General features: G+C 40.7%; 3 protein-coding genes and 1 long non-coding RNA gene across 10 annotated transcripts; 2 read left to right on the forward strand and 2 right to left on the reverse strand.

Annotated features, from left to right (window-relative positions):
- Window positions 1-1,042: 1,042 nt before the first annotated feature.
- Window positions 1,043-91,720, forward strand: INTS6 (integrator complex subunit 6). Its single transcript, XM_035297624.3, has 18 exons — window positions 1,043-1,662; window positions 2,031-2,108; window positions 2,904-3,053; window positions 23,724-23,813; window positions 59,303-59,486; window positions 65,118-65,243; window positions 66,650-66,804; window positions 70,615-70,767; window positions 70,894-71,026; window positions 72,293-72,387; window positions 74,827-74,937; window positions 75,936-76,151; window positions 78,445-78,571; window positions 79,804-79,946; window positions 80,163-80,394; window positions 85,074-85,445; window positions 86,472-86,565; window positions 88,524-91,720. The coding sequence occupies exons 1-18, from the start codon at window positions 1,552-1,554 to the stop codon at window positions 88,615-88,617; spliced, it is 2,664 nt and encodes an 887-aa protein (XP_035153515.2). The 5' UTR covers window positions 1,043-1,551; the 3' UTR covers window positions 88,618-91,720.
- Window positions 86,444-129,499, reverse strand: SERPINE3 (serpin family E member 3). Of its 5 annotated transcripts, none has more exons than XM_035297658.3 (10): window positions 129,336-129,499; window positions 113,626-115,246; window positions 113,206-113,476; window positions 109,537-109,770; window positions 106,603-106,812; window positions 105,431-105,629; window positions 99,601-99,701; window positions 93,014-93,100; window positions 92,462-92,545; window positions 86,444-90,155 (listed from the first exon to the last, which is right to left on the reverse strand). In XM_035297658.3, the coding sequence occupies exons 2-10, from the start codon at window positions 113,674-113,676 to the stop codon at window positions 90,112-90,114; spliced, it is 1,281 nt and encodes a 426-aa protein (XP_035153549.1). In that variant the 5' UTR covers window positions 113,677-115,246; window positions 129,336-129,499; the 3' UTR covers window positions 86,444-90,111. The 5 variants fall into 5 exon arrangements, with proteins under 5 accessions (XP_035153549.1, XP_035153545.1, XP_035153541.1 ...); XM_035297654.3 differs by lacking the exon at window positions 86,444-90,155 and having other exon boundaries at window positions 92,250-92,545; window positions 113,626-113,767; window positions 114,815-115,246; XM_035297650.3 differs by lacking the exon at window positions 86,444-90,155 and having other exon boundaries at window positions 92,250-92,545; window positions 113,626-113,767; window positions 114,811-115,246.
- LOC118153124 (uncharacterized) lies at window positions 116,582-157,409 on the forward strand. 2 transcript variants are annotated; one of them, XR_013529796.1, is made up of 3 exons: window positions 116,582-117,656; window positions 139,590-144,674; window positions 144,782-157,409. It is a non-coding gene; the product is annotated as an uncharacterized LOC118153124 (long non-coding RNA). The 2 variants fall into 2 exon arrangements; XR_013529768.1 differs by lacking the exon at window positions 116,582-117,656 and adding an exon at window positions 129,619-130,003.
- Window positions 157,410-179,445: 22,036 nt separating this feature from the next.
- Window positions 179,446-236,796, reverse strand: FAM124A (family with sequence similarity 124 member A). Of its 2 annotated transcripts, XM_035297709.3 has the most exons (5): window positions 236,591-236,796; window positions 227,941-227,972; window positions 213,637-213,732; window positions 207,713-208,446; window positions 182,218-183,225 (listed from the first exon to the last, which is right to left on the reverse strand). In XM_035297709.3, exons 1-5 carry the CDS (start codon window positions 236,656-236,658, stop codon window positions 182,422-182,424), a joined length of 1,734 nt encoding a protein of 577 aa, XP_035153600.3. In that variant the 5' UTR covers window positions 236,659-236,796; the 3' UTR covers window positions 182,218-182,421. The 2 variants fall into 2 exon arrangements, with proteins under 2 accessions (XP_035153596.3, XP_035153600.3); XM_035297705.3 differs by lacking the exon at window positions 213,637-213,732 and having other exon boundaries at window positions 179,446-183,225.
- Between the last annotated feature and the right edge of the window lie 27,950 nt (window positions 236,797-264,746).

Genomic DNA, 264,746 nt, shown 5'->3' on the forward strand with positions numbered 1-264,746 from the left:
GGTCAGTTTTTCCTCTTTCATAGGAGGTAATGGATTATGATGGGCTCAGGTCTCCTTCAGCTCTGAAACAGACATTCTATGGCTCTAAGTAAACACGGCGTGAGACAGGTATTTCTTTGGTAGGATCAGTTGTATTTCCCCAATAATAAAACTGGCAACAAACCGTTTATCTACACGTGAGTCTTCCCCTAGGCCCTTTTTGGATAAAGAAAAAGATTTGCTCCATTTTTGGCGGTTCCTCCAGCGACAGGGCTCCTGGCCCGCTGCGGATCCAGCTACCGCCTCTCCTCGCTCCCCAGAGACCAAGCGAAGCTCCGGGCGAGGACAGCCCCTTATCCGCACTCCCCAGGGGGAGCGGTGTGACTCGAGAAGGAGATTATAACCCGATCATAAACAACCTCTCACTTCCCCTCCCCCGCCCGGGCCCGCTAGCTCCCGCCTCCGCCGGGGCGGCCCTCCGAGGCCCAGGAACCACCTCCGGCGCCCGCCAGGCCCCAAGCCTTCCTCCGGAGGGCGGCAGCGGGCCTGCCCTCTTCTTGTAACCGGGTGTTTGTCCACTCTACTCTGCCCTTCTTACTCGTCCACGCTACAGCCACCTCAGAGGTGCGCTGACGCCAGCCTCCTTTTCTCTTCCCCCGACCCCTATCACCTCCAACAGCCAAGCAGAGGCCGGCGGCCCTGACGCACAGGCTCACCACCGCTGCCGCCCCGCGCGCGCGGACACGGCCCCCGCCCCACCTCGCGGTCCTTCCGCGGTCCTGCCCCGCCCCTTCCTGAAGCCCGCCTCCGGGTCGGTCCGCCCCCCCCCCGCCCTCTCGCTCGCGCGCACCCGACGCCCCGCCTCTGCGCGTGCTCAATAACTGTTCCCTGAGCCGGCTTGCAAGCTTCCCCCGCCCCTGAGCTGTTTGAATATGCTAATGAAAGGGTAGGGACTAGCCAATAGATCGTTGAGGTTGGCGTATCACGTGGCTCGGGGACGTGTCAGGGGTGGAGCCTCCGCAGCCCCTGCCCGAATTAAAACCGGAGTGTGAGAGAGAAAAGCGCTTCAGTAGCGAGAGGGGCTGAGAAAGTGGTGACACCGCCGGGGTGCGGAGGGAGTCCCTGAAACTTCTCCCAACAGCCCCAGGGCCAATCTCCCCTCAGCCCACTCCCCTCTTCGCCAGCTCCCAGGTCCCCACTCCCTGCACCGGGGGTGGGGCGGGGAGTCAGGCCCGTCTCCCGCTGGGACACACACAGGGGCCGGGAGCGGGGACGGGACCCCCGAGGAGGGGGGGACGGACCGACAGACAGACGGCCGGGCGCCCGCCCCAGCGGGCAGGCAGGCAGGAGGAGGCGGAGGCGGGGGTACGACGGGGAGGACTGGGTCTGGGGAGTTTCCTCTCAACTATCGGGGGAGAAACTCCCCGCAGCCGGAGGAAAGACCCAGACGGTGTTTTCCTCCCGGGGGCTGCGGTCCCCAGCCCCGCTTAGCGGCGGTCGCCGCCACCGGCGCCTCCACTTCTACCATCTCTTTCTCCACCACCTCGGGCCCCGCTGTCCCCGGCCAGCACTATGCCCATCTTACTGTTCCTGATAGACACGTCTGCCTCTATGAACCAGCGCAGCCATCTGGGCACCACCTACCTGGACACGGCCAAAGGCGCGGTAGAGACCTTCATGAAGGTACCGACTGACCGAGCCCGGGCGGCGACCCCGGCCCGGCTGCCCGCGGGCGGCAGGGTGGGGGGAGGGCGGCCGGGGCGGCGGGGCGGGGGTGTCGGGGACCTGACTGCGGGAGCTGCCGGGCTCGGAGACCCCCTCCCCCACCGCGCGGGCGGGCTGGCGCTGCGAGCCGGGCTCGGCCGGGGCCCGGGCTCCGGCCCCGGGCGGCGTGTGGGGAGCGATCTGTGTACGGGGGGCGGCGTGGAGGGGTGGCCGCTGCGTGTGCGGTACTGTGGGGGCGGCGGGGCCGCTGGGCGCCCCTTCTCCGACTGGTAACCTCGCCTCTGTGCTTCCCTTTCGCCCGCCCTCTTCCTCCTACCGTCCCGCAGCTCCGTGCCCGGGACCCTGCCAGCAGAGGAGACAGGTATATGCTGGTCACTTTCGAAGAGCCGCCCTATGCTATCAAGGTAACAGCCCTCGCCCTCCCCCTTTCCTCCCTTCCTTTCCCTGTTCCTTCCTCGCTCGCCCTCCCCGCCCCCCCATTCACCCTTCATTATCCTCCCCTCCCCCACCCGCAGCGCTCCCTGCCGCTGAGGTCTCTTCCCCTGCGGCCTCCCACCCCCTCCCCCGCTCGGCAGCGTCCTAGCGCGGCGCGGAGTCGCGGGGCCACCGCCGTCCCCTCCCGGCCCGGCCCGGCCCTGCGGCGGCGGCGGCGGCGCTGCGATCAACATGGCCGACATTTCCCCTCCGCGGCGTGAGCGGCAGCAATGAACTGTGGGGGATATTTATTCAAGTTAGCCGGAGTGACAGCCGGGCCCGGCCGTGCACAGCCCGGTTTGCATTAAAGGGGAATCGGCCCGGCCGACCCGGGAGCCTGATGCGGGGCTACGAGGCTTGGTCTTGTCAGATTCGTCCTAAGAGGGCTGATGTGATAGTTGCAGGTTAACTTTCTAAGTCCGGCTCCCATCTGCTTCCACTAGTACCTTCACATACCCACATTTCGGGTATTAGGTTAGGTAGTAAATTTAACAGTGAAGTTATAAAGTATTAAGGCTGTTAACTACCAAAAGCTAGAGAAGAAGCAGGTTTATTCCTGGGCCACCTTTGGAAGAGTTTCCTCAGCAGTGATACAGTATTAACATGTTAACCAAGCCAAACCAACCAAAAATGAAGCTGCTACTTGGTGAACGTCAGATTATAACGGCTGTGTGTACATGGCTTTAAAAAATAAAAAAAAAAAATTCTTACATTTTTCTTTTCAGGCTGGATGGAAAGAAAACCATGCAACGTTTATGAATGAACTGAAAAACCTTCAGGCTGAAGGACTTACGACTCTTGGCCAATCCCTAAGGACAGCTTTTGATTTATTAAATTTAAATAGATTAGTAACTGGCATAGACAACTATGGGCAGGTAGGTTGAATAATAAGGTGGCAAAATAGTTGATTTTTCATTTTGTGAAAAAACAAAGTCCAGTCCAAAAACTACATAACATGAAATGCAAGTATAAAACATTCCAAATTAAAATAGAACATGCACATTGTACAAAGCACTCTAACCCTACTATATATATTTTATTTTTTCCCCTTTAAAATGCATTTGTATTCCGGATTAGAATCTGAATCTTTCGCTATAAAATTGACATACATTCGGTTTTAATTCCTTGAAAGTTCATTAAAGACAGAAAAAAGAAAGCATCCTACCTCACCACACTCAAGTTGTGTGTGCAGCTATTGTATGGCTTACAGGAACTAGTTAGTGCTCTTCATTTCTATTTTAGTAAAGATGTTAGAGGAACTTAATCTGTTTGTTGTATCAAGGTTTAATGTGACCATGTTGTATAACTATTCTGAAAGGTAAGAAGATTTTCACTGGCGTACAGTCACTGGCTGAGAACATTAAGTTTTCTTTTGAAGCATACACAGTTAACAACTATTGCAGGAAAAATTCTGAGTTAAAATTTCAGGCCCAGAGTTTTGATTTAAACTCCAAACCCTTGGAAAAAAAGACTGCTGGAAAATATGAACGAACCCTTCGTTTCTTAACCCCCACAAGTCCTTTTATTGCACTTAACTTTCATCTGAGGATGAGAGGAGCTTTAAATCAACACTAATTCACTAGGGAATAATGCAAGGTGGTCCATTGTAACATTTTATGATATTACTGCCCTGGAAATAAAAGATACTGAACAATGTATAATGTTACATGTAACAATGGAATATTATTTCCAAGGAGCTCAATTCTCAAGTTGTAGTGGAAAGCACTATTCCCATAATTATATATTGGGTGTATGTTGTATTCTTTTCCCAAGTTCCACAGTCCCCAGTCTTTGTGAGTTTCATACATTTCAGAGAAATTCTTTCTGTGACTACAACTTCTATTTGCTTCCTATTGAAGGAAATGAACTTGTTTCTGCTTTAGGAAATTACAAGCTTCTTAGGGATAACTTCAGTGCTTAAGCATCTTTGGAAATAGCTGAATTTAGTCCTATAGCATTTAAAGTGTACATTGAAATTCAGTCAGTTTACCAAATTGAACTTCCATCATTTAATTAGGTAAATATGTGCTTTTTTACTGCATTAATACTTTTATGTTTTCCCCTTCTCTGCTGCTTTTATTTTGCAACTTTTAGTAATTTAGGTAGATTTGCAATGAACTTTTTGGTTTGTTTCTGTAAAATAGTAATGGATTTCTTTCTCTTTCATATTCCTTTGTGATATGTAGTATAACACAATCTTATTGCTTAAGGTTTTCATCATTACCTCTGAGTTCAAAGAGATTTAAAACTTGCCATTATTTGGTTATCTTTATTTGGTTGCCATGTTGCTAGCGTATGGCAGAACTATTCGTTTCCTCTTTTTCTGCATCACATTTCATAAGTGGTCAAGGCATTTGGACACATTCACCTCCTACTACCTATTACAAATACCTCTTAGATTGCTTTGTTTGAAAAACTGCTTGTCTTTGTTTGTTTGTTTGTTTGTTTGTTTTTGAGATGGAGTCTGGCTCTGTTGCCCAGGCTAGAGTACAGTGGTGTAATCTTCGGCTCACTGCAACCTCCGCCTCCCGGGTTCAAGCGATTCTCCTGCCTCAGCCGCCCAAGTAGCTGGGATTATAGGCACCTGCCACCAGGCCCAGTTTATTTTTGTATTTTTTAGTAGAGACAGGGTTTCACTGTGTTAATCAGGCTGGTCCTGAACTCCTGACCTCGTGATCCATCCACTTCGACCTCCCAAAGTGCTGGGATTACAAGCGAGAGCCACCACACCTGGCCAGAAGGACATTTGTAGTTTAAACCTGTATTTTCCTTTTCCCAGTTGATATCTGCCCCCAGAGAACACTTTAGTTCTTGTCTATAAAGCTTACAAAAAGTTTGAGGGAAAGGTGGTCCGGTGCTGTTACCACTTTGACCAAGAGAAGAACCTAGAGATTGGGATATTTTTGCATGTTAGGGTTTATAAATTCAATAACAGGGAGGGGTGATGCTTCTCACTTATTTTGATGAATAAGCAAGGATTGCAAGGCATAATATTAACGCTTATGTCTTGAATTGGCATAGTAAAAATGACACTAGCATTAAAATAAGCCACTGTTTGCAAATGAAAAGCATAATTTGAGTAAAGAGTATTGAATTGGAAGAAAACATTCTTCCAGAAGACTTTTTCCATCATAAAACTATCTGCTTTAAACATTTCACATTTTCTATTCACAAAAACGATTAGGTATTTTGAATGTCTCAAATATTTAATACTAAATATTGTTCATGTGTTTTCTTCTTTGTAAAAGTACTTTGTATCTGCCTGTTTTCTGTGGAATACTTTTATTTTGTAAGTTTAATGTCTTCACATAAGCATTTCCCCTTTCATGCTCTATATTAGGATCTGTGGGGGTCACAGTACTAAATATTTATATGTAATGTTAGGAGTTGAAGGAAATGAAAAAAGGTTAGTTAGATGGAAGATAGAATATACGTATTTTATAGAGCATCGAAAAACTTTATGTAATGTTGAATTATTTTCTTAAATGTCTATGGGTTAATATGTATATATATATTTATATGGATATCTACTACTCCCACATATATGCACATATATGATTTTCATAACTAATTATAAGAATATTAATATCTATATTGCATTTGTTAACTTAGTGAACATACCTACTAGGATGCGATCAAAATTTGCAGGGCATTAGTTAGGTTAAAGTAGCTGAGAAACAGGAATGGTTCTTAGTGAATGTTTTCCTCAAGCACATTGGATATCCCACTAAAAAATTCCAAGCCTATAGATGTTCTTATAAATAATTTTGATAATCAGTACCATTTACTGATATTTCTACAGTAATGGAACAATGTGTAGCCTTTAGTCAGTCTTTTCCTTTATAGCAGTACTTTATTAAATTGCATATCATTGCAGATAAATTTGATACATGATTTTTTCACATGTGTTCAACAGAGTTTCAAATAATGCTGATCCTTTGAGAGCTGCTGAAAGTCTGAACCAGCCTTAATATCTAAAATTAGGAAATGTATAAAATTTGAGAAGTCTGATTAAAGATTTATATGTAGATGAGTTAATTTTCATATTGTTACGTATTGTTAATTTTCCTGGATTCCATGAACATTTTCAACATTGTCTTTTTTTTTTTTTTTTTTTTAGTAAATTTAGGTTAGTTAAGATTAGCTAATAAATCTTAATCTGGCCTGCAAGTCATCATTTTTGTTACTGACCTACTCCATACCTCCCATTACCTGTTGTATACTAGTACTGATTAAATTGTTCCAGCAGTTAAAATGGCATGTTTTCTACTGTGTGCCTGTGGTGACGACAGTCCTTTACAGATACCCTAAAAGGAGATAAATAGGTGCTTAATTTTTTGAGGATTTTCCATGGTGAATGTTTACCTCACTAAAAAATGTTGGCTTTCAGACAATGTCAAATTTAATGATTCTCAGGGAAAAGAATTTTAACCCATTTTATTGTTTAGCATAAAGGTCTATTTTGTAAAGCTAGGCGGTAATACAGGTATAGTTCTAATACTACTTTTTTCCCTTTACCTAAGTATTACCCATTTAATACTCAGGTGGTGTGAAATACAGGCTTCTCTTTGAAGGCTGGCAAGTGAAGTAGTAAGAACTCCATTTCCATTTGGGTGTTTGCTTTCTCTTGACTATTAACAAATGTTTGAATAATAATTTGGTATTTATTAAGCGATAGTCTTTTCGAATGAAAGTAAATGACTATACGTGAAATACTGCTGTGTTGAATATGAAGTGGAAACACAATGATGAATGATATTTTGTAAATTTTTTAAGTCCTTTAATTAAAAACAAATTTTTTAAATTGTGGTAAGAAACACCTGACAAAATTTACCATCTTAACCATTTTTAAGTGTGCAGTTCAGTAGTGTTACATATATTCACATTGTTGGGCAACCAATATCTAGAACTTTTTTATCTTGTAAAATTGAAACTTTATATCCAGTAAATATTAACTCCCAGTCCCTGGAAACCTCCTCTTCTGCTTTCTGTTTTTATGCATTTGGCTACTTTGGATGTCACAGATAAGTGAAATCGTACAATATTTGCCTTTTTTAGACTGGCTTATTTCACTTAGCATAATAATGTTCTCAAGATTCATTCATGTTTTAGCATGTCAGGATTTTCTTCCTTTTTGAGGCTGAATAATATTCTATTGTATGTACCACATTTTTGCTTATCCACATATCTATTGATAGTCACTTGGCTTGCTTCCACCTCTTGGCTGTTGTGAAAAATGCTGCAATGAACATGGGTGTGTAAATGTCTTTGAGATCCTGCTTCCAGTTCTTTTGGATGTATACCTGAAATGAAATTGCTGGATCATATTGTAATTCCATTTCTAATTTTGTGAGGAAGTACCATACTGTTTTTCATAGCAGCTGTACCATTTTACATTCCTACCAACAGTTCACAAGGTTTACACTGTCTTTATATCCTCACTAACACAATGTTCTATTTTTCTTTGACATTAGCCATCCTAGTGGGTATGAGGTTGTATCTCATTGTGGTTTTTATTTACATTTCCCTAATAATTATTTATGTTAAGCATCAACATATGCTTGTTAGCCGCTTACACACTGTTTTTGGAGAAATGTCATTCACGTCATTTGCCCATTTTAATTTTTTTTTTTTTTTTTTTAGTTTTAGGATTTCTTTATATTTTCTGGGTATTAATCCCTTATCAGATATATGATTTGCAAATATTTTCTCCCATTATGTAGTTTGCCTTTTCACTCCATTGTTTCTTTGATGCACAAAATTTTTAATATTGGTATAGTCCAGTTTATGTATTTTTACTTCTATTGTCTGTGCTTTTGGTGTCATCCACAAAATTATTGCTAAATCCAGTGTCACTGAAGCTTTTCTCCTGTGTTTTAAGAGTTTTATAGCTTTAGATCTTCTGTTTAGGTCTTTAATCTGGTTTGAATTAATTTTTGTATATGGTATAAGGTAAGGATCCAACTTCATTCTTTTGCATGTGGATATTCAGTTTCTCCACCACCATATGTTGAAGAGGCTGCCTTTTCCCTGTTGAATGGTCTCTGCAAATCCCTGAGCTCTTCAGCCTCAATAGTTATTGTTAGTGGAGAGGGCACTCTACTGTCAAACTTGCTTAAATGTGCTTTCCCCATCTTTATTGTGTAAAAGAAGAGCAGTGGCTGGAAATGTGAGAATTGGAATCCCAATCTTGGCCTTGCCATTGAATTATTATGTAACATTGGGCATTCACAATACTATCCTGAGCCTCTGCTGCTTCTTATTCCAAGTTGGCAATAATGAAGCCATTGTACCTTTAGTATAGAATTGATGAGAAGTTTAAATGGGATGATGTATTTAAAGTGTACTTTAAAAATTAGGATGTGCTAACTAGACAAAAAGCATCATTTCTCCCCAAAAGATTAGTATGTTTACCTGTAGATTTCTATTTCTTTAATTTTCAGTTTTAAATTAAAATTATAAAAATCTAGTGGTATTTAAAGCTGATTATTACATGCTTTAAAAACTTTATTAGTATCATGAAGTATATATTTTTCCTTGGGAAAAGCAAATGTGAAAGAAAAGTGATAGAACTTGGCCGAAGTTGTCTTGGTGGCAGGGCCAAAGTTGTCTTGGTGGCAGTTAATAAGCATAGGATGATGTTTTTATTATTATTATTATTTTAGACGGAGTTTCGCTCCTGTTACCCAGGCTGGAGTGCAGTGGCGCGATGATCTCGGCTCACTGCAACCTCTGCCTCCTGGGTTCAGGCAATTCTCTTGCCTCAGCTTCCCTAGTAGCTGGGATTACAGGCGCACACCACCATGCCCAGCTAATTTTTTGTATTTTTAGTAGAGACGGGATTTCACCATGTTGACCAGGATGGTCTCAATCTGTTGACCTCGTGATCTACCCGCCTCGGCCTCCCAAAGTGCTGGGATTACAGGTGTGAGCCACCGTGCCCACCGGATGATGTTTTTAAAGAAGTGTTAAATGCAAACAATTTAAGTAATTTAGCAGAGAAGTCAAGAAAGTCATCCTTTTGCAAGAATACTTACCTGAAAAAAGCACAGGCTTTAGGATTCTTTCAAATAGTGAGCTCCCCCTAGTGCGTTTTAGGTGAGATTTACAGAAGTTTGATTTGCAAGGAACCTTTTAAGAGCACATCTGCTGGGTAAATCAAGGGATATTTTAATAAGATTTAACTAAGCTCAAAGTAGCACAAAATGGTTATGATTTATTTCCTATAGAGCATTTATTTAATTATGGAATTTAAATGAAAAGGAATGTCCCCAAACCCAGATTTAATTTTCTTTCAAAACACTAGAATATTTCTTAAGAATTTTATACTCTAAATTTGTTTTCTAAAAGAATAAAAAATTTTCCAGTCATGATCTTAAAAAAGAGAGAGAAAAAAACACTATCCTAAGGATATTAATTGCATTCTTAATGAGAGATTGTTCAAAATAGACCTTAAATACAAAAGTCAAAAATAGGCTGGATACCCTGGCTCACACCTGTAATCCCAGCACTTTGGAGGTGAAGGCTGGAGGATCGCTTGAAGTCAGGAGTTTGAGACCACCCTAGCCAACATGGTGAAGCCCCATCTCTACTGAAAATACCCCTACCACCCCAAGAAAAATTAGCTAGGCATGGTGGCACGTGCCTGTAGTCCCCTTATTCAGGACTATAGTCCTGACTCCCTGTTGGAGAGTCAGTTGAACCCAGGAGGCAGAGGTTTCAGTGAGCCGAGATGGTGCCACTGCACTCCAGCCTGGACAACAGGCCGTCTCAAAAAAAAAAAAAAAAAAACAAAACCCAAAAATACAAAAAATAAAAAGAATAGATTCTACTTCTCCTTTAAAGAGCATTTTACTTTCTTTTGATATAGGAGGAATATCCATAATTATGATTAAATTACATATAGCTAGAAATTAAAAGATCAGAAACAAATCTAATATTTGGAAGAATTGGTCTTATTTGTGTACTTTAAGGTCATTTGTGGTCAAAATTAGTTAAAAGGATTGTTTAGTCATGTTCATGTTACAGATTTCTCCAAAGAGATAATATAATATTTTATAATTTGAAATGTTTTTTAAATACGTAAAATGATTTTTGGCCTTAATAACCTTTACTCAAATTTATACTCTACAACTAAATTAGTCTTGGTGAGCTTTTCTTGTTTTTTGGGGGCTTTTTAATTAAAAAAAAATTTTAGATGCAAAGTCTTTCTATGTTATCCAGACTGGTCTTGAACTCTTTGGCTCAAGTGATCCATCATAGCCTTTGGAGTAACTGGGACTGCAGTCTCTTGCCATTGTACTCAGCTTAAAAAAGTAATTTCCTTATGTAAACTTTGTGTTTAGTCTTACTATTAGTCTATAAAAGTTTACCATGGTTGCCAGACTTTAAACAGAATACTAAAGTTTTTTTGTTTTGTTTTGGTTTGTCTGTATTTTCTGATCTAACATTTTTATTGAGATATAACTTAAATACACAAATCTGAAGTGTGAAGCTTAGTGTATTTTAAAACATATACTCTTTAAAAAAGTTGAACATTTGCGTCTACTGACAAAACTTCATTAAGCTTTCTGTGTTTTGTTACGATTATTGTTTCATAGGGCTTTAGAATGGAAGTGATTTTAGAAGTTTACTCAATTTTTCTCATTTTGTAGGTGAAGAAAAGGCCTAGAAAGTTAAAATGCTTAATTTCTTCACATTTATGAAATATTAAAAAAATTGTAATTGGTAATAGAACAGTTATGCAGATTTTTTAAAGTAATTTGTATATTATTTAATAACATTTTATTTAAACGTATAACCAGTGGATCTGAGTTGCTTTCTTAGGTTTTGTCTGTAGTTCTGTAATACACTATGATTTCTTTCAGTTCTTGTTTGAAAGGGAAACATTTCATTTTGTCACTGTTACATTTAGTCTTTCTTGTAACATTCTATACAAATACTGTTTGTTTCAAAATTAGCTTTAGTTGGATTCCTTCCTCCCTTTGTCTGGCAGAAAGTAAGGGAATTTAGGGCAGCGATCCCCAGCCTTTTTGGCACCAAGCTGGTTTTGTGGAAGACATTTTTTTCCGTGGATTGGTAGAGGTCACTGGGATGATTTCGGATCAAACTATTCTACTTCAGATCATCAGGCATTAGATTCTCATAGGAACGCATAACCTAGATCCCTCTCAGGCACAGTTTACAACCGGACTCATGCTCCTATGAGAATCTAATGCTGCTGCTGATCTGACAGGACGCAGCGACCAGACAGTAATGCTAACTTGCCCACTGCTCATGTTCTGCTGTGTTGCCCACCCCAAATAGGGACCAAGAGTTGGGGACCCCGATCTAGGGAATAAACCAGGAAAGACTTCTCAGAGGTAGTAGCATCTGAGCAAGTTTGAAGAATAAAAAGTTTACTGAGAACCCAGAACCCTTACAGGTTAGGGGGCAATGCAGAGTGAAAATCATGATCAATTGCTTAGTGTGGTGGCTCACACCTAGTAATCCCAGCACTTTGGGAGGCTGAGGTGAGTGGATTGCCTGAGGTCAGGAGTTCAAGACCAGCCTGGCCAACATGGTGAAACCTGGTCTCTACTGAAAATACAAAAATTAGCTGGGTATGGTGGCAGGCACGTGTAATCTCAGCTACTCAGTAAGCTGAGGCAGGAAAATCACTTGAACCTGGGAGGTGAAGGTTGCAGTGAGCCTCACCATTGCGACCTCCAACCCGGGCGACAAGAATGAAACTCCATCTCAAAAAAAAAAAAAAAAATCATGGTCAAAAACATACGAGGGGCTGTCCCTGTGGCTCACACCTCTATGTAATCCCAGCCCTTTAGGAGGGAGGATAACTAAAGCCTAGGAGTTCAAGACCAGCTTGGCCAACCTGGTAAAACCCCATCTCTACCAAAAACACAAAAATTACATGTTGGTGCACACCTATAATCCCAGCCACTCAGGTGGCTGAGGCAGGAGAGCCACTTGAACCCAGGAGGTGGAGGTTGCTATGACCCAAGATCATGCCACTGCACTCCAGCCTGGGTCACAGAGTGGGACTCTCTCAAAAAAATAAGGGTGGGGGGAGGCCTAGGGATGTAAGGGATAGTTAACAGGATATTATACTGTACTTTAAGACCTAGCTTGTAATATACATATATGTTTAATGGCACTTTTTGATTTCTTAAGTTTCTGATGTGTAGCTAGTTAATATAGAGCTATTAATTTTGTTCATTAGTCAATTTTTCTAATGTAGTATGCCAACCAATATTAGGGTTGCATTTATAACTTTTTACCTGGACAGCTTTTTAATGAGTTAACTACCATGTTTTCATTTAACTTAAGGCAGTTTTGAACATTTCTAAGCATTATGTCTTAAGATTCAGAAAAATATGACCAGATCCACTTACGAATTTCCATTCCACTCGTGACCTGACAAGTCATACAACCTCTCAGCCTCACTTTCCCCACTAGACAAGTAGAATGAAAAAAACCATTTGGCAGGATTGTGATAAAGATTAAGAGATGTACAGCAGAACAACCTGTTACCATTTTTATGAGTTTTCTCTTACTTAAATTTTAGAAATGAAGTGATGGGGTACTAGACGGGTTTTTTTTTTTTTTTTTTTTTTTTTCCCCTCTTGTTACCCAGGCTGGAATGCAATGGTTCGATCTCGGCTCACTGCAACCTCCGCCTGCTGGGTTCAAGCAATTCTCCTGCCTCAGCCTCCTGAGTAGCTGGGACTACAGGCGCACACCACCATGCACAGCTAATTTTTGTATTTTTAGTAGAGACGGGGTTTCACCTTGTTGACCAGGATGGTCTCGATCTGTTGACCTCGTGATCCACCCGCCTCGGCCTCCCAAAGTGCTGGGATTATAGGCATGAGCCACCGCGTCCGGCTGGACGGTTTTTTTTAAATCTTACTTTTTTCAGAACAAGCAGCACGGTAACACGGCGAGAACTGATGTGTTAGAACTGGCTGCGCCTGGTTCTGCCACTCACTAGCTTATATTGTCTTGAAAAGTCCGTTAGCCTCCCTGAGCATCAAGTTTTTCATCCACAGAATTGTGATTATACCAACCCTTAAATTTTGTGAGGATTAGAAATAATACTTGTTAATCACCTAGCAAAAGTGCCTGCCTGGCCCATGTTAGGAGTGCATTTATGACGATGATTATCATCTCCAGTATTATGGTAAACACTTAACAGGATAAAAGCTTTTTAGTCTGAAGCCTTTGACAAAAATAGAATTAAGATTGTTCCATAACCCATTATACAGTCATGTATTGCTTAACAGTGGGAATATATTCTGAGAACTGCACCATTAGACAGGTCTGTTGTGGGAACCTCATAGAGTGTACCCACAGCAACCTAGGTGAGATGGACTACTATACACCTAGGCTATATGGTATATGGCCCATTGCTCCTAGGCTATACATCTACCTGTATAGCATGTAGCTATACCAACTGCTGTAGGCAATTTTAATACGTTTAAAAGCATTCATATGTCTAAACAGATATAAACATAGACAAATACAGTAGAAATATGGTATAAAAGATAAAAAAAAGTGGTACACCTGGATAAGGCACTTACTATGAATATAGCTTGCAGGACTGGAAATTGCTTTGGATGCGTGAGTTAGTGGTGAGTGAACTGATGGCCTAGGACAGTACACTGCTGTAGACCTAAACATTGTATACTTAGGCTACCCTAAATTTATTAAAGAAAATTTTCTTTCTCCAATAATAAATTAACCTTAGCTTACTTTTTTTAATTTTATAAACTTTTAAGTCTTAAAAATGTTTTAACTCATTTTTAGTAAGATTTAAGGTACAGCTGTATAAAATGTTTTCTTTATATCCTTATTCTGTAAGCTTTTTTCTATTTTTTTATGTTTTTATTTTTCTAAAAAACGTTTTTTGTTAAAAAGTAAGACTCACATGCATTACCCTAGGCCCACACAGGGTCTTGATCATTAAGATGTCAGGAGGTGATAGGAATATTTCAGCTATGTTATAATCCTACAGGACCTCTGTCATACACATGGTCTGTCATTGATCGAAACTGGATATCCAGTGTTTCTAACTAAAGTAAAAAACAAACATTTTGAAAATTTTTGAAAACCAGAAAGGTTTTAAACTTCTTGAGGCAATTTAGAGTAGAGTTCATTTCTAGGACTTTGTAATTGTATATTTTAGAATTCACATTGGTGATGTTTGGTATGGGGGTTTAGGGGAAGATGTTATCTTCCAGAAGAAATGTCAAATATAAAATAAATAATACCTTTTGTCAAGTAGATTTATGTAGGGAAAATACATAATAGGATAAGCCTAGGAAGGATTTTTTTGGTATGAAGATTTTTTTTAAATGGCATATAAGATTGGAAATTTGACTATTGATATGTGGAGAGAGATAATTGTACATGAAAAGTACTATAACTTGAAAAAATCTTACAGTTAAGAGGACTAGTTGTAACCAAAGGACAAATTTATGTCAGTCCAGTGATTACTCCTATCAAAAATATTGTAGTCTCTACATACCTTTTTTTTTTTTGAGTTGGAGTCTCACTCTGTTGCCCAGCCTGGAGTGCAGTGGCGCGGTCTTGGCTCATTGCAACCTCCACCTCCCAGGTTCAAGTGATTCTCCTACCTCAGCCTCCCCAGTAGCTGACTACAGGTGTGCACCACCACACCCAGCTGTCTATGTACCTTATTTTGTTGCCTGTTTATCTGTGACATTTTGACATTTTCCTTCTCTTTTGCCCAAATAAGGTGTGGACTCCTAATGAAGGTCCTGGGAAGGATTATATTGTCTATAAAACTTTATTATGGACATGAAAACAGTTCTGAATACGTGAGAAAAAGTAATTGTACTACTATTAGGCGATGCAATTTGTAGCTAGGAAATGACAGGTTTGATGCTGGTGTGTTAGAGTAAAACTTTCCCTTTGTTTTAAAGTGAGTGAACCTTGTTAGGTGCTAGGAAACAGCAACAGTCTTATGGTTATTCTGGGTTTCAATACTGGAAACATCTAATAACAGCATTATTCTGAAATAATTGAAAACAATCTATTGTTTTAAATAAGGAATTGAAGATAATTGAATATGCAGTGTGAAAGGTTAGGCTGCAAATGACAGTAGGTGATGTTGCAAGATAATGACAAGCTACAGTACTTTTGGTTATCAGAAATTAGCAAAAATGATGTCTTGGTGTCCTTGGTAATTTCTGAGTTGTGAACTATCTTGATCATTTATATACTTTGACAGGTAATGTAATAATGAATATAAAATTTTGAATTTTGTGCCATCCTATTTCTTAAACCAGTAAATGAGAAAGGAAAACCAAGAGATTGCATCCACAAGATCAAACCTAAATAGGTAGTAGAAAAAATAGGTCTTTATTCTAAATTTTATTGTTAATTCAGAATGGATAGTGTCTAATCCCAAATGAGATTATGGTGACTGTAAATCTTGATTTAACAAAGGATTGTCTTGCCATGTTCTTAAAGTTACCATTTTAATGAGCTATAGTAATATTCTAAAACATGCAGCAATCTGTGTAGTCATCCATATGTGACATCTTGTTTCTTCATGAAGTGCATTTCTAAGGTAAAACTGTTGGTGGATTTGTATGTATAGTTAGGAAGGCTTATTAAACAGTTTTTTAAATGATAGGCACAAGTATTATGTAGTTAGATTTTTTTTTTTTTGTTTCCCAAAAATATTACCTACTTTGAAAATCTTAAATCTATAAACACTTGGGAAGGTATTTAGCACAAGCATGAATAAGTGTTTCAATCAGAATCAAGAAGAATGGATTATTAGAAACTGTATATATGCTTATGTAATGAATTTAGAGAAATTTGTTTCCTCCTAAAAAATCTTTGTGAAGTTGGGTCAGTACCATTTCTTTCCTTGAAAACTAAAAATACACATTTTTTATACAGTGTGACCCCTTAAAAACTAATCTCACAGTATATCTTTTTTTTTTTTTTTTTTGAAACAGAGTCTTGCTCTGTCACCCAGGCTGGAGTCCAGTGGCATGATTTTGGCTCACTGTAATCTCTGCCTCCCAGGTTCAAACAATTTTTGTGCCTCAGCCTCCTGAGTCGCTGGGATTACAGGCAAGTGCCACCACACCTGACTAATTTTTGTGATTTTAGTAGAGACAGGGTTTTGCCGTCTTGGCCAGTCTGGTCTGGAACTTCTGACCTCAAGTGAGCCTCCCGCTTCAGCCTCCCAAAGTGTTGGATTACAGGTGTGAGCCATCGTGCCTAGCCTCACATTAAACCTTACCCAATTATTTTCAGATTGGCCTTCAGCCATAGCATATGGGAAACAATATATTGTCAGAGTTTTCCAAGTGCTTATCATGCTTTTTTGTTTGTTTTTAAAATTTAATGCTTTATTGCTAACTTTCCTGATCTGAAACATTTATTAGGCACTTCTTCATTTTCAATTGTAAATTTTAAGATATTTATGTAGAAGGCTGTCATAGCATGCCATCTTTTGTAGGACAGTTGTGTGTGAGAATTTATTTATTTTTTTGAGACCATATTTGTAGTGTGATGTTTAGAAGGAAGTAACCAGAATGGTTTTCATCTGCTGCTTTGTCCTACATTCAAGGTCTGCTTATCATAGTGTTTAAAATTGAGTTCATTGTTGAGTTAAGATGGAATTTAACCAGACTTTTACAAAGGTATTATCTGTAGATTTTATGGCAGTCAGGAACTCAAGGAGGTGATCGATCTTAAGAAACTAGATAGATTTCTTTTAGGTCAAATTAAATTTTAACATTATTGCTGTAAAAGTCCATTCACCTGAAAATATGTTTACATCTTGGTTTTTATTTATACATTTATTTTTTTAATGTACTTTAACTTTTTTTTATTATATGCTTCACTAGAATAAAATTTTCCCAAGTTATTATAACCCAGTCCATCCTAAAATCTTGGCCTCAAGCAGTCCTCCTGCCTTGGCCTCCCAAAGTGCTAGGATGCCTGGCCCCAGTCCATCTAATGTATGTATTAGATTCCTAGAATATTACTGTTTATTAAGTAAAATTATTGTTATGTTTGTGATAGCTTAATTACTCCTTAGATGCCTGGCACTACTTCTTTAGGTATTCCCCAGACCAGTTTGTTAATTTTATTCAAACTTCAGTTTTCAATTCAAGTATAAAACCCAAATTCTACCAAATTATTAATATTTTAGATATATTGAATTTACATTACTTTTTTTTGCAGTTATACTTAATCCTGTCAGTTATTAGATTTCCCTAATGTTAATTTTTTTTACAAAGTCAAACTTAGGTAATTCTGCAGTTCTTATGGTGACTTACTATTTCTTACATTATTACTATTTGGTCTATTATGAAATCAAATTCCAGGATGGAGTTCCTTTGTCATAAAACACGTGTATGGAATTCCTCCCTACTTTTGCTCAAGTCCATAGTATTCATCTGTTTTAAATGCTGTTTTATTTTTAACATAAGGAATTATGTGGCTGAATAAAGGAATTGTATTGGAACACAATTGTGTAATGGAGTTACTTGAAACTAAAAATATATTTCTTATACTGTGGAATTCTGACATGTTTTCCTGTATTCTGTTACCAGATTTTTATATACTAGCAGGTTTTCTAAAAGTTTTATTTTAGAATACTAAACACATTTTAATTTTGAAGAGTATTTGTTTTGAATATATAGTAAATGCACATGGGTAAAAAAAAGTTGAAGTATTATACAAAGTTATAGTACTTCCATTCTATGGAGGCAACCATGGTTAATAGTTTCTAACGTATCCTTTAGAGATCTTTTTTATGTAGTCAAAGGTATTATTTTGCCAGCATTAAAGTCTTAAGATGAATATTTTAGAGTTTGACATCAAAAGACTCATTACTACTACACTACTTGAGATTTTAACAATAAAAGTAATAATCTTACTGAAATCTAAAACATAAAATTCGTAATTCTGGCCTGAAATATTGATTTAAATGTGGACCTGAGACCTTTATTGACTTAAGTAATTCAATTTTGTTTGTAATATGTTATTACCCAGTTGTATATTTATCCCCATAATTTAGTGAGCCTCCTCAACCTTTAAAAAAAATTAGCAGTATTTAATAATGACAATGAATTATTGACTTGACAAACATGATTAGCACATCAAAAGATTAGTTATGACCTGTTTAAGGGTACGATAACATTCCTGTGCCCCTCCTCCACTACATTTTCAGTTTCTTAGGTAATTGAAAATAATTATTTTCCTGAGATCAGGATAGCTTATATTTGAAGGAAATTACCTTTTTTAAATATTTTCAAAATTTTTTTCCAAATAGTTTGTTGTAACATTTCAAAAGCATTTTCTTTCAAAAATTACATAGGTTCTAGTAGATAATACCTGTTTACGTTAATTATATTCTTTACATTTTCTTATTACTGAGATTTTATGCTTTAACTGAGTTATTTAACACCATATCAGCTGTTGAGAATACTGTAATAGGAAATTTTAAGTGAAGTAAAAGGTTTTGCTTTACGTTATCTTGTGGCAAAATTCTTACCTGAGGTATTTGACTAAAATTAAAATGAAAAATTTTTAATGACAGAAAAGGTTGACTCCCGTTAGTAAGTAGCTCTAGAGCTAGAACATTATATTTTCTAGTGGTATGTTATGCCAGGAACCACTGCTCTGAGAGTAAAATGTGAATTTATTCTGCTAATAGCAAAAGTAAACTTTTAGTCCCTCTACTGGTTGTCTTTGTTGTAGCAGAGCTTAGTTGTTTATATAAATATATCTCTCATTATAATTATGATAAAGGCTATTTATAACTTTATGGCCAAAGTGAATATTGAGAGAAATTCTAGAGGATTGTCTCCCAACTGAGTGACTTTATAAACATACTTATTTAGGCATAATAATGTAAAATAATTGCTTTTAAATGTAAGGATTTGGGAATTATTAAATTGCATAGGCTTGAGACCAGATACTGAATAACATTATATTGCAATAATTAAGTTGTAACTCTCATTTAGACTTTGGAGGTATTAAAACTTTGTTTTTTGTAAAACATGACAAAAATCTTACAATATTGGCAGACAACTAAAACTGTTTTAATTTGCTAGTTAAAATAAGGTCGACAGAAAAAGATGACAATTATTATACGTTGAGAAACAGTGCAAAACAGTACATAAGAAAACTTTCTTGGAGCAACATGTTTACTTTCTGCTAGTGATTTAGAAATTCATGCTTAAATAACTTTGTTAATGTCAAACACTTATATGATAGAGATGGGAATACATTTTTCCTAGAAATTAAAAAAAACTCATGTGTATAAATTGCATTCACTTAAATCATTATTCTAATGTTTATAGTAACTTATTATTGCTTTTCTTAATGTGATTTTTGACTAAGCTCCTTAATCTTAGAGAGGAAAGGATCTTAGGCATGGCAAGGGATAATTGATACAATGAGGATGATAATATTTTTCTTTTTCTATGTTTGATTTTTATCTGATTTTCCCAAAACTTAAAGTCACTAAAGAACTTGTTACTTTATCTTGTGTTTATATATATACTCTCTGAAAGTTGAACTTATATAGTTTTTAAAAGTCAACATTGCTGTATATTGTGTTTTGTTTCAGTGTGTTTGTGTTGGGGGAAGATATATTGATTTTATACATAAAGAAATTGATGGGGAAGAAATTACAGAATCACAGAAATCTACCAAGCAGAGGAATAGTCTTACTATAGTTAATTTTATTGCAGAAAGAATATATTAAAAACAAAACAGTCTGATTGTAACACCATTCCTTGTTGGGTGAATATGGCACAATCCAGGGTGGTATGGAATTATGTACAAGAGAATTTAGTAGCTGTCAGATCTCCAAATGATGCAGAAAGACCATATGGATTTTAGAAGTAGTGTATCTTGATAGGTTCTGGCTTTGCCGCTTAACATCTAGGCCACCTTGAGTTATATCATTTAATCTCCCTGAATATTTTACCTCACCAAGTTTTTCAGGGTCAAATGAAATAAGTGCTTTATTGTTATTATTAAGACAGTATTATAACAGTAATGTTATTGTTCTTATAGTAATTTCAGGCCTTTTAAGGGTAGCCTCGATGGAGAGTATTTTGTATAAGACTAGTCAAGTTTCAACTAAAAGCTTTGTTTTGTTTAAGAAAAAGTAACTGGTTTTAGTGTCTGAATTTAGTTTAATTAAATTTAATAACTCAGACTTTCTGTTAAGCTTTAATTTATTTTAACTTAATTTTGTAAACCTTTAGGCTTTTAAAAAGTATTAGCTTTCAGGTGGATGTCATCATCTATATGAGTCTGCTACATGGTAGATTGTTGTTCTTTAATAGAAATATGACTAGTTCTATTGCCTCTGAAAGATAATTCTCAATGTGCTTATACAGAAATAAAAATGAATAGGCGTCAGACTTTTGGTTAGAAAATCTGATTTTTTTTTTGAGACACAGTCTCACTCTGTCTCCCAGGCTGAAGTGCAGTGGAACGATTTTGACCCACCGCAACCTCCGCCTCCTGGGTTCAAGGGATTCTCCTGCTTGAGCCTCCTGAGTAACTGGGCTCTACAGTCACATGCCACCATACCCAGCTAATTTTTGTATTTTTTGGTGGAGACAAGGTTTCACAATGTTGCCCAGACTGGTTTGGCAGTCCTGACATCAAGTGATCCACCTGCCTTGGCCTCCCAGAGTGCTGGGATTACAGGCATGAGCCACCGTGCCTGGCCTGATTTTGTTTGTTAAAATGTAGAAGTGATACAGAAGACCCTACTACAAGTATTTGATCCATGCTGTGGTAGCTTTTAGAGCTTTGCCGATTTGGTTTTGAAAAGCAGCAAGTCAACAAAAGTAGTTAAGCTTTAAGAGTGGAAGCAAAATACAGTTTAAAAGAGAATAGAACCTCTTGGTTTTCTTTATCTCCCTTAGGCAAATTTTGAGCTAAAATACTGCTGGTAGAGACCAAGAGAGAAATTTAGTGTTATATGTCGTCATACACCTAATACAATACCTGGTATATATAACCACTCAATAAATCTTTGAAGGGCTAACATGAGTGAGTAGATAGTAGATGGTTGAAAGTCCTAAGAGGGAGGCAGTGCTCCTTTTTATACCCTAGTAGCCCAGCAGATTCATGAGTTGTTATGCATTGAGTTTGGGGAGGACACATTTATACTGAGGTAAAGGTAACATACATGTATATACATTTTTTTGAATCTTGTTGAAGATTGAGTAATTCTAAATGGTTCTGTGAAGCCAGGCAGGTTTGTATTAAGCTGTAATCAGTGAGTCAGTAAATAAGTTGTGTCCAGTGCTTGCTTAGTGGTGTGGAAGAAATATGACATACTCTTTGCCTTCAGGATATTCAAACACATGAAACAATAGCAAACAATACAGGATAGTTTTTTTTTTTAATAAATTGTGATAAAAAACATTTACTGTCTTAACCATTTTTAAGTGCATAGTTCTGCAGTGTTAAATATATTCATGCTGTTGTGTAAGATGGTGTGTTTTTAATTCATATTTAAAAATTATTTGAAAAGGTTAGAGGATAAATATTGTAGGGAAGTGGTATTCAAATTGTGCTCCATGAAACCACTCAAATCCAATTTTATTTAAAGAAACATTTTATTTACCCTTCCTATTTATTTAATTTAAAGTGTGAAAACTCCCACTATTAGAATATGGAGAAGGGAGGGGGTGATTATTAAAGACTCAGAGTAATCAGGGAAGGCTTCATGGAAAATAGATTTAAACTGGGCCTTAAGGAATGAATAGGAGTTGTGTAGGCTTGAGCAGGGAAAAGGAAAGGCATTCTACTTAAGGGAAACAATCAAAGCTAAGCGTTGGGAATGAACATTGCCTGAGAAGACCCTATGTTATTAGAATTTATCATATATTTTGGGGATGAATGGTGTGAGAGATAATACAATGTAATGCTTCCGCAAAATGAGTTCTACTTAACATGAATATTATAGAGGAGGAAGGAGGGATAAATTCATGTTTTCTCCCTGCAAGACTCCTGTGACATTTTACTCCTGCTATGCATTCAGAATCTTCTAGAGGTTATGTCTAACATATTTTAAGACATCATTAAATACACTTAAAATATGTTAGACATAACCTAAGGAATCTTTCTCCCTCTGGGACCATTTTTTTCTTGGGCACCAATTAGAAAAGTGTACATGTCACTTACAAGTTGAATGATTTGATCAAGACAGTCTATTATATGTCCCCACCTCCCCCCCCCAATTTATCATGATTAGGTTAGAATCATATAATTACTATAATTGTGAATTCATTCAGTAAATATTGTGTATATATTATAATATATTAGGAATTGAGAATTATAAGGGCATAGAACCACAGAATATTATATGCTTATAACTCTTCTACATTCTTGTTGTTCTAAGTACTGTCTGTGGCTGTTAGTGTCTTCTAGCTGGCAGTCTTGTTAGAAATGAAGAATCTTAGTCTTCATCCCAGACATACTGAATCAGAAACTGCATTTTGTTTTTAAGATCACCAAGTTACTCATATGCACATAAGTGTCATACACAGTTCTACATTTTATCCAAGAAATCTTCATTCAGTTCTTGCTACCATTAGTGGCAGATAATTTGATAACTTGGATTTCAAACACAAGGTTTATTTACCCTCTCGGAATTTATATCTTTTGGTCTTAGTTTGTCAGTCCCTCGAATGAGAGCCATTTGTATGGAAAAGGCAGTTTGTCTTAGTCCCTTACCAAGTGTTTCTGCCTAGAACTGATCATTGTGCTAGTAGAGAGGGTTGGCTAGAGATTTGAATGGAAGCTATTGATGTTATCTCACCTTCTGTATAGAACATTTGAGAGCCTGTGTTTCTCTGTTCCATTGCTTTTGCTACCACTATTTTTGTACTTTCCTTTCCGAGCATTTTCTTTAGGTAACCATTTTTAATTTTTTAAACTTTTTATCTTGCACTATTGTTAAATTTTAGCTGAGCTTAGATTAGCCCTACTATTTCCATAGAAATAGGTCTTAAAATCTTTCAAACTGTTTACCTAGATATTTGCTTAGACATTTTGATTACCTGCATACCTTATGATAATGTTCACCTACTGTCTTGTCTTCCTCTTTAATAAAATTTCTCAGAAAAAAAAAATTTCTCAGGATATGCTTTTTTAAATTGTAATTTATAATATCTAAAAAAGTCAAATTATTAGAATTGAACTAATAGAGACTTTTAAGAAATTAAGTACTCTCAGTTACATAAATATTCTCATTCTAAAAATGAAAGCAATACAAAAATGTATAAAGAAGTGAAAAATCTACCTTTTTCTCTACCTAATCCCCCTTTCTCAGGGATAATCACTGTTAAGTTTATTTGTCCTTCTATGTCTTAAAATGTATAAACAGGTATATACTACATGTAAAACGAAACAAGAAAGAGGGATTGTATACATGCTGTTCTGAGAATTGACTTTTTACTTGAAAAACTTAGGCCAAAGTCTAAACCTTTATGTGATAATGTGTTTTTTGACTTTAGGGAAGAAACCCTTTTTTCTTGGAGCCAGCAATAATTATCACAATTACTGATGGGAGCAAGTTGACTACCACTAGTGGAGTCCAGGATGAGGTAAGTTGTGCTTATATTACATGGATTATGCAAATGGAGTTGAACAATCTTTATTTGTATAGGATATTGAACATCTTTAATAGGTTTTCTTGTTGATTATTTGATGCAGTTTAGAGTCATCTGTCTCTTACAGCCCATCTTTGTTTGTAGCAGGGTTCTTATTTTCTTGAATAAGAATCCCTTCTGTGAGAAGTGTTTGAGCATACCCACACCCTGTTTGTATGTGTATTTATGAGTTTATGTGAGGGTGACAGTGTCAGTCTGTAACATAAATAGTAAAATAAATTCCCTTTTTTTTTTTCAAATTTAAAAAAAGGGAAACAGCATTCTAACAATTTCTTCCCATATTTCAGTGGATTGTCGTTGGCAATCCAACAACTATGGAGACTCTTTGCCTAGAGTATATCAAAGGAAAGAAGAGGTTAAGAGTAGGAAAAGTAAGGTTTTTGCACATTTTTATTTTCTCTAAGTCAAATATAGTATAAATAATTTTTTTTTTAGACAGAGTCTCACTCTGTTGCCCAGGCTAGAGTGCGGTGGTATAATCTCGGCTTACTGCAGCCTCCACCTCCTGGGTTCAAGTGATTCTCACGCCTTAGCCCGCTGAGTAGCTGGGATTATAGGCATGAGTCACTATGTCCAGCTAATTTTTGTTATTTTTAGTAGAGATGGAGTCTTGCCATATTGGCCAGGTTGGTCTCGAACTCCTGACCTCAGGTGATCCACCTGCTTCAGCCTCTCAAAATGTTGGGATTACAGGCATGAGCTACTTCCTCCAGCTCTATAAAAAAATTTATAGCTAACCTTACCTATTCTACACCAACATTCATTATGCAGAGTTGTGTGTGGTGTGGTTTAATAAATACAACAGATTTTTTTTTAATTTTAAGGTGTTTTTACTACAGTATTTGAACTGCTCTTTAACATGGGCTGATATAGAAAGGTGATTGTTTAAATGGTGCTTTACCATTTGCATTTGCTTTAATATCTTAATTGTAATTCCATGGTATTTATAAGGGTTTAATTAAGCAGGAAAAGTATACATTTTAAATTTAGTCGCATTTAGAATTACTTTTATTTGTATGACATTACGGAATATAAATTGTACATGGAAGCAGGACATGTGGGTCCAGTCTTTGTTCAACTACTTTCTAGCAATAAGCTTTGTACCAGTGACCTAACTTTCTAAATATCCTTCTCCATGAGATAAAGAGAATAACATTTGCCTTACTTCATAGGGTTATTGGAAGTCTGAAATAATGTATATGAAAATAGTTACAAGGCTGTAAAGAAAAGTACATAGTATTGTACTTTTCATGAGGCATTGGAACCACTAAAGAAATATAATTCTCTGATCTTGGTTTGAGGGAAAAGAGCTAGAATTGTTTTATTTGAACAGTTGATATTAAAGGGAATTTAGGGTATAATTTATGGAGATAGAGCTGAAAAATTTAGGTAGATTATAATCCATGATTAAATTATTTACAGTCTATATATTATCAGTAGCTTTGGAATGCTCCACAGCTGAACTTGAGCTTTTGGGCTTTCTTAGATTAGTTAACATGTACAGCCAGTTATGACCCTGCTTTCAGAAACAGGTAGACATGGATTATATTAAAAACAAAAAAAAAAAACAAGCAATAAAAATGTCATTAGCCTGGCATAGTGGCTCATGCCTATAATCCTAGCACTTTGGGAGGCTGAGGCGGGTGGATCAAGAGGTTAGGAGTTCAGTACCAGCCTGATCAACATGATGAAACACCATCTCTACTAAAAATGCAAAAATAAAAATGCTCAGCATAGTGGTGCATGCCTGTAATCCCAGCTACTTAGGAGGCTGAGGCAGGAGAATTGCTTGAACCTGGGAGGCCGGGGTTGCAGTGAGATGAGATCACACCGCCTGCACTCTAGCCTAGGTGACAGAGCAAGACTCTGACTCAAAAAAAAAAAAAAGTTGTTTTAAATTTGAAGTTCTCAAACTAATTTTTCTTTCTTAAGAGGACCCATAATAATTAACAGCTTTGTTCAACTTTATTTTATATGTTAACAAATTAGAAGTCTTTTAAACGTGTGTTTTGTGTTCTTAATGATTTTGGTTGAGAAATCATTTCTGTTTTCTGTTGTATTCTCATGTATGAGGTGATCCATTTGAGGTGCTGTCTACTGCCTTTGTAGAAATGCCCTTTGGAGTACAATGTATTTTGTTCCCATATGTCTGGATCTGTTTTGTTTGTAAAATTTGTTTTGTGGGGACCTCTTACAACTTAAAAGTATCTTGAAATATACATGTGTATTGGAATTGCTCACCTTTCTTCCTAGGTCTTTCTTTGGGAAGGATTTTGGAAAAATAGGGCAGTGTGTTTATTATAACATTAAACTACCTTGCTAATAAGGTTAGGAAGGTTTTCTGGTGGGCAGAGATCTTACCTTTTAGTTCTCTTTTATCTTTTACAATACTAGCATAGTACTGACAACAGAGCTTATATTTTTAAAAAGTATTGATTGTAGTTATTGTTGTATTGAATCTGGTCATCGAGTTTAAAACTGATTACCATTGCAACTTTTTATCTGAGGTGGAAGGTTCATTTATTTTAAACCAAAAGTAGATTATTTTGAAGTTGGAACATAGGCTTTTGAGTTGTTTCAGTATTCAAAGTTAGGAATGTCTTTGATCCCCTGCATGTTTTCTTCTTAATGAGAAAAGATTCTTCTTGTTGGAGCAAAGAGAAAGTTATCCCAGATTAATTTTTGCTAAATGTTGTGAGATATTTTGAAGTATTCTAGCCTAAATAATTATGTTATTTGTTTTAAGGAGCTTTTCAATTCATAGAAAAGCATAAAGATGATTTTGTATAGTTCTTGTGTATGTGTTGTGCGTGTGCATCGTGCTGGATATGATCTGTATTCTGGTTCCTACTAGGGAATAATAATTTTACTTCTATATCTCTGTCTTTACACATCTCCTCACCTTTGCCTCTGGCAGAACTTGATTCTTTTTTTGGATTTATTGAATGTGTGAATGTGTCATTAATTTCCGTACATCTCTATTATTAGAGATTTGTGTACATAATTCTTGGTTGGCTTGTGGCTGCTGTAGTAATAGGACCTGTTACTTTTTATGGAGTTGTATATTCCACCTATATGATATCCTTTGCTTAAGGGTCATGTCATCTAACATTGTATATTATATCTATTCTGTTGGTGCTATTTTTCAGGAGTAAATGTTCTTGCTGTTTTAAAATCATCCTTATAGCATATGAGGAAATAATAGAACTCATTTAGTCTTATATTTTACAAATGAGGAAATTGAGTTCCAGGGAGGCAGAGTGATTTGCTTAAGTTATAATATTTGTTACTGCCAAAGTCTAGATTATAATTTATCAATTCCAAAGACATTCCAGCATCTCCAGACCAGTGCTTTCTTCCTGATACGCTTACTGCCCTTTTGCTTGATTCTAATTTTGTGTGTTCTTAAAATTTACCTTCTATTTACCTGCTTATTTGTCTACTTCAGCTTTCTATATAAGTGTCTTTTAGGTATTCATTCTTATTCAGTGTTCCATGAAAAACTATTATGACCAGACCATTTCTAGGCAATGAGGATAACAAAGACAAACAAGATTGATACCTGGTTCTTAAATTTTAAAGTTCACAGTATTATGGGGGAAATCACTTATTAAGTGGTTTTATGAGTGATAAAGTCGGGGATAAAGTAGGGATACATACTAAGTGTGTGAGAGTACCAAAGCAGGGAAAGGGTTAATATTACCTGTCATGTCAAATCTTGTATAATGTGAATTTTTATAGTATAATTTCATTTTTGAATGACTGAATTTTCAAGCATCTTATGGATGATTTCACATAGGGTATGGCTCCTAGCTTATATCTGTGAATTTTAGGAAGAATCCCAGGGTAAAACTGTTTTTAGCCTAGAAAATAGTTTTCCTAGCCATAGGAAAAATGTGGTGCCATAATGTCTTGTTGACCTGGCTAATATGTGTAGGCCCAAATGAGCCAATTTCTTTTAACTTGTTTGTCAGAAAAATGTAGGAATACTATGGTCGCTGGGATAGCTTGTTACTTAGCAATGTGTTATGAATTAGGAAAGAAAAGTAACAGCTATATTATGAGTGAAAATCTTGAGCTAATCATTTTACATTAATTTATTATTTTAATTATATCTTTGGGCCTCATTAATAAAAGTCCAGGCCATTTACTGAGGTGTCATGAATAGGTTTCTAGTGTAGTATTTTTGGATAACTGTGTCTGGGAGTTTTGATGATTGCTTGGATTTAATTTTGTGTGTATATATTTGGCCTTTTTTTTTTAAATGGAGCTATTTGATAAAACTGGTTGTTTGCAGCATTTTCACTTATGAGGAGTGCGTTAGAATAGGACTTTGAATTCTGATACATGAGGAAACTATATTGCCTACTTCCTTAGTAGTTACTTTTGAAGTTGATAAACAAACCTGTGTCCAGATCCTCAGTACTGTTTGTCATGTTATATAACTGATATAGCAAATGTTTTGGTAGAACCAATAAATTATAATTAGAGACACTGAAAAAGATTTTCTTCTGATATCTGCAGATAATCCTCTCTAGTACTGCTATGCAATGGAAAACTATTCTGTACTATGATTCCAGGAACATGTGGCTAACGAATATTGCTCAATAAAGGAGCCCAGAAGAAATCCTGCCAGTACTTTCTTAGTGATGAATGACATTCCAGGATAGTGTAGCAGTTATTTTTCTCTTCCTTGAAAGTGCTAATAGTAGTATTATCTTTCAAATATTTAGATTTCTATATGCTGGAGAGTCCTTCTGCATCTCTTTACCAATGTTATGATTGCCATGGAGGCTAACATTGAGAAAGATATTTGAAGCCAAAGTAATCTGTTGAGAAGAATTTTACTTTCTTATTAGCTATCCCAGCTTTTTGAGTCCAAGTAGGACAACTACTTATATAACTTCTTGGGATAGATATTCAGTAAGGGCATGGGTTCATAGAAAGAGAATGAATAGTTTCAGCTGTGTATTCATATGGCTGTGGGTTGGGGTCTTCTATTCCAACTTGTCGGTTCTCAAAAATTGATGCAAAAGTCCACCATTCTTTGAGATATGGATAATTCTAGGCAATGTAAATGGGTTTAATTTACTTTAACTGGCAAAGATCCATAATTATTATGTGCATTTAATTCTTAGTGATTAAAAGGCCAGAAATTTTTGAAATCTGTTTCTAACATCTGAAATGATTTAAAAACCACAGCTTCTTCCCCTAACTCCCATAAAATGTTTTTATTCACTAAAATCACTAAAAGTATGTGCCAAAGGCTGTCAAAGCTCTGATTTCATTGTGTAAAGAGTTTTAAACATATATTTAAAATAGTTGGTTTTCCTAGGATACTTAGAATTTTGGGGAACTTTCTCTTTTTAAAAAAGATCTGTAAGGAATTTCGAGGGATGCCACAGTGGTATAATAGAAAATATCAAACATTCTATCTATGTGTACATGTGTTTGAATTTTCATGTTTATCTTGTAGTAGCATCTTCATACTGATATTCCTAGGGACTCAGGAACAGTCTGAAAATTAGCTCTTGTCTTACTGATTTGCGATTCAGATGTTCTAAATATATGTATAACACTACTGTATATGTTAGTCTCTGTCAATTCATCTATCCAAGAACATTTAAAAAGAATTTGTTGAATGTAGATCACTTGTATTTCTTTTTCTACTCATATTTTTGGCTCTGTTCTCTCAACTCATGAATTTGTTACTGCTGGTATGTTATAGAAATATATGCTTCTGCAATTATTAGTAGTTTAAAAATATGTAATTATAATAATGCATAAAAAGTTGATGAAATATTTCAATTTAATATTATAGTACATTTTCGGAATTTACATTTGCAGTACTCTTATTGATATACTTTCTTTCAAGATCATGTGTTAAGAGACTCTTGAGTACTTCTAGACGAACAAAACAATGGAGAAATTTAAAAGAAATGCTGGTTGACCGTTCTAAGGAAGCTGTATGGCTACAGTAACTAAGCTGCTATCTAGAATTCTTTGTTAAGATACATGGAGGCCGGGCACGGTGGCTCAAGCCTGTAATCCCAGCACTTTGGGAGGCCGAGGCGGGTGGATCACGAGGTCAACAGATCGAGACCATCCTGGTCAACATGGTGAAACCCCGTCTCTACTAAAAATACAAAAATTAGCTGGGCATGGTGGCGCGTGTCTGTAATCCCAGCTGCTCAGGAGGCTGAGGCAGGAGAATTGCTTGAACCCAGGAGGCGGAGGTTGTGGTGAGCCGATATCCCGCCATTGCACTCCAGCCAGGGTGACTCCGTCTCAAAAAAAAAAAAGATACATGGAAATAGTTTTTATTTAGAGGGTGAAGCAATTTCACCCTGTGTTTATTAGCCTGTCAGAACCAATAAGCAATAAGAGATTCTATATATGTAAGGAAAATTTTATTTAGAGATGTTTCTGTTACTATCCAATTCTGGCTCATATATATAAATAAAGTACTATGGTATGTAGAACAGTAGCTTTGAAATGGCTGCATCGAAATCACCTAGTATGCTTTATAAAATACACATGCCTTTGTTGTTCTTCTGGAAATTTTGTTTCAGCTGATCTGGGTAAGGCCCTGGGAATCTGTATTTTTAGAGTGTCCCATGTGATTCTGATGTACAGTCAAATTTGGTAACTATCATTTTAGAACACAATATAACCACAGTTTTTTTAAGCTACACAAAAAGCATGTGAAAATGAACAACTTCAACAAAACAGGTTAGAAAGTTAGAAATGTTGGCCAGGCACAGTGACTCACGCCTGTAATCCCACTACTTTGGGAGGCTGAGGCAGGCAGATCACCTGAGGTCAGGAGTTTAAGATCAGCCTGACCAACATGAAGAAACCCCATCTCTAAAAAAAAAAGAAAGTTAGAAGTTTTTGACTTAGAAGGCCAGCAAAAAGTATTTTTTTTAAGATAAAAAATAATTCTTGATCTTTAGAATTGTTAAATTTGGGAATGGGTTTCCAAGAGATATGGAACTGGCATTCTGTGGATATTTTTAATAGGATAATTTCTAATTTGCTTGATATATTTTATAATATATATTGTAAATATATAAATATGTAAATAGAAATTAAAATATATAAATGGAAATATATATATAAATAGAAAATATATAAATATATATATCTAGAATATATATTCTAAAATATATCAAGCAAATATGTATTGAATAGCCCCAAAAAATTCTGTGCTGACTACAGTCAATCTACAGTTACTGCTTAATAGTATGCTATGTTGAGGACTATCCTTAGACCCCACATATGAAGAGAGAGGTTAAGAAGAAAGGAGCAGTTAATTTATATTTTCTGTCATGTGTTTGTCCCTGGCTTAGGAATTTTTATCCAGAGGATTGTATAGTATTCTGGTATCCTTACTAAGCCATAATTCCTGATTTGGATGTCCATGTAATTAGCATCACACACACACACATCCCCCACCTTACCAGATGAGAGCAGTTTATAAAGAATTGGTGATAGTTGCACTTAATTTTCTAGACAGTTGCTGCAAAAATACCCTTCCAGAATGAATTCTTTAGGTTTTGAATTATGAAAGTATATTTTAAATTAATTTAACAACAGTTTTCCTTGTGATACATAGTAACTTTGGCTGTGTATAAGAATAGTGGCAGCTCCATACATTTATATTTAGTTCTATATTTATGTTCTAGGTACTGGGGACACACAGATGGAATTAAGCAAGGCTAGAAAACGTATTATCTTTGAAGACAGGCAAGTAAATAAACATTTGTAATACATTAAGATAAATCTTATGGCAGAAATAAACAGACGGTTCTGAGACAGCATTAAAAAAGGAGTAAAGTATTGAGGGAAGAGTAAGAAATTGAGCCATGGCATTTCAGGAAGAGGAAACAGTATGCAAAGGCATGAAGACACGAAAACAGTGTATCAGGAAATGATAAATTTTTCACCTGGAGTATGGAAAATGTAGGTAAGAAGAGTAGATACAGGCCGGGCGCGGTGGCTCAAGCCTGTAATCCCAGCATTTTGGGAGGCCGAGGCGGGTGGATCACTAGGTCAAGAGATCGAGACCATCCTGGTCAACATGGTGAAACCCCGTTTCTACTAAAAATACAAAAAAAAATTAGCTGGGCATGGTGGCGTGTGCCTGTAATCCCAGCTACTCAGGAGGCTGAGGCAGGAGAATTGGCTGAACCCAGGAGGTGGAGGTTGCGGTGAGCCGAGATCGTGCCATTGCACTCCAGCCTGGGTAACAAGAGCAAAACCCTGTCTCAAAAAAAAAAAAAAAAAGAAGAGTAGATACTTGAAATGTAGGTAGAGAGCAGATGATAGCACCCTAAAGAGACAGGACTTCATTCTGTTAGCTTTTGCAGGGAAGATTTTAAATAGGCGAGTCACATGATCAGATTTGCATTTTAGTAAAGTTACTGTGCTAGCAAGGTGAAAGAACATGGACTGGAGAGTGGTAAGATGGGAAGAGTTAGCAAACTACATGTAACAACCCAAAAGAAGATATGGGGAATGCCAAAACTTAGCTAGTGCTGGACAGGAAGGCAGAATTCGGAGAGGTTCAGTAGGTAAGCTAGGCAGGTTTTCAAAGATGATTTGGAGAAAAAAGGCAAAGTGTTTGACAGGAGTCCTGAACCCAGGGTCCATGCTTGATCTGAAGAGAATCTGTGAATTCCCTGACATCATATCTACACATTTTCTGTCTGTGTGCATGAACATTCTTCTGGGTAGAGAGATCCATAGCTTTAATCATATTCTCAAATAAGTAAAAATACACTGGTTTAGTATTATGTTCCACTTTCCAACTTGGGCATCTATGTGGATATTTGGTAATGTTGACTGAGATGTGGGTGATGAAAGGAAGATAAAGTATTTGACAAAGTATCATTACCTTTCAGGTAATGATGTTTTAAAGAGTTATAATTTAAATTACAATTACCTGAAAGACTTTTTCTTGCCTTTTAACTTTTTGGAAAATATTTTGTATTTAAAAATTGAAATGAGCAGAATTTTATCTCTAGATAGTTAAAATTTTTTACTTTGAAGCAGATTTAAATAAGTAAGCCGTAAATCAGCTTTTAAAGTTTGTTTGAAATTTAAGGACATAATATGACCCTTTAAAATTGCTTATTTCAAGCAAGCATAGAAAATTCTACAGAATGCTAGGTTAAGAGCTGTGTGTGTGTGTGTGTGTGTGCGCGCGCGTGTGTGTGTTACACTGTGTACTAGTATCTTCAATTAGATGATACTAGTCTAATTTTTATTTAAGGCTATTCATAGATGGGCAGTCTTCTCTTAAACTTAGCCTGTTTGGATGTTCATGCTTCTTCACGTCAGATTACAGTTTTGAGAGAATAAAAATGTTGAGTATATGGTCTCTTGAACTATGGTGCACTCTTGTAAATAACCCTTAGGCTCTTAGCCATTTATAAATACCTTAATTATACTTATTGAGCTGTATTTCCATAGTTATTTTAACTTCCACTTTCAATTGTTCTTTTCAGATGTAATACAGTAGATATTAAATTTTTTAGACTTTAATGTTAGAAATAACCTTAGTGCAGTGATGAGAAAGACATTGAAACTATGTGCTTTACATCAAGGCAAGGCTGCATTTGGATCTAAACAAGGCTGTTTTGGTATATTTTTCCCCACGCTCTGTCTTTTCAGATTGAATTACTGATTTTCCCCCTTTGTTTTGTTCGTTGTGGTTTTGATGTTTTTTTTCCTTTCAGCTAAAGGAGCAGCCCAGTGGCTTTCAAGAAGTGCCAAAGTGCACTGACTGTCTCATGATGACTGGTGCCTCAGGGAGGGTCATGATTCCTGGATACAGGATCGACCTGATCCTAGATGTCACTTCAAGCAGTCAGATCGTGGGGAAAAGCCTTGTCTAATGGCTAGCCTTCCTCAAAAGTCTGATGCTAGTCATGTCGGAAGGCCTCAGAAAAAGCCTTAAAGGTGAGCAGAGTAGAGTGTAGTTCTCTCTGGGGGCTATGACTATTTGTTGGAGAATCTGATTCAACATAGAATGACAACCCTAACTGATAAATCCAAGTTCAATTGGAAATTAACTTTGAGCTCATAAATTGGTTGATGATGATTATCATACCCCAACTTTTAAGTTAGTAGAAGCACCTTGCTAAACTTAAGATCTATAAAGGGAGGGACTTAGTATTTCCTGGGGCTCTTCACAGCTTTAGGTTGGTGTCTGTTGTCTTAGACAGAACTAGCCTTGCTATCATAGCTAAGGAACGCTTCGGTTACAAAATTGCGTTTGGTTGTTAAGTATAGATAGTTTTTTTTTTTTTTTTTTTAATTTTGCTAGCAAGGTATTCTCTTGATTTGTGTATTTGTTAGATACCAATTATTTATCAGGCAATTTGAGCTTCAGGGTTTGGAAGGATAAGTTTGCATTTGCTTTGTCTGTTATAATAGACTTTTTTAAAAAACATAGCTACCTTTGAACCAAGTTAGGATTTATGTAGCTCATATTTTATTGCATTCTGTTGAAGACTGTTGGTACTACCTGCATCATTTAAATGACATTTTTAGCAACAGGAAAAGATTCTCCAGAGATATTTTGAGTATTTTGGAAAAGTTTAATTCTAGGCCTCTTTCTCTATGATTTGAAGCACTTACAGAACTCAGTTATTCATATAATAACATTGATTGCTAATAACCTTGATTACTAAATTTAAGTAAACTCTAAAGCTTGTCCTAAGACTTAACTTTGTTTTCAAATTGAACCACTTACACTAGTAAAAAAAAAATAATAATAATACTGGGCATGTACCATTCCCAATGTATGCACATCTTTAAATTTGGAAATTATATATATGACTACTGTATTAATATTATGTTGAAAACATATACAAGAATAGAACTTTAAAAAGATGATATGAAAACATTTATACAAAGGAAATTCTGATCTTTGCTTCTTGTATAACATGGATCGTGATTTATACTTGGGGTCAGCCAACAGATTCTTTGAAGGGCCAGATAGTGAACATTTTAGGTTTTTCAGCCTGTATGGTATCTGTTGAAACTACTCCACTGTTTAAGGACAAAAGCCGCCGTAGACAGTATGTTAAATGAATGAGTGTGGCTGTGTTCAATAAAATCTTATTTACAAAAAATAGGCTGTGGGCGGGATTTGGTTGGTGGACTATAGTTTGCTTTTCTCTGGTGTATACCCTGTGTTGTAGACTACTGCTTTGACCTTGGAGTTGTATTGTACTACTTCTGTTAGATCGTTTTCATATTAGTTTTATAGAGTGGACTTTATGGAATTGATTTTTTTTCCTTTATGAAGAGGGTAGAATACCACTAATAGAGTGTATTCAGTTAAAGTGAACAGATGCTTACTGAACAGTGGAATTTCAGACACAGGGTTAGATGCTGGCTCATGACTTTGATATGAGAGGTACAGTTACGGCATAGTATAAGAAGTAACATGATTAAAGCACAAGCTAATAAGATGGTACCATTGAGAAAGTAAGGCCGGAGCAGGCTCTGGGAAATGAGTTGGATTTTGAAAGGTCAATTCAAGTTTGTGAAGTAGATGGTTGCAGAGACATAAAGGTCACCGAAGAGAGTTTGGGAGAACTGTATTTACCTCAGTATGGATAGCTGGCAAAGTGTTCAAGAAAAACAACAGCAGGAAGGGAGACACTCATCCTGTATTCTCTGCCAAGGAGCTTGGACTTTGCCTTATAGATTGATGGGAACCATTGAAGAGATTTTAGTAGAGGAGAAAGTTATTATATTTGCATTTTAGAAAGATAGTGGTAGTATTGTGGACTATACAAAGAGTAGGTTTTTTGGCACCTCATCTGTTTTCACTTCCTCATAAAAGAGGACATGATTGATTGTAGGTTGATCTATACCAGGCATAAAATTAAGAATCTTGGAATGCTATTTTTAGTAGTAAAAAGGAATAAACTGGTGACATACTACAACCTGGATGAACCTCAAAAACATTCTTGATGCAAAGGACCTCATATAGCATGATTCCATTTATATGGAATGTCCATAAAGTCTATTAGTGTTTGCCTGGGGGTGTTTGGGAGACTGACTGCAAATGGGCACAAGGGATCTTTTTAGGATGTTGGAAGTGTTCTAAAACTGCATGGTGGTGATGGTTGTACAACTGTCTAAGTTTACTAAAAATCATTGAATTGAACACAAAATTGATGAATTTTATGGTAGGTACCTCAATAAAGTTGTTAAAAAATAAGAAAGACTTTACCTTTGTAGTTTGTTGGGGTAAAATTTTGTTGAATAAAGTATTTCCATATGGCAGGTTGTCAAATGATTGCTCTTTCCTCTGAACAAATATTGACCTTAAACTACTAGTAGTAAAAAAAAAGTGTTGATTTTTTTAAGACTTGAGGGGTACACATTGTAACTGTAGAGTGTAACAATAAAAATTACCAATAAATAATCAGATTGGTATTAAGTTTTATAGAATTCATTTTGACTTTAATAATTTTTTTGAGACAGGCTCTTGCTTTATTGCCTAGGATTTATTAATTTTCCTTTCCTTAATAAATATGAGGAAAACCTTCTTCATTGCTTATATTGGATACTCGTATTAAAGTTAGAAATAGCCTAAGAAAAATTTACTTTTTTTTTTTCCCAAGGATATGTACTAAAGAAAAAGCTGATATGTGATGGTTTTAAATGTATGAAGTATTTCCTCATAATCTTAGCAGTTGTAGGAAATGAATAAAAAGAATACAAGACAATTGGGAAATGGTTAATTTCATTCAACAAATATGTATTTAGGGCCTACCATGTGCCTAGGCACTGTTCTTAGAAACAGATTGTGAAGGACTCTTACTATATTACTTTCTTTTATTCCTGGCTACCAAAATAATGTATGAGGTTGAGCTTAATCGTTTTAAAAAATATATAAACTTTAATGTATAACTATTATTTACAAGGTATTTTTACATCTCATGTAATTCTCAATTCTGTGACAGTGAGGAAAATGTCTTAGTATGGCTGATTCCTACCTAAGAGACAGAGCTAGGATTTTAAATACTGTTTTTTTTTTTCTTTTTCCAAGTCCATTGCTCTTTACATTCTAGTGTGGGATTAAAAGGGGAAAAAAAAGCAACTATATTGTACCGCATAAGGACAGTCATATAGGTCAATGAGATAGAATTGAGAGCCTAGCAGTAAATCCCATACATTTTTATAGTCAGTCAATTTTTGACAAAAGTCAAGACAGTTTAATGAGAAAAGAGTAATTTTCTGGTTGGAGGTGGTAGCTCACACCTGTCATTTTAGCACTTTGGGAGCCTGAGGCAGGTGGATTGCCTGAGCTCAGAGTTTAAGACCAGCCTAGGCAACATGGTAAAACCCCATCTCTATTAAAAAATACAAAAAATTAGCCTGGTGTGGCAGCATGTGCCTGTAATCCCAGCTACTCGGGAGGCTGAGACGAGAGAATTGCTTGAACCCAGGAGGCAGAGGTTGCAGTGAGCTGAGATTGTACCATTGCACTCCAGCCTGGGTAACAGAATGAGACTGCGTCTCAAAAAAAAAAAAAAAAAAAGAATAATTTTCTTAGCACGTGGTTTTGGGCCAACTTAATATGTATTCCCATGCAAGAGAATGAAATTGAACCTCTAATTTATATACAAAAATTAGATCAAAATGGGTCAAAACCCAAATATAAGAGCTAAAACTTAGAAGAAAACGTAGGCTTAATCTTCCTGACCTAGGATTAGGCAAGTTTTATACATGACACTAGAGCACAGAATAAGAATAGACGGATTGGACTTTACAATTAAAAACTTTCGTTTCAAAGGATACTATCAAGAAAGTGAAAAGATGGTAACAGAATGAGAGAAAATATTTGCAAATAATTTATCTGCGAAGAGCATGATATCCAGAGTATTTAAAGAAATATAGCAGCACACACACACACACACACACAATTTAAAAATGGTCAAAGAATTTGATTAGACATTTCTTCAGAGAATATATACAAATAGCTAATAAGTACATGAAAAGATTCTCACCATCATTAATCATGAGGGAAATGCAGATTATAATCCTAATGAGATACCAGTTTATGTCTACTATGACATATAATAAAAAAGATGGACAATTACAAATGTTGATGAGAATGTAGAGAAACTGTAACCCTCATACATTGCTAGTGAGGATGTTAAATGATGTAGCTGCTTTGGGAAATAGTTTGGTGGTTCTTCTAAAAGTTAAACATGGAGTTACCTTATGGTAACTACAATAATTCTATTCTATATACCTAAGGAAGGAACATGTCTACACAAAAACCTATAAGTAAACATCATATTAGTGTCATTCATAATAGCCAAAAGGTGGAAACAACCCAAATGTCAATTACCTGATAAGTGGATAAACAAAATGTGGTATATCCATATACAATGGAATATTATTCAGCCTTAAAAAGGAATAAAATTCTCTCACATAGTGCAACTCAGATGAACCTTGAAAACATGCTAAGTGAAAGCCAGACACAAAGGCTACTTACTGCAAGTTTCCATTTATATGCAGTGTTTAGAATAGGCAAATCCATAGAAGCAGAAATAAGTGGTTGCCAGAGGCTTGGGGTAAGGGTAGGATGCTAATGTATATAGATGGGATTTCCTTTTCAGGTGATCAAAATGTTCTGAAATTAAACAGTGGTGATGATTGTACAACTCTCGACTTTCTGGTTCAGCCATTCTAAATAAATGAAATGAAACAAATGGAAGAACTTGTATCTGTACTCTTATACAGCCACACCATTTTCCTTTCTGGTACCTATCTTTATTTCCTTTTGCAACAAATTTAGACATCATTTCTGTTATCTCCTTCCCTACCTCCTTTTTTTTTTCTTTCTTTCTTTCTTTTTTTTTTTTAGACAGAGCCTTGCTCTGACACCAGGCTGGAGTGCAGTGGTGTAGTCCCGGCTCACCTCAATCTCCGCCTCCTGGTTCAAGTGATTCTTCTGCCTCAGCCTCCCAAGTAGCTGGGACTACAAGTGCATACCACCACATTCGTCTATTTTTTGTATTTTTTAGTAGAGACAGGGTTTCACCATGTTGGTCAAGATAGTCTTGATCCCTTGACCTCATGATCTGCCCACCTCGGCCTCCCAAAGTACTAGGATTACAGGTGTGAACCACCATGCCTGGCCCTCCCTACCTCCTTTTAAATCTATTACAGTCTGGCTTTTGATTCTATCTTTGTTAGTAAAATCACTAATAACCTCCTTCCAAATCCAAAGTTGCTTTTTCATTTTTTTTTGATGATGTTTTGCCAGCACTGTTGAACACTCTTTTTAAAAGCTTCTCTTGACTTCTGTGTTTACACTTTCCTGGCTCTCCTTTGGCTTTTTGTTTTGTTTTAATCTCCATCCTTGATCTTAGTTTATTTGCCTATCCCCAAATGTTACTGGTTTAATCTTAGATTTTCTTACATGTTTACTGACATACTCTTGGACGATTTCATTCATTCTCATGGCTTTATCCATGTTCATATGTACAGAAGTCTGTGTATTTGTCCTAAAAGGCATGGTGACTCAATTTAAACTCTCTGATAGTTTGTCAAATATTAATAATTATATGTCACTGTACTAGTAGTCCGTTTTCACACTGCTGGTAAAGATATACCCGAGACTGGGCAATTAATAAAAGAAAGAGGTTTAATGGACTTAAAGTTCTGTGTGACTGGGGACCTCAGAATCCTGGTGGAAGGCAAGGAGAGGAGCAAGCCATATCTTATATGGAGACAGCAGGCAAAGAGAGAGCTTGTGCAGGGAAACTCCTGTTTTTAAAACCATCAGATCTTGTGAGCCTTATTCTCTATCATGAGAACAGCATGGCAAAGACCCACCCCATGATTCATGATTCAGTTACCTCCCACCAGGTTCCTCCCATAAAATGTGGGAATTGTGGGAATTACAATTCAAAATGAAATTTAAGTGGGAAAACAGCCAAACCATACCAATCACCATTATTATTATTATATAAAAGAGTTAAGTAAATGTGACAAAATATAAACCTTGTGTGAATCTAGATAAATGGGACCCTGCAGCTCATAGTACAATCACTGCAACTTTTCTGTGAGATTGAAATTTTTCAAATAGAGGAATTTTTAAAGAATTTTTTTTAAGTGAACAATTCTGTGCTTTAAAAAAAAAACTCTCATACTTGTCAGGGTATTAAGTCGTTATAACAGAAAGCAGTGGATTCTTTGTGAGTTTTTTATATATTCTAGGATAGGGAGATCTGTTTTGTGTTTTTTCCACTGTATCATTTTAGTTTGGATATTCATGACTTTTGAATTGTTCTTGGAAATAATTAGAAAAAATTAGGGATTGAGATTGTTGGAGGGTGAAACCATAGGGAGAGGAAGGAAATTGAGGAATTCAATCTTGAGTGTTTGAAGTACATATACATATGTGTGTATATACATACATATATATATATATATATATATATATATATATGGAAGGAAGAAACTGTGTGTATATGTATATGGAACTTCCATGTATACATATATATACACACACCAAGAGACACACACACTTCCATATATATATATATAGAAGTTCCACATACACACACACACACACATACACACACACAGAAGGAACTGAAATGAGTCTATAAAGGCCTGATACTACTTACATATTTTCTTGTTATTATCTATTATGTTATGAATAGGACCTGCAGCCGTATTATATTTGAGAAACAGGATTTAAGAAATACCCACTCAGTTTTATCAAAAATGTTAAAATTTAATTTGCTTTTAAAAAAAGGTTTTATTAAGCTTATTTTCCATCTACATTATCCAAGTAAATCTGAATAATTGGGACTAGAGTGGGACTAGGTGTTGGAGTGACCACCTTTCCATTTATTAAATCATAGAAGGATTTAGCATAAGTTTGCTTAGAATGTATGCTTTCCTGCCCTTAACACACATACAATGCCTCTTTAAAGGCATATTTTCTGCAACAAAGAAAAACAAATTGACAAACATCTAGTTGAAACTTCAAGGATTCTGAAAAGCATCTGGCAAGGTATATTTTTTGAGATATTGGTTCAGCTTCTCTATTGGGGACAAAAATAGCTGATTTTAAAATATAGAAGGCTTTTCCTTTCACATCAAAGATAGAAGTGGTTAGTAGTTAGGGAGATGGGGTGGTTCTGCTCCAAGCTATTGTCTAAGGTTCCAGGTTTTTTCTACTTTGTTGCTCTTTGCTTTCATCTGAATGGTTGTTGCTGGTTTTACAGCATATGATACAACTGGATTTCAGCCTGTGGGAAAGAGTAGAGTGTAGAAGGCAGCAGCTTCCTAATATAAGCATGACCTAAAACATAAATGATGGTTGCAATGAGAGTCCATCAACTAGAATTTGGCCACACTTAGTTCTGAGGCACAGTGGAAACAAATCCCTGGTTTGGTGGCTGTGAGTCCAGTTAAAATTTGGGGGGTTAATTAGTAGAAGGAAGAAGGAGAGACTAGATGTGAAGGGACAGTTACCAGAAATTAAAGGGGTGGTAAAGAAAGTAAGCTTAAAAGCTTCTTTGCTTTCTAGTGTGACAGCTTGTTCTAAGCTTATCTCGTATATTTTTGCTTCAGACTTGAAATCAGGTCAGGTTCCATGTATGAGGACATGGTATATGGAGACCATAGCATGGGTTATCATTGCTATTGAGTTTCATCATTTTCAGGCTTTTTTGGTACTAGGACTAGGACTTTTTTTCTAAAAGAGAAAATAGGTCATGAGTTCATACTACTATTTCCATTTGACTTTTAAGGTAGGTATTTAAAATGTACTGATTAAAAGAATGTGTTTCTGTCATAAAGACCAAAGTTTGATCCCTGGTTCTGTAACTTATTAGAGGTATAATTTATTTTGCTCATTTTGAGTTTGAGTTTTCTCATCTTTACAATGGGGGTAATAATAACTACATCTCATGGTTGTCATATGATTAAATGAGATAAGTGCTCAGAAATTTTTACTGATTTTATTATTCTCTATCACAATACAAAAAGGAGAGACACCTAATTCTTATTAAAGGGGTTAGAGAAGACTTGCCCTTGAAGGTAACACTTGTGCCATCAGGGAAGATTGAGTTTTGGTGGGATATGGAGGGTTAGTGAGAAGAAATATCCAGATAAGGGACCCAGCAGGGGCTGTGATCTGCATTTGTCAAGGCTGGTGCATATGATTCTGTTTTGACCCTTAAAATATATATATATATATATATTTTTTTTTTCTTATACTGTTTATCATAGTGTATAATTAAGTAGTAGTTTGTGTGCTTATTTGCTTCCTGACTGCCTTTCTGCCCCACAATGACAAGGAAGGTACTAATCCTTTCTTTTTGATTACCATTATACCTCCAGTGCCTGCCACATAATAGTCACACAGTTGATGTTCAGACCCTGAATAAAATTTTGAAGCATTTATAAATACCACAGAATTTCACATTTGATTATATACATAAATAATTCTGCACTTATTTCAGTGTTACCTACTGAGGATTGCCTACTAGTTGATCTAGTTTCTTCCAAGTCAATAACTTTAATTACTCTGGAGAATTTTGCACACTTAATAGCATTACTTCTTTATAAAATTTTATTGAAAGTAAATGAATGGATTTGCTGGTGTTCCAGTCTGTTTGGATCAGGTTCTTATCCACAATATGGATATACTGGTATGTTGCGAAATGTGTGCCAAGTAATTTGTTGTTAACAAGAGTTTAAAGTACTTCAGGAATCCCTCATAATGAAACTTCTCTGATGCTTCCATTTTGTTATGTTGCCTTAAGAGGGAGAGAGCTGCGCATACAGATTATTCTCCCAAGAATTACCTCTGGTATTCCCATTGGGGAGAGAAAGTTCATGAGGGCTTGTGAACCTCAGCACCTCTAGGCATGCATCTTTTGTGTCCCGTGGAAAGATTCAGAATGAGAATTCTCACCTGGATCTTTAGGGAAGTATCTGAGGAAGGAGCAGGCAGAGTACAGTATAAGACACTAGATCCTAAGTCAAATGGTACTAAATACATTAACACTCAAATTTTGCATATTTTTATTTTTGTTGTTATTGTCTGCTTTGTTGAGGTATACTTTATATCTAATAAAACAGCAGTTTCAAGTGTAAAACTTCATGAGTTCTGACAAATGTAAGTAATGTATTTAATACTACAATAATGATGTAAAATATATGTTACTCCAAAGAAATTTTCTCATGCCCTGTTATAGTTCCTATCACCCTCCCTTGACAACAGCTGACCTGCTTTCTGTCACTATAGTTTTGTCTTCTCTAGAATTTGGAATTACACAGTGGACCACAAAAAATTATATACTGTAAAAGACTATACACTGCATAATATGTGGCTGGCTTCTTTGACTTAGCATAATGCTCTTGAGATTCATTCTTGTTGCTTATGTCAGTAGATTGTTCCCTTTTTATTGCTGAGCAGTATTTCATTGTATGTTTAGTTCAATTTGCTTATCCATTCACCAGAAGGAACATTTGAGTTTTTTGACTATTATAAATAAGTTACTGTGAACAATTGGTGTACAAGTCTTTTTATAGACCTACGTTTTATTTTTATTGGGTGTATGTATACCTAGGAGCATAATTGGTTGGTCATATGTCAAGTATATATCTAACTTTATAAGAAACTGCCAAATTGTTTACTAAAGTATACTATGTTGTATTCCCACCAGGGATGTATCAGAGTCCTAGTTGCTCTGTATCTTTCCAACACTTGAATTTTTTCAGTTTTTAAAGTTTCATTATCTCTTTTTGGTTTTAGTTTGCATTTCCCTAATAAATAAATATATTGAAAATCTTTTCATGTATTACTTTTTTTTTTTTTTTTTTTTGAGATGGAGTCTTGCTCTGTCACCCAGCTGGAGTGCAATGGTGCGATCTCCGCTCACTGCCACCTCCGCCTCCCGGATTCAAGTGATTTTCCTGCCTCAGCCTTCTGGGTACTGGGATTACAGGCGCCTGCCACCATGCCTAGCTAATTTTTGTATTTTCAGTAGAGATGAGGTTTCACTGGGTGGCCAGGCTGGTCTCCAACTCCTGACCTCAGGTGATCCACCCGCCTCAGACTCCCAAAGTGCTGGGATTACAGGCGTGAGCCACCGTGCCTGCCCCATGTGCTTGTTTTCTGTCTGTATATATTTGGTGAAGTGAGTGTCCTGACCTCTTGACTGTTTTTTATTGGGTAGTCTATCTACTTGTTAAGGAGTTATAAGAATTTTTTACATATTCTGGATAGGATACAAGTTCTTTATTACATATATGTTTTTTCAAATATTTTCTCCAAGTTTCTAGCTGCCTTTTTATATTTTATAGTGTCTTTTGAAGAGTAAAGTTTTAAATTTATTTTTTCTTTTTAGTTTGTGTTTTCTGAGTCATAGTTAAGAAATATTTTCCTAACCTGAGATTAACTAAGACTTTTCTCCTGTTTTTTCTATAAGGAGTTTTATAGTTTGTGCCCTTACTTTTGAGGGTCATGTAGAATTTCTGTGTATGATGGGAGGAAAGTGTTGAGGTTCATTTTTGATGTATGGATAATTAATTGTATCAGCATTGTTTATCGGAGAGATTATCCTTTCCTTATTGCTGAAGCATCTTTGTTGAGTCAGTTAGCCACATTTTTTGTGTGTCTGTTTCTGGACTTCCTGTTCTGTTTTGTTGATACCTATATGTCTTTGGCAATACAACATGGTCTCAACTACAGTGGTTTTATAATGAGTCTTGAAATTATTTAGTTAAGTCTCCAACTTCGCTTTTATCAAAATTGCTTTGTTTATTTTAGGGCCTTTGAGTTTACATGTAGATTTAGAATCAGGCTTGTTAATTTTTTATTAAAAAAGCCTGCTGCAATTTTGATTAAAATTACATTGAGTAATTAGTTTGAGGGAAACTTGACACTTTTTACATTATTAGTTATTCTGATTCATGAGCATGGCATATTTCTCAGATTTAAGTCTTTGATTCTCTCAGCAATATTTGTAGTTTTCAGTTGTCAGTTTATACATATGTTAGGATATATATATACTATATATTTTTTTACCCCTGGAGTCTCCCTCTGTTGCCCAGGCTGGAGTGCAGTGGTGCAGTCTTGGCCCACTGCAACCTCCACCTCCTGCGTTCAAGCCTCAGCCTCCAATAACTGGGACTACAGGTATGCACCGTCACACCTGGCTAATTTTTGTATTTTTAGTGGAGACAGGTTTTCACCATGTTGGCCAGGCTGGTCTCGAACTTCAGACCTCAAGCTATCTGTCCAACTCAGTCTCACAAAATGCTGTGATTATTGGTGTGAGCCGCTGTGCCTGGCTGAAATTATACTTTTTAAACTATAGGTGCTAGAAAGGTCAAGATTATAAGCACACATTGTAAAATATAACGTGATGCTCTGCTTAACTTCTAATGGCCAAAGGAATTTAGTAGACTTACTCTGGGGAAGGCTTAGACTCAAACTCTGTGATACTCAAATGCTATGAAGCTATGATATGGAAGAAGAAAGGGTTATGCAGCTGCCTAGATGAGTTATAAAAAAGGCATTATTATTTTTTAATACAATCTGTTTTCACAATTAGGGACATAAATAACATACTACAGAAAGTTTCTGTTGATGTTTTTGTGCTTGAGGCATTAAGTGCTCTTAGTTACTTGGGAAAATAATGGGTCTCCAAAATGATTCAAAGCTTTTCTTTTATAATTTTTAAGTTTCCTTGCCAGTGTGCTTTAAATTAACCTTCTGACTTAATGAAACTCAGTGACTGGGCGCAGTGGCTTAGGCCTATAATCCCAGCACTTTGGGACACCAAGGAGGGTGGATCACCTGAGGTCAGGAGTTTGAGAACAGCCTGGCCAACATAGTGAAACACCATCTCTGCTAAAAATAGAAAAAGTTAGCCAGGCATGGTGGGGAGTGCCTGTAATCTTAGCTACTTGGGAGGATGAGGAAGGAGAACTGCTTGAACCCAGGAGGCATAGGTTGCAGTGAGCTGAGATCGTGCCACTGCACTCCAGCCTGGGCAACAAGAACAAAACTCCATCTCAAAAAAACAAACAAACAAAAAAAATTATTCTAGTTTAAATGTTTTATGTAGATTCTGAATAATTTGGGCTATTATTTAACAATTATCTATAGTTATATTTTAGCATTGATAATGTTATTATACTTTTTTTTTTTTGAGACCAAGTCTTACTCTGTTGCCCAGGCTGGAGTGCAGAGAGGCGATCTTGGCTCACTGCAGCCTCAGCCTCCCAAGTAGCTGGGATTACAGGCATGTGACACCACGCGCAGCTAATTTTTGTATTTTTTAATACAGACAGGTTTTGCTACGTTAGCTAGGCTGGTCTCAAACTCCTGGCCTCAAGTGTTCCACCCTCCTCAGCCTCCCAAAGTGCTAGGATTTAGGTGTGAACCACTACGCCTGGCCATACGGTACAGAAACACACTCTTCTGGTGTATGTATGTGTCTATTTGGAACTTAGTTTTCTAGTCTTTTTCTAAAATCATACTTTATGTATAATTATAGTACCTTGTTATCTTTGTGAACGTGTTAAATCAGTACTATAATAGTTGAGGTAGATAGATCATTAGGGCCTTAGAACATACCATAGTCTATATTTTTTCCTCTGTATTTGTTTTTGGTATCGGTGCCTGGATTTTTGCTTTTATGAGTCTGTTTCTTTCATTTTTATTATTTTTGTTATCAATCATCCTGGTGCATTTAAATGATTGCATCAGCTATCTAGCTTGTCTTGGCTGTTCTCAGTTTGTGCTACATGTTGCAAAATTATTTTAAAGCATACCACTTGAGCGTATTACTTTACTGTTCAAAATGTTTCATTGCTTCCCATTGTCCACTAGATTGCTCAGTGCCCTTCACACTTAGCCAGTCACATTATTTATTCATCCATCCATTTATTCATTCAGCCATATTTATTAGCTTCTTCTGTGAACCAGGCAGGATGCTAGGTTCTGAGGATAAAACAGTGAGCAAAAACAAAAAGGAGCCCTGCCCCATGGGTCTGGAGAAGACAAACACTAATGAAAATACCATAAAGATGAAAGTAAAGTAAATTTTCAGTTATATATTCTATGAGAGAGAGGAATATGTGCTGTGAGAGCTTATAATGAATTAGATCTGGTCAAGTAAGTCACTAAAGGGCCAAGATCTTCGAAGAGTAGGATCTTTTACTCAAAAAAATAGAAAAGAGGATTATACCAAGCCGAGGGACTAACATGTATAAAGGCTTTTTTTCTTTTTTTCCTGAAGGGAGTATGTTTTGAGAATGAAGAACTGGAAAAAGGCTAATGTGGCTTAGACACAAGGTTGTCCAATCCTTTGGCTTCCCTGGGCCACGTTGGAAGGAAGAACAATTGTCTTGGGCTACACATAAACTACGCCAACACTAATGATAGCTGATAAGCTAAACACACACACACACACACACACACAATCTCACAATGTTTTAAGAAAGTTTACAAATTTGTGTTGGGCCACATTCAAAGCTGTCCTGGGCTATATGTGGCCTGTGGACCACGAGTTGCACAAGCTTGACTTGGAGCATAAAAGAGGAGGGATGGTAGTACAAGATGTAAAAGAAGGTTGGATTTGACCATGCAAGGGGCTTCCAGGCCATGCTGAGTAATGTTATTAATATAAAAGCAATAGGAAACCATACAAGCGTTTTATTTAGAAGTGGGGATGGAGGAGAGGGAGATAAAAGTGGTTGTTGGAGCACTGTTGGTTAGTCTTGACAGTAGCTTGGCCAAGGAGGTTAGTGATGGTAGAAGAGATAGAAGCAACAGTTTCAAGAAATATTTAGGAGGTTAAGTGAGTAAAACCTGCATGTAATGCAGTTGGGGGTGTAAGAAACAGGGAGGAGCTGGCTTCCTGCAAAATTAGATATATAATGATGCCATTTTACTGAGCTAGGGAGTATTGGAAGAGGACCATTTTGGGTAGAGGGAAATCAGAAGTTCAATTTTGAACATGTTTAGTTTGACGTAATTTTGATCCATTCAAGAGGTTGTTCACTAGGCAGAAATTTGGTGCTCAGAAGAGAGAGAGAGAGTCTCAACATAAACTATTATTATTATTATTTAATTATTGATTGAAATTGGAGCTGTGAGTAGGAGGGTTGAGGCTTGAGACGATGCATTGGCCAAGACCTAAGACTGATTCTTGAGGATCTGCAGCACTTACTAGTTAGGTATTGGAGGTTGTGTCTGGGTTAGGGGTGAGGATGGAAGGCAGGAGCCAGGGAGAAAGAAAACCATGAAGATATTTCAGCACGAGAGCCAAAGGAAGATTTCTTTCAAAAAACTGGGAAGTAGTTTTGAATGCTGCTTGGAAGCCAGATTTGAGAATCTGCAATAGATTTAATGACTCAAGGAGAGATCTGCTGTGTAACAAATCATCCCAAAAGGCAGTGACTTAAAACAATAATTTATTATTTCTTAAGAATTTGTGAGTTGATTACATAAGCCCCAGGCTTATCCAGAGCTAGAACTTGGTGCTACCTATTTTCTGGGGGACCTTGCTTCTCATCCCTGCGGATTCTGTCTCCAACATTCAGTAGCATAGTTCAAGCTTTATTATATGGTAGCCAGCTTCTGTGGAAGTGAAAATAAAGCTGCTAGGCCTAGTAAGACTTAAACTGAATACTTTTGAGTGCCTCGGAGTACTGTGCCATCTACCAGATTACAAAACAAAAACAAAACCCATTGATGATTTATTGTGAGAGTTGTTTCTGAAAAAAATTAACAGTAAGGAAATCCAATAATCGATAGGCTAAGCATAACTGCAAAAGATAAATTGAGTGAGAGGACTGAGGAATGAAGACAAATTCCTATTTATTTCTCCACATTTTCTTTAAACTTGACCTCAACTGGGCTGTTGATTTCCTGAACACTTCCTCTTTGTTTCCTTATGTACTCCTTTTCCCTGAATGAGTTTCTTAAATATCTTTAATTTCTCTCTTCCTTTGCACTTTATTCTCCACCTGTTCTGAAGTTTAGTTTGTATCCCAGTATTTATTATTATTTATTGTCTCCTATGTGTTGATCATGATCTTCACTCTGCATTGCTCCCTAACCTGCATGAGGTTCTGGATTCTCAGTAAATTTTATTATTTTTCACACTTGCTCAGATGCTACTTCCTCTGAGAAGTCTTCCGTGGTTTATCCCCTAATCATTTATTCTTCTGTACTATTTTTATTGTTGTCATGTTATAACACATCATAATTGTTTACTTACATGTTCTTAAAGGTAGAAAATTACAATGTCTAATGTGTTGCCTTTCATTAAATAACTCGAGTTATAGCTTGATTTCTGATTCCTATTCTTACTTTTTTTAAAAGGGCGTCACATGTTAACAATAAAATGTGTGTATTCATGCTAATTATTTATTTGATACTGCGCTGAGTTCATTGGTACTAGGCCAGTGCAGTAAACTATAAAGAAAAGTTACAATTTGGTATATGAGGTTAAAAATTATAAGAAATAATATATGGTCAAGTTTTTTTATATTTCTTAATAAAGAAAGAATGAATGTATGAGGTTTTGTTTCATGTGGGCTTCAGTGGAAGTACGTACATATGTAAATTCTAAGTATGCATGTTATACACTGAGCTGGATGGAGTGTATGTTATGTTGCCAGCATATGCAATATTTGTTTTTCTACCCCTTATTCAAGGTGTCAGTTGGGCTTTGGAGCTCATGTGTTTGTATGCTCTGTGTATGGGCACATACAAGGGCCAAGTGATGTACTGGTTACACACAGGGGGAAAGAATAATACTTGAAGTTCTTGGAGATAAGACTGCCTGGTTCTGTGACTCATGACTTATATTAGCGTGGAAACTTTGTATCTGTGTGGTTGTATATGTGTGTTGGGGTGGAGGGAGTTAAGTTTTTTTTTTTTTAGTTTTTGTTTGTTTTGAGATGTAGTCTTCCTCTGTCACTAAGGCAGGAGTACAGTGGTGCTATCATGACTCACTGCAACCTCAACCTCCTGGGCTCAAGCTATCCCCTTGGTGCAATCTCCCAAGTAACTGGGACTACAGGTGTACAGCACCATGCCTGGCTTGTGTGTGTGTGTGTGTGTGTGTGTGTGTGTGTGTGTGTGGTTGTAGAGATAGGATCTCATTATGTTGCCCAGGCTGGTTTGGAACTCCTGGCCTCACGCAATCCTCCCTGCCTCAGCCTCCCAAAGTGCTGGCATGATAGGTATGAATCATCACATCTGGCCAGGAGCACAATTCTTATTGGCAGGACACTGAGAGATGCTTGTGATGTGATTATAACTCTAGCTTTACATCTCTTTTACTTTGCTTAGACTGTGTGAGTGGAACCTCATTTATTATTTCGTATGACAAATACTGTGGGGAAAACAAAAGAATCAGATCTTCCTCCTTTTCCTCTTCCAAACTGTTAGGATAGGCTGCAGAGTAAATAAGTCATTAAAACTTAAGTGGAAAGCATGATTATGAGAGTACATATAATTTGATTTACTTTGGTAAAAGAACCAGTTGGTAGAACCTCCAAATTCAAGGGGAAATCTTAAGTGTTGATACAGATCAGCCCTGACTCACGGTGGGCTCTGGTTTGATGATCATCCACCCAGTTAGGTTGTATGCTAGGAGACATCTTTTTAGATTCTGGAATTGAAGATGGTTTAAAATTAAACTTCTTGGCTGTTGCGGTGGCTCACGCCTATAATCCCAGCACTTTGGGAGGCCGAGGCGGTTGGATCACGAGGTCAAGAGATCGAGACCATCCTGGCCAACATGGTGAATCCCTGTCTCTACTAAAAAAATACAAAAATTAGCTGGGTGTGTTGGTGTGCGCCTGAAGTTCCAGCTACTTGGGAAGTTGAGGCAGGAGAATTGCTTGAACCTGGGAGGCAGAGGTTGCAGTTAGCCGAGATTGCGCCACTGCACTCTAGCCTGGTGACAGAGCGAGACTCCGCCTCAAAATAAATAAATGAATGAATGAATGAACGAACTTCTTTTATCTTTTTTTTACTGTTTGTTGATTTCTGTTTTTACATTCTACAATTTAAAAAATAAGTAATAATGTATGAGAATTTTGGTTATCTGAAGCTTTACAATAGCTTTCCTTATAGTGAGCTAGCTAAAATGTAATCTCAAATCTTGTTTAATTATTTGGCATAATTTATCTACAGTAAATCCTGAAATAGTGCTATGCCTATGGTAGGCTCTCTATGAATAACTAAACAATTAAAATTTAAGTTGTGAGCTATAGTCTAAGTTTAGCAAAGTCACAAATAATTAGGGTCCATATTATAATCAAAAATGGAGGAAATTGTACTTTTATAAGTACATAAAATTTGAGCATGCCTGATAACTGTCACCTACATAATCTGCTGTTTGTTTTTCAGACCAACGGAGGTTTTATTCCTTTTCTTTTGGTAAGAAGTTGAAGGACTCAAAGGTGAAGGGGGGCAGTAAGGTCTCTAAGGGAAACAAGGAAAAATAGGACAGTCTTCCCAAATTTAAATTAAAGTTGCATTTCCTTTTCTGTTGGCTACCAAGATAATGACATAAGATATTTGGGTTGGTGATATTATTAAAATTAATCATTTAAAATAAATAACAGTATGGAAAACCTCACTTGTATTCAAGTAAAAAATAAACTGAATATAAAGAATAATTTTATTTGCTTATTAGTCCATTATGCTGAAGCTTTGCCTAGTATAATTTTATAAAGATTCTAATATCATGGTTATGGGAAAATTACTATATTATTGAAACACACATGGTTTATCCAATTCTTAAAATTTGCAGTCCTCCCTTCCTAGATGTTCTAGACTTGATTATATAGCATGGGTTACTTGAGTGTGTTCTCCAAACAGATGTCTCCTAACATACAATCTTGTATTATAGTTCATCTCTAAAAAGGGGATATTAATAGTATCTACCCCATTTACTTGTTATAAGTATTGTATGTAAAGTTCATGGAATGGTGCTTGGCACATACTAGGTGTTCAGAATATGCTAGCTATTGTTGTCTGTTGTTATTGCCTGTGTTTCAAGAAATGGAAGAGAAAAGCAAGAGGCAGAAAAATGTTGCCACTCCTTTGTATCAAGAGTAACTGGGGGAAAAGCATAGGACTATGCATTATAAAAACAATCTACAATGTTTATAAGATGTATTAGTTAGGGACTTGAAATCACTAGATTGATAAAGAAATCAATTAAAATTTTTATCTAAAAGTGGTTATTTTTATAATAAAGGTTTTCTTTTTTCATTGAATAAAATTTTTTAATAACAATTCAACATTTGACTTCTTTTAAAAAATGCAGATTATATTTTCACTCCTGATTAGGCAGTATGATACAGTGTTTAAGAGCCAACTTACCTGGGTTTGCATTCTGTCTCCTCACCACTTACTGTGTACCTTCTAAACAAGTTTTGAAGCTGTTCATCATTTGTAAGTGAGGATTATAATAGTGCCTATCTCATTTATTTTGTGAGTTAAATGAATATATATCTATATAAAGAGTTTAGAATAACTTGTGGCATCTGATAGTAACAACCATAAAAGTATTATTGTTATTAATGGCTAGGTTTTTTTTAAAGCATCATTAATTCAGACACTTCCATTTAAATACTCATAGAGTTTCTTGGGATTAAGTTTCAGAAAATAGCTCTTATAAAACACTTATCCCATCTAGTGTTCAGAAATAAAAATCCTATTAAGTATCTTGTTAGCTAGCACCGTGATTCTCAGTTTTCTTATTTCTGTGTTGGCTTATCTTTAAATACATCTCTGAGACAGATTCCTTCAGGAACATGATCCTCTCTTGAGAACTCTTAGAGCACTGGGTGTAGTATTTTATTCCTTATCTTTAAATCCTCAAAGCCTAAATATGACTGATATTTGGTAGGTATGTAAAAAAAAGATGAGTGAATCCATGTATGGTTTTCAGGAAGTAGTCTGCCTTCTGGCAGTGTATTTTAATGGCTGATCAAGAAGAACTCTTTGTTAGGGGTCCTTATGAATGTCTGAGCTTTGGAGTTAGTAATTACTGTATTTAATCTTTCTCTTGTTCAATTGAGGCATCTATGAAGTTTTCCTAGCTTTGGTTTTGTATTAAATAATGACACTATTATAAAAGAGGTATAGATAACTACTTGAATGAATAATTTACTGACTTTTGACAATTATCTTCATATTAATATGTTTCGGTACTCTGGATAATAATAAAGAATATAAAAGTTCCTGCCGGCTGGGCGCAGTAGCTCATGCCTGTAATCCCAGCACTTTGGGAGGCCGAGGCGGGTGGATCACCTGAGGTCAGGAGTTCGAGAACAGCCGGACCAACATGGTGAAACCCCATCTGTACTAAAAATGCAAAAAAAATTAGCCAGGTGTGGTGGCGGGTGCCCGTAATCTCAGCTACTTGGGAGGCTGAGGCAGGAGAATAAGTTGAACCCAGGAGTCAGAGGTTATAGTGAGCTGAGATCACGCCACTGCATTCCAGCCTGGGCGCAACAGAGCAAGACTCCATCTCAAATAAATAAATAATAAAAATTTCTGCCATATTTGCCTTGTTTTATTCTTTTGTTTTGGATTTTTAAGAATGCAATAAATGAAACAGAACATTGCAGATGGTAGTGTGTAGTCTCCCTTGTTCACCTACTCAGTGTCGCTTTCCTCCCTCTTTCCCTTCCCATAATCAACGATTATGAATTTGATTTGTAGTCATTTAGTCCACATTTTCTTATTTTTACTACATGAGCCTGGAAACATTATATTAGCATGTAATATAGTGTACATTGGCATGTAATATATAAAACTATTCTGAACATTGTTTAACAGTGTGTAGAGATGCTATTCTGCGCATCATTTTGCATCTTGCCATTTTTTTCATCCATGTAATATAGTTTTTGACACAGAAATAGACTCAGGTGTATAGTTACCCAGTATAAGAAAGAGGTGACACTCTAGTGCAGCATAGAAAGGCCTATGTCAATTGGATATCCATTTGAGAAAAAAAAAATGTGTCTTCGTCCCTATTTTGGACCATACTCCAAACTCAATTTCAGGTGTATTTCAAGTTTGATTTTAAGTGGGAAAATAATAAGCTTTTAGAAGAAAAAAATGGGAGGCCGGGCGTGGTGGCTTATGCATGTAATCCCAGCACTTTGGAAGGCCGAGGTGGGAGGATCATGATATCAGGAGTTTGAGACCATCCTGGCCAATATGGTGAAACTCCTTTTCTAATAAAATACAAAAAATTCTCCAGGCATGTTGGTGCACACTGTAGTCCCAGCTTTTCAGGAGGCTGAAGCAGGAGAATCACTTGAATCTGGGAGGCGGAGGTTGCAGTGGGCTAAGATTGTACTACTGCACTCTAGCCTTGTGACAGAGCAAGACTGTTTCAGAAGGAGGAGGAGGAAGAGGAGGAGGGGATGGAGGAGGGGAGGGAGGGGGAGGAGGAGGAGGGGAGGGAGGGGGAACAGGGGAAAGGGAGGGGGAGGGGGGAGGAGGAGGAGGAGGAAAGGAAAAAACATGGGAGAACGTCTTCATTGTCTTTTAGGAGACAAAAAGTACTAACTGTGAAAGGAAAAATATATTAAGATAAATTGTTTATCCAAAGATACTGCTAAAATAATGGAAGAGGTAACAGAGTAGGAGAAGATATTTGCAATACTATAACATATCCAATAAAGCAGTGATGCCCAACCTTTTTGGCACTAAGGACTAGTTTCCTGGAAGAGAATTTTTCTGTGGACATGGGTGGCTATGGTTTTGGAATGAAACTAACTGTGCCACCTCAGATTATCAGGCATTAGTTACGTTCTCACAAGAGGCACGCACCTGGATTGCTTGCTTGTGCAGTTCACAATAGAGTACATACTCCTATGCCACTGTTGATCTGACAGGAGGTGGAGCTCGGGCGGTAATGCTTGCTTGACCCCTGCTCACCTCCTGCTGTGTGGCCCCATTCCTAACAGGCCACGGATTTGGGAAACCCTGCAATAAAAGATTCATCTGGAATAGATTAACAGTCCTCCAACTCAATAAGAAAGCTAGGCAACCCCCAATAAAAAAAAATAATAAGCAGAAGACAGGCACTTCACAGAAGAACACATTGAAATGGCCAATAAGTGTATGAAAAGGTATTCCACTCCATAGACATCAGGGAAATTAAAACCCATCTAAGACAGCACTACACACACACACACACACACACCCAAAAGTGGCTAACATGAAAAAGACAGCCAAAACTAAGTATTGGTGAAGGAGATATAGAGCAACTGGTTCTCTCATAGACTGCTATGGGAATATAAATCGGAATAACCACTTTGGAAAACGCAGTATCTGATGAAAGTAAACATATCCAGCTTCTACAACTAGGTATATACTCAACAGAATGCATACATATATTTTCCACAAAGACATGTACATAGTTACACTATTCATAATATATCCAGACAATTCAAAAGGATAAATTATGGAGTTTGAGACCAACCTGATGAGATCCCTTTTCTACAAAATATTAAGAAGTGTGCTGAGTGTGGTGGCACGTGCCTGTAGTCCTATCTACCTGGGTGGCTGAGGCAGGAAGATCTCTTGAGTCTAGGAGTTCAAGGGTGCAGTGAACTGTGACCATGTGACCTCATTCCAGCCTCAGTGATGGAACATGACCTTGTCTCTCAGAAATAAAAATAAATTATGGTTCACAGATAAACACTTTGGCAATAGGAATGAATGATCTACCATTCTGTGTAGCAGTATAGGTGACTCTCACCTTTACAATGATGAAAGAAGCCATAAACCAAAGAGACAATACTCCATTTATATAGAGTTCAAAATCAGGAAGGCATTCAATTTGTGAAAATTTGTTAAGCTGTGCATTCTGGATATATGTTCTTATATGTGTGTATGTTACATTATGCAGAAAAACATTGTTTTGAGATCTATCCATGTTGGATGTTAGAGTTCTAGTTTATTCATTTCAAATGTGGTATGTGAACAGACTGCAGTTTATTTATTGATTCCCTTATTGAACTTCTAAATTGTTTCCAGTTTTCCTCTGTTTCAAATAATGCTGTAGTCAGTTTTTATTTTTATTTTTAGACATCTTATATAAATATATGAGAGTTCGTCTAGAAGGTGGCATTGTTGGGTTTTAAAGTATACTCATGTTTAGCTTGATACTATCAAATTGTTCTCGAAATACTAGTATAATTATAGGCTTATCAGAAGTGTTGGAGAGTTCCTATTGCTTTATATTCTTGTCATCACTTAGACTTGTCAAACTTAAAAACATTTGGCTAATTTCACTGGGTATGAAATGGTATCTCATCAATATTTTAATTCATGTTATCTGTTAACTAGAGTATTTGAACATCTTTCTACATGTCTATAGGTCATGGATTTCCTTTTAGGTATCCTCATCACCCACTTTTGCTTTTGGGAATTGTCTATGTTAATTGCACATTTTTCTAATGACTATATTTTTCTTCATTTATGTACAATTTTCCTTGATTCTCAAAAGTCCATGTATTCGGGAAGACCTCCCCACCCTCTTTGATTTTTAAGACATTACTGGAATTTCAACTGTAAACTTAAATTTGGAGTAAGTCAATTCTCCTGAGATTTTTTTCCTTCAGATTTTAATCTTTTTCCTGTTTGTATTTGCCTGCCATTGGCCCTTATTTTACTAATTCATTCCAACTATAGTGGATTTCACCCCCCCCTTCTCTTTTATTTTGAGACGTTAGTGGTGACTTGAGGAGGGAGAAATGAGAAGCAGTAGAAAAAGAAGTAAAAATTTGCCTAAAGTTTATAAAATTGATATAGCTATGTGTGAAATGCTTAGAATATGCTGTGACCCTTGCTGTTTTTTTTTTAATATATTTGAAATTCATTCTAGATTTAGCATTGTACAGCCAAAGGCCATTTATTTCATTTTATATTGTCTGTGTTGCAGGTGCTCATCATTACATGATTAGGGGTGTGTGTGTGTGTCTGTGTGTGTGTGTTCCACACAGTGCCTATTATCCCCCAGATTCTCAAGACAGTTCCATGTATCCATTATTCTGCAAATCAGCTGGATTAGCAGTTAAAACTTCAGGCAGTACCACTGATGGTTTGACATTTCTGTGATATTAGAGAGAAAATGACCAAGTACTTGGTTGCTGTGTTTCCCAAATACAAAGGTGGTTGGTCTGGGGTAAAAGGAGATGAAGTAAATAGTGTTTGCTTATCTTTTGTCAGGGTGTGGTAATAGCAGTAAGGGCCTGGAGTTCCTGAGCTGTTTACAACTGTCACAGAGCCTCTGAGGCTGGGAAACCTTCCATGAGAATATCCTGGCCCAGATTTCTTCAGCATTCCTTCTCTGTTGCTTCTGCCTTCTGCCTTCTGCCTTACGTGCCAGAGAAAGAGCTCATGACTCCTGTCCAAAGTCACAAAATCTTGGCTGATCTTGATGAAGGAGTCTTGCAGCATATTCTCATGGCATGAATCTTTTGAAGAGAGTTGCCAGTATAACATAGCTTCATTAGGAAAACTCTTCTAGAATAGAATTGGATTCTTTTTTTAATGGTTTGATGTAAGTCAATGAAGAAACTTGAGCCTATTTTAGTGTAGAATGACTTCAGCCCCCATCAAGTTTGGAAATCTTCTCTGTGTGAGATGTACAAAGGCTGTACACAATACAGTTAGGTCTTGCTTTGTGAATAAATAAGTATAAACAATGACAATTAGGCAGTGATCATTTTAAAGCATGTTCTGTATAAAAATATACTCCAGTAGTTGTAGGGAAAAAGCCCTAAAGTGATTCCGGACTTTATTTTTTAAAAATTTGTAAGTGGTAAGGATTTTTTGCTTTCTTAAGTACCATATACTTAAATACCATTATCATACTTAAAATATTATTAACAGTTACAGTGATATAATTTCAGAATTTCCTGATTGTCTCAAAAATCTTTGCTTTTTTCTCTTTTATAACAGTTGCGACTCCTCAAATTCCCCTCCCTTTGCTTTTTCATGCCACCGATTTTTTGGAGAAACCAGGTCATTTGTCCTGTACAATGTCCCACATTCTGGATTTGACTGATTGCTCCCTTGTGTTGGTATTTAACTTGATCCTATATCCCCACTATTCCCTGCTAACTGGTAGTTAGAACTAAAGGCTTGATTCAATTCAGGTTCAATCTTTTTCTTTTTCTCTTTTTTTGTGTGTAAGAATCCTTTATAGTTGATGTTGTGAACTTCTTACTGCATCATGTCATGAGAAACATAGTGTCTGGTCATCCTCATTGAGTGATACTGAGATGAATATGTGGATTCTGTTTGTACACTGTTACTCTGTTGTTATAAAAGGCCCGTTATAGTCATTTAAAGCTTCTTAAGATGCTTAAGAATCTCAGAAAAGATTCTAACTTAGCAGCTCTAGGGGAAGAAACATCTATTATTGATAAAACATGCAGCACACACAAAAACCGCCAAACTTCTCTACATTTACTTAGATGTGGTAAGAATCACTACATGTAAAATGTAATTAGAGTGACAAAATTTACTCTTCTACAAACGCTTTGAGAACTTTTCTTGTATAAAATGAACCATATTTAAAATTATAAAGTGCTGTAAAGATGTTTGAGACTGCTGTAGTATAATTTAAAAAAAAAAGCGATGACTTTGGACACAGGAGGCCAAATCATTTTTTTGAGGTCCATTTCTTTTACATTTAGAAAATAATAATAAGGCCAGGTATGGTGGCTCTTGCCTGTAATCCCAGTACTTTGGGAGGCTAAGGCGGGTAGATGACCTGAGGTCAGGAGTTTGAGACCAGCCTGGCCAACATGGCAAAACCCTATCTCTACTAAAAATACAAAAACTAGCTGGGCATGGTGGTACGTGCTCATAATTGCAGCTACTTGGGAGGCTGAGGCATGAGAAGTGTTTGAACTGGGAGGCGGAGGTTGCTATGAGCTGAGATCATGCCACTGCACTCCAGCCTGGGTGACAGACTGAGACTCCATCTCAGAAAAAGAAAAAAGAAAATAATAATAACACATCTATCACAGGGTTGTTTTAATGATTAAATGAAGTGATTTATTTGGAAGCATTTCAGCACCCAATAATTAATTGAGTCTAAATCTGAAATTCATTCCAACAATACAGATTTTTTTCAGTCTGTATTTTCAAAGTAAGTTTTAAGAAAATTAAAGTAACAGTAGCTATGTCTGAATAAACTTTCATATTTGAGCTTGCTTTTCAAGTGATAGGAGAGTTGATGCAGTTTTAACATAAGTGTAAAAACATAAGTTTAAAGTAGGCTTTTTGAAAAAAATAGTTTGTGGAATTCTTATTACTGTTTTTCTTCCCCCACTTTCAGCTCCATTTACCTCTTAATTCTCCTTTGCCTGGAAGTGAATTGACCAAGGAACCTTTTCGTTGGGATCAGAGACTCTTTGCATTAGTGTTGCGGTTGCCTGGCACCATGTCAGTAGAATCAGAACAGTTGACAGGTGTGCCTTTAGATGACTCTGCAATCACACCAATGTGTGAAGTGACAGGCGGTAAGTTTTTTGCTGGCAGTAATTCAGTAACTTTAAAGCAGATTTTATCTGAATGTTTTAAAATGTACATTTCAAAAAGTTCATGTTTGTTTTGATTTAACAAGTTAATATTAGGAGTTAATAGGCATATGTAGTTTTAAGCCATATTTATTGATAGTGGTCTATGATCTTCATTTGAATAGAATGTGGTTACTATTGGATTTGACAAGGAATGCTAATTTTTTTTTACTTGTATAGAAAATACTAGTTTTTGATGTTGTTAAACCATATTTTCTAATCTACAAAGATTGTCAATGCTTTAGGAATACCATAGCATTATTTTTTGCAAAAAATGTTTTGAGAATCATCTCTGTATATTTCATCGGATATGCTTAAGTGCAGTTTTTCCCAGCGGCAAGTAGATTGATAGGTTAAAGGAAACAGGAAGTGAGGTCTTATCCAGTTTCTCTTTCATTTATACATCAGATTAGATAGGTACTACACTAAGTGAACATCAAGGGAAATCTTAAAATAGAATATGTAGTCAACTCAGAACTTATTTAATGTAGAATTGGCTAACAGGTGGATTACTTTTATATAGGTATGTATTGCGTGCTTACTGTGTACCAAGTATTGTTCCATGCTTTTGGCTTTCAGTACTCAATAAGACAGATGTGGCATTTTTGCTTTTATGGAGCATTTCAGTTCTTACCTGAGAATTTTATTAAAATGTGCAAGTCTAGCATTCCACTATTTTGCTTATGATAAGGGCCTGTTATATAGTCTTCAGACACAGTTGGTGCTCTAATGAGATTCATCATAGCCAGCTATATAAGAGAAAATATAAGTTCTAATTCATATTTTAGGTGCATTTTCTTCTAAAATTCTATGAGTTTTGGAAATCTGCACAATTCACAGACAAAAAGGGATTAACTTTACACAGGTGTGTGAAATAGATAAGTTAGAAAACTGTTATTCACGTCATTAAATGCTTTCATTTTACAGAAATGCTTTGTGTGAACTTCTGTAATGCCTTCACAATTTAATTAAAAAAGGGTAAAAAAGGGATGTATGTAATTTTTGTAGGGACAACCTGTCATCTAAATTTGAAAATTAACTAGTAACAATTCTCTTTATATAGATAATATTTTTCAGTGACAGTTTTTTTCTGTGGGAGGTTGCACATTTATATTCATGAAATTTTAGTTTCCAGCTTTGAACTGGCCCTGTTGTTTAAAATTCTGATTTTTTTTTTTTAACTCTGGGGATTTTACTTAACAGATTCTGAAAGGCTTGCAGGCTGTAACATTTTTACATTGGAAATTCCTTGCTATGAATTACTTAGTTTGAACTTAGAATTATGATGATTTGGAACTTAGATGTTCTATAACTTTCATCTCTAGGATCAGGAGTATTCAGAGTTTGAAGTGAAGTGAGTGGTATAATCAAAGAGTCTAAAAAGAACCTTGAGACATCATGTAGCAGTTAATATCCTTGCCAATAACATACTTAAAAAGACAGGCCAGGTGCGGTGGCTCATGCCTGTAATCCCAACACTTTGGGAGGCTGAGGTGGTCAGATCACGAGGCCAGGAGTTCGAGACCAGCCTGGCCTGATCAACATGGTTAAACCCTGTCTCTACTAAAAAAAAAAAAAAAAATACAAAAATTAGCTGGGTATGGTAGTGCATGCTTGTAATCCCAGCTACTTGGGAGGCTGAGGCAGGAGAATCGATTTAACCAGAGAGTCAGAGGTTGCAGTGAACGAGATGGTGCCATTGCACTCCAGCCTGAGACAGAGCAAGACTGTCTCAAAAAAAAAAAACAAAAAAAAAACAATATACTAAAGTTACTTTGTTTATTCTTTGAAAGGAACATCTCCAGAGGTGAAGTTCCAAAGTCATCCTTGGTAATACCTTTCAATGATACAGAAATCTTAGTCAAGAAATGAGGAAGACTTCCCTAAATATACATTCTAAATCCTTACTGATGTGGTAGTTTATTTGCCCCTTTTCATGCTCTTACTAGCAGTAAGGGTAAGCTGCTCAAATGTCACTCACCTTTTCGTATTTCTGAATGTGTGTTCTTCATTTAAGAAATGTTCACGACAGAAAATTTTGGGAAACACTAGAAAAGTAGAAAGAACAAAAAAGATAATACCACTGATATTGAAAAGTAGAAAGAACAAAAAAGATAATACCTACTGTGCATTTTTAAAACTTAGTGTTAACAATAATTGTTTATGTGTGTATTTGTGAACATTTTTCCCATTATAGAATAATTCATATTCACTAAGGAAATATTGAAATAAATTCACCTATATTGCCAAAATAATAATATATTTTTTTCTATGTATTTTTTAATTGCATAATTATAGTCATTGTAAGCATCTACTGTATGCCAAATAACTGTTCTAGGTGTTGGGAGTACAGCAGGAACAACAGCAAGAACAATAGAAAGTTTGCATCTTTGTACTGAGTGATAGGTAATCATATAAAATAAATAAAAGATCTTTTATAGTAGTACTACCTACTGCTATTGTAGTAAACAGTAGAGTGCTACCTACTATGAAGACAAAACAGAGTAAGGGAATAGAGACTAACTTGAGGCAGAGAAAGAATATTGTACCTAAGTTTTCTTCTGAGGAGGTAATGTTTGAGCAGAGACCTGAATAATGGAGGTAATTAACACAAATATCTAGGCAGAGGAAATGACAAGGGAAGGGACATGCTCTTTATTTGGAAGCAACAGGAAGGCTGGCATGGCTGGAGCTTGCATAGGGAGGAATAGAGTAATAGCTAAGTTTAGAGAGGTAGACAGGGGCCAAATATTGAATGGCTCTTTAGGCTACAATAAATATTTTTTTATTTTCCAAGTACGATAGGAAGCCTTTTGAAGGCTTTTTATAGGAGGTGACCTCTGATTTCTATTTGTGAAATATCACTTCAGCTGTTAGATGAGAATTTAGAGTGGCAAGAATAAAAGCAGGAAGACTAGTAAGAGATAGTAGTAGTACTTTGTTCTAGAATGCTAGCTTTGGAGGTGGTGAGAGGTGGCCTAATACAAAAGAGAACCAGGGATGAGGACAAGAAGGGAAGAAGCAATCAAGGATGGTTCCCGATGATTCAGTTGGTCTGAACCACTAAAGATGAATGGCTGTGCCAAGGACTGAGATGGTACACTGGGGAGACGTTTGGGGGAGGTTCAAGGATGATAGCAGATTTTAAAATGTGTAATAGACATGTTGTTGAATATATCAAGAATTTAAAAAGTATTTCATAAAAATTAGATATTTCTAGATTAAATACATTTAATTTTCATAGCCTCTATAAGGACTATTGACCAACTTAGAAATGTTCATTTCCCTATTCTCTATTTGACTAAGATGCTAATACTGCCTTTAGACTCACTGTATTTTGTTTGACTTTTTTTGTGGACTCTACATAACCCAAAGTTAGACAGCTTCTTAACTTGAAGGTGTGTGCTAATAGACTTTTTTCACAAGTATAATTAGTGATCCTAGAAACTTTATGTGTTAGCACAAAGTGTTGTATATTTCAAGGGGTAAGTTTTGACATAGACAACAAATACACATAAGGAACATTACATAGGACATAGGCTCACTTTGTAAAGAAAGCAAAATTTGCCATTGCTCTTTACTTTTAAAATAATAGATTTTTATTTGCCAAATCACTCGTTTTATTCTTTTTCTCTAATTTTTGTAAAATATACTGATTAGTAATTTTATTTCATATGAAGATTGTAATTGATTTGTCTGTATTCTTCTAATTGATGACACAACTTAAGAGAGCAGAGATAATTGTCATAGTTTACGTACTATAAAATTTTTGCTTTTTAATGACCTCTAGAAATATGCTTAAATTTCATGAAATAAGATACTCAACTTTTATATAAACTTCTAATATTTTGCATGTAAAGATGGTCAGCCTTTTTATGGATTGCTTTTTGTGTATACTTAAATTGACTTAGAAAAAAATTTACATTTACCAATTCTTTCAAATAAGCATCAACTTCATATAGATGTTCTATTTTAAGTACCCATTTCAAATTAACAGAGGATTTCCAGGGGACAAATGATATCCAGAATAGTTTCTGATACCCTGTAAGAGTTTGAATTATAGCTGTACCACTATACTAACTTGAAAAAGTTAGCCTCTCTGTGCCTTAGTTTTCTCATTTGTAAAATGGGGAAAATAACCCATGCAATTGTTGCTGCAGTTAAAGAAATCAATATCATAAAATGATCGAAAGAGTACCAGGCACATAGATACTCAGTAATTGGTATATATTGTTTAGGTTATAATCATCATTATTTTATACAGTTAACATGTTTGTTATATGATACTTGTTTTTGTAAGTAAAGCTGACTTTGAAGATTTGAATCACCATTATCCATAATGTTCTCTTTTCTGAATAGCCGTTAACAAATTACTTTAGGTGGTTGTTATGAGTAATTTGATGTGTCAAATGTAATAATGTAGCTTGTATTCTGAAATAATTGGTTGAATGTGTAGAAGAGTAGGGCTTCATATTGAGCTTACTACAAATAACATTGCAAAATATTTGGCCAAAGATTGAGGTTTAGCTATCAGGGTTTTTAGTGTTGGTCTGGATCAGAACTGTATGATAGAACTCTGATTCAAGTTTCATCTATAATTAAAAATTTCATAGTAGCCCCTTTAAAAATTAAAAATTGATGAAATTCTAATAATATATTTTATTTAAATCAATATATCCAAAATACTTCAATGTGAAATTATTTTAAAATTACTGAGATGTTTTATATTTTTCATGCGAAGTCAACAAAATCCTGTGTATATTTTACACTTATTATACATTTCAATTCAGACTAGCCATATTTCAGGTTCTCAATAGCTATATATGTCTAGTATCTAAAGTGTTGTATAGCAAAGGTCTAGATATTTTTGGTGAACATTTCTTTTTAAAAGATCTTTTCGCTGGTAACTTTTTAAGAAAATCACTAGTATTTAATGCTTCTGAACCAAAAATATTATAGGTTAAAACATACAAAAGGGGAATTCACATAAGACAGGTAATTCCCAAGAATGTAAGCCAAGTGAAATTCAGAAAAGCACATGCTACCATCTATATATTAAAATGCAAATATTTAAAATACTTAAAAACTGCCAGTGAACTAGTTAAAATAGTTATTATATCTACTGTATACATAATAAATCTTAGTGAAATGCTTTTGTTAAGCGGGAATAAGATTTTGGGGAAATAGTTATTAGATGTGTGTTTGTATGTGTGTTAAAGATAAATTATATTGCATAACAGTTTGAGATAGGGTGTTTTTTATGTATATGTTCTAAAATATGTAAAATATGTGCCTCGTTTTCATTGTGTTTTATTCAGACCAAGAATTTTATGTTCCAAATATTTACAGTTAGAAGAAAAATTAAATACTCTGACAAAATGGGATTGTTAGTTGATTGGAAATAATGATTTTTGTTCATTCTTTCATAAGATAATTAAATTAGTCAACTTTTACCATTGAACTTTCGTTAATTAGTACTGTCAGAAACTCCGCAGTTGTTTTTTTCTTGCTTAAAGATAGGAATACTTGCAACTAACTAGTTTACTGTATTTTTCTTCTTCTTCAATCTCTCAGGCCGTTCATATTCTGTGTGTTCTCCAAGAATGCTTAATCAGTGTCTGGAGTCCTTGGTGCAGAAAGTACAAAGTGGGGTGGTAATAAACTTCGAAAAAGCAGGACCAGATCCTTCCCCTGTAGAAGGTATTGTTGCACTTTTCTTTTAGACATTCAAAACTTGCTTTATTGTTTATTCAACTAGAAGTGAAACTTAATGTGATTTGGCCTTAAGATTGGCAAGGCCAAATTATTAAGACAGAATGGCTATTGGTAAAGAGGGAAGATTAAATAGGAAAATCAAGGTAAACTAATTGTGGTCTAGTAGCATGACCTTTTTGTATTAATGATTGTTTATTACCTGAAATTTTAATGAGTCAAAAGCCTTTTGAAGGGTTTGTAGATAAGCAACTTTATAATTTCTTTGTAGTATTATACAATTGCCTCTCAACATATATATGCTTCTCCTATGTCCTTTAATTCCCAAAATGTTCAACCCTAGATGTTTAACTCCTTAGCTTCTTTTGTACCAGGGATCAAACTGATTGAAACTAAATGGTTTATATGAGTCAAAATGAGGAACCAGGCTTTGCCAGTAAGCTTGATTCTTCTAACTCTAGCTAAGTCCCACCTGACTTTTTCTTGGCTTCTGTAATGATAAACTATTTCCAATAGCCAGTGGATGTAAGGAATTATAGTAGAACCAATGAATGGCTTATAACTGAGACCCTCTGCATTGTATGTTAGCTATTTCAAGATTTAGAAAGTCATTTAATGATAATTGACATAGGTGGCCCACTAAGTGGGAACCAGGGAGAAGAGAAAGATCATAGAGATGAAAGAATGGGGGCACTGAGAGGTTACTATAGGGAGGGAATAGATGATAGCAATAAGTTGTGTCATGTCTGCTTTAACAAAACCAAACTTAAAAAAAATTAAATTGTTATGATGTATTTTTAAATTATTTTAATGCTTTGTTTAGAGTTAGGTACTAGTAAATGTTAACTGAATTGTTGAAGATAGTTGCTGGTTGCTAGTTATTTTAAATTAAAGGTAGATGCTTCGGTCTGATCTAGCTTTGCTTTTTTTTCGGGGGGGGGGCTTTAGTTAAAATGATTTCTAAGAAATACTCAATTTGCAATACTTATTGTAGTATTTATTGTGTGCCTGGCACTGTTCTTGACATTTGGGATATGATGATAAAGGTGGTAAATTGGGTGCTTGCTCTTATCATCTGACGAAGAAAATGTGTCATTCATCAAACAGATGTTCACCATAGAGTGTGTTTTATGAGTTCCAATTGGTCAAGCAAAGCATGCTGTGGACCTCCTTTGAACTGGAGAACTCATAGTTGGAATTTGCACTTATTGTCTAATGAATTACAATCCAGTCTAGATATTAAGCATAGTCTTCTGCCATTTAAGAAAAATAGGAAAATCTAGAAAAGAACAAATATTAAGACTTTTTAAGTTATAATGGATATAATTTAACTTTTTATGCTTTTCTCTCCTTTTATGTTACATGCTTTCTTTGTCTGAATTTCTTTGCTATAGATGGGCAGCCAGATGTATCAAGGCCTTTTGGATCTCAGCCTTGGCATAGCTGTCACAAACTCATATATGTCAGACCAAATCCTAAAACTGGGGTTCCTATAGGTCATTGGCCTGTTCCAGAGTCTTTTTGGCCGGATCAAAATTCACCAACACTAGTAAGTACCAGAGAGACTGTAACTATGTAATAGTGACCATTCAGCTGCCTTTCCTGTTAGTTTTAAGTTCTGTTGTCAAAGGTGTGATTTAATTTATGGGGATTAGACAGATGTTCAAAGTGCTATGATACTCTATTACTTGCTTTAATGTACTGTATTGCTTATTATGAAGTAATAAAAAAAAGGCATCTCTTTCCTTTAGAATCTAATACTATGCTCATGTTTTTTATTCTTGGCTTCGGGGCAGAAAATTTCCTCTTTGGACTCTAAACAAGGATTTGTTTCTGGGACACAATTTAGGATTTAAACAAAGGTTTAGAAAATAATTTTGATAGTTTGCCTGCAATCTTTTAGGACTTAGTCTTAAATTCATATTAACTTGTATGGTTTTAGTTATATAGAGTGTTACAGATTGAAGGTTTAAGCTAGAACAGATTTTCTGATTTTGTTTACCTGAATTATTTTTAGGAACAGTGAGGTTTGCTGAGAAGTTATGGTGAATTACCAGTATTCATTATGTAATTCTTAATAGGGTACATTTATACAAATACATATCCATTTAGTCTTTAGTGTACTCTTTTTTCCAGATTTTTTTCCCCAAGTATCTGTGAGGGCATTAAGGGATATTTTGTGGGAGAGCATGATAGTGGTTCTCCTTGATTTTACCCATAGAAAATAAGAATTATATTTCAGAGATCATTAAGCGGTCTTTAATAATATTTCATGCAGTGAACCCTTTTTGAAACCTTTTGTACTTCAAACCTGTATCAGCTCTTCAGGATAATTTTTATTTTGAGTCTATAAAGTGATATAGACTTTATTCATTAGGGATTTAACAAAGTAGTACATGAAATTAAGGTTTTCTAAATTTCACTGAAGTATCTTCTTTATACCTTTTCCTTTTTTCTGATAGAACTGTCGAAGTTTTTAGTCTGGCTTTATAGGGAAACTTTCCATTTATTTGGTCATTTTACTTTCTCTTCTGGAGCTCTTTCAACTCTTACAGAACAGATAGCATTATTTATGCGAAATATTGTCATGTTATTTATTTTGTCGTATTTATTTAACATATACAGGAGAACAAATAGTACCCGAGTCATGATGGAAAGACATCCAAAACCAGTATTACAACCCTTGTCTATTAATGCTGCTCTAGCAGTCTATCACAAATTCTTATAAGCCATAGAGGTTAGGTAGGACCTCAATTGGAGGAGAAAATAGTTTGAGAAAAAAATATGAAAGTAAAAAAGAACAAGGTATGTTTAGAGGAGTAACAAGTAGTCGAGTATGGGTAGATCATAACATGTACATAGGATACTGAGAGTACTGTTAATCAAATTGCTTATGACTTTAAATGCAAGGTTAAGGAATATTAGCTTTTTAACAGTGGAGTTCAAATAACAATTAAAGATGTTTTTAACAGACATCTTTAGAAAAATTGATTTGGTGATGGTTATATGCAGTAAAATTAGAAGGGGGAGATGAGTTGAAAGGCAAGTAGGTTACTTAGCAGGCCCTTGGTTCATGTAAGAGATTTTAAGTGGTTGAATTATGATGATGGAAGAGAGAATAATAAGAAACAAATAATATTGGAAAGATCTGCCAAACTTTAGTAACTGAAGGATATTAGGGAAAGTGAAATTTTTATAAATTATAATGTTAAAGAAATATTGCTACTGAAGTTAAGAGTAATTTACGAGAGACATGAATTTGAATCATTGCTCTACTAGTTATTAACAGTGCCTTTGGGTATCTTTTGTAAGCTTCGGTTTCCCGTCTGTTAAATGGAGATAATAACTCCATCTCATAGGTTTGTTCTGGGGATTAAACAAAATCATATATGCAAAATTTTCTTTGCCAAGTTTTAGAGGATCTTTCCTTCCACTTTCTCTCTTGGATCTCAGTATTTTTATTCACAGAATAAGTACGTTTCATGGACTGATTCAGTAAGCTGTGTGTCAGGTACAGCTAGGCACAGGAGCACAAGATGAGTAAAACAAAGTGTTTACCTTCTTGAACATTACCCATCTATGGGCAGGTCAGACACGTACACAAAATAGAGTACACTGTGCCAACTGTAATGGAGGAGTGGAGCAGAGCCAGAGGAGGTAGGACCTGATAGCCTGGTGTGTTTTTGGAGTACAGAGTGGGAAGGAATATGAGGGAAGAAGTCTCTTAGAGGTTGTTACGTGCCAACTCATTCTTCCAAACTTTGTTTGCAATATGCATGGGAGAAAATATGTATGTGGCATGGCTGGAACATGGAGTCTGTATGGCATGGTAGTGGGAAGGCAGTTAGGGACCAGATCATTGAGGATCTTTATATGTGATACTAAGAGTCTAGACCCTATTTTTAGGTGATTGGCTATTACTTTCATTGAACAGTTATAGACAGAGAAATTATATGATTTTATTTGTATTTCACAACCATAAGATTGCTCAGAGGAGGGCTGATTAGTTAAGAGACTAAAGAAAGCAAAAAGCAATTGTACTAGTCTAATCCGAGAACTGATAAAGGCCCAAATTAAAGTGGTGAGAAATAGAAGATATATTTCTAGAGAGATGAGAGTGTAGTATTGACAGAAGGCAGCAACTAATACTGACTACCTACCATGTTTATGTGTTCTGGTAAGTGCCTTAGAATTTGTGTTATCAGTTTATCCAGGTCTTTGTGACAGTTAAATATGGGAGATGAGGGGAAGATATCAAGAATAACGACTAGGTTTTTAACAGGTTTTGTAGCTTGGGGGAGAAAGAAGAAATTGTACATATTGTGTCTGAGGGACCTGTGGAAGATTCAGGTTATGTCCAGTAGGTAGTTAGATACAGCAGAGAAATGAGACCCTTCTGACCCCATCACAGTAGATTTGTGAACCACCAGGGTATAAACAGTAACTGAGGCCAATAGAGTCCTTTATAGCTATGAAATTTAAAATTATTTCCTCATACCTCATTTTGTTCATAATTGGTGAGATTTTTAGGAAGAGTGCTATTAAGAGGCAGATAGGGGAGTAACATGCCATTTTAAAAAAAGTATTTTTTTTTTTATACCTCTAGTACAGGGGTTTCTAAATTAAGACTATATCCTACAGAGTTTACCAAAATAATTGCTGGAATAGCGAAGGAAACATTAGAAGTTCCATTTATGGTATTTTTCCTCCTATTTTAATACTGTTTTGGTATATATTTTGTTATGCACACCTACATTTATAATTTATATAATTAGAAATAAATATATATCTAATATAGTATATTCAAGAACTGATAAAGATCTATGATTAGTTTGGAAGTCATTACACTCTATAAGTAATTACTACAAATGAAGACTTATTAGAGTTTCTGTATACATTAATGAATACTGACTTAATTACTAAATTTAGCGTAAGACCTAAAAATATTTTCATTTTCTTACAAAATTAGCCAAGCATGGTGGCATGCGCCTGTAATCCCCAGCTGCTTGGGAGTCTGAGACAGGAGAGTCCCTTGAACCTGGGTGGCAGAGGTTGTGGTGAGCCGAGATGGCACCATTGCACTTCAGCCTGGGCAACAAGAGCAAAACTCTGTCTCAAAAAAAAAAAAAAGTTTTTCCATTTTCTATAGATTTTCAAGTATTTGTCTTTATCTTGTAAATATTACCTAACTTCAGCATTACATTTTCAAATATTTTATTTCAGCTTAATGTTGCTTTTAGCAGTAAATCAAACTCTTACTAGCAAAACGGAGGAGCTGAATAAATTTTGATAACGAGCATTATTTAGTTTTGTTTCTGGAATTTCATGTAAATAGTAATTACAAGACTTTCCCCTTTAGCCACCTCGTACATCTCATCCTGTAGTGAAGTTTTCCTGTACAGACTGTGAACCAATGGTTATTGATAAACTACCTTTTGACAAGTATGAGTTGGAACCTTCACCACTGACTCAGTTTATCCTGGAAAGGAAATCTCCTCAAACATGTTGGCAGGTGAGCTGAACAACTTAGTGACCCCAAAATTTAAATGAGGTGTTTCTTAAAAAGCTGAATTGAATCAGTGGTTTATATAACATTCTTTAAAAGTTATTAAAGTTTTAACTCCTCCTTTTTTAACAGGTGTACGTGAGCAATAGTGCAAAATATAGTGAACTTGGTCATCCTTTTGGTTACTTGAAAGCCAGTACAGCACTGAACTGTGTCAACTTATTTGTGATGCCTTATAATTATCCAGTCCTTCTTCCCCTCTTAGGTAAGTCATTCTTGTCACATTCTCCATGGCTTAGCATTTAAAAGTCCTCCTATTCCCTGATTTAAAAAAATTAGGTAAAAGAAAAAAAATAAAAAATTAAAAAAAAAAGGCCTCCTAAAGAAGATTTCTTTGTTGTTTTTCTTATCTTCTGAAAATCAATGAAAATGTTTTGAATATTCTAAAATATTGAACATCTTTAAGAAAATACAGCAACATTTTTGTGTTTGTAGTAAATTAAAAGATGATATTGAAACACCTTTTAATCTGTAAATTAATAAAGGTATTACTTTTTTTTTTTTTTTTTGAGACAGAGTCTCACTCTGTAGCCCAGACTAGAGTGCAGGGGTGTATTCTTGGCTCACTGTAATCTCTGCCTCCCAGGTTTAAGCAATTCTCCTGCCTCAGCCTCCTGAGTAGCTGGGACTACAGGCATGCGCCACCACACCCAGCTAATTTTTGTATTTTTAGTAGAGATGGGGTTTCACCATGTTGACCAGGCTGAGCTTGAACTCCTGACCTTAGGTGATCTGCCCACCTTGGCCTCCCAAAGTGCTGTGATTACAGGCATGGGCCACCATGCCCAGCCAAAGGTATTACATTTTAAAATTTTTAATTAAATATTCTGACTTTTCTGCAAGTTAGATTTCTAACATAGTTAGAATTGGTAATGTAGGCTTTCTGTGAAATGAGACATTTTGTAGAAGCATACTGTAGTTAACAAGATCTGAGTGCATTTTCTAAGAATTTGTCTATACTTTAATTTTCATGTGGCAAGTATTTTTTTAAATAAAGAAATCTGTTTCAAAATAATATGATAAAATCCTAAAGTTCGTTTCTAGGTACCATCTATCTATCATGTTTGAGGAGTGCTGTTGGAGAAGACTTTTCCTCCATGAAATCACATTAGATTTAAAAGTTATAGTCAAAATATTAGTAGGTATTAAAATATAGAAAACATTGCATGCTTTGTTTCTGTTTTCAGATCTGCTTTGCGTCTAGGTCTAGGGAGGGCATATATTTTCTTGCGTATTTTTTGATTCTACATTAATTACTACATGAACTTTTAGACTGTAATTGGCATCTTTTCATTTTATAGAAGATTACAAAATCATAAATCTTACTGCCGTTAATGTTGTTAAAAACTTACATCTGAGGTTACTCTGTCAAAAACAACAAAGCAGACTTTAAAAAACAAACGTCTTTGACTTGACTTCTCTGTGTGAAAATAATGAGTCGTGATAGTTTGTTCACATTATACATTTCTAGATGACTTGTTTAAAGTGCATAAAGCAAAACCAACATTGAAGTGGAGACAGTCATTTGAAAGTTATTTGAAGACAATGCCTCCCTACTATCTCGGGGTAAGAATATTATTTAAAATAACTTGCTGGCCGGGTGCAGTGGCTCACGCCTGTAATCCCAGCACTTTGGGAGGCCGAGGTGGGTGGATCATGAGGTCAGGAGTTTGAGACAAGCCTGGCCAACATGGTGAAACCCCTTCTCTACTAAAAATAACAAAAATTAGCCGGGCGTGGTGGCGGGCGCCTGTAATCCCAGCTACTCGGGAGGCTGAGGCAGGAGAATTGCTTGAAACCAAAAGGCGGAGGTTGCAGTGAGCTGAGATCATGCCACTTTACTCCAGCCTGGGCAACAAGAGTGAAACTCTGTCTCAAAAAAAAAAAAAAAAAAAAAAAAAACTGTTAATTATATTATTGTTATGGTTTATTATGGGTATTATAAACTTTTCTTTATTGCCTTTATAGGTTAAATGACATGAAAATTGAGTATATAAATGGCCACTATAGATTAAGGGTAAAGAGAGATTTCAGTGATTTGCAGAGTAGTGATGATGATCATGATCACAAGGACATTTATATATTGCTTATGAAGGCCAGGTACTCTCCTAAGCAACGTCATTAATTTATATAGTTACCCTGTGAAGTGTAGAAATGATTATTGGTCCTGTTACACAGATGAGGAAACTAAGACATTAAAAATTAAATAATTTGCACAAGTCTACATAGCATATGTGAGGGGACGAGAGGACTGAAATTCAGTCTGCCTTTGATTTAGGCTTTTAACCTTGAGTGTTGTACTACCTTTTTAAATGACAGTTTTTTGGTTATAGTTATCTCTCAGTATCTGTGAGGGATTGGCTCCAGGATCTTCTATGGATACCAAAAGTAAGAGATGCTCAAGTCCCTCCTGTAAAATGGCATAGTATTTGCATGTAACCTACACATACTCTCTTGTATACTTTAAACCATTTCTTGATTACTTATATATATATACTTGTATATTGTAGTGTTTAAGGAATAATGTCAAAGATAAAAGAGTCTGTATATGTTCAATACAGATGCAGCAATCCTTTTTTTCCCCTAACATTTTCGGTCTGTGGTTGGTTGAATTCACATAATACAGAATCCACAGATACGGAGGACTGACTGTATTTTTTTAAGCGTGCACAATAGTTTTTGTTGTATTATTTCCCAAATCTCTAGAAACACCTTGTAAAGTGGATAAATGTATATTGTCATAGAACCATATGCTTTAGAGAAGTTGATTACTTCAGAACTAGTGTATCATAGTAGGTAAAACCAATAACATGCATTTTATTAAATACACGATTTAGTTTGTGAAAAGTAACTTTTTAACAAAAGTACCTTAATTAAAATCACTTATGTATTACTTTTTTTGATGTGGGAATATTACAGCATTTCTAAATCATCCCTAATATAATTAGGAGATTAATTTCTTCAGTTTTGAAAATCATGACATTTTATAGTTCTAAGAGATAAGTTGTGTTGAATGTCTGGCACATAGTTCCTGCCATGTACAAGGGCAAAAAAATAACAAATACTTTGAATAGGAACTGTTACATATGTTGACTCATTTATGTTTCATAGCAACCCTGAGGATTTAGCCAAGCCAGATAGGTGTTAAATATCAGGGCTGGGATTTCAGTTTGATATGAGTGCTTATATACTTTCTAATATATCAATGATTATCATCCTTTTTCTGGCTCTATCCCATCACAAATGCTAGACACTCTTGCTAGTGACATTTCTAATCACACAAAGTAGTTCTCAGTCTCTCCTTACAATTGAAAGGTTTTTGTTTTTGTTTTTACCATACCACATCTGTAATAAACATTAGATTGTTTTTTCCTCCTGCTTACGTTTCCTTCAGAGCTTGTTTTCTTCAGTTCAGCGTATGATAATAATAGTAATGATTAATATTGTGTACCCGATGGTTTTATAAAGTGCTTTATGTGTATTAACTCATTTAATCCCATGACAACCCTGTAAGGGTGAGAACTATTATTATCCCCATTTTTCAAATGAGAAACTAAGCCACAGAGAGCTTCTTACATAACCTGATCTAGAATCATATAACTAGTGAGTGGTTGAGCAGCTAATTTCCCAAAGTAAAAATCTTGAGTTTTTCTTGAGTACTTTTTGCTTACTACCCACATTTTATCAGAGCTACCTCTGTAATGTGTCTTCTCCATTTCTTCCAAACTTAGTATCTCTCAGTGGTACTCCTTATATCTCCCAGGAAGTCCAACATTTTATCATTTTTGCCTTGGGAGTTATTATGGCCTCTAATCCTTTTTAACTACTTCAAATGGCCTTTCATCCCACTGCCAAACGTTTTACTGAACACAAATATGATTGTGTTACTTCCTTACTGAGGAGAAGGGGAAAGAATTTTTTGGAAAAAATTTTAAGGCAGACTATACATGGGATCATAGTTTTTAATAAGCTTTATTTTGAGTGATGTTTTCTTTTTTTCTATAGCCCTTGAAGAAAGCTGTTAGGATGATGGGAGCACCTAACCTAATAGCAGACAGTATGGAATATGGACTTAGTTACAGTGTCATTTCATACCTCAAAAAACTGAGCCAACAGGTAATATTTTGAATGCTTTTGGCTAAGATAGTTAAACAGGTTAAAAGCTAGTTCTTGATAGTTCTAATGGAATTCTGTTATATTAATATATTACATTTTAGAGCCACATATTAACATAATTCTGTCTCATGTCCATGGTGTGCTATGTTTTGAAATGTTAATTTTAAAATTGTATAATAATTCCTAATTTATAAAAGTGGCTTCATGAGTGTGGTCCTAGACTTCTAAATGTGAACATTTTTATCTTTTGAGAAATTTAGATTAGAAAGTCATTATTCCTTAAAAAAGAAAAAACAGCTTCTCTTGCTTTATGTTTTGAAACCTGCCAATTTTTCTTTTAGCTTGGGAGTTTCTTTGAAATGTTCATAGAAAACACTGAATTTTGTCTTTCTGGCCATAAACGACATTAATAAATACTATAGTAGTCAAGCAGTATATAGTTTAACTGACTGCCAAAATACTAATGTCCTATGAAATGCATTATTTTTTCCATACTTTTGACATCTCTTCATTAACTACAAATCAAAATGCAGTTTGGGAGGAGTAAAAACATTGCTCCTTGCTTTCCAGGGAAGAACTGCATAATTACTTGCCGTATGGATGTGCTAATAAAAATGTCTTATGTAATGATATTTTTAAAAATAATAACCTGAATTGGGAATACACATTTTCATTTAGTGTGCATTTACATTTTATGGTTTAAGTATAGTGGGTGTTAATAAATAAAATAATAAATTGAAATTGTGTTTCTACGACCCCAAAAGTTTAGAGTTGTAATGATTTAAAATCATATGATGTTGTTGTTTAAACTATATTTAATTTACCCAATGCTTGACATAACTATGCTACTTGAGTTAACTCCTTATGTACTTAAAAAATATATATATATATTTACATTAAAAATATATATATATTTAATTTATAGAAGATCATAACCATTAGATCTGGTTTATTAATTTAGATTTCATCAAGATAATTCTTATTTATTTTTACTTTAGGCCAAAATAGAATCTGATCGAGTCATTGGATCTGTAGGTAAAAAAGTAGTACAGGAAACTGGAATAAAAGTCCGGAGCCGATCACATGGTTTATCAATGGCATATAGGAAAGATTTTCAGCAACTCCTCCAGGGAATTTCAGAGGATGTCCCTCACAGACTGCTAGACCTTAATATGAAGGAATACACTGGGTTCCAAGTTGCTTTGCTGAATAAGGTAATAGTCATATGAACTCAGTACTACTTTATTTATGTTCTGTTATGTTACTGGATAAATCACATTTTCTGCTAACTCTGACATTCAGTTTATCCAGAGTTTAATAAGTACTTCTGTACTCCTGCAGAATAATGATCATTATACTGTCACTGCTAGAATTAAAACACATAGTGTACATGGTGTGTGAATGAATGGATAGATTGATGAAGAGTAAACTAACTTGTTTATTTTATAAAGGAGAAAACAGAGGCTTAGAAATTGCTTAAAGTTACAATAGTGGATGGTAGAATTCACAATAGCTTTGTACTTAAACTGATGACCCTATTAGGCCCACAGCATGATCCAAAAATGCTATGTAAGTACTCATTGTTACAGATATCTTTATCCCAGCAGCCCTTTTGTAGAAATAGGCAAGCTGATTCTGAAATTTATATGGAAATTAAAGGTCCTAGAATAGCTAAAACAACTTTAGAAGAATAAAGTTGGAAGACTTACATCATCTGATTTTAAAACTTACTGTAACACTTACTACAGTGATCCATCAGTGTGGTGCTGTCATAAGGATAAACATATAGATTAGTAGAACAAAATTGAGTCTAGATGTAGGCCTTCACACATATAGTTAATGAATTCTTAACAAAGATGCTAAAACAAGTTAGTGGATGTCTTTTAAACAAATGGAGCAATTGGATATCCATATGCAAAATAATGAATTTGACCATTACCTCAAATTATTTGAAGTGGTCATGGTCTTATATGTAAGAAATGAAAACGATAAACCTCTAGAAAAAAACATAGGAAAAATCATGATATTGAGTTAGCAAAGATTTTTTTTTTTTTCTTAAATTAGAGACGGAGTCTCGCTCTGTCACCCAAGCTGGAGTGCAGCAGCGCGATCTCTGCTCACTGCAACCTCTGCCTCCTGGATTCAAGTGATTCTCCTGCCTCAGCCTCATGAGTAGCTAGGACTACAGGTGCATGCCACCACACCCAGCTAATTTTTTTTTTTTGTATTTTTAGTAGAGCTGGGGTTTCACTGTGTTAGCCAGGATGGTGTCAATCTCCTGATCTCATGATCTGCCCGCCTCGGCCTCCCAAAGTGCTGGGATTACAGGCGTGAGCCACTGTGCCCAGTGAGGTAGCAAAGATTTCTAAAAGCACATACCAAAAATGTTGATAAATTGAATTTCATTAAAATAAAACATTTTTTCTCTTCCAAAAAAACTTTAAAAATGAAGAGGGCAAGCTACAGGTTGGGAGAAAAAGCACATATCAAATAAAGGACTTGTATTAAATACATAAAGAACTCATATAACTCAATAATAAAAAGACAAACATGGGCAAAATATTTGAACAGACATTTCACCAAAGAAAATACACAAATACAAATAAGAACATGAAGAAACACTCAGCCTTATCAGCCATTAGGGAAATCCAAATTAAAACCATAATGAGATACTACTTCATAACTGTTAGAATGACTAAAATTTAGAAGACAAAAAGTACAGGTAATGATGAGAATGTGAAGCAACTCTCATAACATTACTGATAGTATATAGTTGGTATTTTCTTAAGAAGGTAAATATAAATTTGCTGTACAATTAGTCATTCTACTTGTAGGCTTAGTATGCCAATTCATAGCAGCATTACTCATAATGGCCAAAAAACTTGAAACAGTCCAAGTGTCTATCAACTGGTGAATAAAGAAGATGTGGTATGTCCATATAATGGACTACTACTCTGGAATAAAAAGGAACAGACTACTGATACAGAATAATGTCAATGAATTGCAAATAATGTCAATCATGCTAATTGATATAAGCCAAGTAGAAAAAATTAGACACTGCAAAATTATATTTATAAAATGGAGCATAGAAAGAAAGCAAATCCCGTGGTTGCCTGGGGGTAGGAATAGTGATTGACTACAAGTGGGTACAAGGAACTTTTGGAGATGGTGGAAATGTTCTTAAACTGGATTATGATGATGGTTTCACAACTATAAATTTACTAACACTCAAACTGTATACTTAAAATAGGTGGTTTTATGGTATATAAATTATACATCAAAGCTGTTTTTAAAAATTTTTTCTGTTTTTAAAATTTGGAAATTGGTTTTTACTTAAATGAATTTCTTTTGTCCAGAATATATAATAAAATCTTTAGAGTTAGATGTCTTAATTTTTTTAAGCTAACTAGTTTATATATCTTATTTCCAAACCTATGCTGCAGGGCAGAGATTTTAGTCTTTTAATTCTGTGTTTGACAATAAATTTTGTCCTCAAATGTTTAATAGGATTTGAAGCCACAGACATTCAGAAATGCTTATGACATACCAAGACGAAATCTCTTGGATCACTTAACAAGAATGAGATCTAATCTTTTGAAGAGCACCCGCAGATTTCTTAAAGGACAGGATGAAGGTTAGATCATAGTTTTAATACTGGCATTTTTAATTTTTTTTTTTTTTTTACAGTCTGAAAAAGCATAGCATGATGATATTAATTTCAAAGAATTATTACAGTAGTATAACATTCTTATTGTAAGTTCAAACAAATGAAGGAAAAGGTGAATGATCCCTGATTCTCTGCCTTTCTTCCTACTATCACTGTTGCCCCAAATTGTCTTCCTAGAGGTAACAACCTTTCTTAACAGTTTAGTTTCCTTGTATAGATTTCTCTCTCTCTCTCTCTCTCTCTCTCTCTCTCTGCCCCTTCCCCCCCCACACGCACGCACTAACACTTATCAAACTATATACTTAAAATAAGTGATTTTTTTTCTTATCTCAGTCATTTTCTTGAGATATACCAGTATCTGATGGTTTAACGCTGGATGGTCAGTTTCCTGACATGTTCTGATAATTCCTTCTCCTTTGTCCATGGCACCTACTATAAATCAAGTCAGATGAGACTTTAAACCTTTGCCATCTATGATTTAAGTATTCTAACAATTTTATATAAAAGGGGTTAGCTATGTGACTTATCTTTCCTACCATACTATACTTCTGTTTTCTACAAATATTACTAAAATTAAATTCTGTTTATTTGGAATAGTGTAGAAGAGATACATCCTTCATAGTAAGATCACACATACTTTCTTTTCTTTTCTTCTTTTTATTGAGTCAGAGCCTCGCTCTGTTGCCCAGGCTGGAGTGCAGTAGTGCGATGGCTCACTGCAACCTCCGCCTCCTGGGTTCAAGCAGTTCTCCTCCTTTGCCTCCCTAGTAGCTGCGATTACAGGCACATGCCACCATGCCCTGCAGATTTTTGTATTTTTAATAGAGATGGGGTTTTCCCATGTTGGACAGCTGGTCTCAAACTCCTGACCTCAAGTGATCCACCTGCCTCAACCTCCCAAAATGCTGGGATTACCAGCCTGGAGCCACTGCACCTGGCCACACATACTTTCTATGTACTGAAATTAAGGGCAATTTTTGTTTTGTTTAGCTGATAAAATCAATATTTTAAATTTTATTTTAAAATATTTTGTCACAGTGGTCATAACTACTCCAAATGAATTTAGAATATGTTGGTAAGGAAAGCTGTCTAGAATAACACTAGGTAACATCCATATATAAGGAAACATTATTTGAGAACTAATTGAAGTACAGTCTTAGTGAGGTTAACTTTTGCTGCTTTTGCATTCCTTTTGAAAGATCAAGTGCACAGTGTTCCTATAGCACAAATGGGGAATTACCAGGAATACCTCAAGCAAGTACCTTCTCCACTAAGAGAACTTGATCCTGATCAGCCTCGAAGGTTGCATACATTTGGCAACCCCTTTAAGCTGGATAAAAAGGTAATTTTGAAGTGTTGTATTATATAATTTGTTTGTGATAGGCACTCTCAGTTTTCTAGTTCTTAATTTAACTAAAGTAAGCTGAAGCTATTTTCCTAGTAGAGTATCTAATAAATGTGAACATAATTAGAATATAGTTTACCTTCATTAGAATTGACACTGGTTGTGCCACTTAAACACTGTAAATTCAAGAAAGTTGTATTCTTTTTGTTAAAGGGTATGATGATAGATGAAGCAGATGAATTTGTGGCTGGACCTCAAAATAAACATAAACGACCTGGAGAACCAAATATGCAAGGGATCCCTAAGAGACGTCGGTGTATGTCTCCACTACTAAGAGGCAGACAGCAGAATCCTGTTGTAAACAATCATATTGGGGGGAAAGGACCACCTGCACCTACAACTCAAGCACAGCCAGACCTTATTAAACCTCTTCCTCTTCATAAAAGTAAGAATTGGTTTTCTCTTAGACATTATTTGCTGCCTTTTGGTTCCTTTTCAAGGAAGAGATTTTTGTCATTGATAATAGAAGAAAATTGATTAGTGGTACAAGTGAATGAATGTGTAGAGAAGATACTTGTTAAGTCTAAATGAGCATATAATCATTTTTGTATGTCTTTTTAATGAACATTTGAACATTTCTTATATTTATGATGCTCTATTAGCTATCATGCTCTAACATATCATTTGCAGATCTTTCAAAATAGTACTTACGAAAGGAGTATTATTATCCACAGAAAGATGGTTTTTAATTTCAGTTGAAGTCAACTAATTATTAAATATGTATGCTATTTTGGATAATGCTGTGCTTTGAGGTTTACAACCACTGATGACAGGAGTGAGCTCTGCCTTCATTTAAAATATCAGCAAGGAAGGTCAGTCATTGAACAGATTTAGAAGTATGTTGAATGTTACAAAAAAGATGTCAAGTATATTGTGGAAAGTATTTGGCAAGAGGATTTAAGTCTATGAAGTCAAGACGCTTTACTGAGCAAAAGCTTTACATAAGCAAAAGCTATGCATTTGCTTATGCTAGAGTAGTAGTCTAAAAAGAGTATGTGTAGAGGCATAAAGAAAAGGACATTAAGGGAACTTAAAGAATTTCAGTATAGCACGGGTGTTGGGCATGAGGTAAGGCGAGAACTGAAAGATAGAACCCAGATTATGGAAGGCCTTGGAAGCTATTGTAAAGATTTTCAACTTTAAGGACAGTGAGAGTACACTGAAAGATTTTAAAATGGTGGTAACTAATCTGATTAGCATTTTACGAAGACCAGGTCGACTATAATGTGTGTGGAATATTATTAGAGAGGAACAAAAATGAATGTAGGGAAACTCTAATGCATTAATGGACTTATCAATTATAGATAATGGTCATACTTATAACCTCTTAACTGAAGAGAAACAAAATATTCTGTAACTCCTGATGGAAATAACAATACTACCTCTGAGGTTGTCTTGCCAAAAAAAAAAAAACAAAAACAAACCCAAATTGAACATCAATGTAGTCAAACCAATTTATAGGGAATACAGGGGACAGAGAAACATGTGGGATACAAATAGTAAAATACAGATTATAGGAAACTGTACAGGACAAAGAATCTGTTGTCTTTTTTTTTCCAGAAAAATACATAGTAAAAGGGGGTACAGAAAGATTGTATAGATTCAAATGTAGTTAAGAGATACATAAGCCAGCTGCAATGTATAGGCCTTAACTGTACCCAAAATCAAACAAAATCAAACTTTTCCACAAATAGAAAACGTGTAAGGTAATTGGAGAGCGTGGACACTGACTGTATATTTGATGTTATTAAATAATTACTGTGCATGCACAGGAACCAGTTAGGAAACCCAGGGAACAGATGTGGGTCACCTCACAGTAGGGTTGCAAGAAGACTATGTATTTGAGAAATACTTGGACATACCACTAAAGGACTTCGTTACTGGTTGGATGTTGGGACCAGAGCAGGGGAGGAGTCAGGTTTCTGTCTTGAAAGACACTAGTGGGTGGAAGAAGAAATGACAATTTAGTTTAGTTTAGAAGTGCATATTAGGCCATCAAGTGGAGATCCTAAGTTAGAAAATGAATGTTGAGTTTGGGACTCAGAAGGGGATTGGGCTAGAGGGGTGGGTAGCAGGTTATTGCCCATTGCACTGAATAAAATCTCACCAAGGCAAACAGAAGAAAAAAGGCTCAGAACAGAACCTTGAAAGTGCCAAAGTTAAGAGAGGAAAGAGCAGAAAAGGAGATTGAGAGGGAAGAATTTTAGAGATAGGAGAACATCGGGAAGAATTTAACATCATGGAAGCTAAAGGGTGAGATAATTGAGTGGGTAGTTGTCCCAAATACTAAGAAAAAAATAAGTTCAATCAAGAGAAATGGAAAGATTCTGTGGTCTTTGGCGATCTTCGCCAGAGAAATTTCTGTGGAGTAAAGGGGCAGAGCCTAATGAGGCGTTATGGGAGGAATGAGAGGTGAGAAAATGGAAACAATGAGTATGAATATAAACAACCATTTAAGAAGTTTAGCTGTAAAAAGAAGATGGGAAAAGAGCACGCACCTGAAAGAGTTCACAGGGTTTTGAAATGGTGATTTTTCTTTGTTTTTAAGATCAAAGACACTTGAGCATGTTTCAGTGCTGGTGATGGAACCAGTAAAGAGGGAGAGGTTGAAAATGAACAGGAGAAAAGTCATACTCAGCACAAAATTCCTGGGAAAGCAAGAGGGAGTGGTCTAGAGCACAGATGAAAGAATGCTGCCTCCATTGACTCAGAATGTCAGGGCAGAGAAACAGGGATGAGGGGGCATGCAATTTAGTTAGAGGGAGGTAAAGGAAGTCCTTTAATCATGTCTTTGCTTTTCTTTCAAGCTCTGTGAAGTAGATGGTGAGGTGTACTGCTGAGATGGAAGGGGATATCAGGAAAGTCAGATTTGAAGAGAATGGGAAAGTTTAATAATCTATGTGGGAGAAAGAGAAAAGGTTGTGATAAGATTGCTAGACAGTGCCTAGGATCCAAGTAGAATGTTGATTGTGACCACTCTGTAGAGCTAGGCCCTATTTCTCCAGCAGTGTTCATCATTCCAGATGCAAGTCTGGGGCAAGCAGATAGAGTAACTCAAGAGATGGGGTTTTGCTTGGCAGATGTTGTGGGAAGACAGTAGAAAGAGAAATTAAGACATTGGTAAAAGTGATACGTCATGGGATATAAAAGCCTGTTACAGAATTGGTTACTTAGAAGGGATATGGTTAATAGGAGGAAGAAAGTTGTTGAGAAATTGCCTGAGTCAAAGTCTGGCTGAGTTAAGGAGCAGTAACAGGAGTACTGCAAAGATGAGGATTATACCCTCCATCTCTGAACTTGTCTGGATCTGAAAAGCAAAGGTGTAAGTGTAAGTTCTTTAGAGAAAAACTGGGGAATGGGGAGGCCAGGTTCTTAATAGGTGATCTGCTTAAACATTAAAGTCACCACAGCACTTCTCAGACTTGAATATGCAAGTGAATCACCTGGAAGATCTAGTTAAACTACAGATTTCCCTTTATTCAGTCTGGGGCAGATGAACATTTCTAGCAAGCTCTCTGATGGTGCTACTGCTGCTTGTCCACACACCAGACTTCAAGTAGTAGTAAGGACCAAGAATGAAGTCAGGAGGGTTTTGGGGGTGGAATGTGCATGGTAGATGCACTTAACCGAAGCATACTCTGAGAATGACCCTGCATGGCAGACACACCCGCATGTGGTTGGGAGTTCTGAGCCCCTAGCTCATTGTCAAGTGAATGCAGGCCAGACAGGGGATTGAGGCCTATTGTTTTGGGTTAAATTAAGGTTGCCTGGTGGACATTGTTAGAGGGAAGAGTGCGAAGTGAAAATACGATATAAATTGCATGCTTTTTGCAAGCAGTTGCCATTTTTCTGCCCAGCTTGCTGCCACTGGGCTCTGCCCCCTTTATGTAAGCCCCCAACAAAACCCCTTGTCTTGTTTGCAGGCTCTGGATCTCTTCTTCGGCTTCTTGAACTGGGTGCCAGAGACACCAGTGACTTACAGGCTTGTGCCCTAGAGATTGGCATAAGATAGTGATGAGGAGAGACAGCGTGAATGGCATGGTTGAGTCTTACAAGAGTACAGAGGAGTAATTTTGCAATAGCACTAGGAAGTGAAGGAATCAGTGACACCATGTCCTTTTATGCCTATGGAGAGTGTGCAAGAGAAGGCAATTTCTACTTTTGGCCTGGAAAGGAGGGCTGTCTCCATGCAGGAGAGCTAGGTTCCAGTTAAAGCATAAGTCGTTGTAGAGAATGTTCAGTAAAGGAGAGTTTGCAAATCGTGGAATAGAATTTAGGAGAAAGCCAGGAATTTGGGGGATTTATGGAAATGAGTATAGGGGAATATGAGTAAATATCTTATAGTTTGGACAGGAAATAAGGCGTATCCTGGAGGTTGGTGAGCAATCACAGAACTTAAAATTCAGCTGCTTTCTTTGGGGCAAGTCTAATAATCTGATGTTAAGAGGCAAGCTTGCCAGCTTTCAGGTTTAGTAGTCTAATGAGCTGAAGTGGGCACCAGGTTGCTCTGTACTGCTAATTAAATGATGATTAGATTCTCTATTTATAAGAGAAGGGTATACTGTAAACCATTACCTGTTTGGTGGTATATTCTCTGCAGAATTTGGAACAGTGAGAGACCAGAAGTATAAGTGGAAAGTAAAAACTACCCAGTGTTTACTTTTGCCTCTATATGATACTAGATGTATGAGGCATAGGTAGGTTGGAATGAGTTAGGGTTCTCTAAGATAGAGATGACTGTAATAATTGTGATCATATATATTTCAATGAAGTATCAAGAACCTACGTGTTTCAATAAAATTGCCGTAGAATAAACCAGAAAACTAAAACCTACTTGAAATTGGCTGTATTTTTGCCCCTAAGAGTAAAAATTGTAAATATTTTGTAAATACTGTGTATGTGTCACATTGAAATATACCGTATCTTTGGCAATGCTTAACTTAAGTACTATATCACATTATTTGTGTCAGTTGTGACTTGCTGTAATAATGTTCTTTTGTAGCTTTATTTACTGTATGCTTTGAGACTAGATTCCGTAATGTTTCCCCATATCTTTGTTTTTAGTTTCAGAAACCACCAGTGATTCGATAATACATGATGTGGTTGAAAATCATGTTGCAGACCAACTTTCATCAGACATTACACCAAATGCTATGGATACTGAATTCTCAACATCTTCTCCAGCCAGTTTACTGGAACGGCCAACCAATCATACAGAGGCTCTTGGTCATGACCATTTAGGAGCTAATGACCTCACCGTTGGTGGATTTTTAGAAAATCATGAGGAGCCAAGAGATAAAGAACAATGTGCTGAAGAGAACATACCAGCATCTTCACTCAACAAAGGAAAGAAATTGATACATTGCAGAAGCCATGAAGAGGTCAATACTGAACTAAAAGCACAAATAATGAAAGAGATCCGAAAACCAGGAAGAAGTATGTATAATAAGAGACAAACCTCAAATATGATTTCTGGATGTGCTCAAAAAGCAAAAAAAAAAAGTAATGGTAGTAAAAGAATAGATATGATTCTAGATCTGTCTTGAACAACAGCTCAGTTAAGGTTCTTTATTCAACTACCAATACTGAATATCTTCTACTTCCAAGGTACTAGGTATGGTAGGCAGCAGGGACTGAGAGCAGAGCAACACTATACAGATAAATTACATGTAGTCCCTACTTTGACAGGAACCCATAGTCTTGAGAATTCTTCTGACCAACAATATAATCTTAATATAGCAGCTAGCTCACAAAGATATAGTGAAAATCAAATGGCTTTATGTCTGTAAAGTTTTTGTCACAGTGTCTACCACTATGTTTAACAGTTATGATAGTGATATCATAGGATATGTTTAGGCTGAAAAACTAAAGTTATGAAAGCTATCTAGTGTATGAACACAAAATAACTTTGGGGGAAAATATTCAGTATTACTGGCATTTATTTAGAGGATGTTAACAGATCACTTCCCCTGGAGTAATACAATGACCTGGGTGGTCCAGAAGTGGGTACGAATCAGTCCTTGGAGTTTAGGAGTTTATAGCCCTTGCAGAGTTTCATGTGAAAACTTTAAACTGAAATAACACTCTTGACCTGTTTGGTTTTTTCCCCCCACTTCCCACTTACCCCCCATGTTAGCTGTTAGAATTTTAAACTGTAAGATGGAGTTTTGTAAAGGCCACTTGTTCTTATTTTTTAGTGGTACTACCAAAAAAACTGTTAACTCATCCTTTTACGTTTTATGTGTAATAGGGACTTTTACTTAAAAAGCAGGATTTGATTAGTTTTATCTTTGTTGCTATATACTTTTACATATATGTTAAAATATAAAGTCTCGAATGAATGGTGAAATTTTTATGTAGAATGTTTTTGTCTCAGTATATCTTAATAAACTGCAATCAAATATTGAATAAGAATACAAATAAAAGCCACTTAATTTTTCTTTTTGCTTCTTTTGCTTTAAGAATATGAAAGAATCTTCACTTTACTGAAGCATGTGCAAGGCAGTTTACAGACAAGACTAATATTTTTACAAAATGTCATTAAAGAAGCATCAAGGTAAATAAACTATTGCATATGATGAAATGAGTCCCCAGTTTATATAAGCAGTATTTTAACAGTAACTGTTTCATACTTGTGTTGTTTATAAATGTATATTCCATACCAACATATAAGTAAATTATTCTTTTCTAGAAAACAGCCACATACACATTCTTCAGGAATTATGGACCTTTTCTCCCTGCAAATTACTAGATACTTGGAGAATTCTTGTTGATTCTTTGCTGTAGCTTTTTGATATCTTTACATTAATATTTTACAACCTTTAATTTTTCTCCTTTATACATTAATATTAATTGTAAAAATTACATAATCTAAATCTAAAAATAACATAAGCAATACTTGAATGTCATTTATTTTTACATGGGAAAATGTAATTAAGGGGACCAGAATTGGACAAATGGGCCTTGTTCTGATTGTTTCAGTAGCTCAGGATTATTAGTATATTTGTTCTCTGTATCTGTGGGTTCCACATTCGTGGATTCAGACAACCATAGATTGAAAGTATCTGGAGGTGGGAAATGGATGGTTGTGTCTGTATTGAATATGTACAGGCTTTTTTTTTTCTTATCATTCTCTAATTCAGTCTAACAACTACTCTTATAGCATTTACACTGTATTAGTATTATAAATAATCTAGAGATTATTTTGAGCATATGGGAGAATATACATAGGTTACATGCAAATATTGGGCTATTTTATACAAGGGACTTGAGCATACATGGATTTTGTTGTTCATAGGGAGGCTTGAAATCAATCCCTCGTGAATATGCGGGATCACTGTATAAAGAAAGTAGATAAAGGTTATAAATGGCAACTAAGAAGTGTAATTAACTGGAAAACAGTTGTATGAGTTTAAAAACATTTTTTATTTTTCCTTCAAGATTTTGGGAATTTTAGTATTGTAAGACAAGTTGGGGCTTATCTCATCTGACCTTCTAAATGTAAACACACTTACCCTTTGTCCCCCTCTCCCTTCTATACTACCCATAAAAATTTTAGATAAAGTTGCTTTTTTTTTTCTTGCTATCTTTTTACTTCTTTTCTTTGGAGTGGCTAGAGCACAAGTCACTTTGCAGGATCAAGATAAGTCTACAACTTTTTATATAGTTTTGAGTATTTAACCTGTTAATGCTCTTTATGGTGACATTCTGTCCACTAAAACCTCATTAGGAATTTAACTATATTCCTGGTATCTGTAATTCACTTCTGCCACCTTTTAGAGAATTGTGTAGTATTATGGTGGCTATTTAGATTAGCTTGCAAGTAGCAAGGAAATAGGAATAAAATGTCCAGTGAAATGGGATATTCTAAAAACCATCAGCAATTATGTAGATGATGCAATTTTAGTCTACCCAAATTTTTTACTGAAAATTTTTAAAAATTGTCACTTGAATTTTAATTGCTTTCTATACTCAGTATTATAGATATCTATCCTTGATTTGCTAGCTTTCAAATTGTAGTAGAATACCATGGCTTTTAAATGCTACTCCCCAGTTTTCATTTCTTCTTCCATTTTTTGGGAGATTATATTCATACTTTGTTCACATTCCTTTCAATGTTCAGCTTACAAAGAGCATGAGAAGAAGCTACTGAAGTATATGCTTTGGGAGCCCAAATTTCACTAGAGTGTTTGCAACCCTTGAATATATTTTGAATATATTAATTTTTTGTTTCTTTTTGTTTGTTTTTTCCTATTTCTTTTTGGTTGTGGAAGGAACAACCTCTTTTCCATTGTTTAAACCTAGAATGTTTTAGGGACAAATTATAATACTGTACTAGTACAATAATTTGCTAATCTTTCAACATAATTTTGTGTTATAGTATTGATTTTTCTGTTTTCATTTCACTTTGAAAAATCTTCCCAAAGCAATTTTCTCTCTTTAAAAAAAATTTTTTTACTGGTATATACTATTCATTAAAAAATAATTGAGAGTACTATTTATTTTTTCATACAGGTTTAAAAAACGAATGCTAATAGAACAACTGGAGAACTTCTTGGATGAAATTCATCGAAGAGCCAATCAGATCAACCATATTAATAGCAATTAAAAGAAAATAGAATGTGGCCACTTATTTCACTATCTTCTTCAAATACAAAGTAAATACAAGACTGTTGTGATCTTGCATTCATTTTCTGACATGCATTGTTGGCTATTTGAAATACTAAAAGCAAATCTACAGATCCTTTTTCCATCATTTTACAGTGACCTTTTCTTCATTTTGGTTTATTTTTGTAATGTGAAAAGTATCACTCTAAAAAACATTTTTATTTAACAAACTAAAAATATTCCTCCAAATCTCTTGCTTGTCATTGACTCTTGCGTGTCATTGACTCTTGCGTGTCAATTTCCCTCAGGTTCTATTTTCTTAAACCAACCTTTAAAATTGTCACCTCTGTTAAGGTTGAACTTTGCCAAAAAAAAAAAAAAAAATTGAAGTTACTTTGTAATTTTTGGGGAAAAAAGCACATACATTAAAACTAGGTAATGTTTTGTATATACAGTTATTTTGGATATATTATTGTAAGTTGTACAAATGTATTTTGAAGAATATTTAAGAAAAGCACTTTTGTTATTCCATCAATAAATACTCTATTTTACTCTTGTGTGGTTTAGGAAGTAATCACATTTAAAGTAATCATTTAAAAACATCCTAAGATAATGGAAATTTAAAGGCCTTGCTTTTTAGCATTGGAAAAATACACCACTTGAAGTTCATGTTTGTTAAGCCTAACTGTAATTACATGTTACATAATCTGCATTGCCTTTTTACTATGTTTGTAGTTTTTGTTGGCCAAGCCAACATACTCCCATTTCTGCCCAGATTATGGGAATGACTTCATCTGGTGCAGATAGATACTTTAAAAGCTATTTAAAAAGCAGACAACTTTGGATATTACTGGTTTCCTTACTTCAACACCTTTTCCTTTCTCACTAGGATTGTGGGTGGCACAAAGTTTAAGCTATTAGCTAGGGAGTGGTAGGTTTGGAGTGCACTACATACTCTGAAATACCTAGCCTTTAGCAGCTTCATGCCTGCTTCCAAAGAAGCCCACAACAAATTGGAGACCTCTTTGTTCTGCTCTACTGTTCTCATACTTAAATTCTATTTTATTTATAAGCTAAATGGAAAGGAAACACCTTTAAGATGACTTTGCTCATTTTGCATCCCCCCTGAGTTTCACAGGATAAGGAGAACCACACTATTCATTCTCCACCCTCACTTCAACATGGCCTGGCATATCCTTACTGAGGAAGCGATCTTATGGCCAGACTCACTAACCATTCATAGATCACTGCTGTGCCTTTTAGTGGTTTGGGGGGTAACCAATAGAAAAGAAGGTCAAAATAGATTTGGATTAAGAGTAGGCAAAATAAACTTATAAAATTTAAAAATTGAAGTATTTTTAGGTTTATAATATTGAAAATCACATACCCTTATCTTTTTACACTTTATCAGAACATTTTTTAAATTTCAAGGGTATAGCAAAGTGAAATTATAACTTTATGAAGAAAAGCATCGATGAAAGTGGATAACATGCATTTAGTCTAGGGGATTTGAAACTCTTCCAATACTGAAGACAAACCCTGTCAAGAAAAAGAAGAATTTAATGTAATATTATATAGTATTTTCATATGCAGTTCTTTAAACTTTGTTTACTTCTACACAAATACTTTTTAGCAAGGTAACATTTAATAGATGGAATTGTTAAGATAATTGCCTGTAGTCACATTGCTAAGTTCAATGAGAGTCACACAAAATCTGGAATATATTATTTGGATTCTGAAATTAGTAGGAGGGATTAGAAGTCATTCAGATAAAAATTTATACTTAACAAGAGTATTTAGGAGATTCAGCCTATCAAAATATTTAGCAGCTTTCCTTGTCAGAAAGTTTTACTTTCTATTTCACGGGTTGCTCATGACCTTTAATACATTTTTCTGAATGAACTCTGGAGGGAGGTGAGAAGTAGCAGTTCTGTTCATCTCCTCTTTTTGTCTTTCATCTTTCTGCCACTGTTCTCTCGCCTCATCCTAAAACCTGGTCAGGAGGGTTTGAAACCTATCAGAACTAAAGTTAATGTCCCATATCTCTCAGACATTTTTCATTTAAACAAACACAAAAACTATGGGTAAATTAGTGAAATACTTATTGTAGAATTCTTGTCGGCAAAAGGGAAGGGGACTACATCTAGGGGGAACATCATGTCTTTTAGGCCCTTTATGTCACTGAATGACTTAAGGCTGAACAAATGATATTCTTGGAAAGTTTAATCTTGAGGTTTTCAGATTTTTTTTTTTTTTTATGTCACCCATCTTTCCCATTTGCTGATTGATTCATTAGTTGTTCTTATCAGTAAGATTTGTCAATTTGGAGTAATGAAGGCTGAGACTCATTTCTAAACTCTTCCATAACCATCACCAGCAGAGCAGCCACTGCTTTGTGTGATGTGGGCTAATGCCTCCCAGATAGGGGTAAATAAAATTACAAGGACTACTAGAATTCTGGTTGATTGTGGAACTGGTTTTGGATTATCCTTACGTTTTCATTCTGACTACTGAGGCAGTTCTGAAAACTCATGCCATTGAAATAATGGTGTGTCTTTTTCTTGTTTAAGGATTTTACATCATTTTTATGCAGTTGAATTCCAAAATCAGAATCTCTTTTTTTACCTATCAACCTATATTGGCTGTTGGCTTTTGGCAGTGACCTTTCTGTTCAAATGTCCTATCTCCTTGTTTCTTTATTGAGTAGAACCTGTCCTTTTTTTTCATCTTTAGTTTTTTTCACATGTGTTTTCTAAGAGAAGGCTCTCTGCTGCCTGTTCTGGGTGATAAATTTTCATCTAATCAATATGGGGTTGGGATGATCATGGTGAAATACTAGGAAGACATATTCTGTTGAACTTTTTCTCTCCAGATAATCCCCAAATAGATTGTTTTCTAGTGGATGGTTTATATCTTTCTCATCACAAAAATGTTCCTTTGATTTCTAGCACAAGGTACAGCAGGATGCAAATGATTCTCAGATAAAATGATGTTGACAGTATTTCCTTAACAATTTATGTAAAACTATGCATAATTTTCATTCTAACTTTTGACATTTTTTTCTCCATAAATAAAAGTAATGCCTGATGTTTAGTTAAAGTAGATCCACCTTTGCTTGATTTTATTAGTCTTGTTCTATCCTATTTCTTTTTAATACACTGTTTACACTTGCCAACAACTCTTAACTGAGAATCTCTTTTCCTTCCTAGGCTAAGTAATTATGAGTAGGGGAGGAAGAAAATTAAGAGAAATAATTTAAAGACTTTGTTCAATGTTGCCGAAGCCTAAGGATATTTGTGTGTCCTTCTGATGTACCGAGTTTTGGATTACTTTAAGGTTATATAGTGGGACTTAAAACTACTGGGAAAGATTTTCGAGAAGGATCAACAAAACAGTATAGAAATCCAGGTGCGTTAGAGTACCAGAATCACAAGAGGACTACTCTGGCATACTCTAGTGACCTGAAAAAACTCTCTCCTAAAATGACAAGAAAGCTAGGGGACGATGGGGGAAAAAAAGGCAAGATTTATAATTTATTTTACTTTCACGATTTTTCCAAGTATCTTCAGAAGTAGAAACCTATAGCTTTTTTTTTAAAAGCTACATTAACTACATATGAGCTAAGAGAACGAGAAGGTGAAAAACATGGAGGATAAATTTCCTTTGTATTTATGAAATAGTCCCCTTTCTCAGGATATAAGACAGCAACTGTGAAGCTTCTGAAGCACCATAAGAACAGCTAGAAAGAATGCTTATTTTAGGGGATAGTGGACAAATGAGCCCTTGTTGCTAGAGAGACAATGATAAATAATTTATCTGAATCCTGTCAAAAAATACTATAATACCTGTGTTAGGTTCTCTCAGGAAATAGATGAATGGCCGATCTGCTTTAAAAATAGGAATCCGAGACCTTTTCAATAACAACAGAGCTACAGGAAAGAAAGAAAAGAAGAATCCCATTGAGTTTTCTGTTCATTTTTTAACAAATCAGTATTTCAATTGGCTATGAAGTAAGATACCCCATAATTTTTTAAGAAATCGAAGCATCCTAATGGCATTTCATTGTTTACTGTTGTGATGGGGGTGCAAATGGGAAAATTAAAGAGAAGAGATGCCACTTAGCCAATCTGTCTCCTGTTTTCAACACATTCCATGGAATAAATTCCTTATTGAAGGTAACTTTCAGAATGATTTTTATGAGGTAGATATCTCTTCTTCCCCATCCTTTTTCAAAAACGTTTTGCTTTCTTCAGTATTCCTTCTTTAAAACTGCTGTACCACATCTGAACCCTCAGGGGTTATGGAAAGATTCAGAAATGTGAAGATTCAACTAGGTAAATTTAAGAAAGGTAGATATGGGTGAGCAGTATGACTGGGTGTTCTCTGTATGAACATACCTGTGGCTCCAGATGCCTTGGTGCCTTCCTCCAAAACTTCAATCTTGGCCTTGTGGATCGCTTCAGAAACATAAAACCCATCTTGGCCTAACCCCAGAAAATGATAAAAATGTAAGTTGCTCATTAACATTTTTCTAACTTAGAACACATTCTTTTAAGATGTACTTGAAAATTTATAGTATCCAGTGCTGCTTACTGTGTAGCTAGGGAGAGAGTGGAAAATTCTTGTTTTTGTTTTTACTGGAGGCTCAGGTGGCCGTTTGGAAAATTCTTAAGGTTCAATATGTTACTGAACTTTCAAAACTTTAATAAATATATGTAATCACCCCCAAAATATTTAGAGCACTGCCCCAGTTTTTTCAGTAATTCATTTTCAAAAATGATTTCGAGTTAATACTGCAATCAGCCAGTATTTTCAAAACTTCAGTGATCATAAGAATCACTTGGGTATGTGTTAAAATGCCCGGGAATCATTTCCAGCAAGCTTCAGAGAGGCATTTCCCTTGAATGCCTTTTTGGACTGCATTTTAAGAGCTACTTTTAAGGGACAAAGTCACAGGTTTTTATTACAGGCTTTCTTGAGGCACAATTCAGAGTAATATGTATGTGTCTAGTGTTGCATGACTGCATTCTGTATACTTAGTATATCAGTTATGCAATTAATTGGCCTCATGGGCTAGAATCTACAAAGCAAATGAGAAGTTAGTATAAATTTTCTGTGTGCTAACAGTTTCACAGATTATAAGTTTAGCAAATAGGACGAAGTGATAATTTAGAGGAAACAACAGATTATTAACCATTTTTCAACAGCTCCAAAGATGAAAAGATACTTGATGACACAGTAAAAAATGAAAGATTTAGAATCAGAAGAAACTTAAGAAATCATTCAGTCCAATCCTTTCATTTTAGAGTGAGCTGTTAAGTCATCTGAGATCACGCACCTGAAAAGCAGAGTTGAGAATATTCTGATTGAAAGCCCACTCCCATCCCACCCCTCCACTCCACTCAAACACTCCCACCTTATAGAAAGTGTATGCTAGTCAACTTCAACATGCCACTGGGAGGTATCTGTGGCATGAATATTAAAATAATCAGTTTGATGTACACATTGTGTGAGGGAGCTTTGTTTCATCTTAGACTAATGCTTAAATTGGTTTGCGTTTGTCACAGATGTACAGGAGATGGCCCATGAATGCCATGAGAGAATAAAACCATCCCAAAATAAATATGTGGCATTCCATCCATCTTGTAAGTAAGGTGTGCACAGGATGTTGTGAATTGTCTATATTCACTGTAAGGAACAGTTATTTTCCAGCATCAGTGAAGGGGACAGGAAGGGCCAGCGGAAGTAAAAATCAATAGAAGCATTCACTAGTGTCACTTGTCCTAAAACCAGGAAAGAATTTGGTTTATTTTAGCAGTTGGTCATTTTCTGTAGGGTCTTTAAGAAAAGAAACAAATTTCTCTATTAATAATTAGCCCCGTTTACTAGCTAATTAAGCAAACAAATGCAGTGCCAAAGTTACAAAGAGAGCTTTATGGATAACAAACGCTTATTTGACAGTCATGAGAGGGTTTTACTAATCTCCGTGACTACATTACTGTATAGGATGGTGTCTGAACATTTTAAATGAATGTTGGTGAAATAAGCAGAGATGCACTACAAAACCCCTTATCAGCTAAAATAAGTAAATGTGTCTGCTTTAGTCTAGGCACCTTGGCTGTGTGAGAGTGGGACCAATTGATGTGGATGAATCTGATTAGATTTTCAGTCTATTTCAGTATTTTGAAAGTGCAACTGAAGAATTTCATTTAAATAGTTTCTCTCCATCAGACTATAGGAGTGGTCCAATAATTGACATTTATATGTTTGTACAACCATAAACCAAGGTCCATAGCCTGTCGTGCGCCAGAATCAGCATCTTTTTAAGTTTTATCTCTGGTAAGAGTTGACCTTTCAAAAGACCAACCTATGTGGTAAAAATGAGAATTTGGGAGTCATCTGTGGGTTTGCATTTTTTTCCTCCTGCTTGATCTTGTGTTACCAATTCCTATTATTTTTTATTGAATAGCTATTGAAATATTATGCAACTAATGAAATCAACCTAGAAGAAGTCAAGCACAAAGGGTTTCTCCTGGTCTTCTTCTACTCCCCTGAAGTGTTGATAGCTGTTTAGTGCCATTAAGGGGCATACACCCTATTTTTTCAAAAGTTGTTCTCAAGATTGTTTATAGGTGGCATTCTGTAAAAGGGTTCTATGATTAATTATATATGGGAGATGCTAAACAGTTTTGCACTCTTGTTTTCAATAGGGGACTTCTTAGAGCTGCTAATCTGCTAACTTTTACAATGAATCTCTACAGGATAATTATAATACGTAGCATTTAACCACAGAACCACCCACACCATTCTCTGTCCCAGATTTACAAGATTAGCATTTGGGGAACGTACTTTGGGAAACTATAGCCCACCATAAACCCACTTGCTCCTACAATATATTCTATATACAAAGCAAAGCGGTGATGCTCTTCCTACCCTCCCTTCTGGCATACTCTCCACTCTTCTTCCATAACCTCTTCCATAGGTGTTTACCTTCCTTTTTTAGACTATTAGCTCCTAGAAGGCGTAAATGATGTCTTATTCGTTTTAAATATTTCTTTGCCCAACTTAACATTAAGAATACTTGGTACGTGGCCGGGCACGGTGGCTCATGCCTGTAATCGCAGCACTTTGGGAGGCCGAGGCGGGCGGATCACAAGGTCAAGAGATCGAGACCATCCTGGTCAACATGGTGAAACCCCATCTCTACTAAAAATACGAAAATTAGCTGGGCATGGTGGCACGTGCCTGTAATCCCAGCTACTCAGGAGGCTGAGGCAGGAGAATTGCCTGAACCCAGGAGGTGGAGGTTGCGGTGAGCCGAGATCGTGCCATTGCACTCCAGCCTGGGTAGCAAGAGCGAAACTCCGTCTCAAAAAAAAAAAAAAGAATACTTGGTACGTAAATGTGTTTAGTAAATGCTGGATGAATTAATAACAGACACCCCTCACCACTATATAAATGGCCTTAATATTCTTTAACCTTGTTAAATTTGTAAGGCAATGCTGACTGGTGTTGGTAGAACCTTTTAAAGACAAGTCATAGAGTGGGTCTTCTCCAAGTCTCAGTGGAAGGATTGTTTCAGTGCTTTATTGGTGGACACCATTATTTTTTTGTGCGTGGCTAGTCATATTCAAAAGGTTTAAAAGTCTTCATACCATGATATTATATAAACATTGTGTCCCTACATTTCATCCTCAGCTTCTCATAAATTAGGATAAACCCAGCATTTGCTGTTTCTTTTGGCTTTACAATTATTATTATTTTCTGTAGGCAGAGTTAGTGGTTTTTAAAACGTTATTGCCAGAACTTGCTTCTAGTTTATCTTTTTCACCTTGTCATTTAGTTGCTAAAACTAAGTGTTGGTACAGTTTTTGGGGAGAGGGGAGAGAGAGACATAGCACCCAGCCCAGGATAGAGAGAGAGAGTGCTAAGAAGAATCCGAGATGGCCTTTGAAATTAGGCTGTGATTAGTTGCTTTCTCCATTCGTCTCTTCTAGTCCACTTTGTACCTCTTTCTACTACAATTCTGACCAGACATCTGGTGTGGCATAAGTTAACTTACATAACTTCCATACTCAACCAAAGAACTCTGGTTCATTTAAGTCATAGTAACAGAGAGCTTGTACTTCTTACTGAGCAGAGATTGGAAACTACCCACTTATAAAAGCCAAGAACAAGAAAGTTTCTTCAGAGTTTCAAGTCTGTGCACAAGGAATGTTTTGTGGACTAGGAGGCATGGGTCTATATCAAAGTCTGCTGATCCTAAAGCCAGTGGGATTGCTTAAGAAGAGTATCTGTAGCTGGCATCTTCAGTGTGAGTGAAATTTACTCTTAAAAGCTGCATAACATCTAGTATCAAGGAGACTGGGGGGAAATTACACTCTGGTTTCAGTTGGGCCTTGAAATAATATTCAATGAGTCATTCAGGAAAAAAAAAGATTTGATCCCAAGAAGGAAGAAAGGAGTGACTTGTAAATGGGGAAAGAGAACTTGAGTAAAATGATTCTTGGCTTTGGGACCAAAAGGCCAAATGTGTGCTGTGGTTGTTGGACTTCATCAATAGTACAAAACTGCTTGGTAAGCTCTTGTAAACTGGAAGAAGAGAGGAGAGGCCAGCATTTTCTGATCGCTTACTCTTTAGCAGGGTCTCTGCTGTTGCCACAATATATGTAAATGATTTTGTTTCTACAATTAAGATGTGTGGTGGGTGGTAGCTACCCCCATTGTAGGAATGAGGAAACTATTTCTTGGAGAGATTTGGTGGCCCTGTCTCTAGAATAAAGTTGAAAGCCCATTTGGGCAGAGAAGTGGTTAGTCTCTTGATTATGTTTAAAGAAGGACATTAAGAAACAATACTTTGGTTGGCAATCTTTTCCTATAAAGGGCTCAATATTAAATATTTTAGTAACTGCATGCCATATGGTGTCTGTCTCAACATTCAATTTTGCGGTTGTAGCAGGAAAGCAGCCTGCTACATAGATGATTTATGGATGAATGAGAGTGACTATGTTTTAATTAAACTTTAGAAAAGCACGTAGTAGGCCATTATTTGCTGACCCCTGCTTTAGACGAACAAAACTTCATGAGAGAAGATTATCAGGCTGGCAAGTTTTGTCAGTAGGAAACATGAATGCAAGCTTCACACTTGGCACATGATAACTGCTTGATCATTATTAAATAAGCCAGATCTGCCTGCCTATGCCTACCTGTCTGCTGGTTTGAACAAATATACGTAGATTTGAATTGCTTTTTTTTAAAAAAATAGAGGTTTGGTATATATAAAAGGTACTTTTAACACTAGGTTACTGAAAAGATCTTGCCAGAGGAGTTTATGGACCTTGGAAGTCTTTACCAATAAGGGAGCTACCTTGGAAGTCTTTATCAATAGGGAAGCTACATGATGTGTGTTAAGATCAGTCCTGTTTGAGGACACAGGGTTGATGGCACTTTAGGATGTACTTTTAGGACCCAAAAGGAGAGAGCTTTAAGAGTTATGAAGGAAGAGTCAGTAAACCCTAGTGACTAATTGAATATAGTAGTGTGGAAGAAAAGGTCAAGAATGGCATTAAAGTTTTGAACTCTAATAATCAAAAGAATAGAATCACCATCAACAACAGGGATGCCATGGCTGAGCTCTAGAGTTGCAAGAAGACACATTAGATTTTACATGTTATCAAACATAGAATGCTGTTAAGTTCTTCATCCCTTGCTCTTTCCTTGCCCTCTGATCTTTTCACTTCAGTATTCTTCCTTTCCCTGAAATGTCAGATATGCCTGTGTCCGTAAGGAAAGTTTCTGTTTGAGTCATTTGACCAAGTCAACAATATTTACTTGGTATCCAACCGTGTGCCAAGCATCGTTGTGGACACTGTGCCCAAACTTGACCACTGCTTTGCATATGTCATTGCGTGTTTAGGCAATCAGTACACAGCTATTTGATTTTAAACTCTCTAGAATAGGTTCTCATTACTGTGTTTTATTTGATAAATAACTGTCAATCTGTCTGGTCACATCTAAAGCCCAAACCAAGACTTCTCTTGTGGATCGAAATCTCAATTTTTCTGTGATTGCTTAAAAAGGAAGATTCTGAGCCAAGCTTTAGAAAAATTCACATTAGAATTCTAGAATTCATAGTTCTAGAATTCAAAATACTGATTTTCAAGCTCTTCAGGTAAGGGAAATGTCAAGGCCAATGGAAATACCAGCTACAGTATCATCTTTGCACAAATAATTTACTTTCCAGAGTAGAAACAAACCTGAGCCTTTGAGTTGACAATAGTTTAGCCAATGGCGTCTTGAGATGATCGTAGAGCATAGGTTCTGGCATTCACTCCCTGCTTATCTTTGATATACATTCCCTATCATATCACAAACAGACAGTACCTATTGATTGGTAGTAGCAATTCAACTATGTGCAAAGAAATTCGATAGGGATGCTGGAAAGGAGAACATTTTAAGGCAAGGTTATAAAAGCATGGGTAATTTGAAGAAAGAAAATTGGACAGATGAGAGAAGGTTTCAAGACTAGCTTATTAGAAGAGGACAGAGGAGGTATAGGAGGAGGGAGCAAAAGGGTGTAGAAACAAAAGGTGACTGTGAAGCTGGCGGGATAGCAGGAGGTCATAATGAAGAATCTATTGCTGCACTAATGCCTTGGGTACACACCTAGTCATGACGGGTAAAGGGAGAGTCAGTTTACTGTGTACTATGGACATTGACCCCATGGTGAAGGTGGTCTCTGAAAACCAAAACCATGATTAAGTTCTGAAGAAACATCCCTTCTTCATAAGGTCTTACCCAAATTTGACTGTTATCAAAAGCAACACATTCTTACATAAAACAGAGCACCTTCCATATTCTTTTACATAATGTTGACTCTGATTGTCTACCACTGAAGGCTCTGTGGCAATGATAATCTCTTAATCAAAGTATGATAAAACTGCCCCAAACACAAGACTAGAAAGTTTGGAATAATTGTTGTTACCTGAAATTCCTTTCAAGTTAGCTTTGAGTGGATCAAAAAGATCGGTGACTCCCCAAGAATTTAAAATGCTTTTTAAGTTGAATTGGTTTTGGATTCTAAACCTAAAAAGCAAAAACAAACCATCAACTTTCAAAATTCTCACTCGATGTACTTTCATACACACCACATGAAGTCCAAAGTTCCTAACTTGTAAGTCAGGCTCACTCCACCAGATTTATTTCCAGCTTCATCTTTCATGCACCTTGCCATAGCCCTAATCTGACCACACAGGACTCTTCCCCACCTCTGTACCCTTGTTCTTACTGTTCATTCCAAGTCTTCCCATTTCCTTTGATTTTCTTAGTTACTATCCATTTTTCAGTTGTTACCTCCTCCTCTTTTCTTCAGCTATTTTGTGACCTTTGGTTCTTAAAGCCCCATTAACACCTTGTTCTGCTCTTACGATATACAGAACATTTTGCTTCCTATTAGCATCATTTATGATATTGTAAACTACCTGAGAAGAGTGGCTATCCCAATTTATTTTTTAAACACTTTTTTTTTTGAGATGGGGTCTCCCTATGTTGCCCAGGCTGGACTCAAACTCCTGGCCTCAAGTGATCCACCCACCTCAGCTTCCCAAATAGCTGGGACTACAGATGTGCCCCACTGTGCTGGGCTCCAATTCATTTTTATTTCTTAATAAGAATTAATATTTAATGAGTGCTTACATTATGCTAGACACTAAGATAAGAACTTTATGTGCATTACCTTATTTCACCTTTATATAACTATGTTATTATCCTCATTTTGCAGATGGGAAAATCAAGACTTAAAGAGTTTAAGAAACTTGCCCAAGATGACATAATGAGTATGTGATGGACCTCGATTCAAATCAAGCCTGTGTGTGCAGAGCCCATGCTCTAATCACCTACATTTGCTGCCTCCCATCTCGTGTGGCATCTCACATATAGTAGGTGCAGAAAAGAGGCTATTGACTAATTGCATAGTTGACAATTAATAGAATATTTTATTTAAGAGTATTTATACTAGATAAAATATATTTTTGTATTTGCTGTGTGCAGTTTATGCCTTTGGAGCACAGTGGGAAAAGAATGCAACTTAAAGCCTTGGTTTTCCTAGTAAGCCTTTTGAGCACAAAGAATCAGCATACCAATTTTATATTTCCCCAGGGACAAGGCATATAAAAATTGACTGTTGAAGGATCCTTTAAAAGGGCTGCTGATATTATTTTTCTTTGAAAATAAAAAGATCAAAATGGAAGTTAGATGGTATTTTTCTAAAAATAATACAGAACTTGCAGGAGAGTAAAAATATTGAACAAGACCATTTAATATCAAAGGTCTTCATTGCTATACAAGAGGATGTGACTCATACTTTAAACAAAAGTATCATACTTTCCCATAAAGGTGTATTTTGAGTCTTCAGAATCGTTTCCAAAAAAGAAATATATTTTCTCTAAGTATGCTGACATTTCTCCAAAAAATTTTTGGAACATTCCTTATAAAATTTTCTTAAGCACTGAAAACACATCCTTTTTCAAACCTCTAAATGCTGAAACAGTCATTATAAGCAAGGACTTGGGAATCCATTGCTGTGGGTTTGAATCCTGGGAACTAGCTACTTTGCCTCAGGGGGAAGTTACTTTACTTCTCTTTGTCTCAGTGTCCTCATTTGTGAAATGAGCATAATTGTAATACGTGTTTGTAGGGTTGTAAAGATTAAATGAATAAATCCTTGTCAAGTGCTCAGAACAATCCCCAGCACAGCCTATACACTTACTGTTACCATTGTGATTTTTTGTTATTTTTCAATTATATTGAGAAACAGTTAATTAAGGGCTGTTTGAAACCAAATATGATGATTATGGTGGGTGATAAAACTGGATAGTATCGTTTTTAGTAATGAAAACAGCAATAAAAATGAGGTATGACTATAAAAGATTAGAATGAGTATGTGGCTTGTGATTAGAGTGATTAGAGTCTTGTATGGCTATGAAGGCACATCCAGGAGAAATACTACAAACATAACTTGAGTAAAAAAAATACCCTTTACTGATATCAGACAAGGATATTACAAGAAAGACAAATTACAGACCAATATACCTTATGAATATAGATGCAAAATCTTCAACAAAATACTAGCAAATTGAATCCAACACCATATAACTCTCACCATGACCAAGTGGATTTATCCCAAGAATGCAAAGTGGGTTTGATATATAAAAACCAATTAATTTAATATACCATATTAATAGAATAAAGGACAAAGCCCACATTACCATCTCAATAGATGCAGAAAAAGTATTTGACAAAATCCAACACCCTTTCATGATTAAAAACAAACAAACATCAAACATACAACAAACTTTGGCTAGAAGGTTACTTCCTTAATTTGATGAAGGACATCTACAAAAACTCCATAGCTAGTACAATACTTTACAGTAAAAGACTGAAAAATTTTCCCCTAAGTTCAGGAACAAGACAAGAATGTCCACTCTGACTCCTTCTATTTCACATGGTACAGGAGGGTGAGTAGGATAATTACATGAGAAAAAGAAATAGAAGGCATCCAGGTTAGAAAGAAAGAAGTAAATCTATCTCTGTTCACAGATGACTTGGACGTGTACGTAGAAACCCCTAAAGAACACACACACACACACACACACACACACACACACACACAGAGGCACACAGGAAAAAAGAAAAAAAACTTATTAGAGCTAATAAATGAGTTCACTAAGGTGCAGCATACAAGATCAAGACACAAAAATCAATTGTTTCTACAAACTATAGAACAATCTGAAACTGAAATTGCTAATGTAAATTTCATTTACAATAGCATTAAAAGGAATAAAATACTTTGAATAAATTTAAAAGAAGAAGTGCAAGACTTATATACTAAAAACTACAAAACATTGTTGAAAGAAAAAAAGACCTAAATAAAAGGAAAGATATTCTGAGTTCATAGCTCAGAACACTTAATACTGTTAGAAAGTAATAATTCCCAAATTGATCTACAGATTCAACACCATCCCTATCTAAATCCCTCCTGCTTTTTTGTCAAAAATTGACAAGCTAATCCTAAAATTTATATAAAAATGCAAGGGGCACAGAATAGCTAAAACAATCTTGAAAAAGAAGAATAAAATTGAAAGACACACTCCTGATTTCTAAAGTCACTACAAAGCTACAGTAATGAAGACTTTTTTAAAAAAGAAACACCCCTAGAAAAGCATAAACCACACACCACGATAATCAGCCACTCCTTGGAGGAAGGGCAAAACTCATTTTGGATACGTGGAATCTGGTGGATTTTAAGATCTATGTTATATCTAACCTCAAAAAATGCTCAGCTTTCTGAGTTGGCCTAATAATCAAATGTTTTATTCATCACATACCTATTTGACATTATTAGTCTTTCTTGTGGGACAGTACATGATTGTGATGATAAATAATCCATAACACATGCTTGGTTTTCTCGATTATTTCTTTAGTATGCTAAGCATCCCTCATGAAAATTAACAGTCCCTATGTACTTTTTAATTTATTTATAAATAAAGGGTTACTTTGGAAGCTAGAGACATAATTCATCCAGAATCTACTAGTGCACTGGTTAAGGGTGATGTTTAACCTGAAAGCACATCTCATAGTCACACAATTTTACATTGCTATCCACACGGTGCAAAATTTTTTGCTCTTGTGAAATGAAAAATGCCTGCTGACTGTAGATCAGGTCATACTAAAAGAAAAAATAAGTGATTTGAGAGAATGAGAGGTAAATTTCTGCCTAAAAGGTGACTTTGTGTATACCATGATCCAAAGTTTATGCTTAAATCTAGACCTAAGATAATTTTTACTTTTTCTGTTTTGTTCCCTAGAGGATTTAAAGCTTAAAAAAAAAAAAAAAAAAGGGCTAGGCACTTTGGGAGTCTGAGGCAAGCAGTGAGCAGATCATCTGAGGTCGGGAGTTCAAGACCAGCTTGACCAACATGGAGAAACCCCCATCTCTACTAAAAATACAAAATTAGCTGGGTGTGGTAGTGCATGCCTGTAATCCCAGCTACTCGGGAGATTGAGGCAGGAGAATTGTTTGAACCCGGGAGGCGGAGGTTACGGTGAGCTGAGATCGTGCCATCACATTCCAGCCTAGGCAACAAGAGCAAAACTCCTTCTAAAACAAAAAAACAAAAACAAAAACAAAACCTTGAAAAATAAAAAGCAAAACAACAACAACAAAAAAACTTGGTTAGGTTTACTTGTGAAATAACCTCATTTTCCCAAAAACCTCTATCCTTCTTGGATAGCAGACTTGGTAGTCTTAAGGAGATTTTTTAAAATTATCAGAATGTGGTTAAGAGCTAATAGTAGTCTTAAGGAGATTTTTAAAAATTATCAGAATGTGGTTAAGAGCTAATAGTTGTGTTACTAATATTTCTGCCTTGCCTTTCCTTCCCTGCCCTCCAGCGTTTTTCAGGATCACTGCTTAAGGGCTTGAGACTTATAAAAGCAGAATCAGGATGATGGAGAGTTCTCATTGGAGCTGGGCATTTCCCTGGGGTCTCTTCCAGGGAAGAGCTGCTCAAGGATGAGGCCCACCATCTGTCTCTTAAACCCAAAAAGACTATGGCAAATTCCCACATCAGCCTGCATTTTTCTCTCTACTTTTGACATGGAACGCTCTTCCTTCCCTTGCCGAGTTTCTCTCAAATATAATAGGAAGACTAGGGTTGCTTCTGCTCCCTCCCTGAGAGATCTGTTGAAATAACCAGTCTCTGTGCTGTGGCTTGGGGTCCAAATATTTAGTTTTGAGAGATACACTTTACCTTAGAGTTAAGTGCACCTTCTGCCCTGGGCTATGCCAGACCTGACTTTAGACCTTGGCCTGTAACTTGCTGGGTCTCTCTTTGTATGTTTTCCTTCCAGTGCATAGATTTATTTTTAACTCCTCGAGGGAGCACTGCCAAGGATTTTGTCTTTGCCTACTGGGAGCCCAGGCAGTGGAGGGAGGCCAAGGTGGTTAGTGGGCAGTAGCATGGAGAATTCACATGTGGAAGATGAGCTACTGGACAACATTCCTTGCTTAATGCTGGTCAAAAATTGATTATAAATTTACTCTATTTTCAAATATATCACAGAAGCTTGTTATGTAAAGAAGCCCTAAGAGGAATCTTTTTATAAAGTTATGAGTTTTGCTAATAGATTTTGTTTTGAAAAACCAAAACAGAATGCCACCACTTCACTTCTTGGAGACTTGTATTTGTACCTATTGGGTCTTCTTAAAGGAGAGTTCACCTCCTTTTAGAAAGAATGAGAACCTTCTGCATAGAGACTTAAAGTGTCAAATTTTTATGCCTTAATTTGGCTTCTGATCAGAATCTTATCTGTACTTGTTCAGTTACTTAAGTCATCTTACCTCTTTGGTTTTGGGAAAATGACAGTTGTATACTCTTAGGATGGGATAAGATTTGGAATATGTTCCTATAAGGGAACCACAGAGCATTTCCTCTTCAAAAACTAGTTGTGGCCTAAGACAGGATCAGGGGACCTGGGGGCCTCCAGTCCAGCTCAGTGAAGGCAGAACATCTTGTTTTGGGAAGACTCTGGGAAGTTTGTTCATTTCAGTCTGTGCTGTGAGCTGGCCAGCGGAGACTCTGAAATGGTCTCAGACTCTAGGGTCACTTCCTCTTGGCCTAACCTCTCAGGGTACACATTAAACAAGTCATCCCAGTGGCTAAGCACAGACCCTAGAGGCAGACCACCTGGATGCAAATCCAGACTCTTCTGACTGCTGGCTACACAGCACCCATAAGGGGGACGCAGCTGCTCACCTGGGCAGGAACACATCCATCCTGGCTCTCCTCAGGCTGGTGGTCCAGAGGTGGATGGTGCTGGCAGTGAGGTGTGGCTCAATGTGGCTCAGGGGGATGTCTTTGTCACGGGGCAGCACCAGGAACAGACTCATTGCACGTGCCAGGTAAGGCAGCTCCAGCAGCCCCACCTGATGGCCTGCAGTGTCCTGGAACTGACCTGAGGGTGCAGTGGATCAGAGGTCAGCTCTGTCCCACGAGCCAGGAGAATCAACCAGTGCCAGACCCTGAGAGAGGCTGGCTCAGAGGACTGGAAACAATAAAACAAAGCATCTACCTTACCCTCAGGAGGCAGTTTAGGGCCAAAGACTGTTGGGTGATATGGCCATTTTATAAAAATCCTGGACCTAGAGTCTTTAAGATACCCTTTAAGATACCCTGACAGAGTCAGAGGCTCTATAGAGCTGGGTATGAGGGCCACAACGGCACGTTCAGAACCACATAGAGTAGTGCCCCCTTGTCCTTGGCAGATATGCTCCAAGAACCCCAGTAGATACCTGAACCTGTGGATGGTAATGAGCCCTGCATAGACTATGTTTTCTTGATCCAATAACTGAGATGGCTACTAAGTGACTAACATGGGGGTACTGTAGACAACCTGGAGATGCTGGACAAAGGGATGATTTATGTCTCAGGTGGAACAGAGCAGGACGGCAGGAGATTTCATCACACTATTCAGAAGGCGTGCAATTTAAAACTTGAGAATTATTTGTGAAATTTTCCATTTAATATCTTCTGATGCAGATAACTGAAACCTCAAAAAGCAAAATCATGGATAAGGGTACAGGGTACTACTGTACCTGGTCTTAAAGGAGCAGCCAATTCAACCCAGGCCTATTGTGCCTGCCAAGGGTGGCAGTTTGGTCCAAACTCTACTAGTGAGGGAGGAAGTGTCAAGCATGAAACTGGGTTTCTCTTCCACATCTGTGTCCTCACTGTCCTGTCAGAGCACTGTCCAATGCTCCTCTCTAAAGTCTCCTGGCACCCTAGTCTTTTCTTCTGCCACATGCCCAGTCCAGCAGACGGACCCTGCAGAAACACAGCCTGATCCCTTAGGAGCAGGGACCTGGCTTCCTCTATCCTGCTCTCAGGCTTCCTCTCCCTTTAGGCAAGTCAGCAGGGGCGGGGCTCACCATAGTTGACTTCGGCCATTTGGTGCATCATGGGCACCTGAAGGACAAGGCCGTGGGTACAGGTGAAAGGCAGGATCTGCGTGTCTGTGGAAGAGAATCGCTTCCGCCAAGTGCCTTGGAAAGACATGGTGCTCACAAGCACCAGCTGAGCAAATGCTGCACCGACTTGCTCCCATGGCCAGCCACCAGGGCCCTCGCTGGGGTCTTCACCTGCAACCAGGGAAGCAAGGGGACTGTGGGTTAAATGTGCATTGAAACTGAACCAAACCCAGTGTGTGTGTGCACAAGGAGCACAGAGTTAAAATGCAAAAAATAAGGTCTGTTTTCTTTTTTTTTTTTTTTTTGAGACGGAGTTTCACTCTTGTTACCCAGGCTGGAGTGCAATGGCACGATCTCGGCTCACCGCAATCTCTGCCTCCTGGGTTGAAGCAATTCTCCTGCCTCAGCCTCCTGAGTAGCTGGGACTACAGACACACGCCACCATGCCCAGCTAATTTTTGTATTTTTAGTAGGGACGGGGTTTCACCTTGTTGACCAGGATGGTCTCGATCTGTTGACCTCGTGATCCACCCGCCTCGGCCTCCCAAAGTACTGGGATTATAGGCGTGAGCCACCTTGGCCGGCCTTAAGGGCTATTTTCATAACATGGTCTCTCTCTCCATCTTACAATATCTTTTCAATTTACTTAAGAATATTTAACTCCCTGTCTCAGCTCCTTGTGCTGCCAGGGACCCAAGGCACCAGCAGCTGCTCTCAACTCCCTGCTGGGGGGTGAGAGTTTGGAGAGGGAAATGGAAAGTGAGAACTCAGAAGTCCTGACACCTGCGTGACCACTCAGGGAGGTGGGGGCAGTGAGGCATCTCTGGAGTTGGGTTTGTAGAGGATTCATTAAAATCTATTAATTGCAAATTGACATGTGTATATCCAGCTGTTGCTGAAGACCCTGATTTTTATTCTTTCTGAACAGATTGGGATGCTGCTCCTGGCTAATCTTGGGGCCATTTCCTAGGAATTATTAGACATTCTCTCCCAGGTCAGACCCTTGGAAGGAGTGTGTGCTACATGGGAGATGCTGCCCAATGTCACCCCTGGTCCCCACCATGCCCTGCTGCTGAGCTCAATCTCTCACTGATCCTTTGCTTAGAGGACAATATTCAAGGTATCATCTTTGGAGGGTTGCAGTTAAAATTTCATGCAGTGCCAGAAAGAGGAGCAGGCAGACCACCTTGAAGGGATAGTTTTGTCCCAGCTGTTTATTTGTTTAATAAACACATACCTTGTGCTAGGCTCTGTTCTAAGTGCTTTAGCAAATCCTCACCAACTCCTACTAACAGTTCTATTGTTATTCCCCATTTCACAGATGAGGGAACTGAGGCTCAGAAAAGTTGGGCAAGGTCACATACTCAGGAGGGGTGAAGCCACCATCCATTTAGCCATCAATGCAATCCACATTGCATTGAAATAGAACCTCAGCAACTCCACAGAAAGCTTGGATTTGAACCCAAGCGGCCTGGCTCTGTGCTCTGTGCTCTGAGCAACTGCGCTAGCTGCCCCTTTTTCTTAAAGACAATCAGGTTTTATTGGGAGGTGCTTCTCTGGCCTTACGACCTGGCAGCACAAGGAGCTGAGCAGGGAATTAAACACATTTAAGTAAATTGAAAAGACATGGTAAAATATGAGAGCGGAAGAGAGAACCTTATCACGAAAGATGTTAATTTTGGCATGTAATTCTGCCATCCCTGTCCACACACTCTTGTTTTCCATTCAGTATATATCACTTCCTATTCTGCTTTTGTTTGTTTGTTTTTTGAGACGGAGTTTCGCTCTTGTTTACCTGGAGTGCAATGGTGCGATCTCGGCTCACTGCAACCTCCGCCTCCTGGGTTCAGGCAATTCTCCTGCCTCAGCCTCCTAAGTAACTGGGATTACAGGCACGTACCACCGTGCCCAGCTAATTTTTTGTAATTTTTTTAGTAGAGACGGGGTTTCACCATGTTGACCAGGATGGTCTCGATCTCTTGACCTTGTGATCCACCCGCCTTGGCCTCCCAAAGTGCTGGGATTACAGGCGTGAGCCACCGCGCCCGGCCCCCTATTCTGCTTTTTGACTGACACTGGTTCTTGAATGCTCTCCACATTGCTGTGAAACTTTTGAAATGATTAAGGATGCTGGAGCCAGAGTACCTGGGTTAGAATCCTGGCATGTGGACCCTGGGCAGGAGACTGAGCCTTCTATGCCTCAGTTTCTCCATTTATAGAATGGGGAGAGTAATAGTGCCTACCCCTTAGGATTATTGTGAGGGTGAACTGAGATAGTCAACTTGGAGCAGTGCTAACTAAATAAACAGTAAGTGTTCATGATTTTAATTCTCTTTAATCATAATTACAACTGCATAGCATGCAGGTGCTGTGCTATACTGATTTACCTCTCATTACGGGGCAGAGTGGCTGTTTGTAAGTCTTCAGTTACACTGAGCTAAACATTTTATTGTGTGTAACTTTTTCTTAAATTATTTCCTTAACCTAAATTCCCAGGATACCACTTTTTTGGGCTCCTGTTGCATGTTGCTGTTACAGGTGGTTTATTATAGATGACAGCAGAGCTCGGTGGGAGGACAGTTGCATGGGACAAAGCCTGCAGGGTCCTGGGAGGTAGGAGGTTCTGAAGAGCACACTTCTGTGTTCTTGTGTGCTCTCATGGCTTGTGTGTGTGTGTGCCCATGTGTATATTTTTGTGAGGGAGGGTCAGAGCAGGAAGAGAGGCAGAAAGGGACTCAGTGTCCCCCTGTCATTCAAGGATAGGGTCTCCCAAGAGGACAAATTTCTGCTGTAATTGAATGTGGCCTGAGCACCATGTCTCCGACAAGTGATGGGTGAGACTCTGTCTCTTCAGCCCTCTGGCTTAGCCTTGTTGAGCTGGACAGTTTTTTTTACCTGCAGTCTGTCCGGAGGTCCCTTCGCTTGCCTGGATGGTGGTGCTGTTGGGCTCACTGAGGTCGACTGGCTCCAGGCTGCTGTTGGCCCACCAGGAGACCTGCTCCACAAAACAGGGGGACAGTGGCGTTCCCATTTGCACAAAAAGGCTGCAGGCCAGCTCCATCTCACCACCTTGCCTGAAGGTGGATAGTGTGGCATAAACAGCATGCAAGAAATCTTTCACCCTTTGGTCTGTGAAAACCAAATTGGATAAGTTGACAATGGTGAGTGTGAGTAAGGAGTTAGCACAACCTCCAGTGAACACTGCATTGAGATGGAACCCCAGCAACTCCACTCTTGCTCATAAGGTTCATCTACTATACATAGCCAGTTTGAAAAAGTCATAGCAAATGTGCTCAGGAATCTGCCTGGATCCACCAGGTAAAAGTTGGGAAGAAACCATGCTAGATCTGAAAGAAATCAGGCAACACTACCAACATCCTGTAGATGAACAGAGGTTATTCGTCCTTAATTTCCTGATTGAGGAAGGTTGATGTGTGTTGGGGTAGAGATTCTAGCTAGGGCTGGGAAAACAGCAGGTCCATCCAATGTGCAATGTGGCGGGATTTCAAACACAACATGGAGAGATTAATGTGCAATGTCACAGTGACAATGATGGGCGGTGGCCAGGATGTTGTGCTGTCAGTATGTCTTGTGCGGAGCTTTAAATACATTCCCACAACTGCTTGTCATGAGCCTGAGTAACATTTGGATTCAGCCTTGTGTAGAACTATGCTTTCAATCTGAGAAATACAGAGGAAAGGTAAGAACTCCTCCCATCCCCGCTCTCCCTAAGACCCAGCAGACAGCTTGTGTTATTAATATCAGTGAGAGGCTGCAAGAATGTCAAGGAAATAATAAGCATGTGAGAGAGTCGATAGCTTCTACCTTCATGGATGGCAGCTGGACTTCTATTTATTTACTGTTTATACAGGAGATAGCTTCCTTCTCTCCATAATCAATAGTGGATTTTGTGTTCATATTATTGTTCACAAGCTGCAGCTCTGTCCTCCCCGAGGCATCCCATAGCTGGAATGAGGGCTCTCGTCCGCTGGTGAGTCCAGACACAGTTGCGTACCCCAAGCTTCCCATTCCCAACACTTGCAAGCTGGGTGTTTCCAGAAGTTAAATCCCCTTGTTCAGGCTATTCTACTCCCCTTTAGGCACAGCCCTGCAGTTATCCACAAACCCTCCCTGTAAGACAAAATGTTGGGTATCTTTTCCTGCACTACCTGGCTCTAGCTGGTTGTCACTGGGATGAAACTCTCACTCACTTGGGGTCTGTCCACTCTGACACCCTTCATGTTACAGAAGCCAAGCCAGGAGGCAGCAGACCCCCGAGTTTCCTGGAGAATGTTCTCTAGAGGCACAGGAACCCAGAGTCCACCCTGGCCAGGGCCCCCAGCCACAATGCTGCAGAGGACAATAGCAGGCAGATGTCACTTGTCCACAAAATGTTCACTATCAAAGCTGTTTCCAAGAATCCATAATTGCAAAAGACTGACTCAGAATCTTGATCTCATGAATCAGCCTAACTTAAGTGCTTGCTTTTGACTGTAGTAAGAAAAAAATGGATAAAAAACATACTTATAATTAGATTTCACTCTATTGAGGAAGGTCATATGTATTTATCAGTTCACATTCCTAGGAATGCTGGCTGTCTGCAGAGGAGAAGTGAAACACTTCCCTGGTCCACAATGTGGGGTGACCAGAAGAATGGTCATAGAGCTCTCCTCTCCATCTTCTGACCCTCTCTGGGCCAGGGACCAGCCTTCTTTTAGCCAGAAACATTAAAATAGCAGAGTAAACTGGCTTTAAGTGAATTTTTGTGTGAAATCTTGTGTCTGCCATAGCCTATTTTGTCCATGCACATTTGCACACAGGAAGAACATTTTTAGACCCACCAGAACATGCAATGATAGAGTAAAAAATGGCGGAGGTTGACTGTTCGTAGACATTGTGCTGAACATGCCGCACTCCTGATCACACTGAATGCTTTCGACAGGCCTGTGAATTGAGGGCTGTTGTCCCCATTTTACAGGTGAGCGAGCAGAGGCCCAGACAGATTAATAAAGGTGCTCAGTGTCACCCAGGTGTAGGTGGTGGGGCTTTACTGCCCTGCCCACCCACAGGGTGAGGAGTGTCCTGGGATGACCCTGCCTAGGACAGCTTCCTTCCACTTGGAATGAACATGGAGCCAAGGAGCTCACAGCTTTTTTCTTTCTGTCTTTGCTGAATTCCTAGATCCTAGTATAAGAAGAAAAAAGTTGTGTGTATGAGTGTCTGTTTTAGATGGAGCTGGGATATTGGTTCTGAGGCCAGGCACTGAGCTGAGGCACTGAGCTGAGGTGCTGAGCGTAGGCGGGGGGAAGCTGACCTGGCATTCGAAAGACTCATGCTGCTGCCCGCAGAGCTGTTCTAAAATACATAATCCATAGAAATCAGCTGGCAGATCTGGCACTGGCTAGAAGTCACAGATTTATAAAAGCAGGTTGGTCAAAAGCATGGGCTCTGAAGCCAGACAGCCTGGGCTTGAGTCCCAACTGCCACTTATTGGCTCTGTGACCTTGAGCAAGTTGCTTCAATTCTCTATGCCTATTTGCTCATCTCTAAAATTGGGATGATAGTAAAGTTATTAGCCTCAACAGGGTGATTGTGACAATTAATGTTTGTAAGTGCCTCCAGCACTGCCTGGCACCTAGGAATGCACTATGTAAAGGTGTGTCAAATGAAACTGAAACATTGCCACAAAACCTGTCAGGTTAGAAGGGAACCTTAAAATGCAAGGGACATCACATCCCAAAGTCTGAATGCCTTCTGTCACAAACCTGTCCAGTGGACACTCTTCCCCATGTGCACACCACAGGGAACTGAGCTCCCTACCTCCCAGGTAGCCTAAGCAGGAGGGTGAGCTGGAGGGAGTGAGTGTGAGTGTGAGCAGGAGGGTGAGCTGGAGGGAGTGAGTGTGAGTGTGAGCAGGAGGGTGAGCTGGAGAGAGAAAATGAGTGTGAGTGAGCAGGAGGGTGAGCTGGAGAGTGAGTGTGAGCAGGAGGGTGAGCTGGAGAGTGAGTGTGAGCAGGAGGGTGAGCTGGAGGGAGTGAGTGTGAGCAGGAGGGTGAGCTGGAGAGAGTGACTGTGAATAGGAGGGTGAGCTGGAGAGAGAGTGTGAGCAGGAGGGTGAGTTGGAGAGAGAGTGAGTGTGAGCAGGAGGGTGAACTGGAGAGAGTGAGAGTGTGAACAGGAGGGTGAGCTGGAGAGAGTGAGTGTGAGTAGGAAGGTGAGCTGGAGGGAGTGAGTGTAAGTGTGAGCAGGAGGGTGAGCTGGAGAGACAGTGTGAGTGCACAGGAGGGTGAGCTGGAGAGAGTGAGTGTGAGTGCACAGGAGGGTGAGCTGGAGAGAGTGAGTGTGAGTGTGAGCAGGAGGGTGAACTGGAGAGAGTGTGGGGGTGAGCAGCAGGGTGAGCTGGAGAGTGAGTGTGAGTGTGAGCAGGAGGGTGAGCTGGAGAGACAGTGTGAATGTGAGCAGGAGGGTGAGCTGGAGAGAGTGTGAGTGTGAGCAGGAGGGTGAGCTGGAGAGACAGTGTGGTGTGAGCAGGAGTGTGAGTATGCACGTGCGCAGGCCTCTTACCATGGATGGTGTACCCCAGGGCATCTGCCAGCTGCTGGCTGGTGCTCCCTTCAGCTCCAAACTGCAGGATCTCCAGGGGGAGGGACACACCGGTGGGAGAGATGACAAAGTTCGTGTCATTTCTACATGCAGCCACGCTCTGGTAGAGGCGGAGTGCAAACTCAGTCTTCAGCAACATCATTCCTTCACGGAGGTGGCCATTTGTTTGGAGGAAGCAAGAGTGAAGGAAGAAGAGGGTGACCAGGAAAGGCAGCATGGAGGCCGAGGGTTCCTGCAATTCAAAGGGAAGAGATGCAGGGTAGGCAGGAAGCTGGTAACAAGAGAGGGCCATATCCCACAGAGGACTGGTATCCCCAGCTCTGTTTTGAGGGGCTGGGAATGGCTGAGGGAGACATGAATTGAGGTGTCTTGGTTACTGACCCTGAGGCCCACGCGCCTGGGCTGTAGGGCTGCAACTTCTTGTCTGAGCATGAGAAATAGTCACTGTGGTCCTTTGGAAGCCAAACTGTGGGTCTGAAGATCTACTTCTGCCACTTACTGGATGTGTGACTTTGGCAAAGCCCTGGTCAAATCAGAAGAAAAGTGTTATGATGGGAAAAGAAATGTACGAGGTAATCCTACTCATTTTTCTTGGTAGTTAGCCAGCTTATGGCTGTGATGTGTCTATCAGGAATAGTAATAAATAATTACTATGTTAAAGAGGACTTCATACATTTGCAATTAATTAATCATTCCAACAATCATAGTAGTATCTGGTATTATATTTCATCTATAAAGAGGATGATTGAAACTTTGAGGCTCAGTGACTCATTTATATGAGAAAAGAAACAGGGCTGTGACTCAAATCCTGGCCTTCTATGAACAGTATATAAAATATGCGACTACCTATGTACATTAAAATATTGATACATGAACTAATTGTACCTTGAATATCAGAATTCTTGTTATTCTGCATGAGTGGGGGAGTGAGCTGGAGATTCTGCGTGAGTCTCCAGCAAATTAGTCTCTAAAAGTGAATATTTTCACAAAGATAGCTCGTACCACAGAAAGGTACTCTTCCAAAGAAGTGAGATCATTAGGTAGAAAATAATGTGAGAAGAGAAAGGCAAAGCAAAAAAAAAATGTCTTCAATGACCATGCCACACATACAGCCAGCAGCAATTTTTGCTGAGTTGTCTAACTGTGGTATCATACCAGACTGATGTAAGAAGAGGTCCAAAATCACTTCCTGTAGAAGTTTGCAAGCAAGGCCACTAAGCTTGATGGTGCCTATTTTAGGTAAAGGTCCAAGATAGAATAGCATCCTCTTTTTTTACAACCCTTCCTCCCTGCAGCCAAGTACCAATGCAGTGCTTGGATGACCTTGGTACATAGTGCTCTCTCTCTCTCTCTCTCTGTCTGTCTGTCTGTCTGTCTGTCTGTCTGTCTCTCTCTCTCTCTGTGCGGCCCAGCCCAGGGTCATTTGAGAAAGCCTTAAGTCCTAGGGTTCTTGCAGCTCCTATAACCTCCCACTTCCCACAAGAACACTCAGCAATCAGACCTTGATGCCCCTGGGCTCCCCATGAACAAATCCCTGTCATGGCTCACCTTGAATGAGCCACTTACTCACGGACTTTTGTATCACTGTTGCACGTTTCCTTGCTTGATTCTGTTCTTGTGGGTCTTCAGCATTCATGTGCTCCCCTTTTAAAAAAGTGGAGCAGAATCTGCTTTGAATCACAAGACAGCACAGAGAGGAAGCTGGCGATCGCCGTCTCTGCCGGCGATGTCTCTACCACTCGGTCCAAATTCCTGGAGCCTGGAGGTCCTGCAGAGAGCCAGGAGAAGCAGCCCACACCAGGGCAGCAAAGCCCAGATCGGGAACAGAGCAGGGCTATGGGGGGGAGCCAGCCACACCCGTCAAGCCTTCTTAGGCTTGTGACCTGGTTGTACCAGCAAGGAACCCCGCATACAGCCCTTTGTCACATTGAGGAATTCCACTGATAACTTTGCTTATTGGGCTTTTGCTGGGTACCAGGTACCTAATGCTTCCCTCCTCCTCCTGTGAAGAAAACAATAAATCAGTCATTGGGCACGACTTAAAACTTTCAGCAAATGAAAAGAAATTCTGCAAAAGAGAAAACAGCGCAAGATATGGCACAATCAGTTCAGAGCAAACTGACTTGCATCATTTATTATTAATAAAAGTGAATGCACTAATTTATATATGTAACTTGAGCTATTAGTAATCAGGTTCTTCTCAGTAAGTCCAATGACTAATTTGAGAAAGAGACGATGTTGTCAATGAGTAAACACACATTTTTGGAAAGTATGAGCAGTTTCTGTCAAAAGTCTGTCCTTGTGATCAATTCAGAATTACATACATTTCTATTAAGGACTTAGGCCTTGTATTAAGTTCAAAATAGATGGTAGCTTATATGTGGTTACGGATTAAAGAAGAACTGAATGCGATTCTTAATAATTATCTCTCAGGCACCTGGTAGTGTTAATATTTAAAAACCAATGGACTGTTTTTCACCTGACAACTACCCATACCCCTGTGATCAGTGGGTAATTCACTTTAAAGAGTTTTATTGCTGACACCCAAGCCTGGGACAGTTTACAGGGCTTAGGATAGTTACAGTTCTACAATTACTTCACATAAAATATCCCCAGATCTTTACGTTAGATTCAATGCCGTGGACTCTGAGCCATAGTATGAAAGGGAAATAAACATGTCTAACTTATTTTATAGCACCCAGAGAGGTCATATCATTTATTCATCTGTCCATCCATACATTCATCCATCTATCCATCTGTCCATTCATCCGTCCATCCGCTCGTCCATCCTTCCATCCATCCAACAAATATTTCTTGATCGTCTGCTTGGTCACAAGTCACTGTGCTACTAGGTTCTGGGCATATGGCAGTGAACTAGTAACCTGGGCTCAGCTCCTATGGGACTCAGAGTCTTGTTCACTGCCTGCATATTTTAGATGCTGATGCTGATGGAGCCACAGTAACTTGTGAGGGCTGCCTTGTCACATTGTGAGCTCCCTGTAGCAGGAATTCAGGGGGAAATAGCTGATTCACTATTTGCCAGTAGTAGCAGTGGAGATAAGCTTATAAAAATATTTCCCAAATTGAAAAAAAGGCTGTTTGTGTAACTTCTACAAACATTTCTTCCTAACTCTATGAATATACCATTCTAACTTGCTTTTAAGAAGCATCTTTTGGGGAAAATGCTAGGGAAATTTAACATCCAGGGGATATTTTCTATATAGGCTAAACATTTCAAAGTGTGGATGAATTAAACATGAATTGCAAGTGATTTTTCTTCTGTGTACTCAGCCTTGAACTTGCGTATGTCACTGTGTCCTCTGACCATTTAAGCAGAGATTATCATGTTTATGTCTATCTTATTGGGATAGATGTTCGTTATACTGCTAAGTGAGACTTCGTTCTCGGAGACATTTATTTGTAATTATAACAACATATACAGTGAACATTATTGAGCACTTAGTGTGTTCCAGCTACGCTATTGGACCCTGTCCATTCACAATTGCAATGAATCCTCACAGAAATCCTATGAGGAATGTATTGTCATTCTCATTTTGCAGACGAAGAAACTAAGTCTAAAGAGCTTAAGTTCTTGCCTAAGTTCCCACCAGACCAAGCTGGAGTTTGAACCTAGGGCCACGTCGACGCTAAGGCTCATCACATTGTTGGTGCTCTCAGGAGCCAAGGGATGGGATCTCTTAAAATCCCTCTTGACTGTAGGATTCTAAGCCATTCGGTGACCAGCCCAGACTCTTTCGCTCATAATATGTGTTCACTTTGCCCACATTTACCAGGGATGTTGTGGTGAATCACCTGTAGGTAGACTGACATGAGACCCAGCACTCTGTAAAATTATGGTTTAACATTTTTTACTAGCTGTTTTCTTATAGATATAAACAAATCACTTTCAAATCCAAAGGTCTACCAACTAATGTGATGGATGGAAGCAATTCAGTTAGGACATAATTAATAGGTAGGCATCTCCTTTTTGTTATATGGGCTGCCTGTCTGGGGTTGTACAGAGAGTCCCATTTGTACCCCTGAACTTGAGGAGTTTGCCATGAAGAGATACCATGGGCACTACTAAAAGAAGTCTCAGGGAACAGCTAGAGCAAGCCTGAAAGCAACGCGAGGTAGCCTGCCACACAGTGCCGCAGAACCAGATGAAATCGGCAAGTCCTTCACGGGAAATGGTGCAGGTGGGCCTCCACCTGTCCTTCCAGGAAGGAAAGGCAGAGAGCGCTGCCTCTGGACTTCCTGCTGTCAACACAGTCCTCAAGTTCTTCATTGCTCTGCTGTGCATAGACTCGTAATAACCTGGACCTCTTTTCGATACCTTTCAGCATGGTATGCCAGAGAGAGCACAGAGGGCTGGCTTCAAACAACTGCTTTTCACTAACTGCAGACCTTGGGTAAGTCACTGAATTGCTCTCAGCTTTAGTTGCCTCGGCTGCAAAGATGTGTAATACCTACCTCTTACTGTGAAGATGACAAGAGACAGCCTTAGCATGGTGCCCGATAAGCAGGAAAGGCTGAAAGCATCAGCTTCTTTGGACTATGTCCCCATCCCTCATCTCATCTTACTTAAGAAAAGACCATCAAGGTTGCTTTTAGGCTTGCATAAGAAAGGGCTTGGGAATCGTCACATCACAGCTGGGTTGTGAATCTATGCTGTTTTATCTGGAAATATGTTTTTTAAAATTTATTTTATTTTATTGAAATGGGGTTTCATTGCCCAGACTGGAGTACAGTGGTGCGATCTCAGCTCACTGCAACCTTTGCCTCCCAGGTTCAAGTGATTCTCCTGCTTCAACCTCTTGAGTAGCTGGGATTACAGGGGCCCACCACCATGCCTGGCTAATTTTATATTTTTAATAGAGACAGGGTTTCACCATGTTGGCCAGGCTGGTCTGCAACTCCTGACCTCAAGTGATCCACCCACCTCAGCCTCCCAAAGTGCTGGGATTACAGGCATGAGCCACTGCATCCGGCCAGAAGTATGTTTTTAAGTGTCTTGCAAGAAATAGGTTGGAAACTTTAACAAAGGTCTCTAGACTTGAATTCAGAGCTAGTTTTTAATCTAACTTGTAGAAAGTTAGTTGCTTAGTAACTTACTTTGTTATTATGTTAACAAGAGTTATTGCCGTCTCAGGGGCAGATGGTCGAGTTAATCCTCCTCCTCAGTTCATGCCACATAGTCCCACTGTTCCATGCAAGCACCCCTCTCTTGCTTGTCATTTTGTTTCCTCTTAGGAATATGCTTTGAAAGAGATTGCTGTTATATGTGCATGCATTTTAAATTTACATACCTGCTTTTATGTTATGTATTTTATTATGTTCCCTAATGTTTTTCAGTAAACACAACGCTTTTGAGATGTAGCTGTGTGGTGCTATGCATGCATCTGATCCTTGCTTTCAGCTTCTGAGTGATACTCTACAGTGTGCGAGTGCCACATTTTCTTTCTTTTTTTTTTTTTGAGACGGAGTTTTCGCTGTTGTTACCCAGACTGGAGTGCAATGGCATGATCTCGGCTCACTGCAATCTCCGCCTTCTGAGTTCAAGCAATTCTTCTGCCTCTGCCTCCCGAGTAGCTGGGATTACAGGCACACACCACCATGTCCAGCTAATTTTTGTATTTTTAGTAGAGACGGGGTTTCGCCTTGTTGACCAGGATGGTCTCGATCTCTTGACCTCATGATCCACCTGCCTTGTGATCCACCTCCCAAAGTGCTGGGATTATAGGCGTGAGCCACCGTACCCGGCCAACTGCCACATTTTCTTTATCTGCTCTTCCAGTGATGAACATCCAGGTTGCCTTTAACTCCTCGTCAGTGCAAACAGCCCTTGAACAGCTCTTGTGGACTCTGTGGGAGTTTCCCTAGGACGTTTACTCAGGAAGAGAATTTCGAGGTTATAGACTATGCATATATTTAATTTTACTACGTAGCTCCACACTGTGGCCTGGAACATCTACATCCTTCTCCACCCCGCCAACACCCCGCATCTCTGCCAAGTATTTCCCATCACTTTTATTTTTCAACTTTAATAGATGCAAAGTAGTAGTATCTCATTCTGTCAATTTGGATTACCAATGATTTTGAGCGTCTCATAATATTCTTGTTACTTTTCTGTGTTTCCTTTTCAGAAATTACCTGTTTATACCCTTTATCCATTTTTCTATGTTGTGGGTGTCTTTTTCTTGTTGATTTGTAGTCTATATAGAATATACATCCCTTGCTAATTTTAGATGTTACAAATATTTTCTCCCTTTTTGGTCATTATTTAGTCTCTTCATGATGTCTTTTGTTGAAGAGAAATCCTTAATTTTCATGTATTTATATTTACATTGCTCTTTCCTACTGATGCGCAGTGTCCCTTCTGTCGTATGTCAGATCCCTGTATACACATGGGTATGCTCTGAGCTCTCTACTCTGTTCCATCATCAGTTCCTCTTTACCGAATTGTTTTCATAACTATGGCTTTAAAATATGTCTTGTTTTGTTTTGTTTTTTTGAGATGGATTCTCGCTCTGTCATCCAAGCTGGAGTGCAGTGATGCAATCTCGGCTCACTGCAATCTTTGCCTCCTGGGTTTAAGCAATTCTCCTGCCTCAGCCTTCCAAGTAGCTGGGATTACAGGCGTACACCACCACACCCAGCTTATTTTTTTGTATTTTTGGTAGAGACGGGGTTTCACCATGTTGGTCAGGCTAGTCTTGAACTCCTGACCTCAAGTGATCCACCTGCCTTGGCCTCCCAAAGTGCTCGGATTACAGGTGTGAGCCACCACACCTGGCCAAAAGATGCCTTATTATGTAATAGACAAGTTCCTCTCTTTACTATTCTTTTTAAAAGTTGATTGAGCTTTCAAAAAATTTATTGATTCTCCAAATCCATTTTAAAGTCAGTTTTCTAAGAGCCTCAAAAAAAAAAATTCAACTAAAATGGGATTATCACGGCACTGAATCTATTGATTTATCTGGAAAAATTTAACAATTTAATAAGTTATCCCATCCAAGACTATGGAATGTCTTTTCATTTATTAAAATCATCTCCTATCAGATTATTTTAATAAAACTTTAAAGTTTTAAAAATAGAGATCTTGTGTATATTCTTGATTAAATTTCCATGCTTCATGCTTTTATTGCCATGTTCTTTTTATTATTATTATTATTTTGTTGTTGTTTTTTTTTTTTATTATTGCATTTTAGGTTTTGGGGTACATGTGCAGAACATGCAAGATAATTGCATAGGTACACACGTGGCAGTGTGATTTGCTGCCTTCCTCCCCTTCACCCACATCTGGCATTTCTCCCCATGCTATCCCTCCCCAACTCCCCCCACCGCTGTCCCTCCCTATTTCCCCCAACAGACTCCAGTGTGTGATGCTTCCCTCCCTGTGTCCATGTGTTCTCATTGTTCATCACCCGCCTATGAGTGAGAACATGTGGTATTTCATTTACTGTTCTTGTGTCAGTTTGCTGAGAATAATGTTCTCCAGATTTATCCATGTCCCTACAAAGGACACGAACTCATCATTTCTGATTGCTGCATAATATTCCACGGTGTATATGTGCCACATTTTCCCGGTCCAGTCTATCATCGATGGGCATTTGGGTTGGTTTGCTATTGTAAACAGTGCTGCAATGAACTTTCATGTGCATGTGTCCTTATAGTAGAATGATTTATAGTCCTTTGGATATATGCCCAGTAATGGGATTGCTGGGTCAAATGGAATTTCTATTTCTAGGTCCTTGAGGAATCACCACACTGTCTTCCACAATGGTTGAACTAATTTACACTCCCACCAGCAGTGTAAAAGTGTTCCTATTTCTCCACATCCTCTCCAGCATCTGCTGTCTACAGATTTTTTAATGATTGCCATTCTAACTGGCATGAGACGGTATCCCAATGTAGTTTTGATTTGCATTTCTCTAATGACCAGTGATGATGAGCATTTTTAAATATGTTTGTTGGCCTCATGTATGTCTTCTTTAAAGTGTCTGTTTATATCTTTTGCCCATTTTTTAATGGGCTCGTTTGTTTTTTTCTTGTAAATCTGTTTTAGTTCTTTGTAAATTCTGGATATCAGCCCTTTGTCAGATGGGTAAACTGCAAACATTTTTTCCCATTCTATTGGTTGCTGATTCACAATAATGACTGTTTCTTTTGACAGGCAGAAGCTGTGGAGTTTGATTAGGTCCCATTTGTCTATTTTGGCTTTTGTTGCCAATGCTTTTGGTGTTTTGTTCATGAAGTCCTTGCCTACTCCTATGTCCTGAATGGTTTTGCCTAGATTTTCTTCTAGGGTTTTTATGGTGCCAGGTCTTATGTTTAAGTCTTTAATCCATCTGGAGTTAATTTTAGTGTAAGGTGTCAGGAAGGGGCCCAGTTTCTGCTTTCTGCACATGGCTAGCCAGTTTTCCCAACACCATTTATTAAACAGGGAATCCTTTCCCCATTGCTTGTTTTTGTCAGGCTTATCCAAGATTGTATGGTTGTAGATATGTTGTGTTGCTCCGATGCTTCTGTTCTGTTGCATTGGTCTATATCTCTGTTTTGGTACCAGTACCATGCTGTTTTGATTACTGTAGCCTTGTAGTATAGTTTGAAGTCCGGTAGATACTTCCTGCTGTGTTCTTTTTGCTTAGAATTGACTTGGCTATGCAGGCTCTCTTTTGGTTCCATATGAAGTTTAAGGTGGTTTTTTCCAGTTCTGTGAAGGAGGTCATTGGTAGCTTGATGGAGATAGCATTGAATCTGTAAATTACTTTGGGCAGTATGGCCATTTTCACGATACTGATTCTTCCTAACCATGAACATGGAATGTTTCTCCATCTGTTTGTGTCCTTTCTCATTTCGTTGAGCAGTGGTTTGTAGTTCTCCTTGAAGAGGTCCTTTACGTTCCTTGTTAGTTGTATTCCTAGGTATTTTATTCTTTTTGTAGCAATTGTGAATGGCAGTTTGTTCTTGATTTGGCTCTCTTTAAGTCTGCTATTGGTGTATAGGAATGCTTATGATTTTTGCACATTGATTTTGTATCCTGAGACTTTGCTGAAGTTGCTTATCAGTTTCAGCAGTTTTTGGGCTAAGACAATGGGTCTTCTAGATATACTATCATGTCATCTGCAAATAGAGACAATTTGGCTTCTTCCTTTCCTATTTGAATACCCTTTATTTCTTTTTCTTGCCTGATTGCTCTGGCTAGAACTTCCAGTACTATATTGAATAGGAGTGGTGAGAGAGAGTATCCTTTTCTAGTGCCAGATTTCAAAGGGAATGCTTCCAGTTTTTGCCCATTCAGTATGATATTGGCTGTTGGTTTGTCATAAATAGCTTTTATTATTTTGAGATACATTTCATTGATACCGAGTTTATTGAGGGTTTTTAGCATAAAGGGCTGTTGAATTTTGTCAAAGGCCTTCTCTGCGTCAATTGAGATAATCATGTGGTTTTTGTTTTTGGTTCTGTTTATGTGGTGAATTACGTTTATAGACTGCGTATGTTGAACCAGCTGTGCATCCCTGGGATGAATCCTACTTGATCATGGTGGATAAGCTTTTTGATTTGCTGTTGCAATTAGCTTGCCAGAATTTTATTGAAGGTTTTTGCGTCTATGTTTATCATGGATATTGGCCTGAAGTTTTCTTTTCTTGTTGAGTCTCTGCTGGGTTTTGGTATCAGGATGATGTTGGTCTCATAAAATGATTTGGTAAGGATTCCCTCTTTTTGGATTATTTGGAATAGTTTCAGGAGGAATGGTAACAGTTCCTCTTTGTGTGTCTGGTAGAATTCGACTGTGAACCCATCTGGACCTGGGCTTTTTTTGTGTGGTAGGCTCTTAATTGCTGCCTCAACTTCAGATCTTGTTATTGGTCTGTTCATAGTTTCGACTTCCTCCTGGTTTATGCTTGGGAGGACACAGGAGTTCAGGAATTTATCCATTTCTTCCAGGTTTACTAGTTTATGTGCATAGAGTTGTTTGTAATATTCTCTGATGATGGTTTGAATTTCTGTGGAATCTGTGGTGATTTCCCCTTTATCGTTTTTTATTGTATCTATTTGGTTATTCTCTCTTTTCTTTTTTATTAATCTGGCTAGTGGTCTGTCTATTTTGTTGATCCTTTCAAAAAACCAGCTCCTGGATTTATTGATTTTTTGAAGGGTTTTTCGTGTCTCTATCTCCTTCAGTTCTGCTCTGATCTTAGTTATTTCTTGTCTTCTGCTAGGTTTTGAGTTTTTTTGATCTTGCTCCTCTAGCTCTTTCAATTTTTGACGATAGGGTGTCAATTTTAGATCTCTCCATTCTTCTCATGTGGGCACTTATTGCTATACATTTTCCTCTAGAAACTGCTTTAAATGTGTCCCAGAGATTGTGGTATGTTGTGTCTTCGTTCCGTTGGGTTTGAAGAACTTCTTTATTTCTGCCTTCCTTTCATTGTTTATCCAGTCAACATTCAAGAGCCAGCTGTTCAGTTTCCATGAAGCTGTGCGGTTCTGAGTTAGTTTCTGAATTCTGAGTTCTAACTTGATTGCACTGTGGTCTGAGAGACTGTTTGTTATGATTTCCATTCTTTTGCATTTGCTGAGGAGTGATTACTTTCAATTATGTGGTCAATTTTAGAGTAGGTGTGATGTGGTGCTGAGAAGAATGTATATCCTGTGGATTTGGGTTGGAGAGTTCTGTAAATGTCTATCAGGTTTGCTTGTTCCAGGTCTGAGTTCAAGTCCTGGATATCCTTATTAATTTTCTGACTGGTTGATCTGTCTCATCTTGACAGTGGAGTGTCAAAGTCTCCCACTATTATTGTGTGGGAGTCTAAGTCTCTTTGTAAGTCATTAAGAACTTGCCTTATACATCTGGGTGCTCCTGTATTGGGTCCATATATAGTTAGGATTGTTAGCTCTTCTTGTTGTATCGATCCTTTTACCATTATGTAATGACCTTCTTTGTCTCTTTTGATCTTTGTTGCTTTAAAGTCTATTTTATCAGAGATGAGAATTGCAAGTCCTGCTTTTTTTTTGCTCTCCATTTGCTTGGTAAATCTTCCTCCATCCCTTTATTTTGAGCCTTTGTGTATCCTTGCATGTGAGATGGGTTTCCTGGATATGGCACACCAATGGGTTTTGGCTTTTTATCCAATTTGCCAGTCTGTGTCTTTTGATTGGTGCATTTGGCCCATTTACATTTAGGGTTAATATTGTTATGTGTGAATTTGATACTGCCATTTTGATTCTAGCTGGCTGTTTTGCTCATTAGTTGATGCAGATTCTTCATTTTGTTGATGCTCTTTAGCATTTGGTATGTTTTTGGTGTGGCTGGTACTGGTTGTTCCTTTCTATGTGTAGCACCTCTTTCAGGAGCTCTTGTAAAGCAGGCCTGGTGGTGACAAAATCTCTGAGTACTTGCTTGTTCGTGAAGGATTTTATTTTTCCTTCACTTATGAAGCTTAGTTTGGCTGGATATGAAAGTCTTGGTTGCAAGTTCTTTTTTTTAAGGATGTTGAATATTGACCCCCCACTCTCTTCTGGCTTGTAGGGTTTCTGCCGAGAGATCTGCTGTGAGTCTGATGGGCTTCCCTTTGTGGGTAACCCGACCTTTCTCTCTGGCTGCCCGTAGCATTTTCTCCTTCATTTCAACCCTGGTGAATCTGACGATTATGTGCCTTGGGGTTGCTCTTCTTGAGGAATATCTTTGTGGTGTTCTCTGTATTTCCTGGATTTGAATTTTGGCCTGCCTTGCTATGTTGGGGAAATTTTCCTGGATAATATCCTGAAAAGTGTTTTCCGCCTTGGATTCATTTTCTTCATCACATTCAGGTACACCTATCAAAGGTAGATTAGGTCTCTTCACGTAGTCCCACATTTCTTGGAGACTTTGTTCATTCCTTTTTGTGCTTTTTTCTCTAATCTTGCCTTCTTGTTTTATTTCGTGGAGTTGATCTTTGACCTCTGATATCCTTTCTTCTGCTTGGTCAGTTTGGCTGTTGAAACTTGTGCATGCTTTGTGAAGTTCTCGTGTTGTGTTTTTCAGCCCCATCAATTCACTCATATTCCTCTCTAAGTTGTCCATTCTTTTTATCATTACATCAAATCTTTTATCAAGGTTCTTAGTTTCTTTGCATTGACTTAGAACATGTTCTTTTAGCTCACGGAAGAATCTCATTACCCACCTGCTAAAGTCTAATTCCGTCATTTCATCACACTCATTCTCCATCCAGCTTTGTTCCCTTGCCGGTGAGGAGTTGTGATCCCTTGTAGGAAGTGAGGTGTTCTGGTTTCAGGTGTTTTCCTCCTTTTTGTGCTGGTTTCTTCCCATCTTTGTGGGTTTATCCACCTGTTGTCTGTGTAGTTGCTGATTTTCCGATTGGGTCTCTGAGTGGACGTCCAGATTGTTGATGATGAAGTTATTTCTGTTTCTTAGTTTTCCTTCTAACAGACTGGCTCCTCTGGTTTAGGACTGCTGAGGTCCACTCTAGGCCCTGCTTTCCTGGGGGTCACCTGCAGCAGCTGCAGAACAGTAAGGGTTGCTACCAGTTTTTTCTTCTGCTATCTTTGTCCCAGAATGATGCCTGCCAAATGTCAGTCTGATCAGTCCTTTGTGAGGTGACTCTTTGGATATACGGGCATCAGGGAGCTGCTTGAGGAGACAGTCTGTTCTTTATAGGAGCTCAAGTGCCGAGCTGTGAGCTCTGTTGTTCATTCAGAGCTGCTAGGAAGGTACATTTAAGTCTGCTGCAGCAGAACTCCTAAACCCCCTTTTTTTCCCCAGGTGCTCTGTCCCAGGGGGTTAGGGCTTTATTTATGATAGCCGTTGCATTGCTGCCTTCCTCCCACCAACCCCCGGGCTGTCCTGCTCAGCAAGGGGACAGCCTAGTCACTGCCTGTAGAGGTTTTGCTGAGCCTCTGCTGTGTGTTCTGCCCTGCTGTTGGCTCCACCCTGCTGCCGTGTGTATTTCCCTGCAGTCCTGTTTATATGGGTGTGGTTAGAACTGCCACAGCAATGTTGGCCTGCCTCTGTAATGGCAGACTCTCTCTGTTATGGCAGGTTGCCTCAGCAATGGCGGGCTGTGTCAGCAATGGCAGACTACCTCTGTAGGGGTGGAGTGCTTTGGTAATGGCGGACGCCCCTCCCACACAGAGCTGGGCCGTCCTGGTTTTAGCTGTGCTTGCCGTGAAACTCTCAACCCCGAGTGTTTCCAATTGCTGTTTGTTTGTTTTTGAGGGCGTGGGACCCGCCAAGCCTGATCACCTGGCTCCCTGCCTCAGAGCCCTTTTTTTTTTTTTAAGTTGAACGGTTGACTCTCTCCCAGGTGTTCCAGTTGCCTGATGAAAGGGCGCTGGGATCTGTGTGATTTCCTGTGCAGCAACCCACTGCGCTGGCTGAAACAACGTGGCTGCCTGGGAATCTCCTGGCCTGCTTTATGTTTCAGTCCCGTTTAATCAGATGAATGGGCTAATCTGCCTTCCCAGATCTCAAATTGCCAGTTTAACAGGGCAACCAGACCAGTGTATTTTGTATGGAGAGCCGCTGCACTGTGGCGCTGGCTGAAACAGCTGTGCCGGCCGAAACAGCCGCTCTGGCCAAAACAGCTGCTCTGGTGACCTGTGGGTCTCCTCCACCTTGGAATCTCCTGGTCTGTGGGCAATAAAGATCTGTCTGGAAATATGGCGTTCACTCACCCTCTGTGCTTTCACTGGTAGCTACAATCCTGAGCTGTTCCTACAGCGCCATCTTCCTCCTTCCCTCTTTTTATTATTAATAGACTGTTTTAAGAACAGTTTTAGGTTTCCAGAAAAATTGAGCAGAAAGTATGGAGTTCCCATAAACCCCCTCTTCCTTCTTCCCAGTTTCCCCAATTATTAACATATTGCATATTGGTATATTTGTTATAATTGATACATTATTAAGTAGAGTCAACAGTTTACATTAGGGCTTACTCTGTTGTACTGTTCTATGAGTTTTGTCGAATACATAATGTCATGTGTCCCCCATTATAGTAACATACAGAATAGTTACATTCCCCTAAAATTGCTCTGTGTTCCATACATTAATTCTTCCCTCCTCCTTTTCCCTTAACCCCGGGAACCACTGACCTTTTTACTGTCTCTATAGTTTTGCCTGTTCCAGAATGTCATTTACTTGTAATCATACAGTATGTTGCCTTTTCAAACTGGCCTCTTTTACTTAGCAAAATGCATTTAAACTTCTTCCATGTGCTTTTGAGGCTTGATACCTCATTTCTTTTTATCACTAAATAGTATTCCATTATATGCATATCCCACAGTTCATTTATTCATTCACCTATTGAATGACATTTTGCTTGCATCCAAGTTTTGGCAATTACAAAGGAGGCCACTGTAAACATTCGTGTGCAGATTTTTGTGTTTTCAATTCAATTGGATACTTAGGAGTCAATTGTGTGACTTTATGGTAAGACTATGTTTAGCTTTGTAATAAACTGCCCATCTGTCTTCTAAATGGCTGTGCTTTTTTGCATTTCCACCAGCAATAAATGGGTGTTTCTGTCACTCCCCATCCTTGCTACCTTTCGGTGTTGTCAATGTTTTGTGTTTTAGCCATTGTAATATGCACATAGTGGTGTCTCATTGTTGTTTCAACTTGCAATTCTCAGATGACATGAGTGGCAGCATCTTTTCATAAGCATATTTACCATCTGCATGTCTTCTTTGGGTAGGTGTTTGCTCAGATCTTTTGTCCACTTTTTAATTGAGTTGTTTGTTTTCTTATTGTTGAGTTTTAGGCATTCTTTGTATATTTTGGGTATAAATCCTTTTTCAGGTAGATGCTTTCAAAAATTTTATTCCCAGTTTGTGGCTAGTCCTTTCAACTCTTAATGAATTCCTTTTTTCTATTAACATTTATAGAACGTAAAATGGTAAATGTCTGCCAGTGTTAAAGAAATTTAGGTGATACAATCAACACATGGTTGACAGTCTCCAAAGATGGATGTCACCAAATTAGAGAAAGTGTTGGGCAGATGTTAGAGGCATGCATAGTGATTTTTGTCATTCTCATATTTTGGTTCTGATTAGGAAGAGTGGGTTTGTGGTTGTGAGAGGTTTAAAGTGTAGATGTGGTGTGAGAAGTCATGTGCTGTGAACTAGAAGTGAGAGACTAAGTAATAAGGCAAAGAGATGGAAGGTGTCTTTGCTTCTGCTGCTATAACAAAAAATCTTAAACTGGGTAATTTATAAACAAAGTAAATGTATTGCTCATAGTTCTGGAGGCTGGGAAGTCCAAGATCAAGATCAAGATCAAGGTATTGGCCAATTTGGTGTCCAGTAAGGGCCCATTCCTCATAGATGATGGTGTCCAGGTGTTTCCACAGGGCAGAAGAGATACAAAAGCTAGTTCTTTTGAGCCCTTTCATAAGGGCACTAATCCTATTCATGAGGGCTCTGCTCTCAATTCTTAATCACCTCCTATAAAGTTTCAACATATGAATTTAGAGACCATAGCAGAGGTGTTTTGGGGACCTCACAAATTCTGGGGACATATGCTCAGGGCTCATGAAGGTATTGTTTGCGCTGGTGAATTTGATACCAGAACCAGTGTGAACAGCATTTCTGCCTCAAACAATTTCTGGCTCCAAATAAGGCCTTAGTATGAGTTCAAAGCAATTATTACTTAGCTTGGAAAATAATCCTAAAAACAGAGAAAATTCAGCAGAAAGTAACTAAGGTTGAAAATGGAAAAAATGCATCGAATTGTGTTTGTATGTTCTGGTTCTTTAAGTCTTGCTTTCCATCCCATTTTTTTCATATATTTCTATGTAATTTGCACTTTGATGACTTTTATACAGTTAGATTTAACCAATGAAAGAAAATAAAGGAGAGTTGGAGTTATCCCCTATTTTTCTCCCTAATATCCAGGCTGGATAACAAGACAGGTGAGGCTGTTCCTCACCAAGCAAGCCTCACTCTTAAGGAATTGAAAAGCATGTTAGTAGGAAAAACCAGCCCAGGGGCTACAGGCTCAGGGCATGTGCCTCTCCTTCTTCTTCATGGAGTGGGGCATCCCTGATTTGTCACAACATTCCTTCCCAGTGAGCTCAGCCATGACTTACAGGTCTTCTTGCACTCGGGGAGTCACTTCCAGTACATCAGAGTTGGTGTGTGAGAAGAAATGTATTTGCCATCCCTGAAGTAGCCTGAACTGTTTCATAAAGACCCTTTGGCTCAGCTCTGAAAACTCCATGACCTCCTGGGAACCCACAAAGTACAGGACTCCACTGGCTACTGGATGACACGCTGGGTAGCATGTGGGCAAACTGCCTGGTGGCATTATTACACAGCAGAGACATTGATGAATCACAAGCATGCCCAGGTGGCCCTGAAGCTCTCAAGCCCAGAGAGGGAGCTCCTGAGCAATACCATGGGCTGTGGCCAGCCACTGCCTTGGCTGTCATTCCTGTATGTCCTTTTCATTTCCCACACACTATGGCCTGAGCCAAACACGTCAGAAACATTTGTTGCTGGTCACACTGAGGCCACAATCTCAGAAAACAAATCACGAGCCACTGTGAAGCTGCACAGGAGTTCATGAGTGGGAGTAAGGACAGCAAGGCTAGGGGAATTCTGTGAGTCTTTCAATAGTAGCTTTAAACAAATTCTGCTCATGGGAGAGATTAGGGCTGGGGGAGAGGGGCACATGGTCCCTGGCAGACCCTGCAGACTTCAGGAAAGAGCCTAGGAACAGGATGCCACGCTGATACATCAACCCAACCCATGCAAGGTGACCACCCTTTTTCTTTCTTTCTTTTTTTTTTTTTTGGTGGGGGAGGAAAGAAGGGAAATAAGATAAGGAGGGGATGGAGAGAGCAACAGTTGGGTTTAAAGCATTCTGCAAATGAAAGAGGGCCCTTGGCACTGTGATGTGCCAGTTAATGCTCTGCTCTTGGGGTACCAGGGAGGCTGCACCTCCATTTTCCAGCCTGTTCCTAGGAAAATGCAGTGGGGCCTGAGGGACAAGGTAAAGAGGATAATTTTAAAGCAGAGGCAGAATTGCAGCACACACATTCTGCAACCATGCCCCACAGGAGATCAGAGGTAGGAGGAAGTGGGAGGTTGTGAGATCAAGATTTTTAAACTTTGTTATTTCTGTTTTTGTCACAAGAGTGATGGTGATGCGGTTTGGATGGAGGAAAGTGTGCTGTAGGAGGGGCAGCACAGAGAAGCCACAAAGGCTGGCGCTGGTCTGGAATGTTTCTGGATGCAGGAGCCTGGACACAGTGTCTGTGTAATTAGCAATGCCACCAAAACATGGACTTGGTGCCCAGTGCTCTGAATCCAGCAAGCCAATTGGGAAGCAGGGTGTCAGAGCTAGGTTGTAGATGGAACACAGTGAGGCCGCCCTGGGAGGCTGGTGGATTGCCCTTTCAGGTGACCAAGGCTGTCGGTCCTGCTCGCCTCTTAGCCAAGGGTGTGAAGGATGGAGGTCTCAGTGGACAAGTCCGGGGCTCTCTCAGGGTTCCCACCTTCAGGGCCTGCTACATTATATCTTGGAGCAGCCGCACTCCAACAGAGCCCAAAGCTGATTATTCCTAGAAAATGGAAAATTTCAAGCACCATGGGCTTCCCAGGTCCTCTTTGTTGGAATCGTTAATGCACATAGTAGTATAAAGGGTTTTTTATTCTGAGGAATTACATCTTTAGTCAAAGCTAGAGCCTAGGTTTAGTATGTCAAGGAGTGGCATGCATGCCTTTAGTTCCAGCTGCTCGGGAGCCTTAGGCGGGAGGATCACCTGAGCCCAGGAGCTTGCGACTGCAGTGAGCTTTCATGTCACTGCACTCCAGTCTGTGCTACAGAACAAGACCCCATATCTAAAAATAAATAACAAAAGGATTTTAAAAAGAATGTTAATGAGTGGGAACCATCACACACAAAAACACCACTTAGTTTAAAGAGAGTTCAGTTACTCATTTCCTTCAACAAGCTAAGAGGCACCTGTGAGCCAGCAAGAGGGGGCTGAGTAGGGAAGGCACGTGCCACCTGTCAGGAACTGACCCATCTCCCCCTTGGCTTTGGCTGCACTCACTCTTGGCTGATGCATCCCATGGTCTCCACTGGCAGAGGTCTTTGTCTCCATCTTCCCCAGGACAGAGTCCCTTATGGGTGGCATGTGGTGAACTGCAGCCAGCTTGGGACACAGTGGGAAGATGTAGGGGGTCATCAACACTCACACAGTCTGGCAGCGGGTCTCTGTGCTAACTGCAGAGCCTGGGAGCTCTGGACTTGCCTCCTAGTCTAATGGTTTGTGGTTGCGTCTACCATATTGGTTGCACCCAAAAATTACCTAAGCCATGACATCACTGGCTGTACATGTGGTTTCCAAGTTATATCACAACTTACCAGTTTATGCCATAAATTTTCTGTACAGTCCAAAACATGTCTATGACTCTGGGGTAGAGCTGTTTATCGTTTTTGAAGGAGGTAGCCATATGCTCATTGGGAATGGCGTAAACATGTTGATCATTTTAACTACTTTTGAAAAAAACATGTTTATAAGCAAAGGACTGTTTTTTGTGGAAAAGCTTGTTTACCAGTTTTAAGCACAGCAAACAGGTTTTTATTTATGCCTGTTAAAACGGAAGATGAGGTATCCTTTACAAAAATTCACTTTGCATATCATAGACTACACAAGGAATTACCCTTGGTACCTATTGTTTGTTTCAGTGTGTATTTAGATTAGTTTGTATTTTCCAATACACTGGGCTTGTCATCCTAGAAGCAGGGTAGCGCTGCTTTCATTTGGGGACATTCCACTGAAGAAAATACTCAGAAGAATAATGGAGCCCTGACTGTCTGATTATTGGTGGCTTGGACATTATACTCCATGAGGATAGGGGGAGTTTTTTCTTGTTCATAGCCGTATTTCCAGTTCTGAGAATAGAGTCTGGCATATGGAAGGTGCTTAATACATAGTTATTGAACAAATGAGTGAATCAAAGAAAGGGAGAGTTGGCTTTTTAACAGATACTTTGTCATCTCACGCTCCATGCTGAGGAGTTTACAGTATCACTTAGGTCTTACTTTTTACTCAAAACCTTTTTCCCTATGAGATAAGAAAAGAGCAGATATTTGAACTGTTATACAAATAAGAAAAAATACTTAGGAACCTTTGCCCTGCATGGATTCATGGTAAAGTGGGGACTCGTGGCTCCTCATCCCAGGTTCAAGGGGACTGGCCCAGCAGCCAGGTGGGGCAGCTGTGAGCTGCTTGCCTGCCAGAGGCAGCCTCCTGTCCCATGCCAGCCCTGGGGATCTGCCTCCTGCCAATCACACTGGGGAAGCTGCCTCTCTCTTGCATCTCTCAGGCCTGGAGTTTATCCAGATTCCACAGAGAGGGAGGGGCTTGTGGGGATTAGGGGACTAATGCCTGCTTTCTAAATTCAGGAGTTAACAGGGAGCCCAGAGTCAGTGGTAATGCCAGGGAATGCTGGGTTTCTTTTTCAGAAAGAATCAGGTATGAGCTGTGGAGCCACTAAGGCAGCAGGAGCTAAAGCCTTGTGAGCAGGGGGTTTGCACTGGGGCCCCACAAGTCAAGTCAGTGAGCAGGATCCCCGTCATGTCCCACAGCTTAATCCCAGCCCTGCCATGTTATTCCTTGCTGAATTGCCTGGGCCCAGTCTCTTTAACGTCTTTGAGCCTCAGTTTCCTAATCTGTAAACCAGAAATAATAACTGCACCTCAAGTTTGTGTTTAAGTGAAATAATTTATATGAAAGTAGTTTGTAAATCTTGAAGTTCTTTAAACATATACTATCATGCATCACTTAACAATAAGGATAGGTCCTGAGAAATGCACTATTAGGCAATTTCATTGTTGTGCAAGCATCACAGAGTGTACTTACACAAACCTAGATGGCGGAGCCTGCTCTACATGTAGGCTGTAGGGTCTAGCCTATTGCTCTTCAGCTATAAACCTGAACAGCATGTTACGGTACTGAATGCTGTAGACAATATAACCCAACAGGAAGTATTTGTGTATCTAAACAAATCTAAACATAGACAAGACATAGAAAAAATACAGCATAAAAGATTTTAAAATGGTGCACCTGTGTAAGGTATTTACCATGCATGGAGCTTGCAGGGTTGGAAGTTACTGTAGGTGATTCAGTGAGTGAGTGGGGAGTGCACGGGATGGCCTGTGACATTACCATACACTACCATAGACTTCACAAACACCTACACTTAGGCTACATTACATTTAGAAAATATTTTTCTATCTTCAATAACAAATTAACCTTAGCTTACTTGACTAAACTTAAATTTTGTTTTACTTTTGACTTTTTTGCGATAACACTGAATTTAAAACACAAATACATTGTAGAGCTGTACAAAAATATTTTCTTTATGTCTGTATTCTATATGCTTTTTTCTTTTCTTTCTTTCTTTTTTTTTTTTTGAGACGGAGTTTCACTCTTGTTGCTCAGGCTGGAGTGCAATGGTGCGATCCTGGTTCACTGCAACCTCTGCCTCCCTGATTCAAGCAATTCTCCTGCCTCAGCCTCCCGAGTAGCTGGGATTATAGGCATGCGCCACCAAGCCCAGCTAATTTTGTATTTTTACTAGAGATGGGGTTTCTCCATGTTGGCCAGGCTGGTCTTGAACTCCTGATCCCAGGTGATTCACCCACCTCGGCCTCCCAAAGTGCTGGGATTACAGGCATGAGCCACTGCGCCTGGCCTCTATATTACTTTTATTTATGTATTTATTTATTTTTATTCTTTAAACTTTTTTGTTAAAAACTAAGATATAAACACCTGCATTAGCCTCAGCCTTCACAGGGTCAGGATCGTCAGTATCACTGTCTTCCACCTCCACATCTAATCCCACTGGAAGGTCTTCAGGGGCCATAACATGCATGGAGCCGTCATCTGCCATAACAAAGCCTTCCTCTGGATCCTCCTCAAGTACATGATGAAGGCGTTTGACAGTCTTTAGAAAAGTTTTTAAACCTTTTTCTTTTTGTAGAGACAGTATCTTGCCCAGATTGCCCAGACTGGCCTCCAACTTCTGGGCTCAAGTGATCTTCCTGCCTCATGACTAGCTGGGAGTATAGGCATGGGCTACTGTGCCCAGCTAACATTTTTTTTTTTTTTTATGAGTAGAAGGAGTACAGTCTAAAATAAGGACTAAAAGTATAGTAAATATATAAACTAGAAACACAGTAAGTAATTTATTATGAAGAATTATGGACTGTTCATAATTGCATTGCTATACTTTTATATGACTGGCAGCATAGCAGATGGGCTTACACCAGCATTACTACAAATACGTGAGTAATGAGTTATGCTATATGGTGTTATGATGGCTATGACATCACTTAGGTGCATGGGAAGTTTTCGACTCCATTATAGTCTCATGGGACCACTGTTGTATATGTGATCTGTCATTGACTGAAATGTCATTATACAGTGCATAACTGTGTTATTATTTTTAGTTAGATCTTTAAAAATTTATTATTACATTTTGAGGCAGAGTGTCAGTCTGTCACCCAGGCTGGAGTGCAGTGGGGCAATCTTGGCTCACTGCATCCTCGGCCTCCTGGGTTCAAGCAATTCCCCTGCCTCAGCCTCCTGAGTAGCTGGGACTCAGGCGTGTGCCACCACACCTGGCTAAGTTTTGTATTTTTAGTAGAGGTGAGGCTTTGCTATGTTGGCCAGGCTGGTCTCAAACTCCTGAACTCAGGTGATCTACCCGCCTTGGCCTCCCAAAGTGCTGGGATTATAGGCATGAGCCAGCATGCCCAGCCCTATTTTTAGTTAGATTTAAAAAATAAGAGCCTACTTTTATTGAGAAGGGCCATGCAAAGCCTTTTACAAGCATTATCTCATTTAATCTTCATAATGATCCTGTCAGGTAAATGTCCCTTATGGTCATTTGAAAATATACACCTCCTGTTGTTGCCAAAATACTCTTAAAGAATACTTAGTCCTATACATTCAAATGTTTTTCGTAGTATCTCAGTTATAAATTGTATATAAAGTTATTTAGTAAAATACTTCAACTCCATGTTTTTGTAAAATAATCTCCATTGGGTAATTAGTAAATCCTATAAATAAAGACAAATTACATCAATTGAGAAATCTAATTACAAATTATCCTTCACTTAAAGGGTTAGTTCCACATTTGGAGGGACCTGAAGATTATAAAAGCTGTGGAGACTTTTAATAAGAAAAGTAATATAAAATTTGCTCAATAAATAGATGTTAATTTAAATCAAGAAAATAATCCATGGCAAACTTTAATATTAAATAAAAGCAAGTAGCTAAATGTTACAACATTCAGGAAAAAATGTTTTTATTATCATTATTATGATATAATTAGAATTTTTTTTTTTTTTTGAGACGGAGTTTCGCTTTTATTACCCAGGCTGGAGTGCAATGGCGCGATCTCAGCTCACCACAACCTCCGTCTCCTGGGTTCAAGCAATTCTCTTGCCTCAGCCTCCTGAGTAGCTGGGACTACAGGCGCGCGCCAACATGCCCAGCTAATTTTTGTATTTTTAGTAGAGACGGGGTTTCACCCTGTTGACCGGGACGGTCTCGATCTCTTGACCTCGTGATCCACCCACCTCAGCCTCCCATAGTGCTGGGATTACAGGCTTGAGCCACTGTGCCCGGCCTGATATAATTAGAATTATATTTTTTCCTGTGGTAAAAAAACCACCATCCTAACAAAAAAAAAAAAACCGTTTTTTTTTTGAGACAGAGTCTCACTCTGTCACTAGACTGGAGTGCACTGCTGCAATCTCAACTCACCGCAACCTCTGCCTTCTGGGTTTGGGTGACTCTCCTGCCTCAACCTCCAGAGTAGCTGGGACTACGGGTGCCCACCACCATGCCTGACTAATTTTCATAGTTTTGGTAGAGATGGGGTTTCACCATTTTGGCCAGGCAGGTCTCGAACTCCTAACCTCAGCTGATCTGCCCGCCTTGGCCTCCCAAAATGCTGGGATTACAGGCGTGAGTCACTGTGCCCGACTGTTTTTTCTCATTTTTAATATTAAAATGATTACCCTAATAGCATTTCATTATATATGTGAAATTTAAAATGCTTTAAAGTATTTCAAGAGTCTCAGCTTGGCCGGGCGCGGTGGCTCAAGCCTGTAATCCCATCGCTATGGGAGGCTGAGGCGGGTGGATCACGAGGTCAAAAGATCGAGATCATCCTGGTCAACATGGTGAAACCCCGTCTCTACTAAAAATACAAAAAACTAGCTGGGCATGGTGGCGCGTGCCTGTAATCCCAGCTACTCAGGAGGCTGAGGCAGGAGAATTGCCTGAACCCAGGAGGCAGAGGTTGCGGTGAGCCAAGATCGTGCCATTGCACTCCAGCCTGGGTAACAAGAGCGAAACTCCATCTCAAAAAAAAAAAAAAAAAAAAGAGTCTCAGCTCAAGTTTTTAAAAAATATTATTTTAATGTTTAAAGTTATCATATTGAGGAGACACAAATCAGGATGGCCCTGGAGTCTCACTCTCTTTTTTTTGTGTGCATGGCTCAGGGAGCTGTCCCAAGAGGACCTGGCCAGTCTTTGTGGGGGGGATCTGCTGTAAGCACTGCCCAGGCTTTCCCAAGGCTTCGTGTGCAGAGCTCAATACTCTTGTGTATTCTCCTTGGTATAGTTACTGGGCCTGAGATGAATTGGTAAACTGCTTGTTACTTAGGAAAACTTAGTGTTCCCTAGCCCTTGTTAGGTTAACCCACCTAAATATGTAAGACAAAGATAAATATGTAAGACAAAGGGAACTTGAGATTCCCATTCTCTCGGCATGTTTTTAGTGCCACGCAGAGCCAACTCATTGTACCCAGAAAGGCCTGTCCCTGGTAGGATCTTGGCCAGTGAGCATACAGACAGCTGTGGATGTCACAGTAGGGAGCTAGCCAGGCGTGAGCGGGCAGGAGGGGACTCACGCTACATCCCCCCAGGAAAGGCAGGTGACCATCAGGTGATGGTCAGGTGGTTGTGAATGGCCTCTCTAAAATAATAATTGGCCACAGCCAGTGCCAGGGAAAGGCAGGCTCATTGCTGATAGGAAACACCTGAAACTTCTGATCCTCAGCTGCTTCCTGATCAGATCTTGGGAGTTGGGGGAGCTCAAGCATTCACATTAAGAGGCAAAATGGCAGAGTTTCACTGGTATATGACTTCTGGGGGCATTCTACCAGAGAAAGGACACAAAGCCAGAAGAAGGCAAGCTGGGCACTTGACCTCCAAGATATCCACTTGCCCCTCTTCCAAGTGTACTTTACTTTATTTTCATTCCTGTTCTAAAGCTTTCTTTAAAAAAAAATAATAAACTTTCACTCTTGCTCTAAAAAAAAAGAAAAAGAAAAAGAAAAATATTTTTGGCTGGTCTCGGTGGCTCATACCTGTAATCCCAGCATTTTGGGAAGCCAAGGTGGAGGGATCACTTGAGGCCAGGAGTTTGAGACCAGCCTGGCCAACATGGAGAAATCCTCATCTCTACCAAAAATACAAACATTAACTGGGCGTGGTGGGGCATGCCTGAGGCATGAGAATCACTTGAACCCAGGAGGCAGAGGTTGCAGTGAGCTGAGATCGCATCACTGCACTCCAGCCTGGGTGACAGAGTGAGACTCTGTCTCAAAAAACAAACAAACAACACGATATAAATAAAAAAAAAATGTTTTAACAAAATAGAACAATATAAAGAAGCAAACCAAAAGTCCTTAAAATTCCCCTCATCCAGTGATATTTGTTGGGTACTATTGGGAAGGTATCCCTTTCAGGGGAAGAAAGAAATCGGAGTTGAAGTGGAAGGGCTGGGGACATGTATGTGTGTGCAAAGGTGTGCATGTGTCTGTGCTCTAGCACTGACTCTGGTGGCAGTGTGGAGGCAGTGTGCAACCTCTCAGGAGGCTGCAGAAGGCAGGAGGGCAGGCCTGAGCCTGTTGTCCATGATCATACTATATTTTCTCTGGCAAGTATATTACAGAGGGCTCTCCATAGAAACAGAACCAACACACACACACACACACACACACACACACACACACACAGCATGAGAGAGAGAGAGAGAAGGAATTGGCTCATATAATTAAGGAGGCCGAGATGTCCCAAGACCTGCAGTCAGCCAGCTGGACACCCAGGAGAGCCAATGGTGCAGTTCTAGTCTGAAGACTGTCAGTCTCGAGACCAGGAAGAGCCCACGTTTGAGTTTGAGTCCAAAGGCAGAAAATGACCAATGTCTCAGTGTCCCAGCTCAAGGCAGTCAGGCCCATGTTCCCTCCTACTCAACCTTTTATTCTATTCAGTATTTTGAAAGGAAATGAGGGCCACCCACATTCAAGAGGGCAATCTGTTTTCTTTCCATAATCTACCAATTCAAATGTTCATCTTATCCAGAAATACCTTCACAGACACCCAGAATAAATGTCTGACCAACTCTCTGGGCACCTTATGGTCTAGCACATAAAAATGAACCATCATAGCACAGGATGGTAGAGGTGGTGAATCTCAGTGTCTGAAACTTCCAGATCCTTCTGCATGCCCCTGAAGCCTGGGGGACCAGTTAATCCTTTTACAATTATTTGTTGTAAAAGCTGGGAATGCAAACTTGTTTGAACAAGGGCAAAACCTGCCATCAATAGGAAGGTAAGTCTCCTGGAGAAGCATAACCCAGGGCCAGTTCCAGAAAGTCCTCTACCCACTAGAGATGGCCACGGCCACAGCACTGGGGGTCAGGGCTGAGCGAGCCAAGCTCTGGAGGTAGCAGCAGGGCCTTCTGGTCTAAAATCCCTGGGTGAGGGTGAGGCTGGCCATGCCCACCAACTAGGGGAGCTTTGACCACACAATAAGCTTGAGAATTGGCTGAGTCTAGGATGCAAATTTATGCAAAATAGCAGGTGGGCTCATGAGTCCTAGCACTTTGTTCTTACCACAACAGCAACATTATTCTGATTCCCCACTGGTCTCGAATTCACTTCTCCTGTTGCACTCCCTTCTTCAGGCCCCGGCAGGGTAATCAGTTCATCTTACTCATTAAGGGAGATAGCTGAGGCTACGGAGCTGGGCTGGTGGAGGCATGGCGGGAGGGTGGGTGCTGGGTGGACATCTGGGTTGGCTGCCTCAGCCAGGTCCCCTGTGGCAAGTGCATGGCAGGCCTCAGTACTCCGGAGAGGGCAGGAAGCATACAGGTGGGGCTGAGAGCTTGCTGTGTGCTGGGTGCCAGCAGCTGGTGCAGCACTTACCCGGGTGAAAGAAGAAACAGCCCCTGCCCTGGAGAAGCTCACAGTTTAACAGGGCGACAGACGTGCAAGCAAATATCTGTGTTAAGTTTTGTAATTATAGTGCATACAAAGGCTACAGGAAGACAGAAGAAGGAGAAAATAGTCAATGTATTCAATCATCCCAGCAACCCTGGGAGATAGAATTATTGGATCATTTTCACAGATAAGGAAACCGAGGTAAGAAAAATTTCCTTCCTTCCTTCTTGCCTGCCTTCTCTCTGCCTCTCTCTCTCCCCGTTGGTCTATCCATTCTCTGCCCACATTGTACCTTTCTGTCTTTCCTTCCTTCTTTTTCGCTCGTTAAACAAATATTTACTGAGCATCTCCATGTACCAGGCATGGTGCTAGATGCTGAGAGTTGGCAGGGAAGAGGATACGCATAGTCCCTGTCCTCACAGGGAGTCACCCACCTGTGGGTGTACAGTCAGTGCATGAATCATAGTGTGGAGAGGCATGTAATTACTTTTACGGCAGGGAAAGGACAGGTGCAATGAGAACAGCAACTAGAGGTGTGGACAAGGCCCTGTGGAGCGTGAGACTCCGGCCTGGTTCCCTGACTCCTGAGTCTCAGGTCTTGCCCAGTATGTGGTAAAGGAGGGAACATTTGAACAACTCCCTGGGTAAGCTGTAATCAACGATTTCCTTAACCTATGACTGTGACTTAAAGGAAAATCTCCAGCCGAACGGCTGTGGAGTTTTAACACTAGCATGTAGGCTGTTTCTATCTGGCATTAGACAAGGCCTCCCAGCCCAGACCTGCTCTTCAAGGACACAGGCCACATCTGCACCAGTCACAGAATCTCAGAAGAGTATCCTTTCATCTAATATTTATGGAGTGCTCCAGGGCTGAAGGGGCACAACAAAGGGAGTCGTGTGGAAAGGGGACAGGAGCAGGCACTGCTGAACTCCTTAGTGTGTGTAAGCCGAAAATGAGTCTGACTCGGACACTGTGTCTGATCTTGAAAACCTAGCATTTTTGTGGAGAAGAGAGACCTGAAGTCAGTTAACTATAAGAAAAAATATTAATCCACTGATGCATATATTCATTCGTTCATCCATCCAGAATTATTACCTTTTCAGCATAGATTTTGGGCGAAGGCATTGGGCTAGGCGCAAGAGATTTTGAAAAATCAGGCTATCATATGTAGTGTTGAGTCTGACGGGAAGGGAGACTGGATTTCTATCACGTGGTGAGTGTACTGGTGGAGCCATGCCTGGGGCCCCAGAGCAGGGGCGCCTAATGTCAGTAGGGTGAGTGCTGGGCAGAAAAGGTTTCCAGGAGGGGCGGGGAGGGGAATGTTAAATGAAGCATGGGCTTGGCTAGAGAGGAGTCTTATTTCCTTACAGGGAAAGTACATCCCATCCCTGAAGTGTCTGATCCCTAGAGTGCCCTGTCGGAGCTGCATGTGGGATGCAGCACATGGATACCAGGTTGGGGATCAGTCTGAAGGGACAGACCTGCAGAAGACCATGTAGGAGGCTGAGACAGGGCTGTCCTTAGTCCTCAGGAGTGGCAGAAGCAAGGCCTGTGGGAGCCTCAAGGAGAATCGCTTGGTTCTGACTTGGAGGGACAGGGCCAGGCTTCACCCAGGAGTTGCTGTGAAGGATTGGCAGGGGGTGGGGAGACAAGAGCACACACCAGGCATGGCCAAGGGCATACATGCAGATGGCACACTCAGCTTTTTCCCCACCCCTACTGGCTGGGAGACAGCAGTTGAGGTAGCTGCAAAGGCCCTTCCATTGCCTGCCCAGGTCCACAGGGGCAGGCCCTGGTAGCTAGGTTTGTATGTTACATTGTTACACAGCAACCCTGGCCTAGATAATTGTCCAAGAGAGAACATCTGACCCACATTGCCTTATAGGCTTTCCAGCTTAGAACTAAGAAATCAAAGGCTGGGAGTGGGCAGAGCACCGGAGTCTCCTACTGAGGGCCTCAAGCTGTCATGGATTCCTTTCTGAACCCCAGTTATTCAACTCCCCTTCGAATTATCTGAGATTCTCCTTCCAAAAAATTCTTTTTTACTGTCATTAAGTGGGTTTTTGCTATTTGTAACCAAAATAATATTAACTAATACTTACCAGCCAAGGTGAATTTGTTAAGCAAAAATAATATATCTTTTAAAGCTAATTTCAGGTCCTTCTGGAACAATCTTGTCTAAAGTTGATTTAGCCAAATTACATCTACATTCCAGATCTTATAAAATTTGTGATTCTTCTAAGACCACCTGCTCACCTTGGCTTGGACACAGGTATGGCTTTCAGCATGGGCCAGGCTGGCAGCTGTCTCTGGGGTATGATGGAAGGGGAGCTAAAGTCTTCTGCCACCTACTTGCTCTGACATGGGCTAGACATCCTGGCTTTAGCATCCCTGGGGCCTGGTTATTCCTGGGATATAATATGAGTCTGCCCAGCCTGGAGATTGGGATGGAGGGCATAGGGAGAAACAAAAGGCCAGAGTGGACCTGGTCCTCTCCCCAGGGCCCACCCCTCAGTCAGTGTGGCTGGACTGCACTGGGTCTTGTAAGCTCAGGCGCAAGGAGGCTCAATGACAATGATCCAATTGCATGCGCGTCTTTTCTTTCTTCTAAGACGTCGTCAGAATGATTTTTGGCATTCTTATTGGCCTGGAAGCAATGTTAAGCCTCTCCCACGGGACTCATCAGGGAGCTAGAACAACTTACATTCTGGGTGCATTATAAATTTAATTAATTTGCACAAGAATATTTCAATTGCTTTCTCCCTTATATGAATGAAAGCCACATGATTTCCAATCTGTTTCTATGGTTTCCTTCCTCTGTTCAGATACATTCATTAGCTTGTCAGTTCATTATGGATTTTGGTGCCTTTTTCTCTCTTCAAATTTGAGCCCCTATTAATTCAGTTTTCATTTCAACAGTGTTTAAAAATAGAGCAAAATTATTTTGACTGGCACACAATCAGGTCTCTGACTGTTGAAGGAGTTTGCCACATGAGTGTAGATTTTCATTGCTTTTTCTCTTGCTTGAATGACATATGGCTGTGATCTCCTGTTTTACCTTGCAGCAAGGTTAACCAGCCTCAATCTTCTCTGGAATATTCAGCTTGACTTAAAACCCTTGGCTTTTTGGCTTGGCAGGCAACTGTATGCTCTAAAAACCATCAGGACTCTCCTCAGGGTTGGCCCAGGCAAGTGAGTCTTCCTGGAGAGGAAGATTAGTTATGCCTTTTTTATTTAGTCGTTGAAAAGCCCAGAAGCCCTGGACTCCCTCATCCCAAGACACTGAGAGCCATTATTTAATATTGCTCCAAAAAGCTGATGATTTTAATCCAAGTGCTCACCCCAAGGCTGTTAGCTCCTGCCAGCATGGGCTCAGTTCTCCCGCTGGTGACTGCCTTTCCATCTCTGGCTGCTCACCTTATTTCACCCCCAGCATGGAGGTACCCAAACCTGCCACACTTTTGGGTGCCCTGGAGAAATTTTTAGAAACTACTGATACCTGGATCCCATCCCAGCTCAACTGAGTCAGAATCTCTGAGGATGGGGTCAAGATATTCGTGTTTTTAAATACCTAATGGGAGCTGGGTTTGAGGAACATTAATTGCTCAAAGCAATGGTAAAGAGGGATGCTATGGGTTAAACTGTATCACCCCCCCACCCCAAAAAAAGCCATGTTGAGGTCCTAGCCCCCAGCACCTACGCATATGCTCTTATTTGGAAACGGTCTTTGCAGATGTGGCCAAGTTAAGATGAGGTCACAGAGGCTGGCCCTAATCCAATATGACTGGTGTCCTTATAAGAAGGGGAAATTCGGCTGGGCGTGGTGTCTCACGCCTGTAATCCCAGCACTTTGGGAGGCCAAGTTGGGCATATCACAAGGTTGAGAGATTGAGACTATCCTGGCCAACATAGTGAAACCCCGTCTCTACTAAAAATACTGTGGTGGTGTGTGCCTGTGGTTCCAGCTACTCAGGAGGCTGAGGCACAAGAATCGCTTGAACCAGGATACAGAGGTTGCAGTGAGCTGAGACTGCACCACTCTACTCCAGCCTGGAGTGAGACTCCATCTCAAAAAAAAAAAAAAGAAGGGGAACTCAGGGGCAGCACATACAGGGGAAGGCCATGCAAAGATGAAGGTAGATTTCGGTCGATGTCTCTACCAGCCAAGGAACACCAAGGATTGCTGCAAAGCAGCCGCAGTTAGGAGAGAGGCAAGGAACAGACCCTTCTTCACAGCCCTCAGGAGGAGTGAAGCCTGTCCACGCCTTGATCTTGGACTTCTGGCCTCCAGAACCGTGAGGCAGTAGCTTTCTGTTGCTCTAAGCCACCCAGTGTATGGTGGCCCTAGAAGATGAATTCAATGAGTTATCACCCTGTTTGGAGATGTCCAGCCCTGCTAGGAGAGCCAGGGAGCTGCTTTGGGATGTGTGTAAACAAGGGGGCATTCCTCATAGACCGCTGTCCTCCAGCCCGGGGCCTCCTGCAGGCAGTGAGGGTGTTGCTGTGAAAAGCCTGGCCCATGCCCCTGTCTCCTCTGGCCATTGTTCCAGGCACCTGGCTTACTCTATGCTGTCCAGACTCTGCTGGAGAACTGCTGTCTTGTCTCTGGAACTGGGCGTTGAGTCCTGCCATGCTGCCCTTCACTGGCTGTTGATTAACTCTAGTGCCGCTATGGGCTGGCTCTATCTACACCACGCCCTGCCCCTGTGCCTGAAACCCCAGCATGGCCTAAGCCTTGATTTCCTTCTTGCTGGGGCTTGGACAAGCCCTAAAAATGCCTGGGTCTCTCCCTCTGGTACCAAAGATAGGGGCTAGATCTGGTGTCTGGATATGGGACGTCCTCATGTCTATGGTGTTGGTCATTGTTGGCTGTCCCCTGGTGGGAGGCCCACTTCAACTAGTTCATAGGCATAAACATCACAACACTTCTCCTTATGAAATAAACATTTCTAGCGACTGGTACTGCAAGATGCATTTTCTGGTTTGCTTCTTCCAGCTAAAACTCCTCATGAAGTCTACATGGATGGATGACATGCAGGAAGAAACATAAACCATTTCTACTCAGAGTTCACCACATCACTAAGAATGATCAGAATGGCTGAAGCACTGGAATATTTTTAAACATGAGAAAAAGAAGATAATTTAGAATTTGTTTATCAAAGCATTCAGGTAGGAAGTAGAAAACATGGTTTGCCATCTAAATGTTTATTTTATAGATCTGAATGGGGGCAATGTAGGCCCTGAATTTTTCACTTCTTACTTGTTACTGCTGTTAGGTCTTAACCACTGTCTCCCCAGCCCTCCTCAGCAGAAGCGACTGAAGCCAGGCACCTGTGAACTCTGCCTCCCCTGGCTCAGAAGCCAATGCTGACCAGATCAGTAAGTACAGTAAGAGTCTATCTCCCACGGTGGGTGGGGCACGGAGTCAGTCTTGCTATTGTTATCCTGAGAGGGTTGCTGGCCTAAGCCCTTGTTTGCTGAATGCCAAGGGCTTCACCTGTAGACAGTGGGGTGGAGAGGTTAAAGGCGTGAACTTCAGAGTCAGGCCTGGGCTGGGTTGCTGATCTCTCTAGCTACGAGATCTTGGGCTGCTTCCTAACTTCTCCAAACCTCTTATTCCTTATCTGTAAAACAGGGGCAATAAAGATTTACCCCTTGAGGTTGCTGTGAGGCTCAGGGGAGACGACACCTGGAAAGCACTTGGGATAGAATAAATTCTCCACTAAGCAGTAGCTACCACTGTCTTTAATGCCTCCCCTCCTCCTGCTTCATGCTCCTTGTTCCTAGGTTTTCTGATGCTTCCATCTCAGGTACAGACCCCACTCTGAGACCAGTGACTACCCCTGGATTCTGGCTGTGCTTAGTCTAAGTGATGACAGTTTTCCTAGCTGTGATGGTTAATTTTGTGTCAACTTGTGCGGGCCATGAGATGTCCAGATACCTGGTTCAGCATTCTTTCTGGATGTGTCTGTGTGGGCATCTCCAGGAGGGATTAGCACTGGAACTGTTGAACTGCATAAAGCAGATGGCCCTCCCCAATGTAGCATGCACCATCCATTATGATTCAGCATCGTGAGCCTGAATCATAAGAAGATGGAGGAAGGTTGAAGTCACTCTTTATCTAACTGCTTGGGCTAGGATATTGATCTTTAGCCATGATGCTCCTGTTTCTCAGGTCTTCAGACTTGGACCAAAATCTATACCATCAGTTCTCCTACCCTCAGACCTTCAAACTACACCACTGGCTTTCTTGAGTCCCCATCTTGCAGAGAGCAGATCTTGTGACTTAGCTTCTATAAGAGTGTGAGCCAGTAGCTTATCATAAATCTCTCTCTCTCAATGTGTGTGTGTGTGTGTGTTTGTGTGTGTGTCCATTGGCTCTGTTTGGATGACACCAAATAGTACACTAGCCCTTGTCAAGGAGCTAGACTATGACTCCAGAAATCCCTTGGGTCTGCTTGGGACCCACCCTCAGTCCAGATGGACCAGAGAAAACTACAATGTCATCCCCATCTGACTTCAGGTCTTGCCCTTGCCCAGATTAGGCCCTCAAGGTGCCATTATAGGCAAAACATTGAATTGCAAAGTAAGGTGGAACCTCAATAAACCGTTCTGCACGTGTGTGTCAAAATGATCCCCTGCTTTGTGGGCTCATTTTAGCCTCTTCAGTGAATGGTCTGATGAGTCAGAATTATCCAAACCCCAAGTCCTACTCAGCACTGGTCTCTTATTGCTTGTTTATCTGCCTGCTTCCACTGGACTGGGAACAGCCTGTGACTAGGTCTTTCTTGTGTTCCCAACACAGAGCTAGGTTCTGGCACATACTAAGTGCTCTGTAAATACTGGGTGAATGCTAGGAACAAGGTCCTGTGAGCATCCCCCATTCACTGCTGTTGCAGTGGCCTGCACTTGTTGATCTCCTTTTTTTAAAAAAATGAAGCACTTACTAGGTGCCAGGCACTTAGTTGGACACTTTTTTGTTTTTAGAGACAGGGTGTCGATCTGTCACCCAGGTTGGAATACAGTAGTGCAGTCATAGCTCACTGTAACCTTGAACTCTTGGGCTCAAGGAATCCTTCCCCTTGGGCCTCCTGAGTAGCTGAGACGACATGGACTTAGCACCATGACATGGTATATTTAAAAATTATTTTGTAAATATAGTGCCTTGCTATGTTGCCCAGGCTGGTCTTGAACTCCTGGCCTCAAGTGATGCTCCACCTTAGCTTCTCAAAGCACTGGGATTACAGGTGTGAGTCACCATTTCTGCCCTGGGTACTTCTTATGTACGTTGTTTTGTTTCATTCTCACAATAACCCTGTGAGGAAGGTTCTCTTATCATCATTGGGTCAAGGAGGCCCCTGAGGCTCAGAGGTTGAAGAATTTTAGATCACACAGCTAATCAGAGACAGAATCAGGCATCAGTTCTGATCTTTGCTTAGTTACTCAGCTCCTTTATTTTTGTTTAACTTTTGAAGATCTTAAACCACATCAATCCCAACTATATAGTCACCATGTTGAGGACGGGAGCCAAGTATAATATTTCCTTGAAATTCCCACAGTGCCAGGGTGACTGATAAATAATTGTTGATTGATCCCCATAAAAGGCCTTGCTACCAGACAGCTGACCAGTCTTATGACAAGCTTTTCTCTCTGAGAAACTTCAGATCCACGAGTTGGCTCCAGGGATGAAAGCAAGTATTATGTTTGAGGATAGGATTGGGTATCAAGTCTGTAACCCTGGAACCTCAAGTTCATGGTTAAGGTTCTTAATACTTTTTAACCTTCTGTACCCTGTAGACACAGAGACAGGCAGTCAGCATGGATTAAGGGAGCCTCAATTAATGCCTACCTCTTAATATTTGGTCACTGTACAAAAGTGGGCTGCCAGGTACCGGAGATTAACCAGTCTGGATTATCTGCCTGGGCAGATTAGTTGGCTCAAGGTAGAACAGCAGAGTGCCCCTCAGCCCAGTGGAACCAAGTATAGGAAGTTGGGGCAATGGAATGTTCTGTGCAAGTGGAGGTCTTGAGAGGATTCTGTTCCATGTTGTATTAGCGTCTTAGTCTGCTGAAGCTGCCATAATAGAGTACCACATTTGGGGTGGTTTAAACAACAGAAATTTAATTTCTCACAGTTCTGGGGGCTAGAAGTTCAAGATCAAGGTCTCAGCAGGGTTGGTTTCTTCTGAGGCCCCCTCCCTGGCTTTTAGATGACTGCCTTCTCAATGGGGCCTCGCATGGTCTTTCCCCTATCCCTGTCTCTTGTCCTAATCTCCTCTTATAAGGATACTTGTCATGTTGGATTAGGGATCACCCTAATTACCTCATTTTCACTTCATCACCTCTGTAAAGGTTCTTTCTCCAAATACAGTTATACTCTAAGGTGCTGAGGGTGAGGACTTTGGCATTTGAATTTTGGAGGGACACAATTCAGTCTACAACAGTGAGATTATTGATATATCAAAAAGGGCTTGTAATGGATATACCACTCTAGTGATCACTATGGAATTTGGTATTGTAAAAGGGGCTTGCCTTCCATCATGACTAGTGGGCTTTAAGAAAGGGGCCTGTCCATGCAATTTGACCTGGGAGCCAGCATGACACACTCAAGGTGCCGAAAGAGGCAATGTGATAAGAATAGGGAGCCGAACGCTGGACAGATTGACAGTATAGCAGAGAGTAGCTATAGTATTAGCTGAGTAATTATTGATATATACACATAACACTGTATATAGTAGTTACATTAGTATGTATAGAGGTTATAGTGTATATATGTGTATGTGTATGTATAGTCCATAGTGGCGATAGTAGAATAGCCCCTGGGTCCTTGGCTCCTTCTCCTCTGATCACAACCCTTCGTTAAGCCCCAGATAAGGTTTTGCATCTCTTCTAAGTGTATAGTGTTGTAGCCACCTTGGAGCTTTTCATCCACCCAGCTCACCTCATTTTGCAATAATGACAGCCCCCAGGAAAAGCACAGATTGGATTAGCACACCGTACGGTTATTTCAGCACCCTGGGGATTCACAGCTGTGATTCACAGCTGCGAAAAGCAAAAGCTGGTTCAGCCCCATTCACTTTCTTTAAATCAGCAATGACCTAAGCAAATAAACCCCAGTGCCAGGGAAATTTAGCTGGAGTCAGTGCTCTGAAAACTGAAAGGCCACGAACAAGAATGAAAATTTTACGTTTCTCAACAGCTGAAGCCGAGAGCCAGAATTTATGGATTTGTCCATGTGGCCTTCTAGAGCTCAGATTTCTCAGAGAAATTGCCAAATTGTTTAAATGCTAATGCTATAGCTATTCCAGCCTCCCTAGAGAATTTTATTTTATCACGAGACTAGAGTTTGTAAATCCATTTCTCATCTAACATTTTCAAGTCAAACTTAAATGCAGTGCAATGCATTTTGAGCTCCTGAGAGGAGCTAGGTGCAACGTGGAATTCCTTAAGGATTTCAGGAGTAGCAAAGGAAAGTCACATGTTCCCAGCAGCCCATGAAAGATACTCACAGGGGAAGCCCAATGGAAGTATAAGCATTTGGGAAGGGGAGATTAATTCTGATGTGTGTGTGTGTGTAGGGGGGTTTGGGGGAAGCAGGAAATTCAATGAAGCATCTCTTCCTTCTGGGGAGAATGTGGGAACTAGATCTTCTCAGACTTTCTTTGCTTTGTGTTGCTTTTTGAAATGAGACATTTTGGAGGGTCGGGGAGGAGAGTACACCCCAAGGAAACACTTTGCCTTTGTGCTTGAGAGAAATAATGCAGGCGAGGAGAATGAGACCTTGGGAGGCAAAGCTAACTACAGATGGTAAAACAAAAAGAGCTGGGGAGGAGGTAAGGCAGGGACTCCCTGTGGATGGGCTGGTTTGGGAGGGCTTCTCAGAGAATCAGGACCCACCCTACAGTTAACACAGAGCAGGCACAGGTGAGGTGGCATCAAACAAATGGGTGGAAACATTGGCTAAAACATGTCATTTAAAATAACAGATTGGGCCAGGCGCAGTGGCTGGCTCACACCTGTAATCCCAGCACTTCGGGAGGCCGAGGGGCAGATCAAGAGGTCAGGAGTTTGAGACCAGCCTGACCAACATGGTGAAACCCCATGTCTACTAAAAATGCAAAAATTAGCTGGGTATGGTGGCATGGGCCTGTAATCCCAGCTACTTGGGAGACTGAGGCAGAATTGCTTGAACCCAGGAGGCAGAGGTTGCAGTGAGCCGAGATTGAGCCACTGTACTCCAGCCTGGGTGACAGAGCAATTCTGTCTTGGAAAGAAAATAAAATAAAATAATACATCGACTTGGTGAAAGTGAATAGTATTTTTTTTTCAGATATTGATGATTTTATTTTACCAGCTGGGCAGTTCAGCAACTTTTTTGTGTGTGTTATCAAGCATTTTGCTCATTTTCTAGCCTATTATGATGTTTTTTCCTTCCATCTTTTATTTTAGGCTCGAGAGGTACATGTGCAGGCTTGTTACACGAGCAAATTGTGAATCACTGGGGTTTGATGGGCAAGTGATTTCATCACCCAGGTAGTGAGCATAGCACCTGATGAACAGCTTTTCCATCCTTACCCTCCTCTCGCCTCCACCCTCAAGTAAGCCTTGACTGGTGTCTGCTGTTCCACTCCTGTGTCCATGTGTACTCACACATGGAAGATTTTTAATAGCTTGGGGGTTATTGTTTTTATCATATTTTATTTCCAATTTACTTTCAGCCAATTGTGACTCTTACTTGCTGGTCACTGTTTTCATGAAGTCTTAAAATTTTCTAATCACTCAGATTTTTGTGCCATCTGCAAAATGCTTGATTTCATGTAAAACCAATTTTGTCCAAAAATTGTGATTTTAAATTGTTAATTCATCTCTGCTAATAGGATAACAACTGTCCTAGTTAGCCTGGGACTGAGTGGGTTTCCCAGGACATGGGACTTTCAGTGCTCAAAATGGAGAATTCCGAGCAAATTGAGATGGTGGCCACCCTAGGTGACAATGCCTGCTGTGGCAGAGATGGCCGCTGTTCCCTACACATCATGCTGCATTCTTGCCCAGTTGCCCTTGCACCTAAGTAGGGCTGTGTGGCTGGTTCCTGTCAATGGCTGTGATGTGAGCAGCAAAGCAGAAGCAGGCTCTTCTCTCCCTTCTCCTCCTATTTAACATGGATGTTGACACCCCAAGCAATCTTGGAAACACTATGTATTGAAGATGGAAGAGCCTCTGTGGGATCTAGCATCTGTGGGGTCCATGGGATCGTGGCCCAGGACCTCACCATCTGCCCTGCTGCCACACTGTGGGGCTGCACAAAATCAAGAAACAGCTTCTGTCAGGTTAAACCAGTGAGATGTCAGTAGATGTTCCAGCAGTTGGTGCTATCATTATTAATGTATCTACCCAACCTTTTAAGCCATATTTTTAATTTTTTGATTTTACATTCTTTTTATAATAAAAAGACTGGGAGTTTCAACACAAATGTTGTTGCAAACTTTGCTTTAACCATTCCATGGTATTCTACAGCCACAATTTGATCCAACTTTTGTGTCAGATTTGAAGCTACAAAGACTGACACTCCCCCCATATAGATTCTGGCTCAGTCTGGACTTCGGCAGAGAATTCTCAGAACCAGAGTCGTGGACAGTCAGTGAGGAAAGAATGCCTGGCAGATTTTTCATCTGAGAGGGGTTAGGGCAAAGGAAGCATATAAGATCACTAAAGATAATAGTTTTCCTTCCATGCAACCTGCAAAAATAACATATTTATTAGCCCTTCCCCTAAGCTAAGGAAAACTGTATGTAAACTGCCTCCTGACTTCAAATCTAGAATTTCTCTAGAAAGCTAAGTCAGGCTGGCAGCTCTGTAAATACAGAGGGCATCCACAGTCAATTTGCCAACCAGAATTTCACCTGAATTTTTAAAATCCTGGGGATAAGAATGCTCCCATTGGCCAGGCACAGTGGCTCACACCTGTCATCCCAGCACTTTGGGAGGCTGAGGTGGGAAGACCATTTGCGGTCAGGAGTTCCAGATCAGCCTGGCCAGCGTGGTGAAATCCCCTCTCTACTAAAATTACAAAAATTAGCTGGGCGAGGTAGTGCATGCGTGTAGTCCCAGGTACTTGAGTGGCTGAGGCACAAGAATTGCTTGAACCCAGGAGGCAGAGGTTGCAGTGAGACAGGATCATGCCACCTGCACTCCAGCCTGGGTGACAGCAAGAGCCTATCTCAAAAAGAAAAAAGGAAGAATGCTCCCATTTATGAATTGAATGACACAATGTATTTTAAAATGCCCAGCCATACCTGACAGCGTAGATGCTCCATAAATATTACTTTTTTCTTTGCAAAAAATGATAGCAGTAATTTTTTTCCCCTTTACTCACATGATTCAATGGTTCTAAGGTGGTGTATCAGTTTGAGTCCTCTGAGACGCATATGCTAAGATGAAGTTAGATGTGCAACGTATTCACTGGGGGACATATCTGGGCTTAGGACAATTTTTTGGGAAAACCTGTGTTTGTTTTCCTTGCCCCAAAGGAAAGAAGGAGTAGGAGAAGATGCAGAGAGCCATCAAACTGTAATACTGGTCTGACACCTGGGAGAGAAGAAAGGAAGGAGAAAAGATTGGGTAGGAAGAGCTTGAGAGTTTGCAGCTGTGAGAAAGTCTTGGCCAGGCAATGGGGAATCCCAGAGCAAAGACTGCCCATCAGACGATCCTGGCTCTAAAATCCCACTGTGACCAGTCATTGTCTAGGAGCAGCCCAGGGAAAGCATGGCCTTGTGTGAGCTGCTTTGCATCCCAAAATGTCAGCAGCTAATAACCAGCTGTATTTCCTGAAACAAGTTCTCTCTAAAAGGGAGAGTTGAACCATGCATTCCCATAGTTGCCATAGAATATATGGGGAACTTTTTTTTCTCCAAATGCACAGAAGAACAACAACCTCTACTATTACTTTTTACTTTTTCTTTTTTTTGAGACAGAGTCCCACTCTGTCTCCCAGGCTGGAGTGCAGTGGTGCTATCTTGGCTCACTGCAGTTTCTGCCTCCTGGGTTCAAACAATTCTCCTGTCTTAGCCTCCCAAGTAGCTGGGACTACAGGTGCACGCCACCATCCCTGGCTAATTTTTGTATTTTTAGTAGAGACGGGGTTTCATCATATTGGTCAGGCTGGTCTCAAACTCCTGACTGGGTGATCCACCCACCTGGGCCTCCCAAAGAGCTGGGATTACAGGTGTGAGCCACCAAGCCCGGCCAAACTCTACTATTATTGTCTGTTGAGGTTTTCATATAGATTTCAGCTAACAGCTAAAAACCGAACTTTCAATAACTAAACAAAACAAGCTGGTGAAAAGCTCTGCTAGGACAGATTGGGTTTTGCAACATAGCCAGCAGGTGGAAAAGCCTCCCATGTAATGAAACCCGAAGCAGCACGGCAGCCGTGCAGCCGAGAATTCAGGAGCTGTTTGGCATATGCTGGGTTAATTTCAAACCCTTCAAATGAGACTGCAAAGTGTGCCACTCAGCAGAGGTTCTATTACTGAGTGAATGAAGCCTTATAATTAATTCTCCACTTTTAAGATGTAAAATGAGAAGTTCACTGAGGCCTCGAGCATGTTGGGAGAATGACAGCACTTGAGGATTAGCAGACTGAGGCTTAGGACGATTTTTGGGGAAAACCTATTTTTATTTTCCGTGCCCCAAAGAGACAAAGGTTTAAAGGGGAGTTAATGGGGGATTTAGAGACAGGGCTTTATTTCCAGAGTTTTCATTGGCTCAGGTTACTGGGCTGATCTGGATGTCAGTGTCTTTGGTACCAAAAAAACCCTGTGTAATATAAAAATCACCTTGCTCTGCTAGTTCTCATTTTCATGTGGGAAATTGATAAGTTCAAATTTTAAATTGATAGCGAATACCTGGTATGGGCCCAAGTTTTGTGGAGCTTGAAGTTTAAATAATTTGAGGTGTACTTTAAAGAAAGAAGAATAGAAAATATTGAAACAAATTAGGTAGGAAAATAAATACTTAGAATGAGAAAAGAAATCATAACAAATTACAGATTGGAAATATTGGACAAGCAGCATAATATGCAAAATCCAGAAAAAAACTGCTATTTGAATAAGTTAAGTACCTGACACACTTCCCTAATACTTATAGCTTCCATTTTTTGGATGCATACTTGTTATCCGTTTTAAATTTTTTTCTTTTCTTTCCTTTCCTTTTTTTTTGTTTTTTTTTGAGATGGAGTCTTGCTCTGTTGCCCAGACTAGAGTGCAATGGTGCCATCTCGGCTTACTGCAACCTCTGGTTCCTGGATTTAAAGGATTCTCCTGCCTCAGCCTCCTGAGTAGCTGGAACTACAGGTGTGCAACATCACACCTGGCTAATTATTTTTGTAGTTTTAGTAGAGATGGGGTTTTGCTATGTTGTCCAGGCTGATCTGAAACTCCTGACTTCATGTGATCCACCTGCCTCAGCCTCCCAAAGTGCTGGGATTACAGGTGTAAGCCACCACACCCAGCTGTTACCCATTTTTTTAGACTGAGTTTTGCTCTTTAGATGGAGGTTTGCTCACCGCAACCTCCGCCTCCTGGGTTCAAGCTATTCTCCTACCTCAGCCTCCCAAATAGTTGGGATTACAGACATGTGCCACCACGCCTGGCTAATTTTGTATTTTTAATAGAAACAGGGTTTCTTCATGTTGGTCAGGCTTGTCTCAAACTCCTGACCTCAGGTGATCTGCCCACCTCGGCCTCCCAAAGTGCTGGAATTACAGGCGTGAGTCACCATGTATTTTTTTATAGCAATAATTTTATAATATCCTTTTCTGAAGAGAGATTAAAAAGATAATTCAGACTTGTCTAGCATGGTTGACCAAAAAAATTTTAATTGACAGTCAGGATGTATAAAATATGTGATTTCATTTACTGAAGTACAAACTATTTGTATTATTAGCTATATGTTTGTGTGTTACAAAGGAATGCTAAGACATTATCTTCCATGTAATTCCCATAGGAAAAAAAATGCATGATATGTTTATATTTGTATATATTTTATTACTGAGTATATTCCTAATGAGAGAACTTCTAGTTTGACTCAGCATCTGTGGAGAATTATCTAAAATAAAATCGGATCAAGTTAGGAAAAATTTTAGTTTATTGTCATACAAAAAGTATAGATATTGATCTGGGAGACTTCAAACCAAGTTGTAAGAAGCTTGCCTTGGCCAGGTGTGGTGGCTCACGCCTGTAATCCCAGCACTTTGGGAGACTGAGGTGGGTGGATCACCTGAGGTCAAGAGTTTGGGACCAGCCTGGCTGATATGGTAAAAACCGACTTTACTAAAAATACAAAAATTAGCCGGGTGTGGTGGCACATGCCTGTAATCTCAGCTACTTGGGAGGCTGAGCCAGGAGGATCTCTTGAACCCAAGAGGTGGAAGTTGCAGTGAGCAGAGATCGTACCACTGCATTCCAGCCTGGGAGACAGAACAAGACTTCATCCCAAAACAAAAACAAACAAAAAAGCTTGCTTACAACAGTTACAATACAGTTTGTACAGCATAGGGAGGATGTATTTTGACCTTTTTTTGTGATTTGTTGTTATATATTACCTTTATTTAGGGCAAACAGAGCTGTTTAAACTGATTTGTCTGTAGCTGATTAATTTTGCTGAAATATACTGACAAGGGTGTAAAACTTACATTTTGTGTTTATGATTAGAATTAGAGTTTCAAGGAAATTGGAATGACTTATGTTTTGGTTGTGTGGTTATGGGCCACTTGGGGTATAGCTCAACTGTGGGCTTTTATTTCTCTTTAACAGAACTGAATTCTCTGCTCACAGTTTCATGTGTGTCAGGATTGGAAGGATGTTCCCTAGACAAGCTTCTGGTCTTAGACATTTCGAACCTTGCTTCTCTTCCACCATCCGCGTGTTTGCAAGGCCAGTGCCAGAGCGCACTCCCTGATGCCAGCATGACTCCCCTGCCCTGCATCTTCACAGTGGCCTGACAGGGGCTCTCCTGGAGGCCATTCTTAGCACTGTGACCCCAACCACGATTTAACTATGCATAGAAAAGATGGCAAAAGGACGCAGAAGTGTATCTACTAGACCCAAAAAAATTAAGAGAATCCTCAGCTTAATTCCCCTTTAGTAGGATCCCTAAAAGGCTTGCAGACTCTGCATTCCAACAAGCGGAAGTGAATGAAGGGGGAATTAAAAGAGGTATCAGTGTTAACAACTCATGGTTAGAATACCTCACTTCTGCAAATTTACCGAAGTATCCAACCACAAGAAAAATTTTGTTCATGTGAGAGATCTTTCTCAGTAAATCCACCTCTAGTGAAGATCCAAGGGAAATTGCTCCACATAAGGGGGAGATGCCTGTTTTGAAATGAAACTAAGGTCTGTGACACTGACAGGCAGGCTGTTTCCTCTTCATACAAAATATTCTTGAAAACTGGCTAGAAGGTTGACTGTGAGAAAATGAAACAGTAGACTTGGGAGATCTATGGGCAGAGGAGATGCTCTGATTTGAGACAGTTCAAAAACAGTAAAATTCCAAATAGTTATTCTCTTTTAGGTACAATTTCTAATTTGTTTTTAGAAAGGGTGTTCATAAGATTGTAGAATTTGAAAGGCACAAAAGAAGATACATTGAAAAGACTGTGTCACATGTCGGTCCCCAACACCTAGTTCTAGTACCCCAAGGCAACCACGAGTACTGGTTTCTTGTGTTTCAGTTCTGTTCATGCAAACAACTATGGGTATACATGATCATATTCATATTTATATTTAAATTTTTTACTATATGTCCATGTGTATTATGGTCTTTTTTCCCTTAAAACTTGCAAGAAATGATTTCTCTTCATAAAAATCTTTCTTATTCTTTTTTGCAACTGCATAATAATCCACTGTCAGAATTTATAGCTAGTGCCCTATTAATGGATATTTGGTTCATATGTGATTTTTCTTAGCATAAATAATGCTTAAATGCATGCATTATTTCTCCTATGAACAAGGATGCCTGTAGCATAAATTCCTTGAATTGGAATTGATACATAAAGACTACTTGTGACTTTTACTAGATATTGCTAAGCTGGCACCCACAGAGGTTGTACTAGTACATCGTGACCTGCAGTGTGTGACAGTGCTTCTTTCCTTACATCCTCACCAACAAAGTCTGTCTTAGAACTTTTGATCTCACTGCAACCTCCGCCTCCTGGGTTCAACAGATTCTCCTGCCTCAGCCTCCCAAGTAGCTGGGATTACAGGTGCCCACCATCATGCCTGGCTAATTTTTTGTATTTCTAGTAGAAACGGGGTTTCACCATGTTGGCCAGGCTGGTCTCAAGTTCCTGACCTCAGGTGATCCACCTCCCTCTACCTTCCAAAGTGTTGGGATTACAAGCGTGAGCCATACAACATGAGTGAAACTCCGTCTAAACAAAACAAAACAAAACTTTTCATCTTTTCCTGTCTGAATGATAAAAAATGGCATCCAAGTGTGGTTTTTCATGTGCACTGTTTTCATTATAAATGCATCTCTCTGACTCTGCTTTCATTGCCATATCTCTCACTCTCTTCTTCTCCTTCTGCCACTTTTAAGGATACTTCTGATTGCGTTGGGCTCTTGCCAATTTTAAAGTCAGCTGAGTAGCAACATTCATTTCATCTGCAATTGGGCACCTTTTCATGTTTCATTGTTTTGCTTATCTGTGGGCTATTTTTCTTTTGCTCTATTGTTTTTGTTATTGAGTTGTAGGAGTTCTTTACATATTAGAAAAATTAGCCCTTTGTTTGAGATATAAATTACATGTGCCCCCCCATTACCCCTCTCCCAGAGTTGTCATGTGGATTTGACTTTGCTTGTGATGATTCTTGTCTTGAAAATATTAAAATCTTAAATTTTATATAAGAGGATTTATCTGATTTTTCTTCTTGGTTTTGAGTTTTTGTGTCATACTTGGGCCTTCCTTGCTCTGGGTTAAAAAGAATTCTGTGATTCTTCTGCTTTTATGGTTTCATTTTATATTTTACATTTAAATATTTGTGCCACTTGTAGTTTATTTCAGTGTAAGATGTGATGTGTGGCTCTAATTTTTTTCAGATGATCACTCAGTTAATCCAACATTATCTTTTCTAAATTGATTTAAAATTCTATCTTTATTATTATTATATAATTTCCTTCATGTATCTGGTTTTATTTCAGTTCAGTGTCTCTGGACTGTTGTTTATGTATTAGAATCATACTGTTCAGTAGCTTTATGTTTAAATACCTGGTAGGAACAGTTCCACTTCATTATTTTCCTGGCTATTCTTATTTTTTTTCCATAGGAACTTTAGAATCAACTTGTTCACTTAAAAAGTTTCAATTGGAATTTACTTGGAACCACGTCAAATGTGTTGGCCAACTTAAGGACAAAAGGAAATCCTTATGGTGTAGAGGCTTCCTATCTAAGAACACAGTAGGCTTTTCAATTTCTCCAATACCTTTATCCTGTCCTGAATTTTCCTGTTGTTAACAAGGCTTCAATGTAGGTGTAATTTCTCATATGTGCACATATGCCTATAGGATAAATTCTTTGAATTGTTAGTGATTTAAGTGGTAATTTAAACATACCTTATAAATTTTTGGTTAGCTTCCTAGGGATTTTTTTAAATTATTGCCATTGTAAATAGGGTTATTTCTTCTATTTTTCTAATTATTGGTTGATTTCTATACATTAAAATTGTAGTCAACTCTTTTACTAAATTCTTTTTGTTTATAATAGCTTTTCACTTGACTTTCTTAGTTTTTGCATGTGAACAATCTTATAAGTCAAAGAATTATAATTTTATCTTCTGTTCAATTTTTATTCCTTCAGTTTCCTTCTGCTGGTTGCTTGATTGGCTAGTACCCTAGAATGAGGTTAAGTAATTGAAGGGGGCAGTGGTAGACAGTCTGGACATTTTGTTTCTGACCTACATGAGGATGTTCCTAGTATTTCCTCATTAAGCTGGCTTAGGGCTGAGCAGAGAGAGCAAGTTATTACATTATCTTAAAGAAGTATGCATCTCTTTCCTTAAGAGTTTGTATCAATAATAAACATTGATGAAATATACATCCTGGCTGTGTATCCATTTAGGTGTTTAAGACAACTGATTTGAAGTGAATCTTCATTTGCCAGTTTGGGCATGTCAGATCTTCCAAGCACATGAAACTCACGATGCCTGTGCTTCCTGTTGCCACAGATCCATGAGAATGCTTTGAAGTATTACTCTCTGCTCCCTGCTTGCCTCTCCACCCAGTGGGTGAGACACACACATGTTACTCAGGGAGAGGGACGTTATCCCAGGAGAGCAGAGGAAAAAATGGCTGACTGATGGCCAAGGAAAAGCCCCCAGCATCAATACTGGTAAAGATCATTTGGAATATCATTCTGTAGAAATGATCTTCCATAGAAAACCTTTTAATTCTTACTTTCCAGTATTTTTTTAAAATGGAGAATGCAGTAACATGTCAAAGAATTGCACAATCACTAATGAGCTAAGGTGACACTCCGGCTGAAACAAAGGGTGGTGGCTTGGAACTGCTAGTATGAGCAGTCCCACTATCATGTAATTGCTCAGTCTGGAAGTGTCTTTGGCTTTCTTATTGTCCTCCTGTTACAGGAAAGGGGTCCTGATCCAGATGCCTAGAGAAGGTTCTTATATCTCACACAAGAAAGAATTCAGGGCGAGTCCATAGATTGAAGTGAAAGCAAGTTTTTTAAGAAAGTAAAGGAATAAAGAATGGCTACTCCAGGGATTGAGAAACCCTGAGGGCTGCTGGTTCCCCATTTTTATGTGTCTTTCTTGGTGATATGCTAAGGGGTGATAAACAAGGGGTGGATTATTCATGCCTCCCCTTTTTAGACCATATAGGATAACTTCCTGTTGTTGCCATGGCATTTGTAAACCGTCATGGCGCTGATGGGAGTATAGTAATAAGGAGGACCAGAGGTTGCTCTTGTGACCATTTGGTCTTGGTGGGTTTTACCTGGCTTCTTTACTGCAACCTGTTTTATCAGCAAAGTCTTTATGACCTGTATTTTTGTGCTGACCTCCTATTTCATTCTGTGACTTAGAATGCTTTGACAATCTGGGAGAGCAGCCCAGTAGGTTTCAGTCTCATTTTATCCAGCTCCTATTCAAGATGGTGTTGCTCTGGATCACATGCCTCTGACACTCCCTGACCTAACACCAGAAAAGCAGGCCCAGGGAAGGACATGGGGAAGGGGGCCACATCCTTCCATGCCCTCCACACAGTGCTTTTCTGGTGTTTTCAGCTGGCAGGAGCTCATTGTGCCCATCTCTTCCTTCCCAACTCTGTGTTGAGTGACATCACCTCTGGAAACCCACCAAATCGGGAAGATTTAACCACAAGAATCAGCAAAATATATCAATTGGTGCTTTTCCCACTTGCCACCCCTAGGTTGAGCTGGGTGGTGGGGAAGGATGGGAGTCAAATAGGATTGAGATTTAAAAATGAACAAGACTAAGAGTTGGTAATCTCCCCCTCTCTCTCTCTCTTTTTTGAGATAAGGTATCACTGTGTTGCCCAGGCTAGAGTATAGTTGTACAATCACAGCTCCCTGCAGCCTCAACCTCCTGACCTCAAGTGATCCTCTTGCCTCCGCCTCCCAAGTAGCTGAGACTACAGCAACATGCCACCACACCCAAATAATTCTTTGTATTTTTAGTATTTGTGTGTGTGTGTGTGTGTAGACATGGGGTCTTGCTATGTTGCCCAGGCTGGTCTTGAACTCTTGGGCTCAAGTGGTCCTCCCACCTTGGTTTCCTAAACTTTTGAGATTATAAGAATGAGCCACTGTGCCCAGCCAGTTATTTACTATCTAAATAACAGAAAATGATTAAAAAGCTATTAAATGGGGCTAAAGTTTTCTTAAGAAAGCCTGCTACCCAGCAGAAAAGTTGAATTTGTCAGAGCATAATGATATACTGCAAAAATAATCTGTTTCATGTGTATCTTTCCTAAATCGAACCTCCTCAATCAAACTGCATACCTCAACAAGACTAAAGATGTTGAAAAGGGCCCTTTTTAATCAAGAGCCGCTGCTGCTGAACACACTATGAAGTATTGGGGGACCCAAAGAATTGTTTTCCAACATGATCCAGTTGGCCTTGAGCCCTTTCTCACCTTTGGATTTGAGCCACTGTAACCTCTTGACCACAGAGAGCACTGATGGGTTAAAGGCCTTGTCTGTCTCCTGCCTCCCCCCAGCTCCCACGGGGTCCTCACAACGGCCTGGCAGGATGGGCAGGTTAACACATGGTGGCCGACAGCTCTTACTCTGGAGGTGTAGGGGACCAGAGGGCTTCCGTTTTAGCAGAGCTGGTTCTGACTTCGGAAGCAGATTCTGTGGGAGTGGCAGGAGTCCCCTCCCTCTGGTGCTTAGGCTGTTTCTAAGGATGAGCAGATGTGCAGAGAATTAGTTCTTTTGCAGAACAAAATCCTTCAAGGAGACTAATTGTTTTTATAATAGGACTTTCACAGGAAGGAAAAAAAAAAACCTCTCTCATAAAACCAAATGGATTCTTTGCTCGGAATGCACATCTTCTGCCCAGCAGGTACTGAAATGCAGATGGTGCTTTTACATTTTCAACTGCGGATTTGATGAGAAAGGAAGGGGTCTAGCTGTCAAACACTGGCAAGGCATTTTCTGTTTTCTTTTAGATTCACTTGGGGAAGTGGGGATGTCTATTTTAAATGAAAGGCAAAAGATTTCAGATTCAGATGGAATTCAAATCAAGAATTTAAAAAAGGGGGTACCTCCACACTCATTCCTAGGCTGACAATATTTTAAGAACCAAGCCTGTTGCCCACAGGTGACAATTTGAAGTGATTTTAGGAACATCAAGATGTTTTCCACACCAGTTAGGACTAAGCTTAGATAAAACAAAAACCAAACCACAGTAGCATAATGCAAAAGGATCTGATTTTGAATGTGACAAAGTCTGGTGCAGACAGTTCAAGGGCTGGTGGAGTGCTCAAGGAAGCCACTGTGGATCAGCTCCTCTCTGGCTTCCAGCTTCTTTTTCCTTAGTGTGTGGTGCTTCTGCCTGGGGTGGCAGGATGGCTTCTCCTCCTCCGGGCATTGTCCCGAATTGCAGGCAGGAAAAAGGGCAATAGGCAAAGTGCCCAAATGATGAGCCACGATTCATCAATCACATTCCTTGGTAAACACCAAACTTTTGTCCACCCAGACATCAGCCACAGATATTTATAGCAGCTTAATTCATAATTGCTGATATGTTTTGGCTGTGCCGCCACCCAAATCTCACCTTGAATTGTAATAATCCCCACATGTCAAAGGTGGGGCCAGGTGGAGATAATTGAATCATGAGGGCAGTTCCCCCTGTTCTGTTCTCGTGGTAGTGAATAACTCTCACGAGATTGAATGGTTTTGTAAAGGGCAGGTCTCCTGCACAAGCTCTCTTGTCTGCTGCTGTGTAAGATGTGACTGTTCCTCCTTTGCTTTCTCAGCCATAATTGTGAAGCCTCCCCAGCAAGGTGAAACTGTAAGTCCATTAAACCTCTTTCCTTGACAAATTACCCAGTCTTGGCTATGTCTTTATTAGCAGTGTGAGGACAGACTGATACAATCGCCAAAACTTGGAAGCAACCTAGATGTCTGCCAGTAAGTGAATGGATAAACTGTGGTATAACCAGATTGTGGAATATTATTTAGTGCTAAAAAGGAATGAGATGTTAAGTCATGAAAAGGTGAAGGAAACTTGCTATGTGGAAGAAACCAATGTGAAAAGCCTATGATTCCAGTTATACAATGACAATCTGGAAAAGGAAAAAAATGTGGAGTCAGTAGAAACATCAGTGGTTACCAGGAGTTGGGGGAGACAGCAAAGGATAAATAGGCAGAACACAGAGGATTTTTCAGGCAGTGATATGATTGGATGTTTTTCCCCTCTAAATCTCATGTTGAAATGTGTGATTCCCAGTGTTAGAGGTGAGGCCTGATGGGAGTTGATTGGATCATGGGGGCGCGGCCCTCATGAATGGTTTAGTAGGACCCCCTTGGTGATAAGTGAGTTTTTGCTCAGTTTACCAAGATCTAGTTGTTTAAAGGAGCCTGGGACCTCCCCCTTCTCTCCCTCTTGCTCCTTCTCGCTGTGTCACTCACTTGCTCCCTTTCACTGTCCATCATAAGTGGAAGTTTCCTGAGGCCCTCACCAGAAACAGAGGCCAGCTCCCTGCTTCCTGTACAGCCTGCGGGAACTATGAGCCAAAGTAAAGCTCTTTATAAATTACCCAGCTTCAGGTATTCCTTTATAGCAGGGAAAGCAGATGAACATAGGCAGTGAAACTCTCCCGTAAGATACTACAGTGGTGGGTATGTGTCGTCATACATTTGTCCAAGCCCGTTGAAAATGCAACACTGTTCATACCCTAATGTAAACACTGTGGAATCTGGGTGATAATGACATGTCTGTAGGTTCATTGATTGTGATAGATGTTCCACTGCAGTAGGGCTGCTGATGGTGAGAGCTTGTGTGTGTGTGGGCACAGGGAATATAATGGAAGTCTCTCTACTTTCTGCTAAATTTTGCTGGGAATCTAAAACTGCTCTAATAAAGTCTATTAAGGAAAGTGATGGGCCAGTTGAGTGTGCCCCTTTTCATCAACAAAATAATAGCTTCCATAGAAATTCTTCCCAGTAGACTTTTGCTTATACCCCAAAAGCCCAAAGTGGGTCACCCGACCACCTGGGCTGCAAGGGAGTGGCTATTTTTAAACAGTACATTGCCGTTCCCCTCCAACCAAAATTGGAATACTGTCAATAGTGAAGCAAGGAAGACTGGGTGTTGGGCGGGCAGTGTGAAGTGTTTGCCACAGCTTCTCCTCCCACCAACTAGCAAATATTTGTTCCACTAGCTGTCTGATACCCACAAATGGGCCAATTAGTATTAACTTATCCCTTTTACTTAAAGCATAGTTTTCTATTAAACTGCAGTGTCTCTGGGAAGGTAGCTTATAAGCGTTGTCAGTCATTTTTTTTTTTTTGAGATGGAGTGTCACTCTATTGTTCCAGCTGGAGTGCATTGGCATGATCTTGGCTCACTGCAACCTCAACCTCCCAGGTTCAAGCAATTCTTGTGCTTCAGCCTCCTGCGTAGCTGGGTTTACAAATGTGTGCCTCCACACCTAAGTTTTACATTTTTAGTCGAGATGGGGTTTCACCATGTTGGCCAGGCTGGCCTCAAACTCCTGACCTCAGGTGATCTGCCCACCTCAGCCTCCCAAAGTGCTGGGATTACAGGCGTGAGCCACCGAGGCATTGTTGGTCATTTTTATACCTCAGGATGAGTGAACGTTTCGTATTTTCAGAGATCAGTTTTTCTCCGGGTCCAATTGCCTGGAAGCCCCCCACCTGGGTGTCCGGGACCCTGGAGCCTCTCTGTGGCTATAGGAGGTGCTGCTTCATGGTCAGGGTATATGAAGCCAAGTCCAATGTCACTCTTCCCTAGGCAGGCACGGGAGCCAGCTCACAACGTGCCTCTGTGGAGGACATTTGTTATGAAAGTGGCTACCTGGATCCTTAACCTTTTCCCACAGTATCTGTCCTGCTTCCCGATGGAAGAAGGCAGAACTCGTTTCCTCAGGCTTCCCTGGGAGTTTGGAACACAGGCTTTGACAAAGGCATCCACAAAGAAGTGTTCCTATACAGAGCAAGGGGAGGAAGGACCATGGCACCTTCCGGACTCCACTTTCTGGACTGCAAGGTTGTCTCTCAGCAACAGCAACAGAGGCTCGGAGTCTGCGCCTGGGTCCTGGCTGCATAGCCTCCAAACTGACTCTTTGGCTCTTCCAGGGATTCAAATGCTAATCACTTTAAAAAAACAACAAAAAAAAAACAAATCCTTGCTGCTTAAACAGCTAGAGGGGTCCTGTTTATAATTCATAAGTCTGCCTGGCACAGTCTTACAACCTGTCCTCCTTATGCCACTGTCCAAAACACAGGCCCCTTTGGGCTCCTGTCATCTCCCACATGCTGGTGGTCACAACTCTCTGTGTGTTCTCTCCCCATCCCCCAGTCTCACCCTCCCCTTGTTGATCCCTGAAGAAACACCGCTCCATGGTAAGTACGTTCCTGCACACTAGGGCCCTCTAGCATATAGCTGGAGTGGAACCCTAGACCCTGCCCTGGCGGTGTGATCCTTCTTCCTGACCCCACACTCCCTGAGCCAGGCTAGGGGAGGGCCAACATCTCCGTCCATGTCTCCTCTGCTTTGTAGATGGGGTCTGTGCCTTTCAGGAACAAAGCAACGGGTCCTATGTCTTCATCCGTCACTTCTGATGCCCCAGCTCACTGAGGTGGCACATGGCTCTGAACTACAGTTTTATCTCTTTGACTGCTCACTTGGGCCTCATAAGGGCTTCCTTGGGTGGGTGATCATTTTACACAGTCAGATTCCATTCCTCCAATGACTGGGTCTCAGACCATATTTTCTCCTACGTGGAATCCTTGAGTCTAGTACCATGTTCTGTGCATGGTAGGCCCTCAAGATACACTTGATCTTACTATTTTTAGTGGATCAAAATTTGTTTAACCTCTTCTTTTTCTTTCGTGGCTTCTGTATTGCAAATCTCATCTTCCTGAGATAAACGCTCCCAAACTACATCTCCCAGAATCCCTTACAACTGGATGCAGCTGTGTGTTGTAGTCAGAAGCACACATGCAAGATAGGAATGGAAACTGAACAATGGTGAGCAAGGCAGAAAACTGACTTCCTGGTAGATGTGGTAGTAGAGGCTTCTGGCTTTTCTGGGGCAGTTTAGTGGCGAGTCTGGTGCCCAGTTCCAGGCATGATCAGGGCCCGTGGTAGGTCACAGCAGCAGTGGCTTTTCTGCTAGAAACATTCCAAAGAGCAGTTTGGTCTACTTCCTTCCTTATTCCTGCAGTGTGGCATTCGAGATGGGTCTCTGCCCCCGTCACAGACTCTGGGATCTGTCTGGCACCCTTTCACAAAGTTCTTTCTACATTCAACCAGGACACTGGATTCTGTTGTTTACAGCTAAGAACTACTTCAAACGAAGTGGTGGGCAGACAGGACGGTGTCATGATTTAGAGCATGGCATTTGCAATCCGACAGATATGGGTACGAAACTTGACCCAGCTCGTAATTAGCTGTATACCCCTGGACATCTTATTTAATCTCACCAAGTCTCTCTTCTCTCATTGATAAAATAAGTAACTAAAACTTATCACACTGGGTTGTTCTGAGGATTCAAAAGAGAATGGAAAGCATTTAGCACAATGCGCATATGGTTGACACTCAGTGAATGAAAGTGTAGCTATTCCAGTGAGGTGTGCATACATTCTCTCTTTGAATTTATTATTTTAGAATTTTTCTGTGATAAAGATGCAAAATGAAGGATTAGAAACAGGTGGAGGTAAAAGCTCCTCTTTCTGTTTCTTGTAGAGATGGTTTTCTTACCTGTCCTGCTCCATGGGACATCTGGAATCCTCTGGAAGCCAAAAATAGGGTGGGGCCAACTAGTGTCTTTCTAGAATGTGGGGTTGGTCTTTCTGCACTGGACATTGGTTTTGTCACTGGCTTTGCTAAGGCTAATGCTATCATGATCCTGCAGATAGTAATTGGGATGGATCAGGAGTAGAAGACTACAAATATTAGTATCAGGCATGACTTCAGCAAAGCTTTTGCAAAAATATAATTTTATTTTTATAAGAACAGCTTCTATTAATGCACATGTCTCTGTTACTTCATGACACACTTTTCCTCAGCATTTAAATCTTTCATCCTGGCCTCCCTCTCCATTTGGTGAAAACATCCTCTTGGGTTATTTCTGGTTCAGCTGTTTAGAGCATGCTGGTTCCTGGGCCCCTGCTAGAGATCTGTGGTGGGGAGTGAGTTGTCAAATGCATGGGAGACATTTGCAATTTAGAAGGCCTCTCTCAACTGTAGTGTCATCTTTCTGCTGTCGAGAGGTGATGCATTGCAGAGAGGGACTCGGACAGTGTAATTAAGTGAACAGACAGAAGTCCTGTTGGGCAGGGCAGCTGCTTCGAAGATCCTATGTTGGTTATAGCAAATGAAATGCTCAGATTCCCAAAGCAATTGTACTCAGACGAGGAAAAGCTGGGCAAACCCATGACTTGAAGGGCTCTGTGACAAGTGCTGACCTGCACAAAGGGGCCTCTGTGCAAGAGTGAAGTCCACGTGTGGGACCAGGGACTCATTTGGCTTCGTGTTTCTGACCTTCATCTTCATTGCTTTGTTTCTTCTGATGATGGCGGAACTCAGCTTCGTCCTTCCTTTCCTCCACTCCATCCTACCCTTCACCCCTCCCTAGTTCCAGATGAATGTTATAACTTGCCAAATAGAGCAAATTGATGTGAAATTTGTTTTGAGAATTGATGACATTCTTCAGCTGAGTTAGAAATGTCACAGATCTGATTTGGTCAACTATCTGATTTTGGCTGCATTACTTTTCCTTTCTGTGCCGGATTACCCTTATTTGTGAGGAGAATTGTAAAATATTTATCTTTGGTGTCCTCCATGGGGTAATGTGGAGATATAAATCCTCTCCTCTTTGATCCAAAGTGGGTATGGAATGCTTGAATGGTGCTAAAGGCAGAGTATTGAGTCAAGACCTCTCAGAAATGCAGGGGAACCCCACCAAGCCTTCACCACCACTCTCTGGGACCACAGTGGTGAGGAGAAGCAGAGAGGGATGTGTCTTGTCTCTCTGGTTCCTCTGGGGGACCGTTTGGTTTCTCCCATCCTTCTATCTGTCCTTCTTACCCTCTACTTATTTCCCTCTCCTCTTTATGCTGCAAACATCAAAGTGGTAGAAGAATTCAGCTCTTGATTGGGAGTGACGTGAAGCTAGAGACTCATTCTCATTTCTTCTTCCTCTCACCCCAAACCAGGGAGGTGAAGAGCCCCCCCCCCCAGAGTTCCCTTGCCCAGACCCCCTGGATGCAGAGGGAAGAAGCTGGTGTCCCTGTCAAACCACAAGTGTGACAAGGACCTTCCAATGAGACTATGTGGCCCGAAGTGGGTTAACTGACCATGGATGGGGCCTGAAATTGTTTGTATGACTTTGTAAAGCAGATCTTTTGCATGTCCTACCTGGATACCCCGGCCTGCTTTTCAGAGGCAGAGTCAGACTCAAACTCACATACTTCTGCTTCAGGCAGGACAAGAAGACGATCCACAGCTAGTCTCGCTAACGTGTTAAGTCACAAGCAGAGAGTTTTGCTCAATGTGTTTGGGACTTCTGAAATCTGTGTCCCCAGTGACTATAGGCTACTCCTGCCAGATCTTTACCATCAGATTCAACTGCTGTCTCTGAGAACAGGATTGTGACTTGGGCTTACAGTTAAATATGTGAATACATAAGACATTAATATTTTATTAACAAAATAGTAAAATAGGTTTACCAGATGTGCTGGTTTTATTCTTATTTTAGGGGAGCTTGACTTAAGAAATATTTCTGCTTGAAAGAACTTTCTCACAGCTTATTCCAACAATTTTACCCCCTTCAAAACCTAGCTCAGTTGTTACTTGCCTTTGCAGAATTGAGTCTTCACTTCTCTATAAGCATAAAGTGCTCACATCATTTGTCACATACCTGACTCTTTTTTTTTTTTTTTTTTTGAGATGAAATTTCGCTCTTGTTGCCCAGGCTGGAGTGCAGTGGCGTGATCTTGGCTCACCACAACCTCTGCCTCCTGGGTTCAAGTGATTCTCCTGCCTCAGCCTCCAGAGTAGCTGGGATTACAGTCATACACCACCATACCCGGCTAATTTTGTATTTTTATTAGAGACAGGGTTTTTCCATGTTGGTCAGGCTGGTCTCGAACTCCTGACCTCAGGTGATCTACCCACCTTGGCCTCCCAAAGTGCTGGGATTATAGGCATGAGCCACCATGCCTGGCTAATGAGCCACCTCATTCTTCTAAGTTTTACTTCACCTGCTACATCTTAAACTACTTAGGGGAAAGTTTGTGTTATGTATAAATCACATGGTCTGATGCAATTTACAATACTATGTTTATTTAAAAGAATGAATGAATAGATGATGACAGTCTACTGCTGGCTAGTTGTGTGATCTTGGACAATTTCTTATCCCTTCTCTGTCTGTTTCCTCATGTGTAAATGGTTTTACAACCTCCTACATTTAAGATAGAATGAGGTCATGTATATGAAGTACTTAGCAAAAGGCCTGGCACACTGAGTTCTTAATACATGCCAGCTTTATTCTATCATTACTAACATGGCATGCATTTTCCAGCAGGTATACTGAGGTAGAGTGGTTTCTTTGCTGACCAAGGGCACAGTGGTAAATTATGAATAGATATGATCAACAGTATCCCATAAAAGCAAAGTAACAGCTATAAAGTGAGAGTAATTTCAACTGGTAAAATAATGCTTCATGTTCTATATACAATAACAGGCAGTTTTCCAGAAGGGTCCCATCTACTCTACATTCAGCACATAAAAATACAACTCAACCTTATCATAAATTTGATCTATAACACAGATAACTGTGTCCACTCTCAAGTGAACTCATATTGTGCTGGTCTCCCTGTGACACAGCCTGGCTTTGGTGGGTATTTTTGGTACTCTGCTGTTTTACAAGGACTCTCCAAGGAAGGTTAAATTGATGCCTATTTCTCTCTGTATTCATTTCCCCATAGCAAAGAGAGGGTTTTGCAATCACTCTGTGACCTTCGGGCCAACACCCAAAGTAGATTTGGTCAATATCTATTGATGATGGGAGGCAGTGTCTCTCACTGGAGAGTCTTTTTGCCAAGTGAGAGCTGGATGCAGCATTTCTCACTTTTGTGGTCTCCAGCTTTTCCAGTTTCATCAAGGTTACTCTATATCCCTCTCCTCTGGCATCTTGCACTGATTTTCCCAGACCAAGCACAAACAAGTGACTCTTTCAGGAGGCTTTCCCTAGTGTCCATTAAGAGCTCCTTGCCTCCTCTGTTGCAGGATTATTCCTGTTTGCACTACTGCAAATTCCTTATTGGAGGGCAGGTGTATGTTTAAAGGTTTGTTTCTACCAGTAGAGTACAAGAAGGCGTGGATCTGCTTTTGGTAATTTTTCCATTTCTATGTTGTACCAGGAGGATTTGGTAGCAGAGGGGCAGACAGCTATGAGGCTTCTTTGAGCCTGCTGGGGCACAGAGCCTGTCATGTGCAGGACCAGCGTTCTACTCCCGGGGCCCTAATGGCTGAGACGAGGGAGCAGCCAGCCCCTTCCTTGATTTCCCAGGAACACATAAGCCCATGTTATTATGTGATCCCTGGAGAGAGTATGGGAGCCCCAAAGAGGGCTAGGATCAAATTCATTATGGGTGCTATGGGAGGTAATATTTGATCTGTATGTGTGTGTATATATTTATATGTTTATATTCCCGTAGAAAAAAGCAATCTGATATATCATGGTACCCTAGAGTTGTGGTCTAAAGTTATAAAAACAGCTGATCAGTGCTTATCATACATGTGGGCATTCATTCATTTCATTCATTCCTTCAACAAATATCTGTGAAGCACCTGCAAATGCTTGGCCCTGAAAGACAATGGTATATAAGTTAGACGCAATCTCTGCTGTGGTAGTCAGGGTGTCTGATAAAAAATAATGCAAGACACAAATATGTACATTTATAGATTATGATCAATATCACAAAGGCTAAAAGACCAGAGGCTGAGATGGTGAATAAGAAGAATGGAGGGAAGGGGCCGGGCGCAGTGGCTCATGGCTGTAATCCTAGCACTTTGGGAGGCCAACGAGGGTGCATTGCCTGAGCTCAGCAGTTTGAGCTCAGGAGCCTGGGGAAGATGGTGAAACCCCTTCATAAAAATATGAAAAATTAACTGGGCATTCTAGTGCACGCCTTTAATCCTAGCTACTGCAGAGGCTGAGGCACCAGAATCGCTTGAACCTGGGAGGCGGAGGTTGCAGTGAATCAAGATTGTTCCACTGCACGACAGAGTGAGACTGTCTTAAAAAACAGACAAATCAAAAGAATGGAGGGAGGGGATGCTTGTGGGTAGATAGATGAATAGGTACGCGATATAGATAGATGGTCAATGAGGGTCTTTTAGAAGAGAGAGCACTGAAGCAGAGACAGGAAGAATAAGAAGTGGCTATGGGCAAAGAAGGGAGAAGAGCATCCCTGGCTGAGGGAACTGCATGAGCAAAGGGCTTGGCAGAGTGTCTGTTTGATGAGACGCAAGGAGTTTGGTGAGATGGGGAGATAGAAAACAAAGCGAGGGGCGGGAGACAAGACTGGGTGGACACGGAAGGGCTGGGCCACGCAGGGCTTTGTGACCTCTGCACAGACATCAGTATTTTTAGTTCAAGGCCAATGGTAAGCCGCTGAAGGACTTTAAGCAGGATAGCGACATGATCCAATTCAGATTCTGTCACCTTCTCACCTCCCTTTGTTTCTTTACTTACATGTTTTCCTACTGGGCCACGGCTGCCCGGCGAGCCCCTGCACTGGCTTGTAGGGAGGCTCTTCACCGAATACTTTCAGGTGGCCTCAGGGTGCCCCTTGCCCTGAGACAGATCAGAGCATGCCTATCTCCCTGAGGTCTGACCAGCCTTCAAGTAAGGTGGCCTCAAAGCAGTGGATGTACTGAGAGGAAAGGCCAGTGCTTTGAGCACAGAGAGGCAGCAGCACGCCTCCTGGCCGGCCACCACCTTCCTCCTCAGTTAGCCTTTGGCTCCCACATGCTGGGCACTGGACTTCACTTCCCAGGAAACCTGGTGTGGGAGTCTGCTGCTTTTCCATTTGATTTTAAACATAAGTAAACAATTGCATGGTGAGTACATGGATATGGTGAAAACACAAAGCAATGAACAAAGTTTGGAACTGCAGCTCCAGGGAGTGGTGGCCACTCTCAGAGAGAGTCTCGGTGCGCAGCCCCAGCTCCCCTCCCGGAGGACCCTGTTTTCTGGTTTATGTTATACATGTGGCTGTAGAGGTACAGAAGGCCGATCCTGAGAAAAAACTAAAAGGTGGCAATGAAAATGATATCCAGCCTAAGGCAAAGAAACAGGTCAAATACCTACACTCCTGGCCCTACCTTGAAATGCTATAATTCTCACCTTCAAACATAGAAGAGAGCAAGCAGGTGCAGTCAGGCCATTCTAATGCTCCTTTTCAAACATGTGGCTCCAAGCCAGTTGGGTTTAGAATCTACTCAGTTTGTGTTTTTGCCAAGAGTTTTGTGGGTAAAAAGTTTAAAAATAGCTATGTACACGTAGGATGTCTGTAGGGGAATGAGGGTGAATTCTAGTTTGGGAAAAGGTTCTGTAAGCAGATGCCCTCAGTGTTTAGGCTCAATGTTAGCACAGGCAAAAAACATCTCAGAGGTCAAAGTAACAACCTTGTCCTGCTCTCAGCCAAACCAAGGTGCAACTGGATCCCTATGTGGGTGTGGATAGAGTGACTCAGAAACACATCATGAGGGCATTTAAAGGCCCGGAAAAAAAATCGTGAAAATTTAAAAAGAGGTGAGGGAGGAAGAGGGAGAGAAAATTTCATATGGATAGGCTTGAAAAGGCAGGAGAACTCTTCAGCCTGGAAAGACAAAGACAAATAGGAGCAGAACCGGAGCACAAAGTAAGTGGCCGGCGTTACGGCAGACACAAACAGGCTCAGGAATGGCCTCATGTGGTTTCCTCTGTGCACACAATTTCTCCCTCTTGACCCTCTAGGACATTTGAATATCATGATATAATCAAGCCTGGTCAGGGCACGGGCCTTGACATGGGAGTGTGATAAGTGGGTATGTCATGAAAAGCACATCTGCTAGGCAACAGAGAGGCTGCCCTGTGCCCAGAAAGCACTCACACATGCGTTCCTTCAAATCTTATTTATCCAGGTCCTATTTTGGACCGAGGACTAGTTTATAATTGGCCTCGTAGATAAGCCGTATGCCTAAATCACTACGAGTCTAAATAACCTGTGATTTGTCCTGAGTCAAGGACAACCTCATGAATTTTAGCAGGAGGATGTGTGCTCTGGCAGGTATAGCTAGGCAGTCTTTCTGAAAGAGGCCGTGTTTGCACTGGGCTTTGGTGGGCAGCAGGAGTTTGATGGGTAGAGAGGGTGAGTTATAGGAATAACCTGAGCTTTGGCCTGAGGGTGGGAGAGCACAAGGTATGTTTGGTGGAGAGTTAAGAGCCATTTGGCTGGAGCTTGGAATAATGAGTGCTGAGACAGCAAAGGTGATGGGGCCAGGCAGTGAAGGCCTTGAGAGTGTGTCTGGGAAAAGGGCTCTTTTACTTGGAAAGAGGGAGGCATGGGACAGTCTTGAGCATGAGAATATACAAATAACTATTAAAAAATAATTGGTAGTTGTGTGTAGATGGACAAATGCCCTCAGTGTTAAGGCTCAATGTTAGCAAAGTAGATTGATGTTGGGGCCAGGAGACAGTTGGGAGTCTATGACCGTAACCTGGGAAAGTGCCCACCTCAGCTTCCCAAAGTGTTGGGATTTCAGGTGTGAGCCACCATGCCCGTCCAACATTTTCTTTTTTTGTAGGGTTCAGGCACAGAACTGTGTATAGAATAATAGAAAAATTGATCCCACTACTAATCATGACAATGGGTACAGGGCATAACTCTCAAGCAACAAAATCAGGGGTGCAAAAAAATACTTCTGCATTTTCTTTAAACCAAATTAATTCTGACTTGAAGCTATCATCCTGTGTGTCATTGAAAAATTCCATTGTAATCATATAGGGGACGCTCCTTTGAAAATGGATGCAGCAGACTCTAGAAGGATTATAGGGTAGGGGATGAGGGGGATGGGCCTCTGGTCTCTTGTGGTGCTACTGCCAACATCCTTACCGTCCCAGCCCATAGCGGCCCATGAGGGCAATTTCTGTACCACAATAACAAATACGTCAAGAGGTGGAGTCTTAGAGGGTCCTCACTTTACAGAGGAGGAGACTGAGTCGCAGAAGGTTAAGGAACTTGTTCAGGTTAAGGGTTAGAAGACCCTTGCTCTAGCCACTAGTTTATCCCACCTGTGTAACTAGGGTGGGAGGGGACGGAAGGAGCAGAAACACAAAACACACAAAACCTGGAGAGGACCAAGAAGCTGGAGGGGACAGATGTGATGCGATGTGAAGGTGCAGAGCGCTTAAGGGCGGCTGGGCTTCTCCAGGTTTTCATGTTTGTTTTAGACAGCATTTCACTCTCATCCAGGCTACGGTGTGGTACCGTTCGAGCTCACTCGAGCTTCAAACACCTGGGCTCAAGTTATCCTCCTACCTCAGTCTCTCAAGTAGCTGGGACTACAGGCATGCATCACAATGCCCGGTCAGTTTTAAAATATTTTTTTTTGTAGAGATGGCTCTCGCTCTGTTGCCCAGGCTGGTCTCAAACTCCTCCCACCTCAGCCTCCCTAAGTGCTAGGATTACAGACATGAGCCACGTTGCCCAGTCCATTTTTATTATCTTTACCTTTTAATTATAAAATTAATAAATGTTTATCATATAAAATGTCAAATTCAAAGAGGAAAATGAAAAAGAAGAGATGCTATCCATGCTTCTACCACCCGGAAGCAAAAGGGATCCTCCTTTGACACACTTCTTTACAATCTATTTTTTTCTACAGTATCATACATGGTCAAGGGTATTTTATTATAGTTAACATTCTATCCTGATGTTTTAAAGCTCAAAGTTATGTCAAGCCTTCCCCTTGTTATTCAACATGCTTTGAAGCATTATTTGTCATGGTTGTATAATATTGCATTTGATGGGCACCTCGCTTACTTTTCTTTCTTATGAATGTCCTGCACATTCAGGTTGTTCCCCAGTGGCTTGCTATTATAAATTGTACCGTGACAAGTGTACAAGGAATTACCTGTTTTGGATAATTTCCTTGGGATTATCTCCCAGAAACTGAATTACCAGACATAAGCATTTTTTTGTTTGTTTTTTGAGATAGGGTTTCACTCTGTTGCCCAGGCTGGAGTACAGTGGCATGATCAAGGCTTACTGCAGCCTGGACCTCCTGGGGCAGCCTCCCAGGTAGTTGGGACCACAGGCATGCACAACCACACCTGGCTATTTTTTTTTTTTTTTTTTTTAATTTTTAGTAGAGATGAGGTCTCACCATGTTGCCCAGGCTGGTCTCAAACTCCTGGGCTCAAGCCATGGGCTTGCCTCAGCCTCCTCAAATGCTGGGATTATAGGCATGCATCACCATGCCTGATCTGACATAAGAATTTTTAAGGCTGCTGATATATCTATTGCTACATTTCTTTCCCATGTTAAAAATCATGAATAAACATCAGTGAAGCATTATCTTCAAAACCTTTGCTAATCTGAAAAGTGGAAATGACAGCTCATTGCGGCAGTCTTTGCCTCGGGATCTCATTTATTCCTCAGAATGATCCTATGAAGAAGTCTTCATTTCTTAAAATGTTATTAATAATCTCTTTTTTTAGTATTTTATTTTTAAATTGACAAATAATTGTACACATCATAGGGTACGTAGTAATGTTTGGATCCCTATATTCTCTGGTGATCAGAGTAATTAACATATCCATCATCTCAAACATTTATCATTTCTTTGTGTGGGGAACATTCAATATCCCCCTCCTAGTGATTTGAAACTACATAATAAATATATTATTGTTACCCAGAATCATCCTGCAGTGATACAGGTCACTACGACTTACTCTTCCTGTCTAGCTGTAATTCTGTGTCTTTTAACAAATCTCTCCCCGTCCCTCCCTTCCTCCTACCCTTCTTAGCCTCTACTATCCTCTGTTTTACTTTTTACTTCTATGAGCTTAAAAATCATGTTAATCTCAATGAATGAGGTCTTGGGAACCCTCTTAAGTTTTGCCCCTGAGGCAAGTACCTCGCTTACCTCACCCTTCTCCCACTTTGCAAATGAGGAACACAAGAGTGAGAAATGGAATAGCTTGATTAAGGTCACACAGCTAGCAAGTGTCAGTGGGATTCAAAGTCCGATACATGTGACTCCAAAGCCCTGCTTCTCTCCACTGGACTGTCTCAGTGCTTCGCTCTTTGTTTTTCAATGTGAATGATGAGGAGAGAGAAGAAAGCATGAACAGATCTGAGAAATAGAGGAGGAGGAGGAGCCACCAGTCTTTATTGGTATATAAGTGTGCCTGGTGGTTTGGTGTGGATTTGGCCACACGGGAAAACCCCAAGTCATGGGTGTATTGCAGGAAGCCAAAAACTCAGGTCTAGCACCCTGGAAAGTATGGCTGAATGTGTGAGAGAGGCCAGGACCATGCAAGTCAGGAAAGGAGAGCCAGTGTCCACCAAATGGGAAGCTTCAGTGTTTACTGAATTTGAAAGCAAAGGCCAGGTTAGACCCAGAACAGAATGTGACCATGCAGAGTTCCCTGGGAGGGCCACATGTGATCGGGTCACAATCCTGAGCCTGCTGCCAGATGCCTGGAGTCATTGCAGGAACACAGAACCAGCTTGGGTGATGAACACAGGCCCAGACGGCCATGGAGGTTTATGGCCAAGGAGAATTTCAGAGGCCCTGATATGAGGTGATTTAGCTTGCATTGGGCTCATTTTGCAGGAAGTGGAACATAACTCTTGGAGTAGAAATAGGTTGAGGACTCTCCCGCTGCGCCTCAGTTTCCTCTGTTCCGACAGGCTGCATTTCTAGTCTTCAGGCCACTGCCAAGAGCTATGCCCCCAACAGTAGATCCAGCCTACTCTTTAGTCTCCTCTTGCTTCTTACCTCATTAGGATCTGACACATCTTTTGTGATGAGGAACCCTGGGGAGGTAATAGATGCTTCTGGCCTTGGTTGAATAGGGGCAAGGTTAGCTTTGAAAAGAGGAGCAACCTTATCATCAGCCCTTCTGTTTCTAAGCTCTGCAGATATGGCCTCAAGAGCACTGGAGAAGCCCAGCCCTCCAGGCTTTCTGCTGAGAGAGAAATTCCCACCTTGCTGCACAGTATGGCTGGAGAAGGATTTCTAGGGAGCCTCGCCCACAAGCTGTGGGTATACTGTCTCCTCCAGGTGTTGCTGATTCCATCCCCCAAGCAGGGAAGCCACAGACCTGGACCAAATTAGTAACCCTACAGAGGAAATCCCTAATGAAGATCCCCTGGTGAGAAAGAGATTTCAGAAATCTGTACTAAGAAAAATGGTTTCTTCTGTGGAACTGTGTTGAGGCAACTTAAATTCCAATGAAATAAGATAGTGTTGCCAGATTTTTTCATTGTAAATGAGAACTAGACAGCTACTCATCTTTCCCTTTTTGCTCTGGCTTCCAGGAAATTCAACACTTACAGCAGTTACATTTTCTTTACAATGGACATATTTGTAGGCTCCTTTTTTGGAGGCTGGCTTTTCTATTTGCATTGTCTCGTTTCATTTGTAACTTAAATTGCCTCAGTCCTCTGTAGACATAAACAGCATAGAAAATTAAATGCATCATAAGGAAGTGAAGTGCTGCCCTCCCATTCATTCAGGTGGAGGCTGTTTCAATAAAAAGGGCACTCACGGACCCTCCTGGCACAGCGGCCACCAGGTGGCACCAAAGGTTCCCCACAGCCACCTTCAGGGATGTGATTTGGCCTGAAAGCGTTTTTGTTCAATGGACAATTTCTTGGGCTGTGCCACACACACTTAGAGTGATGCCAATCCAAAATGCTCTGGGTTTAGTTTTAGAGACTGGTCAAGGCTGACCAGCCTCTTTCAGGTGCTCAACTGATAAGATCAGTATTTCAAATGTCTCAAATGGAATGGGACCACTCCCAGCCAGAACACAGCAGTGGGGCATGGTGAACCACCTCCATTTTTCTTTTCTTTGCTTTTTTCTTTCTTTTCTCTCTCTCTCTCTTTTCTTGCTTGCTTGCTTTCTTTTTCGACAGTCTTGATTTCTTACCCAGGCTGAGTGCAGTGGCGTGATCTTAACTCACTGCAACTTCCGCCTCCCAGGTTCAAGCGATTCTCCTGCCTCAGCCTCCCAAGTAGCTGGGATTACAGGTGTGCACCACCAGACCCAGCTAATTTCTGTATTTTTAGTAGAGATGGGATTTCACGATGTTGGCCAGGCTGGGCTTGAACTCCTGACCTCAAGTGATTCACCCACTTTGGCCTCCTAAAGTGTTGGGATTACAGGTGTGAGCCACTGTGCATGGCTTATGGCTCCATTTTTCTATGCTGTCACCACAGATAACAGGAGGCAACACCCTCATCAAAGAGTTTGCTGAGGTTGTCAGTGGGGCCCAGAAGGGGTCTTTTTGCTATCACCACGTGTTCTAGTGACTTCGGTCTGAAATGAGTATCCTGCTCCTCACAGTGGGTGCATCACTGGACACCAGTCCTCACCCCTCTAAGATGGAAATGGTTAAAAAGAATCAAGCTTGCTGACATTACCATTCACGTTTGCCTCTATTATTCACTCAGGGAAATTAGATATTTTAAAGCCATTTTGTAAATAGACATCTGTGCTCAGGACTAGAAAAAGCCTTCAGTAAAAGGTGGAAGAATGTACCTATATATAATCTTTAAATTCAGGTTCCTGACCCTTCATGGTTCCATTTGTTATAATAACAGTGTGTCAGAAAGTGTTTCCCTTGAAAACCCAATTTATTCATGTCAGCTTCTCATGCTATTTTCTGAAGCCTCCGCAATATCTGATCAATTGTATTTCTCAAGAATGCAAGAGAAGCAAAACCATACAAATGATCAGCACATGGAGCCATTTGGCTTGGGGCAGAGAAGGAGAGGGTGGCTATTCAGCTATTCCTACGGCTCTCCTGAAATTCAGACCCCGGGATCACTGGTCAGAACGGGTCACTGATACCAGTCTGAGGGTATAGGGAGGGAGAAGCTGTCCACAGTTGGTTTTATCATCATTAAAAATCTCTTACAGGAATTCAATGAGTCTATTCAGGTGCCTCTTGGCTGACAGTTTGGAGAACTAGTTCATCTACACAAAGTAGAAAGACATGCTCAGTGACTCATGTCTGTAATCCCAGCACTTTGGGAGGTTGCAGCGGGAGGATGGCTAGAATCCAGGAGTTTGAGACCAGCCTGGGCAACATAGCAAGACTCTGTCTCTGCAAAAAATAAAAAATGAGTGGGGCATAGTGGTGCACCTGTAGTCCCAGCTACTCAGAAGGCTGAGATGGGAGGATCGCTTGAGCCTGGCAGGTCAAGGCTACAGTGAGCCATGATTGTGCCACTGCACTCAGCCTGGGCAACAGTGATACCCTGTCTCAAAAAAAAAAAAAGGGTGATAGGACGACACTTATATTTCTCCTGATTTACTTGGGGCCACTGGGGCCAGGAGCTCATTCCAAGTAAACATGCAGTCTCACCTGGGAACACACTAGGTGGTGCAGTCCAATACACTCTGCGGTGACCATTCCCTGCCCTCAGACCCAGGGGCTCAAGGAGCAGCCAATATTAAAACCCAGTCTGTTCAAGCACTCGTCAACCCTCCTATGTCACAGTCTCTGCAGTAGCTCACCCACTGCTTCCACCAGTTCCTCTTACGCTCCTTTTAACCAGCTGAGGTGACCCAAGATGATTTCTGTAGGACTCGCCAGTCAGTTGGGGACAGACAGGGAATGATTTGGTCTTTAAAGCAGACACTAGGTGGTGTTTAGTGTCGGCCGAAGTGAGACTGTGAGCAGTAATTTGGGGATGGGGGATCTTACTTGGAAAAGAGGCAAATAAGGGATGGGATGTAACTGGGCCAGAGCACTTAACTAACATGCCCCTTCCCTGGCAATGCTGGAGGAAGTGCATGACCAAGGAAACAAGACACAGGGCTCCATTAAGTGACAAAAACCCAGGGCTACAATCTAGACTTCTTACACTATAGTGCCTAATACATACAGAGAGAAATAATTTATGAGACAACCTCAATATTTTTCAGCAGAACACATTTATTGAGCACCTGCAATGTGCCAGCATCTTTCAGAAGAATAATAGTCCAAATGAGTCAGGATCCTCCAGAGAATATTGGGAGCCCTTCTGGATGAGGAAGATGCTGCTGGAATGGACAGAAGTGGAAGGGAAGGCTTTGGTAAATGTGTTTCTGTGATTCCCACTCCGTGGAGTGACTGCCATTTCCATGTGGTCTGCAGTAGTCGTCCTCTCCCTGCTCACCTGATGCTAGGGGAACATTTTGCATTTCTTGCTTTCAAATGATGTCTATGATGTCCTTTGGGATCACTCAGTTTGGTAGATTGGACTGTGATGAGGGCAGGTCACTAGGAAAGGGTGGGGCCAGAGTTGTACTCTAAAGCAATCCCAGGCGAGCATGTGAGCACACTGAAACAAGGACATTGATGAGGGAGGAAGCCAGAAGGAGCCAGCCCTTAGCCGTTAGTCCATTTGTTTTTTCCTCATTGACTTTTGCTACCGATGAACTTGCTTCCCTGTTCACTGGAGGTGACATCATCACCTCTGAATTATTTTTCTCCTTCTCCCTAATGTTTGCAGGTTGCTTTTTATCATCAGCTATTGACTAGGAATCACATTTGTGGGCAGGAGGTGGAGTGCTAGTGGCTTTCTGGCAATCAGCTCGGCATAAAGAGGCTCCTTCCTGTTCTGAGCCCTGTGGTTCTGTAGTCATTAGTCTGACCTGGGTAGCCCATTTTCTTGGCATGACACATCACAGCAGCAGTGGGCGGGAGACAGAATTTTTCTTGACTGGAGCTGGGGATGTTGAATCAACCTCAGGCAGTAGGCTAGCTCAAGGGGTAATAAACTATGACCCTGGGGCCAAATCTTGCCCACTAGATGGTGTTCTTGTAAATAAAGTTTTATTGGCCAGGCACAGTGGCTCACACCTGCAATCCCAGCACTTCGGGAGGCCAAGATGGGTGGATCATGAGGTCAGGAGTTCGAGACCAGCCTGGCCAACATGGTGAAACCCGTCTCTACTATAAATACAAAAAATTAGCTGGACATGGTGGCACACGCCTGTAATCCCAGCTACTCTGGAGGCTGAGGCAGGAGAATTGCTTGAACCCAGTAGGCAGAGGTCACAGTGAGCCGAGATCACACCACTGCACTCCAGCCTGGGCAACAAAGCGAGACTCCATCTCAAATAAATAAATAAATAATAAATAAAGTTTTATTGGAACTCAGCCACTCCTATTCATTTACATATTACCCATGGCTGCTTTCATACTGCAGTGGCAGAGTTCAGTAGCTGCAACAGAGATCGTATGACTGGCAAAGCCTAAAATACTTATCTAGCCCTTTTCAGAAAAAGTTTGTTTACCCCTGGTCCTGAATGAGGAGACTATATATATTTTAAATTAGAGCAGAATATGACAATTCTGCATATTAGAGAGTCCAGAATGCTTGGGGCAAACCTAAGGCTCTCATTACCAGGATGGGAAAGACTTGCAGCTTCAGTTGAAGGCAGATGATGGGTAACTGCTGCCTGGAGGGTTGTGTTGGAAAGGGCTCTGAGGCTGTGTCTGGGCTCGTGTGGGCGTTTCCAGAGAGATGAACACTGGGCCATGATTAATTCAAGCCAGGAGCACCAGACTGGGAATTGAGCTTGGCAAACCCATGCTCTTCTTCCTCAAAGGTAAATAGTATCCAGGGACAGCTTGGCACTGCCCCCGATGCCAGCATTTGTTATTGCTGAGGTTGGAGCTGTAAACAAACATACCCTTACTGGGGTGAGAGGGAGGTGAGATTCAAATACCATTCATGCCATGGCAGAAGCAGATAACAGGCAGGAAAAGCCAAGGTCGTTGGGCTCCAGCTCCAGCGTTAATTAAAGCTTCCATGCAGTCATGTGAGGCTGGCAGTGCACTGGTGTTTGTTCAGGAGAGCGTTTCATGTAGTTTCCCGTTTTGGAGAGAACGGCATTATTAGTCTGTGCGATAAAACTGCTGGTGAACATGTTCCGAATCGTTTAAAAACAAGAAACAATAGGGTATGTGACCCAGCATGGTCACTGCAGAAAGCAGTATGCAGTGTGGCTCCTGTCATTTTAATATAACCCTTAGATGGTGGTTTTTGAAAGTTGAAGAATCTTAAGATTACCTACCCATGATGTTTAATGGCCTATAATCTGTAATTCCAACAAGTGACTCTTCCTCAGTGATCCAAATAAATTCAGGCAGTAGAGTGGTCTTCTGAAGCCCCTCATCCATCTCAGTGAATGTGCTGTTGAAAAGGTGTATGCAAATCTAGTTTCTGGAACTCCCATATTTTAAATGCACCAAGAGACTGTTACTCATGCTAAATCTTTATAAAACACATTAACCACTTTTGTATAAATCCAGATTTTTAGGTGTTGCGTGGCTTCAAAGTGAGGAATTATATACGTTTGATATATGTTTACTTACCAAGCTGACTTTTTCTATTATAAGCAGTGCTTAAATATTCCTGGGGCCACTGTTCTCTGGTAAAGGAAATATATGGAGAATCCAGTAAGGTGTGCATTGCATTATTATGCAGTAATCCCTCATACAAGTTACTTAGTATCTCTCCCACATTCAACATTTTGGCCTTAATTGATTTTCCTTCACACAATGGAAAAATTGCCAAATTTGTTCTGGCTGACTAGGTTTTCTTTCATTTCAAATAATTATATAAACCATTTAAATTGTATAAACCTACTAAACCATGTCTCAAATGCTGAATATTCAAAAAATATATTTTATGACTTGTTTGTTGAGAATTTATTTGCATAAAAATTCCAGTATCCTTCTGCTATGTCACTAGAGATATAACACCCCCCAGCTAAGAGTGGGTGGTAGGCAAATGTGTTATGGGCTCCTGGGAAATGGATCATGAAGAATTCAGTGCACTCAGAGGCCAGAGGGGCTGTGGGCCCTGAGTTTGTGTGTTTTGAGAACATGAGCAGAGGATATTCAGATGTAGAATTCCTCCAGGTCATTATCCCCCCGGTCAGCCGACCCTGCGGGTGGTGGCACGTCTCCATCAGTCTGCTTGACTCTAGGGGCATTGCGTGGGAGCTGTGGGGAGGAGTCTGTGATGGGGGAGGTGCCGGGAGCTGGGGGAGCAGCACTAGCTGTTGCTGACAGGCTGGAAGACCTTTTGGTGAAGAAAGGGAGGGAAGCCCAGGAGGCCTCTGTGGTCACCCTGCTGACAGTGGGCAGTGGTCCGTCCCTGGAGTCCTTGTGAGCTGCCCAGTGGCTGCTGCATCTTTCGGAGGGGAGGGGTGTCTCCGCTGTGCTGCAGAACCTACTGGGGGCAGAATATGCAGACACCACAGACAGGTCCGAGGAAGACAGCCGCAGGCCTGTGTCCACATCTGTCTCCTGGGCCCCCTCTAGGTCGTCGATGGAGAGGAGGTGGCCGTGCCTCCGTTCTGATGCCCTGTGCCCTGGGGCACCTGTGTTTGAAAACCACTGTGGTTCCGCTGAGACCAGGGAGGGGCCTCCTGTGGGCAAACAAAACAAGGACTTGCTTCTCTGGAAAGACCAGGGAGGGTTGGGGGTACTGTTGCCTCGTCTGGCAAATTCCTGCTGGTGCCCAGGAGGCAGGCCCGTTCGGATGGGCCCCGGGTGAGGACTGTCAAGCAGGGACTGCTGGCTGCTGCCAGATGTATGGCTTGGTACAGCAGTGCTTGGTAAAGGAGTGGAATGACGTTTCTTCTCGGAGGAATGAAGTGCTCTGCCAGGTTTAGGAAACTTCTTGTGCACCCTTTGTGCCTGTGGGGGGAGAGGCAGATCACATTAGTGCAGGATGGGAATTGTTAAATGCATCAGGATACACAGTTACCAATCACTGGAAGCTCCTGGCAATATCATGGCAATAACGCATTACCAGAAATTTTGTTCTGCAATTTTTTTTTTTTGTGACGGAATTTCACTCTTGTTGCCCAGGCTAGAGTGTAATGGTGTGATCTCAGCTCACCACAACCTCCGCCTCCCGGGTTCAAGTGATTCTCCTATGTCAGCCTCCTGAGTAGCTGAGATTACAGGAGCATGCCACCATGCCCAGCTAATTGTTGTATTTTGTAATTTTTATAGTAGAGATGGGGTTCGTCATATTGGTCAGGCTGGTCTCGAACTCCAGACCTCAGGTGATCCACCCACCTTGGCCTCCCAAAGTTCTGGGATTACAGGCATGAGCCACCACACCTGGCCTTGTTCTGCAATCTCTAGAACAAATACAGAGGTAGCAGAGCTTTGAAGAGCACCAGACAGACTTCTCAGTCTGAGGCGTCATCTCCAAGGCCAGGAGGAGATTCAGTTCCTTATCACTATACAGAATACTTCTTAAAGCACACATGCCCATGGTGCTCAACAAATTGGCAAAAAGAACATGGGCCTGGCTAAGCAGGATAATGGAGATAAGAATGATCACAAAATGTAAAAAGAATGCTTGCAGGGTTTGCTTCCTTCCAACCAAAGAATCACAATGAGCTCACCTGGTAGACACGGGAACTGTTACTGATGAGAGGACAGAAGTGATCAGGATGGGCTATGCACAGACAGTTTCAGAACAGATCCACATGGGATGTGATTCTAGCACATGCATGATAGCCAGGACACAATCTTAGAGTGGTCCATGGTTCCGGACAGTAAATCCTCCATGAGTGAGGGGCTACCAGGAGGTTAGCATTTATCTATTTGTTGCTAGGAACCTACTGCTTCCTCTATATACTTTGACTTTCAGGAACCGTGTACAGGAAAGGGAGCTGCTGCCTTCTGACGGCTCCTGTTCCTGTGGCTCCTGCAGCGGTTGGATGAGAGGCTTTGCCCTGTCGTATCCCAGCCTGTCCTTCCGGTCCAGCAGCCCTCCCCGTCCCTCACTGTAGCTCACCAGTAACCTGTTTCTGTTGCACAGAACTGGAGACCTCTTTTCCAATGCTCAATTGCACCTGGGGCTGCTTCTCTCAGCTTCTCTCTCTGGTCTGTGTCCAAGCCTACAGGCCAACCTTACTATGCAAGGTTTCAATTAAATAATAGGTTTGGGGACAGTGGGTCTGGCTTGACTTAGTATATATTAATAGTATCTGATTTACAAATCCCCGAAATAAGAAAAGGGTTCTGACTGGGTTTTACTACAAAGGCTCTTTCCTGGAGGCAGGGCCACCTCCTCTCCATTGATGACCTAGAGGGGGCCCAGGAGACAGATGTGGACATGGGCCTGCAGCTGTCCTCCTTGAACCTGTCTGTGATCTCTGCATATTTTCTTAATCATTTGAATTTTGCTAAATAAGAGAGAAAACAGTCACGAGGCTATTTAGAAAAGAAGTCCTTGGGTACGGAGGTTGTTTCTGGTTGGGGGGGCAATGTTTATTAACTAAAATGTCTATTTTATTTTTCCCAAAGGCCAGTTCCCTGGGGTGCCCTAAGTTATTTTCTTTCTTGATAAGGATGCATCACCTTGTTACTTCCATCTTCAGAGTCTTATTTGAGAACATGTGCTTGATGAAAAAATTTGCAGTCCGAATCTGCCTGAAAAAGGAAGCCTCTGTGGTTATTGCTTTATGAGGAGCAAAAGGTCAAGGTTCCCATGCAGGGAATGCCAGGGGACATGTAAATCATCCCACTGTCACGGAATAGGGCACTGTTCAATTTGGCTTAAAATCAGGCATAACTGATGGAGGATGAAGATTCTGTAGTTTTGCAGAGATTTTCATGACTCTGCTTGTTTAATAGAAATCTACCTGTACTCTGTTTTATTTTTACCACAGGATGAAGGTAGGAACCCAGACAAACCCTACATTCTGCTGCTTTGAAGAGAGGTGGTACCCAGTCTTTTTCACTGGAGGGTGCCCACATGTGCAGTGGAGCTGCCTGCTGGGTGGGCGGAATTGGAGGCTGGTGTGGCACTGTGGATAATGGCAGGAATCCTGGGTGGCAGCAGGAGGCAGGTGGCTGAGGAGGCTCCACATCCCTCCTGAGGCCTGGAGCTGATGTGCATGAAGGATTTGCCTGGGCAGATCTGGTAGTATTCTCTGGCTCTGTCCAGTGGCAAAGACATCAGTTTCTAAAAGTGGGTTTTGTTGGATTTAAAGACAACTGGCCTATGTGAAGGGCGGAGCTACTTTATGTGCTGTTCCCCTGGTGGTGGGTCCATCTCTGGCCTCTTGTGTGCTTGTCTGCTGACCAGAAACGCTAGAGGCTGAGAGGGAGTTACTGTAGATATTTCCCCGAGATTCCTCCTCAGTGGACCTTTCCAGAGTGAAAGAGGAGCCTGAATCCTCCTCACATGGAAGCCTCCCTGCTGGCTTTCAGTTTCTTAGGGGCTGCTCTCCTGAGCTGTTCCAAGTGACAGCAGCAATGTACTGCTTCCTTTCTCTTTGAAGCAGTGCAGGCTAGCTGCCTCCCTGGAATCCAGAAGCTCTCTTCTTTGCTATATAAGGAACTTTATCTAAGGAACAGAATGGCATCACATAAATTAATGTGCTTAAGGCAACCAGCCCGGGAAATCTGGTTATGTCCCTAAAGTCGCCAAAAGATTGGAATTCAGTAACTGATCCAAAAGTTTTCCCTGTACCTTTGAGTGTAGGCAGTTTGCAGTTGGGGAAGTGAAGGGGTCTGCTGTGGACTATTCAGCCAAAGCATCTTTTTCAAGGATCTGGGTGTCAAGAGGCTCATTCCCTGGCGCATGGATAGAATCCTTTCTTTTTAAATTTTTTACTTTTTATAGGTTTAGGGAGTACAAGTGTAGTTTTCTTACGTGCAAATACTGCATAGTGATGAGGTCCGGGATTTTAGTGTACCCATCACCCAAATAGTGAACACTGCACCCAGTAGGTAATTTTCAGCTCTCACCCCTTTCCCTTCCCCTCCCCCCTCCCACTTTGTGGAGATGCCAGTGTCTCTTATTCCATTCCATATGTCCATTGTTTAGGTCTCACTTCTAAATGAGAACCTGTGGTATTTGACTTTCTGCTTCTGAGTTATTTCACTAAGATAATGACCTCTAATTCCAACCATGTAGCTGTAAAAGATGTGATTTCCTTCCTTTTTCTAGTTAAGGAGTATTCCATGGTATATATATCATATTTTTTTTCCAGTTGTCCTCTGATGGATACTTAGGTTGATTCCGTATCTTTGCTACTGTGGATAGTGCTGTGATAAACATACTAGTGCAGGTATCTTTTTGATAAGAATCTTTTCTTCTGAAATCACTAATAAAGGTGATTCTGCCCCTGCCCCAGTAACCCTGGCAGAGTCTCATGATTTGTTCATGGGCAGAGACTGAATTCACCCTCAGCCTCACACTTCTTTCCCGGTAAGATCGTCTCCTCTTGTTTTGTCTTTGGCAGAAACATGACCGGTGTGACAATGTCTGCTGTTTAAGGAGTCCGTGGTGGCCACTTTAACACAGGGACTAATACAAATTTGGGGCTATCTCAAGAAAATTGGGCAACAGGTTCACATTGAGAAATCAGTCTTGCTCTAAAGAAAAACACCATGTTTAGCTTCTCCTTTGGGTGATTTTCATACACTCACTAAGGATGCTGGCCACGGGCAAACCTGTGTTGTCTTTTTGGAATGGTCAGTATAGGAAGAGGATTTTGATGAAAAGGGCAAAGTTCACTCTAAGAATGCACAAAGCCTGTACATGTTTTGTAAAATCAGTGATGTTTTTAGGTAGAAAGTTTGAAAGTTGTCAAAGGGATACTGAGCTAGACAGGATGGCAGCTGAGCAAATGCTTGCTAGACTCATCTGTCTGCCTTCCTTTTCCTGTCGCCATTATGAAAGTGTAAGCCTTTCTGGAAAATCATCAGTTATAGCAACATACCAATTCCATCATCTGCACAGAATGGCAGGTAGTCTAATTCAGGGTAAAGTAAAAGTACTTATTCCCCGAAATTGGCAAAATGGCAGCAAAGTGATAATTAGCACCCTCGATAGCTTCCTGCCAAGAATTACTTAGCCTCCGTAGCTTCACCCTGCACACCTCTTGAGTGATCTTTCTGAAAGCCAAACCTGAACAAGCCTGTTGGCAAAATCCACTCCTTGGCAAGTTCTATAAGACCCCGCCTACCCCTTCAGCCTTGTATCTTTCTAGAACCCTAACCTATGTGCTCCAGCAGTTTACAGCTACCATAAACACCTCATGCTCGTCTATATCTCTATGACTTTACATGGTGCCCCCAGTGTCTGTGCGCTTAGAGAACACCTGCCACCTCCAGAGATAAAATTCAAGGTGCTGCTGTGAAGCCTCATTTGGCCTCTTCCCTTCATTTGGTGGACGACATGCACTCATTGCTCTTGGGCATATTCCTAGTAGTGGAAATGCTGGGCCACAGCATGAGCATGTTTGCAGCTTTAGTAGATACTGTCAGTTTTCCAAATCGGTTGCATCAGTATATAATTCTACCAGGAATTTATAAGTATTCCAGTAGCTCCACATCCTCACTAGCATTTGGCATTGTAATTCTTTTTAATTTTAGCCATTCTGGTGGGAAATGGCATTTCATCATGTTATTAATTTGCATTTCCCAAATGAGTGATGATACTGAGCATCTTATTAGATGTTTATGGGCTATTTAGGCATTCTCTTTTGAGACATTCCTGCTCTTTATGCATATTCTGTATTTAACTCCTTTCTTAGATATATGTATTGCAAAAGGTATCATCAACCAGTTTGTGGCTTACCTTGTTTTCTTATTGATGTCTTTTGAGGAAGAGAAGTTCTTTTTAAAGTCATTTATCTTTTTGTCTTTAAGGCTCATACTTACTGTGCTCTGGTTTATTTCTTTATTTCTTTAGCCAGAGGGCCTCCTTCTGTTACCCAGGCTGGAGTGCAGTGGCATGATCATAGCTCATTGCAGCCTCAAACTCCTGGGCTCATGTGATCCTCCTGCTGCAGCTGCCCGAGCAGATAGAGCTAAAGGCATGTGACACTATGCTCAGCCCATTTTTAAAATTTTTTTTGTAGATACAGGGCCTGGCTGTGTTTCCCATACTGGTCTCGAATTTCTAGCCTCAGGTGATCCTCCTGCCTTGGTCTCCCAAAACACTAGGATTTCAGGCATAAGCCATCATGCCTGGCCCCTTGCTCTATTTTAAAAACTTTTTGCTACTGCATCCAGTGGCCATTGTGAACCAGATTCCTGAGGACTGTCGATGACCACAAGTAGGAGGGAAAATAAGCCACTCTTAATTAAGCCACGTCAGGTCCCTGTCATTCTCAGTTGAACCTGAACTTACAAATTGCCTCAATAAATAAGAGACATTGATATATTTAGAGAAACTGGGTTAACTGTTAAATCTTCACTTAGTGCTGTAAAGCTTTTAGGAACTGGGTTGCTTGACCTCTGACCCTGCAATTATGTGTTTAAACAAATGTTCAGTTTTGTACATAGCAAGCACTCAATACATTTCTGAATGAATAAATACAAAAATACATGTGAGATACAATATATATCTTCTAAAGTAACTTAATATAAGGTAATATTAAGGCACTTATACATATGTAAGCATATACATATATAAGTCATAAATACCAACAGATATTATTTGATTATAACAGGAAAAAAGTTATGAGGACTCTGATATTTCTGGGGGAAGCAGTAGAAATATCTAATGATAAAGAGCAACTTTTCAAATAAAAAATTCTGAGGGGCTGCCTCAGGGACCAGCTTTGTTTAATACAGGTTGAGTATCCCTAATCCCAAAATGCTTCAAAATCTGAAACCTTTTGAGTGCTGACGTCCGCTCAAAGGAATGTTCATCGAAGCATTTTGGATTTCTAATGCCCAAGTGATAAGTATAATGCAAATATTCCAAATTCCAAAAAAATCTGAAATCTTGATCACTTCTGATCCCAAGCATTTCAGAGAAGGGATACTCAACTTGTATCAGTAGTGACTCAGGAAAATGTGGCAAGGATCACAGGAGATACTATTAATAAACAGAAAAGGGCTGGGCACCTAGGAGTTCTAGGAAAACAACCCGGATATTGATCTGACATATATTAAAAAGGTATTCACTTAAGGAGGAACAACGGAGAAAATCAAGGTGATATCTAAGGACCCAGAGCTGATGCCAACAAATCTAATGGCAGAATTTGTAAAACTGAAAGAATATTGTGCCCAGGTGCAAGCTTTCTCTTTGTATAAGTTCTTCACCTTTCCTTGATACTTATTTTTGGTGTAATTTGTGAATTACCCTCCTCATTGGCTGTAAAACACAGAAGTAGACAGAACTGATTTTTATATTAAAGGATCATCAGAATTTCATTATCATTGATTTTAAGAAATTCCAAAAGAGAAATATCCTGTGACACAGTTCAGTGACCAGGAGGAGCTGACAGAAATGATTAACAGTAACTTAGGTTAAAAAATCCCATTCTTACTTTATTTGAACAACAATCAAGAGGTATTTTTCAATTAACCAGATAATTTATTCAATTCTCCAATTTAATTTTCTGTTGCACTGAGGGTATAATGCTAGCTCACGGGACTGAACTTTAGCTAATTACTGCATTCTAGCCCAGAGGATCAAGTTAAAAAGAAAATAAGCCAACTCAGTAGTACACACCTGGAGTCCCAGCTCCTCAGGAGGCTGAGGTAGAAGGATCGCTTAAGCCCAGGAGTTTGAGACCAGCCTGGGCAACACAGCAAGACCCCACCTCATTAAAAGAAAAATTACATGTGTATGTGTATATTTGGAAGCCTGACTGGAATCTTGGAGATTCAGTTTAATCCCAGGTTTCTCTAGCTGAGCATAGGTGACATTTTCAGCTGAATAGCTCCCTGTTGGGAGAGCTGTCCTGTGAGGATGTTTAATGGCATCCCTGACCTCTATCCACTAGAAGCCAATAGCACCCTGGCCACCTCCCAGTTGTGACAACCAAAGATGCCTCAGGACACTGCCAAACGTCCTCTGGTGGATGAGCGATGCCAAGTGCCCCTAGGTGAGAATCACTGCTAAACTTTTGTATTATGAAAACATAATGCCATTGCATAACCTGAGGGTCTAAGTTCTCTGGGAATGTGTCCCTATCATTTTTTGAATTAAATTTTTATTTTAATAAACTGATATGTAAACAGTTTTAAAAACAAAGTACGTTATAAAAAGCTTATAAAGTTGGGGGGAGGATGAGATTTTACCCTTATCCAAGTCTTATTTCTTAGAGTAGTGATGTCCATAGAACTCTGTGCAATGATGTTTAATATCTGTGCTGTCTGATATGGCAGCCCCTAGCCTGCCAGTTCTCCCCAGAGAGGACTCCCTCAGCCTCCTGCCTCGCAGGTGTTAGGAACCTGGCAATACCAGAAGTACAACACAGAACTGCACTTCTTTCTCCTGGGCTTGGTGTGGAACTCCCACCCTTGACTGTGCTTGGTGTCCTGTGGTCTAGGTCCATTGCACTGGTCCACCTTTCCAGAGAGTAAGCTTTGTCCTGATGGGAAGGGAAGAGGTACCTGATCTGGGGGTTCAACTGCTGTGTGTGTGTGTGTGTGTGTGTGTGTGTGTGTGTGTGTGTGTATCATAAAGCTTTATTTACAAAAATAGGTGGTGGGCCAGATTTGGCCTGTCTTTAATTTGTTGCTCCTGGTCAGTTGCTTTCTGTACAAACTTCTAAAAACCAAGTTTCCCACTCTCTCTGTTTCCCTTTCAGCCTGGCCATCTCCCTCCTGCTCCTTTCTTAGGGCCCAGGCCTACAGCATCAAGTCTTGGCCACTTGGTGACTCAGAATGATAAAGACAAGAGACAATCGGTGAGGGCAGGAGGGGAGTGTGGTTTAGGGACTCTTGATTTGGTAGGGAGCAGAGGGAAGGTGTGCTCCCAAAGCCAACCTACTGACCTCGTGTGCCCCCAACTTCCTTGTAAGAAGGTAGGGGAAAAAGGATATTCTGGTTTTGCTGAACTGGGCCACCCAGCATGCTGTGAAGGGGGAAGTGGCTGGTCTCACAGCTGGAACTTCTCTGAACTTTAAGTGTGAGATACTTATCACCATTTGTGCTTTTTGGCCTGGACTCCAATCACTAATTCAGGGAAAACTGAGCCCTTACTACTTCACATAATTAAAAACTGATTACAGGCCAGGCGCAGTGGCTCACACCTGTAATTCCAGCACTTTGGGAGGCCAAGGCAGGTGGATCACAAGGTCAGGAGTTTGAGACCAGCCTGGCTAAGATGGCGAAATGCTATCTCTGCTAAAAATACAAAAATTAGCCAGGTGTGGTGGCGGATGCTTGTAATCCCAGCTACTCAGGAGGTTGAGGCAGAAGAATCACTTGAACCCAGGAGGTGGAGGTTGCAGTGAACCGAGATCGTGCCACTGCACTCTAGCCTGGGTGACAGAGCAAGACTCTGTCTCAAAAAAAAAAAAAAAAAAAAAAAAATCACGAAAATTCAAAAGCGGTGCGATTGCAAGGCTGAGCTAGCTGACCATATCAGAGAAGGATCCACACCTAAACTGTGGTAACACCAGTGAGTTAGGTCTCCTCAACACCTTCACAACCTTCCTCTGGACTTGGGCAGGTTATTTTACTGCCCAGACTGCAGCTGGCCATCACAGTCCCCACCTAAGCGTCCTCCACCCTGGCCACCTACACCATCATTAGAATCAGCGAATACAAGTATTTGCCAGGAAAGATACTGGCAGAGTCTTCAAGGCTGAGATTGTCATGAAGTCATGGCAAGAGGAACAGAAATGAGAGCAGAATTTATTGTATTATGTGGGCCAGTACTTTGCAATCCTGGTTACACATAAGAATCACCCAGGAAGCTTTAAAAAGAAAAAAAACCAAAACCCTCTCCAGAGCAACTGAAACAGAATCTCTGGGGTGGGTCCCAGTCATCAGTTGAAAAGCTCCCCAGGTGATTTGAATTCATGTGCAGCCAGACCAAGGCCAGCTTCCTGATTTTCCTTCTGCCTAGCCGGCTTGACTTCTCTTGTGCTGGGGCCCTTCTCTATTTTTATGACCACTGAAATTATTTTATTCTGAATGACCTTATATTTTCATGACTACTTTTCAAAACTTAAATACCCTCCTTTTTACTCACTGTGAACTAAACTCTTACAACCTCCCAGCTCCAAAAATCTGTGATTCTGGAAAGCCGTAAAAATGGAGACCTAGAAAAATCGTGCCCGTATAATATGCAGTGAGAAAGCCAGCGGGAGAGGTGGCACCAGCATGCAGGAGTGTTCCTTCCCTGTTGTCTCATCCCCTAGGATGGTAACTCCTTTAGCATTCACATTTTCCCCTCTTTGTATACAATTATCTTGGCTAAAGTATGCTGAACTTGTCCTTTCAATTAATCTCTGTCTGGAACATGATATGGATAATGGAAAATATGGAGAACAAGTTTCCACTGCCACATTCCCCTCTCAGTAAATTTTTATTTTGTTCTTATCTGCAAATCTGTTTAAATAACAAAACTTGCTTTTTAGCCTTGAATCCTCATCAGTTCCACCCATTTCTATGGCTTACATAAGTTTGCTTTTACAGTATTATCTGTTAGCTCACTTAAAACAGAGAACTATTGAATATATTTATACTGCTTATGCCAAAAACACAGGCTGCCTCTAGGTCAGAAGAGATCAACTAACCACCCACAGAACAAAGATCCAGGCTGAACAAACGGTCCATCCAGCCTTCCTCAGAATACGTCATGGCCGTTGTAGATTCTAAAGAGTAACTATAGGTCTAATCTTTTCCATAAATCTGCGTAAGGCGGGAGAAGGTTGGTTGTTGAGATTAGCCTTGTACTAACAATACCTCTTCTCAGCAAATAGAATTTAGGACAGCATCTCAGAGTTCCATGGGTTAGTAAGATGCATGCCAAGAACAGGTCAAGAACTTGCTGTGGCTATTCTATTAACTGCAAAGCAGGAATCCTTAGGTCTCCTGGCCAGAATTCTGTGTGGGCTTTCTTGAGTGGTAAAAAGCAAGTAAGAACATTATAAATTTAAAAAAAAATCCAATCTTTGAAGTGCATTTAGTATTTAAGACACAAATACAGAAACAGAAGGACCTAAAGATGGGGCAACTTGATAGATGTTCAAAGAATATGTCCACTAACTAAGCATAAGCATCTTCATCAGAGACAAGATGGGATGAAAATACATTGTAAAGAACAAGTTATGTCAAGTTTGCATTTTCAGATATGGCAGCAACCTCATATATAGTCAGTGGGCTATTTGCCTGAAGTACCAGCCTCCTAATCTGCTGGGAACCCTAAGGCTAGAGGATGATCTGGGCCTGGGGTCTCTGGTTCAGACTGGGCCCACACTGGAGTTGCAAGGGGCCTTCAGAGAGACAGCCCAGAACCCCGTGTCCACAGGATCTGGGAGAACCCAGAGTAAACAGGTCATCTTCAGGAACACTGTGGGTGAGAACCGGTCCCCAGAACTGCTCACTGATTCTAAACTCACCCAGGACAGTAGCTGTACCTGAAGTAGTCCTGGCTGGGGTTAAATTAACCCTCCATTAGTTACTTAGGGTGGAGGTTTATATAATCAGATAAAATTCTGGAATATCAAGGTAGGTTTTCTGATCTGCTTTTGGGCACACAAAAAAATAAAAAACAAAAAAACTTTTAAAAATTAGCATTTAATTAATTAAAGTTACCAATTTCGAGCTCAATTTTCCCTTCTCACAAATCTTATTCTACTAAGTCTAGCAAATGTTAACAATTATTTTTTAAAAGGGCTTTGTAGCTTAATTTCCTTTAACATCTTAAACTTCATTTATGTTTAATGTATTGATTTTCTTTTTAAGTAGTTCATTGGTCTCATTAATAAATAAAATTTTAAAGTACTCATGTGACTCTTATAAATCTGATGAATTCAACATATAAACATGGTGACAATTAGATCCTGTTTCAATGTTACAAATTTACTAAAACTTTGCTGTCATATCCCTCAACTTAAAAGTACAAATCTAAATCAATTCTAAACTACATTTCAAATTGGAATCACAAGGTTGACCTCTTGTCTTAATAGGCCAAATTCTCCAAAACACAACAAATTCTTAAAATACCAAACATGAGCAAATTGTTTCTCAGCTACCACAAAATGTTAACATCATATATTTTTACTGTATTATTTCTATTAATTCTAAATTTTTCTGGGATTAGGTGTCCATTAAGGAGGTAATTATATCATTCCCTACAGTTTGGTATTGCTTTCCTAGCTCACTGAGGTTGCACACGGACAGCAATTCTGGCCAGGGGGTATCCCAACAAGGAGGGACACACAGCAGCCTCTTTTATGGTTTCTGTAACAGGGATTCAGAACAGAAGAGGCTGTGCACACAGCCCCTCTCTGCACTTGACTCAGATTGTGGCTGACTTCCATATCACAGCTTCATTGGTTCTGCACGTCTCTGTTTCTCCTAAGATGCTTACATCTCAGTTGGATTCTGCCTGTCTCTTGAGGCTTTGCTGCCTCTGTAGCCCTCTGATAATGTGGTGTTCCTGAGTTAATGGAAGAGAGGAGCTGGTTGAACCTGGAAGCCCCAGATGTTTGCAATGTCCCATTTGAGAATGATACTAGAGGAGCAAGCCCAAACTAGCCAGGCAACTGAAGAGAGCAGCAGGTTTAGGAAAGAAAGCCACTAAAGGTCCTCATGACTTGGGAATCAACACCATTAGACTTCAGCGGACCTTGGAAAGCAATCTGCTTTATTGGCATCTGGGCCCTAAAACATGGTGTCCTCTTGTGGCCATGCGTAGGCCTGAGGTCCCATTTGTACCTGTTCAGGCTACAGGACCCTGATCCTGCCATCTGAGTGACTGAGCCTGGGTAGACACCTGACCTAATGAAAAGCAGCTAAAAGACTGAACTGAGCCAACTGGATTCCCCTCTCCTTAGTAGTGTGAGTTGGGTTTTGACTTTCATCCATTTCCTCTAGTGAAAAGGAGATTGAAGACCTCTTTTTGTTTTTTTAAAAAATATGACATTAAGAGAAGGTTATACAATTATTTCTTCACTCAGTAATGACCAAGTTCTGGAAACTTCCTCGTTGGTCCTGTTATTTCTTCAACTGTTCTCATTACTCCTTTCCATTGCCCTTTCAAAGGAAAGAGGTCAGAACTGACTTTGTCCCCTGAGACTGTTTTGTCAAGGACAGAACTCACACTATTAAGAAGAGAGATTTAATGACCTGAGGAGATGCCCACAACTGCAGGAAAGCAGCTGGGGCACACGATAAGTGGATAAGTGGAGCCAAGGGTTCAGAGGCAACAGGGCCTGTTCTTTTCTTCTCTGGCCTTCCCTCTGCAGGTCAGCAGCCTTCCTCTCAAGCAGAATGCCTTTCTGTCCCTGGTGGAAAACACAGCTGCTGACGACTCCCCAAGCGTTACATGGAAGAGCCAACTTTTCTTTCCCAATTCCAATCCCCAGTTCCTCGGGACATATTGATCCACTGACTGCAGCTAGTGAGGCGGGACTGGGTTGTTCTAACAGGGCACTTATGTGTGAATGGGGTAGGAGGCTCTCAGTAAAGGAGTACTGGAAAGGGAACATTTTAGTTGGCCACAATATGGAGCTGACCAGTGCTGAACATTAATAGAAGGGTAGCTTAACCGTTATACTCAGATCATTGCTTAGGTGGTTCAGGAATAGCTGTTTCTCTTAAAACAGCTAGATTACATTTCTCATTTACATTGTTCAAAAAGAATCAGAAAAAGAGAACACTTTTAGAAAAAATCTTATTTACATGAAAGCTATGTGACAAGAAATGTATAAAACTTAATTTCTTGGAAATGTATAGGAAATGAGCCGATAGCAGTAGCCTAAAGATTGAGGTGTGACTTCAGTCTCACAGTTCAGGCATTTCCTTTGCTTCTCAATTTCAGGACATTATTATTATCTCTTGAGGTCCAGAAAAATCTATCTGCAATTTCCTACAAGTATTTCAGATAAGCAGTATACTAGGATCAGACTAAAATGACATACATTCAAAAGACTTTTAATTCCTTTGTATATTTTGTATAATATGTAATGTAAAAGCAAGGGAAAACATTTGAAAATAAATCTGGTCATTTCTTCCACAGAAGGTTTATCTACATGCTTCCAGAAGTTTTTGGTTTGGATTACTAGTGAATCTTAGCATGTGTGAGGACAATAAGTGCTTGACTCAAGTAACTAAAAATTCTTAGGCTTTGAAGGTTTAATAAACAGTGATTTGAGAAACAGAATCAGCCTCCTATTATAAATTTTACAAAGGAGGTTGAACCCATTTCCCCCCACTGGCTCTCTTGATACACTATATAATTTTTATTACATCAATGGTTTATTGTCTGCCTGCCCCTGCTAGAATATAATTTCACGAGGGCAGGGACTTCTGTGTTGTTTACTGATGTATTCTGAGCTCACAGAGCCTGGCACGGAGCAGGCACCCAATAAATTGGCTGAATGGACAACTGGTTAAATTTAGGCATGACATAAATTCCTCCTGACCTAAAGATAACAGGTCTTTGTTGATGCCAACAACTGCCACAAGGGTTAATGACAGTAGCAGATGCTGTGGCAGGACTTAGTCCTGAGTGTCACTACGAGGGCAGTGGTGCGTGGTGGAAACCCGAGGGCTCTGTGTGAGCAGAGGCCAAGGAACATGGCTATGCAGGAGGCAGGCCCCCTTCCCAAGTAGGTGGCCTTGTCTTTCAGGATAATTCGCAAGCTTCCTGCCCTTGCCACTTCCATTCTACTTACAGACATTTTTACAATTGCTATAAACTTGCGGTGTTGTTACTGACAAGTCATCAGTCTCTGTGGCTCATAATGGGCCCCATCACCTTCTAAAATCTAGTTGTCACGTTCTGCCATAAACAAACACTTGCAGATCCATCTTCAGAGCATTACTGAGTCCCTGCTAACTGACTTGGCTTTGGGGTTGGACGAGTGGATTCTTGGTCACCAATGTACATTAAAAGTACAATTTTATTTTACAAAGAAAAAAGGAAAAAAGTGCAACGTAGGTACTTACTTTAGGAGTATAGAGACCCTGTGTTTGTCTTATATTTTACCTAGCCGATAGCTCCTACATATTCTAAAAAAAAATCTGGCAATGTTCATTTAGTGGCCTCCACTAGTGAACGCCCCCCAAAACCATTCCCTAAAAATGGCCAAGAATGTGTGCACTTTTCTCCAATGTTTATTATAAAACTTTCAAATATCCAAGTGTTAAACAACATCCCTATACCTACCACTTATTTTATTTTTAAAATCGACATATGTATATATATTATCATCTCTACAGGTATACATATATGTATGAGAATATGTAATATAATCTGTATAGTTTTTTGGTGAGCCACTTGAAAGTAATTTGTGGCATCTTCTAAAATGATTTCTATAAATCCCACATGTGACTGAGATGGGCGCATGTTTCCATCAGCCAACCAAGCATCTTGAATTCCTATCTGTCAGGAAGGTGATTTTTTTTTTTTTTTTTGTGGTCTGAAAGGAGGCCCTTGATGTTGGGTAGGCTCTGGGCAGCCAACAAATTCAGCTAACGGTGAGCCACCTCTGAGCATTTGAATCCTTAATGGTTTATGTGCTCTGATGATGATGGTGGTGGTGGCAGTGGCGGTGGTGGTGATTATAACAGCAGCAGCTAATTCTTAATAGTCCTTACTGTGTGCCAGGATTTACCATTCTAAATTCTTTCCCTATATTTTGCTCTTTTCATCCCATAACAATGTGGCCTTGACTGTGTTGACTTAGGCACACAGGAACTACCCAGAAGTCCCTGCCCTGTAGCATTGTATAGGGTTGGGTATGAGGTGTAAATGCACAAGTGGCCATTTCTTCATGCTCTGAAGGTTACAGCAGGGCTGTCCCCAGTCAGCTGGCTCAGTGTTCCCAGGCCTGCAGCTCCTCCAGCTTTCACCAGATTGCCATTTATAGCTTCATCTGGTCCTGGGCTGGTGTGTTTTAGGACTATGGCAAAGGGTACCAGCTCCTCCTCAGGTCACCATGTCACAGAAGTTGAGGAAGTGAGAGACAGGCATGGGTTCCAGCACATCCCTGATCTCCCCGACTTTCCACCAGCCTTCTTTCCCATTTGGGACAAGCTGATCTGGGAAGATCTCAGCCCCAACACTAAGAGTCTCCTCCACCAGCTCCCCCAGCTGTGTGCTCTCCCTAGGCTAGATCATTCCTAAGCCTCTGAGTGTGCCCTGACTGGCACAGCCATCCTGTGAGGGGCTTACTCATATTATCCCCATTTTACAGATGAAGAAATAGAGGCAGAAGGGGAAAGTAACTTGCCCAGGGTTGTAAAGCTAGCATTTGGAAAAGACAGGATACAAATGCAAACCTTGGCACAAAGACCAGTCTTTGGATCATTATTTTACTAATACACAAAACAGGATAAATGGTTTTTAGCATCGAGGCTTGAAGATGATATATACACAATGTCTGAACCATGACAGGTGCAAATATATACTTAATAAATGTGATGGACATCTCACTCTGATTTGGTTAAATGAGTGTATCAGGTGACCACAAGTACTTTGAAAATATGTACAGCTATTATAAACCCATACAATGTAAAAACTCAAATTATAAATAAATGGAAGCCACTGCTGTGGAAGATAAACAATGTATGCAATTTTTTGTTTTTTTTTTTAAAGAGACAGAGTCTTGCTGTATTGTCCAGGCTGGAGTGCAGTGGCTATTCACAGATGCAATCATAGAGCACTGCAGCCTGAAACTCCTGGGTGCAAGTGATCCTCCTGCCTCAGCCTCCCACGTTACTGGGACTACAGGTGTATGCCACTGCATCTGGCAGGGATATGTAATTTTTGAAGCTTTCTTAAGTTTCAGTTGAGAGATATCTCAAAGCACAGGCTACTGAGGAGGCACTGATACAGAGGGACTGACAGACAGGCACGGCTTGAGTTTCTGAGGATATAGAAGGTGAAGGGTCAGGTCCTGAGGAATCTCATAGGATAATGGGATCATGGACAGATGGCGGGGAGAGGGGGCACCTTGGGGGTTCAACCCAAGTGGCTGCTCTCATCCAGTCACTATGTTTTATTTAATGCCAATTCTAATTTATTTCCTCTTCCAAAGTTGGACAATAGCAGTCATGGGCATGAAAACCATTCCAGAGCAAGCAAGTCAGCAGCGCTGGCCTGGGGCACCGATGAGTATAGCCGCTAAAGCATCAGCCACTCTCGACTTTGTCCCTGGTCACATAAAAACATTCATGCACTTTCCAAAGGTCAGAGTAGAAGGCCACGTACTGTTATTTTGAATGATTCTCCTAAAAGAAACCTAATGAGATTCAGTATTTAGAAAAGTTTGTTTTCAGATCTGGATTTTTTTTTTTAGTCAAATAATGAAAATTTCATTTTTCGTTCTGATTTGGCTTCCAGGAAGCTGAGCATTTAATCCTCAATTCCTTTCCTGCCCTTGCTGTATTTACCTTCTGATCTCTTAAGACAACTATCCTGCTATGTATATACTTGCTCAAACTTTTTTTAGATGCCAGCATATAGTTTATAAATACCAAATACAGACATTAAGAAGTACTGAAGAAGTAAAACTCAAACTAAACAGGATTATAGGAAATTTCCAATAAGCAGAAGCACAGCAAAGGGACATGGTTGACTTGCTTCCTTCCCAAAGGGGATTGGAGGGCTTCGTGTGCCCAGGAGGAGGCTGTGCTTGTTTTAGTCAGGTTTTCCACCTGCTTACAAATCACTGAGTCTGAAGCTCATGTAGCAGAGGGTTCACTCGGCCAAGCGGGGGTCCCCCTGAGAGGCAAGTGGGGCGTTACCTCTTGTTAATACCATCACTCTCCAGCCAGGGCTCTGCAATGCTCTTGTCCCTGGAAGGGTGAGGACACAGGGGAGAAGAGGCCTCTTCAGGGATGTGGTGAGGTCTGGCGGGACAGAAAGCTTGGCAAAGGGGCCAAGAAGGACCATTCAGGCCATATTTCCATCCCATGCTAGGGAATACACAGAGAACAGGCTCTCTGCCTGGGTAAGAGTCACCTAGTCTCCTGGGGCAGGGCTGGCATTCTGGCAGGCAGGCCAGCATGGGCTCTTCAGGAGCAGATGGACGGAACCCCTTGTGGGGTGGATCTGGAGGTCTTCACTTCTTACCACCTCCCTTTAGGGCCAATGTGTCTCCCTCCCCACCCTTGGTCGGCACACCACAGGGAGATGTCAGAGCAAGAAGCCTCCCAGTGGGAAAGGCTGTGGCTTCTCACTAAGGGCCGGCAACCTGCGAGCTACATTGACCCAGCAGGGGTTACAGTGGGCCCAGGAGCCCTCTGCCTGACCCCGTGGCCTGGGTGGGTGCTTGCAAACATCTGAGGCCAGTCGATGCTGCTCATGTGGCACCAACTTTTTAAAGTTTACTGAGAGCCTGCTGTGAGCAGGTGCTGAGATAGCTGCCTGGGTAAATATCAACTGGATTCTCATACAAGACCACTTGGGAAGAAAGTGACTTCTTTGAGATGACAAAAATCATAACTAGTAGAACCTAGATTCTTTGGTAGCAAAGCAGGGATTCCCTTCACGTAAAGTCCCAGGGGCCCAGGGGCTCACTCTCTCAGCATGAAGCCAAGAACCAAGAGGAAAGTTCCTTAAAGTGAACGTAATATTTGACCTTCCATTTGAATGGGAAAGAGGTTGGCAGCAGAAAAGAGACAACTAACCCAAAGGTCTCAAGCACATTTAGGAAAAGGGCTTTTTCCTACATTTTTGGGGATAAGTGAGGAAGAAAAAGAAAAGTAATTTTTAAAGAAAAAAATGGACATACGTAGCTCACATAACAAAAATGATGTGGATGGAAATTTACCAAAATGCTGTGATGGTGGCACTACCATGAGTGACTTTTTAAAATATTGCGTAACTTCCAAAACATTTTTGGGGTAATTTGCTTTGATTACTATCTAATAAAATTATAATTAAACGTATGAAAACATCAAAAGAAGGATAAATAGAAGCTAACAAAAAATAACTTCTAATGTGGAGGGAAATTAAAGTAGGTTTTTGGTCTGGTGTTTGCAGAACAGGACAACCTGACAAAGCTGGCAGGTTGCAGGGCAAGCAGGATTTGATCTCTGCTTTGTGAGATCCAGAGCCTGGACTTCAACTGTGCCTCCCAGCAGGTATTGGCTGTGCCTTCCTGTTTTCCAAAGCCACACCCAATTTCCCTGTGTCATGGCTCCCATGTGTCATGCCACAGAACAATTGGAACCAGCAGTTAACTTGGGGCACAGAGACCCTCTGGTTCATCTTTGTCCCCCTCCAGTAGCGTCCCTGGCTGAAAAGAGTTGTTCAAAGAGTTTGCTGACCTGAACAGCTCCTGGAAGTGCTGGACTGGCCATTTTTGGTGTGGTTACTCACAGGCAGTGCGGTTGGCTTGCAGCCTTGTGTCCCAGGGGATGGGCCCTGCCTGGGGGCACCACTTGCTACATGCAGAAACAGCAGCACTTTCTTCCAGATCTACTACCAAACCTCCCTTAGGAAACAGAACCCTGAACAGACCAAACTAAATAAGCTAAGTGAGAAAGGAAGGCCAAGAGGGAAAGCTGGTCCAAGACTGAGAGCAGAAAAAAATCGCTTGAAACTCCTCACTTTCCTTCGTCTGCCTCAAAGATCTGCCTGTAATCATAGTTCATTTCTTTTTTCTTTCCTAAAAGAAAATGATTCTTCCTCTCAGGGCTGAAAGGCGATGATGTCACACCTGCTGCAGTAATATCCAACCCAGATGATGCTCTGAGAAATGAATTTTCTGGGGTGACTTTCAGCACCCCGGGTAGCCAGCACAGATGGAATGACCCTGTGCAGGCAATGGAGTTGACTGAAAGAGCGATTTCCTTCAGAGTCTTGGCCTAGGGGCAAGCCTGTGGCAGGCATATTAGTATCAGTTCTCCAGGTCCGGGGACCCTCTACACTAGCCCTGTGCCCCACAGCCTGCTGTTTGCAGGTGTCTACCTGCCCCAAGTGGATCTCCTGCCCCTTGGTTCACTGCACCCCTGCCCAGAGAATACCAGAGCTCAAGCGGGAGAAATAAGGCAAGCTAATGCTTCCTGAGTAGCTGCTGTGTGTCAGATGTCAGGTGCTAATGGGATAAACCAGTTTGAGGAAGGTTTGTTCACTCTCCAGACACCTCTTGAGACTTGTATTCTTGATGGTCTTACTGAGCCTGTTATTAATGAACACTACAAATACTTTAAAAAGTGGCATGTCTTAGATGGTGGTACTCAAACCTGAAGCAGCAGCTGGGCTATCCTGCCTTAGAGCACGCTGTGCCTGGCAAATGTGTCTAGGAGGGTGCTACTGGCCAATTCCTGGAGCTGGTCAGAGAGGCAGAACCTCAGCCCCAGCCCACATCTGCTGAACCAGACCCTCTGGAGACGGAGTCCAAAAGTCTTTTTGACAAGCCCTCCAGGTTTATACCTGCTAAAGTTGGAGATGACACCAGCACTGGAAATGCCAGGTCCTTACTGGGTTCATGAGTTTGCTGTGCCTCCATCCACTCCAGCCCCACCACCACTTAGCGTGTGTAGTATTGGGAAGCAGGCAGTTTTCTGACCTAAATATCAGTATGTGCATCTGCAAAACGGAGATAAGAATGGTCTCTGGCTCATAGAAATGCTGGGGGTTAAGTAAGATATTAGACTGCACTTAGCCCAAAGCGTGGAACCTACTAAGCATGCAATTAATATTAGTTATCACATCGTTATTTCTTGGGTAAATTATTTCCTGCATGAGCTCATTCCCAGGCAAGACCAACTGGGGTAAATCTGTCCCCTATTCTGGAAGCAAGAAGAGGTGTCATGCTAGGAGGGTGGACCATGGCAGTGTGTGTCTCTGGCCTCCCAGAGACACTGGCTGAGCCCTCCCCAGGAGAAGGGATCCTCTCTCGAAGCCACATGGCTGACCTGGGGAAGGACGACTCCATCAGCACAGCCACTATTTTTTGTGTGGAAGGGAAGCTGGCCCACAGGCCTCAGGCTTGGCATGAGGGGCAGAGACATGGTACAGGATGGCCACTTCACAGCCTGCTTTACTCTCTGTCCCTGCTTTCAGCGGCTGGAGTTTCCTCACAGCCAGCCAGCAGACACCATGGCCCCAGGAGCCCTCTTCCCGACACCTCCTGACACAGCCTTCTCCCTCCTCTGTGTCCTGTTGCAGGGTCCTCCTCACTCTGCACACACCCAGGAACTGCCTCTCAACCAACCCCTCTGCCAGGGCTCTCCACTGCTTCCTCAGCCTCCGCACACACCCCCACCAGCCCAAGGTCGCCATCCTCACCACCTTCCCTCTCTTTCCTTTTATTCATTCCCCAAACACTGGGTGTCTAACACATGCCAGACACTGTTAGAGGCGCTAAGGTGACGGCAGTGGGCCCAAAAGATCGAGACCCTGCCCTCAAGGTGCTTGTCCCTGGTGGGAAGGTGGCCAAGCCTGTTGATGTGGGCAGCATGACAGTGCTACGTGACGGAACACAGTGAGGTGAGGCGGATGAGCTGGGGTGTCTGCCTGAGAATGAGAGGGGCAACTGTGTTTCACTGTGGCCATTCTTCCCACAGATCTCCGTGACCCTCTGGGGAGGCCTCACTCATGAGGGGACCCTGAGGGGAGACCCACAGGGATGAGGTGGCCAGCATGTGTTTATGTGGGGAGGGAATCAAGGGGAGGCAAGTGTGGGAGACGCCCTATGTTCTGAAGGACCCCAAGTGACGCAGGGTCACGGGCAGATGAGGGGAGAGGCAGGAGGATAGTGGAAGGCTGCCTCGGGAGTCCCCTGCTGTGTTCTGAGCACAGGTTGTTGACAGCACTGAGCCTGTGAGATGCTGGGGGCGGGGGGGGGGGGGGCTTTTGCTTCCAGGGCTCTGAACTGGGACTACTTGTGCATCTAAAGCATAGCTGATTTTTCCTTCCTGAGCTCTGAATAATATCATTGATTTTCCATTTTGCTTTTGCTGCTACAAGAACTCAAAGTCAACGTTGGGGCTTATTTCTGGAAGAGTGCTGGCCGATAGAACTTTCTGTGATGAGGGAAATTTTGCAGCAGTGCTGTCCAGTACAGTAGCTACCAGCCACATGTGTATATTGCAAATGAGGAATAACATTTACATTTACATTTTAATGGCCACGTTAACTATGTAGCTAGTGGCTACCATTGAATGGTATAGGTTAGAAAGTATATAGGAAATGACACGCATTTGGGATGCCACACTTGGTTTATCTTATTTTTCTATCAATATTTGCCACCTTCTTGAAATCTCTTTGTATCTAATTGTTTTCATTAATTTTCTTTCATGGTATATATGTTTGCCAGCCATCTGAAATACAGTTTTTTAAATGTGAGATCCACTCATAAATATTAAAAAAAGGATAACATAGCCATATGTCCAATGTTTTTGGACTAGAAATTTCTTCTCCCTCCCCTTTCATGTAATAGAGAATAATTAAAATGTTCATTTAAGAGGAGGGGTCCCAGGGCGGGGGAGGAAGAATCTTTTCTTCGGTTTCTGTCTTTGTTCTGTTTTTCCATCTGTGTGCTGCTTACACAAATGTTAATTTTGTGAAAATTCACTGAGCTGTATGTTTACTATGTAAACTTTTTGGTATATACATAATTAATATTCTTTAATATAAAGTAAACAAAAACATATAAGGAGAAGCGACTGTGTTCAAAGCAGAATGGCAGTTCAGTTTTATGGGGGATCCGGAAAGACGTATGAAACAGTTCTTGACTCCAGAAAGCCATAGTTTAGTATCAGCAGGCATCAGTGCAAATTTCTACAAAATTCTTCCGGGGGCACCGGGAAGAACTGGGAGCATGTCTGCTGACAGTAAAATGAAAAGAACCAATGGGAAGAGTCTTCATGCCCCCTCTGCATTTTCCAGAGGACTCCTGGGTAACTCATGATGCTAGTAACTCCCCACCTGCCTCCCTGCCCTCCCACCATGAATCAGGCAATGCCAAGAATGAAGAGAAGATACATTTCAGGAAGAGAACAGCTTCCTTTCCATTTTATCCAATCTTGTAAAAAACATTTCCAAAGTCTTATGACGGGCTGAATAGAGCCCATAAAAAGGAAAAAAAAAATCTCAACTTTTTTTCTCTGGAGGAATTAAAATGGGAGGAGAAAGCCCTGAAATATGGAATGTTATATCAGTAGGGTAGGATGAGGAAATAAATGCAATCTTTCTGAGAAAAAAAAAAAAAAACCTATGTTTTAAGAAAGCAACTAAAAACTACCCAATTGAGATTTTCTTCAATATATAGCTTCATTCAAAAAAAATTATCTTAAGCATTACAGTTCAAAATGGCACTCAGGGAAGACACACTGCTAAAGAGAATGTGGATAAAAAGGTTCACACTCAACTGTTCCTCCCACCAAGACCTAACTACCTTAATTTCACTGAAGACTGAAATACAAATTTTTACTCTGGAAAGTAACTTACAGAGATGGGCAGGTGTGGATCTCATGCTAGGTATCTGCACTGAGGCAGCTGAACAGGAACCTGCTTGAATGGCCATTACCAGGAATCCTGGGAGAGGAGGTCATGCATCCTTTCTGCCCACATTAATTCCTCAATATTACTATTTGAACAAAGGCTGCATTCCTGAGTCCCAAGATACAGATCTTTTTTCTACTCTTTCACACTCTGTTGCTCTAACTTCAAAAGCCTGCACCTGTATAGATTTTATCAATTTAAATGTGTGCATCTTCTTTGAAATATTCTTTCCATGGTTCCTTTGAGCAGAACCCAGGCCAAGTTTTCATACTGCATTTTCTTATTTATCTTATTAGAAGGATCAGGGGAAAAAGTGCTCTAATTACTGCAAAAAGAAAGAAGTCACTTCAGAAACAGTCACATTCTTTTTGGTCTTTTAGTATAAACAATATCCTTTGCATTTCATTAACTTTCATTTGGTGTGACTGTATTATATTTTGCATAAAGATTTGGCATTCTTCAAACACAAGACAATTTTTCTCACATTTCAAAAGGGATTATAGCGTAAACACTAGCATCCAGCTTATTGAATAATAAAAGTTCCTTATCTGCATAGTTCAAATGGAAGTCTGAAAATTATCTAGTTCCTATAAATAAGATCTCAAGGTGACCTTTCTTATGAGAAATGAGGCCTGGCTGTAGTCTGAACCAGTTATCTGACATGTGCCAAATTCTGACTTCATTTCATGATATGTGGATTACAGTTCTGGTGCTTAAAGCCAAAACCAACAAAAATGATGAAACTTTACCTGTGATTCAAGTAACCACAATCTGTGCCTCTTAAGGCAATGTCCCCAGTTCACTATCAACTTTCTCTTTTAGGGTAGCCAAATGTGAAAACTGAGAAATCAGGGGTAGATGCTTTTCAGAAAAATGAAGCCCTGTACTCCTGGAACTGATTTACTTGTTAAATCAAGAAAGATTGGGTCTGGAAAGCATTTATCATGTAGGACCAGATGTCGGATGTTCTGTAATATACATGCTGAATTTTGAATTGAGTATAACTAATTATATCTAATGAGTCTGGGACAGCCACTGAAAGGATGAGAGGAGAAAGGAGGCTGATAATGCAGCTAAAGAGTTCACCGTGGAAGGACTAGGGCGCCTACTGTCCTTAAAATGCATTCACTCACCCCCTCCAAGCTGAGTGAAACCAGAAGCTCCCAAGGCAGTACTTACTCCCAAAAATGTTTAAGAGGGCATAATTTTCCAAGGGATCACAAGATTTCAACAACCTGCTGCCCAGCAGAAGGGTGCAAGAGTAGAAGGAGGGGGAGGCACCCGAAGGAAGAGAACAGCTATCTCCTCTATGAAGATCAATATATATTTTAACATTTCCAGATAGATGGGCTTTCCTGAAGTTCCTTGGTGGGAGGGAAGAATCCAGTGTAAAAACAGTCTAAGTGCATGGGCATATGTTCAGGAATCTTTAATAGCAAATTCCCTCACTTATAAGCTCATTTGAAATCCCCAGGAGCCATGGGTGTTTAGTGGATGCTCAATAGGGAATGATAGAGGGGCACCTGGAAAAATTGGGAGCATGTTTGCTGACAGTGAAATGAAAAGAACCAATGGGGAGAGTCTTTCGTGCCCCCTCTTTTGTTGAGGTCCAGTATGGCCACTTTGACTTGGCCTAGGAGCTGGGCAGAGGGTCACTGATCTCTGTTTCCTTGTTCATTGCTCTGTGACTGGTACTATAGGGTTTGAGGCAGAGCTAACTGACTTGTTTCTCTGGTCCCCTAAACAGACAGACAGGCATCCCCCCAGTACCTGCAGGAGGATCTTGTTCCCATCGTGGTCCTCCGTCTGCCAGCGTCCCTCGCTAATGGGGCTGCAAGGGTTGGGCAGGAGAGGCACGAGCTCACCGATGTCCCTCACTCGGAACTCCAGCACGGACGAGTCGGTGGGCACCGGGCTCTGGTCACAGGGCAGTCTTTTCAGGGAGAACTGGATGTCCACATCCAGATTGGAGAAAATAGGGAAGATGCAGAAGTCCACTTTCTTCTGGCTGGGGCTCCTCCGGAGAATCAGCTCGTAGAACCTGAGGCTGTCGGTGTAGTTGTCGTGGCGACAGTAGACCGTGAAGCGCACGATTTCCTTGCCGTAGTGCACCGGCCGGATGGCCCACAGTGGCGTCCCAGGGGCCAGCGTGAAGAAGTCTTGGCTGCAGGGCAGGTAGGGCAGGAACCGGCCGTGCACGCGCTCCGTGTGGTGGTGGCGCCAGGGCGGCTGCTGCAGCGTCCGGTGTAACTGCAGGATCTGCTCCTCGCCGTACTCCTCCTGCAGGAACAGCACCACGGCCAGCGCTGGCTGTGAGCCCTTGGGGGGCTTTCGCCGCCGCCGGCAGGCCCGCCTCTCGGACACTCGGAACAGCGGGAGGTCCGGGTGGATCCACGCCAAGACCTTGTCGATGGCCTCCTGCAGGGGCTGGGACTCCCCTGGGTCTGCGATTATGTGGATGCTGACCAGGAAAGGGTCCTGCGCCTCTTCCACGGAAAGCTCACCTGGGGGCACACGGAAAATGAATGAATGAATACAATTATGATTATTTCATTAAAGTGTTCAGTGATGACATGTACAGGCTTGACAGAGAAGTCAAATTCAACTGAATTGACTCCAAGACGTGGGATTTTCTGATTCCAAGTTTACCTGTAAAAACTACTATGCCAACACCCTAGCAGCCAAAGAGGAAAGGACTATTGCTACCTGAATAGTCTCCAAGCTGGAGAGGGGAGGAGAACCTTGTTGCTGTATTTCATCAGGTTGAGTGGTATAGGGAACATGTGACTTTATATTTACATATTGGACATATAAAAAGTCAAGTCTAGTGACTTGGACTAGCAGGCCCATTAGAGAAGATGCCATAGCATCTTGTGGACACCATTTAGAATTTCCTGAAATAACTGCAGGGCCTTACCCCATTCATGTTCCCTACACCAACACATTCCTCTGGTTTGCTTATTTCGTTTGTTTATTTTGTTAACACACGCTCATGGGCTCCTTCCTAACTGCCTTACAGGGAGTGAGGCACAAGGTGAATGATGGAGGACAGGAGAGACCTGTGCTTGCCCCCTGGGGCTTACTCTATGGACAGGTGATACTCTGGCTGGTGATGAGTCCTGCCCACAGTGCCCTCTATTGTGGGGGCCTGGCCATGATCATCTTGCTGCTGGAGACACAGGGAAGGATGACCCCTGGAGCCAAGCACAGTGTTCTTGCTGTTGGAGCTTACTGGGGCTGAGGTTAGGGTGGAAGGAAAGCAGGGTGAGACCATGACTGCCCATGAAAGGCTGCCTTTTGTGCCCCTTGCTGGGCCACATCCACCCAGAAGCCCACACATCTTGAATGGGTCGGTTACACCCTCCCTGTGTTCTCTGGCAGAACACCTGAAAGTATTGAATTCCAAACGTGAAGTTGACTGTTTAACTTGGCAACACTTTCTCAGGGGGTGACAGTGTTTTGGCCACACTTGGCATATTTCCAAATCATGTAACTATACCTGATAAAACTTGCTCTTTAAAAAGATGGTTCTATTTGCATGTGTCTGTTTTAGGTCTCATTTAATGGAACTGAGACATCTTTAGGCCAGTTGTGATTTAGGGGGCTACAGTCACCTAGAATCTAGATCTGTCTTTACACACTTGCCTCACAGTGTCCACTAGGGGTGTCAGGCATAGAGTAATCATGTGGCCAATTGTGTTCTATCAATGTAGTGTGATTTTTGGAATCATAACCTTGGTCAAGTCACAGGATGAAAAGTAACTGTTTTTTGTGGAAGGTAGACATTTCAAGCGGGCTTACAAGTCCATTTCACCATGTGCAGCTGCAATAACATGGTTTTAATTTCATCAGCTCAAAACCTGTCTGAATTTTCATTTCAACTCTATTAGGTGTCTCACTTGAAAACAGTCCAGCTTGTTGTCCTCTCTCTCATTCACACATTATTTGCACATCTGTTAAGCAATCAGTTTGTACCATGCACTGGGGAGACAAGGAATCTGGCACTAATTATGTACACCCAAGCACTATGGGAGTACATTTGCATATACTCTGGCATGATATGCTTCCTGAGAATTGTGCAGTGCACAACCTGCACAACCACAGGCAGCAGTCCTCTGAAGACCCATAAGCCCATAAGATGAGAACTTCATGATTTAGTTGGGAAACACAAAAATCAAAAATTAAAATTAAATCTGATATATGCCTAAAAGGAACACAATGGAATAATAACTTGGGGTAGGGGCCAGAGTCTCTGTGAAGAAAAGGTCATTTATCACATTAACACTGTGTTAAAGATGTATCACTATTAACACTGACAGTCTCCTGAATTTCCAATAAACCACTAACTTGTAACAAGACAAGATGGCCAGATAGATGTTTCTTTAGTTGAATACTAGATAAAATAATCATCCTGCTGCAGGGCCATGTGTAAGAGAATAGTCTGTTTCTTTAAACACAAGACCCTTATTCATCAAACGTCCTTCACTCTGCAAGAGGCTTTTGGGAACGTGAGAGGCTTCTGGAACTTAAGGATGACTAAGGTAAGAAGAGAGTCAAGTTTCAGCTCTGCAATCGTGGAGTGGAATGGTAAGTGAAATCCTTTAAATTGTCTTCCCTCTCTTTCCTTCCCACAGGCTGAGCATGTATTCCCAAATCTGTATGAGCGAACTGTGAGCATAAAGCAATTCCAACTCATTACACATGACGAAGGAAGGCTCCTGAGAAGGCTTCCTGGAAGAGGCACCATATGAACTGGGTCTTGAAGGGTAAAGGGCCTCTCACTCACGATTGCCCTCAAATGCTCAGGGGATTAGGAAGAGTGTTTACGAAGGTACAGAATTGTGCAAAAAAGAAGCATGTTTGGAAGGGGATGGTCAGTAATTCCGAGACATGGCAACAGATGCACCTGGAAAAAAATGGTAAGTTTAGAACCAAGCTGTATGGGGCCTCAGCTCAATTCAGTAGTTGATAAGGGGCACAGGAAGGTTTTGCGCAGAGGTGTTGGGATCAAGTTGGAGGGAAGTTGGCTATAGGCAAAATAAGGAGTTGGAAGACTAGTGAAGATCCAGGCAGGAGATGACAAGGACTTGGCAGTGGAGGTGGTCACATTCGTGGCCCTGGATCCTTATCCTACTCTGTATCCATCATGAAATTCATCATGATGGCTAGGAAAACCACCAGAATTCAGAGATGACTCTGGCCCTTTGCTTTGCTTGCCCTTTCTGCCTGCCTGGCTTCTTTCTGTTTGAACAGTCACAATGCTATCTGCAGAAGTACAGTTGAAGCAAAAGTAGTGAAGCTGCAATGAAATTTTCTGCCAGTCAGTGACTCCAGTAAAATTAGGAGAAAATACCACATCACCTAAAAGGATTTCACTTTTCTCTGCTGCCTTGAACTCCTGACAGTGGAGAATGCGACCCTGCTAAACATCAGTGAATGCTCCAAGCAAATGGAAAAGGACAGAAAAGCTTTGAACAGTCTGGGGATCAAGAATTTTACCTGAAGAAATTGCAGATGACTTCAACGAGGGAGGAAAAAGCCATGTGAAGTAAAGGAGCATCTGGGTAAAGAAGTGTCAGGGCCACCAGGCAATGTCCTGATCCCACCCCCAGCTGTGCATGTGGTGAGGTACACAGGGTGACATGTTAGCTAACATGGGTGCTTTCTCCATATTCCACATATATGAACTTATTTAATCCTTACAAGCACTGTGGAAGGGGGAGGTGCTATAATTTTCCCATTTTAGTGAGCAGGAAATTGAGGCACAGGAGGTGAAGTTGCCTGCCAAGTTTACACAGAGTATGAGCACTAACTCCAGCATCCGAGGTCTGTGTGTGCCATCAGCCTAGGCTCTGCAGAGAAGTGTACTCGCCTCTCCACTGTATCTGTTTCATAGCAGAGTGGCCAGCTGCCATTCTCCATCCGTGCTTGGCCACAGTGGCTCCCGCTTGACCCCACTGCATGGCTCTCCCACCTCATTCTGACTGGCTTCACTCCCAGCCACCAGCCAACAGCTTCATTTCTTGGATACCCACTGACATTTCTTTCCTCTGGCCCCAGGTCTTGGAGGAAGAATAAGCTAGAAACTACCCTCCCTGTTGGCATATGCGCCAGTCTTCACATCTCAGCAGTGCCCTTGAGGGCAACTCAGGCCAGCACAGGTGGGTGCATGAGTGAAATGAATGCAAAACAGTGACCCAGGAAAGCCTGCAGTGCAGTGTAAGAGGCTTGGGTGTGAAGAGGCCCAGGAGAAGGTGGCTTCTGTGACTCCCTAGCAGAGTTGTCAGGGCACTCAGCCCTGTGCCATCTCTATCAGTTACACAAAGGTTTCCCTGAGAGCAGTAACAAAGACCACGCTGAAGTCTGCATGGATGAGTGAATGTTTACAGCTCTGCAGAAGGGCAAGATGCCCGGCCTCAGAGCAGGGGCGTGGGCTGAAAGGCATTCCACCAAATACCAGCTCGCCTGGCAGCTTGGGAGGCAGCCAAGACTTCCTGGCAGGCAAGCCAGGAAGACGAAGACCCGACCCCCAGAGCCCCCTCTGCAGTGGGTGAACCAGGGATATGTAAGTGGTTCTCTCTAAGGAGAATGAGCGGTGGCATTAGCATACTCTGGCCATTGCTAGCATGTACCTGCTGCACATGACCCAAAAACACACAGTAAAGAACACAGAACGCAGCTTCAAGCTGTCATCAGGTGTTAGAGTTACACACTCCCAAGAGAAATATGCCTCTGTGGAGCTGGATAGGAAACCAAGTATTTGAGGGGAAGGACAGAAAATGTGAATAATTAATTGCCACGAAAAGCCTCTATGCCTCCCTGGAGAAGCAGAGACGACATGACTGTGGGATGTGCTCTGCCTTTATCATATCTATTACATGTCTTCTCAAAGGACCTCAGTGAGCACCTGTTGAATTAGGGTAAAACACAGACCAGAACCAAACAGACCAGTGGCACAGACTGCCCCAAGGCTGGTGGGAGGATGGGAGCTGCTCGCACAGCGTTAACGAGGCTTTCAAATTAGTTTGTGTTTCTCTAAGGAGAAGGAAGATTCTTTTTCATGTGATTATAGACAATTAGGCTTTCCTTTGACAACATAAAATGAAAACCGTGTTAAAGAAAGCAGTGTACAAGCTCCAGCCTTTTGTGATCCAGAAGGTGTAGTATTAGCCTGGGCATTTGTTCTACATATATTTTCTAACATTTTACCTCTCCTGTGTATCCTGTTTTTGGCAATTTAAATTTAACAGAAAATTTATACAATAGCAAACATTTATTATGCTCTTATTATTTGCCAGACATTGTCCTGTAAGCTTTATGTATACTATCTCATTTAATCTTTAAATGTGATGATAGAGGAGCATGCTCCCCATTTTGCAGATGAAACGCTAGCTGACCTGCTCAAGACCACTTGGCTGGAGAACAGCAAGAGCTGTCTGAACCCCAGTTCTGTACTCCTCGCGAGTACATCCTCTCACTTCTCAAGACCACAGTCCTTGTGATACAGGAGATAGAAATTATTTAGGCAGATAGTGAGTGAAAAGAGCCCTTGCCAGAATTTTGCTTTTAACAAAAAAGCAGCCCCCAAATTTATTTTCTAACAAAGAGCAGCCTGAAAATTCGAGCTGTAGGCATAGCAAGCTGGAAGCTTGCACGGATGAATGTCAGCAGCTGTGCCAATAGAAAAGGGCTACTTGAGGGCCAGGTATGCTCAACATGGAGGCTCCCTCTTCCCTTTTCTTTGTCACCACGTGTACAGTAAAGGAACAGGCAACATGGCAGAGAACCATCTGCACAATAAAAGATTAAAGTGGGGGGTGGCCAGATTTTCGCATGCTATGCAAATGGCACACCGAGTCCTAACCAGTTTTTTACACATGATGAAAGTGGCACACCTGGTCTGACCACTTTGTGCCCTATGTAAATCAGACACCACCTCCTCAAGCTCATTTATAAAACCCCTTGCATTTTGCCGCAGACTGGAAACCAGCTCCGGAGCCCTCTCTCTGCAGGAGATAGCCTTTCTCTTTCTCCCGCGTATTAAAGCTCTACTCTTAATCTCACTCCCTGTGTGTCCACAACCTTGATTTTCTTGGCATGAGATGACAGACCTCAGGTATTATCCCAGATGAATGATACCACTTCACTTGGAATCACTGTGTTAGTGTTTTATTTTATTTTTTGCCCTAAATTGGCTGGGGCTCTGAAATCATGGCTTAGCTCCTTCACCTACCTTAGGTGGGAGAGCCTGCTGTGAATGGGCTGGCCATTTCACCTAGGTGGGCATCCTCAGCTGGAGTCTTCAGGAGAAGAGGGCAGGAGATGGAAATCCTGCCTGTTGACAGACTTCCAGGTGTTGGACTACCTCAGTGCTGCCTGTGCCAGGGCCCTGCAGACATAGAGTTCTGACTCTTAGTCTACCACACTCTGCAGTCTTGGGCTTCAGATAAGCCTTGCCTGCACTGCCTCTTGCTGGCTGGTGCGTGTCAGACAAGCCCTTCTCCCAGAACTGGCCAACTGGTGTGTCCCCAGAGCACCCACTCCCCAACAGCAGGCATGTCTAGTTGAAGGTATCTTTCATTACAAAGAACTTCCTGAACAAGTCTCAGGATATGACAAGCTCATTACCCCATTCTAGAATTTTGGGCCACAATTAATATGATTGCCACTTTAGACACAACTTGTCACTGGCAATTTGCAATGGAGTTACATCATTTAATTAAGGAATGTTTACTGAGTACCCACCATGTGCCAGGCACTAGAGGATACAGTGGTGAATAAAACAGTCTCTGCCTTCAGAGAGCTGATAATCTAGTGAGGGAGACAGACAATAAACAAATATAGAAGACAAAGCTGGGGAGCTAAGTCCTATAGACAGACACTTCACTCAACGCACACATGTTCAATGTGGTTTCCAAGGCAGCGGCTGTAACCGCTTACCATCAACCGAATAAACGGCTGTGCCCCATTCCAGTGCCAAAACTACTGCCAACACCCTAGTGCCCAGTAATTCCCCATGAGGCCAACAGACTGTGAACAAGGGCACCTCCAGCTGTTCAGGCTGTTTTGTTTAGGAATCTGGCCATGGAGCCTGGCTTGAGACCTGCATAAGGTTGAATAAACTCCTTATTTGCATTTCTAAAGCCACCCTCTGTGGCACTGAGTAGCTTGGGGGCTGGGATACTGTTCTGCCAACCAGATCCACGTGATCCAGTGGCACAAAACTCAGGTGAGACGGTAAATCTCACACACACAATAAAGACAGTCCAGAACACAGGTTGACACTGAATAAAGACCAGATCTTGGCCGGGCACGGTGGCTCATGCCTGTAATTCCAGCACCTTGGGAGGCAGAGGCAGGCAGATCACCCAAGGTCAGGAGTTCAAGACCAGCCTGGCCAACATGGTGAAACCCCATCTTTACTAAAAATACAAAAAATTTAGCTGGGTGTGGTGGCAGGCGCCTGCAATCAAAGCTACTCAGGAGGCTGAGGCAGGAGAATCACTTGAACCTGGGAGGCAGAAGCTTGCAGTGAGCTGAGATGGTGCCAATGCCCTCCAGCCTAGGCAACAAGAGTGAAACTCCGTCTTAAAAAAAAAATCAGATCTGAAAGCAGGAGGAAAAAGCTCTGCATGACGACGAACACAAAACTCACAGAGGGCCGGCCTCTGGACATTGAGGCATTCCTCAGAACGCCAGAAACAAATGCCTTCAGAAAGGGGCCTCCAAATTCCTTCCTGGGAGATGCTATTCATCCAGAATGTAATGAATAACCTGCCTTCATTTCTTTTTTTTCAGTTTTAGAAGCCAGTTCTTTGAAACTTCGAACTAATTAAAAATGTGTAAGAAACTCCCTTTCTCCATCAATGTCTAAGACAAAACCCCAGACTTTGTTAACTCTTAGTAATTTTATAATTTTGACAAGGCCTTTGGTTGGCCTGCAATTCTGGGCTCTGAAAGTAATGAGGCTGGTCACAGTGCCAGCCCCAAAATGAAGGTGAAATTAGATGCAGGGTTGGAAATAGTGACCTGTGGTAGCAGTGAAGTGACATATAGGATTTTTAACATGGACATCCAAACTGCATTCATAAACTTTCTCTGCCTGAATTCACAGAACTGTCCTGTAATTGCAGAGTTGACCATAGGCTGAAATGTTTAAGCCAAAACTTCTATTTTCATTTGGCAGAGGAGTACAATAAGGGATCTTTCTGGTCTATAGGCCCTCTCATGCTTTTATAAGAAGGGTGCTGTCGCTGTCACAGTTATTTGACTGCCCTCTTTTTTTTTTTTTATTGTTTGCTGCAGAAACAATGTCAGGGATCTGGATGTCTAATGCATATTCCTGAGCTCATTCTAAAACCAGGACACTATTAAGGAAAAAATATATAGAAAGTAAGGCAGATACTTTAGATACCCTGCTTTTTTTCCCCACTTGGAAATGGAGCATCCATCTTTCTTAAAATGCATTTCTAAGCTTCATTCATTCTGAAACATACTCTCCTGATAGGAAAAAGCAGGGAGTGGGTGGGGAGGGGAGCGAAAGCTGGATACTAACCAGAGAATGACAGAGACACTTTAAATTCTGACACAGTTTGACAGAGCTTCTGAGAGAAGACCAGGAGGTTGATGTGTAATTAGTCTGAGGAGGCATAACTGCAGCTAGAAGCACTTAAACATATCTAGCATATGTGTGTAAGTCCTTGGACTGCAAGGATTTTGAAAGTTTATGAGAAGGTAATACAGGTCTGACACACAGCAACATACCATGCTTAATGATGTACTAAGACTCCTCTTGCATAAAAATTCGAGAGTTCCAAATGCCTGAAGAGACTGTAGCATTCTACACAGAGTCCTTTCTTCTCAGTAATTTCAATTCTCTCTATACCACATTATGTGCTTGTCACTTTCATTTGTAGCAAAGTCGTTCTGAGAAAGTCAGGATCTCAACAATACTGGAGATCCAGAGATGACAGAGCAGGGCTTGGAAACAAGAGGAACAGAATTAATATTTATCTTGTATTAAGAAATGAAAGAAATCTACCAAAAAGAACCAAACAAAAATCGACAAAAGAGGAAGATGTTAGCCTAAGCCTATCCCAAGGATTTGGGCTTCAGGAAGCTCCAGGCCTCTCAGTCTTACACTAGAGCTCGTGGGAGGAATCCTTACAATTATATTAGTGAAGATTTATTTTAAAAAGGGATTTATTCTGGCAGGATGTTGAGAAATCAGATGAACAGTGATTAGCTGTTGCAACTCTTCTAAGAGAAGCCGCTGCACACGTGCTTATAAAACACGTCCTGAATGCAGCAGACGCAGCAGTGATGAAATCCAGCATTGGCTTTGCTCATGATCAAACAAGCAATGTAGGAAATGGATGGAGCCTGGGGACTCATTTTTTTTTGGCCTAAAATTCAATGGAATATTGAAGTGTTTTGAACATTTCAATATAATACTGACGAGTCTCCAGTCCTTGTTTCCTAGTCTCCTTAGAAAATGTGTACCTTGGGCCCATTTGGAGAACAAACTTACTGGACATGACTAGAAAATTAAGGATTGGTAAGACAGTCAGTCCAGCCCCCTAGTTTTACAGATGAGATCTGGCCACTTATCAGTGGTGGGTCTAGAAAGAAAATGAACATCTCCCAATTCGGGGCGCTCTCCTTTATACTTCAGCTGAGCTTAGTGCTGAAGTGCCCGCTCTCATTGAAGGCCCCAATGACTGCAAATAGGAGGAGACATAGCTCGTCCTTGCCTTTGTGCAGCTTACAATCTAACTGAGAAGCCAAGACCTTCACACGTGACAAATGTAACCAAAATACAAATGGGAGATGAAACTTTCTAAATGATGTAGAGAATGAAATGCAGAAATAATAGCCAAGTTTTCCTTTCCCACAGCTTTCTTTATCACCTTGGGGCCCTCCACCTACAGAGTCCAGGCTGTTCACTGCTTCAGGGGGATGGCAGCAGATAAACTTAGTAATCAAATTTCTTAAATTTTTGTTTTAACCCATAATGGAGGAAATGGTCTTGAAGGGCAAGGCTCTCTATTGCAAGAGCTGGGCTTTGGAGACAGAAAAGGCTTTCTGAGCCAGGAAAGGCTAAAAACCTAGAGCAGAGGGTTCACACTGTGAACCGGAAGGCAGAAGAACACGTGAAGCTGCAAGGGCGGCTTTTCCAGCTCAGATGCCAAGTTGGGGCTTCTGGTGGGAGGAAGATGACTGGAAAGAGCATGACCAAAATGTGTATGCCAGAGGGGTTCTGAGAAAGGATCATGGATCAAGCCTCCTCTGGGCTGAGCCCTGTAGGCATGGGGATCCCCGGGAAGAGCAACACTGAGTCTTCACATAGGGGGTGATGGCAGCAGCTCAAGATGAAGTTCAGCTCAATTGTAGAGAAATAAAGCAGTACTACTTTTACATCTTAGTTGCTGACTGAAAATTCATATTCAGTGTAATAGAGTTTCTTATAGGAGTTCTCAATGCAGAGCAGAAACTTAGACTCTAACAGATGGCAATCATCACACTGTCTCAGAGAGAGACCTCCCGCTTCCGAGTTCAGGTTATCTGTGGCTCTACATGTTTGAGCCTCACTCTCCTCCAGCCCGAGGCAATAAAATGTTAAATATGGACTTGTAGAAAAGGCCCAGTTATCTCCATAAATGACAAAGGAAACACTCCTTGCAACTACTTTTGTTACAAAAAGGAAAATTATTCTTCTAAGCACAGGTTGAACTGCTCAGCTTCACTTCCTTTGTATGCCAATGATAACGTCAGAAGATGTCAGGGTCAGGTCAAAATAAAAGGGGGAGTGAGAGCACATGGAACATTCCTTCCCTTCCCAAACCAGGTGATGTACAAAAATAGAAGTTTCATAAATGTGGAAGAAGGAGAGAAGGTTTAGAAAGAAGGAAGACTGATGGCATCATCTGAGTTTTCTGTTGACTCTGAATTTTGTAACATTGAAAGGATATGACTTAACTTTTTGCATCACAATTTTCAGCTACTTCCAACTTGCTATCCCATCAGGAGTTAAAGGCAGCAGTATGGATGTTGAATAAAGATAGAAACTCTACCAGAGTGGAAAATATTTTCCATAAAGGCTGGACAGAGCACTGATGGCTTTGCTATGGCTGCTACTGTGGTCCGAGGCTGGAGCAGGACTGTCACCAATACCACACTTCTGAGAGGGGAACAGAAAAGACTTCCCTGTGGGTCTCCAAAACCCGAAAGTCTCCCTGTTTATAACCTACTCCACCAAGCAATTTTGCTCACTGTCATTGTTTAAAAAACCTATCTATCTATATATGTATCTATCCAGATAACCTTTCATGTACACAAAGTCACAATTTTCACGACACGCTCATCCATGTCTGTGGGAGAGTGAAATGGCACCTTCGGTGAATACCCTGGAAATAGGGATCAAAAGCTTTAAAGAGTACACTTTTTACCCCAGCAATTCCAACTGTAGAAGTTTCTTCTCATAAGGAAGGATGTGCACAAAGACCTATTACAAAGATGTTCCTGGTAATGCTGTTTACAGTAGTGAAAAAGTGAATAAAACCTGTAGGACCAACAACAGGGCACTTGTGAATAAAGTACAGTGCAGAAATATAAGGGAATATTGTATGAATATTCAATAGAAATGAGTTTCCTGGCATATAAAGATGTTTGCATTATATTTAGAAAATTAGACTATAAAACAATATATGCAACACACAATGCCATTTTTTAGTAAGTCATTACCCCAGATTTTATGTATCTACAGAATAATATAGATGTTCAGAAAAAATACTATAAAGGCAGACACCAAATTATGTATAATGGTTGTTTCTGCATGGTAGGATTCAGGGTTTTCTTCTTTTGGCTAATCTGTATTCTCTGATTTTTCTGCAATGACTATATATTATTTGGGTAACAAAAAATTATTTTGAAATTGAGAAAAGCACCAGGCACATCAAGGTAAGGGGTAGTGGCAGTTATTCACTTTTGTTTCTTCTCATGGGGGAAATCCTGACAATTCTGGTAGACCAAATATCCCTGAAGTAGCACTTCAGCATTTCGGGGGGAAAAATATAGTCATGAGAAGTCTGCCTCCATTTTTCTTTCATATCCTGGATAGAAATCAACATCCTCTGTGGGGCCGGGTGCGGTGGCTCAAGCCTGTAATCCCAGCACTTTGGGAGGCCGAGGCGGGTGGATCACGAAGTCAAGAGATCGAGACCATCCTGGTCAACATGGTGAAACCCCGTCTCTACTAAAAATACAAAAAATGCTGGGCATGGTCGCACATGCCTGTAATCCCAGCTACTCGGGAAGCTGAGGCAGGAGAATTGCCTGAACCCAGGAGGCGGAGGTTGCGGTGAGCCGAGATCGCGCCATTGCACTCCAGCTTGGGTAACGAGCGAAACTCGGTCTCAAAAAAAAAAAAAAAAAATCCTCTGTGGATTTGAAGTCACACAATTCAAGCTTATCTTTGAAGCCAGAGGACTAACCATATTTTTGGGCAATGGATGCCAGTGCAGCAAAGCCTCAAAGGAGTTGTCTGTGTTGTGTATTGTCCTTACCCTGTGATTTCCTGATGCATATCTTTGGTTATTGCTTTTCTATTATCAACTGTCAGATAGTTAAGACTGGCTAGCTTTTCAGGTACCCATTCAGAGGATTCTGAATATACAGGCCCCGCACCATGAAATAACAATCTAATGGACTCACACATTCAGTTTCAGTAGATCCCTTCATCTCAGAGGTTTCATCTGCCACTTCCATGGTCCTACAGGTAAGGCTGCTACCTGCTTCTCAGACAAACCCCAAACACACACCTCTACCCTCTTCATAAGGGATATATCCTGTGTTTTAGAATAAACCACTCTCAGTGGATGAACATAATCTTTTCAATTATCATAAACTAAAAAATGTAAGTATCAAGTGAAAAAATTTTAATCTAGATATTAGGTGGATCCTAGAGCCTATAGGTTTTAAAAATTAGAATCCCAAAGGAAGAGATTCAGATAAGCCATGTGTGTCGCGGATGATTTAAGAGTGAGCTCACATAACGAAGAGATGGGCTAGCTCTGTGTTCCTCAAACTTTCAGTACATACAACTTACCGGTCTCAGGGGCCTGGGATTCTGCATTTCTAACAAGCTCCTTGTGCTGCTGATGCAGTGGTCCCTGGACCACACTCTGAGCAGCAAGTTTTCCAGTTTGGTGATTTTATATGGTCTACCAAGCCATAATGCCTTCCCTGGGCCACTGACAAAATGTTAAGCAAGCAGGATGTCCTGACCCATGCCAGCTGGCATTCTGTGGCTCCGAAGCTGCGGCTGAGCCACCACCTGAGTGGCTGCAAAACCCAGTCCTGCCATAAATGACGCATCCAAGCCTGTCCTTTTTATTAATGTCACCTACCAGCTGCATGCTAAATGGCTCCAGCCCTAAGAGGGGGGCCCAGGAACATGACAAATATCCCAAACCCCCTCTACAGAAAGCCTCAACATCTGGGGTTGTGGGAAGAGCCACCACCAGCAGGGCCCTCTCTCCACAGTTAGGGAAAGCTGGAGTGAGGCCTCTCCCTTCTGGGGCAGAGAAAAGAAACCTTAAGGGTGATCTCCCATACATCAACAGGGACAGTAGCTATAGGTATACGACATGCCCCATGCCAGGAATGCAATAGATACTGAGTAAAACTTTAATTCTACAGTCACTTTGAAGGAGAAGCCACAAAATCAGACAGACAGGATAAGGAAATCAGATTGATCTGTCCACAGGTACAGCATGTCAGTGGTTTCTCTCTGGTTTCTGCAGCCGTGGCCACACACTAAGATGGAACACGTTATCCCTGACACCATCGTCCGACATGTAGCCTCTCGTGAAGAACCTGAGCCAGGGCAGCAGACTCATTCCCGCTGTGCCACAGCTCACCCTGCATGTCCTTTGAGAACAGTTCTGCAAATAAACACGACTGTTGCGCCAGAACATGGTCTTAAACATAATAAAAATGGAAATAGTTCTTATTTGGGGTTCACTGGCTGGAAGTTGCACACTCAAGTGCTTCCAGCTCTGTGGATGGTAGAGCAGAAATTCAAAACCCTATGATTTTCCTCCACTTGGAAATAAGTACATCATCTCCCCAGCGCTTTCATTTGTTTTGTGTCAACTGCTGGGTTTATTACAGTATATCAAACAGTCATTAGTATTACTAATAAGCCATTTGGAAGCTAAGGAAGTAAAAATCTAATGAAAATAGGGGCAGGCCTGAACTGAGACACTCAAGGTATATAACTAACTCTAAGAGACTACATTTGAATTTAGAGAATATTGGTGACTTTTCCTGCAGTGGGGTGGGGGGGCCAGGGATGGAACAGGTGGATTTTTGAGTCTTTTCAAAAACCTGTGAACACTGCCAATTCTATGCTAATCATAAAATTAAGCCAATTCAATAGCTAAAATTGTTCTTTATGAGAATTAATAAATAGATTTGAGTTTTGGCTAGATCTTGTGGAATAAGACTCTGAAATAATATTTGTTTTGAGAATTACAGGGAAAATATTTTACACAGAAGAAAAAAATAAAGACTCTAACATTTACAAATGGATCAAAGTTAAATTGGGTACTAGCATCTCTTCTGACACACTGATCTTCCTTTTCTGGAGATGTAATGAAAAACTGGCTCTAAAATGAACAAAATCTGTCAATAAATTATTGTTTCCTCTAATGAAAGCAGAAAGAAAGTAATAAATACTTTATTATCCCAAGTCTGAATTTAGCTCTTGGATATGGAGACACAGATCACATGTATTCACGCGTTCCCCACTGGTGAGGAGTTCTACAGTATGCAATCATATCTTTTCCCATGTGTTGCTTTCAAAGCTCCTACACTGGCTTATCACAAATTGAATCGCTTAATTATATCACAATGAGCTAATCTTTCCCTCCAAAATGCTGAGGGGTTGCAAAAGTATGGCCAAGGCCAAAATCAAAACATCATTTTGCATTAGTATCATGAACTTGCAAGAAAATGTTAAAACAACTGACAGACTAAAGGGAGAGGGCAGCCTTTATGTGGAAAGATACACCTGTGAGAAAAGACAGTCTTAGGAAGGGATGAGATGTCTTTCCAGACAGAGCAGAGAAGCAGAACTGACAAGCCCCCGTGGTGGCTCTAGAACAACTAGAGTGCCTTGTAATTAACCAAGACACCTGGACTTGCCTATTTGAAAAATACCTGTGATCCACCTGACCCCTTTTCCCTCAACAAAAGAGTGTATCCAGAGGCCCAGAGCAGCAGCTGTGCCTTCTTGGGGCAGCTTCGAGGGCAGTTCACAGATATGGCGACCCCAGAAAGCAGCAGGAAGGATGTCAGCAGGGAGGGAAGCTGAGTTACTGGGGGGACAGAGCAGGAAGCTGGGAAAAGAAGGTAGGGCCAAAATGCAAGAAAGCAGGAAACTGACGCCCCAGTAGGTTGAAGAACAGTTTCCGTGGCTCACGGCTACCCATTGTGTGTGCCTTTTTTGCATAGCTTGGTACGTTTTTCCCAGGTGCAAATCAGCAGAGCACGCTGTGGCTTTTTCTCCCTGACTTCCACAGCCTGAGAATTCCTCAGGGCATCGCCAAGTTTCTGGGAGGAGCTCTCTATCATTTCACCCGATCTTTTACCATTTGTGCTTTCTGCTGTTTACAAGGCATTCCTGCCATCACTGGCAGTTCCTAAGGTGCCAGCCAGATAAAGTGTTCATAGCTATCCTGAGTTTTGAGGAGGAATGGTTTTAGAGGCAAAATTAGGAGAAAATATAGTGATAGTTCCTGCAGAACAGCCTCAAATGGGACTAGTTAAATCTTCAACTACTTCCTATCAGCTTATTCTGGGGCTAGAGAGCCTCAATAAATGTTGTACTTTCCTAAAAATATAATTTTAAGTTCCTAATATCTTCTAAGAGTAATTAAGTATGATTATAATCTTTATTTGAATAGAAATATTCAAACACACATGATGCAAATTTCATTAGCATTACATGGCAGAGTTGATTTTTTTCCCTAGCATAATTATTGTTTTTCTTTCTTCTCATTTATAAATAATTTCCCCCTTTTATTTAAACCACATAAGAATGTAAACTGTACATAGTGGCTTGGTGATCTCACCAGATTTCTAGAAAAACAGAATTCTGAAGGTAAAAATTAATCTTCCTTAGCAAGTATTATGATTTATTGAGATTTCCTGAGTGCCAACAGTGTGTTTAGCCTTTCAGAAAACACTGGAAAAAAAAAAAAGCCTGCCTTCCTTGTCAATCTGAAAAAGGCAAATGAACCAATTGCAACTGGAAAAAATTCACCCAGGCAAAACCAAACCATCATTAAAGAAGCCCCTTTGTCATGTCCCCCAAGATTTGAACAAGTCGGCAAAGAGCAGTTCCATAATCTGTGAGGTGGATGAAAAGAGGGCAATGGCCAGCAGTCCACATGCCTGCTCCTATCCTAGACCTGTGCAGGTCTGTGAGGGGAGAGGGACAAAGAGCAGCTGCTGCCTCTCACCACAGTCTCTCTACTGTGACGGATGTACAGGCAGCTCACAGTTCAGAGAAGCTCGGGTTGATTCTGACCAGCCCTTGCTTTGGGATTTGCACTACAGGCCACGAGAGAGGATGCCCAGGCCTCCAGATTTTGATTCTGAGTCAAAAAGAGAGCAAATACAAAAGGTATAAATGCTTCAGCACTTCCCTGCTTCTTTCTTTCCTTCTCCTTCCATCTCTCTGTAGAGGAGTTTCTTGGACATTTCATATCTCAAGCTCCTAGAGCTTCTGGAAAAAAAAATCCTTAAAAAGCTTTCCAGCCCAATTGTCTCATTTACAGAGAAGGAAATGAAGGCCCAGAGACTATGAATGACCCAAGAGCACGTGGCTAATTCATGGGGGAACTGGGACTAGAACCCAGGATATCTAACCACGCCACCACTCTTGTACCCTTCGCTTAGTGATAACTTTTCTTTTTCTCCCATGGGGCAGCTGGTGTGAGGAAGCAGCCCCCTGCATTTTGAGGAAAGACAACAACTAAATAGAATGGTGCTCTCTGGGAGGGAGGTCTCATTACAATGCTTAGTAATGAAAACTCAGCTGTGGACAAACGGGCAACAAGGTCGACGCTCCTGCTAGCTCACCCCAAGGAAGCATTTCTGCTCCTGTGAACTCAGGAGCAAATGGGTAAAGGAGCATCACGTGAATGTTGAGTAAGAACCACTTGCAGACACAGAATAATCCACTTTGTAACAGTGAATGATTAGAATTAACTCTCAATTCTCAACAGGAATCAGGAATCATTCAGAAGGCACTGAGTCGAGAGAGGCTGACAGCAGCAGCAGAATGACAATGAGAAGCAGAAGCTGCTCCCAGGATGACAAATGGGGACTGGAGCAATGCAGCTGTAGGGCAGGGGCAGCCCGGGCCCCTGCTGGACACAGACGGTGCCACCCCATCTCAACTGTGACTGGGAGAGGCCCTGCAACTAAATCAGGATAAATGACAAACTCACCACCCTTCTCCACACTCAGACTCCTGTGATTATGTAGTTTGTAGGGAAACATTATTTTAAAAATCTACTTGGAAAATTTTTCTTACTGTAGCATTGTCAAGTTGATACTTTAAATGATTTAAGACTTTAGGTTTTAAAACTGTTTCCAAATCTTTTCAAACAGGGTCAACTATGCTACTCTGCACTGGCTGCTCAAGGGGCCTTCTGAAAGTGAGTGGGGCCAGGATTTATGCTCCCGGCTGGGAGGAGAGGCAGGCCAGGCACCATGCAGGTGCTGAGGCAGGGACAGTCCCCGCCACCCACCCAGCCCCGGTATCCACTCTCCCCTTCTTCTTTACTAATAGAAACAGTATGTGACAACGTAACTACAGAAAACATAACATTTTCTCAGACTGCCTTGTAACTAGGGATAAACATGTGTCCAAGATAAACATGTGACCAATAAAGGTAAACATTACTGGGTAGACTCTCTGAGAAAACTCCTTAAAAAGTGGGGATGGCTCAGCTGGCAGGTACTCTCTGCCCTTTCCCTTTCCTTTTTCCTGCTCAGAACAGGGATGTTCAGAACAGGGGTGGAGGCAGCCATGTTGTAACTCTGAGACAAAAAAGGAAGCCAAAAGCTGAGAACGGTGTAGTCAGATGACAAAAGGAGCGTCTACGCCAGACCTGCACTGCCTTCTTGGACTATTTTTTTCCCCTTAAACATTAGAGGAAAAAGAATCCCTACTTGTTTAACCATTATTTTTCACCATCATGGTAGTCAAATACATTTCCTAACTGAAACACACATAGACGCTCACTCTCCAAGAGGCCCTGACACTAAAGACTGAGGCAGGAACCACCAAACATTTAACTTAGAAAGGAAGAGCAATAGCAGAGTATTGATCCCAGCTGCATAAACAGCAACTCCAACTCAGAGACTGCAATTAAAATAACGGAGAGAAAAACATCCCAAACCAAATGACCAGTTTTGATAGCTATAGAGGTGTTGTGTTGTGACCCAGAGGACTGATTTGTGAGCTACACATTGAGCTAAGGCTTCATACAAGTATTTTAGAAAAATCATTCTTAAAAGAAATGTAGCCTCTGGGTAAAACTGAGTGGAATGAAAATGGTGGCAGAGAGAGAGTTCAACTGCGCTTTCTCTGGTTTTAGGAATGCAGGAGCTTCGGGGAATGAGTGCAAATCTCTGAAGCATTATTCTCATTATTACTAATGGTTCTTAATAACTAAGGGGCAACACTGGGTCTCCAGTTGGTTGAACTGACCAGAAATTGCTCATTGCAGTTATACTAATAATGAAATATAATTTGACATTAAATCACAAATCCAGATATAAAACTTTCTGCACAATTATTGTAAAGGAAAACTAAGCCACAACATCAATAAATAGAATAATCCAATTAAGTGTCTCTCCATTTGGGAACTATTTAGAATTGAGAGTTTAACAGGCTAGTGAGATAGGGCAAAACAATTTAGTATTTACTGATTTAAACAATCAGGGCTTTTATTGTAAGACAATTACTTTTGTTGATTTAAAATAAGTGTTCAATCAATCTGAATGGCTTTGGTCATTTATGTAGTAATTTTAATCACTCTCAATTCTTTCTAGTTATGAGGCATAATTTCTCATGAGTACATTTACCTATACTTTAATATTAAATATAAGCACCTTTTTAAAAAATAACCAGAGTGTCTTTATAAACATATTCCTGATCATTTTTTTTGCCACATACAGTAACAACCTATAAGCCAGGAATTACAAATACAGGATGATCGATTGATAACAACGTCTGTATTCCTTTTAGCCACATTTAAGTGGAAAAGTGGTAGTTAAATTCCCTAATTATAACCTAGATTGGTTATACATACTGATATATATGTATATCAATGTACATATGTATCAGTACATATGTACGGGTATGTATAACCGATGTAGGTTATAATTAGGGAATTTAGCTATTACTTTTCCACTTTAGCTATCACTGTTCCAACTGTTAACACACTTCGCAGGATTTTGCCAGAGATAGACGCTCCCGCCATTGGTGAGGGAAGGATATTTGCTTACAGATGCAGACATGCAAGGGAAGAGATTTTGCAAGAGATGAGTTGGAGCAGCCGCTCGGATCTAGGAATTGTGCTCTGAGCTTTTTGTTTGCCTGAGGGTAGCAGGTATCTGATAGATGTTTGTTCAATGAAAGTGCTACCTCAGATTCTTCAGAGACGATGCTCCTAGAAGCATCCACAAGCAGCTGATAAAGCCTGGGTTACATCCTTCAGGCTGAGTTTCTGTATGATCAGATTCTCCAGGAAAAGCCTCTGCTTCTAGAGTTAAACATCCTGTACCACATTATTTGGCAAGGATGCCTTTGGTGATTCTTACCTACTATAAAAGCATGTACATACTGATGGCCTCTATGGTACTGACCTCTTGGGGGACCGTCAGATAATGCTGAAGGGTGTTTAAAAGATACTTACTGCTGGTGGAGGACAGGTGGCTGTAGTCGGACCTGAAACACAAGACCTCAGTGTTAGTAGAATTCCTTATCCAAACGATTTATTCAAGCCAGAATTTTAAACAGTCAATGGTAAGTGGCATTTAACTGCTAAAGAAATGTCACCAATTAAAAACTGTAGTGCTAAGGTTCATTTTATGCAAAATAAAGTTATATCTGAAATTGAAAGAAAAACTTTAAAGGCACTTTAGAATTCTGGGGTCCTTCACATGAGTTCTGCGAATTCCTCTAATGGGGTTTGGAAGAAGCCATCTAAAGGTTCAGCAAAAATTTTCAATAGTTATTTTTCTGGGGTGAATCACTCAAAAGGTTGAACCACTGCAAATAAGCACCACACCATGGGGAAATGTTCTTTGCTGACATAAGCAGAGGATCCTCAGTGTGAGGAGAGAGGGAACCTCAGCTGGAAAGGCTACCACATTCAAGGTGGGGCTGATCACCAGGAAACAAAGGTACAATGATATTTCCACCAATTTCAGATCCATCTGAGAAGAGAGCCTGCTGGATATTAGAGCAACAGGATGTGAGCTGTGATAGGGAAAAGGAAGAGGCAGGCTAAGGCTGGGGTGAAATTGCCCGTTCAGTTTCTATGCTAAGAAATCAGCCGCTGGCATTCAGCCTCCCTAAGAGTGGGGCTCTGGCCAAGGATCTGCTTAATCTCTACTAAGTTTCTGCCCTACTTATTTAGCTGTTAAGACTTTCCTCTCTGGCAACAAATTTGGTATGGAAGCTGTTTATTTTCTGCTCCCAGTGTCCCAAAGTCATTCTCAGTAGGAAATTAATCACTTTAGCACGTAGGGATTTATTCTGCCATGGTAGTTAGGGAAGGTAGTTATGCAAATAAACTGCTTAATTATGTTTAATTTCACAGAAATACGTTCTTTTTATCTCCTTAGTCTCCTGTTGCCTTTCTTGAATCATCCAGTTTTCACTCCATTGAACTTCTTGCCACATTAAAAAAAGTACATGCAAAACGTTTTTTAAAAATCATAAGCAGCATGCCTCTTACTGGTTAAAATAACCGACATCACTCGAAATGCTGCACTGATTTATTGGTTGAGTAAAAAAATGGAAGAAAACAACATGTGGTTTTCACTTTTGCAAATGAAATACTTTAGTAGTCATGGAATCAATGAATTTTAAAACTGGAAAGATAACTACCAACATTTGCATATCCTGTTTTATATTACAAACTGCGTACATATATATATTTCCATTTTTAATTTTATTGACTGGGAAATTAAAATGATACTCTCTGTACCAAGACCAGGAGGTGAGCAATGATAAGCAACGGAAGTGAGTGTTCAGGGTGGGTAGAAAGGAAGGAGTCTGAAGGCAGAATGGATTGACTGGCTAGCCCATGGTGACACCCTGGCTAAGGGAGACAACAGACAGGGGAGAGGCAAGGATTAGCGACATTCTGAAACCCAGGATTTGTAGCCCAGTACTGGCGCATCGGATTCTTTCTGGAACCACTTGGGACATAAACTTTAGAATGATACTTAGAAACATAACCATATATAAACTTAGTGACTGCTCAGCAAACATCCACTGTGATAGATGCAACAGGAAGACACTCGATTACAATAAAATCATCTTAAGATGGCCAGACTTTAAAGAAATGTCATGACTATTCAAATAAAACACACAATAAAAACGCATGATATTTCTATTTCTTTTATGCTTTCAAATGTGTATTTTCAGCTAGGACTTTCCAAATCCTCTTGAAGCAGATGGGATTCACATATGCATACATTTTAAAGATCTGCATACAGATGGATATGTATGTAGAATGAAATTTACACTTGAAACATAGTTCAATAATCTTAAAGTGCAATGGTATTTTAGTGTCTTTAGCCAGGTGCTGGGATAATTGATGCCCCTCTATGAGTTCCTCCATGTTTCTAGAGACTAAGGGCACCTCAGGGTCAGGCCCGCCGAATGGTCAGCCTTCTGACAATCACACTGATCCTGCTCCAGTTCCCTTCACATACAGCAGCCAATCTTTGCAAAGGATAAATCTGATCATGTCTCTCTCTGGATGAAATTCAAGCTCGCTAGTGTAAAACACAAACCCCTCTCTCTGTGATGGATGGCCTAGCTCTGCAGTCTAACTTTCATCTCGGTCCACTGTTACAACAGAAAAAACACAGAAAGTCACCTACAGCCTCCCACTGCTCTCCAGCCTCTGATCCTCAGTATATGAAATTTGTACACAGTTGCCATAATGATGGAGACGATTTTGAATTGCTCTTTTCACTTGATACCATAACATGCTGCTACACAGTTCCTGTAATTATCATTTAAAATGAAGTTATATACTATATTCAACCCTTTTGTTGGCTAAATGATCGTTCCTGGTTGTTCACCTTTACAAAACACATAGCAATGAGGTATTTATGAATATAGCTTCATATTTATTTTCTTTTCCTTAGAAAAATTATCATGGTTGGAAATATAGACTGAACTGAGCAGTAAATATTTTTATAGCTTTTAAAATATATTCCAAATAACATCAAAAGCATATTTACTAGAAATACTGCCAGGAAAGACAAACTATAAAGCTTGAAACAATTTTGTGCATAGTAATAGGTTCAATTTCAGAGAACCACCAGGTATCTGATTAGGCTTCTAATGGACAAGTCTGTACTCCCCCATTTTTTTAGGCAGGAAGGAATAGCAGTAGGGTACCTGCCTTGAGATTTCTGTTTATTGGCCTCAAATCATAAGAATTCATTCAGTTGGCTATGCATAAGACACCCAACTTTGCCAGAATGAAGCATGAAAGGTGAATTTAGAATAAAAAATTTATACACAAGATACAGAGCAGAATAACACAAGAATTATGTACATTCACACACCTGACAAATAGACACATCTGCATATATTATACTTATTTAGTATTTGTGCCAATAATGAACAAAAAGTTAGATGCAGTCCCTTGACTATATGTTAATTGCAATATTATATATAGGGATTATATATAAAGAGGTTCTGTAGTTAAGACAGTTTATCATACAGCAGCCTAGTTACCAAATAATATACTATATATAGACAGAATACCTTCCTAAATTCTTTTCTAGGAAAATCATGGCATAAGAGTGGATCTTGGCATTGCTATAAAATTGATCTTGAAGTTTTGTAAAACATCAGCTCAATGCATCATGAACCTCATCTGATAACCCTAATTGCACTGAATTAAATTTAGTGTTAACTAGCTCCACCTTGAACACAAAGATAACAAAGAACTAACAAACAATCTGGTCTTCTATACAGTATTTCCTCTTTCACCTTTTGAAAGACCTGTCCCATCTAAAAATTCACCCCACCTATTCTTTTCCATCCACCTATTTAAAAACTCTAGACCCCTGATTTGTTCGTTATGTTTTAAATCACAGTGAAGTATCAATTGGAGGTCCTACAAAGAAACAGGGCAAGATACGGCCCTATACATTCAGAAGCTCAGCAACAGCTGAGATGGAAGTGGAAGTTCATTAATGCCAGACCAAACTATTGAATGAAAATAATCCATCGCAGGTGAAAGGGTGGCTCAGATGCCAAATCTTGAAGACATCACTAACGAAACAGTCATGATAAAGCATTGGCTTTTATTTGCGTTTACAAGGAACTGCCTGTCCTTCTATTTAAGGGATTCTATTTAAGATAGTTTACCACCATCAGCAGCTGACTTGCCAGTTTTTGTTAATAGAAAGTACACAAGAGCACAGGCTTCTTGCAATTGGATTTGGAAAATGGGAGTTTCAAAATGACATCAATTGCCCCAGAAAAATACTAGTTTGCTTTTAGCCTTGGTCTGTGTTGGGTGGGTAAGACAGCAACAGCAGCATTTCAAGCAAAAGAAAATGTCTGAGCAGAAAACAAGAATTAATTACAAATCAAACAGCTCCTTGAGAGGCAACTTCACTAGATGGGAAGCACACTGGGGACCCAGGCTTCAATTCATGCCTCTAACAAACCATGTGCCCTCCAAGTCTCCACTTCCTCATCTGTAAAATATAATTATTAGAATACCGAGGCATGCCCTGTAGTCTCTCAGATGTTCTAAATGATCTAATTAAAGTATTTAAAAGCAACAGCATCTATTGTGATGAGCTTAAAGAACATATGCTCTTGAGTTTACCATTTTTATTATACAAAACTCTAAGTTTATCAATTGGAGTGTTCTTCATAACAATAATATGGTGAGACATAATCATGTACTGAGGGTTCTAGACACTGAACAGGCACAGTTCTAGGGGCTTTAAATATATAGGCTCATTTAATCCTCACACCAACCCTAGGAGGTAGGTACTACTATCATCATTCCCATTGTACAGAGGAGGAAACTGAGAGCAGAGAGAGGTTAAGTCACTGGATCAAGGTTTCATGGTCCCTAAGTGGAGGAGCAAGAATTTGAATGCCAGAGGGCTGGCTCTTGTGACTGTAACTTTCAAAGGGACCAGCCCGGCCTGCCCACCGGCAGTGGGACTCACGAAGTTTCTCGGAACTGTTTCTTCCTTCATGCTGCTGAACGGATGGATAATCAGCTTAAGCAATACCCTGAAAGCCCTTGTTTCGATGTTTTGTTCACACACCCTTCCCCCAAACTCTGATAAACCTAACTACCCACCATCTCTCTCTGCCTGACCCTAGGTGTTGAGCATTGCTGCAGGAAAATAAATAACAAAGGGAACTTGTACCTCTGTAAATACATAATTGCAAATCTCAGCTGGGCACCCATTCAACATTGCCCCAAACAACTATTTGAATCTCCATTCTCCTCAGATGGTGAAGGGCTGTATTTACACCAAATAGAAACCCCATCTTGTCTGCCCTTCTAATTGCAGGAGGGGATGTCCTGCCTCCTACCTAAAGCCATCCATTCCCCTTTGTGAAGTCCACTTTTTCAGAATACTGACACTACAGGGCCAGAAGCAGTGGCTCACATCTGTCATCCTAGTACTTTGGGAGGCCAAGGTGGAAGGATTGCTTGAGGCCAGGAGTTTAAAACAGTTTCTGAAAAACATAGCAGGACCTTGTGTTTATAAAAATTAAAAAAAAAATTAGCTGGGCATGGTGTCGGTGGCTCAGGTCTGTAATCCCAGCTACTCAGGAGGCTGAGGCAGGAGGATCACTTGAGTCCTGGAGTTTGAGGTTGCAGTGAGCCATGATTGCACCAATGCACTCCAGCCTGGGTGACAGAGAGACCCTGTCTGGTTAACAAGCCAGCCAGCCAGCCAGCCAACACTACAGCTTATCATCTTTACTCCTCCTTTCCCTTTCTATAGAATCCCTTCTATCACACTGATTGCTCAATTAGTGCATGTGTTTAGGAAATCTTTCCTCACCCCACTCTCCCCTTTAGCTACTGCCTATTTTTGCCTCTTTTTTTCCAAACAAAGGAATATCTGTCTTCTCTTCACCTTCTACTGCCTTCTAGAGCCACTCTAATCTGACTCCTGCCTCCACCACCCTACTATCAAATATCACTCTTCCTTCACTTCATCATCTCCATTAAAATACACTTCATGTTCCTCATCTTCGTTAGTTTCTCAGTAGCATAGCTGATCTCTCCTTCCTTTCTCAAAAACTCGGACCTCCCTTGGCTTCAGTGATTTATATATTCTTCTTTCTTTGACTCCATGTCTACTCTTTCTTAGGCTCCTTTATCAGCTCATTATCATTGACTGGCCATTTAAATGTTGTAGTTTCTCAAGGCTGGTCTTAAAGAGCACCTGCTGCACAGAGTTGTTGCAGGATTTGAGAGGTCCATATATAAAGGCTTAGAACAGTAGGCGACAGAGTAAATGCTAAGCACGTGCTTGCTATTAACTTCAGTTGATTTAATCTCTCCCAGGGCTTCCATTGCCATTTTTAGGTAGTTTCCAAATGCAATGTCATATAGACCTCCCTTCTGAGTTCCAGACAGATATATCGAACTGCTGACTCATCATCTTTACTTGGATGTCTCACAACACTTCAGACACACACAGTGTGCTGAAAATGAAATGTCTCATATCTTGCCAAACTTGGTTTGGAAGAGATCACCAGCTACTTTGAGAATCTGATAAAAAAAAATTAGTTGTCTTCTCATACAAATTCACAGGCACATCATTTTGCATACAACTTGAAGCAATTCATGGACCCCAAATTAAGGATCACTGCCTTAGCAGATGTGTCACTTGAGCTGAGTCTTGAAAGAAGAGTAGAGTTTCACCTGGCAGACAGGCATGCCAGGTGGAAAGGGCAGAGCTGGCAAAGAGGGCAGCTTGACAAAGGCAAGGCTATAGAAAAACTTGTTGGATGTGGCTAGATACAAGGCGCAAAGAAGGACCTGCTGAGAAACAAGGCCAGGGAGGGAAGAAGGGACTCCGTATCAGGAGTTGGGATATACATGTTAAATTCCTTGCATTTGTAGATGACAGAGCCATAAAAGTTTGAAAAGGAGAGAGACATGAGCAGATGTACATTTTAAAAAATGATAGGCCAAGTGAGGTGGCTCACACCAGTTTGAGACCAGTCTGACCAAATGGAGAAACCCCATCTCTATTAAAAATCCAAAATTAGCCGGGCATGGTGGTGCTTGCCTGTAACCCCAGCTACTCAGGAGGCTGAGGCAGGAGAATCACTTGAACCCAGGAGGCAGACATTGTGGTGAGCCGAGATCATGCCATTGCACTCCAGCCTGGCCAACAAGAGCAAAACTCCGTCTCAAAAAAAAAAAACAAAAACACAACAAACAATAACTAACGACGGCAAACACTTATTGAGTGCATTCTATGTGCTTTCTACACAATCTCTGTGAAAGCTGGATAGGTAAAGGATGCAGGGCAAGCTCCAGAAAAGAAAACGATGAACAGCTTTCTGATAATTGAAATTCAAGGGCCCTATGAATAGATGGCAAATAAGACTAATAAGCATATATTGAAACGATTTTATTTAAATGCATGCTATTTTTCCTTTAAAGATGGTAGTGATACAATAAGAATTCTTTAAACAATTCTGTCCTGCTACAACTACACATTTTAGTGACAGAGACTGAGAACAGAAGCTCTGGTGTCAGCAGGGCTGGTGAGCCCCTCCCAGGAGGCCTGGCAGCTGTCATGCTGATGTCCAGATCCTGGGGCCACGTCACCCCCTGAGTCAGGACTTCCTCTCCCTTCTCTAAGACAGAGCCCTTGAAAAAGATATCAGTTTTAGGTGAGCTCTGCAAATTGAAAATGAGCAGACTAATGAACGCTTTAACACAGCTACAAATGAGCTGGTTAATTTTGCTTTGTTTCTTCTATTCATGGTCCAGCTAACTAGTGGCAGGAAGAAAAAGCCAAGAATCTTCAATTAAAGTTGATAAATGCCACTTACACAAAGTGTGGGAAGAAGCAAGGGAGTTTAGCATTTAGCATCAGGTTACTCCACCAGATTATAATTGGGTGCTGTAGAGAACTATGGATGAGCTTGGATAACAGAGAAAGCCCATTTCTGGGTGAATGCCCTAGAGAGTAAAGTCCCACATTTGGGCTAGGAGTGGTGGGGCAGGAGGGGCTGTATGGGGAGCTTCCCAGGGGTTGGGTTAGAACTCTGGATTGATCGTGGGCCTGGATTCTCTACCTGCCCTCACAGGGTTGCCAAATCCTGAGATTAGTCTAAAACCTCTCCGACCTTCCAGGAATGAGGCTTTCTGTAGTCTGGGCAGCTCCTGCCCTCCCCCAGGATTACTCCAAATAGGAAAAGACACCCTTTCCTCCGGGGTCAGGACCCGCGGCCTGGATGTGGTGCTGACTCTGCACCGGAAAGTCCTCTAGAGATAGGGGCTGCCTGGAAGCCTTTCTAACGACATTCATCTCCTAAAAGGCATTTGTCTTTTGTTCAGCTCAGGAAAACAGTGTTGTTGAGAGAGAACTAATTCGTCTCCAAAGGTTTGAGTTCATTGTTTGAGTCCGCTGAATCGAAGAGAATATTAAAAAAAAAAAATCGGTGCCAAATCCTAACACCATCTCCATCCCGCCGGTACCACAGGCCAGCGGTTCGGGCTGGGACAGGTGCACTTAGAGGTGAGGAAGTTCGGCGGGACTGGAGCAGTCGAGGAGGGGGACTCGGCAGCACAGATTAAAGTCCCACGATAAAGCCATAAAACGAGAAATGCCATCCTCCTAGCCGACTTCGGAAAGACTTTTAGGTGCGGGTGTCCTACCTTGCTTTTCCTCCTCTCCCCATCTCCAGGGCCCGACTCCAGGGGGCTCCGGAGCTACAGGAGGAAAGTCCCCGAGGTGGGGAGGAAACAAGTGCAAGAGCATTTCCTGACCCTATTGATGCTGAAAAGGGGTCGTTGCATCCACCAGGCGCTCCGCATCGCCTCACGGGATGGCTGGGCTTGCCCCTGAACCTTGAGTCTCCTCACTTTCCTCCCCTAAGGTGGGGCCCGCCCCGCCCCGCTCCACTCGGGGCAGCCAGGGATCGCTCGGCCAGTCCAGGAGGGAACGGGGGAATCCCACAGGAGGGGAAGCCCCACATGCCATCCCGCCGCGGGGATCTAGAGGGTCCTCGGCTGGGGAGGAGCCGCCGTGTAACTCGGAGAGCGCCCCCCGCTCGCGGCCCGGCCCCGCGCGGCTCACCCTCCAGTCTCCGCGCCCGAGTCCACGCAGTCGTCCTCCTCGCCGCCGCCGCCCGCCTTCGGGTCCATGATGCCCGTCCCGGCCGCGCTCGGGTCGCGAGCGCCGTAGTGACCCGGGGCGCGCTCCCTCCCGGCCGCCCAGCACTAGCCGGCCGGGTTCCCTCCGAGCGTCTAGCTGCCGGGGAGCCAGCAAACAACTCGAAAGACAGCCGCGAACCCCGCGCCGCGCCCTCTCCCGGCAGCGCCTGGCGGGGCACCCGCGGCCGCGCCCGCCCCGCCCCTCGCCGCCCGGCGGGACCCGCGGGTGCGCGCGAGCGGTGTGCGGGTGCGCGCGAGCGGTGTGCGAGCGCGGGGAGGGGGATAGCGTGTGCGCGTGAGTGGCCGAGGTGTGTGATGTCGCGTGCATCTGTGGATGTGGTCCGATGTGCACTCACGCTTCCACGCGCCTGTGGCTGTGCTGACCGCGTGTGTGTTGTGGGGGGCGGGGTGATTGTGCACACGAGAGCCTCTTCTCTGGCCCAGTCCCACAGTCCAGGAATCCCTAGCCCCAGGGCTTGCCCCGAGGTTCCCCAGCTCCTGATCTGGGAGGAGCATTGAGAAAATCAACCCCAGGCATCGTGAAAGCTGGAACGATTTGTTTCCTTTTTGGGACCACTTTGAACACCTGGGCGTTTTCTTACAGTTTCTGAAGAATTGCCGACACCAAATTCATTATCACCTTTCTCAGCACAGGACTGAGTGGCATCCCACCACCCTACTTGCCGGTTTACAGTAGGTGTCATGCGTTCTTTTGCTACTTAAAAAAAAAAAAAAAAATGCCTTTAAAAATAATCTAAAGAGCATTGAATGAACTTGCAATTCACGGATTGCTGCAGCAAGGGGATAACCTCAGGGTCAGTTAATGATCGTGATTGGAAGGGCTCACCTCCTATTAGGAGGGTAAAGAGGGAGGCAAGTTGCAGGGGTGGCAGGAGGAGAATCTGAACAACTTGAATTTAGTTCTGACAGCCCTGTCCAAGCCATTGGGAGGAACTGTCCTTACTGAGCCTAAAATTCCTTGCACCCCAAACGACAATGGGCATATTTGTGCTCATTAGCTGAAAGAAAGAAGCGTGCCAGTTCTTCAGGGGAGATTTCTCTGCCCATCCACTGATTTCTAAAAGAAAATTCTCAAGTGGGGAGAGGAACATCGTGAGTGATATATTGCACAATGCCATTAATGATCCATTTTTAATGTACTGATTCATTCAGTAACTAAATGCCAAACGGGAGGGTGAACTCTGCATATACAAATGAGAGAAAACAGCAACAGGTGCGATCCTTGCCTTCATGGCTCTTACATTCCAGAGGAGAGAGAATTAAACAATTCTGTGCATATGTGTGTGTATATATTTATTATTATTATATGTGTATAATAAAATGGAGACAAACCACCATGGAGGAAAAGAATATGTGCCCAAGAAAGAAAGAACATAATTCAAATTGTGAGAGAGCAGGGAAAGCTCTCTTAGGAAGGGATACATGAGCCCTCTTCTGCCTCAGGGCCTTTGCACTTCCTGTTCCTTCTTTCTGGGATATTTTCTCCCAGATTTTCTGCAAGACTCCCTCCACATTTCCTTCTGTTCTCGGTTCAAATGGCCCCTCATCAGGGAGGCCTCCCTGGCTAATCCTACATCACAGTATCCTCTTACTCGACTCTATTTCTTTTCTTTTCTTTCTTTCTTTCTTTTTTTTTTTCGACACAGAGTTTTGCTCTGTCACCCAGGCCGGAGTGCAGTGGTGTGATCTTCGCTCACTGCAACCTCCACCTCCCAGGTTCAAACAATCCTCCTGCCTCAGCCTCCTGAGTAGCTGGGATTAAAGGCACACACAACCATGCCCAGCTAATTTTTGTGTTTTTAGTAGAGACAGCGTTTCATCATGTTGGCCAGGTTGATCTCAAACTCCTGACCTCATGATCTACCTGCCTCAGCCTCCCAAAGGGCTGGGATTATAGGCATGAGCCACCATGTGAGGCCTATCCCAATTCTATTTCTTAGCACTCTACCAGGAGCTGGCAGATGATAGATTTATTTACTAGTCACCTGCTCTTTCCTTCCCACCCCTACCCCTAATGTCAGATTCATCAGAGCAGAGACAGAGTGCTTTTTGTTCTTGCTGTGTCCCTAACACCTGGAATGGCCCCTGGAGCAATGGGCGTGTGTTGAGTGAGTGACAGGGAAGCAGCCCTAGTGCAAGTTAAGGGGTGAAGAGGTGCTCCAGGAGGAGAGAGGGTGAGGCAGGTGTGAGGCAGGATGGGGCCCTGAGCATTTAGAGGGGAAGTGATGGCAAGTTGGGTGACTAGAGCTATGTAAAATTGCAAAGACGGTAACAAGATGTTTGACCGAAGTGTCACCTCTGGAAAGTCACCAGTAGGCCATTATAGTGTATTTGGAAAATAGATAAAGACTGTCAATGAATCCAAACTAAAAGGAGTAATACAAATGGCCAAGTAGGTAAGCAAAATAAACATTCCACCATTTTTTATCCTACAGCCATGAGGGAACCTGTGTGTGGGAACAATTCAAACTGTACCTCATTTGATCCTCAGGGAAGTGCTGTGAAGTAGAGTTATTTTCTATTTTACAGTCAAGGAAACTAAACCCTACTGAGTTCAAGTGCCTTGTCCCAGGACACACTATCAGTGAGTAGGAAAGCCAGGTAGTCCACTTAAGGTGGCTGGAGTCTGTGTCACTTACCTAGAAGGCTGACTAATGGGCCATTTGAATCCTCAGGAAGATGGTACTAAGAAAAAGGTCAGGAAGAAAGGAGGAAATCAGCATGACTTTTAGAAGATGAGCTTTGGAAAATGAGTTGCTATTTACTGATTTCTGCCTTTCTCAAATATCCAGAGAAAGGGCAGGCCAGACCAAAACCCCGAGCCACATCTCAAAATGATGCATTGATTCAGGTTCCCTTCGCCCACAGGCGACACAAGTGTTATCATTCATCAGTGGCGTAGCTGTCTAATGGCAACTCAGTGATGCATTTATTATATGGAAGAGAAACTTAAACAGTATCACTGTATTCTAGTGATGCATGGGGCTTCTGCTTCAGTTTCCCAGGGTTTTATAGTCTCACTTCATTGTTTGCTTGTTTTGAGACAGGGTCTTGCTCTGTTGTCCAGGCTAGAGTGCAGTAGTGCCATCATAGCTCACTGCGGCCTCGACCTCCCTGATACAAGTGATCCTCCCGGTTCAGCCTCCTGAGTAGCTGGGGCTACAGGCATGCCCCCGCCCAGCTAATTTTTATTTTTATTTTTGTAGAGAATAATATATTTCCCAAGCTGATATCAAACTCCTGACATCAAGTGATCCTCCTGCTTTGGCCTCTCAAAGTGCTGGGATTATAGGCATGAACCATTTCCCCGGGCCCATTTTTTTTGCAGGGGAGGGGTATAAGAGTTGTTGGCAGGGAACCAGCACAAGAACCTTGAAGTCATCACTGCAGGGTATCTAGCCCCTAAACTTGCGTGGTTCCCACACTCCATATTCCAGCTCTTTAATGTCAGTCTCTAATTGTGGGGGTACAAGGCCCACCACCCCTTTAAGACGGGGACAGAGGAGTGTCACTGCTCTGCTTAGGGTATCTTGACTGCTGCCCTAAAGATATTCCTATCAAAGCCTGAGGGCAGTGTTGGGGGAATACTGAGGTATGGCGGGAAGTATAACAGGCCAGGAAGCCTGAAACCTGACTTCTGGATCGCAGTCGATCATGTACTAGCTGTTTAAACTCTCGATAGAAGAAAAGGGGACACCATCACCTGTTTCTAAAATTCTTACTACATGTCAGGCATTGAGGTAAGGATTTTACTACATGATTTATTTAATTCTCACAAAAATCTTGTGAGGTTTCCTTTGTCCTTAAAATGAGGTCGTTGATATAAATCTCACAGGAGACTCAGAGCCCCTTAGAAACTATGAAGCATATGAATAAAATATATTGCTGGTTTTTTAATCCCTTTTTCTCAAAAGGTCTGAACATCAATCTTCTGTTGTATTTTACCTATAAAACTTGTTTCAGTCTCTGTTGATATTATTGCATGTATTGGTGTGCTGGAAAATGAGGCAGTTCATTCATTCATTTATTGATCACTCGGTGCATACTGAGCAGGGGCTGATGCTGGGATACGTTGAGGAATAGGTCAGAGCTATTTTCTGGCCTAATGGAGCTCTTTGGGTCAAGAGAGGGCAGTTTATCATGTTCCACAGCCCATGGGCATGGCTGGCTTTCCCACCAGGCACCTGAGTGGCATGTAGTGCCACCAGCCATTGGAATAGGACTGGGATGCCAAAGCCCTGTCTTGGAGTTAACAACGTAAGATAATCTGATGGTAAATAGAGTCCATCAACTTTGCTAGTAAAAAAGATGGATTAATAATTAAGAAGGCCAAGAATAATAGGGAGGACCAAAAAAGACCGAAAACAGATGAAAATAAACATCTCCAGAACACAGGATTTCCCTGAATTTGGGTTTCAAGTTAGAGAAAAGCGGCCTCTTTCTTTACATGAGTCTGCACCATTTGCTATTAGGCGAGCTTGATCTAATCTAGTCCTTTAAGTAAAATACTTGTTTAGATTATCCAGTAGGAAATAGAACCAGAAAATATATTGGTCTGGGAAGTTTTGCTCATCCATTTTAATTAATTAATTAATTTTTGAAAATACATTTCTCAGTAACAAAAATTACAGGTTAAGAATGACATTAAAATAAAAAAAATCTGTTTCTTCCAAGACTCCAGAAGAGTCTGTCTAATGTGAAAAATAAATATTATGATCATGGGAAGAAAAATTATAAACTATTGACAAATCTACTTAGACAAAGAAAACCACTAGCTCTACATGCAAACATAAGGGGACCAGATGGCAAAGGGATAAATGAAACGAAAGATAAACTGTAGTGTTGGGAAATAATCTTATTAAAATATAAATGACTCTGATTTGATAAGGGAGAGCAGAGATAGTGGCTCTGCTTTGGAGGCTTCCCAAGAATTCTTAGCCTGCGGTTTATACCTGGACAGGATCTGGAGTCCAAGCCAGACATCAGACCACCCACCCACTGTGACCCCCAACAACTGGTGGGTGAGTGGGCATGTAAAATGAGATGAGAATGTGAAAGACTGTCTTCTGGAAAAGTGCTATGGAAATTTAAGAATCAAACGGAACCCTAGACTCAGGGCACTGCCCTCCAGGCCCCTGTGAGGATAGATAGACACGCCTCCTGGGAATGGAGGCTCAGTCACCCATTTATGGTTCTACCAATAACCTAGGTTTAGAAAGCTTTGGCCTTGTGACCTCTTTCATCCTGACGCTTTCCTTCAGGGACCCAGTCTTCCCCAGCTCCAACGGCCTGTGTTAGTCTGCTTGGGCTGCCATTACAAAGTACCACAGACTGCATGGCTTCAACAATAGAAGTTAATTTCCTCACAGTTCTGGAGGCTGGAAGTGGAAGATCATGGTGTTAGCAGGATGGGTTTCTTTGGAGGCCTCTCCTTGGCTTGCAGATGGCCACCTCTCGCTGTGGCTTTCTTCTGTGTGCATTCTTGGGTCCCTTTGTGTGTCTAAATTTCTTCTTGTAAAGAAAACAGATTAGATGAAGGCCAACTCAAATGGCCTCATTGTAACCGAATCACTTTTTTTTTTTTGAGATGGAGTCTTGGTTGTTGCCCAGGCTGGAGTGCAGTGACACAATCTCGGCTCACTGCAACCTCTGCCTCCCGGGTACATGCGATGCTCCTGCCTCAGCCTCCTGAGTAGCTGGGATACGCCACCACACCTGCCTAATTTTTGTATTTTTAGCAGAGACGGGGTTTCACCATGTTGGCCAGGATGGTCTTGATCTCTTGACCTCGTGATCCACCCACCTCAGCCTCCTGAAGTGCTGGGATTACAGGCGTGAGCCACCACACCCAGCCCTGAATCACTTCTTTAAAGACCCTGTCTCCAAATACAGCCACATTCTGAGGTACTGGGGATTAGCATATTAACATGAATTTTGGGGGACACAATCGACTCATAACACTGCCTTTGAAGCCATATCATGTGGGAGGCAGGATCTTAAAACAGGTAAGACAGTTTCGTCTCCAGCTGCAGTGCGCAAGTCTTCCCTATCCCTCTATCACATGCTGGCTGGTGAGCTGGCACAAGTTACTTAACCTCTCTGGGACTCAGTTGTTTGTATCACAGGCATACTAAGGTCTTCATGAGGACTGAGGTGTTATCACACAGAGAGTGCTGAGATAGTGCCTGGCACATAGGAAGTCTTGGGTATTATCATTTTACTCTGCAGTCAGTCAGCTTCCATATCTAAATCTTCCTTCATGACCTCTGTCTGGTTCTGCATCTGAGTGTCCCAGTGCTCTTGGTCCTGTCCACAGGAATGCCATGCACTCATGCACTCACTCTTCCAAATTATACTAACCGGAGTATCCTGTTGGATCTGGTCCAAATAAGAGAGAGATCCTGCCCTTGGACCCTGACAATCATTAGTGGGAGATCCAAGTAAGTAAATCTCAAACTTCAATACAGTGTAACTAACGCAATGACAGTGGCGTATGCAATTCAGTTTGGAAAGCTGTGCAATGGTGAAACGCCATCTCTACTAAAAACACAAAAATTAGCCAGTTGTGGAGGCAGATGCCTGTAATTCCAGATACTCAGGAGGCTGAGGTAGGAGAATTGCTCGAACCTGGGAGGCAGAGGTTGCAGTGAGCTGAGATTTTGTCACTGCATTCCAGCCTGGGCAACAGAGGCTGTTAGAGCCCATGGAAGGGAGAAAATGACCCGTCCTCAGGAGGGTGGGAAGGGAGGGGGCCAGGGAAAAGAGGAGGAAGTGATGGGCACAGCTTTCAGAGAATAGATTACCTAAACTGAGTTTTAAAAAGTAGAGTTCAGGCCGGGCCGGGTGGCTCACGCCTATAATCCCAGCACTTTGGGAGGCCAAGGCGAGTGGATCATGAGGTCAAGAGATCAAGACCATCCTGGTCAACAAGGTGAAACCCCATCTCTACTAAAAATACAAAAATTAGCTGGGCATGGTGGTGCTTGCCTGTAGTCCCAGCTACTCAGGAGGCTGAGGATCGCTTGAGCCTAGGAGTTGGAGGTTGCAGTGAGCTAGAATCACACTGTTGCACTCCAGCCTGGGCAATAGAATATGACCCTGCCTCAAAAAAAAAAAAAAAAAAGAAAATAAAAAATAGAAAAAGAAAAAGAACTTTCATTGCTACCATCTTACAGGATACCAAATAAAGGCGCACACCCAGGCTCGTCTCCCAGCCCCATTTCTCTCTACCTTCCTTGGGATGCACCCTGTCCGCCTGGCTCATGGATTACTCTGTATCAGGACCACATTAGGCACTGGGGACACAGATAGAAAGGGCACAATCCAGGTCAGGAGCAGTAGCTCACGTCTGTAATCCCAGCACTTTGGGAGGCTGAGGCAGGCAGATCATGAGGTCAGGAGATCGAGACCATCCTGGCTAACACTGTGAAACCTCACCTCTACTGAAAATACAAAAAGTTACCCTAGCATGGTGGCATGTACCTGTAGTCTCAGCTACTCAGGAGGCTGAGGCAGGAGAATCACTTGAACTTGGGAGGCAGAGGTTGCAGTGAGCTGAGATTGTGCCACTGCACTCCAGCCTGGGTGACACAGAGAGACTCCATTTAAAAAAAAAAAAAAAAAAGCCACAATCCTTGTGCCTAGGAGCCACCAGCTATATTCCAGGGGTGAAAAGTAGCTAGACAGTTTTAAAACAATGTGATAACTTTTATCAAGCCCTAAGTCAGGCTGAGGGGATCCTCTTTACCTCCATAGCTCCCTGGACCTTTATCATAACTTTTATTACAACACCCGTTGCTGTACTCGGCCCGTCTGCTTGCTTTTTTGGCAGGACCAGAGCCCTTTTGCTGAGTTGTAGCTTCACAGGTATCATGGGCCAGAGGCAGGGTTTCACCGTGTTAGCCAGGATGGTCTCGATTTCCTGACCTGGTGGTGAATGAAGAAAGAAGTTGGCTCACTGGGTGGGCTTGAGCAAAGCCTCAGGCACAGACAGCATTCTAGGGGGTTGACCAGTAAGCAGTAGCCTGACTAGCTTGGCTGTCCTCAGGGTGGCAACAAGAAGCATAACTGACAGTTTCTTTGGGGTTCATTGGTGCTGGCAATGATGCTGCTTGCTCCTGCAGTTAGCCGTGTGGTTGTTTTTAACACAGTCTGAAAACCTGACCTGGTCATCCCTTACATTGACTACTTTACAAATAAAGTCGATCCACCTAGAGGCTCTGTCCTCTCCACCCCTCTCAGAAATGTTCCCTATTGCTTGCTCCTTCTCTCTGTAGCATCCTCAGTCTTCTATGGGGTCTCTCCCATTAGCATTGCATACACCTAACTTCTTCATGTTAAAAAAGAAAAAATACTAACTTCACATCCCCTTTCAGCAGGTGCAACTGCTTCACACAGCACATTTTCTGAAAGTGTTGTCCACATTTGTTGTCTCCGCTTCCCTTCCATTACAGGCAGGTTGCAGTGTCCTTAGACATGTTGATCCCCCCTTCCTTCTTGAAATGGTCTCTTCTCCTGTTTCCTAAGGTACAAGGGCCCCTGGTTTTCATCCTGCCCCCCTGGTCCTGTCTGCTTTGTTTCCTGTGCCGCCTCCTCTACCCAGTCTTTATGGACTGCAGTCCCCAAAGCTTGTTCTTAGGCTCTCTTCTCTTCTTTGCACTCTGTCCCTGGGCCCATCACTTCATCTGATGTGCATATGACTCCAAATGTGAATCTTTAGCTCCAGCATCACCTCTGTGCCTCAGCCCTGTTGATCTCACTGTGTCCTTGACGGCACATTGTCCTTGCATTGTCTTGAAGGCACTTCCAATTATGATTATGTAAAACTAAAGTCATAATTACCACCTATAGTCCCCCATTCACACCGTCACCCCTGCCATGATTCCCTGTTCCTTATCTCAGTGTGCGGTACTGTCATCTGTCTACTAAACACATCTTTTTCTAGCTTGCACCCTTGAAAACTCCCTCTGCCTTAACTACTTATCAGTTCACCGCTGAGTCTAGTCATTTCTGCTTGCTAGAAGCACCCCGAAAATTTTTCCTCATCTTCCATTGCATTAGTACCATCTTAATTCCATTCTTCCTTTCTCTCTAGCCTAGCTTATCACATTAGTCTTTCAAATGGCTTCCCACGTCCATTCCTGCCCCCTCCTATCCAACTGCTATACTGCAGCCAGAGTGTTCTTCCCTGGAGGACGAATCTGGCCATATTGTCCCCTCCTTAGCTGAAATACTGCAAGAGTTTCCTGTTGCACTTAGGATGGAGACAAGCCCTCCAGGTGTCATTATAGTCCTCCCCCTACTTTATCGGCATTCTCTGCACTCCAAGTACACCAGCCTTCTTTAGTTCCTCACAGGACCGGCTTGCATATGCCAGCTACTATACCTGGAATACTCTTCTTGGCCCATCTTCACCTGGTTAACTCCAGTTTAGTCATTAGATCACCTTTCAGACATTATTTCCTTCCTGACTAGTCTGACACCCCTCTTTGATGCATTCAGAGGACCTTAACAAAATCATGATTTTATATTTCTTCATGTGATTCTTTGATTATTCCCTCTTTCCCACCTCTAAATTATAAGCTCATGAAGACCAGACTAGTCTGCTTATCACTAGTGTACCTTCACTAACATAGTGCCTGCCACTTGGTAAGTTTTATTACGAGAAATGCTTCATTGCCTAGCACTGAATGCCCAGCCTAGCGCACAGTAGGCATTCTGCAAATGTTGCCAAAAAGCGACTGAGCACATGGGTTGGGAATGTTCTGATGCCTCTTCTAATCCCATAGAGGAAACTAGTGGAATTCCCAAAGATGCTCACTCTCTTTTTAAAAAAGACTTTGAATTTTATTCAAGTTTTCATCATGGGCAAAGCAGAACATGTGGGAGAGCTGACACAATTCACATAATTAGGTTTCCTCCCACTGGGAGATTTACTTACTGGAATAGGCATGAAAAAGGAGTACACTGAGTGACAATGGTTAATTCCCACAACCCCTGAAGAAGCAACCCAAGTGGATGCTGAGTGACCTCTGGACGCTTCCAAGCGTGAGTGATCTAATCTGGAGAACATTATAATATGAACCGGGTATGCTTTTACTTTTTCAAAATATTTTCAAAATTAAAAGCATTCTGTCTGAATCATCTCTAGGTGCAGCAGGTCATTTTCTTCCCAGTCTATCATTGACTGGCAATCCCCAACTGCGATAGTTGCGGATGCTGTGCTACCTCAGGGTGCTCACAGGGTAGAGGTTGTTAAGCACTGGCAATTGTTGGAGGTTGTACAATCTTTGCCTCTGGAAGATAAAGGGGCTGTCTTTTAAAAAGGAGGGTCCTCAGTTCCTTGGAGTTAGGTTAAACATCCACCTGCTGAGGGGAGCAAATTGAGTCCATGAGTTCTCCAGGTCTCCCTCTGCCTCATGATGCCATGATTCTATTAATGTTTGACAGAAGGGCAAGTCTAAATGTGCAATTCCATATAACCCCTGAGTTTTCTCCTGGGGCTGAAATTGAATAGAAAATGGAATATATCACAGTGATGAGAATCTGGCTGTGTGCTTCGGAATAGTAACGAGCTGCAGGGTTTTGTCACCTTGGAAACAAGCAAAGCCCGATATGGGGATCTCAGAGGGCTTATGCTACTGAATCAAAATTTATCTGGATTTGGTTTCATGGTGGGAGGGAATGCATGTAATATTTTATCTGTGAGTCTGGTAACACTGACAAATGGTGTTCTAAGTGAGTTAAGAAGCCAGCAAGGCGTAAACCAAAGAGATCGAGGTGCAACTGCTGGATTTTAGTGAGAAAGGTGGGAATGTGGGAATGTGGGATCAGCTAGCTATGGGAAGTTTTAGGTTATTTTATACATGATGTTAAATATCAGGATGATTCATGCAGGGAGAAAAGACTGTTGAACATCTGCCCATTTGGTTTACAAGATGCAAAACACTGAGATATTTGAAAACATTCAAATGTCTGGAATTACAATGACAACTTTCCGGATGAACAATTATGTATTTTCTAAAATTCCTTATTTTGGTGCTGCATAAATAATTTTTGAAAAGTTGTTTTATTAAATATAACCAGGATTTACACTGCATATGCAGAGGGTTTTTTTAAAATACACATTTTCCAATACTATTATAGGATTTTTCCTAAGAGAAAGATTGTAGAAACTTGAACCAGATGTCTCAGCCACAGCCCACACAGGCAGCCATGCCCCCTACCTAGAGGACTGCCTCTCCTTGGCATCCATGGCATCACTCTTGCTGGTTTATCTCCCACTTCTCTGGATGCTGCTTCTCTGATTCCTTTGCTAGGTCGTACAGATCAATCTGGCTTCTAGTATTGGAGCATTGGAATCTCTATTCCAGTCCATTGCACTCCGCTCTGTCTTCCCATTATCCACTCATTTCCTTGGAGAGCCTATGCATTCTCATGAGTACAAGCACTATCAATATGCAGACGACTTCTAAATTTATATCTTTTGGCCCATGTCCCCCAGCTGAGCTTCAACCCTAAGTCTAATTCTCTACATGGCAGTTTTACTTGGATGGCTCAGAGATATTCCAGATTCAGCATGTCCAAAACAGTAATGATAGTTTTCCTCCCCAAACCTGCTGTTTTTCCTCCATGTTTCTGAGTAAATGATCCACTAGGTATCAAGGAGCCATCTTTAATACCTCCATCTCTTCCACCTTTTTGTTTTTTGAGATGGAGTCCCACTCTGATGCCCAGGCTGGAGTGCAGTGGTGCGATCTTGGCTCACTGCAATCTCTGCCTCCCAGGTTCCAGCAATTCTCTTGCCTCAGCCTCCCTAGTAACTGAGATTATACCATACCACAATAAGTTTTGTATTTTTAGTAGAGATGGGGTTTTGCTGTTTTGGCCAGGCTGGTCTTGAACTTCTGACCTCAGGTGATCTGCCCACCTTGGCCTTGCAAAGTGCTGGGATTACAGGTGTTCACCACCACGCCTGGCCACTTCCACCATTCATATCCAGCCATCAGAAATACACCTCATAAGTGGCTCTTGAATTATCACCTTCTTTTCATCTCCCATGTTACCTCCTCAGTCCAGGTCAATGTCATTATAGACCTAGCTAACTTGCAGTATCATCCTACCCGGCCCTCCTGTATCCACTCCTGCCCTCCGGCAATCTATTTTCTATAGCAAGTAGAGAACTCTTACAGACACACAAACCAGAGTTTGTTTCTACTCTGCTTAAGGTCTTTCTTTGGTCTCCTGACACCTCTAGCAGTAGCAGGAAGAACGGGCTTGCAGGGTGATACTATGAATCATGTCTTAGAAATGTTGAGCTTCAGGTAGACATTAATTTGGAGTCCACTGGGCAGTTGCAGATAGCGGCTATAATAGGCTATATAAATGCAGTAGGTGTAGGAACTAAGAACCATCTAAAGATGTTGTAAAGGTAAGCTAGGAGGTCCCCACGTCATAGCCTCCCGTTGGCAATCATACCTGGGTGAAGCCGCAGCATTCTGGAGACTTTAGAGAACAGGACACTCTCGTTTTCTAGAGCTTCCTGAATTAACCATTCTTTTAGGGTCTGTTTTGAATACATCTAAATCACAAAAGATTGATGTACAATTAACATATCAATTTATTAATTCATAGTAGGAAATACAACTACCAAAGACAAACAGTGCCTCAATACGTTTGCTGCCTAAAGACAAATTAAGACAAATTATAATCAGAGGGCTTCTTGGTGAGCATAGATTCCAAGCTAGGGAAGTGAGAGAAATGATTCTTATTGAACTGTGGGTCTAGTATATTTCTGTACTTGTCCAGCCCCTGTCAAGACTGTGTCTTACAGTTATTTGTGCTTAGCAAAATTTAAGGTTGAGAGATTAATAGCTGTAAAGCAGTTTTTACAAATATGATAATTTTTTTTTCTAATATGGTTTTTGTCCCTTATAAAAACAGAACAAAACAGCAAGCAATTAACAAAAGAAAAACACAAGGGTATGGAAATGTTTAGTATTTAGAAATATTTGGTTCAAAACATATCATAAGTCAAAAGGTAGCTTTGCACTCTCAGCAGGAACCAGCAGGAAGAATGTTTTAATTTACTAAACTTTTTGCCTTGAGACAGATAGAGCAGTTTAGCAAATAGTCATTTGATTCCTCTCTTCTGCTTAGGTCTGAGGAAAAAAATCACTAAAGAAGGATAAGCACCATGCTTCTGATATAATTGCCTTAGGGGAAAAGAATCAGTGAGGCCCAAGCTCTGCTCTGATGAACAGAAGTTGGGAGAAGCACAATAACAGTTCTAAGCTCACAACTGCTGAGATTTGTGGTATTCCTCCTGTCCTCATTAGCATAATATTGAGAATTTGACTCGAGCCAGGCACCATTCTTCACCATTTAAATATATTAACTCTGCATTGTCCAAGCCCTGTGCGCTAGATGGTGTATTTACTCAATTTGCCTATAATAAAATGGAGAGTCAATGAGGCAAGTAACTTGCTAACACATACAGCTGAGAAAGCGGCTGCCCTGGGATTTCAACCGAGGTGATTTGATTCCTGAGTTCACCATCTCAAGAACACGATCTCTTCCTTTTGCTCTCCCTGGAAATGATGCCGTGCCCCAAGTCAGTGATCCATAGTCCCAGAGGAGATGATAACACGATGTCTGCAGTAAGCCACAATCGCTTGAGGAGACGCATGTCTGCACCCATGGAGGGGATCTACCCAAGGACCTGAGTTGGGGGAATGGACTGGGGTGGGAACTGGGACATTGGTGCCTTTTCTATTTTTTTCTTCCTTATTCATGTAATCCCCACAGATGGCTCCCTTTCTTAAGTGCCCTGGCTCCAGACTGCTTACTCCAGGCAAACCATGGGGGAACAGCAGCTCTCTGGTCAGTCCGCAGGGACAGGATCCCTCTCCTCTGGTCTATGCATTAGACACTTGGACAGAGTTGCACTGTCTTGTGGCTTTTTTCCCTACGCTACCTGTTGACCACTAGCCCTCCATTAAAACGTTTCTTCAAAAAGGACAAATTCAATTGCTCAGATTTCAGCTTCCTTAATTAAAAATCCCACTCTCATTGTGCCTCTCCAAGATGAAGCTACTAGCAAGCTAGCTTGACTGGCCTTGGGCTAACACAAATTGCATGTTTTGTATTTATGCATAATCTCTTTGTTTTCTTCTATATATGGTTAACATTATTTACCATGTCATTCGTTTTCTGTTGAACACTCAGCAGGTGACGTAATTTGTAAGTTACAATGGTGATGGATGATATGGGGCAGAGGTGGAAATTGTCTCACTTCTCTTTGTGGGTTAGCATAGACAGGGTATTATAAGCATCTAAGTGGGAGTCAGTGCCAGAGGGAGAGAGAAGAAAAAAACGTCAAAACAGACCTTGGGAAACTCACCATTTAAGAAGTCAGTGAGAGTCAGAAAGGCTTGCTGTAAAAGTGAAACGAGATGTCATCACAGTGGCTGAGGAAGCTGTGGCTCCTAGTTAGAGATGCTGAGAATCAGGGAACAGAGAGGTTTATTGACTCCAGTCAAGATGGTTGCAGATCCAAATTAGATTTGAGAATTAGTCAGTGTGAACCTGAATCCAGGTATACAGGCTGAAAGGCAACTCCATTGGGCAGAAGTGAATGGGGTGTCCTTATTGAGATAATGTCTATAGAAGGAAGCTCAAGTCTTCTTGCTCAGGGCCATTGGCAAAATTGCCCTAAATATCTATAACTAGGTAGTAAGCAACTTTGATTCTTAGAGGAATCACCTTGACTTTCTTGGGAGAGTCACCCCTCGTTTTCTCGGGCTGGTAACTACATCCTGTTTACTGAAGTTAGCACAATAATCCCCATTTGCTTGAGATAATAAAGTTGTTATCTTGGTTAATGTCCTTAACTTTAGGAATTAAATAAATGATGAAGTAGATCAAATCTATTGTATTAATGTCTCATGGTAAGTTCACAAGAGATCTGTGTATATTTGAATTGTGAAGTTTAAAATAATTCAGCTTATTGTTTGATCAAGCACATCCCACCTCAGGGCCTTTGCACTTGCTACTCTTCTGCCCAAAATCTCTTCCACCTGATAGCCTTGTGCCTTACTTTACTAAATTCTTTAAGTCTTTACTCAATTATCAACTTGTCAAGGAAACTTTCTTGATCATCTTTTAAAAATTATACTTCCCCCTTCCCTCCTCTGCTTTATTTTCTTCATAGCACTAGCCACCATCTGACATGCTAGGTAATTTAAGGTTTTTTTGCTCCCACTGTGCACCAGGTGCTGTTCCAGGTGTTGGAGATACAGTGATAAACAGACAACATTTTTGTGGATGAATGCCTCTGTGAGCTGCTTGGGGTAGGAGCAAATTTTCAAGGGTGTGTCCAGGTAACCAAAGATGAAAACTGAGGGGTCTCAGACACAATAGAATTGAAGAGGACAAACTCGTTTAAAAGGATTTTATCTTAGTCTGCTTCCTTTTGCTACAACTGACTACTTGAGACTGGGAAATTTACAAAGAAAAGAACTGATTTCTTATACTTCCGGAGGCTGGTATGTTCAAGGTTTAGGGGCTGTATCTGGTGAGAGCCTTCTTGCCGGTGGGGACTCTGCAGAGTGTTGAGGTGGCACAGGGCATCACGTGGTGTGGGGCTCAGGAGAGTTGACCAAACTGGCTTTTATAACAGGCCCACTCTTGTGATAACTAAACCTTTCCTTGACCATCCATTAATTCATGAGTGGATTAGCTCATTCATGAGGGCAGAACCTTCAAGACCCAACACCTCCCAAATGTTCCACCTCTCAATAATACTGCATTGGGAACCACGTTTTCATCCAACTCACGGGAAACACGTTCAAAGCATAGAAGATTTCAAGCATCTTAATACAAATTATTCTATTAAATATTAAGTTATTATTGAGTTAGTGATGTGATTTCTTTTTTTTTTTTTTTTTTTGGGATGGAGTTTCGCTCGTTACCCAGGCTGGAGTGCAATGGCGCGATCTCGGCTCACCGCAACCTCCACCTCCTGGGTTCAGGCAATTCTCCTGCCTCAGCCTCCTGAGTAGCTGGGATTACAGGCACGCGCCACTATGCCCAGCTAATTTTTTGTATTTTTAGTAGAGACGGGGTTTCACCATGTTGACCAGGATGGTCTTGATCTCTTGACCTTGTGATCCACCCGCCTCGGCCTCCCAAAGTGCTGGGATTACAGGCTTGAGCCACCGCGCCCGTCCGAGTTAGTGATGTGATTTCTTAAGCTTAAAAATACGTGCAAATGGCAACAATTTCAAATACTGTAAAGCCTAATACAATGAAAAATAAGGTATTTTCTACCCCAAATTTCTTGTCCCGTTTACCTAATTTTCTCCAAGTTTTTCTGCTTCCTTCCATTTTTCATGAATATACTCACATGTATGAATGTGTTATCTTTCGCCAATTTGCAATATTACAAAGAGACTATGTTTTGACTTTATTTTTCCACTGAATGTATTTTTGGTATGTTTCTATATGAATACATACAGATCTACCGCCTTCTGAAAAAGCTTTTCTTTTTATATTTTATTGCATGGAGTATCATGTTTTAAACTAGTAAGTTGCTGATGAATTCAAACAATGCCTCAATTCACATCCTTATAATATCTCTTTGTTAATTTATCCGTGTTTAAATACATTTATAAGATAAATTGTTAATAGAAATGCTTAAAAGAGTTTAAAGTATTTTTTCCTCAGACTCTAGTTTGAATAAACGCAAAACTTGGTTTTACTCCTAGCATTCCCACTGTGTTAAACTAACACAGGGTTGATGCTTCATCTCTTGCTGCCCAATTTCCTATTCTAATAATGAAGATATTTAATAGCTATGCAAATAATACACTGGAGATGTAATTTATTAAAGTGGCAGCAGAAAGTACCACTTATGCACTGGGAGATTGACTTAATAATTCAATTCCTTAAACCTTTATTAAAGGCTCAAGTCATGGGCCTGATTCTTTTTTTTTTTTTTTTTTTTTTTTGAGATGGAGTTTTGCTTTTGTCACCCAGGCTGGAGTGCAATGGTGACATTTCCATTCACTGCAACCTCCACCTCCTGGGTTCAAGCAATTCTCCTGCCTCAGGCTCCTGAGTAATTCTCCTGCCTCTGCCTCCCGGGTTCAAGCAATTCTCCTTCCTCAGCCTCCTGAGCTGAGATTACCTGCCACCAAACCTGGCTAATTCTTTTGTATTTTTAGTAGAGATGAGGTTTCACCATGTTGGTCAGGCTGGTTTTGAACTCCTAACCTCAGGTCATCTGCCCATCTCGGCCTCCCAAAGTGCTGGGATTACAGGCAGGAGCCACTGCACCTAGCCAGGCCTGATTCATTTTTTTGTGCACATCTCAGTCCCATATGTGGTCCTCAGCCACAACAGAAAGGAGTATGCCCCACCATCTAAAACTGCAGTTATGCTGAACCTGCTGGCAGGCCTTTGGTGGCTTAGCTGTGGCCAGCGGGAGAGCTTTTCATAGACACACACTGTGTGAAGAGAGGAAAATCCCTCTTTTCTAGGGAATCCTGGGGCCATTTGACCCATTCCAGAACATTTGGGCTTGTTCCACTTCTGCCTATCACTGTATGTCAAGGACACTGCAGGGATGGGACAGCCCATGTGGAAATACTTCCAGAGAACACTGGAATGTGGGAGGCCAGCCTGCAAGTCTCAGGCTCGGGAGCAGCTCTTGGAACACCAGAGATCAGCCATAAGCAGACTTAGTGGAAAAACTGACAACAAAGCCAATCTTTTATTCTTTTTCTTTTGTTTTGCAATAAGGCAGAAATTGAATAATATATCAAGAAGTGAAGCTAGAATTTTCAGTGATAAGCTGGTAAACCAATTCTCTGGTGAAAAAAATAAAGCCCTGAATGCCAATTTTCATGGTGTAAACACTCCCACCGTGACCAGTTGGGAAGAGTTGCACACAACTGGCTCTCGCAAGCCACATGGGCTATCGCTAGTGCACCACCACACGTTACTTTCATACAGATGGGAGAGAACTGTTCGTCTCTCCAAACACAGTCCTTGCTTGCAAATTTTCAATGCTGTCCATTGAAATGGACAACAGGAACTTGACATTTTTTCTATAACTAATAACAAAGTATACTGGTATTCTAGTTACTATTGTTGCAACAAACCCCAAAACATAATGCCTCCCAAAAACTGTATTATGCTAATGGATTTTGTGGGTCAGGAATTTGGAGAGTGGTATCTAAGGATGGCTTATTTTTGCTACATGTTAGAGGCTCCCAACAGGACACTCAAAGGCTGGGGTTACTTAACGGGGGGACTGGAATTATCTGGAAGGTTTCCTCACTCACATGTCTGATATTGATATTGACCTTCATCTGTAACCACAGCTGAGGCAATTGTCCAGAACACCCAAACATGGCCTCTGCATGTAGTGGCTTGGACATTCTCCTGGGGTGGTAGCCAGGTTTCAAGTGAAGGCATCCCTAGAGGACCAGATGGAGGCCGTATTGCCCTTTATGATGTAGCCTTGATTCTTGTTTGTTTGTTTCTTTGTTCAAGGGAACTTGTAAGACACAGTATCATTTCTGCTAAAGTTATAACTTGCCCAGATTCAATATAGGAATATAGACCCTACCTATCAACAGGAGGAATGTCAAAGTCATATTTTGAAGAAGACGATGTGGGCTGGGAGGCATTTTTGTGGCCATCGTAGGGATATATAATATGCCAGAATTGGCATCTAGGGAACTCTTCAGAGAAGTAGACTGGGAATTGCCTGTCATCCACCTCTTCCTCAAACTTTTTGTGTTTATCTGTTTTGCATTGCTATAAAGAAATATCTGAGCCTGGGTAATTTGTAAAGAAAAGAGGTGTATTTTGCTCATGGTTTTGCAGGCTATACAAGAAGTATGGCACGTGGTGAGAGAGGGAGCTAAAGAGAGAGGGGAGGGAGGCTCTTTTTAAACAATGAGCTCTCGCGGTAAGTAATAGAGTGAGAAGTCACTCATTACTGCAGCAAGAAAGACACCAAGTCATTCATGAGGGATCCACCTCCATGACCCAAACCCCTCCTACTAGGCCCCATCTCCAACACCGAGGATCAATTTTCCACATGAGATTTGGAAGGGACAAATATCCAAACTATATCATCTCCCTTGAAGCATCAATACTTTGGAGAGGCATCTAAGAGCTCTGTTTTAGACTGTATGCCTAGATCACCAGAAAACAGCGTGAGGAGGACTCTGTTAGCATGAGAAATCAGAGGAACCATATTAATTTAGTTATTCAACAAAAATGTATCAGGCACCTGCTGTGCATCTGGCAGTGTGCCAAGTACTTGGGAAAACAGACATGGTTTGGCACTCTTGGAACCTGTTTGAGAAATGATCCAAAAAGTTGCAAATAAACAAAATGTTGATAGCTTGAACAAGTGCTACAGAGAAAAACAGGATATGTGATGGAGAATAATTGGTAAGGTGCCTCTGTTAGATGAGGAAGAGTCAGAATAGCCTTTCTAAGAAGTGACATTCCGAGGCGGGTGGATCACGAGGTCAACAGACCGAGACCATCCTGGTCAACATGGTGAAACCCCGTCTCTACTAAAAATACAAAAAATTAGCTGGGCATGGTGGCACATGCCTGTAATCCCAGCTACTCAGGAGGCTGAGGCAGGAGAATTGCCTGAACCCAGGAGGTGGAGGTTGCTGTGAGCTGAGATCACGCCATTGCACTCCAGCCTGGGTAACAAGAGCGAAACTCCGTCACAAAAAAAAAAAAAAAAAAAAAAAAAAAAAAGACAAAAGAAGAAATAGGAAAAGCCAATGAAGTTCCAGTGCCTCAGGAACAGGAGACAGCAAGTCTGAAGCCCCAAGGCAGAAAAGCCTAAAACATCTTCTAGGAGTATAGTGAGAAAGGGGCAACAAAATATGACAAAGAGGGTTGAACTGGCGACCAAACTGTGAAGCCATCAGCACAAATATGGCATTTAACACGGTGGGGAAGAAAAGATGACCCATGGGAATGGTGTAGATAGATGAGGCAGAAATGAGAAGACCCAGCACCACAGAGGAACAGCCCCACTTTGAAGTGTGGCAGAACAGACTTCAAAGAGGAGGCTGGGAAGGAGGGCAGTGATGGAACAGGAATTAGAAAGTACATCCAGACAAATGCCAAGAGAAGTGCTTCTAGAACATAGGAGCAGCCATCAGCTGGATTCAGCTAGCAGGCTGTGAAAGGCGGTACAGGCGAACGCCTCTGGGATTGAGAGCATGGGGGTTTTCACTGAGGTTGTAAACAGTCATTTCACTGGAGTGAAAAAACCAAAAGCCCCGTTGGAGTAGGAGATGAAGAGCTGGAGGCAACATTCCTGGTCAAATACCTTGAACATTTTTGCTGGAAGCAAGTAAAGACAAATGGAATGTTAACATTTTCTAAAGTGAGTTCTCCAGAATGTGAGCTATCTTAGGTATTAAATTGGTTTAATGCAATGAAGTTTTGAGAAACCCTGGGTTTAAAAAAGTCTTTCCTACCTATCTTTATGCACCTTGATAAGCTAATATTAATTGTGAATTTTCCTCCCTAATTTTATTTACAAATTTCAAGTTGTGCCTTGCAGTACAAACGGAACAAACTTTAGGAAGCACTGAGCTCATCTATATTTTTTGTCCTCAAGTTTTATAAAAGATATAAGAAAAGCTTTCTAAATGTGCAGTTCCATATTTTTTCTTTGCAAAAAGTAAAATAGTGAGCACATTGTTAGTTGAGTGACTCAATGTGCCTGATATCAAGAACTCTGTCACACGTTTCCCCTACAAATCAATCCCAAGAAAAATAAATTGCTTCACAGAATGAACTGGGACATTTACAAATATGGATCAATGAATCGAATGAATCACAAATTTCTAGAACTAAAAATGACCTTAAATGTAATCTGGTGAATCCTATCATTTTTACAGAGGAGAGAAACAGCCCAGAGATGTTAAAGCAGCTGCATATGGCCTGGATTCCTTGGCAGCAAGCTCCCTCTTCCCAGCCAGTCCTTGGGTCATCAGCCTGTAGGGAAATCATAGAGGACGTTCATTTCTCCACACTGAGCTGCCAGGAGTCTTGGTAGTTGATCTCGTCCTCAACTACAGTAACCAATTTGTCCTGGTTGCCTGATAACCTTTGAGACTTTTAAAAAAGAGTTTGAACAATCCATTTGTATAGTGAAATAGAATGTACATTCAGAAAAATGTAAATAAAAATGTAACAGCTCATTGTCTAAGTGTGAGTACTTACCAGATCAAAGCATAAGCATTCACCTCCCCAGAAAGTCTGCCCTGTTCTCCAAGGGTACCCACCCTCCTGACTTTCATAATCGTCACTTTCTTGCTTTTCTTTATATTTTTTATACCTATGCATAAAGTCTGCTCTTGCCTGTTTTTTTGAGCTTTAAGAAAATCTTTAAGAAAATGGCATCATACAGTATTTATTTTATGTCTGACTTCTTGTATTCAGTGTTGTTTGTGCAATATTAAATTGCATGAATAGATCAAAATTCTTTAAAATCATTGCATATTGAGGATTTGGGGATTGTCCCCATTTTTTAGCTGCTTCTAATAGTGCTACTCTGAACATTCTTTTATGTATCTATTGGTATATACATTACTCTTGGATATATGACATTTGGGTGTGTGTGTGTGTGTGTGTGTGTGTGTGTGTGTGTATGCATGTATGTTTTTATCAGGACATATACCTTTCTGGCTGTGATACGTGTATTTTCAACTTTAGTAGCTAACCTTAAACTATTTTTGAAAGTGGCTGTCCAGGCTGCATTCCCACTAGTGATGTATGAAAGATCCTGTTGTTTCACTTCTTTGCCAACACTTGTTATTGTCAGTCTTTTACATTTTATGTGTTCTGGTGCTTATATAGTAATCTGTTGGTATTGTTTTAATTTGCATTTACCTGATTATTAATAAGGTTGTACATCTTTACATATACATGTTTATTTAGTATTTGCATTTCCTATATTGTGAAGTCCCTGTTTTAAGTCATTTGCCCTTCTTCTTTTGGGTTGTTTTTTCCTCATTGCTTTGCAAGAGTTCTTTATGTAGTTTGCAAAGAAGCCCTTTGTCGATTATTTTTATTGTAAATTTATTCTTCTATTCTGTAGCTTCCTTTTTTGTTCTCTTCATGGTGTCTTCTATGAACTGAAGCTTGTAATTTCAGTGTACTCCAATTTATCCATTTTTTTTCCTCGACATGTCCAAGATCATGAAAAAATTCTCTAGTATCATCTACTAGAGTTTTATAGTTTAATTTTCATATTTAGATCGATAATTGATTTTTTTATATGTTTGTGAAGTAGGAACAAGTTAATTTTTTCCTACACTGATATCCAACTATTTCTGAATGATTTACTAAAGAGGCCATTTCCCCCAGTTTTTATGGACCATTATTATACTAATAATTGTGATTGAAGAAAAGTGTATTTTTTTAACTTGAAAAAAACTCATAGTCACTGAAACACATTTATCTAAAGTTAGACATTATCTAAAATTTGGAGAATGTAAGAAAAATCTCAGTATTTTTATGATTCATTCTTTTATAAGGGGAAGCAGCAAATCTTTGAATTACATGGTAGCTATTCAAAAAAACACACAAGATAGTTTATAATACAGGCATCAAGAGCTATCAGATAGGAATATAAGTTAGTTATTTAAAGGCAAGAAATAGTCACAGGCACTATTTTGAAGCAGTATAGCAATAACAAATGGTTATTAGAAACTTTGAGCTTTTTTGATAAATTAGTGACTTTTGTTAAAGTGAGTTACAATGGTGATACCCGAAGAAAATACACTCAAAGATTTCTCTTTTTCTGACATATTGAGAAGTTTACTTTAGAAAATTAAATATAATCTTAATATACCTTTATGTATCCATGTCTCCAAATACACACATATAAAAAAGTACATTAAACTTAAAGCTTTCAACTTTGGCTTAAGTATAGTTACCTTTATCAGCATATTAAATAAAAACTGTAATATACATGTTACATACATAAATATATATGTATTTATTGATTGACTGCCTCTCAGCTCTGCTTTATGATACTGTAGCTGGACTCTGTATAGATTTCTACTTTACCAGATGATAGGATGCTAGGCTTTTTCAGTGGAGGACAGTGGTGGGACATTGCACAAGCCAGGTCTTCTCTTCCTGTTTCCAGTGCTTTCTTCTCTTTTTGCTCCTGTGGTGCTCACCGGCATACAGGACACCCAGGTGTTTCACACCCTAGCAAGTTTTAGCAGCATCCCTGAGGGAAACTTCCCTGACTTCAGCAACATCCACACAAGGGCTCCCCAGTAAGTTCCACCAGTGCCCCAGCAGCTTCCTGGGGAGTCTCAGAGGCAGCTTTATTATTAAGTCTCTCCCCTCTCTCACTGTACTCATGAAGTTTTATTTATTAGATACTTTACAGTTAATTACAATCATTATTCTTTTCAATGTTCAAATTCTCTCAAATTTCAGCCAGTGGAAGCCTCTTCAAGCTGCCTCCTATGTCCATTTGACTTGCTCCCATTAGTCTGTAAGTGCTTCATTGCTTTCCCTCACAGCAAGATGTCCAAATGCAATTGATTTTTGCATATTGGTCTTGTTTTCAGTAACAAGATCACTTATGTTAAGCTCACTTATTAATTCTGATAATTTGTCTGTAGAGTATTTGGGACTTTCTATACATGCAGGCATATCATTCTCAAATAATGGTAGTTTTAATTCTTCCCATCTAATCTGTAGAGGTATAATTCCCCAACTCTTTTTTTTTTTTTTTTACTTTACTTGCCAAAATCTCCAGTAAAATATAATAGAGAAGTGCTACTGGCAGACATCCTCATGTTGTTCTTTGTTCCACAGCCTAAGCTTCCAGTGCTCCAGTGTTTCAGGTATGATGTTTACAGATACTTTTCATCAGATAAGGGAGATTGTCTTCTACTCCCAGTTCATTAAGTGTTTTTGTAGTAACAGATGTTGAATTTTATCAAAACCTTTTTCTGACTGTCTTGAGTTAATCATATAGTTTTTCTCCCTTATGCTATTTATGTGGTGCATTCCATTGTCTAATGTTGAACCAACCTTTCATTCTTGGAATAAACCATATTTGAGAATTTGTACTGGAAGGCAGTTCCCACTCTCTGCAGAGAAGTTTATGGCTGTGCAACTTTCAAAGGGCCTGTATTTCTGTTCAGTACATCAAATCCAACAATTCTTGGGTTCCTAGGGTTTGGATATTTCTGCATTGCAGCTGTTGTAACAATGTCCCATGGGTGGTCAAAGATGTGCTCTGAAATCCAGATCTTCATGGTGCTGGTGGCATGCAGGTAGTGACGGGGACATGAGGCGAAGAAGTGACACCTGCTCCCCAGCCACCCCTACTGACTACCTATATACTATTTAATCATTTTTTTCTCCATGTTGCAGTCTGTATAATTTCTTCTGATTTATCCTTCAGTTTACTAATTCTCTTCAATCACATAGAATCTGCTATTGAACCCATCCATGTAATTTGAAATTTTATTTTGTTTTTATTTCTATGAAAATCATTTTAAAGTTTGCTTTGTTATTTTTTATCTTTTTCTGTTGCTGCAGAGATCCACAAGTTTTATGTTTTATGAATTAAACAGAGCAAGCATGATTATTTTATAGACTGATAATTCCCATGTAAGCCTTGTGAATCTATTTCTGTTACCTGTTACTTCTGCTTGGTTCTTTCTCATGCTGTCTAGTTTCCTACATGCCTAGTTATCTTTGACTGGATATTAGATGTTGTATTAAAAAAAAAAAACTACAGGGGTAATTCAAAGCCTATAATTAAGGAAAACTTCATTCAGATAGGATTTCTAATTGTTTCTGCCAAGCTTGGAGATGCTACCTTAAATCAAATTCAAGGCTTGAGATTCACTAGATCAGGGTCCCCAACATCCAGGCCACAAACCTACCTAGATAGGTCTGTGGCCTATCTGGACTGCAAAGGAGAAGATGAGTGGTGGGTGAGACAGCTTCATCGGTATTTACAGCCACTCCCCATCACTCACGTTACCACCTGAACTCCACCTCCTGTCAGATCAGCGCCGCTTTAGATTCTCATAGAACAAACCCTATTGTAAACTGTGCATGTGAAGGATCTAGGATGCATGCTCTTTTTTTTTTTTTTAATTCTTATTTTTTTATTGCATTTTAGGTTTTGGGGTACATGTGCAGAGCATGCAATACAGTTGCATAGGTACACACATGGCAGTGTGTTTTGTTTGCTTTCACCCCTTCACCCACATTTGGCGTTTCTCCCCAGGCTATCCCTCCCCACCTCCCCCTCCCACTGGCCCTCTCCTTTTCCCCCCAGTAGACCCCAGTGTTTAGTACTCCCCTCTCTGTGTCCATGTGTTCTCATTTTGGATGCATGCTCTTTATGAGAGTCTAATGCCTGATGATCTGTCACTGTCTCCTTCCACCCCCAGATGGGACTGTCTAGTTCCAGGAAAACAAGCTCAAGGCTCCCACTGTTTCTACATTATGGTAGGAATTCTCCCATTATATATTACATTATATATATAATTCCCATTATATATATAATTCTCTCATTATATATATAATTCTCTCATTATTTATTACAATGTAATAACAACAGAAATAAAGTGCACAGTAAATGCAATGCACTTGAATCATCCTGAAACCATCCCTCCACTCCAGTCTGTGGAAAAATTGTCTTCCATAAGGCCGGTCCCTAGTGCCAAGAAGGTTGGAGACTGCTATACTGGATGACCCAGGAATAAGGTTCAGGTGTATTTCTGTGTGAAGTCATCTATTCCTGAACTAACCTCACCTTCTAGGCCCTTCAAGGTCCCAATCCTTTAAGTTCCCAATCCTTTAAATTCTCAAATCCTTTAATTTCTCAAATTAGAAATAGTCTTTTTCTTATATTCCCATAATATTTAGGTCCTTAAGAAAACTGTTTTGGGATAGGAACATGTCCTCAGAGCAAAGACAGATATTTTCTACCCCTTGTATTATAATTTTTTTCTTCATTTTTATATTATTATTTTGTCAGCTCTTACATGTTTTAAAATATTTTGTCCAGAATTTTTAGTTGCCAAGGTTGATTTGGCTTGAATAATTTAGCCCATTGTCACTGGAATTAAGGGTACTCTTGGATACGTTCTGAAGGCGAACCTGAGACTTTCTGACTGACTGGAAGGAACATGTGAAAGAAAGGAGTCAGGAGGACTGAAGGACTTTTGACCTGTGCAACTAAGAGTAGAGTAGCCGATAAAGTGAGGGGAGCAGACAGGAATTTACTTCGGGCATGTTAACAGGCCTACTGTAGGTTGATTTGAAAGTAATGGCAAAAACTGCAATTATTTTTGCACCAGCCTAATAGCTATGCCAGTAAAGAAGCTGAGTAGGTAGCTGAGTATATAAGCTCAGAGTTCAGGGAAGAGGTTAAATCTAGAGGTTAAAACCCAAGGATAATTGCTGAAGATCTGTTCTTGACGTGGCAGTCATTGTTTGAAATGTATTAAGATCACTTTTGCAAATTTAGGTGGACAAGACTATACTAGTGACAAGGGTTTTACAAACTGAAGAAACAGTGCAAAATTTTCTGAGGATAATCTGAGTGAAACTACAGCATTTTCGGTCATTGTTTCTTGTTTATTGCAATCTTATATTTGATAACTAGAAAACAGAACTGTAAATAAGAGACAGGGACATTTCCCAATTCTGTGCCCACTGACCACTCAGTTTTATTTCTATATACACATCAATTTTGAGAATATAAAGGAATGAATTTTCTAATCTTACAGTCAGAAGAAAGGAGTTGGTTACTCAAGCAGAACGCCCAATCTCTGCTAAAAGGCCCTTTGGAAATAAAATGCATTCCTCCAGGGATGAATTGGATGTGGTCCTGAATAAAGGTGAAAGAGGAAAGTCGCTGACCTTTCATTTTCATTGGCATTGCTGGTTTGATTTTTGTAGTAATTCAATAGGGTGGAGGAATCATTTTTCTTTTTCTCACTTCTGTGCAAAGTCCAGCATTCCATCCTACCTCTCTTTCACTCTATCTTTATTTCTCTTATCTTTTTGTCCATACAGATGCTATATCAAAATAACAGATGAATACGAGTTATCAAAATAAAAAGCTGTTTTTAATGTGAGCCCTTCAGAAGGAAGCTTTATGGTCAATGCTGATTCTTACTATAGCTGATATGCATTTAGTGCTTAGTTTGGGCAGGCTGCGTGCTAAGTGGTGTCCATACAATATTTCATATAACCCTTACCACGACCCTTGGAGGAAGATGCTTTTATTATTTCCATTTTACAAAAGAAGCACAGAGGAGCTAAGTGACTTGTTAACAGCTGGTAAGAGGCAGCCAGACTTCAGAGCCCTTGCATCTAGCCTCTATACTGTAAGATCTGATGCCATCTTCTAATGAGTTAATACAATTTTCATACATGGAGGTCCAGTGAGGCACAAATCTAGGTTAACATGAAGTATAGAGAGTGCTCATGCGCTTTGATTTCAAGTGGATTTATTTGCAAACTCTCTTTTTTGAGCTCCTCCTCTGTTGCTCCACATTCTTTGCTATTTGGTGTCATCTACCAGTATGTTTTCTTGCATTCCTGGAACCTTGCTGCGTATCAGACACTAATTTTGGTTTTGATAGGTTCTGTGACGTTTTGCGGGTAGGAGCTGGGTGCAGAGTGAAATTGCCTTGTACAAGGGATGGGAGAACTTGAGCGAAATGTTGAGTAGAGGTATAGGGGCTATCAGAGTGGAGTCTGTAGGCGAAGTGCCGGAGGTGTGGAGAGAAAACACCTTCATAACACTATCCTATGTGCGAGGTAACTTTTCTCTATGATTCCGAAAGTCTTCAGTAATGACTTCAGAAATGATGGCATTCTTAGGTCATTTCATTTCCCGTGGAAACTGCTGAAAGGCTGAGGTAATGTCTGCTTGATTCAGCCTGAATTAGGGTTAACAGGCATGAATGAGGGAATACGAGTGTCATACATAAAAGGTT

The sequence above is a fragment of the Callithrix jacchus genome, chromosome 1, assembly GCF_049354715.1.
Source record: "Callithrix jacchus isolate 240 chromosome 1, calJac240_pri, whole genome shotgun sequence".
In the NCBI taxonomy this organism is placed as follows: domain Eukaryota; kingdom Metazoa; phylum Chordata; class Mammalia; order Primates; family Cebidae; genus Callithrix; species Callithrix jacchus.

What these genes read in the sequence shown, in the direction of transcription:
- FAM124A (XM_035297709.3), bottom strand. Translation starts at nt 236,658, where the DNA reads ATGGACCCGAAGGCGGGCGGCGGCGGCGAGGAGGACGACTGCGTGGAC. An exon ending in CCACCTGTCCTCCACCAGCA is followed by an intron (nt 213,733 to 227,940) that starts GTAAGTATCTTT and finishes TTTATTGTGCAG; the next exon opens with ATGGTTCTCTGCCATGTTGC. An exon ending in TGAGCATACCTGGCCCTCAA is followed by an intron (nt 208,447 to 213,636) that starts GTAGCCCTTTTC and finishes GTGTGCCCCCAG; the next exon opens with GTGAGCTTTCCGTGGAAGAG.
- SERPINE3 (XM_035297654.3), bottom strand. Translation starts at nt 113,676, where the DNA reads ATGCTCAGACAAGAAGTTGCAGCCCTACAGCCCAGGCGCGTGGGCCTC. An exon ending in CCTGGGGTACACCATCCATG is followed by an intron (nt 109,771 to 113,205) that starts GTAAGAGGCCTG and finishes TGGTTTTCACAG; the next exon opens with ACCAAAGGGTGAAAGATTTC. An exon ending in CAAGGCATCTGGAGCCACAG is followed by an intron (nt 92,546 to 93,013) that starts GTATGTTCATAC and finishes TCTTTCCTGTAG; the next exon opens with CTCTGTTGTTATTGAAAAGG.
- INTS6 (XM_035297624.3), top strand. Translation starts at nt 1,552, where the DNA reads ATGCCCATCTTACTGTTCCTGATAGACACGTCTGCCTCTATGAACCAG. An exon ending in CTCCTCAAACATGTTGGCAG is followed by an intron (nt 70,768 to 70,893) that starts GTGAGCTGAACA and finishes CTTTTTTAACAG; the next exon opens with GTGTACGTGAGCAATAGTGC. An exon ending in AGTCCTTCTTCCCCTCTTAG is followed by an intron (nt 71,027 to 72,292) that starts GTAAGTCATTCT and finishes ATACATTTCTAG; the next exon opens with ATGACTTGTTTAAAGTGCAT.